The 288358-nt window shown below is 41.8% G+C and overlaps 1 protein-coding gene across 11 annotated transcripts; it reads right to left on the bottom strand.

Moving 5' to 3' along the window:
- Nucleotides 1-55272: 55272 nt before the first annotated feature.
- On the bottom strand, nucleotides 55273-252313 carry foxp1b (forkhead box P1b). 11 transcript variants are annotated; one of them, XM_084167277.1, is made up of 20 exons: nucleotides 252071-252290; nucleotides 218661-218759; nucleotides 192840-192873; nucleotides 174013-174079; nucleotides 144113-144288; nucleotides 116022-116135; nucleotides 95095-95232; nucleotides 94743-94829; nucleotides 91107-91257; nucleotides 85831-86017; nucleotides 78653-78769; nucleotides 72211-72298; nucleotides 70813-70896; nucleotides 66997-67207; nucleotides 66773-66849; nucleotides 65944-66045; nucleotides 63927-64048; nucleotides 63037-63106; nucleotides 62638-62804; nucleotides 55273-59869 (listed from the first exon to the last, which is right to left on the bottom strand). In XM_084167277.1, the coding sequence occupies exons 5-20, from the start codon at nucleotides 144275-144277 to the stop codon at nucleotides 59731-59733; spliced, it is 2019 nt and encodes a 672-aa protein (XP_084023403.1). In that variant the 5' UTR covers nucleotides 144278-144288; nucleotides 174013-174079; nucleotides 192840-192873; nucleotides 218661-218759; nucleotides 252071-252290; the 3' UTR covers nucleotides 55273-59730. The 11 variants fall into 11 exon arrangements, with proteins under 11 accessions (XP_084023403.1, XP_084023395.1, XP_084023402.1 ...); XM_084167269.1 differs by having other exon boundaries at nucleotides 94743-94832; nucleotides 252071-252260; XM_084167276.1 differs by having other exon boundaries at nucleotides 63037-63103; nucleotides 94743-94832; nucleotides 252071-252260.
- Nucleotides 252314-288358: the final 36045 nt, after the last annotated feature.

The raw sequence follows: 288358 nt of genomic DNA, 5'->3' as shown, positions 1-288358 counted from the left end.
GCTAACCAGATGTCGTTTTAAAGTGCCAGATGGAACAATGAAAGCAGGATCGAAAATTAGAAAGCGCTGTGAAAGGTCAGATCAATTAAGAAACCTGCATTGGCTGCCATATGACAATTAAGGCAAGTTTAAAGCACTTGAGCGATGGGGCAGTGGAGTGGCTGTCGCGAGGAGAACTTCTTGGGGGCATACAATCTGTGTGCAATGGGAAGCTCCTGGACTGAAGTGCATTTACACCAGGTCAAGGTTAATGACCTGCACAGATAAACCTGATAGAACGCCTCACAGCGTTGCTGACGACCTTTGTCCATCAGTATTAAGGAGCCAATAAATTACAGCAGTGACTTTAAGTGACATTGACATTTAGAGAGAGAGAGAGAGAGAGAGAGAGAGAGAGGGAGAGAGAGCGAGCGAGAGAGAGAGAGGGAGAGAGAGAGAGAGAGAGAGAGAGAGAGAGAGAGAGAGAGAGAGAGAGAGAGAGAGAGAGAGGTTGTTGGGAGAAATGGAAGAGTTGAATGATACAACAGTAATTACACTCTTGGATGTTTTGTTGTTATAGTTGACAAAAATAATGTATTCTCGTTCACAATCTTCTTATGGGCCTTTTCAGGCAACCAGAATCACTTTTCTTTGTTTTTTTTAACTTCAATTATGAAATATTCTTACTCTGGTGGCCAATTGTAATTTTCTCAAATATGGTTTTCTTGTGTGTTATAGAATATTAGCGAATTAGTATGACCCAATATAATATACTTTGTAGTGGTATTGAACACTACATTATATGAAATTGAATATGATTCCCTCATATTTGATCAACAAGTATAGCAACTCGTTTTTATTTGGACAATATGTTATGAGGTCTCTGCCTTCATTCCTGTCTCAGATTAATCTAGTATCTCCTACTAGTTCTTCAGCAGCACCTGTGACTTCACATCCACCACAAGGGGGCAATATTTACATTGTTTGTCTGCAGTCTCCCCAGGCACACTACTTTACATATGTTTTGCATGTGTGGGTCAAAAACAGTTTAGTTTGTTCATTTACATTGTAACATGCAAAAAAGTGTTAACAGAAAAAATGATAAGGTGTTTGCTTTTCCGATGGCGCGCCACACCGTTTGCCTGTTCCCCAATGTGGTCACATGGACTGTGTTCTATTAACCATAAATTATCTTAAATCGACAATTGTCACATGCAAACAGTGACTTCTTTCCTCAGAAGTGTTTTTAATGCTTATCTGTACTTTTGCAAATTTGCTAAAGCGACATCTGTTTTCTTTCCCTCAAACGCTTTTTTATTTTAACTGAGAATTAACTAGTCATTGTTCTGAGTGGTCAAGCATGCATTTGTGCTGCTTGGCACACAGGCTCATAAGAAAAACAGAGATATTTTTCTCTCCCTAAACACTCTGAACAAGCCCATTTAAGAATTTCTAAGACAATTTGTTCAGCTGATTCCTTAAAAGTTCTGCTATAAGCACCTTATCACTGTGCAAACGGAATTATTCATTAAATAATGATAACATAAATGCAGTGGTGACAGAATTTAATATACTCCTGGAGTTTAACTTTCTTTATTCATAAAAATAATACATTACTGTCATATCTTTTTAAATATCAGGGCTCCATAAAATGATTCATTTGAACTCTGCTATAATATTGAGAACGATATATGTTGGGTCTGCTAATGTTTCCGTTTGGTATGTCCTTAAAATACAGTTTGAATTATAGATAAGCCTAACCTGTGATAGCACCAACGCTAAGCTATTACAGAGTAATATGAAGTACTTATGTTGTTATACTGTCACGTTCCAGATTACAATTGTACCCTGTTTCTAATGTTAAAGATTTGTTCTTATTACGATACAAATCAGAAAATAAGTCACAAAGCTTTGTTGTATATCTCGTTTAACACCTGACCTTCCACTCACAAACCACATTGGCAAAAAATTGAAAATATATTAAATGAAATCCTCACAAAGGTACCCAATCTTCTACTACATTTTACTATATTACATTAGCAGATATTTAAAATACATTCTAGGCTGAGTTTACCTATAAAAACCCAATGTATTTTACATCCTCAAGAAACTAGGAAGCCCCTGCTTTAGTTAGGTGTCCATCACTGCAGTGTGTGTGTGTATGTGTGTGTGTGTGTGTGTGTGTGTGTGTGTGTGTGTGTGTGTGTGTGTGTGAGTGTGTGTGTGTACCCTAGCATTGGGCTCCTTTCCCAGTGTTTTGTCTACATTGATTGTTGGATTGAGCTACTGGAGTGTTGGAATTAATTAGATAATTTGTATAATGGACTTGGGCACATAAAGACTTGTGTGCAGGGCTCAACACATTGCATGCATCCTGCCGCTTCCATTGTCCTTGAGGAACTCTCATCCAGATGTTCAAACGGATTGGAGGCCGACCTCTCACCCTCTCCTAATTATCATTTGAATGACAACATGCTCCAGATCAATAGTTCCCAGTCACAGTTTGAAGATCAGGGATAAGAACTCACCTTGTTGTCAGAGAGAAAATGCTAATGTAATTAATGGACAATAATCCACTGGCCAAAGATATGCCTGTGGGTATTAATACAGGATATTTCCCCTAAACGTATAGATCCAGAAAAATCCATACACTGTTTACATATGGTTTGATGACACAGTGCTGTACTGTATGTGGGAGCTGGTGAGAGCAGAGTGGCTTCCTGTCCTGACAGGTCTGTATGTGGCACAGGAGGAGGACAGTGGTTGGTAGCTCTGTGGAGAACATGGCTGATGATGAGGTCACTGGTACTGTGTGATGCCCCTGTGTGATGTGGTTCCTGCCTCCCAGGCTGCTCTCAGTTTCACACTACTGGGCTGTCTGTGTCTGTCCCCCTACCTGCACTGTAGCGTATACAGTATATGGTTGATTCCTATATACCTTCACTGATTTGGTATGGGTTTGGATCATGATAATGGTTTAAAGAGGCAATCAGCAGTTGAAACAATAACAAAGTGAAATCCCTGCCCCTGTTTCAGTATGTATGCACGCATGACTGTAAGTCGCTTTGGATAAAAGCGTCTGCTAAATGGCATATTATATTTATATTATTATAAAAAGCTGATGGATGGGGCTGGAGAAATGTAACCGTTCTCAAATTCATAGACAGAGCTATGGATGAAAGGAATGATATCAAAGTTATAGTTTTAACCATGTTTTGAGGCTGGTGTTTGTTTATATTTACCTTGTTTACAAACATTGGAGTAAAAACAAGCTTAGTCCAAAAATGGATTTAGCAACTGCAGATTGCCCCTTTAATGGAGTCATTTGCATTCTTGAGAAATATTATGGTGCCTTTGCCTTCTTTCTACCTGCCATATCAGTGACCAGATTCCCTCTAGTCTAGCCCATCCTAGTGCTCTGACTGTTTCTGTACCCATTAGCCTTATTAGGCCTGACCCCAGCCCAGCATTGATGCTGTAGCTAATATACACTGTTGACCTGATTCTTACCTCACTGACCTGTGATCCTTAGGCCTGTGTTACTCATACTGATATGTACCCAGCCTCTCACTGGCAGAGACAGCTATGAGCAATCTGACGGACTAGATGATTAACGTATTTATTCCCTCTAAACCTCTACTCAAAACGATGCTACCTACTGAGCCAATAGCAATTTAGCTGAAAAGTTGCACTCCTCAGGATTCCAAATCATTAACTCAGCGTGTGCCAATGAGCACCCGGTCCCTGATTTCACATATGGGGGATAAAAGGTTCTGGAGAAATAAGGCCACCAAACACAATTAAATAAATTGTTATTATGTTATCTCATGAGCTTTCTCCCAGTAGTCGTCACATTTCAGATGAAATGATCTATATGAGGCAGTGATAAAAACCAGGGGAGGGGGTGTTTATGTGTGGGTGGGTGTGTTCGTTACGAGACGGGGAGAGATGGAGTAATACAATTTATTCCTTAAGTGAGGTAAAGGCCGTATTGCCTACCATTAACGGAGCAGAACATAGGCATGGACTGATAATTAAGTAATCCATGAGAGCATAAGCAATATTGGACAATCACTAACATCTAGTTCTCCTTTGCCACATCAAGCCACTCTGCTTTTTTCATGAGCATCATTTTAGATTATGCCGGAAATGTTATTGCATTGTGATTCGAAATCGGTGCTATTGAGGAAAAAAACTCTGCTTCAAGCTCCTAACTAATGATTCCAGTTAGAAGGGCTCATTTCAAAGGAATGCATGCTGCCTGCTACAGTATTGTAATTTGGTTGATTCTAAAGTTGTCTTTACAAAGTTGGAATCTCAGATTTTGTTGAAATGTGCTTTTAATTCCTTTTTAAAATAATTGCCTAGAATGTTATGGTCAGTGTGTTTACTCACAACTCATAGTAGTATGGTCTGGGAGCAGAAGTTGCTGTTATTGAGAATGCATTTAAGAATATGCAAACATTTACATATAATATATTCAACATTTCCTACCTATCTATTATTTTATAAGCATAGAAAGGTTAAGAACTACAGAATATTTCTCCTTATCTGTGCTGTTTTTTGTGATTCAATATCTGTCACTTTTAGGAAAGTGAACAACTTATTAACCTGCATTTAGCCCTGCTGGTCTAGTAGCTATTGAAATATTTATCCCGATTACTATCTATCTACAACAATCTACAATTTACAACTGGCACTATGTGTTCCAAATGCATTTCCTTTGTTACTAAAAAAATAAATGTAATCATGGGAGGTTTAAGACAAGACTCTTCAATTGCCAGGTTTGAACATTTTAATTCTCTCAAGACTGAAAATACAATTTCATGATCACCTCCCTGCTAGAGCCATGTTTAATAATTCCCAATTATGCAGCCAGGCACCTAGTCCACAGCTTGAGCCCAGCCACATGCAGCCAGAGCAGACTCCCGACGCCCGGCCCAGCGCTCAGTGTGTGTTCAGTCACCTTGATATCATCGATGAGCACGCTCCCATCTTAGCAGGTTACCCCGCCAGGACCTATGCTGTTCTGTTTTATTAATAATAAAATGGTATTGTCCAGGAGAGAGTTTACTATGTGTCTCCAGCTGTAGCCTTTTTCCCCTAATTTGTTACGCAGTTTACCCAAACATGGAGCATGCCGTTCCATGCGCTGTTCACGGTGCGTGTTTAGGGGATGCACAGATGCACAGGGAAAACTGCACTTAACAAAGTGTACTAGAAAATAAAGTATTAGAGACACATGCAGAAACGCAAAGGGATGGTCAAAAAGTTGACAAAACAAACGTGTTTGTATGAGTTATTTTCTTAAGACATTAGGAAGAGGGGGAGGGATAATGATGATGATGTAGATTATGAAGAAGATGATCATCATCATCATCACAAAATGAATCAGATTTTAACTGTATTTACCCCCTACTGATGATGACATTTAGTTGAAGGTGTATTCGAGTCCACCGGTACTGTGCTGCATTGTGTAACAATGTTTTTCTTTGCTCATTGCATTTGCTCTGCATTTGTTTCCTTCCTGTGCTCTTTGTTCCTTCACAAAACATGTCTCTTATGCACCCTGGGTGTCGCAATGGGACCTCTCACCCTCCAGTAAAAGCTTTTCATCAGACGCCTGCTTTGGCTTATGTAGCAGAACTGCACATTGTACTTTAGTCAGACTCACACTTTTCTGTCCTGTGTGTATCTGTTTGCTTGTGCGATACCATTTACATATTTACCCTCATTTCAGCCTGGCCTCAGAGCCATACGAAACATACTATACGTATTTCTGAGCACCTCTAAGACGTATGATACCTACAAATGGTCTAGTTACTTTAGACAGAAACGAAAGTAGGGATGTTGGTCTGGGAGGATGGGGTGGGGTGTATACCACAACTGTCTAGCAACCCAAATGTTGCGTGTTCATGTCAGGGATAGCTGTAGCGTTTTAGCTAACCCTTCCCCTAACCCTTATTCCAACCTTAACCCAATTCACCTAACCTTTTACATAAATTATCCTAACCTTTGACGTTAGTTATCCTAAGCACCAATGTTAATTATCCCCGTAATTCTCCTTTGTTGTTAAGATGAAACAAGCAACCTGGTCCCAGGTTAATACTATACGTCCTCCAAGATGTATAATAAGTTACGTCATCCAATTGGTATGCTATTGTATGACCGGGTAAGCCGTATGATATTATACATCATAATAAATGGTGGGACAGATTAATTTACCAAATCCTACAAATTGCTCTGAGATCAGGTTGCTTGTTTGGGTCTCCATAAGTCATTAGGCTAATGTTATGAACAGAGTTTCTGGCCAACCATATACTGAGCAGGAGATGGAGAGTAGATAGAGTTGGCTTAGATGACATCATAGTGAGACCCCTATAATACACCTGTGAGATCAATGGGCATGTCACTGCTTGAGCCCTCCATTACGAGTTGTCGTGTTGGAATGAAAATGTCTCACCAGGACTGGTCAGCCATGACACACACTGTTCACTGCCTGCTCTATTTGTTTAAGCGTTCTTGTTTTTTCTGCATGTCATCCTCAATACTGAGCACACAACATATGGAAGCAAGTTCATAATTAATGATTGAAGGTTTCATATAGGTCAGACATCTGATCAGAACCATGTGGCATGTACATTTTTGCGTCAGTCCTTGTGGAAATCCGTCTTTTCAATGGCCCACCCATATATCCGAGGACTTGGAGAGCATATTTGTGAGCTTACTGTATAGTCACTAGGAATTTAGTCAGAGATGAATTGGGAAGATGAAATATTGAATTATTCAAACTTGCCTAAGGATTATATTCACTCACTGCACCACATCCTGGCCAGTAACTTTGTTTTCATCGAATTCTATAAAGTTACTATAAAGTTGCTTGTTTTCTCCTTCCTACGCCACACTTCTGATTTTATTTGTCTGTCATGTATAATAAGAGTTTGTATATAGTAATTTGATTGTGACTAATACTAAGCCATTTTTTCTTCATATTTACCTGCAAGATATGTTATGTCATTTAGAATTGAAAATGATTTCCATCAAAATTGAATATAAAATATATGAATTTACCATAGGTTTTAAACACATTATAGACATATAACTAGGTATGAGTGGGTTGGTCTTGGTCTTTGTTCAGCTCTCACCTCTTTGTTTTATACCAGTGTGCTGGGCTGAGCAGGGCACAATAAAAAGATCACATTCCACATGCTCTGCTCTGCAGCGAACAGGTCAACTTACCCCACAATTCTGGAGAGGGAGATTTGTGTCCAGGGCCTGCCCATTGTCTGCCCAAGGAGCCTGTGGAGAGAGCCTGCCGCTTTCAGGGCATCTCTGCCAGCCCCTAATATGGCAAATGAATGCATGAGCGAATACAAGAGTGAATAACTGAATGAATAACCAAAGACAATTTACATAATTGCACATAGGGTATGTCTTTTCTAGTGTTTGAGAGGGCATTTGCATATTCGGACGCTATAGAAAATTATACAGTCAATACTGTAGCTCCGGCATGTAAATATGGCTCCTTTGAATTACTGAAGAAAAAAGTCAAACAATAATAATGTTAATGATGTTTTTTGCCCTGAGGGGTAGAGATCCTTTCTGCCTCTGGAGCTATGGCGCTGTCAGAACAAAAGTGATCCCGTGGCCCAGTGGTGATGAGACAGAGACGTGTGGTTAGCAGGTAAATAACTAGAAGGGAAAGGCTGGACTGACTGACTGAGTGTGTTCATGTGAACACCTTTCCCTCAGTGTGGATCTGAAGTGGAACGGTCCATACTGACTCCATTTCATCAAATCCAAATGTCAAGTGTCTTTGTTTCACATGTGTGATCACAGTCTGCAGAGTCTCCTGCCAGTTGACTCCTCTGTCTTGTTGCGTGATTTGAAGTCCTATGTTCCCACGTGTCACCATTCTTTGTTATCAAGCTAGCCGTGGAATTTGCTATTTAATGTGCGCCGCCGAAGCCTTTTAAACATTTCAAAAGCCCCACTCTTACTTCACATGCCTTTTGTTTTAGACAGAATTAAAAGAAGGTTAACCTTCAGCTGGTTGCAAATTGAGACTGAAGGGGGGTGGGGGTGTCAGGGATGCAGGGAAGAGGGGCGAGGGAAGTGGGATGATGGGGAGAGGGGCAGCTGGAGTGGGATGGGATGGGGGAAGAGGGGACGTGTGGGGGTTTGGGTGTGTGGGTCTGTGTTAACCCCTCTACCCTTCACCTTTGTCTCTCTCTGTGGTGCTGCTCTGCTCTGAGCGCTGGAGCAGGACATGGATGAGAGGAGCAGGCCTCTGGCCAGGAGAGCTGCACACTGCCTGGGCTCTACCACCTCAGTCTCTATCCCTGGCTCTCAGTGCTGGAGCACAGAGAACACCACACACACATGTTCTGTTAGGGAAAGGCTGAGGGAAAGAACAGTGTAGCAATCAAAGAAGGCAGTATCTTTGTCTTGATCACAGTTTGTTACCAAATTAAAACATAAAAGAGACTCATAACCCCCTAAATCATGTCACAATTCCTGTATGTGTAAGCAAGTTATTGAGTTACTCTCTCTGTTAGAAAGCCTTGTGTTAATTTCTGTCACTATGTCATTATGTATTTATGTTTGTATATTTCTATTTGTATTTCAATTTGTTTTCCTCAACATATATGTATCTCTAGAACTCATACATTAAACATTAGAATAACTGTTTCCATTTAACAGGTCTAACCTGTGCTAAATCCGCCTTGCCTTGTGTTTACAATAGGACACAAGGACACTTAAAGGAAAGAAGCACCCATTTTGAATGTTATATTGTTTTTGTGCTTCTCTGAGTGATGTTCTATGGATTAACTGGGTCATTTCATGTTTTCATATGTATCTGAGTTATTGGCGTTCAGGCAGAAATCCGGCTGGTATGACGTAGCACCATGATAAAGTCACTCTTAAACACTGAAAGTTAATAGGAATACGACTTTTAGATCGCGAAAACGTCTATCGTACATGTCAGATTTCAATACTGGCTGATGTCATAACTCGGGAGTATGTCTTCTCTCGAATGAGCCATTGATCATATTTCTGCGATATTCCTACCTTGAGAAATTTGTAATTTAACAGAGGGTCTAGCACATTTGTCTGCCTCTTTAGTCCAGTGTGCATTGCATGGTGCCGTTGCCAGAGATATTATAGAAAGGAGATAGGAAACCAATGAATGAAGGAACATATAACGCCCCACCCAGCAGACTGTCGACCAATCGCATTCACGTTGTCATGCTGCTTCACGCGGTTGCTAAGCTAATCATCACGCAATCCCTTCTCAAAGTCAGTGTATATCTCGAGAAACGTGCCTATTTTCCTAGAAAGTACGTAATGTCAGGATTCCAAAGCTATACGATACTCCAGATAACAAGATATTTGTCTCACATCTCAGAAAATATTTGTAATGTTGTACTTGTTGTTAACAAAATTCATGCTAAAGTTGGGTTTTTGAGCCAGCGCTCAATAGACTCCCATTCACTCCTTATAGGAGAGCGCTCATTGTCCCAGAATTGCCCAGAATGTACCGCACGGCCCACTGACGTAGCATGGGCAACGTTTCCCATCCAGTGTTGCCAACTTAGCGACTTTGTCGCTATATTTAGCGAGTATTCAGACCCCTCTAGCGACACATTTTCAAAAAATCGACTAGCGACAAATCTAGTGACTTTTTCTGGTGTTATTGGAGACTTTTGGAGACTCTGATGTGAAAGCACATATTGTTCTTACTCTTCTCGACGAGCAGCGGGTGCTGCTGTGGGCCCCGGGCCCCACCCCCGTCCCAAAGCACTCACAGGCGGCCCAGTCCTCGCGCAGCAGTCCCTCCCAGCTGCAGTCCTCGCAGGAGATGTTCACCCCTCCGCGTCCAGACTGCAAATGAATCGCGCTTGCGGGAAGCCGCCGCTGGCTGATCCCGCCCTGGCTTACATTCAGGGCGGGATGTAAATGTAAAATGTTCTTTGTCTAAAATAAATCACTGCACAAAAATAAATCACTGCATTTGACTCACACAGCCTCAGTCACTTACTCACCTCGTCCACTGTGTGTGTGCCTCTCTGTGACATAAGCTAAACATCTAGCTGGCTAGCTCATCATGTCTCAGTCTAAACTGTACACTCAGAAATACAGAAAGGAGTGGGAATCAAACCCTGAATTCAAAGGCTGGTTGAAGCCGTTTATTGGAGATGATACACGGGCATACTGCCTGTTTTGTAAGGCTGATTTCTACGCCAAACTTAGTGATGTAAAAAAACACATGACAACTCAAAAACATACTCAAAAGGCAAAGCCTTATAACAGTTCCACCTAAAACAAGCTGCCATGTATGGTTAAAAAAATTGACTCTGCAAAAAAGGCTAAGGCCACCATGGCATTAGCTATCGCTGAACACTGTTCCATGCTGGCATGTGATCACATTGGAGAAACATGTAGAGCTGCTTTCTCAGACTCCACTGCTGCTACCCACTTCAAAATGCACAGGACAAAGTGCACAGAAATGATTAATGGTGTTCTAGTTCAAGTCACTTGGCTCTGTCATATCCTCACATGGTCTCTCCTATCATTGCTACGCAGACGACACACAATTAATTTTCTCCTTTCCCCCTTCTGATAACCAGGTGGCAAATCGCATCTCTGCATGTCTGGCAGACATATCAGTGTGGATGTCAGATCACCACCTCAAGCTGAACCTCGGCAAGACGGAACTGCTCTTCCTCCCGGGGAAAGACTGCCCACTCCATGATCTCACCATCACAGTTGACAACTCCATTGTGTCCTCCTCCCAGAGTGCAAAGAACCTTGGCGTGACCCTGGACAATACCCTGTCGTTCTCCGCTAACATCAAAGCGGTGACCCGATCCTGCAGGTTCATGCTCTACGACATTCGTCTGGTGTTCAACCTTCCCAAGTTCTCTCACGTCACCCCGCTCCTCCGCACACTCCACTGGCTTCCAGTTGAAGCTTGCATCTACTACAAAACCATGGTGCTTGCCTACGGAGCTGTGAGGGGAACGGCACCTCCTTACCTTCAGGCTCTGATCAGACCCTACACCCAAACGAGGGCACTACGTTCATCCACCTCTGGCCTGCTAGCCCCCCTACCTCTACGGAAGCACAGTTCCCGCTCAGCCCAGTCAAAGCTATTCGCTGCTCTGGCACCCCAATGGTGGAACAAGCTCCCCCACGACGCCAGGACAGCGGAGTCACTGACCACATTCCGGAGACACTTGAAACCCTACCTCTTTAAGGAATGCCTGGAATAGTATAATAGTAATCCTTCTACCCCCCCCCCCTTACTACCACTGTATTTTGTCTAAACTAACACCTGACTTATTTCACCTGCTAGCACTGACTTGTTTAAAGAAATGTACTTATTGTGATCGAGATGTAGTTGTCCCTGATTGCACTGACTTTGCTCACAGCTGCTTGTTTGAAGAAGTGCACTTACTGTGATCAAGATGTGGTTGTCCCACTGGCTATCCTAAGTTGAATGCACCAATTTGTAAGTCGCTCTGGATAAGAGTGTCTGCTAAATGACTTAAATGTTAAACGTTCTAGCACCATACTTTCTGAAAAAGTTGGTCGCAGATGTGGGTGACCAGCGTTTCAGCCTCCTCCTCGATAAGTCCACGGATGTAAGTGTTTCTAAGTACCTGGGGGTTGTGATAAGGTACTTTAGTGACACCAAGCAGACAATTGTATCAACATTTCTGGGGCTTGTTGAGTTGGAGGGAGGAGATGCCAAATCTATAGCCTGTGCTGTTGTGGCTTTCCTCGAGAAGTGTTGTCTTAAAAAAGAGAAACTCCTGGGGATAGGGACTGACAATGCCTCTGTTATGACGGGGATTAACAATGGGGTCCATAAAGTGCTGAAGGAGGAGTATGGCCTCAGAGATCTGGTTCTTATTCGCTGTGTGTGCCACTCTCTGCAGCTTACTGTAAGTCATGCTTCCAATGACACCATCCCCTGTAGTGTGGAGTACTTGGTACGAGAGACTTATAACTGGTTTTCAGTGTCTCCAAAGCGCAGGGAGGCCTACAAGGCCATATATGAGACCATCAACTGTGGGGAGAAACCTTTACAGATAACCAAGGCTCTCCATTGAACCCACGGTTTCACGCATTGTGGCCATTGCAAATGTTAGACTCCACTCTGTGAGGCACATCGATCTGCAGGTTGAACATGGTGAGATTGTAGACTCCTAAATTGATAGTTTGTTTAGGCGATTTTACAGCTAACTAGCTACGTTACATGCTGATATTGTCCTTGGTATTATTGTGTGTAGCTACATTTGCTAGCTAGCTAGCTAGCCAGCCAGCCCATAGAGACAACATTGCATTGTGGATTTTGTAGTCGACTTGAGCTGCAGCAGATTTCCATAACGATTTTCCATGTTGCTACCTACCTTATTTTCATCATAGGTACATGTCAACTATGAAAGACAAATTGAGGAAAAAAAATCCTGAAAATCACATTGTAGGATTTTTAATGAATTTATTTGCAAATGATGGTGGAAATTAAGTATTTGGTCACCTACAAACAAGCAAGATTTCTGGCTCTCACAGACCTGTAACTTCTTCTTTGAGGCTCCTCTGTCCTCCACTCGTTACCTGTATTAATGGCACCTGTTTGAACTTGTTATCAGTATAAAAGACATCTGTCCACAACCTCAAACAGTCACACTCCAAACTCCACTATGGCCAAGACCAAAGAGCTGTCAAAGGACACCAGAAACAAAATTGTAGACCTGCACCAGGCTGGGAAGACTGAATCTGCAATAGGTAAGCAGCTTGGTTTGAAGAAATCAACTGTGGGAGCAATTATTAGGAAATGGAAGACATACAAGAACACTGATAATCTCCCTCGATCTGGGGCTCCACGCAAGATCTCACCCCGTGGGGTCAAAATGATCACAAGAACGGTGAGCAAAAATCCCAGAACCACACAGGGGGACCTAGTGAATGACCTGCAGAGAGCTGGGACCAAAGTAACAAAGCCTACCATCAGTAACACACTACGCCGCCAGGGACTCAAATCCTGCAGTGCCAGACTTGTCCCCCTGCTTAAGCCAGTACATGTCCAGGCCCATCTGAAGTTTGCTAGAGTGCATTTGGATGATCCAGAAGAGGATTGGGAGATTGTCAGATGAAACCAAAATATAACTTTTTGGTAAAAACTAAACTCGTCGTGTTTGGAGGACAAAGAATGCTGAGTTGCATCCAAAGAACACCATACCTACTGTGAAGCATGGGGGTGGAAACATCATGCTTTGGGGCTGTTTTTCTGCAAAGGGACCAGGACGACTGATCCGTGTAAAGGAAAGAATGAATGGGGCCATGTATTGTGAGATTTTGAGTGAAAACCTCCTTCCATCAGCAAGGGCATTGAAGATGAAACGTGACTGGGTCTTTCAGCATGACAATGATCCCAAACACACCGCCTGGGCAACGAAGGAGTGGCTTCGTAAGAAGCATTTCAAGGTCCTGGAGTGGCCTAGCCAGTCTCCAGATCTCAACCCCATAGAAAATCTTTGGAGGGAGTTGAAAGTCTGTGTTGCCCAGCGACAGCCCCAAAACATCACTGCTCTAGAGGAGATCTGCATGGAGGAATGGGCCAAAATACCAGCAACAGTGTGTGAAAACCTTGTGAAGACTTACAGAAAACGTTTGACCTGTGTCATTGCCAACAAAGGGTATATAACAAAGTATTGAGAAACTTTTGTTATTGACCAAATACTTATTTTCCACCATAATTTGCAAATAAATTCATTAAAAATCCTACAATGTGATTTTCTGGATTTTTCTTTCTCATTTTGTCTGTCATAGTTGACGTGTACCTATGATGAAAATTACAGGCCTCTCTCATCTTTTTAAGTGGGAGAACTTGCACAATTGGTGGCTGACTAAATACTTTTTTCCCCCACTGTATTAGTGTTATTTAACAGTGTAAATTAAAGGAATGAGTGGTTTTGGGTGGATTTTTCCTTTAAAGCTGCAGGCAGCTGTAGTGTAGTGGAGCAGCTCTTTACTGCACTGTCAGTCCACAGAGAGACAGTCCTGAGGGGAACCACTGCTGATCAGTGTCCAGCACATTATCACTACTAACTCCCCACTGATGAGGAGGCTCACACACAATCATCTGCTCATAGGCAGAATATCAACAGGACTGTTATGTAAAAATAGATAAATAACATAAACAGCTACTCCAAATAAACTTTTACAGTTATATGTGATACCTCCTGTAAACTGTGTGACGATTACATTTGATTTGATTTGATTTTGATACCAAGTAGTTCATCTCGTTCCCAGACACTTCCTCCCAAATGCGCGAAGAGTCTGGTGGACCAACGTGTCAAACTTGGCCTTCGTTGTAGAATAATAGTGAAGATAAAAACTATGAAATAACACATATGGAATCATGTAGTAACCAAAAGTGTTAAACAAAGTAGCCACCCTTTGCCTTGATGACACAGCTTTGCACACTCTTGGCATTCTCTCAACCAGCTTCATGAGGTAGTCACCTGGAATATATTTCAATTAACAGGTGTGCCTTCTTAAAAGTTAATTTGTGAAATGTATTTCCTTCTTAATGCGTTTGAGCCAATCAGTTGTGTTGTGACAAGGTAGGGGTGGTATACAGAAGATAGCCCTATTTGGTAAAAGACCAAGTCCATATTATGGCAAGAACAGCTCAAATAAGCAAAGAGAAACGACAGTCCATCATTACTTTAAGACACGAAGGTCAGTCAATCCGGAAAGTTTCAATAACTTTGCAAGTTTCTTCAAGTGCAGTCGCAAAAAACATCATACGCTATGAAACTGGCTCTCATTAGGACATACTTTTCCACAGGAATGGAAGACCCAGAGTTACCTCTGCTGCAGAGGATACGTTCATTAGAGTTACCAGCCTCAGAAATTGCAGCCCAAATAAATGCTTCACGGAGTTCAAGTAACAGGCAAATCTCAACATCAACTGTTCAGAGGAGACTGCGTGAATCAGGCCTTCATGGTCGAATTGCTGCAAAGAAACCACTACTAAAGGACACCAATAATATGAAGAGACTTGCTTGGGTCAAGAAACACAAGTAATGGACATTAGACCGGTGGAAATCTGTCCTTTGGTCTGATGAGTCCAAATATGAAATTTTTGGTTCCAACCGCCGTGTCTTTATGAGACGCAGAGTAGGTGAATGGATGATCTCTGCATGTGTAGTTCCCTCCTTGAAGCATGGAGGAGGAGGTGTGATGGTGTGGGGGTGCTTTGCTCGTGACACTGTCTGTGATCTATTTAGAATTCAAGGCACACTTAACCAGCATGGCTACCACAGTATTCTGCAGCAATACGCCAACCCATCTGGTTTGCACTTAGTGGGACTATCATTTGTTTTTCAACAGGACAATGACCCAACACATCTCCAGGCTGTGTAAGGGCTATTTGACCAAGAAGGAGAGTTGTAGAGTGCTGCATCAGATGACCTGGTCTGCACAATCACCCGACCTCAACCCAATGGTTTGGGATGAGTCAGACCGCAGAGTGAAGGAAAAGCAGCCAACAAGTGCTCAGCATATGTGGGAACTCCTTCAAGACTGTTGGAAAAGCATTCCTCATGAAGCTGATTGAGAGAATGCCAAGAGTGTGCAAAGCTGTCATCAAGGCAAAGGGTGGCTACTTTGAAGAATGCAGAGTGTTTCGCTCAAGGAGCGTTCAGAGCGCACACTGGACGCTCTGGCCAAGGAGTAGGGTTGATCGGAGCGTTCTGACCTGCCGGCAGTCAAGCACCCAAGCTAACTGGCTAACGTTGGCTAGCTTGCTTGCTACTTCCAGACACAAATGAGAGAACACCTCACTCTGACCATTTTACTTGCCCCAGCAGAGCTGGTTAGGCTGTTTTCATGTTATCCAAGGTGTTTGTGACTGTAACTGTGCTGCTGGCAACAATTTAATGACGCTTTTTTTGCCAACGTTTAACAAGTGTTGAGCAGTCGTAAATTCATCAGTTATTCTGTGCTCTCGCACACTCTGATGAGAGGGCTCTGAAATCGGAGTAGATAGCCAGAGTGAATTTACGAACGCACCCTTAGATTGATGCACCGGTGGGTCAATCGACTCCAGAGGGTAAACAATCATCTCCCACAACACCTTCCTCCTAACCCTCCCTAACCCTCCCTAACCCTCCCAATCACTCCCCATACAAACAAACAAGCAAAGAGCTCTTGGAAAGGAGGTAAAAACATTCTGAACATTGAGAGAGTATCTTAATTTATATGTAATGTGTTGTTTCATTGAAAAACACATATCATATCTTTATTTGTATTATTCATAAAAGTGCATTGTTTAATAAGTGCATTTATCTATAGGTGCATTATTTAAATAAGTGCTTTCATCAAGAGGCACATGCACATAATTCTAGAGCAGAGTGCATTGTTTAAAAAGGTCACCATGGAGATGAAGATGGATGCATTCTCTAAGCATTGTTTCAGAGACCTTGCCATCACGTATCCTGAAAATGTGAGTCAGGAAAAAATATTTTTTAAATATTTTTTTAAGTAGAATCCCCAGAGACTCTGAGGGCAGACTTCATCCTGAAAGCGAACAAGGAAATAAAAGGAGACCTTCTGTTCTACACAAATGATCCTAATGCTTGGCACACAGCTCTCCACAAGACCAACAATTAACTTAAAATTTCAGAAAACAGAACAATGAGGCAATTGAATTGATTCCACCCCCAAATGTAACATGAATATTTATAATAACGGCACTGTGATGGTTCAAGGTCGGTCTGGATAAATTTGTCCACTACTTCGACCAAATAAAACCTCTTGTTGCTGAACTTAAAACCTCTCCACTGTCACTACCTAGAACAGCCTCCATTCCCTCTGTGCCCCAGTATGTAGTCCCCAGTGTCCCTCTCCCTCCCTCGCCTGCAGCAGACACAGCCCTGAATATGCCTCTCTCACACGTGACACCTGCAGTCCCACAGCATCTTATAGAGGAGCAGATCAGCCTGGTGCGTCAGCATAGGGTTGAGATCCTGGAGCTGCCACGTGCAATGAAAAATGTTGAGGAGGACAACCAGGCTCTCAGGATGGAAGTGCGCAGACTTAGAGAGGAACTGTCCAGCACAGTCAACACCAGCCACATGAACGACCTGCAGAAGGCGCTACATGAGCTAAGGCAGGGATTTCTCAGCCACCACCATCCACTCTACAAAAAGTCCCACAAAAACCCAGGACCAGGCCAACAGCTGAATCGGAACCCACCAACCAATCCAACCAACCAACCCAGCTGACCCCCTCCATCCCCATCTCACGGCCTGTAATTTCTCCCATCACTCCTGGCATCCTCCATAGACCTGACGAGAAACCAGACGTTATATTAATGATAGACTCCAATGGAAAGTTTATATTAGAGAATAAACTTTTCTCAATTAAAAAGTGTGTCAAAGTGTCAAAGTTATGGTGCCCCACAACAGAGAGAGCTGTGGAGCTCTTGACTGTGACCCAGCTTGGCTCCCCAAGTCATATCATAATTCACACAGGGACCAATGACCGGCGTGCCCAACAGGAGAGGGTGGTCACATCACTAAGGGGAGGGATAGAGAAGGGCCTCCACCATCTTCCCCTTGTGAAAATAGTAATATCTACCCTGCTCTAGAGGAGAGATTTCCAACCTGCCACCATCCAGAGGGTAAATGCCCGCCTCTCTCAGGCCTGTGTGCTATGGCCCAACGTGCACCAGCCCACCCTCAGCCATGGACTGTCTTTACAACAATGTACACCTGTACAAAGAGACAGTCCCCACCTTTGCCAGGACGTTAAAGGATGTTGATCTGGGGGGCCAGTCCACTTCACCCCACAGGAGCAGCAGAACAGCCACCAACTCCCTGAGACAAATCAGACGCTCCTTAAGACCTGCGTCTGGTGTCGCCTCACAGAGACTGGAGAACAGCCAGCAGCACTGCCCTCCACCACTTCTCTCCCAGGAACTGAATGCAGATACACTGAGCTATGCCCAAGCCATATGCAGTCAAAGATGCCCCATGCAGAGTTTGGAGCATCGCCGGCCACACTGCCCTCCACACCACCCTCTTCAATTCCCCCTACAACCTCCCTCCCATGCTACCAGACCAGGCCCGCCTCAGCACAGCTCTACCAGGCCCGCCTCAGCACAGCTCTACCAGGCCCGCCTCAGCACAGCTCAACCAGACCCAGTCCATCACAGCACAACCAGACCCGGCCCATCACAGCACATCTCTACCAGACCTGGCACATCACAGCACAGCTCAACCAGACCCGGCACGCCTCAGCACAGCTCTACCAAATCTGGCCCATCAAAGCACAGCTCTACCAGACCAGGCCCACCTCAACTCAGCCCAGCTCTACACAGTACCGACCACTACCCTAGGGTCTGGCAAAACACTGTCGAGGGTAGTGGTCCTCTGTAGCTCAATTGGCAGAGCATGGCGCTTGTAACGCCAGGTTAGTGGGTTCGATCCCCGGGACCACCCATACGTAAAAATGTATGCATGCATGACTGTAAGTCGCTTTGGATAAAAGCGTCTGCTAAATGGCATATTATATTATATTATAGTGAACCACATGATGCAGTCCACACCATGTATCATTCACATCATCAGCCTACATATGCTGAGAGTTTGGAGCTTGCCCTCCTCAATTCCCCCCACAACCTCCCTCCCAGGCTAGTTTTGGTTACCCTCCCTACTCCCATCCCCAGGACAGGCCTACGACACTTCCAGCCCCCATGGCAGCCCCTGCAACAGGAGCCACACAAAGGCCTCCTGTGCACACCCAGAATGGAGCATTGGCAGCCACTCCAATCCTCTGTAGCAGCTCCTCTCCTTTGGCGGGAGCTTCATCAGGGTGGACTGAACTCTGCCAACACTTCTCTCCCAGCTCCCGCCCCTGCATCCAGCAACTTGAGGGAGGTCTGTCAAAATGCTCAGTCTACTCTGCTCTCACGTGGTTGGCCTGGGACCTTGGCAAAGTCTCAGCTCACTCAACAAATAGCTGCAGATGACCCTATGCCTTGTAGCTCTTATAGGAATGAGCTGAATACCCCCTCTGACTTTAAATATCATAGGGGGCTTGGGCTAATGCACCTAAATGTGTGAAGGATGATTTAAAAAATGGACACAATTGACATTTGGGTACATGACTCGTGTCCTGACATTCTAGTTCTCTTGGAAACATGGTTAAATGGTTCTGTTTCTGATAAAGACATTGAAGTAAATTATTATAATGCATTTAGATGTGACAGATTACAGAAAGGGGTAGGAGTGGCCATATATATACAATCTAAATTCATGGCGTCCCAATCTTAAAAAATGTCTGTTACCAAGACATTTGAGTTCCTGGTTGTAGATGTGTCCATAAACCAGAATACACATTTATTTGTTGCTGGGATTTACTGTCCCCCTGCTGCCATGGCGGATGCTATTGGTGCTATATCCGAATGTTTAACACCTTTTTTGTCCTCGGTGTTGGTCATTTTAGGGGATTTGAAATCAGGCCTGGGCCAAAGCAAGGAAAACGGACTCTGCAGTGGACTGGCAATCTTTCTATCTCGATTAAGAAAGCTAAATCAAGCAATTTTGGAAAACTCTGACTCTGCTGGGGATCCTTCTAAATTTTGGAAAAAAGTAAATGCACTGAAGTGCACAAATACCTGTTCTTCCCTGCCTAAGCAAGTTCTGTCTGACTCTGGCATTATAACTGAGAAGAATGGAATAAGTGATGCTTTTAATCATCATTTTATCTCGGTAGGCTTTTTATTTGAGAGAAACTGTGGTTTAATTGACCCTGGTCAGTCAATCAACTGCTCTTCCCTCTGCCAGCCTCTAGCTGACTTGACAGTTAACCCGTTACCTTCTAGTGAATCTTTGTTTTCATTTTAACATTTTACTATCTGTGATGTGCTAGATGCCTTGCTTAAGATTGATGTAAAAAAATCCACTATGGCTGATATGCTTGATCCATTTTCGCTGCAGCTCTCTGCCCTGCCCCCCTGATTGCCAAATCATTAACCCATATTTTTAACCTGACGATTATATCTGGTACTATCCAAAAGGTTTGGAAGGCGCGGCCCAGGTACTCGCCCAAGGTGGTGACACTTGTGACCTAAATAATCACCCTATTTCTAAACTTTCTTGCCTAGCTAAAATATTAGAATCCTTGATTAATTCTCAGCTAAGATATTTCTTATCTTTGAAATGTATTCTAAATGTACATCAGTCGGGTTTTAGACCAGGTGATAGCACTATCTCTTCTGCATCCCTAGTTATAAATGATGTCGTTAACTGTATGGATAAAAGGCAACATTGTGCTGCCCTCAGAATCGAAAGCTGTCAAAGGCTTTCGATTCTGTTGGTCACTCAGTGCTAATTCAGAGGCTTTCCTCATTTGGCCTAGACCAGGCTGCATGTAACTGTCACACCCTGGCTCTGGGACTCTATATGTTGAGCCAGGGTGTGTTCATTCTATGTGTTAGATTTCTATGTTGGTAGTTCTGTTGTGTTTATTTCTATGTTGGCTAGAGTGACTCCCAATCAGAGGCAACGAGTGTCAGCTGTCGTTGGTTGTCTCTGATTGGGAGCCATATTTAAACTGTCTGTTTTCCCTTTGTGTTTGTGGGTTTTTGTTCCGTGTTGGTCATTGTTACCGTGGACTTCACGAGTCGTTTCTTGTTTTGTTTATTGGTGTCTATTATCACTAAAGATAATAAAGTTAACCATGTTCGTTCATCACGCTGCGCCTTGGTCTATTCCCTACGACGATCGTGACAGAAAAACCCACCAAGTAAGGACCAAGCAGCGTGTCCCGGGGCAGAACTTGGACTGGACATGGGAGGAAGCGCCGGGAAAGGCCCTGGCGAAAGAGGAGCAGCAGCGTCAGCAGTGTCAACGTCGGACAGGCGAGAGGCAACCTCAGAAAATTTTTAGGGGGGGGCACACGGCATGGACGACGGGGCTGACGGAGGCAGAAAAGGGGCGGATTCAGAAGGCCACCAGGTTACGGGGGCCACTGGTCAAAGCAGGGAAGGAAGGTGTAGAGGCACGGCGAGAGGTACTGGTGTGTGTCCCCAGTACGGTCCGGCCTGTTCCGGCCCCTCGCACCTAGTGTACGGTGCGCGTCGCCAGCCCGGTCCGGCCTGTTCCTGCTCCTCGCACCAAGCCTAGGGTATGCGTCGCCAGCCCAGTCCGGCCTGTCCCTGCTCCACGCACCAAGCATACGGTGTGCGTCGCCAGCCCGGTCCGGCCTGTCCCTGCTCCACGCACCAAGCCTAAGGGGTGCGTCGTCAGCCCAGTCCGGCCTGTTCCTGCTCCACGCACCAAGCCTACGGTGTGCGTCGCCAGCCCAGTCCGGCCTGTCCCTGCTCCACGCACCAAGCCTACGGGGTGCATCGTCAGCCCAGTCCGGCCTGTTCCTGCTCCACGCACCAAGCCTACGGTGTGCGTCGCCAGCCCAGTCCGGCCTGTCCCTGCTCCACGCACCAAGCATACGGTGTGCGTCGCCAGCCCGGCCCGGCCTGTTCCTGCCACTCGCACCAAGTCTACGGTGCGCGTCGCCAGCCCGGCCCGGCCTGTTCCTGCCACTCGCACTAAGCCAGGGGTGCGAGACGTCAGCCTGGTAAGGCCCGTTCCTCCTCCACGCACCAAGCCAGGGGTGCGAGTCGTCAGCCTGGTAAGGCCCGTCCCTCCTCCACGCACCAAGCCAGGGGTGCGAGTCGTCAGCCTGGTAAGGCCCGTTCCTCCTCCACGCACTAAGCCAGGGGTGCGAGTCGTCAGCCTGGTAAGGCCCGTCCCTCCTCCACGCACCAAGCCAGGGGTGCGAGTTGTCAGCCTGGTAAGGCCCGTTCCTCCTCCACGCACTAAGCCCGGGGGGCGCGTCGTCAGTCCAGCACAACCCGTGCCTGGGCCACCGGTGCCTGGGAAGGTACCGGTCAACTGCTCCACTACGGAGCTGAAGCTAACCGCTCCTGCTACGTCCAGTTCAGCTCCAGCCAGCGGGGCCAGACTGGACCAGGGGCGCTATGGGGGGTTTATTGGAGGGTGGTGGTCAAGGCCGGAGCCAGAACCGCCGCCGAGGAGGTATGCCCGCCCAGCCCTCCCCTGTTTTGCTCTAGTTGAGGCGCGGTCGCAGTCCGCGCCTTTAGGGGGGGGGTACTGTCACACCCTGGCTCTGGGACTCTATATGTTGAGCCAGGGTGTGTTCATTCTATGTGTTAGATTTCTATGTTGGTAGTTCTGTTGTGTTTATTTCTATGTTGGCTAGAGTGACTCCCAATCAGAGGCAACGAGTGTCAGCTGTCGTTGGTTGTCTCTGATTGGGAGCCATATTTAAACTGTCTGTTTTCCCTTTGTGTTTGTGGGTTTTTGTTCCGTGTTGGTCATTGTTACCGTGGACTTCACGAGTCGTTTCTTGTTTTGTTTATTGGTGTCTATTATCACTAAAGATAATAAAGTTAACCATGTTCGTTCATCACGCTGCGCCTTGGTCTATTCCCTACGACGATCGTGACAAACTGGTTTAAAAATTACTTGACTGATAGAACTCAATGTGTATCTACTGATGGTGTTAAATCAGGTTTCCTGGATATTATGAAAGGTGTCCCGCAGGGGTCAATTCTGGGTCCTGTACTTTTTACTGTTTACATTAACAATATCGACTTGTCTGTAAAAAGCTGTAACCTGCATTTGTATGCCGATGATACTGTTGTGTATGCTATTGCCCCCAAGGTTGACCAGGCTCTATCTGAACTACAATCTGCCTTCATTGTATTACAGAAAAACTTTATTGACCTGAAATTAGTACTGAATGCTGGTAAAACTAAGTATATGTTGTTCTCTAGATCACATAAAAATAACTGATGATTTAATCATATGTACTTTGGATGGTGTCCATATTGATCGTGTCCCTGCTGGATAGATGAAAAGCTGTCTTTTAAAAAGCATATTGATGAAGCTAAGAATAAAAATGGGCTTCTTCTATAGAAATAGGTCCTACCTCTCGCTAAATAGTAGAAAGCTGATTATTCAGTCGACGTTCCTATCGGTCCTAGACTATGGCGACATCATCTATATGAACGCAGCTGCCACTTAATTAATGCCGTTAGATGCAGTTTATCACAGCGCACTGTGCTTTATTACGGGCGACAAATTTAGTACTCATCACTGCATTCTCTACCAGAAAGTTAGCTGGCCCTATTTGATGTCACGTAGGTTGATATATTGCTATGTTTTCATTTATAAAGCCCTTTTACACAAAGCCCCACTGTACCTAACATCTTTACTAAACGTTAACATACGAGTTACTACAGCCGGTCTCTGGGATGGTTAACTGGAAATTCCTTTGGTCTCTACGGAGTTCGGTAAATCAGCTTTTAGTTTTCTTGCACCTTATTTGTGGAATAATCTTCAAAATGTTCTTAAATTTGATGTTATGGTGCCTCTAGGGCAATTCAGAAGGCTGATTGAGGACCTTATTAGTGATGAATGTGTTTGTTTTTTATGACCATGTTTTTCTTTCTACTTGCATTTATATTGATGTGTGAATTTTCTGTAATTTCTGTAATTCAGGGCTCATCTGTAAAAGAGGCCTTGGTCTCAGAATGACTCCCTGATAAAATAAAGGTTAAATAAAATACGCTAGCACACGACAAGGTTGTCACTAGTTAACACAGCCACAAAGTCATAATTATGGCTAAACCCTGCCCATTTCTAAAATGTATCTTCTTAAAATCTGATTTTAAACCTAACCCTAACCTTAACCCTAACCTTAACCCTAACCTTAGCCACACTGCTCACCTTATGTCTAAACTTAACCTTAAATTAAGGTTTATTTCTTTAGAGGATTTTGACTTTGTGGCTGTGGAATCTGACTTTGTGGCTGTGTTATCTATAGTGGAAACTATCCCACAAGCACAGAGCCACGCCTCACAGTCGTGTGATTCCCTAAAATTAAATGATGACAAATACTTTACTCAGTAAGGTCAATCCCATAGAATTCTATGGTCACTCCCATTGGTCACTCCCACTAAGGCCAACTTTGAATCGTTGATGTACCAGGCTTATATGCGCTCTATACCAGGCGCTGTCAGAGAATGGCCCTAAAAATTGTCAAAGACTCCAGCCACCCAAGTCATAGAGTGTTCTCTCTGCTACCGCATGGCAAGCGGTACCGATGCACCAAGTCTGGAACCAACAGGACCCTGAACAGCTTCTGCCCCCAAGCCATAAGACTGCTAAATAGTTAGTCCGGTAGCTATTGGTTAACTATTTAACTATCTGCATTGACCCTTTTGCACTAACTCTTTTGACTCATCACGTATGCTGCTGCTACTGTTTCTTATCCATCCTGTTGCCTAGTCACTTTATCCCTATCTATATGTATCTACCTCAATTACCCCGTACCCCTGCACATCGACTCGGTACTGGTACCCCGTGTATATAGCCAAGTTATCGTTACTCATTGTGGATTTATTCCTTGTGTTATTATTTTTTCTATTATTTCTCTATTTTTTCTCTCTCTACATTGTTGGGAAGGACCCGTAAGTTAGTATTTCACAGTTAGTCTTTTCCTGTTGTTTACGAAGCATGTGACGAATAACATTTTATTTGATTTTGGGGCAATAGTCTGGGGACGAGGTTACCAAGCAAGATTTAATTTTAAACGGATCATCAGCTGTAAATGTAAAGGTTTAAGAAGAGGAGAGGATGCAGAGTATCGGCAGCTTTTTCTTTATTCATTAGATAAAGAGACAGCCATAAGCTTGGTGGATGATATGGAGCATGGCATTAGATAAAGAGACAGCCATAAGCTTGGTGGATGATATGGAGCATGGCATTAGATTGAGAGTAAAAGACATCTTCTCTGTTGCGTTGTCAACAGAATTGGCGTTTTAATCACTGATGAGATCAATATGAGGACAGACAAGACTTTGAGCCAGTTGAGAGTCTTCAATAGCATTCATAATGCTGTGAAATTAGTACACAGGAGCCTGACAATGCTGTAGTCAGTGATATACATTTGAGCTTTAATGTTTTCTATGAACCTTAGCCCCATTTACCCTCACATTCACCAACAAACAAGAAAAGGAAAATTGTTTATTTACGGTAGTTGCCAGATCTGCAACGGTTAACACATTTGTACTCCCTGAATGCTTAATTCATTAAACCATGTTGGTATAATTTGTTCACTTAGTGTGCGACCACCTATTTGTTTGGTGGCAGGGCAGTGCTTCCTGTCAGAAGTGTTTTGTTTGGTGGCAGGGCAGTGCATCCTGTCAGAAGTGTTTTGTTTGGTGGCAGGGCAGTGCTTCCTGTCAGAAGTGTTTTGTTTGGTGGCAGGGCAGTGCTTCCTGTCAGAAGTGTTTTGTTTGGTGGCAGGGCAGTGCTTCCTGTCAGAAGTGTTTTGTTTGGTGGCAGGGCAGTGCTTCCTGTCAGAAGTGTTTTGTTTGGTGGCAGGGCAGTGCTTCCTGTCAGAAGTGTTTTGTTTGGTGGCAGGGCAGTGCTTCCTGTCAGAAGTGTTTTGTTTGGTGGTAGGGCAGTGCTTCCTGTCAGAAGGGTTTTGTTTGGTGGCAGGGCAGTGCTTCCTGTCAGAAGGGTTTTGTTTGGTGGCAGGGCAGTGCTTCCTGTCAGAAGGGTTTTGTTTGGTGGCAGGGCAGTGCTTCCTGTCAGAAGTGTTTTGTTTGGTGGCAGGACAGTGCTTCCTGTCAGAAGTGTTTTGTTTGGTGGCAGGGCAGTGCTTCCTGTCAGAAGGGTTTTGTTTGGTGGCAGGGCAGTGCTTCCTGTCAGAAGTGTTTTGTTTGGTGGCAGGGCAGTGCTTCCTGTCAGAAGGGTTTTGTTTGGTGGCAGGGCAGTGCTTCCTGTCAGAAGGGTTTTGTTTGGTGGCAGGGCAGTGCTTCCTGTCAGAAGTGTTTTTGTTCCCTTTTAGTAGGCTTCCAGCGTTCAAATGTGCTGAACACAGAGAAGAGAGGGATGGAGAGGAAGAAAGAGAGAGAGAGTAAGCAGACTCAAGTAAACAACGCTTTGGCTCTTTAAATAAAACATTTGTTTGTGATTGAGGCTTCATGATGTGAACAGCATGACCTGTTTTCCTGGGAGCCTCTAAACAGCCACTCATTCGCCCTCTCAGAAACAGATCCCATCTCTCTACCCACAGACTCAGTGCCTATTTATATTGCATGAGAACAAATTTTTCTGACAACTTGAGTGATACATTTATACAAGGCTTGGATGTTATTTTTTTGAGGCGGCGCTGTCTGAGTGACATAAATTGCTATTAATAAAAATTTTAACAATACATGGCAAATGAGTTTTTTCTGTTAACATGGTAGGAGCGGAAGCAAATGGTGCAATGGTGGGCTTCTTGGGAATAGCTTTGCTGTCTGAGTCAACATTGGGAGAGAAAGTGATGGGAAAGAAAGCATTCAGTGTACAATAAGCTACTGTGTCTGTGTGTGTGTGTTTAAACAGTTGGTAATCCAAGAGAAAGAGTCTAGCCTGCTACCATCTAAATGTACAGCATTTTTTATATGGAATATATTTTTTTTTACTCATATTGACCTCAAGTAAAGCTTTTTCCATCCACCCCCCACTTCTCCTATCTTGTTTTTGTTGCTTCAATCTCTCAATTTTGTTTAGTTTTTTTTTCTAAATAAATAGTAAATCCACAGCTGTGTACTGTAGTGGCATGGAGTCCAGCTTTGGTCTGGATCCCCCTTCACAGTTTTTCTCTCTCTCGCCTCAGCTGAAATAATTAACTGTGCGCATGTTTGAAGGCAGGATTACAGTTGTCTAATTGTGGTGTGCGTTGTCATGGAGACTATCAGGCGATCAGTGAATAAACAGCCTTACTTGGCAGTGTTTGGCTAAAACAGGGCTTTGTGTAAATGTCAGCCACACGATTTATGATGGTGAGGTAGATTATATTTGGCAGGGAAATCAATAGGCTGACCACTTTGGACTTGCTGCTTATTTTGATAAACAGCTCTGTTGATGTAACCTGCCTAGAAGCTTGTCTCCTCATCTGTTTGCTTTGAATTAATTCATGTAAAAGTTGACTGTGTAAACCACCATAGTTAGCCATTATGTTGCCAGACCTTCATTACACAATTCTTAACTTTGACCTTTTAACTGGTGTTGTTACAGACTTTTTCAATGTGAATGTGGTTAAGATGGGATCAGTTATTCTTAACCAAACCAAAGATATCTGTTGGAAATATTATTGTATTGATCGCTTTTAGGGGAATGCAATAAATATTTTTTTCATAATGTTTGGTATGTAACTCTTTATCGGTGAACAATCAGATTCTTGAATCACATAATATCCATATTAGATATTGTCAGTGTTTATAATATATTGTAATTGCTCATTTGCTTTTCTTCACATATCCTCCCAATCCCTTGGTAGACCACTGGTAAGAAAATAACCCCCACTAAATAAGCCCTCCAGCATTAAAGAGATCTCCCAATCCCTCCAGCATTAAAGAGACATCCCAACCCCTCCAGCATTAAAGAGACATCCCAACCCCTCCAGCATTAAAGAGACATCCCAACCCCTCCAGCATTAAAGAGACATACCAATCCCTCCAGCATTAAAGAGATCTCCCAACCCCTCCAGTATTAAAGAGACATCCCAACCCCTCCAGCATTAAAGAGATCTCCCAATCCCTCCAGCATTAAAGAGACATCCCAACCCCTCCAGCATTAAAGAGATCTCCCAATCCCTCCAGCATTAAAGAGATCTCCCAACCCCTCCAGCATTAAAGAGACATCCTCTTCAGATGAAATCTTTTCAACGTGTTTTTAGCCTTCCAAACACACCTGCATTCCTGCATACTGAAACGTGTCCAGTTAACCAACAGACAAGAGAAAACGTTGCAGGAAGTCAATAAACCCCTATCCCCCTCAGGGTGTGCATATCTGTTGTTGTGAGCCAGGTTAATGTACTCCAAACAAGGTTTGGTACATATTGCAATATGCCATGAAGGTTTGTATTGCATACATGGAGATGAGAGTAGTGGCCGGCCAGACTGTTCTGTGTCTGAGGGGAGAATAATTATTGGATCTGGTGAAGCATCTTATCTCATATGGTGATCTGACATCCTATATCCTTGTATAAAAGCTGCTCTACGTATATTTTGGTACAATGACACCAAAAGCTGAACACGTGAAAGTGCATTACTGACATAAAAAAATATATACTCTGTTTAATATAGTCATAGGAATTGGCTACCTGGATAATACCCTATTTTTCTCTCCGTGTCTTTGGATTGTTTGGATCTAGTGGTCCCAGTCAGACAAGTGTGTCTGTGCTCTCCCAGCTCACTGTGGCCAACTGTGGCCCATGGGGTCAGATGGAGTCAGTCTCCCCTCCCAGCAGGCCTCCTGGTCAGGGAGAGGCTTTTAGGGAGCCCTGCTCCACTGAGGGGATTGACTGCTCATTAATATTGTATTGGAATAAAGTAAAATGGCACTGGCAGAGAGGGGGGCTGTGGCCTAACGCACAACCATGTCTGCAACCCTTACACGAGTGAGGGGAAGTCTATACTAGGAATATAGATTTACTGTGTGAAGCATAGGGATACATAGAGCTTGGCCCAGCTGTTGAATAAATGATAACACATACACAAGGCTTATTGCACTCTCTAAAGCAATTTCACAATGGTAAAGGAGATAAGTACATCCTAAAAATGGCCAGAAACAAATATCTCTCTTGTTGGTCATGTCATGAACGTCAGGATCACACAGTCAGCGTGCACCAAGTCTGCAGTACATATGGCTCTCTCTGTTTGAGAAAGATGCATTGTGTTTGGTACTGTAGCGCTCCAAACATGAAGGGACATCAGTAGTGTGTAGAGGGGTACTTCAGCCCCTCTCTTTGGCCTGCGTGGTGGTGACCATGGATTCCCTCTCCAGCCGCTCCTTCTCTTAATGGACTCCCACCACCACCTGGTCTTTACACATCTTATCCAGCCAACAGGAGAAGAATGCCCTGCTCTACCTCAAAGGGATGGAAAGATTACCTTTATTTCCATTATAAAGTACTTTAGATTGACTGACATCTTTGAACACAGCAGGGACCCCAAACCCTGCACAGTATTCCTTCATTATAGAGCTAGCCTCAGACGAAGGGCTACAGTGCCGCTATAAAAGACCAATGAACGGAGTGCATCCTTTATTGACTTGTTTGCTGAATATCAGAGTGGATTTTCTGATGTATTTATAATGGCCTTATTAAAAACTCTTTTGATCTGAAGAATGCAACAATAGCACAAAGCATTTTATGTTGTTTTGTAACCACACTATCCAAGATTCACCCATGAAAAATCTTGATTTTCAGTGCTAGGTTTCGAGGAGCATTCCATTATTTTTCCTTTTAATCATAAAGTGCAATTGTTTTGAGGGTTGGTTCTCTTGTGCAGATGATAATCTTTTCTATCATTGATGCAAAGCTGTTCACCCATTGATAATGCACTGTATAGGACATTTTTTAATTAAATGAAATATTCTATTTGATAGAAAAACATTTTAAATTATTTAACTTCATATTGCATTCTATTCTGAATGAGCAATTGTTTCCCATTGTCTATCGTATTGAAATTGGATACAGACACTGTTTGAATGGCCTGTGTGTTCCTCACCTGTAAGATGAACACAGTTATAGGCCCCTTTCATTTAAGTGTTGGAGGGTGAAGATAAAAAAACTAAGTCACTTGATAAATGTTTGCTAAATTTTAGAGGAAGGCAAGTCTGTCATGGTGTGCTTTGTATTATTTTATACAACACTTTTATAGTAAACGTTAAGTCATAGGGCCTAGTCTAAATCCAACCTAAATGCACTGCATTTTTGTGTGTTTTTATTGGACTTGGTATGTTATTGGATGTAAAATTTAACTTCTCGTCATCACTTTCCACTGAATGTCTTTCCTTGTTCTCAGTGTCACCGTTGCAAAGTGCAAATGTGGTGATTTTAACAACAAAAATCTGTCGGCCATATTCGGGGAAACTTGGTCCACACCCAAAAATATCATTTAGCTTGGCAGGCCTTTCTATGCGATCAGTTGATACAGCCTTCTGCCTTTGTAGTTGTAAACCAGAAACAAATTTACACTCCTTATGGATCCAGTCACAAAGAATTACTGAGCTAGACAATTTATAAACAGTTATTTCCTTCAGACGGGGCATGAATACCTGTTTCAAATTAAGAGTCTTAAAGAGTTATGGATATCTTCAGCGATTTAGATGTGCTGAAACGGTTCTTCAATGGTTTTGCACATAGTCCACATTCTCTGAAGCAAAAACACACTGACCTCATCTCCTAAGGATCTAAGAAATTGTTGCAAATGAAGGTTAATCAAACACAATATGCCAAGAAAAATGTCAGTGTAACATTTGATAAATCTGCGAATAGGGCTGGCACAATTACCGTATAACCGTGTAACCGACGATGGATGAAGACCGTCGTGAAAATAAAATAACCGTCATAACAATTCATTTATGTAAAAAAAATAAATAAAAAAAGCTGACTAAATTACCACAATGCAGCAGCAGCACACATAGAAATATAATGAATAGAACAGGCTTGGAACAGGCTTGGAACCCAATTTAACTGGTATTGTGATGTGATCATTTCCATGGTAATGTAGAATTTTCATTCAAATGATGTTAACTGATGTGGCTCATGCAATGGAATGTATTTTTTGTAATGTTAGGGTGCATTCGTAAATTTTGAATTTACGAACGGACAATCTGACAACGCTCTGAATTTACGAACGCCCACAGCGCACTCTGAGCTCACTCTGGCACTCTAGATTGAATTGACAAACACACCCTTAGTTGAGTTTAATTAACAAATCACAGCACATATTTTAGCACATATATTTACTTCCTGCTTTGCTCATATGGGTACTCTCACAATGACCGCAGTTCACCCATTATGCCATCATTGACTATTCATTCTATTTCTATGGCAGCACATGCAGTCAGGAGCGGAGGAGAGGAGAAAATGTGCGTCTATAATATATATTTTTTAAGGTTATTAAGGTGACTGTGGTCATTTTTCTGGCCAATTACCATCATCCAAAATTCCATGACCGTCACAGCTCTATCTGCAAATGGCTATTCAATAGGGACACTATACATATCCTAGAGTACTGCTGAAAGTCATGCATTCAGTCAAAGATGATTGAGAGACAGATGCCAGACTGCCAACATATACAAATGACTTGTTCTGTTGCTAGCTGTACTGTACTTGATGTGCAAAGGTGCAATATATAGAGTACCCTGAGTGAACAGTTCTCTTATTGCTTCAAGCTGAAATGGATCACTAAGTCCCCATGCACATACTACAAAGTTTAAAGGACCAGTGCAATCAAAAATGCGATTTGCCTGTGTTTTATACAGTGGGGAGAACAAGTATTTGATACACTGCCGATTTTGCAGGTTTTCCTACTTACAAAGCATGTAGAGGTCTGTCATTTTTTATCATAGGTACACTTAAACTGTGAGAGACGGAATCTAAAACAAAAATCCAGAAAATCACATTGTATGATTTTTAAGTAATTAATTTGCATTTTATTGCATGACATAAGTATTTGATACATCAGAAAAGCAGAACTTAATATTTGGTACAGAAACCTTTGTTTGCAATTACAGAGATCATACGTTTCCTGTAGGTCTTGACCAGGTTTGCACACACTGCAGCAGGGATTTTGGCCCACTCCTCCATACAGACCTTCTCCAGATCCTTCAGGTTTCGGGGCTGTCGCTGGGCAATACGGTCTTTCAGCTCCCTCCAAAGATTTACTATTGGGTTCAGGTCTGGAGACTGGCTAGGCCACTCCAGGACCTTGAGATGCTTCTTACGGAGCCACTCCTTAGTTGCCCTGGCTGTGTGTTTCGGGTCGTTGTCATGCTGGAAGACCCAGCCACGACCAATCTTCAATGCTCTTACTGAGGGAAGGAGGTTGTTGGAGGTTGTATGCCATCCATCCTCCCCTCAATACGGTGCAGTCGTCCTGTCCCCTTTGCAGAAAAACATCCCCAAAGAATGATGTTTCCACCTCCATGCTTCACGGTTGGGATGGTGTTCTTGGGGTTGTACTCATCCTTCTTCTTCCTCCAAACACGGCGAGTGGAGTTTAGACCAAAAAGCTCTATTTTGTCTCATCAGACCACATGACCTTCTCCCATTCCTCCTCTGGATCATCCAGATGGTCATTGGCAAACTTCAGACGGGCCTGGACATGCGCTGGCTTGAGCAGGGGGACCTTGCGTGCGCTGCAGGATTTTAATCCATGACGGCGTAGTGGGTTACTAATGGTTTTCTTTGAGACTGTGGTCCCAGCTCTCTTCAGGTCATTGACCAGGTCCTGCCGTGTAGTTCTGGGCTGATCCCTCACCTTCCTCATGATCATTGATGCCCCACGAGGTGAGATCTTGCATGGAGCCCCAGACCGAGGGTGATTGACCATCATCTTGAACTTCTTCCATTTTCTAATAATTGCGCCAACAGTTGTTGCCTTCTCACCAAGCTGCTTGCCTATTGTCCTGTAGCCCATCCCAGCCTTGTGCAGGTCTACAATTTTATCCCTGATGTCCTTACACAGCTCTCTGGTCTTGGCCATTGTGGAGAGATTGGAGTCTGTTTGATTGAGTTTGTGGACAGGTGTCTTTTATACAGGTAACGAGTTCAAACAGGTGCAGTTAATACAGGTAATGAGTGGAGAACAGGAGGGATTCTTAAAGAAAAACTAACAGGTCTGTGAGAGCCGGAATTCTTACTGGTTGGTAGGTGATCAAATACTTATGTCATGCAATAAAATGCAAATTAATTACTTAAAAATCATACAATGTGATTTTCTGGATTTTTGTTTTAGATTCCGTCTCTCACAGTTAAAGTGTCCCTATGATAAAAATTACAGACCTCTACATGCTTTGTAAGTAGGAAAATCAGCAGTGTATCAAATACTTGTTCTCTCCACTGTATATGTTTCCACACTATGAGGTTGGAATAATACTGTGAAATTGTGACCATGATGATAATGCCCTTTTAGTGTAAGAGCTGTTTGAAAAGACCGGCTGAAATATCAGCCTGTTTTGGTGGGATGTAGTTTTGGCCTTCCATGGTGACATTACCATGCAGTAAATTAGTTAATAGACCAATAAGAAAGAGAGTTCCAAACCACTCTGCCAATAAATCAAATGTTCAGTTTTTCCCCTCCCCACTCAGACCACTCCCAGACAGTCCTAGCTAAATTCTTGCTTGAGAAGTTTCCCTTTGCTAGGAAGCTATTTTTGTCAATTTTTCACAATTTTAATTGAAAACAATCACACTAAGGTGCTTAATTTTCATCCAGAAATTATTTCATATTGAGATAAAAACAGCTGCGTTGGACCTTTAAGTGTATGTCTTTGTGTGTGTGTGTGTGTGTGTGTGTGCGTGCGTGCTTGCGCGTGCGCGTGCGTGTGTGTGCGTGCGTGTGTGTGTGTGTGTGCGTGTGTGGCGCCTTCACCACGCTGTCTGTGTGAAGGGACCATTTCAGGTTGTCAGTGATGTGCACGTCGAGGAACATGAAGCTTTTGACCCTCTCCATTGCGGCCCTGTCGATGTGTATGGGGGTGTGCTCTCTCTACTGTCTCCTGTAGTCCACGATCAGCTCCTTCGTTTTGTTAACGTTGAGGGAGAGGTTATTTTCCTGGCACCACTGTGCCAGGGCTCTCACCTCCTCCCTGTAGGCTGTCTTGTCGTTGTTTGTAATCAGGCCTACCACTGTTGATTTGTCAGCAAACTTGATGATTGAGTTGGAGAGGTGCTTGGCTACGCAGTCATGGTTGAACAGGGAGTACAAGGGGGGGGGGGATCAGCATGACGGGAGGGGTTCAGACAAAGGGCCCTGAGCTTAGTGATGAACAAGGAGGGCACTATGGTGTTGAAGGCTGAGCTGTAGTCGATGAACAGCATTCTTACATAGGTATTCCTCTAGTCCAGATGGGATAGGGCAGTGTGCAGTGCCATTGCGATTGCGTCGTCTGTGGATCTGTTGGGGCGATATGCGAATTGTAGTGGGTTTAAGGTTTCGGGTAAGGTGGAGGTGATATGGTCCTTACCTAGACTCTCAAAGCACTTCATGATGACAGAAGTGAGTGCTACGGAGCGATAGTAATTTAGTTCAGTTACTTTCGCTTTCTTGAGTACATGAACAATGGTGGACATCTTGAACCAAGTGGGGACAACAGACTGGGATATGGAGAGATTGAATATGTCTGTAAACACTCCAGCCAGCTGGTCTGCACATGCTCTGAGGACACGGATTGGGATGCCGTCTGGGCCGACAGCATTGCAAGGGTTAACACGCTGAAATTACTTTCTCATGTAGGCCACAAAAAACTAGAGCACACAGTCCTTGTAAGCAACACGACTCTATGTTTGTTTTCCTCGAAGCGGGCGAAGAAGGTGTTTATCCGGGAGTGAGGCGTCGGAGTCCACGGCGTCTCGTGTCTGAGCCGTTGAATTGTCCCTGTACTGTCGTTTTGCCTCTTTGATTGCCTTACAGAGGTCGTAGCTGGTCTTTTTGTACAAGTCCATGTTCTCAGTCTACTTGCCAGGGTTAAATGTGGTGGTTCGTGCTTTCAGTTTTGCGTGAATGCTGCCATATATCCACGGCTTTTGGTTTGGATAAGTTCTAATCGTGACAGTGGGAACAACATCCTCTATGCACTTCCTAATGAACCCAGTCACCGAGTCAGTGTATACGTCGATACTATTCTCAGAAGCGACCCGCCTCTGTGTGTGTGTGTGTGTCTGTGCGAGAGAGAAAGAGACATTATATCCAGATAACGTTGACACTGTTTGATCTGAGTAAATAGCATTCATACTGTTGCTCTAGAGTTTTATACCCTCCTTATGTTTTCTCTTTATAGATTCCATGGTGTCTAAGGTTATTTTACAACCAGACATTGTTTCGGTCCGCTCCCTGAATATGCCTTTTATACCATATCCATTCAAAGTGCATAAAACCATCAGGAAATTTTAAATATCAATACATTTCTTTACAGGAGGAGATTGTTGAGGCAATAAGCTCTGTCCAGATGTGCTGGTGGCAGCGAAGGAAGAATATACATGTATTCTGTTCTGTTGAGGAGAGAAAGACTAAGGGCTCTATTCAATCTGTAAAGCTGAAACGTTACAGATTCTGCAATAGAAATGTAAAGGTAATTTCTGATTGAGCCGACATATGCAGCATTTACCGTGAATGCAGTCTCCGCTAAAGCAGGAACATTGCCTTTAAACTTCAGTCACGCTGTAAAGCTGAACTTCCGCGATGCGGATTGTATAGAGCCCTTAATATTTGATTTCTCCTCAGTACACAGTTTTGTTTGCCACTTGCGACAGTAGCACCATTGGTTCACTTTCAGTTAATTCACTGGACAAGAGACAGATGGTAAAATACAACGATACCACAATGCTACTATACGATGCTTTATGGGTTATTTAAAAAAAAATCCTTGAACAATACTCTGCATTCAACACCTTGACCCAGGCTTAATTAAATATGCTGCAGACATCTTCGCCACACTCAATCAGGCACAAGTCTTGGTGAAATTTGGTCATTTTTAGAGATGTTTTTTACAACAAACCTAAATAAATAAACAATACTATTCCTGCAAAGATTTCATTCTTTGACATTTCAAACAAAACAGCAGCTAATTATAGCCTTAAGCCATAAGCTTTGATGCATTTTCCCTCAGCTGGATTCCTTGGCTTTTCTTTTCCTGGAAGTGCTTTTCTTTAGGTCCTGAGGTAAACTGCCCGATGGGTGCGCAGCAGGCTCTGAAGATACGGCGCCTATCATACACACAGAGTTGTGTGTGTGTGTGTGTGTGTGTGTGTGTGTCATACGACCACCATCAAGGCTGTACTGTGGAAAAACATGATAGTGAATAACTTACACAACATGTGTGAATAGAGAGGCTAAAGGTCTGATACAGGACACTAGCGGAGGATATGTTGACTTGAAAGGGCCTCTATTAAATGTAATAACTCACAAACAAGCTTTCTCTCATACGTCTTGCTGAAAATGTGAGTCTCAATGGCCAAATAATACTTTCCTCATAAAAGTCTATGTTGTTGGTGGTTAGATTCTATTTTTAACATTGGCAAGAACTCTGTAGCAAATGGGACCAAGAGCAACAGAAGGAGCAGAAACCACCTAGGGTGTTGCTGTACCCCTACTGTTGGGCTTGTCACATGCAGTGCATTTCTCCTGTCACACTCAAATGGATGGCGTAAACTTGTCTTGCCGGTAGGCGTAGGGGCATGGGGTCATGCATGCACAAACAGGGGTGGAAGTGTATACGCTGGGCACAGCCATTTCCTCTTGGCTCTCTTCCCAGTCTCTTTTAGCCAGCCCACACCCCAGGCCGGCATCCAGCCTGTCTCTCTTTCACCCGTGTGGAGAAGTGTGAATGGGTGATGCCCTATGGGCCGCGCTGTACCGCTCTGCCAGTGTTTTTTAAGATATCCCATTTCCCTGCATTAGAGTGACGCAGCTTCATCTGAACCGGTGCATAGCCTCTCCTATTGAAGTGGGACTGTGGTGCCATATGACATCCAGATATGCGAGGGTAATTGTTTTTACTGATGCTCCACGATGCAGTGCCTTCTCCATGCATGAGGCTCCCTGTCTCACGGCCACGCTCATGTGTTTCCCATCAGGGAAGTCTGTGGTTACCTTCCTGATTTTGCTGGACTGGAAAAACATAGCTAATATGGTGTGATCTGGAAAAAGGTTTGATGCAGGCGCTTTACAAATAAACCTCAGAATGCCATATGGTTTGCGTTCATCTCTTAATTTATTTCCTATAAATGTCTATTGAATATTCTGTTGAGCCAACGTGTGTAACCAGAGCTGGAAAACAGAAGGCCCGAGAGAGCAGTTTGTGGCAACGGGATTATTATGATTCTGTTTTTTCTTTATTTTCTATTGCATGGTAGACTCTGCAGAACAGTCCTAAACAAACTAACTAACATGTAAACAAAACCCCTCAGGACCGCCATGAACCCCTGTTATCCCTGCAATGTTCCAAGAGACACAACATCATTCCAATAAAGGAGCAATTAAAAAAGTAATGAATGTGAGTAGCAACAGTTCACTATGACTCAAGGACCAAACGCATTTTTCCTTTTGGAGTTGGAGATTGGGTTAGCATGGCTGTAGGCCTCCTAGCAGACCAGCCAACTCTGGAGTACATGGAACTGAACTTTTCCAAAAGCAGCAGTTTCCTATAGTGGAATCCAAAGCTACTAGAAGGGAGACAGACAGACAGACGGACGGAATATAACCTGGTTTCACTTTGAGCCCTGCCTTTGACACAAGGATTCAGGCTTTTCTCATCAACGTTTCTGAGCCACAGATGGTTTCATGCGTGTGCTCACTTCTGACACTATTACAAGTTCCACTGCCACTTGTTTCAACCGTCTATGCAAAAAAGACATCGGAAGTGATTGTTTCACAGTTATAGTCAAATTTTCTAATATTATGAACATTTTCCACTAGCCTGCCAATGTCATTTTACATGTTGTTGATTCTTTTATTATCTCTGTGGCTGTATGGAAATCAGAACTTCTTCCCTGGTTTCGAGTTTCATTGACTGCCTAGCCACCAATAATCCATTAGTATGCTTTAAATACCGTGCCACAAGTTGAACAGGGCAACCTCTGCTGCAGTAGTCATGACAATGGTATAAATGTGTAGCGTTAGATATTCCACTGAATATGCTTAATAAAACCTTAATAAAACCAAAATACAACAAAAAAACGAACCCTTTGATACTTGATGTATGGGCAAATGAATAACAATTACGAAAGTGTCTATTATGATTTGCAACACATATTAAATGTATGGCAGATATGCACAACATTAATTTCCAAAACACACTATTCATGTATATCTCTTTCATTTAGTCCCTGTATGCATGTTAGATGCTGTGTGATCTAGATAGCAGAGTCACATAATTTCTTTCAGGTGTTCAGAGTAGAAAAGCTAGCTATAATCACTGATTAAAATGGAAACGTGAGGTATCAGGGTGAGCGAACTGAGCAGATATATGAATAACAATCTCACTAAAAAACATTTTCTCAGGACATTATGTAAATGACCTTGTAAGTGAGAAGTAGTATTTTAAACAAAAAGCGATGTTGGAGTTGAAAAGAGAGAAAAGAGATGACTGAGGTGTAAGTCTGCATACACAGGGATATTTCCAATGTGGGGCCTATAATCTGATAACAAATAGATCATTCTGCACAGTGGAATATATTCATTTGCTATGACCCTCTGAATTGCAATGATATTTTAGGGAAAGGACAACCAACAGTTTCAGTGTAATATTACTTCCCTGTGTTGATTCTTGACTTTTTGTATACGAAATGTGATGTTTGGTACAAATGTAGGCCACTGATGTAGGCCACTGATGTATCATATTAACTTGAAAAATGTAAACTGAAACTGAAATACATTGATCACTTTCTCTTTACGTATTTTAAGATGAGAAAAAGCTGTATCTATCGACTCGTGTCCTGTTTTTTATTTAATTTTCTCTGTGAGAGGACTGGCCTTGACAGGCAGGATTCATTAGGGCAGACTACAGTGACAGGCAGTCTCTGCAACCCGTCCTGCCCAGCTCTCCAACTGTAAACAATAGGGGTGTGGATTAGTTTGGAAACAATGTGTTTATTTAAAAAGGCCACTTCCTGTATGGACTTAACAACTCTCCCATTAATTTTATTGGCGGCGGCTCCAGTTCTGAAAATCATTGTTTAGGAAAAATACAAAACACAAAACAAAACCAAACAAAACAAAAAAGGGAACATTTCACATTTGCAGTTGGTTCCTGTGTGATATAATAAGTGCATTAAAGAGAATTCCTGATGGCTATTTGTTCTGTACAATCTCAGATATCTAACATCAGAGAAAACAAATGAGGAAACATTTTGTTGTTCTTGTTTAGACTGCATTTTGTATATGTTTGGTGCTTCTTTGTTTACAGACATCAAATTCAAGGAAAAAGCATGTCTTTTATACATTTTTTGCTTTCAACATAAAACTCCATGCACAGTGTATGTTGGTGCATACAGGAGTTGAAATTCAGCAAGCACTAGGGAGAGCCCAGGAGCTACACCCACAAGCCCCAGTGCCCAAAGCCACGTCCTGTCCAAAAGGAGCAGGCTTGCAGTTTTGTCTGGAGGAGAAACCGTTGAATTAGGCACATTTCTATTACCCACAAAGCAGTGGCAGGCTAATGTTCACACCTCATGGATTAAAACAATGCTCTTTGAGTTAGCCTCATTTAGTGTTTGTCACATCCTCTCATAAAATGTTAACGAGGGAACATGTCTTTCACAGTAACTATAGCTACAATTAGCAAACTCAAGAGTGATTTACAAATGTGTGACAACAAACAAATAGAACAGAAAATCTACTAAGTAATACAACTTTTTTGAATTCCACATGAATACATTAATAGGGATCCAAAGTTCTTTAGGAACAATCCTACAGGAATTCTGCAGGAATAAATAGTTATCATCATACAGAGATAAGAATGGCGCCGGAGGGGATGGCTGCCGTTTTACCGGCTCCTAACCAATTGTGTTATTTTGTGTATTTTTTTTGCATTGTTTGTAACTTATTTTGTACATAATGTTGATGCTACCGTCTCTTATCACCGAAAAGAGCTCCTGGATATCAGAACAGCGATTACTCACCTCGAACTGGACAAATATTTTTTATTTAATGAGTCTGACGCGAAATATATAATGTTGCTCCCAGACAAGGCCCAAATCCTCGCCATTCGCATGAAGAAAATAAGGAGATACAGGGGTATGTCGGTGAGTGGGTAACCCGCCACTACCATCCGTTCTATTGGCCAACGTGCAATCACTGGAAAACTGGATGAGCTCCGTTCGAGACTATCCTACCAACGGGACATTCAAATATCTTATGTTTCACCGAGTCGTGGCTGAACGACGACACAAATAATATACAGTTGGCTGGGTTTTCCGAGCATCAGCAGGACAGAACAGCTACATCCGGTAAGATGAGGGGTGGGGATGTGTGTCTATTTGTCAATAACAATCGGTGCGCGTTGTCTAATATTAAGGTAGTCTCGAGGTATTGCTCACCTGAGGTAGAGTACCTCATGATAAGCTGTAGACCACTCTAACAAGAGAGTTTTCATCTAGATTTTTCATAGCCGTCTATTTACCACCACAAACCGATGCTGACACTAAGACAGCACTCAACGAGCTGTATAAGGCCAAAAGCAAACAAGAAAAAGCTCATCCAGAAGCGGCACTCCTAGTGGCCGGGGAATTTAATGTGCAACCAGAGAAAAAAAAAACTCTAGACCACCTTTACCCCACACACAGAGACGCGTACAAAGCTCTCCCTCGCCCTCCATTTGGCAAATCTGACCATAATTCTATCCTTCTGATTCCTGCTTACAAGCAAAAACTAAAGGAGGAAGTACGAGTGACTCGCTCAATACGTAAGTGGTCCGATGACGCAGGTGCTACGCTACAGGACTGTTTTGCTAGCACAGACTGGAATATGTTCCGGGATTCATCCAATAGCATTGAGAAGTATACCACCTCAGTCACCGGCTTCATCAATAAGTGCATCAATTACATCATCCCCACAGTGACCGTACGTACATATCCCAACCAGAAAGGGAAAGGGAAAGAAGCCATGGATTACAGGCAACATCCGCACCGAGCTAAAGGCTAGAGCTGCCGCTTTCAAGGAGCGGGACACTAATCTGGACACTTATAAGAAATCTCGCTATGCCCTCAGACTAACCATCAATACAGGACTAAGATTTAACCCTACTACACCGGCTCTGACGCTCGTCGGATGTGGCAGGGCTAGCAAACTATTACAGACTACAAAGGGAAACCCAGCCGCGAGCTGCCCAGTGATGCGAGCCTACCAAATGGGCTAAATGCCTTTTATGCTTGATTCGAGGCAAGCAACACTGAAGCACGCATGAGAGCACCAGCTGTTCCAGACGACTGTGTGATCATGCTCTCCGTAGCCGATGTGAGTATGACCTTTAAACAGGTCAACATTCACAAGGCTGCAGGGCCAGATGGATTACCAGGACGTGTACTCAGAACATACGCGGACCAACTGGCAAGTGTCTTCACTGACATTTGCAACCTCTCCCTGACCGAATCTGTAATACCTATATGTTTCAAGCAGACCACCATAGCCCTGTGCCCAAGAAAGCGAAGGTAACCTGCCTAAATGACTACCGCCCTGTAGCACTCATGCCGGTAGCCATGAAGTGCTTTGAAAGGCTGGTCATGGCTCACATCAACACCATCATCCTGGAAACCCTAGACCCACTCCAATTTGCTTACCACCCCAACAGATCCACAGATGACGCAATCTCAATCGCACTCCTCCCTGCCCTTTCCCACCTGGACAAAAGGAACACCTATGTGAGAATGCTGTTCATTGACTACAGGCCAGCGTTCAACACTTCCTGACGGGCCGCCCCCAGGTGGTAAGGGTAGGCAACAACACATCTGCCACGCTGATCCTCAACATGGTGGCCCCTCAGTGGTGCATGCTTCGTCCCCTCCTGTACTCCCTGTTCACCCACGACTGCGTGGCCAAGCACGTCTCCAACACCGTCATTAAGTTTGCTGACGACACAACGGTGGTAGGCCTGATCACCGACAACGATGAGACAGCCTATAGGGAGGAGGTCAGATACCTGGCAGTGTGGTGCCAGGACAACAACCTCTCTCTCAACGTGAGCAAGACAAAGGAGATGATCATGGACTACAGGAAAAGGAGGGCCGAACACGCCCCCATTCAAATTGATGGGCTGTAGTGGAGCGGGTCGAGAATTTCAAGTTCCTTGGTGTCCACATCACCAACAAACTATCATGGTCAAAACACACCAAGAAAGTCGTGAAGAGGACACGACAATGCCTTTTCCCCCTCAGGAGACTGAAAAGATTTGGCATGGGTCCCCAGAATCTCAAAATGTTATATAGCTGCACCATCGAGATCATCCTGACCGGTTGCATCACTGCCTGGTATGGCAACTGCTCGGCATCTGACCGTAAGGCGGTACAGAGGGTAGTGCGTACGGCCCAGTCCATCACTGGGGCCAAGCTTCCTGCCATCCAGGACATATATACTACGTGGTGTCAGAGGGAGGCCCAAATAATTGTCAAAGACTCCAGTCACCCAAGTCATAGACTGTTCTCTATGCTACCACACGGCAAGCAGTACCGGAGCGCCAAGTCTAGGTCCAAAAGGCTCCTTAACAGCTTCTACCCCCAAGCCATAAGACTACTGAACAATTAATCAAATGGCCACCCAGACTATTTGCATTGACCCCCCTTTGTTTTTACACTGCTGTTACTCACTGTTTATTATCTATGCATAGTCACTTTACCCCTACCTACATGTACAAATTACCTCGACTAACCTGTACCCCCGCACAGTACCGGTACCCCCTGTATATAGACTCATTATTGGGCCCCGTGTAGCTCAGTTGGTAGAGCATGGCGATTGCAACGCCAGGGTTGTGGGTTTGATTCCCACGGGGGGCCAGTATGAAGAAAAAAAATGTATGCACTCACTAACTGTAAGTCGCTCTGGATAAGAGTGTCTGCTAAATGACTAAAATGTAAAATTATTGTTCTTTTATTGTGTTACTTTTGTAAACTTTTTTTTTACACTTTAATTTATTTAGTAAATATTTTCTTAACTCTATTTTCTTGTGGTCCTCTGTAGCTCAGCTGGTAGAGCACGGCGCTTGTAACGCCAAGGTAGTGGGTTCGATCCCCGGGACCACCCATACACAAAAATGTATGCACGCATGACTGTAAGTCGCTTTGGATAAAAGCGTCTGCTAAATGGCATATTATTATTCTTAAAACTGCATTGTTGGTTAAGGGCTTGTAAGTAAGAATTTTCACGGTAAGGTCTACACCTGATTTCATTTGATTTGATTACTTATAATTTCATATTTTATATGGCGCTATACTACTCAGAATGATAGTTATTTTTGGCCCTCACCAGATTTTCATCCCTGATATTGAGTAGCCTCAACAAACACGGTTATAAAGTTCATTTGCAAGACCGACAGATATGTACGAACATGAAAATGCATTATAAATCAGCTGTGCAACCTAGCCTATACAGACATGTGATCAGAGGGCGTGGGTGTAACAGGTAAACTCGGGGGAGGGTGTTTAATAATATCCTAGTTAGTCATGTAAATCCCACCCTTTACAGGCAAAGCGCTCCAGTAGATCCCTGTCAATTTCCTGCAGCTGTGCTTGGGCGGATTTACATGAATACATTCTATCACTTGCGCTTAGCCTCCTCTATTATACATTTCCTTACTTTTGGGGGAAAGGTTACAAAATCTTTATAATGTTTTTTTCTCTTTCTCTTTCACTTCCTGAGAAAATAAGGTTTTATTTACAAGCCACCCAATACGGCATCTTTTGTAAATTGACTCCTCAATTCTGTCCACGGGCCAGGCGCAAGAATGTTAGCTGCCTGTTTCCTGATAAGCTGGCAGAAGCTATCAACCCCCGCAAGAAGATAGTGCTCTGTATTTCTGTCATGCTTTATCATCAGCTGAGGTGAAACTAAACCGGTTCTAAGCAAGAGTAGAGGGGCCATTTCCGTGGATTACAGACTCTGACTTTAATTTCAAAGACCAATGGTGTATCCAGGGAGGGTGCATGCTTCGCTTGCCACAGATTGGCAGCAGGGCTCAGATAAGGGCTCACTCTCGTTGTTCGTATTCACCATGGGGCCTATTGATCTCTGAGCTAAAATACATGGCAAATGGTGTTAGAGCAATGGTGTGGGTCTCCATACACCAGGCATAGCGAGCCGCGTGCCAACTCCTCTCCCCTTTGTGCCGAGGTATACAGGAAACACACTACATGAAGCCAGGAAATTTGTCAGGAGTCATTAAGGAAGGAGGTGACAGTCAAATGAACAGCTTTTAGTATTTACGATTCTGTACAAAAAGCCACAATGAATGTGATTTCTACACAACTGAGCTGCATGGTTGGGATGCAGGAGATAAGTTTGACTATGATTTCTTATAGAATCCCAGTCTGTATTGAAAGAGAGAGGTCCTCTGTGGCATTTTCAGGACAATAAATGAAAAGTTTTGTCTTGCATGTCTGGTTTCATCTTGCAATATCATTGCATAGTTGTTCAAGAGTCTTTATGAGAAACCTTGGGGAATCTTTAATATTCATTAGATTTAGGAGCACAATTCATATAGACATGTCTCTCTGTCTGTGCAATTTTTCAAGAACAAATTTGTGAAACGCATAATCACAACATGAGGGCCTCTTATTTTAATATCAGTGGGTGTTATTATTAGAAAACCATTTCAAATGATATGTCACGAGGGAGCAAATATCATTTACAAATCACTAATGACTTGCAAACACTCCTCTAGCCTCCGGTGGAAGATGACGACTATACACAGTAGGCTATGAGCTCGCCATTCGGCAGAGACTCAATGAGATCCAACATTTTGGTGGGAGGAAGAAGAGGGGAGAAATCCAACGTGACACCTGTACACATAAGAAGAGTGATTCAGTTGTGATTCCCTGTCTTATCTCTTAAAAGCCAATCACTCAAACAACTCATTACTATGATTGTCTAATGGTTTTGTGGTGTTTGTTCTGAATATGCAAATGTAACACTAAAATATGTACATATCCTGTTTTGAAATGGATTTGATTTTAATATAAATTATTTAGCGGGCATTATTAATATTACACTTTGCATCTTTAAACTGGGCGGATCGAACTCACCTCAATGCCGGACTGCCTATAATTAGTCATCAATAAATTATATTCATAATGTCAGGGAAGACACTATACTAGATCCTTGATCTAATTTTACATGGACTCACTTGGTCATTAGTTCAGTATGGCGTGAATGCCATTCTATGCAAACACGAAGGGGTGGCCGGGGTGCCTGATATGGCCTGACAGTTGGTGCATCAAGCTGGTCCTTCATTAATGTTAATCAGCGCGCAATTGCAAATAATCAAATCAGTATCAAATCAATTCACCTATATGCACATATTCGAAAGCACTTAATTTTTTGTCTGTCGTCTTGGTACTTCTCCCCCTCACGTTCTGAGCTGTAGAACTAAAAGTTATAGATGAACACATATATGATCGATTTTGTAATTATCATTTTATTAATTCCACTTCATTTAAGAATACATTGTTAGAAAGTTTGACCCACTAAAAGAAAAGTTGTACCGACTCTGTTGGATTGGAAACATTCAAACGTTTTGGGAATTGTAGCTAAATAGAAGTGACACAGACCACAAGGAGGAATCTGTCTTCATCACCAGCCAGACATAATAACTTAATGCAAATTGTAACTAGTTAAGCACAGCAAAATGATATGATACCATTGTCTCCCCCAGATTGGTATTATAATGTTAGCATGTGCAAAATAATTACATTTTCTTCCTGATACAATTACATTATTTGTTCTGGTTGTATTATACACCAATAAAAGCAAACATCATATTAGGATTCATGGCACTTTTTCCATTGCATTATCAATATATGGAAATAATTGTCTGCTGTGAGATTAAATTACATTATTGTGTATCTTTTTCATTCCTAATAAATAATGATGGATGGCTTTTATTTTCAGCACCACCTGCAACCATTTTATCTTCCCCTTGCAAGTTAACAATGAAACAAAAGAAAGAAAGAAACCGTATGAGAATGAACACCACAAGCAATCTAAACCTTGAGGTGGCTTTTCAATGCTTCTCAGACTCTTAAGTTTGAGTATTTGTCCTTTGTGGGAAAACACCCCACAAAGTGTATTATTTCTGTATAACAAATTGAGTCAGCTTGCCATCATCACGACTGCGTCTGTATTCATTGAATCCTGTCTTGAATAGGAGCCAGACTTAGACATGGGTAGTTAGTAATGTGTGTAGACATGACATGGGGAAGATATAGGAGTAGATTCTGTATACACAACATTTCTTATTAATAAGCAAGTCTATTTTATCAGGATCTATATTCAAAGCACAGGGACACGGTATCCAAATATCTGTGTTTATTTACAAGCTGTGTCAGTAATTAGGATATCTGTTAAATTCCTTATGGCTGATAAATGTATTGACAATGCCTCTAAGTGTGCACAGATCCACTGTGTAATCCTGCCTATGAGTAATGGTATTGAAGCTGACTTGACTGACAGAGGGGAGACATTATTAAGCAAGCTTCCTAAAGATTGTTTCCCATCCTGGCAAATGCCTTAGATTATATGTCCGCATACGGAGGCCTTTTTCTCATTTACAATTCTGTTTCAGTATAGTTTTTTTTGTTGCATAGCCTCACTTTTAATCAGTGAATTGCACTTTGTGGCGATAAGAGAATTGATTAGCTACCAGTCTTCAGAAGGCTTCATGTTTAATTGGGTTTTATTTTTTCTTAATAGTCAATACTGCTCCCTCAAACTTCTGTTGCATTTGATGCATTTGTTGGCATGCTGTTATTGGAGATAAAACAAGGTAAGGACATTATAGTCCTAGTTAATTGGCATCAGAAAGAAAAATGCTGTTATAACTTCATAACTTCTTAAGTCATGCCTTGTGCACAGCTAGACGTACACCATTGTAAAATTTACATTTTAATGAAATATTTGAATAAGTACTTGAAATTCACTCTACCAGGTCTCCCAGTTCTAAAACCAACATTTCATGTTTGTGTTTTGAATGGCAGCGTCAGGGAAATTAGCATGCCAATCATACAGATTAGGGAGGCATCAGTGTAAAGTCACAGACTGCCTCAATCAAGGTTCACTGCAGGTAAACACTGGCCATGACATGTTTAAATGATAGCTTTTTGGAAAGAGAAAGTATTACATTTAGAGGGAAATGAGAGAGGGAGACAGAGAGAGATTGAGTGTTCACACAAACATCAAACCTTGTTTCCATTTCGAATAATACGCTTTGCCAGAGTTTTGGTGGGATAAATGAGGAGTATTCTTTCAATCATGGCTCTAATAATAATGTAATAATGTAGGGTCAGGGTTAGTTAATAATCTAGTAATAATATATTAGTTGTTTTGTTTAATTTGGTTATGGGTTGGATTCTAAATGTTCATGTGTCAGACAACTGTTGTTGTTTTTAATGACACTGTATGTCTCTCCATGGAATTGTCTATGTTAGTGTGCCTTTGTGACCAGGTTGACATCAACACATCATATAATTCTCGAGAATTTTTGACATCCAAATTCAAACAACAACTTGGTATCTTCCATTAATTCATTGTGACATAAAGCGGGAGAGTGAATTGTAATTATTCATGTTGTTTTGCATCTCTTCAATTATTCAAACTCAAGAACACTGCTTAATGTTGAATATTGGAACATGACAAAAATGCATCTTAATAGAGTTTGGCTGCTTGTTTGGGTGTCTTTCTTTTCTGATTTGGTCATGGGGTTTAGACAAAGGAAAGACTACAGATACCTGTAATTAATACCACAGTCACATATAATAATGCATTTTTCAGATGCCCACCTACTTCGTACTTACTGTAAGTCTTATTGCAGGGTTTCCCAACCTCGGTCCTGGGGACCCCAAGGGGTGCACGTTTTGGTTTTTGCCCTAGCACTACACAGCTGACTCCGATAATCAACTCATCATCAAGCTTTGATTATTTGAATCAGCTGTGTAGTGCTAGGGCAAAAAACAAAAACGTGCACCCCTTGGGGTCTCCAGGACCGAGTTTGGGAAACGCTGTCTTATTGACTTGCCTGTACCCCTGAAGTACCCCCTCATGAACATTTTATCAGCAAGCCTATGGTCTCAAGAGTCTTCTCAAGTACCCCCTGTGGATAGGCTAAGTACCCCTGGTTGGGAAACACTGGATAGACAACTTAACAGTATGTATGTATGATGGTTTAGGAACAATATTATACAAAAGTTCCATATATCTATCCTATCTACAATCTCTCCATGCAGTTGTTGGGTATGCAAATTAGGCCTGACTTTGACAATACATTTCTTCTTTGCAGTTTCTGTGTTACGAGGACATGGAAAGCCATTGGAACACAATAAGGGGTTGGGTGAGGTGAGCTTGCTTTACCTGGCTGATTCATGCTAATGCTAGGAGACCACAAACCATCTGAGATAACTTACGTATTTGGCAAACTACTTGATAAACATGTATCAAAGCATGCCCCATCATTCACTATCACACAAGGTCACACTACAGTATTCATGTTTTTTTTTCCATGTCAGTATTACAATGCACAAGAGTTCCCCCTCCTCTGTAATGGTGTATAGAATACAAGGAGACGTCCAAGGCACTTTGCTATTTACCCAACAGGAGTAATTATTGTTGGCTACACACAGAGGAGTGCTATAACTGATGTGATAAGTACCTTTATTCTTTAATCAGCCCTGCACTTTCTAACTTTCCTTTGAATTGCTTGGACTCTATTTGAAACCTAGATGCGGCTCCTAATGAAGAAGAAAGCCAGACGAGTATTCATATGTAGTCGTGGTCAAAAGTTTTGAGAATGACACAAATATTAATTTTCACAAAGTCTGCTGCCTCAGTTTTTATGATGGCAATTTGCATATACTCCAGAATGTTATGAAGAGTGATCCGATGAATTGCAATTAATTGCAAAGTCCCTCTTTGCCATGAAAATGAACTTAATCCCCAAAAAACATTTCTACTGCATTTCAGCCCTGCCACAAAAGGACCAGCTGACATCATGTCAGTGATTCTCTCGTTAACACAGGTGAGAGTGTTGACGAGGACAAGGCTGGAGATCACGCTGTCATGCTGATTGAGTTAGAATAACAGACTGGAAGCTTTAAAAGGAGGGTGGTGCTTGAAATCATTGTTCTTCCTCTGTTAACCATGGTTACCTGCAAGGAAACATGTTCCGTCATCATTGCTTTGCACAAAAAGGGCTTCACAGGCAAGGATATTTCTGCTAGTAAGATTGCACCTTAATTAACCATTTATCGGATCATCAAGAACTTCAAGGAGAGAGGTTCAATTGTTGTGAAGAAGGCGTCAGGGCGCCCAAGAAAGTCCAGCAAGCGCCAGGACCGTCTCCTAAAGTTGATTCAGCTGCGGGATCGGGGCACCACCAGTGCAGAGCTTGCTCAGGAAAGGCAGCAGGCAGGTGTGAGTGCATCTGCACGCACAGTGAGGTGAAGACTTTTGGAGGATGTCCTGGGGTCAAGAAGGGCAGCGAGGAAGCCACTTCTCTCTAGGAAAAACATGAGGGACAGACTGATATTCTGCAAAAGGTACAGGGATTGGACTGCTGAGGACTGGGGTAAAGTCATTTTCTCTGATGAATCCCCTTTCCGATTGTTTGGGGCATCCGGAAAAAAGCTTGTCCGGAGAAGACAAGGTGAGCGCTACCATCAGTCCTGTGTCATGCCAACAGTAAAGCATCCTGAGACCATTCATGTGTGGGGTTGCTTCTCAGCCAAGGGAGTGGGCTCACTCACAATTTTGCCTAAGAACACAGCCATGAATAACACCGCCATTAATAAAGAATGGTACCAACACATCCTCCAAGAGCAACTTCTCCCAACCATCCAATAACAGTTTGGTGACGAACAATGCCTTTTCCAGCATGATGGAGCACCTTGCCATAAGGCAAAAGTGATCACTAAGTGGCTCGGGGAACAAAACATCGACATTTTGGGTCCATGGCCAGGAAACTCCCCAGACCTTAATCCCATTGAGAACTTGTGGTCAATCCTCAAGAGGCAGGTGGACAAACAAAAACACACAAATTCTGACAAACTCCAAGCATTGATTACGCAAGAATGGGATGCCATCAGTCAGGATGTGGCCCAGAAGTTAATTGACAGCATGCCAGAGCGGATTGCAGAGGTCTTGAAAAAGAAGGGTCAACACTGCAAATATTGACTCTTTGCATGAACTTAATGTAATTGTCAATAAAAGCCTTTGACACTTATGGAATGTTGTAATTATACTTTTTATTTTATTTATTTTTTATTTTAGGGGGGATGGATCAGCTTAATATTGCAGATAGATTGTATCTTCTATCAATGTAATTGTCTGCATCACTTCCAATCCCCCATGTTTATTTTTATTTTTATATATATATATTCCCCTTTATTACTTTTCAACCCCACCATCCTTTCCCTACTTGGAGTAAATTAGTGAACAACAACGCCCAGGCCTCTACTTCCGGTCTATACGTACTATCTACACCTTATGGACAGAGTTAATTTTACAATAATTCTATATCTATATATATATATATATATATATATATATATATATATATATATATATATATATATATATATATATATATATATATATATATTTATTTTTTTGCTCCTGAACTTCTTCTACTCTCAACCTCTCCGATCATTTTCATGATGTCCATCCGGTTTGCTTCTAAATGCCATATCTTTCTAACTGTGCTCCTTCCCAAAAGCTCCCAACATACAACCTATATACTTATTATGGACACAGTATGCTTACATTATTAGCTATCTTTGTTATTATTTGTTGTTATTTGTTATTAGTCCCATCCTTCAACTCTATTCAATACCTCCCATCTATCTCTTAACACCATCCATATAGGATTTCTATTTGCCATATATATTTCAACCGTACTGTGATGTTTTACAAAAGTTCTGAACCTTTCTATTCTCATTGCTTCTACAGATTGTGAATTAAAAATAAACATTTTTGCTAAAAGTATTATTATATTATTGATTGATTGACTATGACTTTTCAGATCACCCAGTAATGCTATCTGCAAGGTTAGTTCCAGGTAAATATTGCAATCCTTTAGCCATTCCTGGACCTGTGTCCAAAAACAAGCTACAAATGGACAGAACCAAAACAAATGATCTAATGATTCTATCTCTTCACAGCAAAATCTGCAGAGCTGGGAAGATTGTATCCCCCATATAAATAAAATTCTATTGGTAGCAAGAATTTTATAAAATAATTTAAATTGAAAGATTCTAATTTTTGAATCCGGTGTTGTTTTGCGTGTCAGTTCATAAACACTATGCCATGGGATCGGTACGTCAAAGATCTCTTCCCAACTATTTTGCAATCTATATGGGACGGCTGTCAATCCTTTGGTGCTTAAGTGAAACTGATATACTTTTTTATTTATCACAGTTTTCCTTAACCAATTATGTTCTTTAATGCAAGGCCGACAGACAAGTTCCTTACTTTCTCCCCCTTCAACTTTCCTCTTCCACTTTTGCGGTAAGGCTGCAATTATTTGGTTGTAATTTTGGGTAGAGCAGACATTTCCATATGTTTTTGTTAGCTGCATGTGCGACATAACTCCACCAGTCCTACCGATGATATCATTTACGAAGATTATACCTTTTTTAAACATTCTGTCAAAAAATAAAGGTTTTTTGTCAATTAGTATATTTGAATTTAACCACAATATTTGTTGCATTAATTATACTTTGTAATTATTATACTTCAGTATACCATAGTAACATCTGACAAAAATATCTAAAAACACTGAAGCAGCAAACTTTGGAAGACCAATACTTTCGACCACGACTGTATACTGTTGGAGCTGGGAGCTGGGAGCCATGCAGGCCCAGCCTTGTTTAGACTGGGGGAGGGGGCATCCAGGCATGCCTTTTGAACAGCAGGTGGTAATTGAAACAAAACAAGGGCTGATTAGCGAAGCGTCTGGCAACTCATGATCCAAACAGTGCCGCTACAGAAAAGCCCAAACACAAGAGCCCTGGAATAAAGTGGTCATCATCTAATTAACAGAACATGTTTTAATTACTAAGTAAACCAAGCAGCGCAGTGTGTCAATTTAACTGATGTGGTAAGTGCCAGTTTACAATATCAGAAACAGACAAATAATTGGAATCTAATTACAGGCAGGTCTATTGCACACCAGCGCCTCAAGCCCATCTTAATAAACAAGTTTTTACATCAAACCATGAATAGCAAATACTGCAGGGCTGCTAATTGCCACACACTGCAATATTGGGAATGTGCCAGCTTTGGCTATTTAAGTAAAGCTCTTGTGTGGATTGCTGTTGCTCTGCCATGCTTTAATTAGAATGAAATGAAGAACAGAAATCAAGTTGTGTTAGTGAAATCCAATAGAAGTAAATAGGATGACTGGCTAATCGGCCCATTGGGTTTCTCTGAGGTTGGTTTGGTTCTAGTCATAGAATATCTCTATGCAACTCTAGTAAGCTTTGTTCACACTGCAGGCCTTAATGCTCAAATCAGTTTTGTTTTTCAAATCCGTTTGACTGTCCAAACAGCAAGTTAGGTGACCAAATCGGATTTGTGTGTGTTCAGACTATAGAGAATGATAGAGGACTCATCTTTGTAGTCCAGTGTAGCTCAGTTGGTAGAGCATGGCGTTTGCAACGCCAGGGTTGTGGGTTAGATTCCCACGGGGGGCCAGTATGAAAAATGTATGCACTCACTAACTGTAAGTTGCTCTGGATAAGAGCATCTGCTAAATGACTAAAATGTAAATGTATTTGTCCCATTATGGCATTTGTGAGTGCACGAGCAGCGCCATTGAGGCCATCTCCATTTTGAAGTAGTCATTTGACTGTCTAAAAACCACTTGAGGGCAAATAAATCAGATTTGACTGTTCAGACACATTGCCAGGAATCAGATTTGTATCTGATTTCAAACCAACTACAAATGTGGTTTGAAATGTGGCTTGAAATATCCGTTTTGATGGGCTGTTCACACTGCAGGAAAAATAACAGATTTGAATCTGATATGCAAAAAACTTGGCTGTAGACTACAATGACTGAAATGTGAGAATACATAAATGATAACTAGATAGTTCTATGTATTGTAGGGTTTCATCCAATATTAGTATTTTTTTTACACAATCATATTCATACAATGATTGTTCATATTGTCTACAATATAAATAATTGCTTAATTTTTCTTGCTGATTGATGAATGGAGCCTACTGTTTTATAATGAGCACTTGAACCTACAGTATCACAACACAGCAAAGCCCATAATCTGATTCATTATTTTGAAACAGTGAAATGAATGATTAGTGGTTTGATTTAATATGTTGGTTTCTCACCACAGCAGATGCATGTTGATGGATGAGCACCACAACTCTGTTGGGCTAAAAATATTTTCTCTCACTCAGTTAGGGTATATTTCAACAGCATGCCACTCAACCTTTGATGTAATCAATGTAAGACTATTATGTAATTTGATGCAGATGCACACTAAATTATTGATTTCTATTTATGCTTACTATACATACACTGAGTGTACAAAACATTAGGAACACCTTCCTAATATTGAGTTGCACCCCCTTTTGCCCTCAGAACAGCCTCAATTCGTCGGGGCATGGACACTACAAGGTGTCGAAAGCGTTCCACAGTGATGCTTGGCCATGTTGACTCCAATGCTTCCCACAGTTATGTCAAGTTGGCTGGATGTCCTTTGGGTGGTGGACCATTCTTGATACACACGAGAAACTGTTGAGCGTGAAAAATCCAGCAGCGTTGCAGTTCTTTACACACTCAAACCGGTGCACCTGGCACCTACTACCATATCCTCTTCAATGGCACTTACATATTTTGTCTTGCCCATTCACCCTCTGAATGGCACACATACACAATCCATGTCTTAATTGTCTCAAGGCTTAAAAGTCCTTCATTAACCTGTCTCCTCTCCTTTCATATACACTGACTGAAATGGATTTAACAGGTGACATCAATAAGGGATCATAGCTTCCACCTGGATTCACCTGGTCAGTCTGTCATGGAAATATGTTTTGTACACTAAGGTCAATGGCATCATGAACTTTACCAAGTACCAGGACATTAAGCCAGAAACCTGGTTGCCTCTGCCAGGAGGCTGAAACTTGGCCACAAATTAATCGTTCAGCAAGATAACCCCAAGCACACATCAAATCCACAAAGAAATGGTTAATTGACAACAACATCAAAATAATTCACTGGCCATCTGTCTCTGGACTTGAACCCCATTGAAAACCTGTGGTTTGAATTGAAGATGGCATTCCATAAGCGCAGACGAAGGATATCAGATCTGGAAAGATTCTGTATGGAGGAATGATCTAAGATTCCTCCCAATGAGTTCTCCAATATCATAAAACATTTTAGAAAAGGCTCAGTGTTGTTATCCCCGCAAGGGGATGGGGCTGGAGTATTGAAAACAGGGGATACAATAATTTTGACACCTATCTTTTTGAGATTGTTAAACAAAATCTCTTTCTCTGAGCAATTGTATTAGTATAAAATAATATAATTATTCCATTTTGTTGAGCATACAATATAGCTCAGTATTTGGATTATTTTATACAGTCTTTTCTGCTAATCTTAATCAAGGGATCCAATCATTCCGGAGCCCACTGTACTGTCTATTACTGGAGATACAACATGGAAATTCAGGACCCCAAATGCTAGATAAAATATTGCCAGCAAAAAGATTGGTCGTGATTTTATATTGTTTCTATTAAATCTTGTCTTTCAATGGCTTTAATTAATAATATACTTGTGACATTTATGTATAGGAGCAATAAGCTAAGCGAGAAACAATTTATGTCACCTAAAGCTTTTTAACGAATCAATGCAACTATTTGTAATTGCTTGTTTCACAAGATTAAAAGTGCTTAGACTTGATCTCTGTCTCCTGTTTTGTGGCCAACATGACCTGTGCTTCCGTCATAAAAAAAGCAAGTCTTGGTCATCAGCATTAATTCCCATCAAGAAATCCATATCGCTAATATTTCTGGAATTTTAATGCAGTTACAATTTATAGCTTATCAAATGCTGTTACCTAAATTGATGTTAGAACAGTTTAACTGTCTCTTTTTAATTACAAGATAATTTAATGTTGAGGCTGATATGATAGTGGTGGTCATCATCACAGACTCAGAAGTCCTGCAGAAGATGACAAACAGGCCTGTATCTGTGACAATCTAACCTGCACAAAATAATACAAAAATGACAATATCATTGTATACTGTAGGTGTAATCGCTGTGAGGAGAATTTTGGAGGGGCCTTTTTCTTTTGCAGTGTCCTGCATTGGTAGACACGGACAAGGCAACTATGATTTCAGTGGTTTTTGTATGCAGATCCCTACCATTTAAACCAAGTAAGAAATGACTTCAGGAAACAAACGTGAACAACCAGCATTTTATTGCATTTTTAGAATGCTTACGTCAGTTATCGAGACCGACTGTACAACAGAATAGTCTGCATCAGACAGACCAGGAATGATGAGGAGATTACAGACTGATGATGGAGGTGATGAGCAGAATCTTTAGTTAATAAACAGAAAACTACAGACTACAGCTTCAACAGAAAACTAACCTAACTGCTGAAACATTAAAGCACCGTGACAGCTGCTCTGCTGTACCCTCTTCCCTCCCTCCGCCAGAAGCACGGGTTGAGAGGATGATGGTACAACACAGTGGTGAATGACAGTGGGGTGGATCATGATTGATGGAAATGTGGCAAATTAGCATGGCCGCAAGTGTCTTGAGGGGGAATCTGATGCCACCTACACAGAGCACAGCAAGGTCAAAAGGTTACTCGATTCGGGTTGATATGTCTTGTTAAAAAATCAACATATTTCAAGGATGAGTACAGAGTCTGATTCACATCAAACTTTTAACCTTTAACCTTTGTGCTCCACTTAAGACTGCTACCTGCTGTGCTTGTCTATACTTATCATAAAAAAATTAACACATTTCCAAACAGTTGAGCTAAAGAATAACAAAAAAGCAGTATGTATGTCACCTAATGGGGATGGACTGATGATGGTGACATCTCTGATGATGTATGTATGAATTAATTCATTCCTCTGGAATAAAAACAAAGCATTTAACAAATATTCTCTACATCTTGGCACTGCATATTTTTCTTCTTTTTCCTATTAGTTTCATATAAAATATCATTAGATTGATACACCCTTATATTATTACTGACCACTTAACTATTATTTATCATCTCTGTGACCCTGGAATTAGTCATGCAAGATACCTCAGTCTTGTAGAGGAAACATACCTGTCTGCCCTTTCTCCAAGCAGTAATCTTTAACATATAGCCACAGAAGGCAGTGGTTGGACCATCAAAAGGAAGTATCAAAAACAGCTTAACACAAGGAAGAACAAAATCTGTACAAAATGCTTAGATCAATGATAACAGAGAAAAGTCTGTTTTCTATTTTACAGTTTAAAATCCTAAATCTGGGATAATCCCCCACCCTGCCCCCGCCCATCTCACACAGATGTCTGCATGTATGACTTTTTAAAGCAAGGATTACTAAGTAAAATACATTTGCAGTACAGTTTGCTATTCCAATACATACAGCAGTTTTTCAAAGCTATTTTATAGTTAATACAAAGCAGTTGCGATAAAGCAAAAATAATAACACAAATGTATTTTTGATCTTTGAAAGAAACAAGGAAAGAAAATGACAAGCAAAAGACATAAGGCTATACTAACGACCTACTGTTGTAAAGCCCACGACCAAATGACTGACAATAGATTGTGAAAAATGGGATCAAATAAAGTTGGGTGATTTCTTCATGAAATAAGGCCTGAGGTTTGGATTGGTTTTGCACAAAGGATGAGACCCTCAAGATAAACATGATCTAATTTTGTATTCTTATAATTTTTTTGGTTTAAAAAAATGTTTTTTCACTCTCTACAGTTTTGGACTACACATGCAAGACATACAACTAAGTGCAACTGAGTGAAAAACATTTTTTTTCTCTTTTAATTTAATCATTCCCTATAGGTTTGAACTGAGATCTGTGTACTAACAGTTTTCTCATGCTGTTATCTTTAGTAATGTCAAGCTACACATGCTGAGAATGTTCTAATCTACCAGCTTTTCCCCCTTTAGAATACCAAGCAAACCAGCAAAAGACTGGCTTTGGCTGAGCTCGAGTTGTTCTCACGATCCCAGTCCGGCTGTTACTGACCCATCCCACAGCTGCCTGCTATTGGATATTAAATACATTTTCTGAAAACCACAGATTGCCCTTTTCATTAGTAATAGCAAATGCATGGTGAAATGTTAAAATAACTGCCATAAAGTACCTTGTACCCAGCTTATTAGTTGACAGGAGTGTTTTTTAATATAAAAAGTAATACGTTGACAGAAACTAAACACAATCATAAAGCCTTGCCAATGTTAACAAAGAACAGTAGAATCCCATCAAGATAGCAGGATTCACTAAAGAGTGGCATACAATCGTTGGAAAGGGTACAAATCCATAAAGAATAAAAAAATTAACAAAATATTTAATCATTGTGTGGTCCAGTTGAAGTATAGAATTCTTTTCACATTGTTCTCTGCAAAGCTCTCCTGTCTACTGATAAATCATCATCATTATAATCTCCTTTTATCCATCCTCTTATGTTGCACAGTAATCTGCTGCTGATAGATGGATAGAGTGATCCCTTTTCCTCCCATTGGTCCAAAGACCATGCTCCCCTAATTTGGTCATAATGTTTGTCTGACTCTGCATCTCCCTTTCAGTTTTGGTCACCGCAAAGTCCTGCAGCTACTATACTCATCAAGAGACCCCTTTGGCTTTAAAGGTAATGACAGTCCAACTGCTTGAGGAGCATCCTCTCTAATCAATGTGCCATTGGCTTAACACAGCTGAGACTATCCTCCATCTTTAGATCCTTTCACATCCAATGGGAGAGAATGGAGGATATTTGGCCTTATCTGCTATTGCATGAAACAGAGAACATCGTTTTTACTTTGTAGTTTATCTTTGGTAGTCACAGAACAAGATATCCGACACATCAACAACTAAATACAAAAGTAAAACTAAAAACTGAAATAATAATAATAAATAAAAAATGCAAAGTGGTTGCAGTCTTTAAAAAGTCATTTTTGTGAGTCTTTGTACGAGCATATTCTGTTTCATATCATATACCAAACCTAGGATCAAGTCCATTTGTATTCAGCCTCACAGCGCCACAGTTCCTGCATCAATCCCATCCACTCTATTGCAGGGCCTACGTCACTACTCTGACTTGGTCATTGGGTTCTGCTGATGTTGACCCGACTGTACCAGATCATCAGTTCCCTTGTGGTGTGGGTGGGCGTCTGGGGCCGTAACATGGCTGCCAAATACTGGAATGAAGCAATGATCAGGTCTTATTGCCCGTCTTGGGATTATCCCTAAATTAAGGACATTAATATTTCATCTGATGTGTGTAATTATTAATAATCACTCAAAACTGAGAGAGACAACTGGTCATGCATATGGTAAAAAACATTAAAACTATAGGGAATGCACTTTGATATCTTCAAGCATGGCCAAACAATCCCTCCATGAATGAAATTACAGTGTGGAAAACTAGACACGTTTGATCTACAATGACAGTTGTGTTCAGGAATCACAATTAGTTGGTCTAAAATATTATCTTTGTCCTGCACACCTGACATTTATTTCTAAAACTGGGAGCTTGCGAATGATCAGAAATTTGGTTGCAGCTAACATGCACTGCCGTGAAGGGCTGTTCTCCAATATAATTTCATGAGGATAAATCATAACCTGCATGATTTCTCTGTCATTCATTCTCATCTTAAATTAAACTTCACTGATGCGTGGAGAGAGCCTTCATTACGAGTAGTGCATTGCAGATGGACTTCATGAGCTTGGGGGGGTTGGGGTGGGGATGGACTACATGTCAGGGAGGTGGCATTCTGAAGCATGTGGAATAAATGACAGAAAAATACTACTTGGTATTTGACATTCTGCTTCATGTAAAAAACTACATCGAGACAACATGAAAGGAAATCATATAAACATTCATCAAGTGCTGACCATACAGAATCTCCACAGCATGGGCATGAGGTCTGATCAGTTAAAGAAATCAAATGCAATAACAGCAATGTACAATGAAAAAGACATACATTTATATTTTAAAACCCTCACCCTCAAAACACACCAAAAAACATCCCTCCCACCCTAGATGGAAGCAAACCAATGAAGTTTTGAAGGCAGTGACAATGAACAAAATCTACACACACACAGTGTAAATTAAATGTCAGTCAATATCTCTTGAGTTTATGGGCATATGTGTGTGTGTGTGTGTGTGTGTGTGTGTGTGTGTGTGTGTGTGTGTGTGTGAGAGAGAGAGAGAGAAAGAGAGAGAGAGAGAGAGAGAGAGAGAAAGAGAGAGAGAACCCCTCTGCAGTCCGTGCTCAGTGTGGTTGAGTGGGCTGCATGCAGTCCATACTGGCTGCACAGTGCAGGTCCAAGTCCATCCTGGATTTGAAACCACCACACTGACCAAGAAGAAGTCCCCAGTACCAAACATGTCCATCCAACGCATGTTGAGTAGAAATTACTTTTTTTTTTTTTTCATATTTTCGTTCACTTAAACCAAAAAGTAGATATAAATCAAAAATACTCCCAAGTGGGACGTATTCTCGTTCTTGTGTTTTTCACTATGTATTTAATGGCACTAAAAGTCAGTTGGAAACATTTGATAGCTGTCATCAGAAGGCTGAGACTGCAGTCTTGTATCTGTGTTATCTGTGACGTTGTGGCGTCTCACAGATGACTAAGGTTAGTTCTGCCTCTGGGATGGGCCCCTGGGGGCCTTACAGCATGTCATCGTGGCCCTGGTCATCGTCGTAATCTCTGTGGTGATCGAAATCTGGACTGTGGTTGGCCGTCGTCACCAGGGAGAGGGGGCCTTCGTGGTCCTCCGGGTCCAGTGGTTCCTCTTTAATGTGATGCCTGCGTGGAAACAGAACACAAACAGACAGGGGATGTTCCAGTTAGTTTATCTTTAGCTGGTTAAACCCTTGTTGAACCTTTCATTCTCTGTCGAAATGAGAATCACAGACATGTATTGATTCAGAAATTAGGAACAAAAACAAATGAGTGGCTCTAATGAATCTCTGAGAGGCGCCTCACTGGGCTGGGCTGGTGTTGATGATAATTTCACCTTCTTTTGAGGTATTCCAATCCCAGGAAACCTGCAGGCTTTACTTTCATAGCAGCTGACAACTGGGTATTCACTTAGAATTGATAAATGAGGAAGATTAACAACGTGCGACGGGGAGAGAGAAGAATGGACTCTGCGGAGGGAGCGAGTGGGCTGTTGTCAGCCTCCTGGTGGCGGTGGATCAGTGGCGTGCTGTGTGTTCCCCTTCCTACTCGTTAACATGCACAACCTGCGAGGCGGGTCTCCAGAGGATGACCCCGAGCCGGCTTCTATCATTAATCAACTTCAAGCAAACACAGCGACCAGACACCGCCATACATGCTTTAAACTCCAAAATGAATGCATATTTTCACCAAGTGTCAATACAAGAAGAAGAGCGCTGGCAGGAAGGTGCGCGAGCAGAGCAGAAAGGCACACTCAACACAACACTGTGATATGAAACAGAGCCCTTATGAGAATAATAACGCTGTCAGTTGTAAACAAGGCAAAACATGAACCCAGCCCACTGCCTGGGCAAAGGAGGCGCTAAAGAGATGAGATCTGCCAAATTCTCATTACAGAAACACTGCAGGAATAAAGCACACGTGAAGGAGGCCCGACTGGCGCAGAGAGGAGGTAGTACATTATTTGTAGCTGCAGGATATTTCCCATTCGAACCATTTATTTTTAGAAATGGATACATGGAGTCAAATATCGATATAATATCATCCAAAAATAATATAGCGATATGTAACTGTATACATTTATTTCCCACATCACTAGATGTCAGTATGAGACGCTGAGCCCATTTTGACCAGCGACCAGGGACATGCATGTTCCACCCCAGTCTCATTAGATTTATTTACCCACAATTGTCAAACAAATTTGATTTATTTACCCTTTGATGGGTAAATAAATGGACAAGCTTTCAATGCAAATGAGCTGACAATGTTTGGTGTTATAAAACAGGGAGAAAAGTAAAGTCAGCTTTTCTATTGGTTTCAGATCAAAGTAACTCCACAAGTCACATCGCCTCAGGTCTCAATCCCTAGCTGCAGGGCAAACATGAAATTGTTATTATTATGCTACTGAACTGCATGCTGATTCCACACTCTGCTTTTAATTAGCTGGCTGAGGCTGGATACCTGATTATAGTCTTCCTGTAAAATAGAACAGCCTTGGTTTCCTCTCTGTGTTAAAAGCCTAACTCTGACTAAGACCATGCAGGGCTGTGAGATAGGCAGCTGGTAAACACCTGTAAGGCCTGGGCCACTCCATAGCCAGCCTGTTGTCTGTACACTAGTTGAAGAGCTGTGAGGTTTTGGGTCTGTGAGCCAGGTTTGGTTCGGGTGGGACGAGGATGTTGTGATTCTGTAGCTTGTGTGAGGTGCATCTCTCAGAGAATAGAGAGGAGAGAAGGAGCCGGCTTTAGAGTGATAGAGGGTGCTAGCTAGTAAACCTGAACGTTTGTTTGAAGGCGTGCTGCTTCATAGAAGATAGAAGAAATGTGGCTTTGCGTGAACGCACTGAAGTTGAACGCTCTGACAAATTTTGTACTCATATAAAGCTTATCCACATACAGTAATTGTGAAAAAGCTCAGAATATGGGCTTTATCAGCCTCAAGATAAAGAGAGGGAGAGACACAGGCAGCCTTTGGGCCAGCACACCCATCCTGTCTCTGCCTTTCCTGTTCCAGAGCGATGCCCAAAGCTATGTTCACAGTGATTAAGGATGCCACTTTTCTCCATTTCGCCACAAGCTCAATACTGCACCTTTTTGTTTTCCGGCACAATTTCCCTCTAGCTCTGATGTTGTACGGGGCCATCCCTAAATCTAGCATAGCTGCACAACGGTGTTCTGCCCCACATCTGGAAACGATGCTGCCTGCCCCGTATTATTTTAGGCTTCAGACAACTTAGCAGACACTCCTATACAACAAGTGAATAGGGAACTGCGGTTTCCAAGCCGACCACAGCTTTCCTACATGGGAATCTTGGACTATTTCTTCTAGACTAATTATGCTTTATTGTTGTTTTTCTTTCGATGGCTCACAGGGTTTTGAACGTGTTGCAGCTCATGTTTCAGTGTGGAGGAGACAGCAGCTTTGTCACTATGCTTTCTGGCATTTTGTAAATATTTTAACAAATTGAAGAGGTGATTATGGCAGGACTCAGCAGACAGCATGACACATTTTTGAACCGTAATAAAGGAGAGCTGATAAACTTTGTGTTGAAATAACAGAGGGCTCCGGTCTTTTCTTCCCGGCCTTGCCTGGCTTTGAAACCTTCCAGAAGGTGGAGTTTCCATTTTCAGGGAGGGCTGCAGCCACAGTCCTGACCCATCATTCATCTGCGCCAATATCATCCTCTCTTTATTTATAATCCTTTTTAGCACTGTTCATTTAGTATAACATTTACATTTAATATCAAATTCTAAAGCATTTGGGTGGATATTTAAATGTTCTATCAAAATCCATTATATTTGGAATCTATTTGAATCAGTGGAGACCAGCTGAAACTCTTTCCTTCCCTCCAGTCTTAAACAAATACTGTAGATAAAAAGTAAGGAGCCACTCACATAGCTGGCAAGGGAGAGCGTCCTGGACTGCTGTCACTACCGTTGCTGTTTCCATGGTCCATCGCTCCGTTCATCTCCTCTCGGATGGCATTCGCCAGGGAGTTGAGGGTGGGACTTCCAATGGAAGCAGTAGTGTATAGAGGTATGTTGTTTTCTGCCATTGAAGCCTGAAAAGCATGCACAGTGTTAAAACGGTGAAACGGAAGAAAACTGTCAGCACTTTTCAGCCTGCCATCCCACCACCCGTACATCCAAAACAAGGAAGAGTGACCAGGAATAGGAGGTGGACACAGTGTTATGTTTATTATTTCCTGCCTTTCTTTCCCTCACAGTAAAAGGGTAAAAGGTAAAGTAGTGAACGCCCAGAGAGCTTGAGACTGAGTCAGTATTCACATTTACCTGGAAGGCTGCAGAGAGAGCCGGCCCATAACCCAAGCTGGTCTGGATGTTCTTCACTAAGGCTGGACTTCTGCAGACAACAACTTTAGTTTAGAAAATGCTCATCATTCATTTCATACAATTCATGCAATTTTATCAATCACCAAAAGCACACAGAATAATTTCAATTCATTGTAAGGAAGACAAAACAGGTTGATGGAAGCAGGTTGTGTAAAAGCATGATGTATGAAGGAAGAGCTGAACACAGAGGCATGATGGGAACACAGAGGCATGATGGGAACACAGAGGCAGAGCATGCAGGAGGTGGGGGGCGAGGGTCTGGGGGGGAGTTGGGGGTCAGCAGGCAGGGTGGGCCAGGCGGAAGTGCTTACTGTACGAGCAGCTCATCAAAGTTCTCATCAGCGGTGTATTTCCGAGGGCGGCCTCGCTGTACGTGGCGGCCGCGTTTAAACTCCTCATCATCAACAGTCCAAAAGGACCCAAACTCATCCTCTACTCTCACAAAGCACTTATGCAGGGAAAGGTTGGTGCGAATGGCACCCTGAGCGGGAGACAAGCATCAGGGCAGCCAGATGCAGATGCAGTGATCACAACACAACAACACAGGGACAGACAGACAGATAGACAGAGGGACAGACAGACCAACACCAGTCACAGACAGAGGGACAAGGGAGGAGAGGGAGATGATCAAAATGAAAATAAGCACAAGCCAATGTGGGTTTTGGTACACCACCACGGGTAGGACACTGAAAGCATGGGGGATGCTGCACACTAAAGCAAACAGCGACTTTGGGGGACATCGTGGCACGCAGACAATGACATGGAGCAGCCTCTTCCCATAGATCCACAACCAGACAAACGCCAGAGTCGGCCAGAGATGGCAGACCTACCCACTGATCTTTTGTGGCCTTCTCTTTTGGAACTCTAGTTCATCCACTGTCCACACAGCCCCTTTAACGTTTTCTACTCGCACAAAACACTTGTGAAGACTAAGATTATGCCGGACTGCGTTCTGCAGTTGGTGTAAAAAAAAAGAAGGGAGAGAAAAATTCTATCAACACAAGAAAATGTCTAATCATGAACCATTTCATCTCAGAGAAGAAACATTTATAGACAGGCACATGATAGAACCTGGACATAATACAGTACATTATTTCAAGTATCAGTGATATATTGGCAGTAGACTGCCAAAAAGTTTCAAATGACAAAAACATTGTGGAAATATTTTCCAGTTACTATGGCAATACAGTTTCATTTCATCAACATCCTTTTAAAATATCATTCATAGAGCTTTAATTTATGATGAGCCATTTGAGAAGAGCCTTCTGTAAGACCTTGATAACAAAAACCCAGACTGAACAAAGACCTTGATCAAATAAACCAGTCTGTTTGGTTTGTCAGTTTCAGTTATGACCTTACCTACAATTTAACAATAATGGAGAAGACACATTTCCAAAAGCTTTAGCTTTTGGGTTATATGATAAGCTTTTTCATAAGACCATTGGCAGAGTATGCAGGTTACTTTTCTTAAAGTGGCAATCAGCAGTTGAAACAATAACAAAGCGCCACTGTTTCGGTAAAAAGCTGAGGGATGAGGCTGGAGAATTCAAAGACAGAGCTATGGATGCAAACGGTGACCATCCATGCTATCAAAATGATAGTTTTAACCATGTTTTGAGGGTATACAGTGTTTGTTAACATTTACTTTGCTTAAAATATGCATAAAAGAAGCTTATACTTTGGGTTCTGATGTGGTACGACAGTTAAACTAAGCTCATGAGGCATTTATAAGTTATATTGTTTGAAGAAGTGTACTTACTGTGATCAAGATGTGGTTGTCCCACTGGCTATCCTAAGTTGAATGCACCAATTTGTAAGTCGCTCTGGATAAGAGCGTCTGCTAAATGACTTAAATGTTAAATGTTAAATATTATTTAAGAATCAATGGGTACATATAATTTATTTATAAGTCCGAAAATGGATGTAGCAACTGCAGATTGCCCCTTTAAATAAACCAATCACTGACACATGAGACTGACACATGAGATTGGAACTCCGTATAAGTATTGGTCCTTTGTCATCTGAGTGCTTTATTGAGTGTGTGTGTGTGTGTGTGTGTGTGTGTGTGTGTGTGTGTGTGTGTGTGTGTGTGTGTGTGCGTGCGTGTACGTGCATGCATGCATGTGTGTGTGTGCATGTGCATCTCTATGCTACACTCTCAGCAGTGTTTCACAGTGTGGGATTTGGTGTTTAAAACTTCATTGTGCCCCTATGGTAGGGCTGTCAGCGGCCTGCGAGGCAGGAAGTTAAAAAGAGAGGACAGTGAGCTGTGGAGGGGGGCTGGTGGGGGGGGGGCTTGGGGGTTTATTCACAGCTGCACTGTGGATACGCTACACTACAGGCCCTCCCTGCCTTATGAGGGTAGCCTTCAATGCTTCATCACTCTCTTTTCTCCTACTCCTCCGCTTCTCCTCTCTTTCTAACCCCTCTCTTTTTCTCTCTCTGTTTCTCTGGGGTTTGTCTGCCTGTGTGTGTGTGGCCCAGTGGAAAAGGTGTTCTCAGTTTAAATTCTGTGGGAGGGTCTCGGCCAGGAGTCCCTGGCAGCACTGTGGAGCGTTAAACTCATGCCACCCACCACCAAAAACATCTCCAAATATTAGCTGGGGATTTTCTTTTACAAGAATGCACAATTTCCCTCATCATTTTTCTGCGAGGTTACAGACAGTGTTTGTGTTAGAGGTGTCTCTATTCGGATAGAATAAGCAGGCACAGTTATGAATTGGGTAAAGGTTCATTCATTGCTTTTAAACTTGATATATTTGACTATCATTTAATTCCACAAGATCAACACAACAGTCCCTGCCCTTTATATTAGTCTAAGGAAGTCAAAGTGAAGAGTTATTTTACCTTCCATGTTGCGGCATTGCGCCTGAAATATGCAAACATTCGTGTGAACCAGTTGTAAATTTCATTTAGTGTTAGCTGCTTTTCCGGTGATTCAAGGATAGCCTGGAAAAAAGAGACAGAAACAACATTTAACATTTTGTTCACTCTGAAAAACAATATATTATTCACAAGTGGCATGAAGGTTGTGTGTGCTCTCCTGAAAGAACACAGACTACAGTGCATCGTCTGTCCGTGTGATGATGTGGATGATGTGTGCCCTCTCGCTTTCTTTATGGAACACTGTCTGGTTCCCATTCAAATCTCACAATTTGAATATATTTCTTTTTTCAGTGTAAATGGAGGGAAGCAAAAACAATTCTCAGGCAGATTACAGGCCAGCAATTATGACAGGCTCAGATAAATTCCTGAGATCACAGATTACTGCGGGCTGGCCGATAATTGACTGGCCATCTTAAAACAGGTTCGTCCCTACTGTTGTGTGAAATGAATTTCATAATAATCACATCCACTGTAATGCTTAATCAAAAGCAAATGTTATATATGGCCGTTTTTGGAGTCCCGAGTGCATTCTTGCACTCATTTGCAGATGGTTAATCTTCTGCTGCGCGTCTAAATTGTATTTGAAATTTAACAAGGAAGGGAGAGAAAATAAGTGGACAATAAGCAGTCTGTGTCTTGGCTGAATATTTATCTACTGCGTGTTCTGTTAACCACAGAAGCCACTGAAGCAGATTAAAGGCCCTATTCCTTTAAGTGACAGATTAAATACATTGCAAGTTACCAGCCCAGAGAAGAGCAGAGTGGAGGCATCCGACCAAAGGATCCTTACCTGGCGTATAAGCGAGGCATATGTGAAGGGAGGTCTGACTTCAGCGTTCATGTAGAACTCTTTGTTCTGGACAATATCTGTACAAAGGGAGCAAACACAACATACAGACGAACATAGAGAAAGGCCATAGTCAGTAGCTATTATAGATACGTTTCCAGTCTGCTAGATTTGAAATTGTATGTGCGTGTGTGTGTGTGTGTGTGTGTGGTATATGCGTCCAGTACCTGGGGAAATGGGCATGTTGTACTTGTCAGAGTAGCGCCGGCGCATGGGGCCCACGCTGTGGTGGAGGCTGTTGGGGGTGATGACGGAGTGGGCCTGGGACAGGGGCGTCAGGGGGGCCGTGGGGGTGGTAGGGGTCTGGGGCAGGCTCAGAGGGGGCGAGGCCTCAGGCGGGGCTGTTTTGGACAGGGTGACGTTGGACACCAGGTTGAGCTGGGAGGGAGAGTAAACAAAACAAAACACAGACAGACAGACAGACAAGAGCTCGTTAATTACCCAGCGTCTCAGACGCCTCATTGGCTAGTCTGATCACAGCTGTAATTATGGGCAACCCTGAGGATGATCCGTGAACGGTCGCTAAACGTTTAGAAAACAACCGAGGAGTCCTGCTCATTCTCTAACGGCTCAGCTCCCAGCTCTCTGTTTTCTTCCCTTTGTTTGATCTACTGGCATCACATCCCCGTGGCGACTGGCGAGGGGAGATGGGCGGCCCTAACAGCCCTGACAAATGACAATGTGATTCTTACCTACCGCTGAGCAGCTACTAATAAGCCACGGAAAGGAAGCGGCCAATCTGGGCTAATTACAAGCTGAAATTGTATTGTAAGGACTCTAATTAGGAGATGCTTATGGAGGTGATCTGATGATTAAATGCTGTATCTGAATGACCCCATCACCTGGGCTGTCTGGCGCAAGACGGATCCCAAATATTTGGTAGAGAGGGAGAGTGAGAGGGGTGGCTTTTCTGTCAAGGGTGGGGGTGTGGGGAGGGATATTAGTAATAATGGCTACAAGGTAAACGAATTAAGCCAAGTGCTCTGAACGTATACCATGGCTTCCAGCAGCTGTGGCTGCTTCCAAACACTGCCAAGCCTCCACAGTGGAGCAGCAGTCAAGTGGAAAATTCGAGTCTGACCCATTGCTCCAGCTATTAATTTGCAGGAAAGCTAATGACACATATACATATTCCCACAAAATTGTTCTAATTGCTCATTTGCCGAAGGAGGCCAGTTCCCAAATTAAACATGACTTCAGTCTGCAAGGAATGAGGGGAGGAAAAAACAGAGAGAGAGAGAAAGCGAGAGAGAGTGGGCAGGAGGAGTCTCATCTTTGACAATCATTTGTGGATTGTGCTAACAAATGTATGAAATGCCAAGGTTGTCAATTGCTTTGGAGGTATCAGATATCTAATTTTAGCTGATAATGGTTGTAGGTGACAGTGGAGATGCAGGGCTTGCAGGTGAAAGTGAACAGACAGTGTTTAACATCTCAACCCCCACATGGATCCTCCACGGCCACCCAATTACCACAACCCTATTAGCAGTCATTACCACCAAGATGGCCCCACATGATAGACAGGTATATAATAAAGATATCTGGGGCTGCCTGCACGGCTGGCACCACTGCTATATTCATCCTTGACATGACATTGACTTAACGAGGTTACGGCTAGTGTGATTTTTTGAATTAATTGTAGTCTGTGTATTTGTATTCATTTGCATTACACCTGCTAAAACATGGGTATTGTGTCTGTTTTTTTCTGCATCAATAGAGATATGTGTAAATACAGCATGTAATGTTTATTAAGAATTCTGAGGCCAGAATATCCCTTTTGGCAGAGTTCTACACAAATGATGTGTTTCACAATTCATGTAAGCACATAAATGTATACGGTACATTCACTACTGTACGAGTGTGTTATTCTAAATCAAGGGCCAAATAAATCACACTTGTGTTGGTTGTTTTCTGACACAATACTATCAATAGACCTATTTTCCTGTGGATTAGCAGTCTTTGTTTCATGTTTCATCCATATTCCCCTGCCAAAAACAGTGAGTGGCCCTCAACAATAGGCCAGACAGCCTGGTAATAGCCTTTCTTTCTTTCCCTCAGCATTTGGGCTCACTCCAGTGCAGAGACAAAATGAGACTTCAGACAGAAATTAATTAAATGGTAATTGGTGATCTAATTATACTGGCTTTGACTTGCCAAACTGCTAAAGAAAATAAACAAAAAGTCCCTCCTTAATTATGTACTGCAAAAAGGTCAGACTTCTGACAAGAATGCTTAGTGACACCAACTACAGACACCCACCCCCGCGTGGGCCCACACAAAGACAAACACAAACACACACGCATGCACACACACACTGACTGTTTATGCACAGTATTGTCTTCATCTTTTTTTTCTCTTTTTTTTTTTTTTTTTTTTTTACAGCTCATAGGAATAAATTCAATTATATTCAGTTGACACTGTGTATGTACAGTATCTGTTACGTATTTAATTAGGACTAACTGTAAAATAGTAACTGTAAAATGGTAACTGTAAAATAGTAACTGTAAAATGGTAACTGTAAAATAGTAACTGTAAAATGGTAACTGTAAAATAGTAACTGTAAATGGTAACTGTAAAATAGTAAATGTAAAATGGTAACTGTAAAATGGTAACTGTAAAATGCAGGCAATTGCTGTTGTTTGATGTGACTGAATGTTTTTTCTCCCATCAACACCCACTCCCTGAACAGTCTATAGTCTAAAGCCAGGTCTAACTCAGAGGTCATCTCCAGCTCTTGTCTAACTGAGAGCTCCAGCTGGGACTCAGGCCCTGACCTGTGAGATTCCCCCACTGATCCAGCCACCGAGCCACACCACAGCTAGACACATTTATCATAGCAACTACCAGCACGCACTGCACCACCGCTGGAGAATGCAGGAAATGTATTTATTTGAATAAAACCAGCACTGGTCTGGTACCCACCCCGCAGAGCTTTAACACAGAGCCCTGACACAACCATTCCCACTGGCCCTGGGGAGAGGAGAGGTAGAGAAGTCAAGATGCTATCTGCTGCCCCAGCCACTTTTCATATACAAATGTCCATGTGGCAGGCACTCGTTCCGAAGCCTAATCTACACAATCAGTGTGTGTGACAGAGGCAAAGCTCCAACAAGCAGCCTATTGTCACATCTCCAGGCACTTTATGTTGACTGCCTGCCTTCCTGCCTGCCTTCCTGCGCTGTGTGGCGTGCCGTACAGAGACTCTGCCCGTCAATAGCTCCAGACTGACTGTAAATAAATGATTGAGGCTTTGAAAGGAACTCGTCAGAGGAGAGGTTCTCTCTGTGTAAGTGTGTAAGTGTGTGAGTGTGCCTCTGTGTGTGTGCCTCTGTGTTCAGCCCAGCAGTGTAATGGCCCTCATGCCTTCGGCACTATGAATGAACTGTCACAATGACTGAACTATGGTAATGGGGCTCCTTCTTAAACATGACAAAATAGCAGTATGCTGTATGTTAAGTGGTACCCCTATAAGACAAGGATTAAACAGTAAGTTATATCATGCTGATATAAGACACATGGTGTTATGGTCCGAAAAATGTGGCAAGATAAGGAATTGAACAGCCATCACAATTGCTCTTAATTTGAGAAACATGTTGTATTTCTGAAGCTTATTTGGTGGAATCCCCAGTATACCATCTTCACAACCAATTGAAGATGTTGAGGAGATTTTTCAATTTCAAAGAAACGTCTATATTTTACCATGCTACAGAGGTCTATGGTGTCAGCTCATACCAACACTAGTTCAGCCACTACTGAATGCTATTACCACGTGCTCTGAGTTAATCATCAGAACAAAATTGAATCTGGGATGTCAAAATATGTGATCCAAACAATATTAAGTGCTCCTCTCAAGTGAGCAGCTGCTTTTGTTTAGCAGATAAATAAAGAGATGAGGAAATATTTTAATAAATATATGTGTGGCAATTAGACAAACGAGAGAAGAGGAGGACGGAAAACAGGCATATGATAGAGCTTTTACTCACTGGCTGTGGGGTGGGTTTGGGCTCTGTGGATTTAACGTGGAGATGCGTCATCATGGCTTGAAGACGTTCTTTGTCTTTTGCTAGCTGTAATGAGAAGGAAAAAACAGCCATTAAATCCTTTATGAACAAAAATCTAATTCTCTGTAGTACAATCCAATACATTATGTTCTTTCTCACTGTATGTCATATATCCAGTAGAAAGTAGTTTTTTAATATGTTGTTCTGATTATAAACCTTTGTGTATTTTGATACCTTAATGTTCATGCACAAGTCTACCTGGCGATGTCTCTTCTTCAAGGTTAAACTATACTCTAGGTCCCATTGCCAATAACAAACCCTGGATCTGCCTACCTGTCCTAAACTGTCCACTATGTCTTACAGTAGCTGCCAGGTCACATTATAGAGATACGCTGGGTTAGGAGGCGGAATCAGGATGTGTCTGATAAACTCGCACACTTTGAGTCGCTCTCAATGACACACAACCAGAGCATAAATAATAAGTAAGATGGTAGTGTTGTGAAATGCTTAACTGAACTTGTAACCTCGTTGTTCGAGGTTAAAATTCTGTTAATCGTCATTGCTTTGTACTCTTGATAAATGGAAGTGTATACAGCATTGAATCTGTTATACATACAAATGCCATTGATTACAATGCCTGCTTAGCAGCAACAACAACAACAAATTACACAAAAAGAACAGTTAATGGCATGGTTCGTTAGGTCTACCTTTCAGTTGTAATATAACATGTGCAAACCTTCCCCAAAGACACCTGATTCCTGCCTAGTGGGCATTGTGACCAGTTAGTGTTCAGACCCACCTCTCCACAGCCCTTACTTACACACACTAATGTACCAAAATTGTGCCATCCCTTTTTCCATTAGCGCATACTTAATGTACATATGTATATTTTCCAGGGTCCCTCGTATGGACGAAGTGCCTATCAGGCCACTCATAGGGAGGACTACATTAATATTCCTGATCACTGTTATTTGTGAGAAATATGGTATCGTATCTTTTTGTTCCAATAAACCTAGTCGACACTGAGGAAGCCCATCGTTGGCTGCTGCCTGAGCATTTCAATAAGTGTTTTATTGTTGGTGCCAAACAGTTTAAAGTCATAAATAACCTTAAAACCCAGTAAAATTCTAAATGTAATTATCTTCTCTACTTAGCCCCGGAGCCCTTCATATATCTTTGTCTGGCTGTCATGCATACATAACACATTTTTAATGACTGGTTACTCACAAATGTACAAAATAATTTCATTCTTTCACCCCCCTCAATGTGTGACCCATGGTTCATATCTGCGAAATGGAGGGAGCGGGAGGGGGGAGCGGTAGACAGAGGAAGTGTCAGGAAAGGAGCCACGCATATTTGGGTGAAAACGAGAGACAATACCTGTAGTTCCAGCTGCTGTACGACCTGCATTTGCACCCGACACTGGGCTGTGCTCCTGTCGTCCAGGGCGTGCTCATTGTTGAGATGCCTGAGAGGAAACAGAACAGAGAAAACAAAGATTCTGAGCTCAATGTGTCTTCACATGGTTTTAATGCAGCCTTTTATACAATTTGATCCAAATCCTATAATGCTTTATGTGATTACGTGATCTAGTAATACCTCTGTATGGGTACTGTGGGAATAAAGTAGGAATGGTGAACACACATGCTGATAATAATGAGTAAATACTGTGCAGATCCAGAAATATAAAACTACCCTAATATTACCAGGATTTATATAACAATATCTGCATAACCTGAAAAGGAATTCTTTAAGCAAAGAAGAATGGAATCCATATTTCATGAGGTGGCCATATCTGCTCAAACTTAACTTCATAGCTAAGAAAAATGACTTAAGAATTTCAGGTTGGATTAATTTTGGAAATTATGCAGTGTTTCACTGTGCAACCTTTCTTTTCAAAGATTTCTGGTTGGCATATTCTCCTTATTTTGGTGGCTTTTTTAGTTAATTATGTCATCAAGATGAAGAGAACTCAAATGAAGCCAGAAGGAAAGGCAAAGGACAACAAGAAGAAGAGAGATGGAATCTGTCACAAACTTGAATTATGAATATAATTATGCATGATTATTTTATACTGCGAAGATGTTCTCTTTTCCTGCACATTTTTACTAATCTAAATAAGTAGCTTGCCCGGCAGCAGACAGGATTTTTTCCGTGATTTATATAAAATGGTGGAGATAAGGTTCACGAGTGAAGGAAATATGATTGGAGGATTTTTATCAGCCTCCGCATGAATTACTGTTTGAAAATGCTTATGCAGGGGCATTTCATTAATCATTTAATCATAATCCGAGCAGGATGTTTGAACTGATTTCACAAATACCCTTTCATTTCACTACTTCATTATGCTCGCTAATGGATCCAATATATTATATATATCATAAATTATATCACATCTTCAGTGACCATGTAGGTCACTGTCACTATGCATGCCTCTACGCACTCACAGTGGTGCCGGCGGAGGGAGGAATGGTGTGCGACGTGCCTGCCTTCTCAAATACACTTTTTCTGTCATTTATTGCAAATCAAAGTAGCCAGACCTGACCGGGGCAGTAGCAATAGCAGGCCGGGCTGATATGATGGCCCAATAAATCTAAAGGCCACCCTGGCAGTTTTGTTGTGGGCCGATTGCTTAACACACCGACAACACATTTGTGCATTAAAAAGCCACAGACACACACAAAACTGACATAATGTGAAGGGAGGGGAAATTGATGGCATTCTGCTTGAATGTGAAGGTTTCTCTTTTAGTGGACTATTTTCAACCTTGGGCACAGTGATTTAAATCTTTATGGAAAATACACTGCTTTTCAGATGGCGCTGTTGTATATATATTTGTAAATAGTATGTAATATATATTTAGTATTTTCAATTTAATTATTTTGACAAAAAGACAGAAATGAAGGCACATCTGAAGAAAGCGTGAACGATAACCCTGCCTGCTGAAATCAATTCTGTCCACTCTCAGCTTCACATTTATCTGAATTAAATAAAATACCATTGAATTAAGTAGGTTGAAACTGGTAAACATTTCAGCACATCTTACCATTTTTTTTTTAATAAATAGGTAAAGACGTTTCAACTTCAATTTATTTAACCGGCATAGACTGCATTTTCAATGAAGGGTGCCCTACGTGATGAGCTTTGGAATGTCTCTGTTCATGGAAGCCATGCACCTCACTTCTCTTCATCCTTTGTTACATTCACATTTTTTTTCTTCTAATGACATGGAGAGTCACAGTGCATAATTAATAGGAAATGAAATATTCAAATGGCCCCTAATGCAGCCCTGCGAAGAGCGTCTGGACACGTGGAGCTAGCTGGGGATACGGGGAATTGACATCGAGAGACACTATGAACGTTGGCATGTGTCACTTTCTGGACTTAAAATGAAGCAGATTTTAAAAGCTTTCTGGCAGGATGACAGTCCCTAATGTAAATTGCCACAATAAAACAAGTTAAATAGACATTCCTTAAACAGTCAGCTTTTTACTTATCATTTAGGGTGCCTTTCTTTTTCTACTGGTTTTAATTATATACACTGGACCCACTACTTTGGACCAGCCCTATGGCACATGTCCATATACTCTGTAGCTGATCATTGTGTACATTTTAATTTCTATTTTCATTGTTTTCAACAAAACTGTTTGCACATCGGGTAGAAACTGCATTTTAAATATAAGATATTCAAGAATATTGTTCAATGATTTTAAGAGACATCTTTTAGGAGACATATGTTGAGAAATATGAAGAACAACATTGTCTACAAAAGACATATCCACCAAATAGCCTATTCTTCTTAAGCAATTCTCAGAGAGTGTTGAGGTATGAGAGTTAGTTAGTTTTATGAAAGTGAGAGAGAGGCAGAGGGTGCAGCACTAGAGGGCAGTGCAGTGTTTCACTGGCTGTGACCTTTGAAAGGCCACTGAAGAGGTGGTCTTGACCCTCATAAAAACAGTGAGCTCTACTACAAACCGGACCCCACCTCTCACAGCACTGAATTGAAAACAGGATTTGGCCCTTTTTATTTATCGAGATAGTGCATGTAGGTATGTCATGTTTTCTTTAAAAGACAGAATAAATACGCACACAGTTTAAAACAATATTTCAGTCCCGTGTTAGTTGTTGCTGTTGGCATGGCGAGCTGAAATCTGGTTGACGTTAGAGTCCTCCTCACCTTTCCCACTCTCCTATACAGTACTTAGTGTTCTGCTGTCTCTACTGTCTCCTCCAGTTCACTTCCAACATGTCTATCCGCCTGAACATTCATTTATAAATGTATTGTTAGTATATGCCTGATTTATTCATTGTATTTATTTGTGTTTTTGTTTTTTTTGAGACGTGGGGTATCAGTCTCTGGGTTTCATGTGGAAGTGCTTAAGGGTTTGAGAGTTAACACCTTGGTGAGCTGCTTGCTCTCTTGTCTGCTGTTACACAAAGACGGCTTTGTGGAGACTCTCTCCAAAGGTTTTCTTAACATGTTCCAAGCAGTTTATGCAGGCAACTAAAGTAAACAAGATGTTGCCATGATAAAAACACTTGTAAAAACATTGCAGAGTGCACTAAAAGGCTTTTTTCTAAGGAGAGCTTTACCGGGCACACAGATTTTAATTCCTCTCACTTCTATAAACAAAGTGTGAGGCAATGTCAGAATACAATAAATAGTGATGGTTTGAAGGTGACACTCTCAAAACTGGAATGTGAAGGGAGAACAAAATAGTCATATTTTTGCTAATTTGTTAAGTCGAAGAACTTGGTGAAAATGTGTTATAAACAGAGTTTAAAAAAACAACTCAAACTTTCTGTGCTTTCTCTCAGTACACATAAATCCAGGGTAGCTTCCATTATTATCATAAAAAATTATCTCAAAGTGTTTTGCGGTGCTGTAAACACTTTAGGACACTTTTCAAAACAAACTTCTCTCAAAGTGACCAGCTGCATAGTATGAAATGAAAAGCCAAACACTGAGTAGGAACAGCAGAACTGTAGTGACTGTTAAGTCTCCACCTACTGTATCTTGTGAGGGACCTCTGTGTGCCCTGACTACTTGTTTTAGTTTAGGCCCAGGATAATGGAAATGTGTCATATCTTGTTTAAAGTGCCACTAATCTGGGGCGACAGACACCCATTGATCTGCTGCCACAGATGTTTTCATCCTCTGTCTCTGTAGCCATAGTGGTGTCATGTGTTGGATTACCCACAGAACACTGCACACAATGTTGATTAGTAAACAGGGTCAGGCCTGGACATCACAAGCCCAGTTCAGAGTGGATATGAATTAGAAGAAGAAGCCAAAAGACCCTGAGATTGATTCCCCTGTGTCTCAGTTGGTAGAGCATGGCGCTTGCAACGCCAGGGTTGTGGGTTCGATTCCCATGGAGGACCAGTATAACAAAAATAATATGAAAATGTATGCACTCACTACTGTAAGTCGCTCTGGATAAGAGCGTCTGCTAAATTACTAAAATGTAAATGTTTTAGAGGGTCCAACGGCATGGTTATAATTGATGTTGTTGATGAGTAAAACTACTGAATCTGAGACGTGACAATAAGTTAGTTCTGGTGCTGTTATTAAGGCGTGATCTAAAGACAGCTTGTTTGGTGAGAGAGGCAGTGGAGAGACAAAAATAAAGAGCAGAAGAGAAGAGAAAAGCAAACAGAGAGAGACAGAAAGAAAGCAAGAGAAAGAGCTGAGTGAGGGAAGCGAAGGCACACACACCAATCCCTGTCCAGTGACAAGGGCAAACATGCAGAGCGCCCTGAGTGTTGGGTGCCCCAGATAAACATCCTCCCGTTATTTGTTTGGGGGAAATGGCCAGAATCACCATGGGGACGGTACTTATCACAGGAATTAGAGGCCCCTGCAGGGCCCAGTGGAGACCACACCCCAACACCCTCATAGAGAGGCACAACAACACACCCAACACCCACTCACACACATATACAAACATATACGCAAGCACACACACACACACACGTACAGTTGATGTCGGAAGTTTACATACACTTAGGTTGGAGTCATTAAAACTCGTTTTTCAACGACTCCACAAATTTCTTGTTAACAAACTATAGTTTTGGCAAGTCGGTTAGGACATCTACTTTGTGCATGACACAAGTAATTTTTCCAACAATTGTTTACAGACAGATTATTTCACTTTTAATTCACTGTATCACAATTCCAGTGGGTCAGAAGTTTACATACACTAAGTTGACTGTGCCTTTAAACAGCTTGGAAAAATCCAGAAAATTATGTCATGGCTTTAGAAGCTTCTGATAGGCTAATTGACATAATTTGAGTCAATTGGAGTTGTACCTGTGGATGTATTTCAAGGCCTACCTTCAAACTCAGTGCCTCTTTGCTTGACATTATAGGGAAATCAAAAGAAATCAGCCAAGACCTCAGAAAAAAAATTGTTGACCTCCACAAGTCTGGTTCATCCTTGGGAGCAATTCCCAAACGCCTGAAGGTACCACATTCATCTGTACAAACAATAGTACACAAGTATAAACACCATGGGACCACGCAGCCGTCATACCGCTCAGGAAGGAGAAGCATTCTGTCTCCTTGAGATGAACGTACTTTGGTGCGAAAAGTGCAAATCAATCACAGAACAACAGTAAAGAACCTTGTGAAGATGCTGGAGGAAACAGGTACAAAAGTATCTATATCCACAGTAAAACGAATCCTATATCGACATAACCTGAAAGGCCGCTCAGCAAGGAAGAAGCCACTGCTCCAAAACCGCCATAAAAAAGCCAGACTACGGTTTGCAACTGCACATGGGGACAAAGATCATACTTTTTGGAGAAATGTCCTCTGGTCTGATGAAACAAAAATAGAACTGTTTGGCCATAATGACCATTGTTATGTTTGGAGGAAAAAGATGAGATGTTGCAAGCCGAAGAACACCATCCCAACCGTGAAACACGGGGGTGGCAGCATCATGCTGTGGGGGTGCTTTGCTGCAGGAGGGACTGGTGCACTTCACAAAATAGATGGCATCATGAGGAAGGAAAATTATGTGGATATATTGAAGCAACATCTCAAGACATTGGTCAGGAAGTTAAAGCTGGGTCACAAATGGGTCTTCCAAATGGACAACGACCCCAAGCATACTTCCAAAGTTGTGGCAAAATGGCTTAAGGACAACAAAGTCAAGGTATTGGCCTTCACAAAGCCCTGACCTCAATCCTATAGAACATTTGTGGGCAGAACTGAAAAGGCGTGTGCGAGCAAGGAGGCCTACAAACCTGACTCAGTTAAACCAGCTCTGTTAGGAGGAATGGGCCAAAATTCACCCAACTTATTGTAGGAAACTTGTGGAAGTCTACCCGAAACGTTTGACCCAAGCTAAACAATTTAAAGGCAATGCTACCAAATACTAATTGAGTGTATGTAAACTTCTGACCCACTGGGAATGTGATGAAAGAAATAAAAGCTGAAATAAATCATGCTCTCTACTATTATTCTGACATATCACATTCTTAAAATAAAGTGGTGATACTAACTGACCTAAGACAGGGAATTTTTATTAGGATAAATGTCAGGAATTGTGAAAAACTGAGTTTAAATGTATTTGGCTAAGGTGTATGTAAACTTCCGACTTCAAATGTACATGCCCATGTGCACAAATGCACATACACACACACACACACACACACACATAACAACCCGTTGCACCTGTAGTGCCACTGAGCCCCAGGAGAAACCTTAATCGACCCAAGAAGAGGGCCAGACGCCCACGGGAACAAGACACTGGAGTCTGAGGAAGCAAACGTAACATACTGCAGAGAGATGCAGCCTAAAAGCAATGAAACTTACTTCAGGAATGACTGGAAGTCCTCAAACACCGCCTCACATCCAGGCCACTTGCACACCCCGTGCCCATAGAGCGGGTGACTGTGGTGAGAGTGGTGGTGGTGGTCGTCTAGCGTAGATCTGGAAGAGAAAGCCAGACGTACATTAATGCCTGCCTATTAACAGTCTCTTTGTGGAGGATGTTTTAATGGCTGATGATACAGAACTACACCATTTGAAGTGGAGGATGCTGATGGGTTTGGGGAGAATGCCCCTTGTGGTGTCTCAACACAAAAGCCTGTCTTTGTGTTGACCTTTGAACTGTGGGCAGTGTGAGCCTTGTGATCTCTGCTTCCTCTCTGGCTGGAGGTGGCGGCCCTCGTAGGGGCAGCCCTTGTGAGAGGGACCCAATCTGTAATTATTTAATGTCAGTGATCCAAGTAGCAGCCCACTTTGATCCAGGCAGCCAGGGGTTCCCTGAGACGCCCTGACCGCTGAACCCTATCCCAGAACCCACCTGGAGGAACGGGCTGGCCAGTCCCACAACAAAAATCCATCTGCCAGCCTCCCGTCGAGCACAAACAGTAAATACCAAACAGCCCCTGTCTGCTTATTTACCGATCGACGGACGGACGGACCAACCGACATCAGCAGGGGCCAAACACTAGCACAACTGAGGAGAGGCTTACGGCTTCACAACATCCGCTGTAAATACCAGGATCGTCCCGAAAAACAAACTACACAACATCTTCCATATGGCAAGTCAAGTGGAAACACAGAGTATAACCAGAAACAGTACAATGCAGAGGCCTGCGCGTGTAGACGGTTTGTGTTAGAGAGCAAGACAGTCTGCCATATGGACACAGGCACTGTACAAGTGTCAGCTACAAGAGTCTGGGGGACTGTCCTATATCGCTACCACCTGTGCTGCTAGTGGCTCTCTAGTCTAGCACACCACTGCTACTTACGTAATGACCCATTCTGCAGGAGGCTGAGAAGGGAGAGAGGGCAAGGGAAGATTCATTAGGTCCAAATCTCCACAGTACTGTCGTTAGGCATTCAGTCTAACTACTATTGTCTGATTCATATGGATATGCTCTGTGTGTAAATTTGCTCTACTAAGGATGACGGTTGAAAAGCCCTCTGCACAATTTAACCAATCCTAACGCATATAATTACAGAAACAATCTTTCATTTTATATATATATATATATATATATATATATATATATATATATATATATACATACATATATATATATATATATATATATAAATAAAAATTTAATCGGGGTGTGCCAATTTTGCAGGATTAAACTACGCTGTTGTTCAGATTAAAATCTCATTTGTATAGATGTGAGTAAAGCTGTACCTCAAGAAGGAAATTTTAAGGGTCGTCACAGGTTTTCTTGCGTTATAATTACTTGCTTAAGAGTTCACATTGTTCATAACGTGACAATTGCATTACAATTAGGGAGCAGTGAAGCATTCATGAATGTGGTTAACAGTTTTCCCCCCTCAAAAGTAAGACATATTTTAAAAAATCCAATTATGAATTATGCATACACATTAAGACCTCTGTTTTGATACAGCTAATAAATAGATGGTAGAAGATCTATTATAATGACTTTTTAACAAGGAAATGTGTGGACTGTTGAATGTAGTGCTGATTTTTAATTTAAAGAGATCCTTTTTTAATTCTTTACGAGGAGGCATGTTGGTTAATTCTTTATTAATAAGATATTGAATTGTGGAGTGTGTGCTGGGAGTCGGTGAGCACAGAGCTTGGAAGCCTCTGCTTGGCGGCAGAAGAAAACTTTTAAACGGCAAATGACTAAACAGTGGTAAATGACAGAATATACACCAAATGAGCTACATTAGTGTAATAGGAGAAGTGCCTGGGATTCTGTGAGGTTTCTCCCTATTGTGAGCTCATTCTCATTCAGCACTAGGAGAGAAAAAACAGCTCCTTTCCTCAGCTCTCTCTCTCTCTCTCAAATTCTGTGGTGGAGTTAAATGTGACTCGCACCCTGGGCAGGTCTGTTAGGATGCTATTATTGTCAGGCTGCCTTGCTGCCTGGGGGAAGAGAACTCTAATGATCTTGTAACAGCAATGAGGGAAACTGTGTCATCTGCTTCCTGCATAGAATAGGAACAAAAAGCCTCTACCTAGACAGAACGTGGCCAAATCTTCCAGGTGTTGCACTTTGTAAACACCAACAACACATAGGCCTACCATACCGCAGGCAAACACACAACCAGAGCACACTGTACACAATCTGTCTATTTTTGAGTAAGATGCTTTAGGTCATCAACAAGGTATGATCCTAGGGATCATACAGTTAACTGGGACAGTCAGTCTAAGTCTATTGCTACCAAACAGAGAGAGGATTGATGTGTCTACCAAGCAGGGTCAGAGTCTGGACATGGTCTGTCTGTACAGCCAGTCAAAATAAGGTCTATCATCTCTCAGAGTGAGTATCGATGACTACCCCAACTCCATTCTCTCGTCTCTCCTGCCACTCAAGGGTTTACCCCTAAATGATTTAATTATCATTTTCCGGGTGTAAGACAAATTAAAGGCGAGAGAGGGGAGTGTCGTGCCAAATCAGATTATTTATCTCCTTAACAGATTGCTGAGCTGAAGTCCCTGAGCTGTGGTTATTGATGGTTGCTGGGAAGTAAGTGGGCCAAATGCTTTGTAAGGAGGATGCTCTCTCTCTCTCTCTCTCTCTCTCTCTCTCTCCATATCTCTCTCTCTTGCACAAAATGAGTGCAGTGCAGGGATGGGGACTTGATGTCAGGTACAGATAGGATACATTGCATTTATATCAGCGAATCAAAGAGACCTGGCTCACAGGGGTATTTCTCTCCTCACATCCCAAAGCTCGGACCAGCAAGAATGACTAACTGACAGGGAGAGGGCCTTCACCATGTTGGGGCGTATTCAGTCAGGATCCCTGTCTGTCCTGCTACGAGTGAGGGCTCTTGGAGGCTGCTAAAAGTGGGAACAACGTCTCTGCAGTGATTGAATTTCTCCTCCTTCCTTAAGACGGAAGTGAAAAGACCTGTGAATGATGCTTGTGGATGCACTTAAGGTTTTAGTTGCAGGCGTCGCTGTGCCTGGGCAGATTTTATATGACACATGAAACTAACTACATGGTACTTAGGGCTTGCTGTAAACCAATCTGAGCCCAGCCGGGAAAACGGGTCCATCAGAGTGGCTTGTTTCTGTTGCATGACAAAAGGACTTGCAAAACCACATCAATTAAAAGTTCATTACGTTCAGCACTGGGAGGATGAGTGGATGCTCTCTATTTACACCCAGCCCAGGCCATTATCTAAAACCTGATTATTCAAATCCCTGGATTATAACACAGACGTCTCTTATAGCTTTCTATGGAATAATCATGCCTAATAATATTTCAGATTCTGTTTAGAATGGAGTCTGCATCATCAAAAGAGATGAAAAATGCTCTTGATAGTTGTATGATTTAAGCATGTGGAAATTAACATGAGCAAAGGATTATTGGTTACATGAATCTAAATTGGCATCATACAGTGTTTAATAGGGATTTTTTAATTCTCATTTATATCAGTCATCTATATTTTAAAGCCGCGTTTGGAAACGTTGTGTTGCCATCCACAGCACCGGCACAGAACAGAGAGACGGGTGAGAAATCACCTGCTTGGGTTTCTGACAGATCTAAGATACTCTGTGAATATTCAACCCCAGATTGCCTTCTTCACTGGAGCGTGTGTTAAACTGCTGTTGACGTCTTCTTTAATCTCTGACAGGGAGCGCAAGGCATTGGAGGCAGCCTCTCATGCACGTCTTCTCCAATGTTTCAGCTGGGACTTGTTGTTTGGTCACATCTGAAGCAGGTGATGAAGGGAGCGTGTCAATATCCTCCCCTCTGATTAATCTTCAGCCACAGAGGCTAGAGCACAGACTGACTAACTGAGCAGACTGAATGCATCAGGGCCTGTGGATACTGTCTGCACTGAGCTAGGAGAGGTGTCTGGAGCTTGCTGTGTGAGTGTGTGTGTGTGTGTGTGTGTGTGTGTGTGTGTGTGTGTGTGTGTGTGTGTGTGTGTGTGTGTGTGTGTGTGTGTGTGTGTGTGTGTGTGTGTGTGTGTGTGTGTGCATGTGTGTGTGTGTGCTGTGTGTGGCTGGGACAGTGTGTGCAAAGGATAGAGGTGGATCTATCTGTGTTTCCATGTAATATCTCAGTGAAATGTGGACATTCTGTGTGACCTCATAGTCAAAATATAAGAAAGGAATGTCAAAATACTGATGTCACACCGCTTGACCTAAAATGTCTCACATTATATTGAAACAAATGCATGTGATGAACTAGTATCCCGTAATCAGTAAAACATATAGCATTTATTTCCTTTCCAAATAAGGCATTCCAAGGTCCCCCATTAAGCTATAGCTGTGTGAGATAATCAGTTAGTCAGTCAGGTTCTCCATGCAGGCCTGTATCTCCCCACTACTACCATAGAGGACTATCTATCTGCCTGTCTGTGTTTGAACCCCTCTCCACCTCCCAAGGCCTGATGGTTTAGAGTGCTAAACGTGTTTTCATCTGCATTGCCTTCATAATGACACACAGGTTTTGATCAGTGAAACACAAGTCAGATGTTGTGCAGTGAGCTCATGGCGCCTGGAGGCTTCTCACCAGCAGTTCAGAGATCAGCGCCTCAGTGCAAGAAAGCAAGTCAACGTGTTGGATGCCAAATTAATTCCTTCCTTAAAGACACAGAGGCTCAGGGAAATATTTTGGAAAACCTACAAATATCACATCAAGCCTCCAACAAAAAGAGGGGTTGTCTAACTTAGATACATCAGATCAACATCGTTTTCAAATATTGATAGTGTATTTTTTATATCATGTAATAATAAATGGTCTCTGTTTGACACATACACTACCGTTCAAAAGTTTGGGGTCACTTCGAAATGTCCTTGTTTTCCATGAAAACATACATGAAATGAGTTTGAATAGGAAATATAGCAAAATGCATAGGAAATGTAGTCATTGACAAGGTTAGAAATAATGATTTTTAATTGAAATAATAATTGTGTCCTTCAAACTTTGCTTTCGTCAAAGAATCCTCAATTTGCAGCAATTACAGCCTTGCATACCTTTGGCATTCTAGTTGTCAATTTCTTGAGGTAATCTGAATAGATTTCACCCCATGCTTCCTGAAGCACCTCCCACAAGATGGTTTGGCTTTATGGGCACTTCATATGTACCATACGGTTAAGCTGCTCCCACAACAGCTCAATAGGGTTGAGATCCGATGACTGTGCTGGCCCCTCCATTATAGACAGAATACCAGCTGACTGCTTCTTCCCTAAATAGTTCTTGCATAGTTTGGAGCTGTGCTTTGGGTCATTGTCCTGTTGTAGGAGGAAATTGGCTTAAATCAAGCGCCGTCCACAGGGTATGGCATGGCGTCTTCAAGATCCCTTTTACCCTGTACAAATCTCCCACTTTACCACCACCAAAGCACCCCCAGGCAATCACATTGCCTCCACCATGCTTGACAGATGGCATCAAGCACTCCTCCAGCATCTTTTCATTTGGTCTGAGTCTCACAAATGTTCTTCTTTGTGATCCGAACACCTCAAACTTCGATTTGTCTGTCCATAACACTTTTTTCCAATCTTCCTCTGTCCAGTGTCTGTGTTCTTTTGCCCATCTTTTCTTTTTATTGGCCAGTCTGAGATATGGCTTTTTCTTTGCAACTCTGCCTAGAAGGTCAGCATCCCGGAGTCACCTCTTCACTGTTGACGTTGAGACTGGTGTTTTGCGGGTACTATTTAATGAAGCTGCCAGTTGAGGACCTGTGAGGCGTCTGTTTCTCAAACTAGACACTCTAATGTATTTGTCCTCTTTCTCAGTTGTGCACCGGGGCCTCCCACTCCTCTTTCTATTCTGGTTAGAGACAGTTTGCGCTGTTCTGTGAAGGGAGTAGTACACAGCGTTGTACGAGATCTTCAGTTTCTTGGCAATTTCTCGCATAGAATAGCCTTCACTTCTCAGAACAAGAATAGACTGATGAGTTTCAGAAGAAAGTTATTTGTTTCTGGCCATTTTGAGCCTGTAATCAAACCCACAATTGCTGATGCTCCAGACACTCAACTAGTCTCAAGAAGGCCAGTTTTATTGCTTCTTTAATCAGCACAACAGTTTTCAGCTGTGCTAACATAATTGCAAAAGGGTTTTCTATTGATCAGTTTCTTTTGAACGGTAGTGTATTCCAATTAAAGTTAGAATGTGTTTTTATTTAGTTATGTAATATAAATGATGCTAATTATATTTAACTAAAGAATACAGTAGATTAACTGTATAGTCTGAATTGCTTGGCTTCAATATGTTCTGAACGCCACACCTATAGAAGGCTAGTTGTCTCTTCTATTGTATTGTGAAATTGCTATATGTTTTTACCAATGTCAGAAACGTCACTATCCGGAGGGAAAGCGAAGGTTGCAGGGTGTGTGTTTTTCTGTTGTTGAGAGGACGTTGGTAATTTGAATTGTATTTAACCAAACGGAGCCCTGCAAGTCACAGCTGCAGTTTCCTAAGTGCAACTGAAATAACAGCACCCTTGACCCTCTAATTAATAGTGTGCTGATCCCATTTCCATTACTGCAATCTAAACTCCAAATCACTCCCTCGCTCCCAGGTGTTTCACTGCAATCCCCAGCTGGATTCAGAAACACAGAACAAGCATGTGTCTTAATGAAAATAGGAAGGTACTTACAAACTATAAATTAATATTCATCTGTGGGCAAAGCCCTATGGGAACATGTCCATCAACTTAGACCCCTTCAAGGAATTGCAGTTTTTAAATGGGGGCGATGTAGGCCTCCTGTTTTCTTTAGTCAAAGATGACAGCAAAGAGAATGTCACACATAATGAGTTCCAGTTAGATTTTTTTTTCATGAAGTAGAAAGGACATATGTATGCCTAGTTGCACCCCAGTTTAGAAAAAGAGGTCAGATTGTGGCGAATATCATAATCTGTGGTATCTTTAATGTTAAATCAATGAGCACAACTTCATTAGTAACACATTCAGTCACATCCCATTCCCTGGAAATATAAAACCTATTGTACCCAGCATGTTACACAGAAGCTGTTGGCTCAGGAGGAAGAGGAAGCCAGATAGCGAGAGAGAGAGAGACAACTCACCCTTCTCTCTTCAGAGAGTGGCTCATGTACTGTCCGTTGGTGGAGGCGTGTTGGTTGAGGAGGGGGTTCTTGGGGGGTTGTGGCGAGGACAGGTCCAGGCCGCGGTGGCTATTGTTGCTGCTGCTGTTCTCTTCCTTCACGTTCGTCACCTCCTTCCACAGCTGCTGAAGCTCCGCTGGAATCATGCCTGAAACAAACAAATTGGATAACTAAATCAATTAACAGCTAATCCAACTCTCTTCGTCACATAATTAAATCAAAGGGTCTGTAAACAAAGCCAAGTATTAATTAAAAAATATTCCACTAGAGGGTAATGCACGGAGAGTGCTTGCTCCCCCCTGCTCTCTCCCTGTGATCTGAAGCGTGTTCGTACACACAAATCCTTGGCATTCACACGCATTTCATGCCCAAAGTAAATAATTAACATCCAGACAAGGCATGAAATCTGAATAATCACCATCATTTCTCCTACAAGAGGAGAGGCAGAACACACACAAAAAGTTTACAATAGCAACGTTACAACCAAAACAGCCCACACCACCCCACCTTCTACAGAAACAGGACCCTGGGGTAATATTCTCAAAAGCGCATTAATGTGCAAAATACTTAAAGCTCTGCACCGCCTCCAATTGACACAGAAGACTTAAACCTCATTTAACAAGTCAAGCACATGCATCTCACACAGCAGCCTTAGAAAGCAAAAAAATCCCTAGAAGACAAGACATTTTCTTGTGTTGGAACACATACACTGAGAGAGCATGTTGTCTCTCCTGCTGACTGACAGAGATCCTGACACCCTCAGATTGGGGATGAGAAAGGATAATGCCGTGTCTGTACACCATCTCTAAGAGAACCCAGCCATTGTTTGCACACAATGTATATGTGTATGTATCCGTATGCACAGTGTCTGTTACCACCGCGCCAGAGAAGCCTGCTTTCATTTGACATAAATGAGGCAAAAGCTGATAAGAAAAATAAAATCCCCCCGTGAGGGTATGTTCTCTAGCCGTTTGCATTGTCATTCAAAAATGTATTTGGTTAACTCATATTTTTAATAGCATATTGAAAGATCCACTTTGGGAATGTGTGCAAATTTGTATTGGGTATTCAGATCTGTCCTTAAATGAGTCACATGTTTAAAACATACTGAAAGACCCTTTGGATATGCTGTGAATTCAACTGGATGTAAAAGACCACTCGTTTAACATTACAATTAATTAAATCCATTCTAAAAATGAGCAATGGCAAATGAAAGATGATTTGCACATGCTTATCTCGGATGGGTTTATATTCTCCGGATTCCCCCCCTTTTAATCACTCCCTCTATAGATACCAGAAGTGGCCCTTTCAAGCGCCAGATCGTAATACAAAATGCTTAGTCTTAATTTATTCCTGTTGTGGAAAATAACTGTGAAGTGAAGATCTCAATACGATCAGCAAAAATATTTTTAATTTGATAAGCTACTGAAGATTTTAATTATGCTCGTAATGGAGAACATTGGCCTAATGAGGCGAAGGACTCTGGAGAGACGCAGGGGCTAAGAACTGTGAAATGAGTCTGATAGGATTGCTGTAAATTCACACTAGATCGTTTGCATATCAAAGAGCAGGAAATGATTGCAGGACAAATCAATAACCTTTCCACGTTCCAAGGAGTGTCTTTCCTCATTGTAATATTCTAACACACTCTCCTATATTCTGCCAAAACTGTATATTCTCTCTCTCTCTCTCTCTCTCTCTCTCTCTCTCTCTCTCTCTCTCTCTCTCTCTCTCTCTCTCTCTCTTATTCTTTGACGTACCTTAATCAAAGGACACAGCCATGAAAGATGCCAAATGTTCCTGTTTGCACAAAAGCATGCTAATCCTTCGGTTGTTGCTTCTCACTTGTCTTATTAAAGTCCCATTGTTGTTTTGATGGTGGGAATGATCCTTGAAGGGAAAGTTTTCCATGATGATGGTTTGTCTGGATGGGGAAGGTCACTGCTGGAGTGAGTGTCCTGTGCTTCAACAGTGGGAACAATCATTTTCCCCCCACTTGGTGCCCATTGACAGTGGGCGATGTATTTTTAGCCTGTGTGGCTGACAGAATGGCCCACTCTCCCTCAATTACCAGCCAGTTCTGGTGATCCCGACACCACTGTTTACTCAGATGAAACAGGTCCCATAGACTCCTCTGATGAGAGGGGTAACGGACTGGGACCAAGCTGTCTCCTTCCTAACGTACCCCCTTATTTCTCTCCCACTCTATCCCCTGCTCCTATGTTCTTCCTTGTCCTCATTGGATCTCTTGAAACTGAGGGTTGTTCATGATAACACCATAAATTACAATAAAATGTAAAGCTATGAAAATCTCAAACAGTATTGTATTCTATGTTTGGACAAACGGTGTTCTATTTTTCCTGAAAAGGCAGCATCTGATTTCTATGGTAGACATAGAACACTGATCTCTAAATCCTTTTTTGTCTCCCCAGTCTGTCCATTTTTTAAATGCAGGATTGGTTTATCCTCCCTTTTCATTTTTCAACAACGCTATTCCACTCATTATAGGTTGGAAATACAGACAAGCATTTTAAAAAATGTATGTTGTTGGGACACTTGATTGATCACCGGACTGGCAACTCAATTTTACCTCTGCAGGTAGCTCTGGCACCCAGACAGGCAGAGCTCTTCAACCTTTTCCTGTCCTTGTACCTCCGTACCCAGGTGACTATGTTCAAGCAAGCAGAAAGTTGATTTAAGGTTCATAATGACATCAGTTTCAGGCCATCATCCACAGAATAAAAAATAGCCCCTATCCTCTGGGTTCTTTCAACTCTGCTGTTTCTTTCCACACAGAGCCAATACCATGGGGGGACGGTGACACCACTATTAGTTTATTGCTCCATCAGGCAGAGACCTCTGGTGCACCCCTGTTTATATTCCTGTAATCACTGGCCTAGTGATATGCACCCCTTAGGCCTAAAATATGTTACCTCCTAATGCTGTAGGAACTATTACCAGTGTCGCGCTGCTGGCCAAATCAATCACTGACTGGGGGAGCATATTACCTACCGCTGTCCCTGATGTGCCGCTGCTGCACTGAGAACAGCTTCATGCTTCGCCACATTCTTTGCTTTCATATTACCGACAAATTTGTCCTGTCACTGTCCCATTGCCCTCTCTTGGACAACTTAACTGATGTTCTCCAGCGATGAGAGGTCAGTCTGTTACATGGCCGCCTGGGAGGCCACAGGGCCACAAAAGACACTTTAGCCAATCAGGGCAGGCGCAGAGAGGGGCAAGCAGCGACACACACACGCACGCACGAGCACACATGCACGCACACACACACACACCTGGCAGCTGCACCTGAGAGAACAGAGTGGAGCGAACATTGCCGTCTCTCTCATGCTCCACAGGTCAAGAGGAGAGGCTTTTGGGGGAAGGAGGGGAGGGGGGCGCTGGATCAAATTTATATTTATGGGAGTTATATCCTCCCCAAACACATTATTGTAATTTATAACAGATACTGTCTGACCGCTTCCAAGACTTTGAACATTAATGTCAAAAGAATTTACCGCGAGAGAAACAAATTAAGGTTCAGATAAAGAGAACAACTGGTTGTCATCCAAATAGCACTCTTCAAGCTTCTACTCAATTACTTCCTTCACATTTTGGTTTTAAATGATAACTCAATGTAATTCTTCATGTCAATTTGTAATGAAAATGTTTTATACTGTCTCTATCAACAATTCCAGTAAGCATGAGACAAAACAACACAAAATAAAATAAACCATGTTATACATGTACAATATTTTCAAAGTATAAATGACATGCCTCCTTCTAAAACATTCAGAGCTGTTAAAATCATTTTTGTGAAATCTATTATCTCAGAACACCATGAATGCATGGGAGAGTACAATACAATTATAATGTCATGAGAGATTGAATTTTTCAAATCATTTGATTTTGATTCTGAATTTGGAATAAAGGGGAATAAGGCTGATCTGTCTGATCATCGCCTCTGTGTATAAAAGTCATCCTAATTCATCGCCTCAGCCCAAACGAATAACTTCAAACAGTCAAGCAGAACATATGTAGAATAGGAAGGGAAACTCAGCCTGATGGTAAGTGTTTTAACAGCTGTCTTACATAGAGTTAACCACCAATGGTTTCCAAGGGCAGCCTAACCAAGTACCACTCAGTAAAATACTGAAACCAACCAACATACTGTGCGGTAAGATTCAATTCCTCATTTCAGTTTGTATAAATAATAACAAAGAGAAACGATACCTTATTTGTATCTTAAACTGTCATCTGAAAAAACATGGCTGAACAAACAAAGAGTGTATGGTTACTGTATCCTGTTTGAGATGGCCTTAGAGGTATTTGATGACACTAAGCATAAGCAAAGAGTCAACAGGATGTCCAGTAACTGTTGTGCACTTCCATAAAGAACAGCAAGCTGCCATATCGCTAGGGCAATGCTTTACTCACAGGGCGTATGTTTGCCAGATATCCGACACAAGGTAATTCATAAACGTACATTAACAGCACATTGGTGGTCCCCGCCTGTGCCTATGGCAATCATCTGCCAGTGGATGAGTGATCCCATACAGTCCAAACAATAACATGACTGAACAAACCCTGTTTTGGTTTGCTTATTACCTAAGTTCCCCCACCCTTCCCATTTTATCGCCTTATCTTGTTATTTCAAAACTGTTTGTCTTAGTGTGGAATGAATAGTCTATGTCATGTTCCAAAACGCTATGAATGAGTCTTTGTCATTGGGCTGCTCCTTAAGAAAATATTAATAAACAAATTAAGAAATAAACTTCCTGGCTTAACAACAAGTATTGACTCACACCACCATACCCTTATGGGAGATTTCACAATAAGAGGTTCAGTGGCAGTTTAGTAACAATGGTTCCAGTCTTCCTCTGGGCTTAGGAGGGATTGCCACTAGGCCAACACCCAGTATGATGCCATTCTAAGAGAAAGGTATGAATGGAGAGTCCAGAGACAGAGGCTGAAGGAAAGGGGGAATCTATACACCATGATAGTAACAGGGGAGGAACACACTACATGCAGTATAAATGAAACAAGGGGGTAGGTGGGAAACACTTCTAAACTGAGTTGTATACTGTAGTCAAGGCAGATGCAGTACGATATTTCATTGGGGTAAAGCGAGTCTAGGGTATTTTAGCGTTTGTGTGTGTATGTTTGTGGGGGGACTGCTGGGGGAAGGTGTAATCCCCTGTGTGGAGGTGTGTTGTACAGTACAGTAGAGCACTGACCCTGAGTGAGCGAGTGCAGGGGCAAGGTGGTCTGTCCAGGCTGGATGGTGAGCAGGCCTTGTCTCTGGAGGTTGAGCAGGTGCTGCTGCTGGAGCTGTTGGACCTGCATGAGCTGCTGCTGGAAGGCCAACTGCTGAGCCTGCTGCTGCTGCTGAGGACGACACACACACACACACACACACACACAAACAGAAAGAGACACACCATGAGCAAACACACAAACAGGACATGGGTAACCCAGAGCAAACAAAAAGTACATTATTTTCATACTGTTTTGGATTGTACATATTGATTGAACACAGAAACATGCAAATTCTAGTGTAGTGAACCAGTGGACAAACACATGCGGATCATATAGTGCATCCTGTATGTCTGAATATTTGTGTGCTTTTGCACATGTTATGTTCTCTCAAACAGGATACAGTATGTTTGCTCACACGAAAATACACACCTTCTCTCATACACGCACGCACACACACACACACACACACACACACACACACAATCCCAATCGAACCACACCACACACAAACACACACAAACACACACTCACACATTCAACACACCATGTGGGTTTGTCTGTGCACACTTAAGACAGGTACAGTATATATCCCCCTCTCTCTTAATTAACGAGGAGTCAGGAGGCAAATGACAAACAATGAAACAACATAGTTAATCATTCATAATAAGAGCCACAGTATTTTAATTACACCCATTCATAATTCAGCAAACAACGTGTGACGAAATCAAAGTGTTTAATAGCCACACCAGCTAGTCTCACAACTCTCTCAGGCGCGGCACTGAGCTTGGGGAGGTGTTTATTTCCCCCCCAGTGCAGCAAGTTGATTTGAATCATAGAGTGACTGAAGAACAGACGTCTTGTTCATCTTACAGTACTATGACTATACCACTCTGGGAAAGCTAGAGACTCATTTCCTCGGTCTAGAAAGTGAAAGGTGTAAAGTGAGGCAGTAAAGAGAGTGAGAGAGAGAAAGAGAGATGTGTGGTGTAGTGTGGTGTAAACCAATAAATAGAAGGAAAGTATGTAATATCCCTAACCTTCTTCGAATCAAAACAAATGGGGAGATGTTTAGATAACAGAGGAGTGGAGAGACTGACCATTTAACCCTACCATTAACCCCAGTCTCAGCGTCACCATCAAAATATGGATTATTATTCCTTAAACAACAAGTGGAGATAACGATCAATCAAGACAAAGCTCACCTTGTTATGTTTTCTCTGACAGATAAGGACAGCCAAACAAAATAAGCCTGGGAGAGGGCAGGATATTAGGCTATATATATGAGTATACAAGGCCAATTGTCAAGGGGGGGGTGGGGGGCATTCAAATCAACCCGGGCTGCCAAGCTGTGCACCGCACCCTGTTACCAAACACAGGATACACCACTTTGTTTACGTCTCACAATTGAGCGCATACAAAAAAGGTCTCGGTGCAACGCTGCTGTCAGGTCACTGGCCGGCGGCTCAGAAACCGCTGAAATAGCCAGATAAAATGTTCCCCTCCTCCGCCCGTCCTGGTCTGCCTGTCAAAGGTCTGCCGGGCTTCCTTTCCCCTCCCCTTATCTCCCCACGCCCAGCCTCTGCTCCACAGCTCAGTAAAAATAAAGCCCTGAACACACACAGTACTGTACACTACACCGGTCTGATATGGAGAGACCTTCTCATAATGTTAGTCTGATCAGGATGATGTTGTGTCATATTGATGGACTAGCATTTAAGCATGGGCTAGGTGAGAGGGTGTATTCATGAACACCTATTTCTATGGTTTATGTTCTAAACTATATGGAGCATATTTGATGAAGAGCTCACTGACGTTTCAGTGTAATTAATTAGTGATTCAGTTGGCATGTGATTCTTCCAATCTAACAGCCTTTAAAAAATAAAAATAAATTATGGTGTTTCTTTTTCACAAAAGTGTCTTCAATAGGACTCTTCTCTGTACTGTAGCTCCCGTCTGTCTGACAGCATAAGACAAAGATGCTAATGGTACTACGGGGGCGGGAGTTCACAGGGAACAATGTCTTTCATCAGTGCCCTAAATAAATATAGGGTGGCTTTTAAAAACTGAGAAATTAAATGAATTTAACTCTCTCCCCATCAGATTTCTTTCTTGTGGTCTCATCAGCTGACAGCAGCTCCCGTGCTCTCCCAGCGTGCAGACACATTAAAACCCCCAGCTCAATAGACCAAATAAGAGGTTAACAAGAAGTGGCACGAGGGAGAGAAAAATACAGTCCCTGACAATTGATACAGAGTGGCAGTGGCAGCCCTTTATTGTCAAGCTTCAAATATAAAGTTAAAGATCTTTGAAAAACTAAATTTTGATGTCTTTAAAATAAAAGAGGCACAAAGCAACAACAGGGGGTTATTGTCTGCCAGCCACGGGGGAGTCGCGGCACAATTCTTATTCTGTCTTTTGATGGCTGCAGCAGCTAGAAATGCAATTGAGGGGGGGGGGGGGGGGGGGGGGGGGCAACACATAGGAGAGCAGGAGAGCCTCTCGAGGCTGCATCCATTTCCTGTGATCATACATAATACGCTTCAAAAGTTGTTTTTTTAACACTCTGTTCAGCTGATCAATTGCACCTCCTTCTGACTAGCACAACCCCCCCAGTTCGAGTCGTGTTTACATCAGATGCGACTTGGTGACAGGCCCTATCTGAGGCCAAGGAGCTCTGCTGTCACGTTGATTTATGGGAGCATCACACCACAACTTGTCCAAATTGAAGCCTGCAGTTCATTAATTAGAGAGCTGGGACTTTGAAGTCGGTAGCTCCGACAGTGTGTGTGTGAGCATGTGTGTTTGTTCGTTCACGTTTGTGCGCGAGCGTGTGTGAGTGTGTTTTTAACATTTGGCTTAATTTATATCCTTTTTTTCTCACCCTCCCCAAACGTGGCTCTCAGAGGGGAAAAGAGAGAAAATTCCCTGATTGTCTTTGAATTTCGTTTGACCGCACAATAATCATTCCTTTGTCCAGAGTGATGCCTGTATCTGCGAGTCATTAACACGCATTGAGCCGCCGCTGATGAGCCAGGGGAAGAAGGAGAGCGTGGGCAACAAGGCTGGGAGCACTCCCTGCACTGATATCTCACAATTACATGCATTCTCTCCAATTGCCGTTTCCATGCTAATTACCAAGGAAGCTTCTCAGATTTATATGCTCGACGTTTCAGCCTTTCTTTTCCCCTTCCTTTGATTATTGGCTACAAGGGCGCTCATACGAAGGGCACACTTTGTTGTAGGACCCTTGTTTACTGGAGCGAAAAGAAGAAAAAAACTGCACAAACATCGCCTGAGCAGCAGTACCAGCCCCAGTCCCTGGAAGAAGAGGAATCATCAGTATTCTTAGTTTATAAAGTTATTACTGGTATTTACCCAGAGAGCCTGACATGCTAATCAGAAGCATGAGTGCACTTGATTCTTTCACTCTCTTTTTTTTTCTTCTTCTTAAAAACCACAGCCTCTGAACAGATGGCGAGAGGGAGAGAACAAATGCCTTCCATGCTCTGCTCTGAGCTTGGCTGAGGCTCTTACTGCCGGGGCAACACGTGAGTTGAGTAAGGCAGCGGCGTGCAGCGGTGCTGATGGTGATGATGTCAGCGTAGTGAGCCTACCTCTTTACTCTGCTTGCCCGCATGCTGCTGCTGGAGGAGCTGGAGGTGGAGCTGTTCCTGCTGTTTCTTGTAGAACTCTTGGAGTTGCTGCTGCAAAAGACATCGGAGCTACGTCTGAGTGAGAGCTCACCAACCAATCAATGTATCAGGGCCAAGCTAAACTCAGCAGTGGGCCGTGGGATACTTTCAACACTCTGGCTGTTCTATATTTGATACAGTTTCGTGTTCAGAAGGAATGCTAGTGCACTGTAGATCATTCCCTTTAAAACACTGTTCATATGGTAGTTGGTGTGGGGATGTTGATGTGTTCTATGTACTGCATGTGTGTCGTATGTGTGTCCCATGCATTTACCTGTTGTAACATGAGGGCCTGCTGCTGTTGCAGGAGCACCTGGAGCTGCTGAGGGCTCAGGACCTGCTGCTGGAGGATCTGCTGCATCTGCTGGGGAGTTATTACCTGGGGTGTCATCATAGCCACTGAGACTGGAACCTATACGAGATACACAGAGGAGACATTAAGGACAGATCAGTCACTAACCTGGTCTATGAGAGAGACAGTAGTACAGCAAAAGACTGACATAGCCAGGACACATGATTTATAGGATTAGATGACCACAGCAAAGAAAGAGAACTGGAGGACAACAAGCTTGTCACTAGTTAACACAGCCACAAAGTCATATTGCTATTGCTACAATTTCTATTCTTAAACACTGCTAACCTTATGCCTAAGCATAATTGTAAATTAAGACCAAAAAGCTCATTTTTGTTTTCATGAATTTTGTAACTAGGGACAATCGGACAACAAGCAGAGACGGTAAAGACTACAGCAGGTCAACCAGACTAATTGTCAGGGGCTACACACACCGACACAGCTACTCAAAAGAGACAGCTAAGGATAGCCCAGCCCCTCAACCCCTCTGGTCTGTACTGGAGAAATCACCTGGAGTGTCATCACAGCGAGAGATGCTACACCCCCTGAGCTGTAATGACACGAGACAGCCAGGCTTGCAGTAAGCCTGTGGAGAATCTACTACAGGCTCCGACCTTCAGCACAACAGCCCTCTCCAGACACACACACACCTAGCACAAGGCTGTCCAAGGTCTGATTGCTTCTGTTTTGATGCTTTCTTAAGCTGATCATTTGAGGTGATCTGCAAATAGCAGAAAATGCAAAGATAGGCCACACACTGTAGGTACAATAGCTCTCTTTGTACATAAGCCATGTCATATGAGAGCATTTCATTAGAATATTGTCAACAGCAATTTATTTAACGTAGAAATAAAACGCTGGCGCCATGCCTTGAGGAGGGCACACACTGACACAGGCCCTTAACTAACTCCTAACAAAAAGGTGTGAGTGGATGACTCTTCAAAACAAGTGATTTGTTATGACACTGAGAGAGCCCCACAGTTGTCAGGCTGCCTTAATTGCTCCGGCGGCATTGTGGCTTCCCAGAGTGTCTGGATGCTGCCACTCACAGCTGTGATGTGCCATACCATTAAAAGCCCCTTTCGCTGACATTTTAGTGACAAACAGCTACTGAGATATACTTGATAGCGTCTCACATTTGCAGCTGTTAACATGTCGTGGTGTGTGTGGTAGAACTGTGCTCTGCGTCTCTGAGGCTAATGTCGCCCGGCTGATAGAGCGGACATTAGGGGTGACAGTCTGTCTTCGCCAAGGTTACCCAAATTGTATCACGTCCTCATAGCTAATGACGGTCCTTTGAATTTTTCATGCATCTCTGAATGTGATGTAGCTGTTTGGAATCTATCTAGCTGGTGGGGTGTTCTCTGACACCTGCAGCATGCATATCACCTTATTCATTTTCCACATTGGAACATAAAACAAACCTAAAACGGGTCATAATGAGCAGCTTGTACTCTCACAGCGCTGGAAAGGGCAGTAGTGTTAAACAGGACGCTGTGGCGCTGACGCTGATTCTCTCTGTAAACTTCATTGAGAGGTGCTCCGAACTGCGTTACGCGATTAGAGTCGTTTTGTCCTCCTGTAGGGGAAACTCAAGAGGTTTTGCTCCACCCAAGACCCAACGCACTTAACATTTCTCATTTTCAGTACGAGGTGGCGAGAGGATGAAAATGCAATATTAATTCCTTCCGTATTACGTCTTAATATGCAGTCCATCTTGACTTTTTCATTTGGCTTGTCATTTGCATAGCCAAGGCTCCCGTTCCTAATTTCACAGTCATTATACACTGATGTCCTTTTTTCTCAGCATCACTAATTTTGATGAACTATTTTGAAGGTCAACCAGGCAGCGTGTCTTGCTACAGTATAAGCCCTCTACGTGATGCGATAGATATAGACCTGCCGTTAAAAACCGCCTCAGCACCACTGACAATTACCTCACACACACCAAGGACAAATAATAATGACTCTTCTTTGATGTTTTATATTAAATTACATGAGGGAAACGATCTACTTCAGATTTGACATGCTCTACTTTTACGGGCAGTAAACGTAGCCAGGGTTATTTTCACATGTATTTAACCGGTTTTTATTATGCATATTCAATAGTACATGTTTTATAGAGTCTAACATAGAGATCCAGTGTAGAGAAATAGAATTAACACAATATTTTAATCACTTTCACACTTCTCAATAACTGACAATTTCATTACAAATTGCATTGGAATTTCATTCAATTAATTTCCTTCTTCTTTTTTTTTACACCTTGAGCAACACATCCTCTGGTTCAGGAAGCTTCACACCTCTCCCTGTCATGATTGCGGGGTCTGGTCCACTGTAACTACTGTTAGACACCCAGAGACGGCAGGCAAAGCCATGGCAAGAGGCTATTACAGCCAACATTTTATTACCCATTACTACTGAGGTCATTAGCAGTGAGAGGGATTGTACGGTTCTTAACCTATTGATCATTGTAACTTCTACCATTTAATCCTGTGTTGAATGAGTGAAAATCTGCCTAAGACAGGGGGCTATTGAGGGGAAGGGTGGGAGGGAGCACTTTAAGTGAAAAATATGGCCCTGGCTGGTGTATCATGCCTATTTAAAGCAAACACGGGCCGCCAGTCTCCATTTAGAATGCTCTCCATATGGCACACTCCCTTATCTCTGGTTAACATCATGACTCCAGATGATTCAAAGAAATATATGTACATATAAAGGGAGTCTGAGGGAGAATTCTCTGTCTGTCTGGTTAATTAAAAGAGAATAGGAGAGTTTATAGGATTTATGGATTTCAGTAAGGCGTGGCGCTCTCCAGGTGCCTCACGTACATAAACATTCAAGCCTGGAACATTCTCACACAGCTGCAGTGTGACTGTAGGCAATATACCAGTGCAGGCCTGCTGGCCAACACTCACTCACACACACACACACACACACACACACATAAGCATTAAAAAACTTGCACACACAGGCACTTAAAGTCCATACAGCATGTGTACTCACACGTATAGTTAAACATGCAGTCCGGAAACTATAGCACAACAAATTCGTAACATATTGTACGAATTGGATTCATAACATATCATTTGAATTGCAACCCCCAAAAAACACATTATTTTTTGGCAGGACGTAACATATCATACGAAATGGATGACATAGTACACAATTGAAAGGGGTAGTACACGGGGACACATCATGAGCACCACCTTTAAATTGAATGGCTGAAATTATACAAAAGTTCTGGAGCATCACTTTTTACAATATGTAACTACAACGATATTAATAACAAATACTAAGACTATTTTTTATCCGGTAAAAAAACGAATTGTGTTATTTATTCCTGCTTTCAAAGATGCAAACTGTGACAGTTTAAATTGCCACTGTCCAATGCAAATACAGCAGTAATACCGCTCCCTTATGTATCTGTCATTATTATCATGACAGTAACATACAACAGGTTAGCCACATTTCTAAAATATAATCTATTTACAAAAATAGTTCTGAAACTATGCATTTTTAGTTGCTCCTAAGAGAGGAGGTTAGCGTAGCAGGCACCGTCTGATGCCGTGCTGCTTGGAGAACAGAGCAGGAGCATGTTCAGAGTGAAAGGAAGGCACAGCACAGAGTGATGGGTTAGGACTGCACTCTGCTCTGGTTAGGACTGCTGCCTTCAAAGGACACTAAGCCAACTTCTCTTTGTGCGCCACCACCGAGAACATCCACGGAAATTATTTTCTAATGAGGAAATATTGCCCACAGATCTGACGATGTTGGAAATGCACTGATTCACACTTAATGAAAACGCTCTCCGACCAGCGTTCCCCCAGAAGGCAGAGGTCAAAGTGTGGTGAGAGAGAGAGAGAGAGAGAGAGAGAGAGAGAGAGAGAGAGAGAGAGAGAGAGAGAGAGAGAGAGAGAGAGAGAGAGAGAGAGTTGTTGTTGTAGTTGCTGTTAATGGTAATCCCATTTCCACTACTATTATTATTATTATTGCTGTTGGTCCCACCATTTTTGTTATATCTATACTTTGACAATGTAAGTAATTTTACTTGCCATGTCAATAAAGTCTATTGAATTGAATTGAATTGAGAGAGAGAGAGAGAAAGAGAGAAAGAGAGAGAGAGAGAGAGAGAGAGAGAGAGAGAGAGAGAGAGAGAGAGAGAGAGAGAGAGAGAGAGAGAGAGAGAGAGAGAGAGAGAGAGAGAGAGAGAGAGAGAGAGAGAGAGGAAGCAGATCCAGGCGTAAGGCTAGCCTCCCTCCCCCCTCCTGGTGATACAGGGGCAATTAAGGAGAATAGAAAGAGGAAAAAGAGGCCAACTTCAATGAGACCATGGCTGATATTAAACTGGCCATGAAGGAACAGGTTAGATGAAAAGGAAAAAAAATCTAACTTTTATATCTTGCTCCCTGGTGTCATCTTGTTTTGTAAGGACATCAAATGGAATGTAGAAGTAGAAAATAACAAGCCCTTGAGAAATCATAGAAACCAGCCTGTTTGATGCTGTTGGTTTACCTTGGCCTGAGACATTGGAATAGTAATGGCGCTCTGTCTTGAATAGCATATAATCTCGAGCATGAAAATGTCTCCGAAATGAGGATTTCATGGGAGGCATTGCATTGAAGTGATGCATGAACATAATTAGTCCTCGACAAGATCGGAATGACTCATTTTTTCATGTCTCGTTTAGGTTTATTGAAATATTGAAGGTGGATAACGCTTTGGAGAATATGTCAAGCACATTTTCTCTGCTGGGAAAAAAGGGTCAACAAAATAATATCTGTTTCTTACATTTTATTTTGGTGTATTTTTGTTTGTGTGTATTACTATTATCTATATCTATCTATCTATCTATCTATCTATATATATATATATATATATATATATATATATATATATATATATATATATATATATACACACATATATAGATATATAGATAGATAGATATAGATAGATGGATATATTATTATTATTATTAAACAATAACCAATGTATGAAGTCCCAGGCTACAACATGCATGACAATGAACACACAGCGACAAAGCTACCCATCCTGATTCAGTTAACCCTCACTAATTCCTCTCTGTCATCCAAATTCAAACTGCTTTAAAAAACGTTTACAGTTCAGATAAACAGGATAATCACAGTCACATATTCTCCCCATTTGCTATTTATATTCTGCAAGGGGATCGTAACGATACGCAGCAACTGTAAAAACAAAACTTAAGATTGCATTTTAATTAACTTTTAAACCACAAACAAACAAGTTTTCAGCAAAGCTGGGCCAGCGTTCCGTAAAACCAACAAACTATACGGAGAAGTGAGCGAGCCTCTCACCCTAACTATAACAGCTGAGCTGCGTGGTGTCGGCTCTTTCCCACACTCAGGGAGTCCGCCACTGCAGGTGCCCACTGCTGAGCACAGAGCAGAGGGCATGGTCCCCACCCTGACACACACACTAAACACTGTCTCAGGAATTGAGAGGAACAGAGAGTATGTGTAACACCTCTGCTATTCAAACAGATAGTCATCACACAGCTAAATATGATCACTGGGGGCCATCTCCTGTAGTTGCCTGTAGTGAGAGTATATTACTTCATTAGAGGATGATTTCTTTCAGTGTATTTATGTTCCACTGTATTCACTGATAGAGATACGTCTGTATTGCAATAAAATTATTTGCACTAAAATGATGTGATATAATAAAAATTATGACACTTCACCTGTGTACAATTATGTGAGATATGTTTTGAACTGAGTGACAAAAAATTCAAAACGCTGAAATCCAGCAAAGTTTATAACACTAATTACTCATTTTTTAAATGAGGGTTCAAGTTTCCATTTTCACTGATAACATCTCACACGTTCTGACATTTCAAGCCACTCCCTCATATGTAGAGTTGCAGGCACTTACCAGGCAAGTTTGAGACAAGTTTTACAAAAATAAAATATGCAATATGCAACTCTACTGCCAACAATAGCACCATTCACCAGACCATTCACCTTGTCGTAGACCTGGCGCGTGCATCACCACACAACACCAGAACCCCCTCTTCTGTTCTCTTCCTTCGTCCCTCTGTGTGCGTGATTTATGGTTTACCAGCTCAGCACCGTTACGCAACACTGCGTGCCTTCAGATGCATTATTTGAGTCAGTTGAGATTTAATTAAGATCACAGCCTTTAAAATCCCCTTCAAATGAAAATTTACCCAAAGACAATGCCTGACACATACTCATGCAGATTGTTTCCATTCTCTGCACACCAGCAACGCAAACCTAATCCTTGTTTCCATGACGGCAGACAAGGGGCCACAAATTGTGTTGCTTTTTTACGCCGGCTTGTGTTGTTGTCTTTTGTGAGTTAGAAATCCATGTGGCCAATTAATAATAATTAAAAGGGAGAAGTCAGCAGCTGGCTTACAGTATGTGTGAATGCCTTCCACAGATAAATCTAGATCCAACACATATGCCTGTGCTTATATCTGGGTACAGCCTACTGAATTATTCCACAACTACTTTGACAAACACATTTTTTCTTTTTTTCTTTGAGGAGCCCAGCAGCAATCAACACAGTATCACATAATGCGTTCTAGCAGAGCAGGACAGTGGCAAATATAGGCTAGTTATTATTTTGTTACGCCTACCACTGTCTATACACCATGTAATCATACTGTTAACTTACTATCTCTACCCGTTGAAATACATAACATCTTTGGTGTTGACTTAATTTGCCTATCTGAAATGGAGGCACGCTTTGAACAAGCGCACTGAGCAGTAATGCACCTTGAAACTGAACAAAAGCTATTTTCAAGTCAAAACGTTCCTCAATCCAGCGAGGAGTCAGCGGCAACAGCAGAGAGCAGCTGGTGGTTTTCTATATCATCGCTAAACTATTCCCCCTCACTCACTCCACACTGCAAAGCAGTGGCCAGTCCAGTAAAGGATATCCCAGAGCACTGTGGGCTCTCGCTGGCCCCGCGCCCCCCTCTCTGGGTACAGGGTAATATCTGGTTGCCTATGTCATGGTTTAGAAATGACAGGTGCTGGCAGCCTCTCCCCTTGACAGGCCACTGCACAAATAACGGCCCTGCCTAAAAGGGCTAATGCACTACTAATGAACAATAAATCAACTTTGATTACAAACTGTCAACCCAATCAGCTCGCACTCCAGCTCTCCCAAAATGCAACTCCAGCCCGGCCGGTGCAGCTGCACAGCATTACGGTGCACACTGGCTGTTTAGACTTCACATCTAATGTGTACCTCCACCGGCCCCTCTCTGCCAGACACTCTACCACCACGACACACGCTGCTGCTGAAAACTCCCCCCCAATGCCAGGGCTCCTCAGACACAGTCTGGTGCTCAGTACAAACATGGCAGAGGGGGTAGAGGGTGAAAACACTAGCCCTAAAAGTGAGGAAAATGTGGGTCTTTTTAAAGCATGCATTAATATATTAATTGAAAATGTCATTTTGGAAGACTCTGGAGGCTCTCACATCATTAAAAGTTAAACCAGCACCACAAAGTCAATAACTGTCTTCAGTCTAATACCTAAGGGGTGTTTCGTGTGGTTCAAATGTACCACCAGGGAAATAGGGGGAAGTTGGTGTAGAGAGGTTCAACTTCACCACTCATTTCCATTCCCCACCCCCTTTACAACACACGCGTGGGCACACGCACACAAAACAACTTTTCTGGAAAAATGTCAGTGCTGACATTTAGAATGATTGAGTCTGGCTAAAATGGTTATGTAGTGACGACGTCAAATGTAGAGTTGTGCCTCCCTCTCCCCTAATTTCAAGTGACAGAGTGAGGAGAGGAACAACCCCCCATCACCTCACTGCCTCCCTCACTTGACAGGAACACTGTCGATAGCCTGGAGTGGGAACCAAGTCTGAGCGGCACACACACACACAGCTCACACACACACAGCTCACACACACACACAAACTGTGAATATCTCATGTAACACTTTTCCACTAAACAACAACAGCATGCGCTACTGAAGCTGAGGGCTACATGTGCTTGTTACTACTACACACTGGGATGTATAATATACAAAATACTAATATGTGATAAACAACTTTAATGCTCAAATAGAAACATGCCCCACTGCTTTTCCTAGAACTTTCCATATTTCAACAACAAATACTTTAGTACCAGATCCTGATTATCAGGTTAGTACAGCGTCAGTACTGTAAACAAAACCAACACAACTCGAATAGTTACTACAGTATATCTAAACTGGCATTGGAGCAACTTCATGTAAAGTGAAAGTTCATGTAAAGTGTAACTAAATACACAAACAAATAAACAAAACACTTTAACGTTTCATTTGTTGAAGCACATTTCAGCAAAGGAAAACTCTATCTCTGAATGGCATCAGCAACTAACAGCAAGTAAACACATACCCACAGCATTTCCACACAAATCACACATGCTTGTAGTGTAACAGCCTTTAGGGCAAGCCTGTACTCTGTCACTATCTCCAGAACACACTAAAACCTGGATCTATTCTCCCCTTAAACAAACTGCATGATAAAATGTACCAGTTACAATGATAGAACATCAACAACAGATAGACAAAAGCCCTCTTTTCTTTTCCCTGGACAAATTAAATTGTCAAGTTTTACACAAGAAAGCTGGCAAAATTGCAGAATCAATCATATTGACAAACCTGACAAACTCCATTTAGCTGGCAGGGTAAACAGAGAGCTGGGCCGTGCAGTGTGGAGTGGAGCGGAGAGGAGCACGAGAGAGAGCGAATGAGAGGCAGAAAGGCAGGCAGAGAGGCAAGCGGACACTGCTGTGCTGTGGCGTCTCCAGCCTTCCTCGGGATACAGACAGATTGCACGCACAAGGTTGCTCCCTGGCTGACAAGATAAAAAACTATCCAATCAACCACGCCCTTCTCCACCAATCACAACCAGCCCCCTAAACATAATCAATTCAAATGGCCTACACAATAGGGAGCCTCAGGCCGAGCTGCAGGTGGAACCATGCCTTTGTGTGGGGCCCCTTTTTTTTAAAGTCACAGTTGACGGCTGTTAACCCTTTGACCCATGCTGAAACTCCGGCCGGGCTATTGAAACAATGGGCACCTAAAGAAAAGAGGCCCTTTAATTAAACAACAGATAAGTAAACACAGCTATCCAGCTGAAAGAAAGAAACTAGCCTGCATTCAGACACTTTATTGTTCTGGTAAATGGAATTGTTTACAGCGCCAGGACAAAGAGCCAAAACTCATTTTATATTCTGATGACAACAAACAGCCAACAAACAATTGAGATGCTTTTTTTGTTGTTGTTGCCAATACCATAAAAAAGCACTTCAGTCTAAAATAAATGCTTTTTATTATACATGTGTCGTTTGTTGTTTTTTTTGTTTAGTTTTTTAAGTTTGTGTGTACTTAGTAAGAAACTGCTTTACCATGAACTATATCACCACTTTCTTTGTCCAGGGTATCTTTAACAGTTGCCCTTTGTGCTTAAATTGTAAACATAAGCAATAAACTCTACGTACTCTTCGATGACACTACATCTAACAAAATACATGATTTTGCCTCTAACTACTAAAACCACTTGTCCTAATACTTCACTACACAACAGATAGTACTACCTTTGGTGATATCACTACTCACGATAAGAGGAATTAGCTGTCATAATATCATCACATGGTTAAACACCCATGTGCACCTAGTATATAAAAGAGAAAAAAATTGAAAACAGGACTCTGCCCCCTACTGGATATGTATGAACTGCACAGGCGAGAGATAATAGAATGTTAAAACATGTCTACATGTGTTTTTCCTGGTTTTGAAATAAAAAATATTTAAACCGTGATAAATATGACTGTATTGTCTGATAATACACTAACCAAGTCAAGCCTGTTTCAGATAAGCCATAACTATGTAATACTTTCAGACATGAAAATAAACCTTTAAATCAGGATTAACACCTCACTCAGCTAATTACCATGTCAATAAACACAAAAAAGAAAAACATGGCCATTAACAAACTGCTCATATCAATGTCTATTAAAGTTTGGCTAAGGATGAATGCTCATGGAATACATTCCAGTCCACAAATACACTGGTAAACTAAACACAGCCCATACTTAACAAGCCATTTTCCCCTAATCTGCTAATAACTAAAAACAAGCTTTGCAAAGATGGGTGACCTATATAAATTATTGACTGGGAGACCTCAAGTGTACATATCTTAGTGAATAATTAAGTAGAAGAAAAAAAAGCTATTTATTTTCTTTCTTTCTGACACACACACACAAACACACACACACACACACACACACACACACAGGTGCTGACAGTGGTGTCGGCTCTGGCCACACTCTTCTCCCCAGTATCTCCCTGGAGTGGCATGTCGGCATATTCTCAATAAAACACCTTCTTAGCAGTAATAGGTCACTGTTCTCATTTCAATGCTCCCAAAGGCCTCATGATAAATTTAGCAGATATACAGTTCAAGCCTTCCCTCTCTCCCCCTCGCACTCTACACTTCTCATCCTCTGCCTGAGCCTACACTGTATACAGTAATTACACATATGTATCGATGTGATACATATAGACTATTACCAACACATTTTATCAACACAGAATCATCAATATCCTTGAGCTTTCAGTTTTATGCTTATGACACAGTGAGGAGATGACATAATAAAATACTCAATTTCCTGCCTGAATTACAGTAAAAGTATGAGTTAACGTCTGGTCATCTGACTAGGGATTTGTTCTGGGGTTAAAGACGATGTCACAGTTCACGTTACACAGCTCCTATTAATAAACAAAGTGGGAGAATACATTCCTTCTAAGCCATATCAACATTGATATAATACATACAGTATCTAAATACAGTGGGGGAAAAAAGTATTTAGTCAGCCACCAATTGTGGAAGTTCTCCCACTTAAAAAGATGAGAGAGGCCTGTAATTTTCATCATAGGTACACGTCAACTATGACAGACAAAATGAGAAAAAATAATCACATTGTAGGATTTTTAATGAATTTATTTGCAAATTATGGTGGAAAATAAGTATTTGGTCAATATCAAAAGTTTCTCAATACTTTGTTATATACCCTTTGTTGGCAATGACACAGGTCAAACGTTTTCTGTAAGTCTTTACAAGGTTTTCACACACTGTTGCTGGTATTTTGGCCCATTCCTCCATGCAGATCTCCTCTAGAGCAGTGATGTTTTGGGGCTGTCGCTGGGCAACACGGACTTTCAACTCCCTCCAAAGATTTTCTATGGGGTTGAGATCTGGAGACTGGCTAGGCCACTCCAGGACCTTGAAATGCTTCTTACGAAGCCACTCCTTCGTTGCCCGGGCGGTGTGTTTGGGATCATTGTCATGCTGAAAGACCCAGCCACGTTTCATCTTCAATGCCCTTGCTGATGGAAGGAGGTTTTCACTCAAAATCTCACGATACATGGCCCCATTCATTCTTTCCTTTACACGGATCAGTCGTCCTGGTCCCTTTGCAGAAAAACAGCCCCAAAGCATGATGTTTCCACCCCCATGCTTCACAGTAGGTATGGTGTTCTTTGGATGCAACTCAGCATTATTTGTCCTCCAAACACGACGAGTTGAGTTTTTACCAAAGAGTTCTATTCTATTTTGGTTTCATCTGACCATATGACATTCTCCCAATCCTCTTCTGGATCATCCAAATGCACTCTAGCAAACTTCAGACGGGCCTGGACATGTACTGGCTTAAGCAGGGGGATACGTCTGGCACTGCAGGATTTGAGTCCCTGGCAGCGTAGTGTGTTACTGATGGTAGGCTTTGTTACTTTGGTCCCAGCTCTCTGCAGGTCATTCACTAGGTCCCCCCGTGTGGTTCTGGGATTTTTGCTCACCGTTCTTGTGATCATTTTGACCCCACCGGGTGAGATCTTGCGTGGAGCCCCAGATCGAGGGAGATTATCAGTGGTCTTGTATGTCTTCCATTTCCTAATAATTGCTCCCACAGTTGATTTCTTCAAACCAAGCTGCTTACCTATTGCAGATTCAATCTTCCCAGCCTGGTGCAGGTCTACAATTTTGTTTCTGGTGTCCTTTGACAGCTCTTTGGCCTTGGCCATAGTGGAGTTTGGAGTGTGACTGTTTGAGGTTGTGGACAGGTGTCTTTTATACTGATAACAAGTTCAAACAGGTGCCATTAATACAGGTAACGAGTGGAGGACAGAGGAGCCTCTTAAAGAAGAAGTTACAGGTCTGTGAGAGCCAGAAATCTTGCTTTTTTGTAGGTGACCAAATACTTATTTTCCACCATAATTTGCAAATAAATTCATAAAAAATCCTACAATGTGATTTTCTGGAGAAAAAAATTCTCAATTTGTCTGTCATAGTTGACGTGTACCTATGATGAAAATTACAGGCCTCTCTCATCTTTTCAAGTGGGAGAACTTGCACAATTGGTGGCTGACTAAATACTTTTCCCCCCCACTGTATATCTAACTCATGTTGCAATTCAAATAAAAATATAAACTGCATACAAAAACTATTTTTTTCTTAAACTGAAAAAAACTTGTAACCTTTACTTTTATCATGAGAAAACAAACATTGTTGGGTTCCCTCTTATCTGAGAAAAGTAAATCATTGTTTGCAGATCCAGGGGCCGGTTGCACCAGTTGGTCGTAAGTGGGTCGTAACTTTACGTCCGATGTAAAATGCAATCTATGCCAGACCTAAAAAATTATACATGTTGCAGGCTTTTCGAGTTGCATATGCGCGAGTCAATAGCAAAATAATACACTTGATTTATGCTACATTATAGCATGCTAAATGTATCTGATCAGAGATAGATTAGGAAACGAATAGATTAGCTACCACCACCACTTATTTGCCCAGCCAGAGATCAAATAACTAAATATATGTACGGAGATTCAGTGAAACAAAATCGCATTGATTGATTATCAGACAAGTCAAGGGCTTTTTGTTGGGATATAGGCTAGGCTACAATGTGAGTGAAGAGCAAAATAATCCACTTGTTATACTAGGCTACATAACATGTAGCAAAATGTTCTGATCAGTGCTAATAGATGGGCAAACTAGGCAGACTAAAATTATCATAATGAGCACTCACCTCAATATACGTAGCTAACATTTTCCCAGCCTAATTGTAACCAAATATCCAAACGGAGATTCAGTGAAAACAAAAATCTGACATTGATTGATTTATCAAGATGCGTCCCCACTCTTGTCTCAAAGCAGTGCAATGGCGCTGTCCCAATCAAACCGGTGCTGAAATTATAGTTGACCACACATGGCTATTGCTTTAAATGATTTAAAACGGTTGGATGATTGTGGGAGTTTCAGTAAGCAACAATTTGATACATGCCTTCAATGGCATTAGCCTACTTCATTCCAATATTATCGTCATTCAGCGATTTTCATTCCAACATTAATTATTTATTGATCCATCCAGTTATGGTTAAGAAAACATGCATGCATAGTGGTGGGCTTTGCGAAATGATGGATGAAGTGACAGCTTCGTAACGGGAAGGTAACAGCTTCGTAACGGGCATTGCCTAGCAACCATCATTATGAAGCATCAAATCGAACCGGCGAGTGTGCTCGCATACTCCCTTGAAAAATGAGAAAAAAGCGCCAATAGTACTGTTTGTCCATCTTGAGATGCTGTAGCCTCAAAATAGTCACAACTAATTCAATCTGTCATTCATTTTGACATTTTTGTTGATGAGATCTTAGTCGTGCAATTTTACATCTAACTAAGATGTTTTGTGCAGTATTTCTCAAGTGAAAACATTTGCATGAAAGTAATTAGTCTCTCGCTGAATGACAATAAAAACTTAATTGAAGAATCCCTACTGTTAACCAATCACCAACGAAGGGGCGTAGACTTCGGCTACAGCCGAAAAAAAAAAAAAAAAAAAACGTCACAAAATGTCACCATAATATATGCACAAACTGTTCCGAACTGTTTCGGATGGGAAGCATGCGGACGCCTTTAGTCACGCCTGTTTAGGGTTGCAAAACTACTGGTAATTTACCAAAGTTACCAGAACTTTTGGTAATTTTGGTAATTAAAAGGTAACCTGTACTTGAAAAACAAAACATTTTTTATTCATATATAATATTAATTTTTTTATATCTGTGTCCATATTGTCCATAAGTGTCTAGTGGAGAGACCATATTGAAAAAAAGCATCTAATCAACGATGGCATTGTTTTCAATTAACTCTGCAACTCTCCAAATACTGTCTTTATTCACAACTGCCACCAGTTTGGCGCCAAAACATTTACAACAAAGACATATTATTGACATAATTTAAAGGATATTTCATGCTGAAACCCTCATATTAAACACCAATGGTATTCACTAAGTTGATGGTTTATATTTAGGATCATGTTTTACAGCTTTGTCATTCTATAATTATTTTATTTTTTTAATCATCTTATTTAATTATTTTATATATTTTACATTTGATAAGGCCACACTGAGGGCCAGAGATAATTACTGACACCCAAAATGGCCACTAGATGTCATGTGATAAAATTCCCCCCCAAAACTTGAAAGTTACCAAACTTCTGGTAGTTTACTGGTACACTTTGAAAGTTACCGGTAACCTATGCCTGTTAAATTGTGTTACAAGGATTTATTGTGTTATTGGTTTGGATATTTACTTTTAATTTCAGGCATTGAAGAACACATTGTTAACTCAGCAGATTTGTTGTCTGTATTTGCTAAATATTTCCTGAGGTGATATGCCAGCGAAGTTCGTGTTTCTTTGTGTTCCGTCTGCTGTGGTTTTCGCTTAGTCAAAACAAAAACATCTACAGCGATGTGCAACATAAATTCAGTGGGTGGGGGAAATTTGTGCTGTATTCTTTCGCGATTGATTCATATAGAGTTATTTGGAATCAGACACTATATTAAGAAGTAGAGTGCCTTATTATGACATTTTGTTGAGGAGAAAAATAATCCTATAGTTAAATGATGCCAAATGAAATGAGCAGTCAAATAGTCATCTTTATCAAACAGTATTATGTCAACATGGTAAAAATACTTAGTTTGAGTACATTTTGGCCATCCGAGTGCATCCGTGCCAAGTATTTGGTATCCAGAAACTAGTCATAGCTACATGAATTACCAGGGCGTGGACTATAAACACGTACTCTTCAGTGCCCAAAATGAATAGAAGTATCTACGGATTGTGTCATTCACTTCAGAACATCTCTCATACATGGTTTCAGGAATGTACACCCCCTCTAAAGACCATACGAGTAAAACAGGGTAAGTAGATTACACTAACTGAAACTATCTGTGTTCACAATACGCCTGATTTTAATCCTGAGAAGCATGCTGGTCAGTTAAGTGTCAGTTATGCTCATCAGTTAAGAATGCTCATCAGTTATTCCCTCCAAGCCAACTTAAAACTCCAGGACCTGATGTCCCTAGAGGAGTAAAACACTTTTTTATTTACAAGTTGTTGAGGCATGTATAGTTGTGAAGCTCTGATGCTTGTGTCATGTACATGTTCGTTACTGATGTACTGCTTATTGTATTGATGTCATTTTCATCTGGTTGATGTCATGTGCCTTTTTGTCTGATACTGATGTGTTGATGCTACTGTCTTGGCCTAGGTCTCTCTTGAAAAATAGATTTTTATCTCAATGAGACTAACCTGGTTAAATAAAGGTTAAATAAATGTAGAGATGCATGAGATACTTGAGTGGATGTTTTTTATATGGATATTAATGCTCTGTCCTTACATCTACCCATTATCCCCCTAAAGGGGGAGTGAATCATTCCAAACAACACATGGCTGTCATCAAGATACTGTGGCGGAGAATGATTTAAAGATACTAGATTTGGGGGAAGGGGGATAGAGCTTGAAGGGAAACATCAGGACTCAGAATAAAAAGCTCTTGAAAATGGCAGAGTGGCTTAAAGCCCTGTGACTGGAGTCAGGCCGACAGTCATCGGATGGCTGAGGCTTACTAACAGGATGGAACAGACTGCCTGGAAATACAAGGGATGACTTCATTCTGACAGAATTATCCAAACCTGTTTCTAATATATACAGTACACATAATGCATTTTTACAATATGACAAGAAAAACAAGTGGTGAAAAAGACATCCTGATCCTTGGTTACACATGGATGCAGGGATCAGCGTTGGGTTGATCATTCCTGGCGAATTAAATCAGCTCAAAGCAACAAAGACATCAAATAAGAATTCATTACCACATCACCTTGAGAGCTTTTACAAACACAAAAGGACAGAGACATCACTTACATACACACCCACAGACGTATATGATTTGATTCTGAACCTAAAAACTGTCTTTAACTGTGCTGTTGAACTTGAAAAATATTGATTTCTCTAATAACACAGTATCTGTCAGAACATTCCCATTTCAATCCCCGTTCAAAACAAGGAGTAGGCCTAGTCCCTGTTTACTGACCGTTGAAAGGAGCATCCATCCACACTGGCCTTGATCGTCTGAACCCGAACGTGTCTGTTTAAAACGGGAAACCTGGCTCATTTGGGGTCCACACCTTGGGCGCTCATCACAGAGTGGATGCGCCCACCTCCATTGTCCCGTTATCTCAGCTGGCCTTCCTGTTTGGGCAGGGGGCCAAAGTGGGCAGAGCCCGGGTTCATTGTCACCTCGCCTCGCCACCACAGATAGTGCTCTGAGCCATGGATAGCGCTCTGGGCCACAGGGCGGCTGGACTGTGGGAGGGAGCGCCTCGGAATGCCGCCTCTGATCGCCTCAGACCCCTGGCGGAGGTCCAGCCGGCAGGCCCCGGCCCGGCAGTCTAATGACTAACAGATTGGAGCGCTGCAGTGTGCATGTGTCAGGACAATGCCATGGGTCTACTACAAAAAACAGAAGTAGAGAAAGCCAGGGGCTTCTCATCCCCTGTCAGATTTAGGTTTGCCCCTGCATTCTGTCACACCACACTCCCCAAAGACCACAAATGAAGGATATGAGCGGCAGAGGGGCTTTCATCATGTAAAACTGAAAAGATTATCTTTTGACCTGGAGATGCCCTCTGTGAGACTGCACACAATAGTGTATAACAGAGGGGGGGAGATACTGAAAGACCAACAGAGAGAGAGAGAGAGAGAGAGAGAGAGAGAGAGAGAGAGAGAGAGAGAGAGAGGAGAGAGAGAGAGAGAGAGATTCACCTGGAAAAAATCTACTGTAGATAAGAGAATGGGTTGATGTTTTTTCCGTCTTTTGCCAATTTCTGAAGAATAACAAGCACTGCTCCCTTGACATCATGAAAATGTTCAATGCAAAATTGATCAGAGGATGTTGACAAGATGACCTATCAAATGAATCATGATCATTTCATTTAAATAAAAAGGAAGCCAACGCATCATTTCAGTGAACAGAGGAAGCCAGGAAACCATAAAAAACCTGTTTCTCTTTTCTTGTTTTCCGTTTCTCACAAGCTTCAAGGACTCAGCTTCAGTAGAAATATGAAAGAACTGATCTTTACATGTTGCTTTCAGAGAACACGCAAATATTCAACAAGGGATTTTTTTTCAGTAGTCTGCCGCCCTATGTGACACATTTGCCTGTGCTACAAATAATATGTCTACAACCACAAATATAATAAAAATAAGCCTAATAGGCGGACTGGGCATTTTTCAAACCATTAACATGATCTGTTTTCAGTCCTAATACACACACAGGATTGTCTTTTCTGAGCTGCCAGTACCGGCTAATAAAAGTGAACTTTCTTCATGGAGGGTTCATATAGAGAACCATGGCTGGCTTTAAGCCTACCTAACAGTACCTAATGGTACTAGTGACATGAATAATGAATAATGAAGGCCCATCAAGGCCACCATCCAGACCTGGAACAATCTGGGCATTACACTGATGGCACTGGAACCATGTTGACATAACATCTTCAGCTCAGCTTCATGTCACATAATCCACTGTAGGCGCTGGGTGTCTACCCAGGATGCCTTGCAGCGTGGTGTATTTAACTGAGCAGGCTCCTAAGAAATGCCACAAATGAGACTCTTTTTTTCCCTTCTCCCTCCGTGGTGTGAGTGGACTATCAGTGAGGGTCTGACAGTGTTGTTCCTAATGACCTATTTCTCCACCCCTGATCCTGCGGCTGGCATAATTAGTTACCTGGGGCTGCAATCCAATTTGAAGTGATGACAAGAAAGTGATCCATGAAAAAGTAATAAGTTAAATCCAATTTCAGCCAGCCTCTAATTAAATGCACATGGAACTAATGAGTCAAACACTACCATTTCACTGATAATGCTAATTAGCGGGGTGGGAGTTGCTCGCTCTCGTCCTGCGCCACTGTAGGTGTGAAGCGCGAGGTAAAGTGGCATGGACTCTTTTAATTACACGTGTCATTCTGTCAGTAATTTACTCGCTTTTTGACCAGTCAAGTATGTTAAGCTGCTCTCCAGCCTGCTAACAGCTGTTTGTATGATTTAGTCTGATTAAAGGCCCTGGGTAACAGTATACAAGCAGGACATGCAGCATCTAGTCTACAAGTTTCATTGGGGGGTTTGGAGATGAAAACACCCGCTCTTCTTGGAGATATAAAACCAAAGAGCCATTTCATGCTGATCAAGGATTCTGCTGCTTGCTTGATTTTTCACCCCGCTTCCATGCAGGTCATTTCTTTCTGATGTTTCAGATATTCTGTGCTTCATTATTTTTTACTTGAATAAAATGAATTGGAGTGAGTCACAGAGCTCGTGCATCTCTCTCTGTCTAATGGGGAGACTGCCGAGATGAATGGGCCCTCACCCCAGACAGCTATACACAGCTCTACACATCAGGTGCTTTTACTGGGTGGCAGCTTAGTACACAGCTCATAATTGTTGTATTATGTCTTTTGATGACCTGTTCCAACTCAATACAAAAATCATTATCCCCAAGTATGCTGTGGAGAATGCCAATGTTGTTGCATTAAAAGGGGTCTTCCAGTGCTTTCTCTACATGTGGGTTTGTCCTTATAGCTAAGGGAGAAGTGCCCTCGAGGGTCTGAATGAAGCGGCTGCTCCACTGCAGGAAGACCACAAGTGAAGACCAACTATATTATATACTGATGCACACATGCACGCACGTACACACATGCACACACACATTCTGGTTATGTATGAACACAGCCATTGAATTTATGTATTTAATTAGTGGAGTATGTTACTCTGAGATAAATAAACACTTGTGGCTTTTCATTATGACAGTTTCAACCTAGCAAAAATGTTACATAGCCTACAACATTACAGAGCTGGCAATTTAGCATTTTATTTAGATACTATGACCAGCCAGCCTGTGCGCTTCACAAGTACTGGGCAGGGGAGGAAGTAGGAAAAAAAGGACCCAGCTCTCTTTTCAATAGCTGAGTGACAGGTTGGGCAAGATCTCTGTATACATTAATAAATTAGAATTTTAATTTTGTCTTTGTCTGCGGGAGATGGTCTAGTACTTCACTACGTACCAACAACTGGCTGTACGCTGGAATCCTCCATGTGGCCCCCACTGTTGACCTCTGCTGCACAATTCCCAGCCTGACTTGGGAAACTGTTTAGTTTGATCCTTTCAACTTATTTGAATCCTGACAAATACGCACACAACTGAAAAGGTCAGCACAGTCATATTTCATCCGCTGGAGCTATTCCTGAGACATCTGCACAACAAAGAGCCTCTTTCACTACCTGACGTTAGACCTAGCTGCTACAATAGCTCATTAAAAAGGGCCTCCTCTGGGAAAGGGGGTATTAAATATTAGATATACACACACATACAGAACAGGCCTTCGTATTAATTACCAAATATGCCCTGAAGTCGTTTGCAATTTCACACTGAAACAAACAACCCCTCCTTGTTCAAACAAAGATACACATCTGAGGCAGCTCAAACGGCTGATCTGAAATTAACGTAAATATTGCATCAGATACGGATAGCTGTTCCTATTCAAAAGCAGAACAGATGAAAAATAAAAGACTGGATTTGCCTTGCATCACAAAAGCTGCCCAAATAAATTCCATGCATCCCTTACCCTCCAATTCTTACCCCCCACCCCATCCGCACACTCCCTTGTGCCCCCTGCTGCTAGTGGTGAAAACGATTTATTCTCGATATTAGTGAGAGTGAGAGTGAGAGTGAGAGAGAGAGAGAGAGAGCGAGAGAGACCAAATAGCTCCTAAAGCCTGTCCAGGCTCAGGAGAGTTGGAACCCTCACCTCATCTTCCTCTCTCTCATCCTTTATCCTGTATCCTTCTTTATCCTTCCTTTAAACAGGCCACTCCTCCTTCTATCACATATTTACCACTGCTACAACAGGCATCGACCAGCAACACAAATACAGCATGTGTGCATTTTTGCCTTGGCTTTGTTAAAAAATAGAATACATCAATATTTCTCAGAAGCTGATTTCTGTGAGTCTAGGCTATATACAATTCTGTATTTTCTACATAGTAATATCATTAAAGTGTCACAGTCTGAAATGTATGTTGTTGACCACCATTGCAATCCACACCCACGAACACACAGACAAACTAGCGTGGTTGGTCTACAACCGTCACTCGCGCTGCCTCTCTTAATTTCCTGTTTATGAAGGTTGCCTGGTACATTCCCCCCCGACAGAAAGAAAACAGCACACAGTGTACCATAGAAAAGATCAAGAAAGTTAAGCACTCCATTGTTCAACTTAATAAGTGACTTCTACAACCGTCCAACCGCTTGTGTTTGTCTTCAGGTTTACAACCAGGAAGTAACAATATGACAGTTGACTGGTGCAACAGCAAACAATACTGTTGGCATGTTGTTAACATGAAAACTGTATGAGAGTGTGTGTTGCAGTACCTGCAGGCTTGGCTGCTTCTCATTCGGGGATTTTAGACCGGTGCCTTGCTGAGGCTGCAGCTGTTGTTGTTGTTGTTGTTGTTGTAGAAGGATCTGTCGAGCCACTTGGAGAGCCTGAAATAGAGATTAAAATGATGGTGGGTTAAAAAAGAAACGACATTCAAACTAAAAGCAGATATTTTATTGTGTCTTGGGGCTCAACTGTTTTCTTGAGACCAATCTTTTTGCTTTTAACACAACAGATGTAACCCAAACGACAATGTGTTATTGGACTGCAGATAGACAACAAAACAAACCTGACATTATAATTTTTTTTTCCATCCACGCCTCGTTCAAATACATTTACATAGTTTCCTCTCAACGCATGCAGAGAACAATAATCAGTTGACAAAATAAACTTGTGGATAAAAAAAGGACAAAAATCAATAGCAACCGGCCAGTGAAAATATTTTCTGTTGATAAGTTGCACTTACAGTAAACAGAAAAAGTCAGAGGCACAGATCGGTGCTTTTTGATCCTCCCCCCCTTCCAGAAAGCAAATAAAAGGTTTATTGCTGCTCCAAATATCTGTTAAAGGACACGGCCTTCTCAGTGGAAAACAAAATACAGTGCAGTCACATGTTTATTGCTCCAGCTACTCCCTTTTCCCTTACGATAAATAATCAAACATGCCATCCAGAACAAACAAAGCCGGGGAGCTGGGAAAAACAGTGGTCATGAAAACCACACTGATACCAAGAAAAGCAAGCGTGTGTTCCCACAGTGAGCCGCCAGTCTCACACCTACACCAGTAAAACATCTGAGTAAATAACTGGGCTCATTCTTTCCATGTTCCTCAGACGCTTACTCCCACAATTAAACAAACTTAAACAAACAATCGGGGGCACATCCAAGACCATCTCACACAGCAGAGTTATAGTCCTCAAGTCAATTATTTGATAAGTTAGGTTGATTGCCAGACGGAGTCAAATTAAAAGTGGTATGTTGAAGAAGAAAAAAGAAGGAGGTGCTCAGAGTATGTAAGAGGGAAAGTTAAAGAAACATGTGAAAGAGTAAGAGGATTGTGTGAAATATTGTATGAAAGTGAAATATCAAAAGGAAGAGGGTATGGTGAAAGAGTTATAGAGAAAGAGGAAGAGAAAGTGATAGGATAAGGAGTTGATCTGCAGGCCTGTTAAAGCTCTATAAAGGAACAGATGAGAGGGGAGTTCAGCTCAGATGAGGGGGCAAACAGCTGTGCGCTGGTCTGTGTGTATATGTGTGTGTGTTGACCCATCTCTAACACAGGCCTGTGGGATGACATCATGAGGCAAGAATATGACCACAGGCTACAGAGGCCACTCTTGTGGCATTTTACTCTCTCTCTCTCTCTCTCTCTCTCTCTCTCTCTCTCTCTCTCTCTCTCTCTCTCTCTCTCTCTCTCTCTCTCTCTCTCTCTCTCTCTCTCTCTCTCTCTCTCTCTCTCTCTCTCTCTCTCTCTCTCTCTCTCTCTCTCTCTCTCTCTCTCTCTCTCTCTCTCTCTCTCTCTCTCTCTCTCTCTCTCTCTCTCTCTCTCTCTCTCTCTCTCTCTCTCTCTCATGAGGGGGAAAACCTATCATAAAGATAGTATACCCTTTTCTTGTGACAGTATGGGATTCAATCCCACACAAACGGAGATATATATCTCCTTCCCCAGAGTCAGATGAACTTGTGAATATCATTTGTATCTCTGTGTTCAGTATGAAGGAAGTTAGAGGTAGTTTCATGAGCTAACGTTAACGATATCACTAGTTAGGAATTGCGCTAACGCTATTTTAGCAACTTCCTTCATACTGGAAAAGGAGACATAAAAATGGTATCCACAAGGTCATATGTCTCTGTGGAAGTAAATAAAGGACCTCATTGCCAAAATACCGAAGTATCCCTTTAATGTGCAACACAGTTTGTTTTTAATTATCCATTAAACAACTACTACTAGTTTGATGGTTGTAGCCATCAATTGTCCCATTAACAATCACCCATATTAGCAAACATTTCATTTCAAACTTCACATTTCTCTAGTATAGGCTACTTATCATAATGAACGATATCAGCAAAATGCCTACGATAAGTGATCGGTATGGTCGGTGTCGATCATTTTCGGTTTATCATCCCAGCTCTACTAGCACTTAAGAAATGCAGCACAAGAGCAATGTAATACAATAAGCTCAAGTTGTCGGTAAGTATTAGTTGATGGTTAAAAGTTATATACACATTGTCTACAGTACTTATGTAAAATGTGCAGCAGGAAGTCAAGTTCAATAGACAATAGAACACAAATGACAGAGCTGTATAATGGAATAAAGGAGAGCATGTTCTTATTCTAAGAGAGAATGACCTTACCTGGTGAGGTGGCATGGCACAACAGAGAACAAAATAGTTTAAGCCAAGCCCACGGATTACTACAGGGCAACATTCAAACGTTTTCTTTTTAACTTATGACACACAGATGCTTTGGTGTAATGTGTCTGGTTTACTAACGGGGGGGGGTGTTCGAACAAGGATACTTGAGTCAACAGGATATGATGGGAGTTCCAGACACTCGTTTCTGGGAACCATTGACCGAATAAATTGGGCAAAAAGCCTACAGTACACTATCATCAATCAGCATAAATACGGTAACCGTGACACTGCAATGCAACACTGTGTATTTTCTCATCATCCAAGTTGATCTCACGTTGATCATCAAATAGAAACATGTTAATACTTTTATATTTGACCAAAGTGAAAAATAGAATCAGACAATAATCACTTATTAGTCAGACTGTTTAGGCACTCTGTTTTCCCCAATAACTTTGTAAAAGCGTTTTAAGAGCAAAGGATGAGTCAAAATTACTTTGTCTTTATCGAAAAATAACGAGCTAAAATGGCCTAGCTGGGGAACGTATGCAGAGTGTTTCCGAGGTGAGGCCGGCTAGAGGCTGAGGAATGGTTTGTTGTTTAACAAGGCGACTGTAGCTGGCTGCCTTGGAGAGGCCTAATGCTGTGCTAAAATAACCCATTGTGAGCTGTCACTGTGATATTTACACAGCACCCACTCTTCTCTTCACACACAGCCCCTCTTCTCTCTCTCTCTCTCTCTCTCTCTCTCTCTCTCTCTCTCTCTCTCCCTCTCTCTCTCTCTCTCTTCTCCATCTTCTCTCTCTCCCCTCTTTCCCTGGAATTCATCTCCTTTTGATCTCACATTCAAAGGTACTGAGGCTTGATCGACATACAAGTCTAAAAGCAGCTCCAGACGCCTGCGATAAACTGCCAGCGGATGACAGGCCGGAGCATCTAAAGAGCAGAGAAATGAGGAGAACAGCATGTTGTCTGGGCACTACAATAGCACAAATCAAGAGACATATTAGGTGGAACTGATCAGATACAAAAACAGTTCAAAAACAGATAATGGTGACTAAGTTGCAAAGGGAACAGGAGCCAGCCTTGCTATAGGGCAAAGCAGATGTAATGCTAAGGGAGAAATACTGTATGTTTCTAGAATTAACTAGGGTTGATAACATACACTTATTAAAGTTAGACTTTTTCTAATGTATAAAACCATAGCAGAATGAACTGTGTATATTTCTAACTGGCAAAACATCTCATGAGTAACATGATGCTTCTCAAATTGGATTCAGATATTTGTACGTGCAGAATCTGTATATGTAGGCCTAGGTTCAACTGGAAAAGGTTAATTAGAATGTCCTGCTATGGTTGTTTGTAGTACAGGCTAAGCTGTAGCTGTACAGTATGAGCTAGGACAAGGAAAACTACAGTTTTTAAACACACACACACACACACACAAACACACACACACACACACACACACACACAAACGCACGCACACACACAAAATCAGACAGTAAAGATCCTTCAGGTACTTTTGATTAGAAAACACCCTCCAGGATCTGACAAGGTCTTATCGGCAACAAAGCCGACGCAATTTGGTATCCTTGTCATTTGGAATTGTATTTTATTTATCTATTTCAAATGTGTTCAAAGTTCACACCTTCGCTTGTGTTAACGGGTCTGCCTCAATAAACAACGGCTGCCTTATCTGCATACTTTCACACCATATTAGTGAATAGAGTCTCTGAAAAAGGCAGGAGCAGCTCTCATGTCCCAGGGCTATCTAGCAGCAATAAGGGAATGGCTGAGTACTGGATGTCTTTATAAGCAGCCTGCACATTATTTACAGGCTTTGGGTTTCCTGCTGTTAACGCCAGCTCTGGGTGCCATACAAATCCATGCTCAGAGAATTACCACAGAGTCAAGTCTTCCCTTTGATTCAGCCCTACACCTTTTACGACGTTGTAATGGTACACACTTCTTTCTCTCTCTACATAATCTGTTGACCTAGAGTAAACTAAACAAAAAATTGCAAATAACTTAAGTCCAACTGTAGAGGAATTCAAATGCGCTGGTTATAATGAGAGTGTAGCGGCAGGCTACGTTACGCCCAAAGAGGAGACCAACAACACACTCATCCTCCATTTCAAACCGACAGACAAATAATAGAAAAATGTGAGCCAGGTCAAAGAGTGGTTGTGTGAAAAGTGAGAGGGCTTCATTCAGGGTGGCTCCACTGGGAGAGGGGCGGTGAGAAATGAAACGAGGGTCTGGTTTAGTGTGTTTGCTCAGACGCATCAGGAGAGAGCCCTCTTTATTTCCTCGACTCACCAGTGTCCTCCAACCCTAATGCCAGGGAAAACCTTGAATGTGAAATGGTTTCAAACAAATTGCCCCTAATTGCTAGAAGATGTGTGCGCAGGTGTAACTGGATCCCTGTGGCCATTGTGGAGACTGGAGAGAGAGAGAGAGTGGTGGAGTAGAGGAGAGCGGGGTCCAGTGCTGGCTGTTTACTCAGTGGCTGGAGTTTATTAGATAGGAGACCAGGGCTCTCAGACGGCCAGCAAAAACACAGCTAATAGGTTAGTCCTTAATAGTCCTGCTCAGCAGACACAGACCTTTCTCCCCCCCTTCTCAGGCCTCGATGGGTTTGCGTGGTGATGGCCTAAATGTCAAGGTTCTCTGCTCAACTTTCTGAGTGAGAGAGCACACGTCTCAACTCACCTGACATTTATGGCCCTGGCTCTACCCCTACCCCTCATCCAAACAAGGGGCCCTTTGCACCTCAGCTGCAGCCCTGTGCAATAAGCTCCCTTCTTTCTGGCTCCTCCTGGTGTGTTGGTAGCACAGGAGGCGAACTCCCTCCTACGGATAGGAAAGCTGTTCTTTATTTTATTTTATTTTACGCTGGCTATTGTAAGACTGGTGGTGAATTTATTGAAGCTGGGAGAGTTACTGACACTCATTGTAACTAGTAAGATGATGTGGGTGAGGAGGGGGAGGGCTTTGAGCGTACAAACATATAGTACTGGAATTAACTTGTGTCATTTTAATTGAAATGCATATGATTTTACAGAATTCTTGTGAGCGGATAAGCAATGGGAGGATTGTGTCTATTTATATTAATTGCGTTGTTTTTTTTTTACTATGGCCGTTTATCTGTAACGCAAAGTAGGCAGGGCTGGATTCCCAGTAAGTATATAATTAATGCCATTTCCAAAAAGCCTCTCCACATGGAAAACAGGCACCCATGTTCAAACCTCACACTTTACAGGCCCTCTGAAAAACACTCTCTAACCCATGTTTAGATTTCCAAACTAATTCATGTAGAATCCATAAATAAATCAACGTTTTATACCCACTTCAAACCATTATATTCCCTTCCTTTGCTGCACTTTTCAACTAATCTATTAATATTCATGACAAGACTAAACATTTCAAATTGCCATGTTTAAACAATATAAAGCACAGCATGCAATTATATAAGTTGCAAGCTGACTTCAATAAAAATCCCATTTTGTTTGTTCTCCCCATAACAGGTAATGCAATGGCTTGACAAATGTTTTTAGGGGGAAAATGGAGTGAAAGAAAAACAGGGTAGAAAATGAAGTTATTAAACATGAGTGTGGATGGAAGAGGGTGTTGTGGAGCGGGCCTGATGATGGACGGCAGGGAGTGAAGGGACGGAGAGTTGGAGGGAGAGAGAAAGAGAGAGCGTAGAGAGAGGAGCAGGCGCAGCGTAAACAGTGCCCCACCAGGCGGGCCCGTCTGGGCCCGGCGCTCTACTCGGAGCCTGGTACGACAGCGTGACCGGCAGCCCAGGAGGTCAGCTCAGCTATGCAGGCCTGACAGCTTCCGTTTGCTGTGTGCCGCCGGTTTGTTTGGATTCTCCAGCCTTGCTTAGCTAGCAGCTTAACAACAGATGGCAAAAAGAAGGCCCCTATTCAAAGAGGTCTGGATAAAGAAATGCATATAAAGAAAAGCACACATACTGTATACACAACACACACACATACACACAGACACACACATTCAAGTATCATTTACGATCAAAGTAACAGGGCCAATACCTACACTAAATAAGACGAATGTAAGAAAATAACAATGGCTTCACTGTCTTCACACAGGCAGGACAAACAGACATGCACACACACACACGCACGCACGCACGCACGCACACACACACACAGTTTTGTCTGATTATAGGACAACAACTTCCTATCATGATTCAATAACATAATGAAAATCTCCTCTCTGTGAAGGCCTTTCCATCCCTACCATTCAGCAGTTATTAAATGAATAGTGTGTTTATTACTGCTTTAGTGTGGTGTAAACTCATAAACACCCTCCTAGACTACAAGCGAAGCTGTCAACTAAATATTGTTTCCTTCATGAGTCGCTCTTCCACCTCAATTACGCCTTTCAACTTCCCAGGCACTGTATGATAAAGTGACCGTAAAAATCATTCACATTAATACACCATTGTGCATCTGCTGCTAAAGGTAATTAAAGAAGCAAATGACTCATAAGAATAGACATATTAGCCGCAAAATGAAAGGCAACTGGGCTGCCTCATGAAAATATGTACCATTAAGATACTGCATTTTCATATTCAGGGTAATCAGCTCCACTAGCCTGATGCTGATTTAATCCAGTCTATCAGAGCGCGTCCGCGTGTCACTCTTTCTCCCCCTGGTAGCCACGCTGCATTCTGCTTCAGCACCGCCCGTGAATGGCACCAATGAAGGGAGGTCACACAGAGGCAAATCAGTTGGGGAGCAGTCAATGCTTTGGTTTCACTTAGATGGCAGAAAGAGAGGGAAAAGAGAGAGAGGGAGATTGAGTGAGGAGAAGAAAAAAGAGAGCGATAAAGAATATAAAGAAAGAGATGGGAACAATGCAAGGCAGTTCTCAGTCTGTACGCTCCTCTCTCCCACTCTCCTTCCTTTTCCCTTCCCAACATGCAACGCCTGGGGATGCCAACCCCCAAGTCGATAAAACATAGAAAATGTCCTGGGCATGCCAACGGTGCTGGGTATTTAGACGGTGCTTAGAAAAACCTCCTTGTTTCGTTTGTTATTGCATTTTCGTCCGCGGAGTTGCATCAGGTAGTGGTTGGGAGTGTCGTGCTTGGAAAAGGGAGCTTCCAAAACGCAGCGTGAGGTGAGGATTCTGAGGAGAATTATCCTATGTATAGCGTAGTGTTTAGAATGGGAAGGCTTTGTTGTTCTTCATCTCATGCACATTACTCAACTTCATCAATAGAGCAACTCCCAAGTCACTCTCAGTAAAACCCCAAATCTCTGATTTGTGTTGCACTGAATATAGATGAAGACTTGCAGCCTGTGTAACATTACACTCACAACGCCCCGCTACAAAGCACTGCTTCAGGAGGAGACTGATATTCTGCATCAGACAGTTGACACAAACGTGGGGGATTCAGACTGCTCAGGGCACTAGTTGCTTCTGTGTTGTCAGTTGATTGTTCCTCAGCTCTTCTACTATGGGTTTACTACTCTGTTGCTCAACCGTCTGAGACACAAAAATAAAGTCTGCCTATAATATGATGCCACCAATCAAAAACACCTAAAAGGTAGAGTGACATTGCCTGGAGCCTATCACTGCTGTGAGTGCAGGATAACATGGTGTGCTCTGACCCTAGAGAAAACACACTATCTACACAAACCTTGCTGTTGATTTCACAAACACGGAATTTGGTCAAATGATATGGCACGGAATCCATCCCTTGGTTGCTACAGCAATTGAGCCTTTATCTGTGGTATACTAATTAAACGTTAGAAAATGGCTTCTATCATAGCTACACTGATCCCAGGCTTCATTACTGTACATGTGCATGGCCAAAGAGCTCTATTTTAATGTCATCTGACCAAAGCACAGGTTCCAATCCAAGTGCCAATGCCATTAAGCAAACTCCAGGTGTTTACATTTGTTGGATGACATGAAAATAGAGCTCTTTGACCACGCACACCAGTGGTGGGTCTGGCGTCCAAATGAGAACGCATGAGCAGAAAATAACCCCATACCTACTGTAAAATATGGAGGTGGATCTTTGATGTTATGGGGCTATTTTGCTTCCACTGGTTCTGGGGCCCTTGATAAGTTCAACAACATCATGAACTTTAGCAGTCCCAGGATATTTCTGCCAAAAATTTGGTTGCCTCTGCCGGGAGGCTGAAACTTAGCCGCAAGTGGATCTTCCAGCAAGACAATAACCTCAAGCACACATCAAAATCCACAAAGAAATTGTTAATTGGCCACAAAATCAACATTTTGCAATGGCCATCTCAGTCTCTGGACTTAAACCCCATTGAAAACATGTGGTTTGAATCGAAGAGGGCAGTCCATAAGCGCAGGCGAAGGATATCAAGGATCTGGAAGGATTTTGTATGGAGGAATGGTCTAAGATCCCTCTCAATGTGTTCTCCAACACATTAAACATTTTAGAAAAAGGCCCAGTGCCGTTATCCCCGCAAGGTGAGGTATTGAAAACAGGGGTGTCAATAATTTTGACCCCTACATTTAAAAAAAAAAAATGATTTACTTGTTAAACAAAATCTCTTTCTATGAAGCAATTGCATTAGTATAACCTAATATATTTTCCCAATTTTTTGGAGCATACAATATAGCTCAGTATTTGTATTTATTTTATCCAGTAATTTTTGCTCATCTTTATCAAGGGTGTCAATTTCAGATCCCACTGTACATCATTTGCTAGGGATTTCCTTTGTCTTGACCTGGGACGTAAAGCACGTAACCCCCTGTATCAGGTCTATGAGATGCCAGTGGAGGAATCCCAGTGTGGTTGGAGTGAGAGTTCCTCTCCGGGATAATTGTTCTATAAATCACAGCGACCCCAATTGGCCATGGCTGTGGATTGAGTTGCAGTGGAGAGGCAGCTCCCTGGGAATACCACTGTCTCTGTTGAAGTCATTCCAAGAAGGGTAATATGATCCCAGACAGACAGGAATAAAGGAAGAGAAAAAAAAAATCTAATTGCTTTGGCCATAAACTAGAGTGATCTCCTGGCTGGGTCTGGAGTCTGGACAGATCACCAGTCAGCTTGGACTGACATGATTCATTGTAGTGTTCTGACGAAAGAATGCAAAGACAAAAGGGGTGGCCATACTCTTTTGGTTTGATTATGACGCTCTCTGCATTTCTAGTGTTAACATTGACACTGGGTGTTACTCAAACACTCACAAGTAGGGTTGCAAAGCTACTGGTAATTTACCTAAGTAATTTATACTTGAATAACTTAAAAAACATATTTTCATATATAGTATTCATTTTAAAATATGTATCCATATTGTCCATGAGTTTCTATTAGTGGATAGACCATATGGTTCAAGAGAAAATTGCCTAATTAATTTTAAAAGTATATAATCAACAATGACATTATTTCAATGACCTCTGCAACACTTCCAAATATAAACTTTTTTCCCAACTGCCACCAGTTTGACGCCAAAACATTGACAAAACAAATAAATATTGACATAGTAAAATAAATAACAAATGTATAAATGATATTTCATGCTTAAACCCTCATGCTTAAACCCTCACCAATGTTATTCACTGTTGATGGTTTATATTTAGGATAATATTTTACAGCTTTGTCATTTTCTTTTTTCTTTTAAAATACTTTTATTTAATTATTTCATATATTTTACATGTGATAAGGCCACACAGTGTGCCAGAGATAATTACAGACTCCTGTGATAATCTGAAGTACCCAAAAAGGCCACTAAATGTCATTTTATAAATTTCCCCCCAAAACTTGAAAGTTACCAAAATTCTGGTAGTTAACTGGTAAACTTAGTTTTCATTAATATACCCTCCCTTTGCAACCCTACTCACAAGTCACAAGTTTTCCTTCACTTTGGCAAGGACAATTGTGAGGAAAGTAACAACAAGTCATGGGGAAAGTCGTGTAAGTGTATGTAAGCACTTTTAACAAACATAACATCCTGTAGGAATTAGCATGCAAGGCGCAGCATGGTGACAGAATTGGCCAGCTTCAATCAGCCTGAGCCACCTTCAGCAAACTGCACAGCACCTCCTGAGCTGCAGGCTTCAATAAACGTCACAGGAGAAGATGATCACAAGGAAAATTAAGTTACGTGCCAAGCTTAAAGGGCTTACATAAACATGTGATGGAAATATTGAACAATGGCGACTGTGGCGGAAAAAAAACAGGCTTCTGTAGAAAATGTGAAATGAATGCAATTAGGTGATACATCTATCTAGATGCTGGAATCAAGTTTTATTTTATTTATTTTTTATGAGCGTTTATGTCCGCTTGTTCTCAGGTTGTAGTTTTGGTCTCATCTCATTCACTCCTTGTGTGCTGTGTGCACCTTCCCATTTACACACACACACCAAGCCCCTCCCCCTGCCACTCACAACAACAAAGATGAGAGATCACGTCTTCCTCTCTGACAAGCAGTTTCAACTTGATATTTGCATTTGAGGTCTGATCAAAAAAGAATCGGTCATATTGGCACCGAAACACATTCTGAGGAGAAGGTGACCTTTCTATCGATACCCTTTTTATGTCTGAACTACTCAAATTGTGAGCAGAGCATACACTACTAAAACGGGATTATCAATTAACATTGATTCTGGTAAATTAATGCGCAGACAGAAGGGTGTGTTCAAAACAATTAAACTGTTCTACCTTGTTAGCTAGCAAGCAAATAAATACAAGTTGGCAAAACTTGAAATATAAAGATTAGCTGGCTACTGAATAGCATGTGGGCTTGTGCTTAAGAGATTGTTTATGAGACCTGTGTTAATTAAGAATACGGCACGAGGGGGTTTGTGGTATATGGCCAATATACCATGGCTAAGGGCTGTTCTTAGGCACGACGCAACGCAGCCTGGATACAGCCGTTAGCCGTGGTATATTGTCCATATACCACAAACCCCCAAGGTGCCTTATTGCTATTATAAACTGGTTACCAACGTAATTAGAGCAGTAAAAAGTATGTTTTGGTCATACCCGTGGTATACGGTCTGATATACCACGGCTTTCAGCCAATCAGCATTCAGGGCTCGAACCACCCAGTTTATAATTTTCTATAATGCCTACTACAAGTATGAAAATGTATGCACTCACTAACTGTAAGTCACTCTGGATAAGATGTTTGTCATTATTAGTGAATTTGCATTACATTTACATTATTTAGCAGACGATCTTATCCAGAGCGACTTAGAGTTAGTGAGTGCATACATTCTTTTATTTTTTATACTGGCCCCTCGTGGGAATCGAACCCACAACCCTGGCATTGCAAACGCCATGCTCTACCAACTGAGCTACATCCCTGCCGGCCATTCCCTCCCCTACCCTGGACGACGCTGAGCTAATTGTGCGCCGCCCCATGGGTCTCCCGGTCGCGGCCTGCTACGACAGAGCCTGGATTCAAACCAGGATCTCTAGTGGCACAGCTAGCACTGCGATGCAGTGCCTTAGACCACTGCGCCACTCGGGAACCACATTATGCATGGTTCTGATAAAATTTGTAACAAAAAGGTATTTTTCATAGACAGACTTGAAAGACAGATCAGTGGTTATTGCAAAAAAGCAGGTTAAACTATTTTGATACAATAATTACATTATTAGTGGGTCTTATGGTTGTGGAAGGCTTATATTTAGCCTAAGTATAATTTCACAAGCCCTGAATTCATTAGATTATTGCTGACTGTTTGAAATGCAGTGTCAAACTTCTTTAGAGAAAACATCTTAAAGAAATGAGATATACTTTAAGATTTTATGCCATATCGCACACTCCTATGAGAAACATACATACACGGTGCAGTGAGAATGAAACAAACCCAAAGTGAAAAGCTGGCATCCATACAGTAAGTAGCCCAAACAACAAGCACTGCAGGAACCAAGGGCATGTGGGCTATAGAGCGGGGGGCCAGGCGGGAAATGACAGACTGCTGTTCAACTCCATTAGCTGCTATGTGAGAGGGGTGCATCTAGCAGCATACGACCTGTGAAGAATCTTAGATCTCGCTTTATCTTGGAATGGGATTGCCACATTAATTCTTGGGAACTGTAATCTCTCAAGCAAATCAAATTACTCTCATTAACCGCAGAAGAAAACTGCCTCTGTAATAAGTATGTATGAAAAAGTATTTATTACCAATAATCACCTCTTTAACATGAGCCAGCTTACAACGGCTTTTATTTTTGCTGATTACGTTTAAAAATAAGAAACAGGAAGGCCATTTGTGCGAACACATACACACACACACACAAGTGTCTGTGATACAGTGATTAAAGGGGAGGGTATAGAGATACAGTGCTTTAGGGGCCTTTGAGAGGACATGCCTTACCTAGTCATAAAAGCACACCTCAGTCTTTAGGCCAGTGCCAGAATCACTCTCAATGGGTTCACTTAGAGGTGAATCACTAGAGAATTTACATGTAAAGTAGCCCATGTCGTCAGCCCAGCAGTGCCCGCACACAAAGCTGTCCATGGAAACTCAGTACACAGTCACTGACCGCTACATATTTGAGAATGTTTGTGCGGATCATTGCCAGACACAGTGCAGACACTAGCATAACAATGCTATTTCTGAATCATAGACAGCTGCTGACATTGTTTCAGCTCAACTCATTTACATAATGTTGGTTGTCTGAAAGCTCAGTAAGAATAACAGAGTCAAAAAATACATCTGCATTATGCATTTCTGCAAATAGAGAAAAACAAACTGATACTTGTATACTTATCACTACGCAGGAACTCTTTGCTCTCATTTCAGGATATGACATCATTACTTCAAGTCAATGTTGCCAAGTATAATTGCTCTGCTCGTAAACATAGCAGACTCAGATATCTTCTCTATTTGAAGCACTGAAGATTCCCCCCCAGAAAATAGCCAATTAATTACATGAAAAAAGTAAGAAAAAGTACGAAAATACATATAAAAAGGCTGATAAATAAGAATTTCCTCCATAAAATCAATTATAATTCGAGGTCAGCGGTTAATTCATTTACAGGCTTAACATAATTACCTGTTTTTCCCTCATTTACATTTTAGTCATTTAGCAGACGCTCTTATCCAGAGCGACTTACAGGAGCAATTAGGATTAAGTGCCTTGCTCAAAGACACATCAACAGATTTCTTACCTACTCGGCTCGGTGAGTCGAACTAGCAACCTTTTGGTTACTGGCCCAACGCTCTTAACCGCTAGGCTACCTGCCGCCCTGGGACACTGATGTCCCTGCTATTCAAGTAACACACTCCAGTGATTATTCAAATGAAACAACTATTCCAGGGGGGAACGTGTCTTTCAAAATACAATGCAGAGAAATGAATACACCAAAACAAAACCCTATAGTATACCATGAAGAATGATGTTAGCACCTATCACTAGAAATTAATGTAATATGAAACTATTCCTCCAGATACCACAGTAGCTATACCGCACACATGCTCTACAAAAGCCAAGATTTAATTCTGTATAAAAACTGTATGTCAATCATTTTGTTTAGCTAGTGCATCAGTATTCTAGTGCAGCTAGCAGTGATTGGGGTTTGGCAGCTGGACAAGTTAAGGCAGAGCTGCCCCATGGCTACAAAGCTACGGCTCTCCTATAACTTCTCAACCTGCCCATCAAAGAGGACCCACCCCCCACCCACCTGCCTGTGCATGGCGTCTCCTATGATTCATGCTGGGCAGGTGAGAAAGACTCAGGTATTTACAGTAGCAGAACTGGAGGGGATGTGGTGAGACAGTGAGGAGCGGCACACAAACTTGTGACCTGTGACTATGCATCATAGCAAAATAAATGAGCTATTCTGCAAGGGTGTTCGTTACATAAATGATACTGCTTTACACATAAATATTGTCAAATTGTCACCCTCAAAGGTGTTTAAACATTAATAGATGGGGTTATTTATTGTGTTTTAACACATGAATGCAACCCCAGTGAGACAGACTGCAGAATATCGCATAAACACTTTGTAAACATACAGCTGTTAAGATAATGATTTTGATTGCGGGACTCCCAAGGCTTTCTTCACCTCCTCAACATCTGTTTGAAATATGGGGCAACACCGGCATTCTGGCTGGAGCTCAGGTGGTTAAAATAGAACACACACACACTTCTGTGTATAAACGTACATTTTCCCCCTCTAGTTTACAGTTTCTCTCTGGTTTCGTGGTGAGTCAGCGAAAAGGCAGAAGCTGCAGCTCCCTACAGTACAGTCCACCTGTCTGGAAGAGATCCTTTTCTGTTCTCTCCTCCAGCCAAACCAGGCACAGGGAGATGCAGGAAGACTGGGAGAGAAGCAAAGGGAGAGCAGGCCCTTCATCTATGGGATATACCAACTTAGAGCTAGGAAAAACATTACATAGAATCACCTTGAAATGCTGTCTCTGGTTATACTGCATCAGTGCTTCATGGCTGGATCTATGTAACACATACCGTAGATGAAAGTAACTGAAACAAATAAGGCATTTGTGGAATAAGCTAGCTGATATGCAAGCACTGTAGGTTATCCCAATACAGGTAGTGTTGGCTCTGTAGCAGTGACCCATGCTGTGGGAGAGAGCAGAGGGAAGGTGTGGGATAACCCAGCAGGGTCCCCAGTCCCCCCAGACACCTCCCCCCTAATCCCACTGGCTGTTTTTCAATTTCACACATCACTCTTTGACACTTTTACATTAGAAACACAGCCCTCTCGTGATTAAAATCTTGTTCTCCATTCCCTCTCTCTCTCTATAGCGAGGGGGGTAATGAGAGATGGGTGTCCATTTCCCAGTCTCTTTTTCTTTTCTCTCCAAATCAACCACAAATAACTCACAGGCCTTTGAACCCCATCTTGATTTTGCTCAAAAGATAAGGACAATACTTATTGTTTTCATTGCACTTGATAGCGAAGACGGAGAGTACAAAGTCACTCCAAGATATAGATAAATAAAGCACAAAATGGCCAGTTTCATCTGCCTTAACTCGAAGGACAATTTCAAGTGAACTCATGGAGATGAGCAAACATGGTGATACTGCAGCACATAGCAGTGTGACACCGGCTAGAGACCTCTGATCAAACGGAGAAAAAAACCTAATGTTGTAACTTCATTCAAAATCCCCTCAGAGAACAGCCAGTTCAGTATGTGTGTACGTTAAATATGTGTTGCAGTTCGTATGTCTACCATAACCCTGGTTTGAAAGGGTAAAGTAGGAAATGGACTAAACAAACATCACTGGTAGAGCTCACATAGACCCCCCTGACGCAATAGAACCGCGCAATGAATTCCCAACATGCAACAGTGTGCTGTAGCCCTGGTGATGCCCTCGGTTGTGATTGTGCAGGGGGAGGCTGAGGAGTATTTACTGATGTGGTTATCTTGTCCTGTGACAGGCAGAATCAATCAATCACCACGCCGCGGCTCTTGCGGCTCGGCCGTGCATTCCAGGCACAGCCCCTCACTTCAGGGGGAGGAGATGGCAGTGTTAGCCAAGCCAAATTTGATCAACCAATGTAGTTCCCCTGTGCCATAGCTATCTGAGATGAAGATTATATTATGTGGGAGTGAGCAAAGTGATGAAGACGGCACAGAGCGAGAAGTCCAGGTGGATCTCCCCTCCTCCCAGGCTTAGCTTCTTCTTAAAGGCACAGTGCCTCTCTTCTGGGAACAAGGGTAAAACCCATCATGTCTTCTAATAATGACAACGTGTGACACTGCTGTTGCCTCTCTTGTACAGATCAAGGAGCCAAGCATGTATATGCTGAAGACAAGCTTGAATTAATTATCAGAACTTGTGTTAAAAAATAAAACTTGTCTGTCTACCACAATTACATACCAATTAAAAACACAATCCTGGGAGATCCTCCTCTGACATTTCACATCAATCAATCAATCAATCAAATGTATTTATAAAGCCCTTTTTACATCAGCAGTAGTCACAAAGTGCTTATACAGAAACCCAGCCTAAAACCCCAAAGATGTAATTCCTTAAACAGATTTAATGACATGTATGAAAGATTTTATGAAGGTTAGTACATTTGCATTTAGCAATGAGGAAAAATAAATATACTGTTTAGACTGCAGATAAACGCTGGTAATTAAGATCTCTATATTTATGCCCTATATTTACTTTACATTATCCAATTCAAAATACCATCTTTCTGATTCTAACTATTTATTCATGCCCTTGGCTATCTATGGGCACAATTATTAAATATCCGCAGAGATATTAGTTTTTTATAAATCATACTTTAAATGTTTTACTTCTCTGATACATAGATGGGTTGGTTGTTTAGCAACATAACCGACGCGTACACAACTATGGGGCAAAACATATGGGGTTGGCTTAGATTGTTGACAACATGTAAACTATACTTTGTCTCCAATGTTTATTGAAAACATAAATACATTTGTACAATGAGCATTTGTTATCTCTCAAATACATCGTTACAGGTGTTAGTTAGCTAGCTAGCGAATTTTGCCATATTAGCATAGACACCTCAAAACAAGACATAATAATAAATAATAATAAGCCATTTAGCAGACACTTTTATCCAAAGCGACTTACAGTCATGTGTGCATACATTTTTACGTATGGGTGGTCCCGGGGATCGAACCCACTACCCTGGCGTTACAAGTGCCATGCTCTACCAATGGAGCTACAGAGGACCACATAGTATCAAGAACAAAATAAAACTAGCTGAAACAAGCCACCTACGATTCCCCACATGGCAGCAGCTTGTCATTGTTGCTAGATATCTGGCCATCCATACAAAAACACATGGACTTCTGCCCCATTGAAGCGTGTGCATCGTTTTTGTGACGTTGTCAGCTAACCAGTCTATAGGAAATGGCTCTAAGAGCTGTGCCTTTTCCCCAGTAGTCATATGCTCAATATAGACATAATCCAATGGTTGACAGGGAATGTTGCTTATGGAGAAACGACAATTGCATCAATAATCAGTAATTAACAGATTATTTATAACGTTGGCATTTATCATGATATGCCATAATGCCACAACACAGATTAGCCTGTTGAAAGCTGCAATGATTACACAAATGTTTATCTGAGGCCCGACAAAAGAAAATTGAGTGTGTGCATAATTATAAAAAATATTACACAAGTGGTGTAGTGGGGATTGTGATACGGGAGGAAGTTGTGTCGATAAGTGCACACATTAGGGAAATGACTCTGCCTCTCTCTCACTCTGACACACACATTAACACACTCCCAGAAGTATCAGCCACGGTAATGTGTATTCATATGAACACTGGCAACACCTGCACACACACAATTACATAAAACAAGATAGCTTATGCATTGTAAATGTCCACACAACTACATTATACAGACGAAGGCCCTTTAGGTCTTAGATGCCAGTTTAACGTTTATGTGAAATACAAATCCTGATAAAAAAAAAAGTATAAAAAATAACAGCATAAAATTGCTTTGTGTTGTGAATATTGAAAGAGCAATCTATTCCACTTTCTATTAATGTTCTAGTGTGACAAATGTAGATGTTGAGAAGATATGTGTTGTGTGACTAGTGGGAGGCAGTTAGTTTACCTGTATGGCAGATGACAGCAGCCTATCTCTCTGGAGCATGGTACTGATGGAGCCTGTCACTTCCTTACTGTATGAATCCCTCCCAGATGACTCTTGTTGGACATGGACATACCCCACTGCTGTTCCCATGCTCTCCCTTTACCAGAGCAGACAGACAGATGGACAGACAGGTAGGGCCTGCTCTAAACAACTCTTTTAAACATTTGCCCAGAAGCAGCGCTCCCTTCTGTCCAGTCCCTGTATCCTAAAGCATGACATCCAGCTCTAATCAAGCAGAAAATGGTCATAAATATTTTTTTCTGCTAGATTTCACATTCACATTTCACGCAGGGACATGATATTTTCCCCCTACCTCCAGGGAGTACCTAATGCAAAAACCAGTTACTTATATTCAAGGCTCATGTTCCTTTAGTAAAATGCAGAACCTATTCCCAGTTAGGGAGGGGGAAAAAAGGAAACAGAGAAAAAAAGCATAAAGGCCTGTCTTATTTTCTGTGCCATTTACTGGCTAGTACTTTCACAGCCATCCCATTACATCATGTCAGAGATTGTAAACAACCAAATAACAACAGTGTAGTGGAGCCCACAGCTAGAGAGCAACACAACACAACATGCATCCCTGTGCTCCAGAGGGGCTCCCGCCCGGCCTCCTCACAGTGGAGAAAACATTTGTTTTTATTGTCCATTTAAATAATATATATCATTTTTTAAGCGAGAGAGAGAAAGAGCGAATGAGGATTTATACTAGTGGTGCTGTGGGTGAGTATTTATGGCAGCCGTCATTCACAGGATGCTGGGGTGCCATCACTTTTCTTTATGATGAGACATCACATCTTAGACGCAGCATATCATTCTCTAAATGGTATACAACCATTCAGCTGCACACGGAGGCCCCTCGTAATTTTTCTCTCAAATAGAGGCCACGTCACTCCTGAACGCATCGGAGGTCATTATTAATCACTGATACATACATCGAGGGTAGACGAGACAAATCATCCAATGTGCTCTGAAAGGAGGCAGAGTGAGGGTCCACATACATATATTACCTCTATAGGCAGTCAATTGATGTTAGGTGTCAGTTATTTGTCATATTTTTATTTTCATGATAATAAGGGGAAATAATTTTGAATAAAGAATTGTTGTTAATAATGTCTCATTGTCCATTCCACTACTCATAACCTGCCGCCATACAAACCCTGAGAAACGTAGTCTCCCTACCACCACTAACGGCATCTACGTTTATTGAGATCCTAACGACCTGCGTGTAGAGACCAAGGTCAGCTCGCCATGTATCTCCACTACAACACTGCATAGTGACTGTGCTGAATGAAGCCGACACACGTCTGTGCTGCTAATTTTTATGGCCCATCCTACGGAGGCCATTTCTCAACTAGTGAGTGCAGCATAAGCGTTAGGATCATAGCTAGCGATGCTGGGGAGACTGTGTCAGTGGTGTAACGGTTTTAAAAATAAGGATTTCCCAAAGCCTCTGCACCCCCAATATTACCAACCAAGGAGGTTCAAAAGTCACAAATCCTCTGTGCTCACTGCTCGATGTGTAGAGCGTATGTGTAGAGCGTATGAACAGGGAAACAAGAAGGTGGGGGAGATCATAGAAAAATCCCTCTGGTTCTTTCTCAAGCACCTTCATCACCATTTGGCAGCTAACCCATTTAGAGGCATTCCGAGCCCTTTAACGCAATGAGTCCCACCATAACGCCAGCGTATTTTGGACTTCTAACCCCTTTTAAACATTGTGTGTTTGTCTATTTCTTCTGCATCCGTAGATACCAACCATTAGTCTGTGTGATTAACGAGGGCTGAGCTAGAGCGATGTTTGTGAAACAAGGACGGATCCTGAAGGGGCCCGGGGGCCGGGTCTTTTTACACAAACGTCTGTAGAGTCCGAATGGTTTGATCTACAAACTATTAAAAGCTATGTATGAAAAGCTGAGACTCTCACGAATACGCACATGTAACATGTTTATGACGCTCACAAGCTACACAAGAGTTGTTAGAAGTTAAGGGGTTCTTCTACATTGAAGATCAAAGGAAATCCCAGGACATGGTGTCTATAATACTGTAATAAACTCATATAGTTACTGTCACAAACTCCAAACTCCACACAGTTGTCATTGACGAGTTGGATATTAATTTCCTTGTGAGCAAACAATTTCACCATTCATATAAATACATTTCTATAAGGTTTTTTGCTTTGGCAGACTTTTCTTTTTTTTATTGACATTTGTCAATATAACTCATGGGAGTTTCATCTTTCCATGGTGACATCACCATGCGTTAACCTGGATAATAGACCAATAAGAAAGAGAGTTCTGTTTATTGTCAAACTGTTTATGTCAAATTGTTTTGTGTTCTACTTGTAGCCCTGGTTGTCCTGAAAATAAAATGGTAAAACACATTGTGAGGCTCAATATAAGGGCTGGACATTCAGATAAATGCAAGTCAGATAAATAAAAATATGATTTTTGCTTGGGTCTCTAGACTGATTAATTGGCCCAATGCAGCTATTTTCATATCAATATCAAATAATTTCTGGGTAACAATTAAGTAGCTTACTGTAATAGATTTCCATTAAAAACTGTTTCTCAAGCAAGAATTTTGCTAAGACTGTCTGGGAGTGATCTGAGTGGGGAGGGGAAGAAATTATTGGCAGAGAGGTTTGGAACTCTCTTTCTTATTGGTCTATTATCCAGGTTAACGCATGGTGATGTCACCATGGAAAGATGAAACTCCCACCCATGCAAACCTGCTGATTAGAAGGTCCTGTGTAGATAGTATTTTCAGGAAATTGCTTACTATCAGGAAATAACAATGATTACATTGTTTCACACTTTTACAGTTAGTAGTCCCGTGTAGCTCAGTTGGTAGAGCATGGCGTTTGCAACGCCAGAGTTGTGGGTTCGTTTCCCACGGGGGACCAGTATGAAAAATTTATGCACTCACTAACTGTAAGTCGCTCTGGATAAGAGCGTCTGCTAAATGACTAAAAATGTAAAAATTTAGTTTCATCAGCTGTTGTACAATATGATACAAAACACAGGAACAACAGAATTTTGACTGCACTGGGCCTTTAAGAAACAGGCGGCAGGCACATTCTTCACAAGGTGCTCTGGGGAGCAATTTCACAGGCCTGCGTGCTAACAGACGCCTGGCAGGAGTAAACAGGCCTTTTGCTGCCATCACTTTGCTCCTCTCCAGTCTCCAGCTCTTCCCTCTCTGTCACCCGGGCCCAGCCTGCCCAGTCTCAGCTCTGAGGTCTGACGACGTGAATGAACAGTGACGTCTGTTATCCACAATGATGCGTGTAGATTATGAATAAGATATAAAAAGCCAGTTTCACTACACCGCTTTTGCATTAGCAGGCTACTATCTCCATTGGTAATGCCCTCCCCCCATCCCCAATACACACATACACACACACATACACACCCTCTCTATCTGTGTACTATTGTGGCCTCTGGAGCCCCAATAGATGCCTTAATCTGAGGCGAATGGAGCTACAAGGATTAGGGCTTTATTGAAACAAATAAGTGTTTTATTGGGAGAAAGTCCCAGTTTCAATTTCAGTAGCTCGTTTAAACCTTATCTGCCAAATTCCTTAGGGCCCATTCTATGTTAATTGGATCTACATTGCACTTGCATTGGGGGTGTTAACAAGCACAGCCTATGAATATTAATTACCCAGAAGTTTTCTGTGTAGGAAATACTTTCCTGATACATATTAATTCTATGAAGTTTTTAAAGTAGAGCTCTCATTAAAAATGTATAAGCCTTGTGCTTAAATGTTTTCCCAAGAGGACTTGTGTATCTTTAACTTGATCCCTAATAAATTGGGTCAAATTGGCCATCCTAAAAGACTTGTTTCTCCGAAAAAGGCATTATTATTCAACTCGATGTAAACATTCCATTCCACTGAATAACGGGTTTTGTTTAAACAGTGTTTTGACTATGGCTATTAAAACCTTTCATGTTAAGGCCTGTACTTTCCCAACCCAAGCCTCCTGAGTCCCTGTTAAAGCGGTTACTTATTTACAACGCTAAACACACAATCTGCTCAACAAAAACAGACCAATACCAGTGTGTGTGTGTGTGTGCCTGCGCACATGTGTGTGTGGGTGCGTGTGTGCATGTGTGTGTCTTGACTGTGAGCATGGCGGGGTTTGAGGGGTGGGTTTGTGGGTATGCGGGTATTATGCATTTAGTCAAAACCCTCGCGACGGTTCAGCCCTTCCAATAAGCCATTTAATACTGAACCAATACAGACGTGTTTCCCTGTCTGCCTCTCCACACCAGCTGCTCCAGACACCTGCTCAGAAGTTTAGAGTTCCCCTCTTCAGCACTAGCACACGGACACGCCATCAAAGACCATCCGGGCGCTACACAATGAGAGCCACTTCACGCTTCCTAATGATACCAGCATACAGGCGCATCATTTACATAGGAAGCAGTGGCCACACTGACCCAACATAACACACTTCTGAGGGCTTTCTTTAAAGAGGGGCGTGGGGTGGTGAAGGGGGAGGGGGGCATCGTTACATCATCCTGATAAGTATGGGATGCAGAACAATAACCCCCCCCCTCCCCCCCTACACACACACTGCCAACTCCTCCTCTAATGTATTTTTCCAGGCGCTGACTGTTTGACCTGAAATCCATTATCCCCCATGTTTCTTTTCATGTGGCCGGGGTGAGCTGCAGTACAGTAGTGAACGACTTACCTTGCAGCGCTGCTGTCTTGTTGGGGCATGGGGGAAGTGAAGAGGCTCTCTGATTACCTCATTGTGAAACAACTCCTCAGATCACCCCCCCGCCTGCCCACATGAAGCAGGCCGGGGAGGGGGTGTAAACAGGATGTCAACCCATGGAACAGTCAACTATTTTAAACTCTGGGGTATGGCATGGTATGCACACATGCAACGTGTACTTCATCTCTTTCTGCTGCGGTTCGCCCGGCAGGCTGAAAGGACATGCTTGAGGTAGACTCAACAAAATGGATGAGTTCATGAGCTGGCCATTTTGTAATGTAGCCATAGAGAGAGGTGCTGCTATTGTGGTTACCTTCAAAACTCATGAAGAAAAAAAACTCTACAAGACATGACAAAAGGCTTCAGAAGTCATACCATGCTAGACTAAACAGATCTCTCTTTCCCTGGGAGAGAAATATATTGCATGTAACAATTAACTCGACTCAAAAAGCAATATGGTTCAATTGCGGAAGGCTTAGGCCTCGACAAAAACAGTGATGAAGCTTTCTTTTCTACAGGTAACTGACAAAATAAAGGAAACACCAACATAAAGTGTTTTAATAGGGCGTTAGGCCACCATGAGCCAGAACCACTTCAATGCACCTTGGCATAGATTCTACAAGTGTCTGGAACTCTATGCGACACCATTCTTCCATGAGAAATTCCATCATTTGGTGTTTTTGTTGATGGAGGTGGAGAATGATTTCTCAGGCACCGCTCAAGAATCTTCTCTAAGTGTTCAATTGGGTATACTTTGAATCTCTCATTTACTCAAGTGTTTCCATTATTATGGCAGTTACCTGTACATACAAGCACATTACTGTTCAATTTTCACCTCCATCAGTATGATTATTAATCAGATCACACGTCAATTGCCAAAACCACCAAAGAAATTCAGCCTGTAATAAAACTGTCATCCGCTCCACTATAAAGACAGATGTTGTGAGTTGTGTGATAACATAATTAAACTGTTCTGTGAGGGATTCCATAAAATTATTCCAATTGGAAGAGCACTATAATTTTACCAATAAAGCAATTTAGGGCAATATGTAGTGTCATAACACTGATGTTATCCGTTCCCCCAGATTTACAATAAGTTGGAGCCCCTACCGTCCCCAGCCCGATCTGACACACAGAAAGCAGTGTGTATCCTTTCAACATGATCCTCTCTGAGATGGTGTGTGTGTGTGTGTGTGTGTGTGTGTGTGTGTGTGTGTGTGTGTGTGTGTGTGTGTGTGTGTGTGTGTGTGTGCGCGTGCTGCAACCCTCAGCAAGGAAACACATTGAGAGAATAATGTGCCATAGCTCTTGGACACCAACCACACAGAGAAACCAGCCCTTTATCATACGTATTAGCTATGCAGCAATGAGCAGATATACTGCAATGAGAAAACACAAAGATGCTGAATTCAATTCAATTCAAATGTGTGGCGATAAGGAGTGTTTTCTCCTTGTTATAATGTATTTCAACTGAGGAAGCTGCTTGTGGTTCTCTTCCACTGAACTCCTCAGTCGAGTGCACACAATCAGCAGCCAGCCATCCCAGCAGCGTGAGAGCTGCTCTGAGCTCTCCTTTGACCTAAGGCTGTTAACCTCTCTCATCTAAGTAGTCTCCTACTGACCAGAACAGAGGCCTCAGCAGCCCTGGCCCTGCTGTACTGTCCTGTACTGGGCCTGTCAGTCCTACAGTAGTCGGGAAACGTGAGAAAGTCATGTGAGTCTGCTTCTCACTTAGCACTTCCTCCTCCGGTGTGTGCACCTCAAAGCAGAGTTCAGTGACGACAGACAGACAGACAGACAGACGGAGCTGAGTTGAATGTGTGTGCGTGTATGTGTACATCTCTCTCTCTCTCTTCCACCTTGTCCATAAGGGACCTTGTTAGGTTTGCATTATGCAAACAGCTAACCTGTGTCTGCTCAGCTCTTTCTGCTGTTACGTGTGAAGAGCCAGAGTGTCGCTCTCCCTTTTGTACACGCAACGCTACAGTACTGATGGCCCTTCTCAGTCAGAGACGGAGAATAAACTCCCATAATGGTTTGTCTTATCTTGTGGTTTGTAACAAAGCTTTAGAGCATTTGTCTGACAAAGAAGCCTGGATGGATGTTTCTTCAATAAAAGAAAAGCAATGATTGTTGGAGTGTATTTTGTATCACTGAGGAACAATGATTTTTAAGGAATCTCTCCAACTTGATTAAAAGGACACTTCTAAGAGACAGGATATTAATATTTAATACTCCACAGTTATATCAGCTGAACCCAATTCCTAGCAGAGGAATCGATTTTCTTGCTTAAACATGCAAGCGATTACTGCCTAAATCGACCATAAATCACTACCAACAACAGTATATGTAGGAACTTGAATGTGCTGGAGTCAACAGCAGCACAAAAGCCTACAGTATCTAAATGTTCAATCACGTCATCACTGTGACTGCCTGCCAGTTGATGTGGCCGGCTGCATCTGGTCTGTTCTATTATGTGACTTCTCCTTTGGACATCAGAACTTCCTCTTGCAAAATCAATAACAACAAAACAAACTGAAAACCCACACATTTCTAGCTATTGCATAAACACAGCCCTTTTTACATATTTGTCTTCATCATTTCTATGATCTTCATTTCCTCATGAAAGGGACTTGCTGAAAACCACAACTTCTGCACAACCAGCAAGAAAGTTTAGAGACAACATTAAAGAAAGGAGTCATATTCAAAAAGTATAGGGTGCAAACCTTCTGTTTGGTTGACACAACAATACCCTATATTTATCAACCAAATGTGGACATTTTGGCTCAAACAGTAAATGTGTCCATACAGTGAATGGCTTTAGCTGTTTGGGCTGATTTAAAATCTCTGATCCTACATCAACATAGCACAAACAAAAACATCTGAATGATCCCCAGAATTTATAACAAATAAGCAACAAATAAAAGTTGCACATGGTAAAAGCCTACATGAAAAAAGGCAACCAGAGCTAAAAGAAATTGCTAAATTATGAGCAAATACTCAAGCTTTTTCTCATAAAAGAAAAAGAGCATAAACATTTTGTTCTCCAAAAAACACCAATAAGGAGGAACTACTTTGATTGTATATTTAGATAAGCCATGCGAGCGCCTTGCTGCTGAGGTATTCCAGCCCAGTATTTGACTTACTAATAGAGATGTTTAAACCAAGCTTATGGTCCACTTCCCCTAAATCTGACTGGTCTACAAGATGAATTCCCCTGTCAGAATCAAGATGATCAAACAGATTACAATTATTGTATCCCCTATCTTTATTAATGAGCACTGTCTTTCATAGTTATGTTCCCTAATAAGAATAAATGATATGCCACCACCAGGTTTGTTGTTCACACTGACTCAAGGGATATATTTGCACTTTGAGTCAGAGAAAATTCTAGATTGATTTCTGCATCACCAAAAGGGAAATGGTGGTCTTGGATGTTTCTCAGAGAACAAAGACACAGAAGCCCACTTCTGTCAGGTTACCACCTACATTAGTGCAACCAGCAAATAAAACGTAAATGACAGACCGCAAAATGCCACAAAAGTAAAAGTTATCAAGTAATTGAGCGAAGATCTTAATGCCCATGGGACAATTAACATGGTTCATGATGCATGAGTGAAAATCCTGGGTTAGCCTAATGGGAGAATATAAAGACAGGCGCATTCCCCCAGAATCCTCCACTGGTAAGTACCCTATCAAAGTAGAGCGTCAGGAACGGAGAATGAGACATCTCGTCCTTCATCCCAAACCATGCACCATTTATCACACAGAACAATTAATCTATCCGCCTTTCTCTCACCGTCTCCATCATCAACCATATGGTACGCCACAGAAATTAACCATGGGCTTTGTTCAAAGGGACAAACAGAAAGAAAACATGTACTATTCAAATGCACAGATTTTTTTTTGATATACAGGACTAAATTCACCAGTTTCTAAATTATTTTCATAAATGACTGATCTGCGAGAATAATTATTCCCTCAATGTGACTTTAAAATAGAGACCAGTGCTGGACGGTTGGCTCTATTCTCGGGTGAAGGATTTTTTTTCTCTCTCTCCTTGGTGTCAAGTGCGCATCCATGACACATTTCCCTGCTTTCCCTCTCCCTCTCATCTGCCTCACATTCATCAAAGTTGTAACCCCTGTTGTCTTTGCAGAGCGAATCAGAATGTGCCCCTGGCAAAGAATGAAGGAAAAGTCAACAGGAATTAAGTTTCAGTGCAACTGTTTACTCAACTGTGGCTCGCATTTATTGAAATTTTATCCACGGTTTTGTGTGACTATTGCAGTAATGAATTCAGTATGGCTGTGATTTTCTCACTGACGACATGCTCATTTTGAGCTGGAAAAAGGGAGACGGCTAGAGCAGCAGTGATGGAGGGGAGATCGCAGGGAGGGACAAACAGCCATGTGTAATAGTGGGCCTACAGGCCTAACACTGAGACACAAGTAGAATACGGTTGCAGACATATTTTTTTGTCTACTTGGGTTTTTCTATTATTGCTGCTGGAGTTGCTGGAAAGCATGCATTTTGCAATGCATGCATTTGCAACTTTGCGGGTGTTAATGTTACTGGCTTGCAACAAATATGTAATTTTTGGGGCTATTACTTCAAATGTGCTGTACGTGTTCACAAGCTAATTTTCATGATAAGTGCTTCAAATTAATACGATTATATTATTTTCTTTGAGACCAAAATGCATGATTTAGCATTGGACCTTACTGTATACAGATGTTGATAGATATGCTGTGACAACAGACAGCAACAAAAAAGGCTGTGCATCATGACTAAACTGCTCCTGACAACAACCCCATTCTGTGATGCCAAAATAGCATGAGACACAGTGATCTTTTCAATGCTGTTTCCTTAAACACACTGTCGTGTGGCACACATAACACTGACACCAACAGAAAGAGCTTGTCTGTTTGCCTCAAGTCTCAGATGGTGAAAATGTTTTGGGCTTCACTAATAATAAAGCTACCGCCATTCTTTGGGCCTCATTGGTCGGACACAGAGGACTGTGGCATTAGTTGTGAGTGTGAAGCGTGTTTACAACGAGCCAAGGGAAAACCCTGTCAGCCCATTGGACAGCACAGCACTCAAACTGTCAGAGAATCCTGTGGCACCTACACACTTAAAAATATGTTGACCTACCTCAATAAATATTTCACCAAAATGCAGATGCTGCATGCTACAATAAACATGTCCGCATCCAAACACACAATCACTGAAAGAGCACTTCCCCCTCTTAAAAATGTCTAAACGCCCTCCAATATACATAAATAATAATAATAATGTGTTTATGTACTTGATGTACTTTGGGGTGTGATTAAATATTAACATAGGGACTGCTGTTGACATGGGTTAATAAAGACAGGTATGAAGAGAGGAATCTAGTTTACCTGGTGCTGCTGGAGATGGATCAGGTCAGCTGCTGCCATGTCCACCGCCGACAGTGTCGTTGCGCTCTTGGGCCTCGCGTCCCTGGCTCCGCCCTCCACGCTCGCTGCTCCGTTCTGATTGGCTGGACCGTTGCTTGTCGCCTCCGTCCCAGATTCTTGCATCATGACTTAAAAACCTGAAGGAGCAGAGAGTAGGAGAAAAATCTGTTAAAACAAGGCACAGGACAGGGGATGCAGTACGTTTCAACCCGGGCCACGCTTTTAGTTCACTTTTATTATCGGTTTTCGTATTGGTTCATTCCTGTTTGTTTCTTGTTTGTTTTCTTGCACTGTATTCAGTAAAGCAAACACACGCACACACTCTCATAGACTCTGTTTCCACTGGGTGATGAACTAGTCTCTTGTTGTGTCTTTCCGGACCAGATACTTTGCACAAGTCCATACTTGGCTGGAGGAAGGCGGAAGGAGCATGGCTCAGGTTCTGTTAGAGTTCTCCTTCACGGCAGGGGATAGAAACACACATCTTAGAAGAACCCAACCTCAGTGAGGCAAAGCAGAGGAGCCCAAGAAAACACTCGCCCTCACAAACAAAACACTTTCTATGGAAATGGGTATATTTACTTGCATGGTCCCAGAAGAACCACTGCAGAATAGCTTTTTAATGGGAAACAGGGCCAACGGGTGGGCCTGCCTGCCAAAGGATCTCCACGAGAAACATCAGTGAAAACACTGAAATCCTACAGGGGTGCTCAATTAACACCAACATGAGTCTATACCAAAAACATTATCTGTTATTACTTCATTTTAAAGAACAATATGCTGTATACAAATGGCTATACACTGAGAGTACAAAACATTAAGAACGCATTCCTAATATTGAGTTCCATCCCCCCATTTTGCCCCCATTTTTTTTTTTTTTTTTTTTGCCTCAATTTGTTGGGGCATGGACTCTACAAGGTGTCGAAAGTTCATAATGTTTTGTACACTCAGTGTATATGCTCTATAATTGCATATATTTGAATATTAAAAATAAAATAAAACTAGATGGTAATTTTACATAAAGTAAAATTGGGGACTTGCTTTAGCTCTTTAAAAGTATTTTTGTGGTAATGGAAGAAGTGTTCTGATTTTAGATTCGAAAAGTACAGAAGTAAAAGTGGTCAAAATGTCAGTTGTTTTTAAAGAGACTTTGGTATTTTGGCAATTAAGCCCTTTATCTACTTCCGTTTTAATGAAGTTGCTAACTAGCGTTAGCGCAATAGCTAACTAGCGTTAGCACAATGCCTGGACTTCTATGGTAACAGCTAGCATGCTTTCTAGCTGTTACCATAGACATCAGGTTATTTTTATTTATTTATCAAAATGTGTTTTTTGGCAGAAATGCCTTGTGGAACATGTGAACTTTCATCTGCCTTAAAAACCAACTTGTATGCCATCTGTAAATATGAATAAAAAATGTAAATCACGAGCCTAGTTGGTTCAGCCACGGAAAAAGACAGGAGGCGCTATCGACAATTTAGCAGGCACTATCAACGGCCACGGACAATTTAGCAGGCACTATCGACAAAGATCAGTGGGAAAAAGTTGTGATGGACTACTTTCTTCACACGGTCAGTGTGAACCGGAGTGACTTGACACAACGTGGGCCTAACAAGCTGTACAAACAAAATTGAGTTAAAGGGGTTCCAGTCTGCTGTGAAGCGTTCATCCATGATTATGGGTAAGAGTCTAGCTACATTTTTCAGATATTATACGTTTCTAATTTTGTATCTCAGAAATTCATTTGCATTGCTAGTTATAGCCTAATGTTAGCTAGCTAACATTGAACCTACTTGGTTACCTTTATCTACCTGCAGATTCATACTACAGCATTTCATGCATGGTGGCTAGTTATGACAGTCAGTTTGTATTGCTAGTAGTATGGGTTGGGATTATGGTTCATTATTTAGCTAGCTAGATAGCTAGCTAGCTACATGTCTAAACAAAAGATTGATGATTACATGACCGATCAAGTTAGCCAGGTGTGTCTGGGGGTGATCACGACCATCTATTGTATTTCATGAACATGTGTACATGTCTAGACAATAGTGACCCATCCACTTAGATAGATGTGGCTGGGGGTGGTTATAGCATTTTTTTCACATGACCCATCAATTTAGACAAGTTTGTCTGGGTAAGCATCATTTAACAATTATAAAATATGAATACAATATTTTTATCAGGACACTTTCTATTTTTGATATTGCTACTATGCAAATATGCAAGTAACCATTTCACTGTACTGTTTACACCTTCTGTATCTTGTGCATGTGACAAATAAACATTAATTTGATTTGATATAGTGTGTGTGTTTACCAGAGATGGTAATGTGAAGAACAACATGACCTGCACCAAAGTAAGATTAGGATATAGGCCAAGGACTAGATAGTGTTTTTCCTTATTGTAGGCTACTACTTTTACTTGAAATATTTGGTTGTTTACTACACTACCTTACTCACTCTGTTTAGCACATGGCCTCACATGTGAATCCTTAAAGAGATGGGTGGGGCTAAGGCTTAAGAGGGTGTGAAAGATCTATCCAGTATGTGTACCAAAACATTCAAGGGCCATTTTCTCAAAAGTGGGGTTACAAGTTTATCAACTTTCAAAGCAGAATTACTTTCCCATTGTTCTTCAACTGCAGTGTATGATATACCATTTTGTAGCTCTGAGTCTGTACTTCTATCCAATGTAAAAAACACAATTTCAAATGTTTCTACATAAGACCGAATCGAGGTGGTCGTTCACAAATGTTTCTGCACTACATTATTTGATCATGATACGTTAGTACATACATACTGTGTTCATTTTGTCTTGTTTAACTTACTAGAATATCCACGCTGGGGTGCATCTTGTTTGTGTTTTTGTGCTTTTACTTTGCTTTTGTTGTTTATCTCATGTCTGTATGTTGTTATACATTTATTAAGGACTTTGGAAGATTTGTTTTAGTTTAAGATAGTTTTTTGCATGTTAAACTAGCTGGCTAGCTGGATAAATACCATTTACACTTTATAGCTTAGAATTGTGAGGTAAAAAGTTTGCTAAATCTAGTTATCCTATTGTATGCATTGCCATTGACTTGATAGACAATAGGTTGAGTGGATACACAGGGCAACACCTCTTTGTTGCTTCTTTGTTAGCTATTAAATTCCAGTAGATATGTTGCAGTCAACAGGCAACAACAACAAGCTGTAGGAGATAAACAAATAAATGGGGAAATTGAGTTATAAGTTCATTTACAGTGGCTTGCAAAAGTATTCACCCCCCTTGGCATTTTTCCTATTTTGTTGCCTTACAACCTGGAATTAAAATTGTTTTTTGGGGGATTTGTATCATTTGATTTACACAACATGCCTACCACTTTGCAATTGCACAGATGCATTTTTTTATTATTGTGAAACAAACAAGAAAACTTGAGCGTGCATAACTATTCACCCCCCCCCCAAAGTCAATACTTTGTAGAGCCACCTTTTGCAGCAATTACAGCTGCAAGTCTCTTGGGGTATGTCTCTATAAGCATGGCACATCTAGCCACAGGGATTTTTGCTCATTCTTCAAGGCAAAACTGCTCCAGCTCGTTCAAGTTGGATGTTTCCCGTTAAACCAGTCAAGTGTTGCTTTAGCAGTATGCTTAGGGTCATTGTCCAGCTGGAAGGTGAACCTCCGTCCCAGTCTCAAATCTCTGGAAGACTGAAACAGGTTTCCCTCAATAATTTCCCTGTATTTAGCGCCATCCATCATTCCTTCAATTATGACCAGTTTCCCAGTCCCTGCTGATGAAAAACATCCCCACAGCATGATGCTGCGTTCTCGGGGTGATGAGAGGTGTTTGGTTTGCACCAGACAAAGTGTTTTCCTTGATGGCCAAAAAGCTCAATTTTAGTCTCATCTGACCAGAGTACCTTCTTCCATATGTTTGGGGAGTCTCCCACATGCCTTTTGGCGAACACCAAACGTGTTTGCTTATTTCTTTCTTTAAGCAATGGCTTTTTTCTGGCCACTCTTCTGTAAAGCCCAGCTCTGTGGAGTGTACGGCTTAAAGTGGTCCTATGGACAGATACTCCAATCTCCGCTGTGGAGCTTTGCAGCTCCTTCAGGGTTATCTTTGGTCTCTGTTGCCTCTCTGATTAATGCCCTCGTTGCCTGGTCCATGAGTTTTGGTGGGTGGCCCTCTCTTGGCAGGTTTGTTCTGGTGCCATATTCTTTCCATGTTTTAATAATGGATTTAATGGTGCTCCGTGGGATGTTCAAAGTTTCGGATATTTTTTTATAACTCAACCCTGATCTGTACTTCTCCACAACTTTGTCCCTGACCTGTTTGGAGAGCTCCTTGGTCTTCATGGTGCCGCTTGCTTGCTGGTGCCCCTTGCTTGGTGGTGTTGCAGACTCTGGGGCCTTTCAGAACAGGTGTATATATACTGAGATCATGTGACACTTAGATTGCACACATGTGGACTTTATTTAACTAATTATGTGACTTCTGAAGGTAATTGGTTGCACCAGATCTTATTTAGGTGCTTCATAGCAAAGGGGGTGAATACATATGCACACACCACTTTTCCGTTATTTCTTTTTTATAATTTTTTGAAACAATTAATTTTTTTCATTTTACTTCACCAATTTTGACTATTTTGTGTATGTCCATTACATGAAATCCAAATAAAAATCCATTTAAATTACAGGGTGTAATGCAACAAAATAGGAAAAAACGACAAGGGGGCTGAATACTTTTGCAAGGCACTGTATGCTGCATATGTCCATGTTGCTCATTGCTCATTGCACAACAGCTTAGGACTGGCCCTGAGCTAGCTTATCCCATGTCCACACAAGCATTTGTTAACCCTGGGCTAAGCTTTAGCCCTGGGCTAAGGATTCACACTTGTATCCCGAAGCCATGGGCCAACAGACAAATGCCACATGCAACCAATGTTACATTCTATCTAGAGTCCTGCACGGGCATTTCATTTTAGCGTGAGCCCTATCCATGCCGGCGACATTCTCTGTCTGTCCCTCGCTCCCTGTGCTGCCCCATGCGCTCCTCTGCATGTGTGAGTATCCATAGAAATGGATCCATTTGGGCTGCTCAATGACGAGACAAGAGAGCTGTTAGCTGACGTTAGCTAGCTACTTTACATCACTTTAAACTCCGACAAACAGCTGTAACGTTTGTTGTAAATTCTGTTCTGACTCCAGACTTAAACAGCAGGAAGTAGACCAAGATGTTATACCCTTTCAAGTGTTTAAAAAAAAAAAAAAAAAAAAAAAAACTTTAACATAATTCTAATGCGGTTACTAAAACAGCTGTATCATTAGATTGGTAGAATATATTGATGTTCCAATTTCCGATTTGAATAGCAGAGAAGTAGAGGAAGATTTCATACGCATCAACTTTTTCCCTAACTTGTTGGAAAGTGGTCAAAACTTCAGTTGTTTATAACAAGTTAGAGGAAATGTCGTTGACGTGGTTTGTAAAACAGCTGTATTGTTTGATCGGTAGAATATATTATTGTTATGATTTCAGATTTGAATAGCAGAGAAGTAGAGGAATATTTCTAAGATGTCTAATTTGTTGGGAGAGTGGTCAAAGTAGCTGATCTGTCAAAAGTTACATTGTTTTTAGTGAATAGAATATAATGTTGGGAGTCATGTCACAATGAGCCCTTTAGAATGCTGAGGAAATCCCATGAAAGTGGATGAGGACAAAAAGAAGGACAACAAGCTTAATAGTTTAAAAACTATAAAAGATATCAAAAAGTTGTATACAAGCAACTTAATCCAGAACGGTATACACGTTTTAAAGTTTGAACTGCGTTTCTAGCTTAAACGGTGTAGCAGGAGTAGTGTTCAAAATAATAATAATAAGAAGTATGACGAAGATTTCAAGTGGGACGTTTGCTGTCGCAAGTGCCATTAATAATCAGTTATTCAGCCCTACTTCTTGCATGAAAATTCTGGACACATAATTTTATATTTTTCAAGTCCGTACTGTTTCTTATTTTGGTGATACAAAACCCAGACAGACATCCCCTCATCCTTCAGCCCCCAGCTCATACCCCCACTCCCTCCCCTCTCTCCTGGGATGAGTATGAACCGAACAACGCTGATGCTTATCTGGGGCTGTATTCCTGAAATCAGTGGTGAGATTTACATCTTTTGTGTTGGTCACAAGCCTCACTGGTGCGGCGGCGGGCGACACGTCTAGTCACCCAATTCCAGAGCAGTTAATGAAGCTGACCAAGTCAGGCAGAAGTAAATTAACTTGGCTGATTAATTATTTATATGAAGTAGAATAAATGCCCTTAAAACACTGGGCCTCATCTTGAAAGGAGTTGAAAATGGGAATAAATGCAGATTTATAATGTTGCATTTAAGGCGTGTAATAGGGAGGCCAGTACGTGTTAATGTGTGCTCAACTGAGGGGCTGAGTCTCCTGAGATCCCCATCTAAACAAGGCACAGCAGACCGAAGGCAGAGGAGCCACCATGGGGACACACTCTCACCCTGTCTGAGAGACATCAAATGTCCACATTTATTATGAGTAAAAAAATAAGCAAGATCACAATAAAATAGTAAGCATTTATAACAATAAATAACACTAGTCACTACTATTTTTTGTCTTACAATAAAGAATAATTTCTGTACTATTATCAAGTAGTAAAATCAGTAGCTACCACTATAATAATCAACACCATAGTACACTATAATTATATTCTTTACAAAGGAAGAAGATATCTCTGCTCTTCTTGCTGGCAGAACATCCCAGTGACTCATCATCAGACACTGTCCTCTGCATGGGTTCATTTGTCATGTCACACCACCCACTCATCTCATTCTGAGCCCCTGCCTCTCTCTCTCTCTGCAGTTTGGGCCTAGGCTATGGGCTGTGTTCTCTGGATTGGCCGCTCTGGGCTCTGGGCTCTGGGCTGGGTCCTCAAGCCTCCAGCTCGGCCCACTCTCTCTCCAGACAGATGTTGACCCGGCTCACCCCTTCAGTCTGGCACAGCCTCACTCCATAATGGGATTTTCTAAACAAGGAACGAGCAAGAGGAATACTGTGGGATGGGAGGGAGCTGGCCACAACTACATCTGCAGGGCCTGGCTGCTCAGCTCAGCTCATACAAACTCCCTTTCCTTCTGAGACACCAATTAGAAACACACATTCTCAGGCCAAATGAAATGTGATTTGAAATAAACCACATGCTGACGTTATTCACCCCCACTTATTTTTCAAATAAAATATGTTTTTCCACACATATAAAAAAATTGACTGAGTCTGTGGTTTTTTTCTCTCCAAAGCTACATAAAAGGCGGAAAGTAATGGCTATTATGCATGCACTGTCATTCCATGCAAAATTTTCATAATTATAACGGAAAGGCGTACATTTCCGAATGCATGGCATCTCCAAAAGTAATCAAGAGAATGAGCCGTGGGGCTATTATAATGTATGCAAAACTAGTGACCCACAATAAAGGAGGGGAAGGCTACAATGAATGCAAAGTAATGCGCGCATGCTTGGAACCGGCACTGATGAGGGGCGGCTAAAATTAACACCCAATTAATTTTCGAATTGACAAACAAATGAAACCCATAAATCTACTTTCTCATTAATATTACCGCAAAATAATTCAAAGCTGCAATACTGCAAGCAAAAAAAAAAAATACAAATGAAAATGGAAAAAGTGCATTATCCATCATAAATATCAACTAGATAGGAAAGAGACTTACTGGAGAGTTGTCTGGTGATAACAATGTTAATCTGAGCAGCACTGAGGCAGATGCACAGCAGCTTCATGTAGACTAGCAGAAACAGGCAACTAGTTTACCACGTGACAGGGCCCCTAGTTTATTTATCCATTTATTTATTTTTTGTTTGCTCAGGGAACGGTCCTATCTGTGATGACGACTCAAATAGCTTGCTATTTTACTTCATCCATTTATACAATGATGCATATTCAGGGGTTATTATGGGTCAAGTGTCTCGCTAAAGGTACTATTTATGCAAGCACACAAAAACAAACACAGAGAAATGAGGGGGCAGTTCATGAGAAACAGGCCTGCTTGTCAGTCCTAAATATAAAAGAAAAACAACAAAAACAAAAAGTCTAAATAATGGATATTCCAGTAGATTAGAACGAGGCAAACGGCGGACCACAAAACAGATGTCTGTTCTTCTGGAGGGGGGTGGTGGGGGGATGTCTGGTTGCAAAACACAACAAGTGTTTGGAACAAACAGTGGATCACAAAAAAGGTCAGAGTTTCTGTTTGTTGATGTTTTGTTTTTGTTCCTCTAATATGAGGAGTACATTAAAAACACAGTCACATGCAACTCCCACCTGACCAGACAGGTTCAGAGCATGGCACAGCGCCAAGGGCTAATCAAGCCTGTCAGTCTCGTATCGTATCCACTCACTGCTCCACGCCGAGCCTCAATCTAACTCTATCGCCTTTCCCTCGCCATGGCAGCCTGGAATTCAAGAGCTAGATTCAGTCAACAATCCAAGGTAGGGTCGGCCTGCGCAGCTGTGCCGTGACCTTTCCCCATGTTCTGTTTTTCTTTAATGCTCATGACAGAAAACCCTCCATGGCCACCTGCTCCGGCTTGCATAGATCTCCCATAGCCCCTGTTTACACAAGCACACAACAAAAGCACAACATTCTTGGAAAAGAGATAAAGACGCAGACAAAGGAGAAGACAAAGGGAGAGGTGCATTTTGATGCTGCCTGTTTAGGTTAGGCTCGGTTGCTAGACTAGACAACACAAACAGCTTGTACCAAGGTGGCACGACACCATAATGCTTCCCCTGGGTGGGTTTTCAAGGTTTGGAGAGTTTTGTGTTCAGTTTTATTTTGTCTCACTGTTCTGAAGATAAGTCTGAAGACAAACATGAGAATAACAAAAAAAAATCCAGTGCTGATAACCTTGTTTACAAATAGTTTAATGAACATGTGTTCAATGATCCACGATCAGTCCTCTCATAGTACCCCAAAAAAACATTTAAAGAAAATAACCCCTCTACTGGCCTGAGCAGAACAGAACAGAACAGACAGTCTGAATTGAACTGGGCCCTGAACCTTCCCACAGTCATAGCAGAGCAAGCAGCCCTCCCTCCATCCCTCTTCTCCCATGTCTTTACCTTAAACGTAGCCTAGGCCTCCGTAATCCAGAACCACGCGCGTCACTCAGAAGTGGCTGCCACAATACTCAGCAAAGAATCCCTTGCCCTTCTCTTCTCCGAGAAGGAAAACCGACGGCAACGATGACATTCCGCCAACAGAGACCTTACATTGAGACCAAACAAGCCTCTAATCTCACCAGCCACTTCAACCAAAAGTCACAGATAAGAAAAGCATATCTCAAGACGACTGTTAAAACATTGTAGGAACAGGGCTTCCCCTCTATCCCTCCACCCCTTTTTCACAGAGACACAGAAGCTTTTTAAAAGTTCCTTCCAGACCTTGTAGGGGATAACCAACCACTCACACCAGCAAACAAAGCGGCTATTTGTTTAATAACTGATTGCTGCCATGGCTACAGTAAACAGGGGGAGCGGGGGTTTGTGTTTATGAACAAACATCTCTTTGCAGGACCAATTTAACATTAACCAGGTGGAATGATCAACAGATTTCATAGGTGACACTCAGGGCAGGCCTAATGTAAACAGGCTCTGGGAGGAGAAAGGGGCCAGGCTTAGAGAATCAAGGTCGATGCAAATGCAGAGCCAGCTAGAATAAATGGCTGGGGAAAACTCAAGACAAACAAACAGTCATTCTCCTGACATTTGAAGAAGCATTAAGGTGGTGTGTTACAGCTGCTGGCCTGGCGGCCACCATGAATGTGAACGAGGAGGGGGTGGACGGAGGTGAGGAGGATGTGGTGGGCTGGTGAAGAGGGCCCCCTCACGCCTCGATCAGACCAACAGTGTCATTGCGTTTTGGTACACCAGAAGAACATTCATTTCAAATGGAACGCTGCGTTTGCCTTGCAGTGCATTCTGTGTAGTGCATATGTTGGATAAATCCAACGTATGCATCCAATTGTATGCGTAGACTTGATAGAAATAGTAACAATGGGTGAATGTTGAACTTTTGTTGCACACATATCCAGTACAAATGTTGGATTACATAATGAAAAACTTTTGACTGCAGAATGTATTAGGCATTATTGGTGCACAGCCTGGTCTCATAGACTAGACGTAAACTTAAATCCGTGACACTCAAATTATTATGATATGTTATTTTTGGTAAGTGGCGTATAACGAAACAAAAGTAGCGTATAACACAAACGTCTAGTAACCCAAAGGTTGTGAGTTCGAATCTCCTCACGGACAACTTTAGCATTTTAGCTAGTTAGTAACTTTTCAAAGAGCTACTTTGCACCTACTTAGCATGTTAGCTAACCCTTCCCCTTAACCCTTTAACCTAACTCCTAAACGTAAACCTTAACCTTAACCCTAGCTAACGTTAGCACCTAGATAGAATTCGTAACATATCATACGTTTAGCAATTTCTTTACATATTGTACGTTTTGCAAATTCGTAACATATAATACAATTTACAGATTTATTTACAGAATAATATGAAATGCTCTGAGACCAGGTTGCAGCTCAATGAAGCTGTCGGTCTGATCGAGGCATCAGGATTGAGGGAAAACACGGCAGTAGAGACACTTTTACTACAGACCCAACACAGAGTGTCTTCAACGACACCACAGCAAGGAACTTGTAAAACATGTTAAACATTTACCTGCTTCAATTATTCAGTAACTAGGGTTTGGAAACAACAAAGGATGTCTGAGGGCCCCAGAAGCTGTTCTCAATAACATCAGGACAGGTCGACGGAAAAACAAGCAATGTTGTTTTCATCCGACAAACAGAGAAATAATTTAACTGCAGGTGCCCCATAATTTACCCATATAATACTGGAATGAATACTGTGTTTATACAATGAATATTGAATCTATTTATATTTCTTTACAAATAATATTGGTTTGACTTTGAGTCAAACACACACAGTGTGCGATCTGTGTTTCTCCATTCACGTTAGAGCAAATAATACACTATTCAGAAACAGGTAAAGATTACAACAAGCACGAAAGAGGAATTGGTGTGTGCAATTTCAATCTGCACGTCACCTTGTGCATGAATTTTTCATGCATACAAGTTGCCATCTGCTGATGTGAATCCAGTCAGTGAGGCCTAGCTACCCCTGAGTGTTTAGTTTCCTGTCTCCTCTCACCTCCCAAACAACCCTCACACTCATTTTAGTTATGCCCCAACCCCATTTACCCCCATATAGTGAGGGCAAAGGGAAGAGCCCAAACACATATTTATGACACATTGTGAAGAATATAATGGGATCCTCAAGCGTAAAATTCAGATTCAAATGTATTACTACACTATATACAGAGAAAAGGGCTAGATATCCACTGATGCTGAGGATGATGATTCATATGAATATGAACCTATTATCACGCTACAAGCTCAGATAAATGAACAATAAGGATGTGAGCAGAAGGCAGACTCTCCAGTAGGGAGGCTAAGTAGATACATAATTTCAGAAAATACACCAAACAGTTTGTCTCCTTGGCATGAAGCCGTCCCATATACACCTAACGTACAGGCCTGCTGAGCAGAGACAATGACGGAATGTGCAAAAGTAAGGCAGGGCACGGTATTTTTACTACACAATGGCCGATTGAGACTAAGTAAACAGAAAAGTCTAATGAGTTTAAAAACAGTAGTACATGAATGGAAAAGTAATGGTATGATGTGAAGCTGTAGCTGCTTTTAGGAGTGGTTTACCACACATTCCTCAATGACTCTCCTTCATTTGACTTTGATAATCTCACTCACATGTGGCTCACACCGATTAACACTACAGCGAGAGGACAGACATCGAGAGACGTGGACCTCTTTTCTGACCAGACCCGATGCGTGGGAAAAGCAGGCCTTGCTGCCCTCAAGCTCATCTTACCAATTAGACCTGTCAAACACACACTCCGAAAGAAAAACAGACTTCAATCTCTCCGCATCCTATGGGACCTGTAAAAGCGCTTATTGTTTTAACATTACTTAAAGTGTGTCATATTTTTAATCATTTTTACTAGAATTCATGCAAGGCCCATTCCCAAGGCGGTGGAAATGTGGACTTGCGAGGAGGAAATGTGTCAGATGCATTTTCCTAGGGAAAGGAAGGTTAGCCTATGAACTTATCTAATTAATGCTCTGTTCCTAAACCATATGAGGGCCATATTATTAGAAACACTGTCTTGGGGGACGAAGACGACGACTTACCCACTTGCTGGTGTGCATTGACAACTCTGAATCTTTGCATCTTTCTACAGTTATATCATTGTTGAAAAGGTTTCTGGCAACGTTGGGTACTGACACTGTCTATTACCCCACTATTCAATAGCATCGCTATCATCAACAGCAGTATATACAAGAGTTCAGTCTCACCCCTGCTACATTAGTCTTACCACATACACTGAGCTGTGTTCAATATTCAAACGGTGTAAAATGTGTCACTGCTGAGTACAGTTCACTACAGGTGCTTATCTCCCAGTTCCTTTGTTTGGAGTTAGTTACACAGAGATAAAGTTCAGCTTTTGATTGCCAGCCACAATCATTAACCTTTATACACAAATAATGACAATGAAATGCAATGGGCATTTCGCTTCAATAGTTATCTTGTGTGATGAGAGAAAACTTAATATTTAACTATTGCCCAACATTTGTGAGGTATTCTAATCAACACATATAAAACAATCAATACAATTCCATTCTGAAAGTGCTTGAGTTGGAGGATTATACAGAAAGTAATGTGTTGGACAAGTTTAATTGCAGCAGAGCGATCATTTAGGCCCAGAGTGCTAACCACAAGTCTGCAGACAGAAAGAGAACATATTACAAATAATGAATCTCAACGGCCTCCAATGAGCCAAGATGCTGCTGCTAAATTCTATGAGATGAGGATGTCATTCTATTCAAGTTCAAATCAATGCAATTGTGTGGGAAAATGCAGAAAAAGCAGTGTTATCGTGACATTAACTAAACAACATCCACGCAAGCACATTCGTTAATTGCTTCTTTCATCTGATTGGATGGGTGGCCATTAACCAACCAGGACAAAGGACCAAATATATGTTGGCACCCCATTCATTGCTTCTGGCATGGGAGTGGACAGACCCCTGACCCCTCCCACTGCCTCCTCAGGTGCTGTGTCTCCTAGACGTTACTGTGGTTACTGGGTTGTGTCATTATTTTAAAAGCCCTAGCTTTTCAGAGAGGACCCGGAGGGTTAAAAAGGAGGGGTACGTGCCTTCCATTAAGCAGTTAAATTGAAGGTAAAGGGCGCCGGGCTAAATACTGAAAGACCTTGTATGAATCTCAGCGCTTTAATGGAATCAGGTTTTAACAACTATTTTTCGTTAAATACAGCCGATGTCAGGAGGATGCGTCCCACTCATAAAGCAGTGCAATGACAATGTACAGTGGCACTAATACAAGGACATAGTTCATGATGACATTTTCTGCAATTCCCAACTGATTAGGGTCATTATGTTGGAGGTCTGATTTATGTTGTCATTTCCTCTCACCGATCCTGCATCAATTAATCTTAATGAATTGGTAAATAAGGGTGAAGATTACACTCTGTGACACCGCAACATTCCTCACCCTCAACGGCAGAGATTTATGTAGTCAATTAGAAACTAACAGAGAAAATTGGCTTGCAGAAAAATAATATTCTTTATGGTACAAAACGGAAAAGCATTCTTGCTGAAGGGCAATTGTATTGTCAGTGTTAACTCCATAAAATATGTTTCCCCCCTTGCCTTCAAAATACAAAGGAGCTGCTGTGTTGGAGCTGGACGTGATGCTTTCAGGGAAAGACAAAAGGAAAGGGGATGTTTTCTAAACGTAAGGGAGGTTGTGCAGCATGGGCGTTCATCTCTGAAAGGAGCCAAAAGACCTTAGGATTGACAATTCCCTGGCTGAACTGTTTGATCAGCATAAATACACCTCTGTGTGACAAACATGTTTACCCTCTCAGAGCAAACAGTCCACAATGAGAGACCATGAGCTGCTGCTTCTCTAATGAAGATACCAAACCGCTATCAACAATTAGCTATGTTGTGATTCTGTGAACTCTCTCCATTGATACCTTTAAGAATAATAAGGTAGTTTCCAGGTATTTTCCCTCCAGGGAAAAAGTTTGTATGTCCCGCTTTTATGTACATGAACAACATGTATGTATGTATACACTTGCCACCATTTGAAATGAATGCATTATACCATTATCTAATGATGAAGGTAAAGGGCCGTTTGAAAAAAAAAAACATGTACATACAGTCATCTTCTCATTCATCTTCTTTCAAAGGAAGAATATCAAAATACAATCAATCCTTTGAAGAGATCTACTGTATGATCAACCTGTAACTGGAAAGCCAACCAATATGACTGTAGATGAGGCTCAGATGATTCTCGGGACATCATTATAGCTTTACAGTTTGCAATGCTTGTAATGTTTTTCAGGTGGGGGATGAAACATGCTAAAAACATGAACATGGGGCATAAGGGGCACAAATAAATGTGTGTATGACTATAAAGAGTAAAAAGTACCTCTTCTTATTAATCTCAACTTCTTAAAGACACACAGTAATGAGTTATGTTATGTGTTACATTTTGTGACTATATTTATTCTGAGGAAGCGTCTCTCTCTCCACATCAAACAGGCTGTCTTGCTATTAGGCACAGGGCTGAGAGATGCTGCTGCTGCTGTGTGAAAAGGAGTGGAAAATTAAACCTGAAGCAGTGCAGGAAAGGGTTTAATTTACTGGCATGAACAGTATGCAAATGAGATTACTCTCAGCTTAACTGCATCATTTATGTCCTTAATAACAGCATCATCATTATGGGGCTCAAATGAAATTACACCGTAATTAGCATATCAAAGTGATTGGTTAAAGTTTAAAACAAATACCCAATTTTGTTAATGAACAGCTGTAATCACCGTGTAGACTCTCAATGAAAACAAATATGTGTTTTGGAGAAGAGGAGGAAGATCCTTCCCAGGCGACAGGTCTGTGTGTCAGGCAGGGAGTGCAGGGGCGGGTGGGAGTGATGGAGGGGTAGCGCTGGGAGGTCTTACCTGGTTGGCTCCACACTCAGGTTACATTTCCCAAACCCTGTGTGATCAAAGATGCAATTTTCAACACTTGCCACTTCAGGAGCTCATCAATAAAATACTAATCACTCCACGGCTGATTCAGAGAATGGGCTGCGGCTGAGGGCTTAGCGAAAACACTTAAATTTTCAAAAAACACCTTCACTATCACTGTGTGTCAGTCACACACACACACACACGCGCGCGCACACACACACACACACACACACACACACACACACACACAAGTTTAACCATTGCCTCTCCTGCTTTCCCTCTGATAAACATGGTGATATTAACACCTCAATCCCCCAGCCCAGCCCCCACTGAGTGATGCCTACCACTTCCTCAGGCATCTTGCAAGTCATGCACACCTTATTTATGTGCCCATGTCTGGAGGCAAAAGTCAGTCTGCATGTCATATTTCTCATGGTTGATCCAAAGCTTTTATACTTTCACGTCCCCACATTATTGATTTAATTCAGAATTTATGACACACTACACGACTCACAAAGTGAATTCCGATGCCTTAAGTTTCAAACATAAGTCAATCTCAGCTCTCTTTTCCAGCATTTCTTCCCTCTTTTGTCCCCTTTTGCCTTTCTCCATCCATCCAACAAAAGAGGTAGCTGGCTAGTGATGTACACTATCAGAAACTGACTCTTTAAAATGTAAAGAGGTGGCATTTTATTTTATTCATTGAGGAATCCATTAAAGGCCTTATTCCTTGAAAGTATGTAAATGATGTGCCTTTCAAGGTAGAGCTAGGGCAAATCCACTCCATCAGCTAATGACGCCGCTCATCACATGCAGAGAGGCTGGCTAATGAAGGCTCGGCGGCCTGGCCGGCCGTTCCCTCGCCCAGTGTAAAGCCCTATGAAATGCTAATATCGCACTTCTAATGAAAGGATACTAAGTCCAAATGCACCTTCACGGCCAGTAGCCGGCAACATACATTTTATTTTCCAACACTACACTACACCCAAAGATGTGCCTGAGCAACATTCCATTAATTCACATTTAATACCCCAACTATTCCTCAGCTTTCTCTGTCTCTCTAATCACAGCTTCATATTGAGAGCAGGCACGCTTTGTGGGACTACATTTTTTGCTGGTGCACTCACTTTAACACACACATAAGTTAACACACATACACATGCTGCCTTTTAGCACGTATCAAGGGGGAAAAGGTCATTACTAAAAATTCTACCAGTATTGCCTCTCCACCTGTATACAATGTTTACACATCTTTGGCTGTAAATATGTTTACAACAAAACGTGCTGCCATTCTCAGAAACTGACCTTGAAGTCAGCAAACAACCTCCTCACAAAGTTCATTAAGATCAGATAGGGCAGGCTTTATTTTCCCACACCAAATGTTTAAAAAAAAACAATAAATACAAATGTTTTATAAACATAGACATTTTGAAAAATATTGTGAAGTAGAAAACTTAAAAAATCAACAAGTAAGTACATTTTAACTAGATGTGTAATAATTCATAATAAATAACTACCTAACAGGGAAAACCCATTTTATGACATTCGATTTGCCTGCTGGAGGGCAAGGAGACCTTCAGCTCCGCTAAAACCATTGACAACTGCTTGCCGTTTTGAAGCGATTGTTAAATAAATGTTAACTATTTGGTTGTAATAGCATCACCTCTTGAAGAGCATAGTCAGAACTACAAATGTCAGATTATTCCATGCAAAACAATTGCACACATTTAGCTCTATCATCAGAGTTATACAGCAAGTAACTGCATGCTTTTCATGATCAGAAAACATCAACTGATCATGTCATTTCAGATATGTGAGGGTAGCCTCACGATATCTCTGAATATTGGCCACTATTAATTGGATATTTGAGTGATATAAAATAAAAGTGAACTATACCTGACAAGTATAATTGGTTTAGATTAATTTCCCATCCTTTGTGGGTTTTGCCTTTCAAGCAGCAGAAGGGCGCATTTGCTGATGTAGCCTACTGTTAGCTGATAATGTTTACTTTGCAAGCTACCGGTAGAAACTTTGTACAGTTGGCTAAACAGTGGTAAGTAGACCTAATGTACTTTTTTTCTCCAACCAACGTAGGCTTACCTAGCGAAGTTAGCCAACATTATCCCCTTTTCAACATTGTTTTTAAGAGTGTTTAATCACGATTGCTGCTGACAGACATAATAGGCTACATTGATTAATGGACCACATCAAATTGGCTAGCTAGCTAATAACAGATCATGTCAATATAGCTAGATACAAGCTAACTTTCAGGGGATAAACTAGATCGCTATATTTGCTTGCCATCTATAGTGGTGATGACAGCAGTCTGACTGACTACTTTACCAGGATGAGGCCTTGCCGATGTCAAGCTCTTTCCAAAAGCCTAATCTCTGATGAAGTAAGCCAAATGACAAATGTTGTTTGCTTAGCTAGCAAGCTAGTGACATGCCAAATGGATAGGCCACACATGGATAGGCCACCTACCCTCACATATCTGAAAATACATGATCAATTGATGTTTACTGATCATGAAACGCAAGCAGTTATTTGCTGTATAACTCTGATGATAGAGCTAAATGTGGAATTATCTGAAATGTGTAGTTCTGACTATGCTCTTCAAGAGGTTGAAACCAAATAGTTGTACATTTATTTAACAATCCCTTGAAAACGGCACATAGTTGTCAATGGGTCTCCTTTCCCCTCCAGCAGCCAAATTGAACGCTCTGTATTGTGACGTTTTATTGATAATGACCTATTCACTGGGTATTACACATTCTATACCAAGGCTCTCCATACTGCTCTGATCTCTCACTGATCACTACATTGGACCAATCACTCACTAATTATCAACACTGAACTATCAAACATATTCACATGCTGTGAGGTAGAAAATAATGGAGGTAGGAACAGGACAGACATTGATGGTAACCCACTTTACAACCCACTACCTTAATAATTGAGACCAGGTGATTATGGTTTATATCTTGAAATAACATTGTTTCATTTCATTTAGAAAACTGTGTTTAAACACATGTGCAGACGTAGAAACTTTCAAACAAGTTATATAATGATTCTGAAACATGTAACTTGCCACTTACAACCCCCAAAATGTATAGACAATAAAACAAATGTTTTAATCACTTCTCATTTGAATGAAATTCATTTTAAAGGCCCACTCCACTTTGGTCTTCCTAAACATATGGAACAAGCTACTAAAAAGAGAGAAATGCATTTAAAGGTCAATGTTAAGAATATATCACATAACATCTGTTTGATCCCGGCCCAAGTATTTTCCCAAGGATTCTTACGCTCTATCCCTGTGTAAATCATGGACACTGACCTTCAACATTCCACATGTCCCATCTTCCCATTCATCCATGGGCACAGATCATGCTGGGCAAATATCATAAACGTGAGGATTTTAGGATTGAGGTGAGGCTGCCAACATCTTTAACCAACCAGGGAAAAGAAAGCCATGCATCTGAAAGCATAGGCTAGTTTAACCTACCTCCTAATCCACCAATGGAATACAGTAATACTACCTTCAGGGTACATGTATGGGAAGACTGAGTAGAGTGAAGTTACATGTAGAATGAATGAAAGGATTCTCAATGTCCTCTAGGGGAGCTGAGCGACAGGTATCAGTCAAAGCCTATTGTGACAGAACCATTGACAGTTCAACACATTCAACACAGCTCACAGCCAAGACTATCTATCTTCAGTCTAAAGACAAGAAAAATACTCTAAACAAGAATAAAGATTTGTTGTTGTACCTCAGGACTCAAACCATATGTGGACTGAGGTGATCTCATCAGAGTGGATAATAAGAAGGCCTCTGGTGTCAGTAAGATGCTGCCTCCAGTTCAAACACCCTGGCTGAGGGAGCAGATCAGAGAGGGGCTGGGGCTTGGGCAGGGCATGACCTGCAGCTGAACTGGCCTCTGCTCTGCTTTGCGGCAGAGACAACAGCCACTCTAAACACATCAATCTTATCCCCCCTGATAAATAACTAAACAAGGCAAACAGAGACAGATCAGTCAAGCTCCAAACAGCTAACACAGAGACAGGGACAGAGATGGATAGAAAGATAGAGAGAGACATAGAGAGACATAGAGAGAGAGAGACATAGAGAGAGAGAGAGAGAGAGAGAGAGAGAGAGAGAGAGAGAGAGAGAGAGAGAGAGAGAGAGAGAGAGAGAGAGAGAGAGAGAGAGAGAGCAAGAGAGAGCAAGAGAGAGCAAGAGAGAGCAAGAGAGAGCAAATGAGATAGCAAGCACAAGAGAGAGTAGGGGAGGCGGGCTGGCGGGGATATAGTGAGAGGGCACAGCAACAGGTAACAGGGGAGAGTGGATAAATATCACACAGCAGCCTGAGCCAAACACCATGGAAGGTTGAGTATTGTAAGGCTGTGAAAGCTGGGCCTTTTTGCCGAGCTGTGACATTTGTTTCTTATTGTCTAAGTGGCAGTTAAAAGTGTCTCCCTGCGAGGGCCCCTCGGCTCTGTGCTGGGCTGCTTTAACAGGGAGGTAACCATATTAGGACGTGTATGGTAAAGTAAACAATAACATAGTTGCAATGAGATGGAAATTTTTCAGCTAATGGTGTTTGTCAGTCCTGTTTTCAGGGCTCTGTATGGCCCTGTACTTTTTCTCCTAGGCCAGGGAGACTTTGTCTATGAAAACAATGTAGGAGCCAAAACTGAAACCAGTGCAAAAGCCTAGTAAATATGTTTAAAAATGCCTTTCTTGTTGGATTGCATTAAATAAACTCCCATTTTAAATGAAAAAGCTTTCCACTCCCTCTCAAAAAAGTGTTCTGCTCCGTGTGCATCTTTTAACTGTCTGATTTTAATTCAACATTTTAAATATTTTAACATTCTAATTTATTTGACGATCCAACAAGGGGAACAAGAGGAAAACCTAATTGGCAACGATGTATGACGTGAATTAGAGCAGTTTGGCGAACTTGCAGTTGAATAAAATAAAAATTATATTATTTGATATGTTTGGGTCAGAGGGTTCCATTTCTCAATAATCTGAACAGCATGTAGAGCTATTTTAATGTAATATAACACCCATACTACTTTCTGTTTCAGTGGTCACTTGTTCTCCTCTCCTTTCACTCCATGTCATGGTTCTAGTTATCGCTCTATCTTCTCAAGGTTAAACAGAAGGCATGGCCACATCCTCAATCCATTCATGGTAGCCCACTGCTACCTTAGCAAGGGCCAAGTTACTCTAGTGTTAAACTGTACAAATCTAACTCCCCTTAATACTACTCATTGGATGTAACAAACACCCAAGCCCAGCCAACCCAAGTCTTGTGTCCCAGACTCATGGGGCTTTCTAAGACATTGCGGCTGTTAAAAGAGTCTAGACAACCCTAGTCTAACAGTTCACCAAGCCCTAGCAACCAAAATGTAACATCTAACTGCAACCCCATACATTGAGTCCCCCCCCCCCAAAAAAAAATACTTCTTCCATGTATCAACTTTTTTGCTTAGTTATTTATCCTGCCATACTCACTCTCTCTCTAGCAGCCTTCCCAGTCCTCTTAATCTCACACCAAAAATGCAAGCTGTTTATTTTACATAACTCTAAAGCCATTCCATTAAGTAGCCACACCAGGTGCTTTATCCATAAAAGGGATTTGTTTTCTCAAATAAATGGACTGTCAAAGTGATATTGACCATTAAGTGAATTCAGCAATGTCAAAAACATCCAAATAAGAACTAATATTATCAACTCAACATGGGAACATTTTGAAATGTCTTTGCTACATAGTTATTATTTTCTCTGCACTCCGTTCCCATAAAACTAGGCCTAATTGCAAAGCCCAAAAAACCTCCCAAATAGCTCAAAAAATTGTCAATAGTATGCATAGAACAAGTCAGAAAATATGAATTTGATATAACTGGGAACAAGTAGCAGCTTTAATCAGACCTCTCAATGGCTGTATCTACTGTATATCAGAGGGTACACCATTTCTTTAATTTGGTAATATCAATATGGTTGTTGCTGGCCTTGACCATCTCAAAAAGTTATAGGTAGTCATTTTGCTGAACATTTAAGACTTAAAATCAATCAAACTGATTAATTCAATTTCACATTTTTTGAGGTGGAAAGAGCAGGCCAAAGTCAAAGCCTCACAAAAGCCTTCTGTAGATTTGACACATTCTCTCATTTTTGTGATTTTCTTTTCATCTCTCTGTAAAACAACTCATCTGCGGGTGGAATTTGCTTACTGCTGTCGCCTCAGTTAATCTCACACAAAGACTCTGTCACGTTACACGTCTGCACCTGGTAGCAGCCTGAAATCATCAAAGGCCTTCAATCTCCCAGAAAGAGCTGATTTTATATATCTATCAATATGTTCCAAACCACAAAATGAAAAAAGTACACTATTGGTCAAACATTTTAGAACATCTACTCATTCAAGGGTTTTTCTTTATTTTTACTATTTTCTACATTGTAAAATACTAGTGAAGACATCAAAACTATGAAATAACACATATGGAATCATGTAGTACTCAAAAAAGAACAAATCAAAATATATTTTATATTTTATATTCTTCAAATAGCCACCCTTTGCCTTGATGACAGCTTTGCACACTCTTGGCATTCTCTCAACCAGCTTCACCTGGAATGCTTATCCAACAGTCTTGAAGGAGTTTCCACATATGCTGAGCACTTGTTGGCTGCTTTTCCTTCACTCTGCGGTCCGACTCATCCCAAACCATCTCAATTTGGTTGAAGTCGGGGGATTGTGGAGGCCAGGTCATCTGATGCTGCACTCCATCACTCTCCTTCTTGGTAAAATAGCCCGTAAACAGCCTGGGGGTGTGTTGGGTCATTGTCCTGTTGAAAAACAAATGATAGTCCCACTAAACCCAAACCAGATGGGATGGTGTATCGCTGCTGAATGCTGTGGTAGCCATGCTGGTTAAGTGTGCCTTGAATTCTACATAAATCACAGACAGTGTCACCAGCAAAGCACCCCCACACCATAACACCTCCTCCTCCATGCTTTACGGTGGGAAATACACATGCAGAGATCATCTGTTCACCCACACCGCATCTCACAAAGACACGGCGGTTGGAACCAAAAATCTTCAATTTGGACTCCAGACCAAAGGACACATTTCCACCGGTCTAATGTCCACTGCTCATGTTTCTTGGCCCAAGCAAGTCTCTTCTTATTATTGGTGTCCTTTGGTAGTGGTTTCTTTGCAGCAATTTGACCATGAAGACCTGATTCACACAGTACCCTCTGAACAGTTGATGTTGAGATGTGTCTGTTACTTGAACTCTGTGAAGCATTTATTCGGGCTGCAATTTCTGAGGCTGGTAACTCTAATGAACTTATCCTCTGCAGCAGAGGTAACTCTGGGTCTTCCATTCCTGTGGCGGTCCTCATGAGAGCCAGTTTCATCATAGCGCTTGATGTTTGTTGCAACTGCACTTGAAGATACTTTCAAAGTTCTTGACATTTTCCGTATTGACTGACCTTCATGTCTTAATGTAATGATGGACTGTCCTTTCTCTTTGCTTATTTGAGCTGTTCTTGCCAATATGGACTTGGTCTTTTACCCCCCCCCCCCTACCTTGTCACAACACAACTGATTGGCTCAAATGCATTAAGGAAAGAAAGAAATTCCACAAATTAACTTTTAACAAGGCACACCTGTTAATTGAAATGCATTCCAGGTGACTACCTCATGAAGCTGGTTGGGAGAATGCCAAGAGTATGCAAAGCTGTCATCAAGGCAAAGGGTGGCTATTTGAAGAATCTCAAATATATTTTGATTTGTTTAACACTTTTTTGGTTACTACATGATTTCATATGTGTTATTTCATGGTTTTGATGTCTTCACTATTATTCTACAATGTACAAAATAGTAAAAATAAAGAAAAACCCTTGAATGAGTAGGTGTTCTAAAACGTTTGACCGGTAGTGTACAGTGAGGGAAAAAAGTATTTGATCCCCTGCTGATTTTGTACGTTTGCCCACTGACAAAGACATGATCAGTCTATAATTTTAATGGTAGGTTTATTTGAACAGTGAGAGACAGAATAACAACAAAAACATCCAGAAAAACGCATGTCAAAAATGTTATAAATTGATTTGCATTTTAATGAGGGAAATAAGTATTTGACCCCCTCTCAATCAGAAAGATTTCTGGCTCCCATGTGTCTTTTATACAGGTAACAAGCTGAGATTAGGAGCACACTCTTAAAGGGAGTGCTCCTAATATCAGATTGTTACCTGTATAAAAGACACCTGTCCACAGAAGCAATCAATCAATCAGATTCCAAACTCTCCACCATCACCAAGACCAAAGAGCTCTCCAAGGATGTCAGGGACAAGGTTGTAGACCTACACAAGGCTGGAATGCGCTACAAGACCATCGCCAAGCAGCTTGGTGAGAAGGTGACAACAGTTGGTGTGATTATTCGCAAATGGAAGAAACACAAAATAACTGTCAATCTCCCTCAGCCTGGGGCTCCATGCAAGATCTCACCTCGTGGAGTTGCAATGATCATGAGAATGGTGAGGAATCAGCCCAGAACTACACGGGAGGATCTTGTCAATGGTCTCAAGGCAGCTGGGACCATAGTCACCAAGAAAACAATTGGTAACACACTACGCCGTGAAGGACTGAAATCCTGCAGCGCCCGCAAGGTCCCACTGCTCAAGAAAGCACATATACAGGGCCGTCTGAAGTTTGCCAATGAACATCTGAATGATTCAGAGGAGAACTGGGTGAAAGTGTTGTGGTCAGATGAGACCAAAATCGAGCTCTTTGGCATCAACTCAAATCGCTGTGTTTGGAGGAGGAGGAATGCTGCCTATGACCCCAAGAACACCATCCCCACCGTCAAACATGGAGGTGGAAACATTATGCTTTGGGGGTGTTTTTCTGCTAAGGGGACAGGACAACTTCACCGCATCAAAGGGACGATGGACGGGGCCATGTACCGTCAAATCTTGGGTGAGAACCTCCTTCTCTCAGCCAGGGCATTAAAAATGGGTCGTGGATGGGTATTCCAGCGTGACAATGACCCAAAACAAACGGTCAAGGCAACAAAGGAGTGGCTCAAGAAGAAGCACATTAAGGTCCTGGAGTGGCCTAGCCAGTCCCCATAGAAAATCTGTGGAGGGAGCTGAAGGTTTGAGTTGCCAAACGTCAGCCTCTAAACCTTAATGACTTGGAGAAGATCTGCAAAGAGGAGTGGGACAAAATCCCTCCTGAGATGTGTGCAAACCTGGTGGCCAACTACAAGAAACGTTTGACCTCTGTGATTGCCAACAAGGGTTTTGCCACCAAGTACTAAGTCATGTTTTGCAGAGGGGTCAAATACTTATTTCCCTCATTAAAATGCAAATCAATTTATAACATTTTTGACATGTGTTTTTCTGGATTTTGTTGTTGTTATTCTGTCTCTCACTGTTCACATAAACCTGCCATTAAAATTATAGACTGATCATGTCTTTGTCAGTGGGCAAACATACAAAATCAGCAGGGGATAAAATATTTTTTTCCCTCACTGTATGTCTGTGTGATGCTGATAGAACAATTGATTGAAACTTGCCTAACATTTCCCCCTAAAAAGGTATTTTAAGTAGCTTCAAGATAACACATCAATGATAACACTATCAGTACAATTCTTTCTACTTTACAAGAGAAGATAATTCACATGAAAGTGGAGGAGATGAAAGAGAAAAGAATGCTGCTCTATTCACTATGACATGCTGTATTCTGAATACAGCATACATTTACCTGAGCAACCTGTTTAGCCAGACAATAAAGAGCCTGGATATCACCCAGAGCCCATTCTGATAAGAGCTGAGGTGCTGTGACTGGGGGAACAGAGCACCAGATAGAGAGAAGACAGGGGGCAGGTGAGTGTTTAGTAAGCTCTGGCATATCTTGTGATCTAGATAAACAGGGCATATCCTGTGATCTAGAAAAACAGGTAAAAATAAAACCCAGTGTTGCTTTTTATGTTGGTCTCCATTGTAATGTTTTTGTACACATCATGAAAACATTTCACTTTCATACAGCTAGACAGTCGACTAGAGAAGCCTCACAGCTATTTTGCCTGTCACCGTTTTTAACTACTGTACTGCAGCCAAGCACTGAGAGAGTAGATTATGGTAGTTAGAGAGCATGAAAAACACAGTGACAAAACTGCTTGTGGCAGAAACGTTTAACTTTCTTGTTAGCAATCTCCCCCATGTGGCACTTTAGCAACAGCAAGTTGTTTATTATGTTCGGAGCTCAGCAAAAGCGATTAAAGGAACTCTTAAGTATCAAAGCGTTATAAATGTATGGAAACACAGCCAGCTGTAAATGCCACATAATTAGAAGCTTACCAACCCTAATACTAATACATGGCAATTTTTCAGCTTGATGCTGATATAAAGAAATTACTTTTTAAAGTAAGCAATAATTGCAGTCAAGAGAACTATTATGTGAGCTTTCTTCTTCCCAACATGCAACATTCTACATGAGACCTTTCTTTGGTTGGACTCATGAATTGACTTGTTTATCCTTAATACCCCTGTAAAAAGTCGCAGAATGGCAAAGCAACTTGATCTTCAGAGGCATTCAAATTCACAGCAGCGTTGCGAGTAATACAAGCAACCAACTGTTTGTATGATATGTTCTTCAAATGAAGTTCAAACAGAAACAAAAACATTTCAAAGGCATCTAAACAGAAACATACACGGATCTTCTGCGGGAGAACTTCATCTTGTAATAGGGCTTCCTCTGTTGATTTGAGCATCAAAGGAAATAGGCAGAGAAACTAAGACCTGCATGAAGCATGCTCTGAACCTGAATACCATTCAGCATAATGATAACTGAACTATCTGGTCAAGAGCCATCCTTACTGAAATCAACCACTTTGTCAGGCTGCTTTAATTCGTAATCCCTAAACAAATAAAGAAATGACGAGCGTGTGCATACATACATACATACATGAGCACTCACAAACACACACACACACACAAACACACACACACACACACATACACAGAAAGCATACTGTTCCTCATTCCGAAAAAATAAGAGCATCTCTTCCGTTTTGAACTACATTGCACTTCAAAATGTCTTTAAAGCCTGAAGCATGTTAATCCTATAAACTGCCACAGGGATATCTGCATTACCGATGCAATCAAAATCGCATTGGAAAGTTGTGTCAATAATTAGGCAGATTTTGGCACATTAACATTAATTACTCAATCATTTGAAAGATTTCAGTCCTGATCTTACATCTGGAGAAAGCAGCTGTGCTGTCGGCCTGGAGAGGACCTGCTTCAGAACACTCTGCAGAGAATGCAGTCAAGATAAATACCAGGCATGGTGTTTTATTTGTTTCCCTTTGGTCCGAGGTTCTCTGTTTTCCAAATGGAGAAGTGATTGGCTGAACTCGATCAGATAGGGGTATATGGCTGTTTAGCACGCTGGTGTGATAGCAGAGGAGGCTGGTCGGAGGAGCTATACTAGGACAGGCTCATTGCAATGGCTGGAGTGGAATGAATGGAGTCAAATGTGTGGTTTCCAAATGTTTGATGTGTTTGATACCGTTCCATGAATTCCATTCCAGTCTTTACAATGAGCCCGTCCTCCTATGGCTCCACCCACCAGCCTCCTCTAGGAGCAGGCAGGGCAAACACAACACTCACTTCCTCCTCTGACAGTGAGTAACGCACAACCTTTTTCAAATACTCAAATTAAAGAGTTATGACATGTTTATGGGGTCAATTTCATGCCTTAAGAATTTAATTAAAAGTAAAATAAATCGTAAATATGAAAAATAAAGTTTAAAATGTAAAAAAAGTATTTTTGAGGAAACGTGAAATAATGGATGTTGAGATCAAAAACAAAATAATTGAAAGCAAACATTTTTGAATTGTAAACAAAAATAACGATATCAAAATCGAAACAAAAAACTTGCAAGCAAATAATTTTAAAATGTGAGCAGAACTCTAATTTAAAATAAAGAACAAATGATTTGAAAACGGATACTTTTTTTTCAGTTAAACTTTTCCAACAACCAACCCTATTGAATCCATTTCGCCTCTGGTCTTGCCTGCAGTTACTACATTTGATTAGATTACTCTGATCTTTGCTTTCGTCTTCTGTTTCTTTGCTTTCACTTAATTGTATTTATTTATTGTGAGTTGTGGCCCAAAAGAATCGTGAAGGTGGGGTTTAGAGGGAGGCGTAGATAATGTGTCTCCATTGATCCACTAGTTTTGGAGTGACGGTTCATCCTAACCCAGTCAATGAACAGGATAGACAGGGGAGGCTTGCTTTTTTCTGTTCTATTTCTATCTATTTAACTAATATGTTTACCTAACTAGTTACATGGTTTGTCATTAAATGTATTAGATAGATACGCTTCTAATATCCGTTCATTATTGACCCGTGACAATTTTGAAGTACGTTAGCTTAGTTGGCTGGCTTAGTTGTCTGACTAGCTAGCCAAATGGAATGAAATGCAAGACTGCATGCCTGTAGCTAGTCACTGCCAGCCGTAGTGAAAGGTTTGTCCATATGTTTTTAGTAAAGCAAGTGCTTGTCACATTCGAATAGGCCATTGTGATTTTAGTCCCATGACGAATGTCTCCAGTTAACTAGCTAGCTACTGTACATCATTGTATTTAGACCAGGGACTCATGTATCCACCATGACACGACGACACTCTCACACAAGTCCTCTGGATTACATATGTAATTTACTGTAGCTAGCTGTTTATCTAGCTGGAGACATTCATCATGAGATTGAAATCACATTACGCCCTTTACGGACAGAATAATTACTTGGTTTACGGAAAGCATACAGTCAAACCAGTCATACATATATGATTGTATCTGAATTACCCTTAGCAAAATGTTCTGGACTAGCTGGCTATTTAAGTTAGAGAAATTCATTGGGCAAGTCGGTTAATGCTTTTCCCCTCATGCCTCTATATCCAGCTAATGTTCACTTTGTTTCAGCAGAGAGAGTATTCAGAGTTGGTTTCAGTGCATACAGCCTCATCTCTGTGATGAACCAGACTATTAAGTAGCCAATAGAAAGAGCCACCCTCCTCTGTCTATCCTGCTCATTGATTGGGTTAGGATGAACTGTCACTCCAAAACCAATGGACCAAAGCCTTCATGGAATATTTTTGCCAAAACTCGCAATAAACAAAACTGACAGTGAAAGCAAAGAAACAGACAGTGAAAGCAAAGATCAGAGTAACCTAACCAAAGGTAGTAACGGCAGGCAAGAGCGGAGGTGAAATGGATTCAATAGGGTTGGTTGTTGGAAAAGTTTAACTGCAAACTATTTTTGCACCAGTTTTCAAATAATTTGTTCTCGCTTTAAATTAAAGTTTTGCTCTCGCTTTAAAATTATTTGATTGCATGTTTTGGGGTTTTGCTTTTGATGTCATTATTTCTGTTTACAATTCTACAGATTTAGCTTCAGATTTTTTTAGTTTTTGATCTCAACATCCATTATTTCACTTTATTTTTCATGTTTACAATTTATTTTATTTTTAATTCAATACTTAAGGCGTGAAATTGACTCTATACATGTGGAGTCCCTCTGAACTTAACACAGGAACATATCCGACTGTTGGTGAACCTATTTCCCTTCCAAATAATTTAGTTTTATTGTATTTATTTCCACAAATACAATAAGCCTTTCAGCTAATTTCCACAACTTTGTTACACACTGTGGGACTTACAGTTAAGACCACTGAATTCTACGTAGTGTTGGCCTATGGCGGTTAGTCACAACATAATATTAAGGAAGTAGTTTGGCATCTCCCTGTTAACAGTCTATAGGAGTAAACCTGCAGGGGTTTGTGCCCCTCCCTTTAGCTGTGAGCTGAAAGGCTGGTATGGTAAAGCCCATCACTGTCTGTTGGGCTGTGAGAGACAGAACACAGACACGCTGCTCCTCTGAAGCCCAGAGCTCCTGATGTGTTAACACCCCCACCTCGCCCCACTGGATCACTCCAGCCTGCCTGCTCACATCCTGGGGCCACAGCACATTGAGATATGGACAGGGGTGTCAGGAGCACACTCTTCACACTGATCCACCAAGAGATCCATGAAAGGGAAGCAAACAGGTGAGCTTTCAAAGGTACACAAGGTCACCTGGCCAAATAATCAGTAGATATGTAACCATGTATTAATCTACTCTTTCTCATAAGGTACTTTGATATACTATATCAGGACTGAGGGACAGTATTGAGGGGAAAAATAGAAATTCCATTCCAATAACTGCTTTAGGTAAAATGCCCTTTGGGGAGTCCATAAACATTAACTACTTAGATATGTACCTACCTGTACTTGCACTCTAAGATATACAGTATATCTGATCTCTCTACAAGCAGAAGTCCACTACACACTATATACCTCATATTCTGCTTACAGAACAAACTGTGCTGTATAACATCAACTAAAATAAGTCATACATATATTCATCACAGCATGATCATGATGAGAAATTTCAACACTTACAGTCACCAATTAGATTTTCAAATGTTTGACAGTGAACCTTCAGAGCAAGGTTTTTGTTTCACCAAATGTACAAACAAGGCAACCAGACTGCACCAGGTTATTTATTAAGCCAATCCAATCCAACATTCACCCTCACATTGAGTTTGGAATCTAATGAATAATTGTGTGTTTACCTTCTAGAAGGACTTGCTTGTTTAAAGCAATCTTCGGTTCAAGCGTAGTGACTTCAGCCTCCTTGCCCTGAAGACAGAGGACATGGGAATTAGAGGTTGTTATTGAATAATCAGTGCCACTAACTACAGCATTTGTCATCAGCAATCACCACAAATAAAATGGCTGAAAGATAAACAGACAAAATCAATGTTTATTAATACAGTTTGTTGTATGAGGCCACTCAACTGTTTCTATTGCTAATGATCAGGATTGATCACAATTACACAAATAACGGGAATAACACACTTTTCCTGGGTAATTATAAAGAAGTAGAACATTTTGTCTTTCCTTCCTGCTGTTTTTGTTTGTCTTTCCTTTTAATGGTGTCAGAAATCTCTCTTTGGACTCTTCTCAGAGTGGTTGTAGATGTATAGAGTCCACCTTCTGTGTAACCATCAGCATCAAACAGAAGGCTACAAGTCACACGTAGCTATCCTAGGCTCATTGTCTAGCACATCTGTACATTTCCATCTGGTTGATACTGTATGTATAGTCGTTCACTATACTGTAGCCGTGGAGGACGATAAAATGAACTATGAAGCTGTTAAATGAAAATGAACCATTTATTTGCAAGACAATTCTTTTCTATTCCTTGCCGTTATCAGAGAAATGTCAAAGATGACTCCACCTGGTGGAAGAGCACACCTGTCTAACATTTAATGGAATTATAGAAGATTCTGGAGCGCGCTAGCTGTTCAGCATGCACTGTACACTCTATACTGAGCACTCAACCCCGAAAAAAAGAAATACAATCGTATTTTTATGGTAAACTGAAAAGTGACTTTGGGCAATATCTCAGAAGCATTTGAATAAAAGCATTAAAGCATATCCAAATATGAAAAAATTCAAACTCTCTCACACTGTTCTTTTGTGAAGTTTACATTTGGCAGTCAAAGCTGTGGCCAGGCATTTGTGCAGGTCTAAAGTGTTTATCTAAAGGAGACTGTGCATAGATAAAACACATGAACCTGAGCTTTGCCCAGTTACAGCATTAATTATCTGTTAAATGCCCATGTTGAAACACTAGTCGACATTAAACACAGTTTGAACTCGACGAGGGTCGAAAATCATACAAAATGAACTATTCTTACACAGCTCTCTTATTATTCTGATTCATTCAACTTAAATTAACATATCATCAATGACATCGTAAATCAATGGCGAGTGGTGACAAATGACAGACATTTTCAGTTTCAAACTACTAAACATCATTAATCCCTATCACCTGAAAAGGCCCTGGGAACTAAATGAGTTTACCCAATGCATAACATCCATTTAGATAAATGTTTCATCACTTTAATGATGGAAAATGTGTATTGGAGAGAAAAAAGAAACAACATAACTCTGATAGCAGCTGTGTCGGTGATTTTTTTCTCCCTCTCTGCAATATAATGCACATCTTGTAATACTTAAATAGATAATTGTGTCAATTTAAAACTGCACGCGGCTGTAATAGTAGCGTTTAGAGCGGTGGGGGTGCCGAGAGCTGAGGGTGTGGATAAACAAGCGCATGCTGCTCTGCCCAGTTGGGTTTGTGGAGCCCATCACACACTCCACCATTGAGATTTGAGGGAACAGAATAACTCCTGGTTGAGATGATTACCCACCCAGGTGGGTTATGTTACCGCTCAGTGAGAGGGCTCAGCTAAGAACATGAATCAAAATGCAACAACTTCCTAAGACAAAAGAAAGTCGAGGAGCATCTTACAATGCTTGCTGCCATGCCAAAGTGTTGAACAGATAGCTAGGTACATGTATGTTGTGAGGGGAGGAGAAACAGAAGGACAACAAAAGTGTTCATCATGGGAGTTCTTAGCCTTATCATATCTGTTGGAAAGACAGAGAGATACAGACACAGAAAGACTGCAATGATTTAAAAGCATGTGCCAATTCTGTTCCTACAGTGTATGTTTTGTTAAATGGAGTTGGCTGTACCAACAAATAAGCATTATCTTTATGTTCAACTACATGGACATTCTTGTTCTTGATTGTGATGTATGCATAAATACACAGTATTTCATCTCATCAGAATGTTATTTTTCTTGATTCAGACTATTTGAGTGGTATAACTATGTTTTTGAATGTGAACAAAGACAGAACTGTGAAGTGGACCCCCTTTGCGAGAGGAGGTCACTGCTTCACAATATGCTCTATAATATGCTCTCATGTTCTAGGTATGTTATCATTGCTGCCTCTGGCTTTGTTGCAGGATCGCATGTTCAAAATATGAATTAATACTCCTCCACTGAAACAAATCCAACCCGAACAAAAGGCCCCACATCCACTCTGGACGGCTCTTCAGCCCATCTAATGGACAAGCTCTCTACTCTCTTCACACCATTCTGACAGAAAAGAAGAGGCCATGAATATTTACCACAAAGTAAAGTTATTCCATTAATTACTCTGAGCATGCTTAATACAATATATGTGGCTACTTTTGTGGCTACTTCTGTGGCGGGTCGTTAATGAACTTTCACACGTCATTACCATATTAATTAATGCCAAACTCGATGGCTGTCTGTCAATAGGACATGCCAGAGTTTCCTCACTCACTGTCCTTTAAGCCTAGCCAGCATGTTTCGATCACTTAGTGACGCTAGCTGCATCATTCTACACAGATCGGTCTATTTATCATACCATGAACTAGACAGCATTATCTGAAATCAAAACATAGCATTGGTTTGGTTTAACATTTGTCCTGTAAATGGGTGGTGGATTAATATTAAGAGCTTAGGAAGGATAATAAGGGGGCGTCCAACAGGATAGGCAGTGCAGAGTCAGTGATATCTATATTCAGGACATTAGTGTTTGTTTTTAGAGTGTGTGTGCCGAAGATTTTCCTAGTCACTGGCCGTGTCCAAATACCCATACTAGCGTACTACATACTTACTCATCGTCGCATACTATTTAGCACATACCGTTTAGCAGAAAGTATGCAGTATGCCACGGCCGCATCGCAGTAGCGGCTCCTGACTGGCTGAGTAGGTGGGGCGGGCCGAGTGCGGGTGGAGCTTTCCAAATTCAACAGACATGCATCGCATTAACCAGCCTGATAATAGCTCATTTCCAATTCGATTAATTTCTCTAAACTCTGAATAGAGTAGGCCTACTCAGGCTGGTTATAAGCAGACTACCACAATCAACCTATACCGTAGCCCATATAGCCCATCTATCCTAATTAAAAAGGACAGATAATTTATTAGTGAAACCAAAGTCCTGTAACATACATATCAATTAAATGACATAGCCTAGTACACACACCAAAACATTAAACTTTTCACCAAAAAAAACATGGACAGTCGGGTGCATCGCAAATTCAGAACGCAACATAATAAACTAAAGCATTGATCGTTGGGAACAAGATCAGAATTACTGCTAAGGGTTGATCCATAAATTAAATAATTAAATGGGTAGCCTACAAAACTAAAAGAATCCATATGTTAAAATCAAAAGGCCTGATTAACGTGACATCAATAACGCAGCCACATCCCGAGTCCCCGGTGCAGACACATTCAGAAATCAAAAGATGGTTAAGTATTTAGATTAAAAGCTCTGACGAAGGCCAAGAGAACAAGAAACACTTTTCACTTAAAAAACAAATAATAATAATAATAATAATAGACTTCTGTTTTCAAAGATGTAGCCTACGATGCAATATTCGTGATCATTTTAAGGAGAACAAAAACTACATTTGAACACCACCGCAGCAGCTTCGCTATTCGGCATCTTCCCAATTAAGTAGCCTAGTTTTGTTGTTTGGCTACTTGAAGAGAACTGGCAGACATATCAGTGTGGATGTCGGAACACCACCTCAAGCTGAACCTCGGCAAGATGGAGCTGCTCTTCCTCCCGGGGAAAGACTGCCCGCTCCATGATCTCGCCATCATGGTTGACAACTCCATTGTGTCCTCCTCCCAGAGTGCATAGAACCTTGGCGTGACCCTGGACAACACCCTGTCGTTCTCCGCTAACATCAAAGCGGTGACCCGATCCTGCAGGTTCATGCTCTACAACATTCGCAGAGTACGACCCTACCTTACACAGAAAGCGGCAAAGGTCCTAATCCAGGCACTTGTCATCTCCCGTCTGGATTACTGCAACTCGCTGTTGGCTGGGCTCCCTGCCTGTGCCATTAAACCTCTTCAACTTATCCAGAACGCTGCAGCCCGTCTGGTGTTCAACCTTCCCAAGTTCTCTCATCTCACCCCGCTCCTCCGCACAATCCACTGGCTTCCAGTTGAGGCTCGCATCTACTACAAGACCATGGTGCTTGCCTACGGAGCTGTGAGGGGAACGGCACCTCCTTACCTTCAGGCTCTGATCAGACCCTACACCCAAACGAGGGCACTAGGTTCATCCACCTCTGGCCTGCTAGCTCCCCTACCTCTACGGAAGCACAGTTCCCGCTCAGCCCAGTCAAAGCTATTCGCTGCTCTGGCACCCCAATGGTGGAACAAGCTCCCCCACGACGCCAGGACAGTGGAGTCACTGACCACCTTCCGGAGACACTTGAAACCCTACCTCTTTAAGGAATACCTGGAATAGTATAAAGTAATCCTTCTTCCCCCACCCCCCATAAAAAAAAAAAGGTGGTTGTCTCACTGGCTATCATAAGTTGAATGCACCAATTTGTAAGTCGCTCTGGATAAGAGCATCTGCTAAATGATGTAAATGTAACTAGGGCCTGTCATTTGTAGCCAGCCCATCTTTTCCAACGCATTGTGGAAAAGTGTGCATCGTATTCTACTAGATGAAAAGCCAAAATGAGTAAAACATCCTGGCATTTAAACTAAACTTGATTTTCGAAAATTCACATACTATAACTCATTCTATTTTCGCATACTGAGAATGTGTCATGTACGATTGCGTTGTTTATCGCTATTCATTGATTTCGGTAGCGCATCCCCATATCTAATTGATCAGCTGTTGTCAAAGCCGAAATGAGTATGACATCAGGGAATTTAAAGTATACTCGATTTTCGAAATGTCGCATATGATTATATATATTTTCACACATTCAAAGGGCCTACTATTTAGGACGCAAGTTGGGTATTCGGACACGGCCACTGGCTGTGCTCTGAAACACAGGACAATCTAAGGCAGTGGTCCCAAACTGCGAGGGGTCATATTTATTTTTGTACTCTTTCTTTTCCTCAGTCAACTTCCTCAGTCAAGGGGTCTGAATACTTTTCGAATGCACTGTATTTATAACTTGTCAGAAATGTCCAGATTAACTAGCTCATGTCTCTGCACCCCATGACAAAATGTGTAGAATTGCAGGAAATAAGCTTTAAACCTGCAAAATGTTCTCTCACCCAACAAGAGGAATGTGAACAGTTTGTGTCATGAACAGTACTTGTGCCCATTGAAATAGACATGGCACGTGCAAAGGAAGGGCACGGGATGTTCCCCAATGCTGAAAGGGGGGCCTGAGTGAAAAAGTTTGGGAACCCCTGATCTAAGGCATTACTCCTTTTGAAACAAATGCAGCTGTTTACAGCTGTGATTCACTAAAGGGCTGACTGAATAGTCTTTTTTTCTTCATTTCTTTCATGCTTTATTAAGACAGACTGATTCAATGAAAACGTAACGACGTCTCATAAAACAGCTTCAAAATATCAAGCATATTTGCTCTCAACGCAATTGGCAAGGATTGGGGCATTATATTGCACACTCACATAGACTGTAAACAACACACTTTCTGACATGCAAACAGGCTCAAAACCCACCAATTAAACCCAACTTCCCTCAAAAACTTTTAGAGGTTTTTTTCTTCTGTAAACTGCAGCCTGCTGAATGTCAGCCTGTCTGATCCCAGAGATTCTTTGGACCTGCCCTCACGTTTTGCTGAGCTAAGAACAAAACACAGAGTACACAGAAAGAGCTTTGCCGCTATAATACCAAGGAAGTGGAATTTCACTCCTAACCCAGAACAAACAAGGCAGCGCATTTCTTTACACTATTTAAATGTTAACAGAGCTCTTTGAATAGAGCATTCCCTTCCTCTGGTTAACCAAATTACTTCACTCTGGTTCTACACAAATTCTAATCTACTGATCCATGAAGCAAACATAGAAAAAATTACTTTGTCATTTGGTTTCTCCTACAATTGAGAATTTCTAGCTGGGACAGAGAGAGGCAGACAGGGAGAGAGAGAGAGAGAGTTGGACTCATGAAGTTGCACAGTCTCACTCCGAGCACACAAAAATACAATGGTGTAGACGGAGATATGTACCCTACACACATTGACAGCACAAAGGGCTAACCTACAGACAGATTATGCAATGCTATTTCTATGGCCAATTCCTTTCCACCCTGTCAAACAGGAGGACTGTCAATTATCTCTAATGATATCACGTTTCCACTCCCAAGTCTCTGTGCCCTGCTCCTCCATTCACCCGCCACAGATCCTATGTGCTATTAATATCAATAACCGCAGATACCATTTCCCCGGACAAAGACGGACAGAGGGAGAGAAGGTGAGAGGAACTGGAACCCTTACCCATCAGAGCAGCACATTCACGACTTTACTATCACACAGCTCGAGCCTACTGAACTAGAGAACAGGAGTGAAGTTCACACAATGCAAGACTCTTCTATGAAAGCACTAGTGGACTGCCAGCCAGGCAGCCCTTAAGTCTGTCTGAAGGCAGCCTTCAATCTAAACCCTGGACATTCAGCGGAACGCATCTCTCTACCTACGGCACAGTTCTGTACAACACTTACAGAACACACTTACAGCATACACACATCCAACATGAACCCATACAAGGCGAGAGAAGATGCACAATTAAAATCTTTACTGACTTACCCATGAACCGTGAGCCTGAGTTTCATTACATTAATGAAACATTAATGTAGATTCCTCCAGGTTTAACAAGACTTCTACAATCCACTTCTCAAACAGAAGAAAAGCCTGTCAGTGCTAGTAGTAGCTAGTAGCAGTAGAAGTAGTAGTAGTTGTAGTGTGAGAGAGCTGAAGGGAGTCCTGACTGCAGTGTTCAGAGGGACTGGAGGTATGTGGTCTAAATACAACAAAAGCCAGTGCCTTGCTCTAGATTAAATATGCAGGAAGAGGCCCTTTTGCATAAACACAAACACTCAGCAAATGAAGGACTGGCACAGACCAGGCAGAGCGGAGCAGGCGCCTGCTGAGAACCCTACCTGTCCTCCGTAAGCCAAACAAATGAACAAACTCCAGAATGGTCACACAACCAAATACTGAGTTTGTCCTTAATGTTATATGGGCTCAAAGTTTATTGTAAAGACAAAGACGCATGCAAAAACACATTACTATATTATAATGCTGTAGGATTTTTTTCAAATTCAAACAATTTGTTTCTATCAGTCTGTTCAATAACAAATGCCTAATCTTCAACTTTTAAAATATCAATTTCAGCTAAATTGGTAGCTGTAGCTCAATTGGTAGAGCATGGCGCTTGTAACGCCAGGGTAGTGGGTTCGATCCCCGGGACCACCCAAATGTATGCACACATGACTGTAAATCGCTTTGGATAAAAGCGTCTGCTAAATGGCATATTATTACCCACTTAACTTGTATAAGCAAACGTTACATACTATATAATCTATAGAAAATTCAAAATAATATATCCACTAACTAAAACCGTATAGTGTATTTCAAATTTAATTAAAGTAGGTCACTTTGGGGCTTGAATAACCATTTCAATTATGTCCAGTAAAAGTATCATACTGCTACTGCTTTTATTAATCCACATCTCTGCTCCATGCTGCACCCCTATGGACACCTCCTAGTGGATGTATAGGAAATAAAGGCTGGGTCTCTAAAGTCAGGAAAAAAAACATATTAAGTGATTTAGAACAGCCACAAATGTCCAGCTCTTACAGTCTACAGACCCTCTCTCTTTCTTCCTCCCTCCCTCCGTCTTACTCTCTGTCTCTCTATCCCCCTCTCTCGGGATATAAATGCAGAAACTCATGACGGAGCGAGACTCCTGGAGTGTCTGCCTGAATCTGCCAGGCTTCATGGCTAAAACTTCAAGTGAACCAAAGAGAATGGGAGCCGAGCCACGAAGAAAATCTGGAGCCCAGCTTTAGATGGTGAGTGACACATACTGATGCACCCAGTCAAAGATGTCATTTTCATGCAAGCCCCTCTCAAAAGTAGAAGGGGAAGAAGCAGAAATGAAGGAAGGGGGGTGCAGACACCGGGCTAGGGAGGGAGTAAGGGGGAGAGAGAAAGAGGGGGGAGAGGGGGAGATAGAGGGAGGGAGAGAAGGAAGGCCAGAGGGAAAGAAAGAGAAGGAGAGAGCAGAAATGAGACCTCTGGAAAATAAACAGGGTGTAGGGTTTCAAAGGCAGGGAGACACAGGCATTCCATTGTTCAAGCCAATTATCAGTGGAAAATAATAACAACAGATGGATCCAGAGCAGCCAACTTATGCTGGAGCTCCCCGGCGCTGGAGAACAGATGATGAAATGTGAGAGTGGCGTCAGGGGAGGGACTGCCCTGCCGTCGAGTCGCCCAGCTCCACACACCAGATGTGAACTTCCACAAGGACAGTTAAATATGTGCTCTCTGGCCGCCACTTGTTCTACACAGCACCAAATGGTGGCTAGTCCACACTTCACTTCCATTGACTTCAAAAGAGATGTCTCCCTGGGCTGTTAAATGTCAAATGATACATGTGGCCCCTGTGTTTTTCCATAGTAAATTAAAACCTGTGCATTTCATTTAAGCAATAAGGCCCGAGGGGGTGTGGTATATGGCCAATATACCACGGCTAAGGGCTTTTCTTAAGCACGATGCAACGCGGAGTGCCTGGACACAGCCCTTAGCCATGGTATATTGGCCATATACCACAAAGTCCAGAGGTGCCTTATTGCTATTATAAACTGGTTACCAACGTAATTAGAGCAGTAAAAATAAATGCTTTGTCATACCCGTGGTATACCACGGCTGTCAGTCAATCAAGCATTCAGGGCTCGAACCACCCAGTTTCTAAGTATATACTGAACAAAAATATGAACGCAACATGCAACAATTTCAACGATTTAACTGAGTTACAGTTCATAGAAGGAAATTGTCAATTGAAATAAATTAATTAGGCCCTAATCTATGGATTTCACATGACTGGGCAGGGGCGCAGCCATGGGTGGGCCTGGGAGGGCATAGGCCCACCCACTTGGGAGCCAGCCAATCAGAATGAGTTTTTCCCCACAAAAGGGCTTTATTACATAAATAAATACTCCTCAATTTCATCAGCTGTCCAGGTGGCTGGTCTCAGACGATCCCGCAGGTAAAGAAGCTGGATGTGGAGGTCCTGGGCTGGCGTTGTCTGCGGTTGTGAGGCCGGTTGGACGTACTGCCAAATTCTCTAAAACAACGCTTATGGTAGAGCATTCAATTCTCTGGCAACAGCTCTGGTGGACATTCCTGCAGTCAGCATGCCAACTGCACGCTCCCTCAAAACTTGACATCTGTGGCATTGTGTTGTGTGACAAAACTGCAGATTTTAGATGGGACCAACACTTTACATGTTGCGATTATATTTTTGTTCAGTATATTTAACAAGTAGTTGTCATTTGTGGCTACTTTCTGGTAGTCCTTGTTAGATGGGCATTCGGGACCAGTGGGTGAGGTATTTACCTTGGTATATTTTGCCCTTTGTGTGCTGTAGTTATTGGAAGGGGGTGTTATTGTGTGTCCATTCAGCACACATCCCAGAGGACATGTTGTGTTGTTTTCATTTGATGTTTTCCACTCTACCTGCATGCACACATAGCGCTCAGATTCCACCAGACACCAGCACTGGTGAGAGAGAGAGAGACCTCATTGACACTGGCTTCAGTGAGAGATCCCTCATATCAGCCTTAGACTGACAGGCGAGGGGAGCGGGAGGCGGGGGGACTCCAACCTTAAAACAAAACCAATTCTCAGTGTGCATTGTCAAGGGTGGAAGATGTCTTCAGATAGCGGCACAAAAGATCTGCCCTTCCTTTCAGAAGAAGAGAGAAGTTTTCGATTCATTAACTCAAAACTAAAGCGTAATTATCTCCCTATAGACCTTAATCACCAGCAGAAGGATAATAGAGGATAAAGCCGTTTCCAGTTCGGTCATTAACGTTTTTTGTTGTGTTTTCTTTTCTTCTATTCCCACTTCCTTTAGATGAGACTATCACATAATGGCAACAGATCGTAGGGCAAGAGTGAAATCCTTATTTTAAATATCTCTGTTGTGGAGCATGAAAGATGAAATTGTTATCTGGGTAAAATGTTCAACTTTGCTATAAAATGGGTTCATTTGCATCAATCCTCCATCTCTGGCCTGTCTTTATCTGGTCTGTCTGTTTGTTCACAGAGCTAGGAGTTAGGGGGCAGAGGACGAGGGGACCAGAGGGATGAGCCCACTGTCTTCCGTTTCTTCAGAGAGTGAGATTACATTTACATTTTAGTCATTTAGCAGACGCTCTTATCCAGAGCAACTTACAGTTAGTGAGTGCATACATTTTCATACTGACCCCCCGTGGGAAACAAACCCACAACCCTGGCGTTGCAAGCGCCATGCTCTACCAACTGAGCTACAGGGGACTCACTGGAGAGTGAGTGTAATTAACCATGTTTGAAATAAAATCAGGTTGAGCACAAACAGACCGTTTTATAATTGTATATAACATTTTAAACGACTAACAGTGCTTGAAGGTGCTTGTAATACTATCCCCCAAATGACGAATCCCTCAGGGATTCCACAGAATTTTTTTTTTCAAACTGCATAGATTTAATTAGCTTATAAAAAATAATTGCCATTAGTAAATCTCATCGAAGGGGTTGAGGCGTTTGCCTCAAAAACTTCTTATTTTTGGACGGCGTGAAGACAAAGGCTTTTCAGACAGAAAGTGGCAGGCCAGCAGCCGTTTTGTGCACTGACACTGAGGTCGAGTTAATTAGACTATTGTCATTTTAATCAGGACAGCTCGGCAGCCATCCCTTCCTGAATGAACCAGTGGACTGTAAACGGCTGGGGGATTTCTGTGTATGCATGGGGCCCGGGGTCTCACACAGCACAGCACACAGCACAGTGCCATGGGTTATGGAGTACAGTGCTACTGGTTCTCTCACATGCTCAGAACATTAATGAGCCGGAGACACACCAAGGAAACAAAGGCGCCCCAAGTATCACCAGGGGAAACTACTCGCCTTTAACTCTGCTCATGTCTCTGTTCATTTGAAAATAATTTAAATATCAAATATTTGAAATAATTTGCTTCTCCCTGGCTATCAGATTTTGAATAGCGAGTCTATCATATCATCTTTATTATGCTCTCAACTGACATTAACATTTAAAACATAATTAATGGAACCATATTTTAAGGTGCTTTTCATTATGGTTACAGTAATGGTTTATTTTTTTTCAGATTTCCATATTGTATTTATACAATGGGGCAATTGTAAGAACAAAGTAAAGAACTTTACGAATATATCATATATTTGCTGAATAAGTGTTCTAAAAAAACAACAGATTCTTCAAAACTTACAAAAGAGTAGATTAAACTCTCCTTAAGCCATTGGTTGAAATATATTTCACTGCTAATACTTTAAAAAAAGTATAAAATGAAATGATGTTTTCAACAACACTGTTCAACCAAATCTACTCCAATTTTAGCTAGTTGGATTCTCAGACAAACTGTGGTTAGGAGGGGTTAAAAGAACAGTGAACAATGGATCTCATTGGGCCTCTGCCTGCCAATCAGAGAGTTGAAAGAAGGCCTATCCCTACACAGGGCTCAAAGTACTGTATCTCTGTAACTTTCTTCTCCTGCCCTGTGACTGATCTAGAGTCAGCTGCAGACAGGTGAGATGTGACAGATCACATGCAGACGAAGGGTCATCACGTCCCCCCAACCTGTCATCACCTGAGCCCTGAGCTGCACTCACCCATGACACTGGTCAGACAGGAAGCACACAGACAGACAACTAAACATAGCTATCCTATATGAACTGACCCTAGAGGAAGATCTATGGAAACTTATGCACAAATCACCACGAGGTCAGTCAGTGCCTGCACACTTGACTTGTGACTTTCCTTTCCTGTGTCTGTTTATGATTATATTAATAGGTCTGCAAGTTCATCGTTTTTAACATTGATCATGAATATTTCAGAGAGTGTTAATATTAATTTGATCAGAAATTTACTTCAGTCAATAATTCAACACATACAATTAATAATTCAATAAAAATAATGAACAGCAATTTTGAAGAGGAAACTGAATAAAGACCCCCGCAATAGCTTAATGTGGGGATATTCAACTGGAAAACCTTGAGGTAGATTGCACAGTATAAATGGCTATCAAAGCCCAGTCTAACTTGCTTTTCTTAATGACTATGTGGTGTTGCTACAGACGAAGCTTACCCTGAAAACGCTCCACCATCCAGAAAATAAAGAATCAAACACCTAATTACCATGGAAACCTTGGAGAAAATGTTCCAATTTAAACTGCTCTTTGAAAGCTGTAATCCAAACATGTCTGTCGGAGGAATTGACCACAGCAATTGAAAACAACAGGTTGTTTTGTTGAGGTGTACATGTAGAGATGAAGGAAGAGACACAAGCTGTAAAGCCGCGCTCAAGTAACAGCTCTCCGTTCACAAAGTTCTTCCATGAGAGATTTATAGGGATTAGATGAAGAAATGAAGGCCTAATCTTTATTTGACAGGCTATCTCTGGCTGACTGGTCACTATGCACTGTGCAGGACTCTCTCAGCTCTCAGCTCTCAGGTCTAGCACCAGTAATACAGTTCCTTCAGTCTGATCATACAAATGTATGAGCTCTCTATCCTATTATCATACAGAATCCTTCAATGTAATTTGGGGGTGAGCGATGCGTACAAGCGTAATGCAACAGATAAAAGAAGAGCAACTTTCCAAATGATTCTCCATATTGGGTCACAGTCATAACGGTGTAGTACGGTTATCAGTACATCCTGGTGGCTATTTTATTTTCTGATCTAGTTTTCCCCCCTGCAGTACCTGATTGGAAATATAGAACCAATTTCCATGTGCAGTTTAATGACGGATGGAAAGAGATATTTCATGTAGATGTATAGTCAAGAGAGATAACCAATTAATCAAAGTGCCGGACAATGACACTGGCTAAATTTAAACACAGGAGAAAAAGGGTTCGGCTGCAGCCCCTTCCCTTAAATTATTCATTACTGCCCTGTTATTACGTAGCATATAGAATAAAAATTCACTGATTATATTTAATTACAGTTCATGTTGATACTTGCTACATATGTCACAGCTTGCACTGGCAATCTTTCACAATGCTTAACCCTGTCAAATAGTGGAGGAGTCCTACTCTCTCTCCCCCCACCCCCCCCCCCCCCCCACCCCATCCCCCCCCCCCCTCCCTGTCTGTCTGTCCTCCCAATGCCTGACCCTACAGACTCATTCCCACGCTAACAGAGGAGAGGAGAAGAGAAGGAGAAAGGAGCTGCTTGTTGGGTGTAACATGTATTTCTAAGAGAGCGGGAGAGTGAGTGGAGTATTCAAACCAACATCTACAGTGGGGACACAATAGCATCTATTATGCTGGAACCCAAAGATGATGCTCTGTCCAAAAAATGTATTTCACAGTGGAATTGAGTTGACTCTTCATACTAGCCAGGCATTCAAGTATATTGGATCCTTTCGGCCATTGCAGCATATCACGACAGAATCCTGAATTACATAGTTCTGCTTTTTAAAACAAGTATAAAGTGTATTGTATGTGAGTACATGCACATCAACACTGTAGTTTCATTTGCCTACAATAGGAAGACAAAAGGTTTGTTTGCGTGCCACTCACTGAATTCCCCCTCTCTCTTTACCAAGTCATCTCTGTTCCAATAACAAACAGAGCTGAATGCAAATAGTTAGAGCCATGCAGCATTCAATTGTTTTGTATTAATATTTGAATATTGAAATAACACAATTCAGATCTAGATATTCCATTTAAATTTCCATGTGTGAATTGGAGTTGCACATCAACAGCTAGTGGGTTGAATTCTTAACAGCACCGTTTTTGAATGTTGAAAATAGCTGTTGTTCTTTTTTTATTTTACATGATTACATTCCTGTAACATACCTCTATTACCTAAAAGCAAGTTACCCTTGATTCCTAACTGTAGCCTATTTTGCCCATGCCACAGACAGAACCGAGAGATGTCTGTATCACCCATGTTCATGCCACTTTAACCAAATTGGAATCGCCGATAATAGTATATTTACATCGCGGTGTTGGCTAGGTGTGATTATGATCATAAAAACTTCCCCCTACGCTATGATGGAAAGTTGAGCAGCAGTGAGTGAGTGAGGCTGAAGGACATAACTATAAGTTAGCACAGGTTACAGAGGAGCCATGGGAAATAGCTCAATTACACACATGGAGCTCCAGCATCATGTGGTTGTGCTGTGGTAAACAGATGCAGGGTGACAGTCTCTAGTAAGTGATCAGTCAAGCAGCTGTCAGCGCGCCTTCATCCATTCACTTGTTGAGATGATATATTCCTGTTGCTCCCCCTCACTTACTCAAGCCCACACAATTTGCTTACAGGCCTGAGTCGATCAGCCGATTAAATTGCAGAGGACATCATTAAAGTTGTTCCTCGTGTCACCAACGTTTGTTGCACTTTTACAGCCAGTCAAACAGACAAAACGGTTTTGCATAAACTAGGATGGATAGGCTAAGTATGAGTGTGGCTTAGGTCCCTTCCTCTCAGAGAGCCAGACTCTTCTCTGTCTGTGACACTAGCCATTCCACTTACTAAATACATAACCTAAAAACCATAAATTGGGGGAGACCATATTACAGTACTAACAAGTAAACAACAAAAAGTGTACTCTTTATTTCAACAAGTGATGTTATTCTCAGTCAAATCGCTCCGTGCTCAACAAAGAGCATTCAAGACGATGTTCCTCTCGGCTGTTGTCTCACTGTGACGGTGCCTCACACTGTGGCTGTGACCGTGCCTCATTCAGAATGTCTGTGAGGGCCTTTGAGAACGTACAGTACAGACCTCAGAGAGATGTCAGAGTGAATGGGAGGCAGCTTCAGAGAGAGGCCCAGTACAGCCTGGTCTCTTAGACTAGTCATAACATAGTAAATGTAAATGCGTGACACTCAAATCAGTATGATATGTTATGTTTGGTATGGTTACATAAGACAGATAGTTACTTAAGGCAAAAACGAAAGTAGGGTGGTTGGTCGGGGTGGATGGGTGGGTGGGCGTATAACGTGAACATCTAGCAACCCAAAGGTTGGGAGTTTGAATCTCATCACGGACAACTTTAGCATTTTAGCTAATTAGCAACTTTTCAACAACTTACTACTTTTTTGCTACTTTCCAACTACTTAGCATGTTAGCTAACCCTTCCCTAACCTTAACCCTTTTAGATAACCCCAACCCTAACCTTTACCCTTTAACCTAACTCCTAAACTTAACCCTAAACTAACCATTCCTCTCCTCCCTTAGCTCAGACAGGAAACAAGGAGCAGCGCTGGAACTGCCTTGCCTCATCTGCCTGCCACTGCCAGCAGCGCAGCACTCAGTTCACAGGAGCCATGTCTGACTGCATGCTCAGCTCAGCGTTTGATGGCTCGTTTGATTCCAGGCAGTGTGGCACATCTGTTGCTTGTCACATTGTGTCCTAGCTCCACGACCCGAGCAGCGCGTTGGTCGGCACGTCTCATCCTCTCTGTGTGTTGACAAACAGCGCTGAGGCTGGCCCAGGGACCTGCATGTCCACAGTCAAGAGGGTCAGGAGGTGGGACACGCTAGCTGTACAACCACTGTCAAATGCTCGGAGTCTATTAATACTCAGTTTATTGTAAGAAATTAGTTTGAGTGACAAAGTGTAGAAATCAATGTGTATATTCTCAGTCATCCAAGGAGTGCTGAAAGAATATTCAAAAATGTATTTCTTAATGGCCATGGAAAAATGTAATCTAAGGAAAACAATTATGGAAAGTATTCACTTAACCTAAGACCTCCTCAAAATTGCCATAAGTTTATATTGAGAATCAATTACTTTATTCCAATATCTATAGAAATACTTTTTTGCTCTAAATCAAATCTCAATCAAGGATATATAGGCTTCACAATGTACTTGGACAGACATAATAGTAAAAAGTGCTTTAAGTGCTTTTAAAGAAAGCGCCAGAATATATTCCATGCGAGAATTACATTGTAAGCTTAAATACATCAGCAATGACCATTGCTAATTGATTATTTCAGCATACATCTATGAAGTACACATCATGCAATATCAGCAATAATGAAATGACATTGTTTCCCATCACCAGCCTGCATTTAGCGGGAAGAGCAGCACTAAAGAGGCTGAGAAGTAGTTACTAATGGCACTGTTTCAGAAGCTCTGGGTGTCATGCATTCAAAAGTACTTCACTTCTGTGTCCTTGTCTTCTCTAATCAATATTCAAAAGTGCCTGGTAATTGGTAGTTTAGGATACATTTACATGCAAAGGATTGTCTGTCATATTCATCAAATACTTGGCTGACACAAAACTATCAATGAGCGTTCTTTTATTTTTGTGTTATCTTTCATTTATGAGATGAATGTTTGTGATACCAAAATGAAATTTAGCATACCACTTTTTTTAAATAAATAAACATAATTGGAAAATTAGAAAAACGTTTGAATTTCCACACGTATTAATAGCCAAACTGGTTATGTAAATACCTCTGCTCCTCAGAAGGTGGGGGAAATATTTAGATGGCTCATTTACATGAGCAGATAGCACAACATTCATTTGTTCCATTCAATATCAACCTGTTTTGCACCCGCACAAAACTAGACACGATACAGATGCACCAGGGCTTATCATGCCACACAACAATACTGATTAAACTGATAAAACGCAATAACATCACTATGGAACACCATGACTACCCTCTCAACCAGCCACATCAAACCTCAAGATACCAGTATCATAACAACAACACATCATCAAGAAACCAAAACACATACCAAAAGAATCTGCAACGCGTAAATAGCCTACAACATTGCAACGAGTCTCTAATGTATTCTGAGAGGGTTTATTTGTTTAAGGCCTGCATCCAAAGGATCAGTCTGGCCTTCATTAGTCTCCATCTGACATCTATGTGAAGAACATGTTGGCTAGCCCCATTCCCCTAGACCTGCCCAACGCATTCCACTGCACATATCACAGGTTGTTATCATTCCAGAGAGAACTCTACATTGGTGAACACCAGCACTTTAATTAGAGCCACTATTTGATCATTCCACAGCAGGGCTTTATTAAGGAGGGGTTCGCAGCACCCCACCATAACCCCCGACTCCAATGAGGGAGCAGAAGATATGTAAATCAGTATAGTTCATATAAACCAGTATAGTTCATATAAACCAGTATAGTTCATTGAACCAGTATACTTCATATAAACCAGTATAGGGTCACACTTTATTTGGATAGTCCGGATTGTCCATCTGTAGATGCTCTACAGATGGTCCTACCATCAACAAACTATCTGCTGATAAGTAACTGCTTGCTAAGGTTACGGTTAGGGTTAGGTTTAGGGTTAGGGCTAGGGCTAAGTTTAGGGTTAGGATAGGAGTCAAGGTTAGGGTTTGGGATGGGGTTAGTCGATAGTTAAAATGTTACTGATAGTCTGTAGATAGTCTGTAGAGCATCTACTGATGGAATATCCAAATAAAGTGTTAGCCAGTATAGTTCTGCCAGTAGTCAGGGACAGTAACTGTCTCTAGCAGAGCTAACCTCTCCTCATACCTGATGTCTGATACCCTACTCTAATCCAACAACACCACTATCCAACCCAGTGGAAGACAATATGTGTTTCATCTCCGCATCAAGGCACTGGACAGTGTTACCATCTGAAATGTGACAAGAGTTCTCTATGGAGGCTTAAATCAAATGTAAGTATTCAATTGCAGATTGAGGATCATGGCCATATGGTCACAGAATACAACCTGACCAATATCCGACTGAAACAGACAAGAGACTGAACAGATAAATGTAATCTACAACATGTCTCGCCAAGGTCAAAATGAGCTCTTAACGCAAACACTAGATTTAAGTCTGAGCATGAAGGTGGTATGGCCGGGAGGAAGGTCAGCCATGTTTAGTGTTTACAGTATACTCCAGGCTTTGAAATAGTTTTGCAGTGTGGAGTCTGCCTGGGTCATTGTTTGTTTTGGATGTGTTTATATACCACACACAGTGTAAATTACTTGGGAGATGGTGCGAGGAGACTTACAGACATGAACCTGCATATAGTATCTGGTCATGTTTTTGCCTTGAATTCAGTCACAACCCACTGGGCACAAACGTCAATTCAATGCCTATTCCACATTGGTTCAACGTAATTTCATTGAAATTAGGTGGAAAAAATGTTGATTCAACCAGTGTGTGCCCAGTGGGAGCTGTGACTATACGGTGGTGTGGATTCGGGGGGTACGGTACAGGGAACCTATGTTAATCATGCATTGTCACTAACATTTCTGCATCATTCAAAGTCATGTAAATATTACATTTTTCATCAGATGTAAACATTTGCATGTATTATGTTTCTCTGAGATATAGCTCAATCAAGAGTAGTGTGGATTCACTTGACTAGGCCTATGTTTAGTTGAAAACACTCTATACAGGGAAACTCTCGTCCATGGATGTACTGTATTTAATATAAGTATTTGAGTGTAGATCTGTCATGTCTATTAGGAGACTGTCTCTGGTTCTACGGTTGTGTCAATGAGGTCTTACTCTAGTCACTTACTTTGATCTCTGTGTCCAAAGGGGGTCACCACTGGCTGGAGGAAAGCACAAGCAGGTGGAAGAGAGGGAGGGAGAGAGAGAGAGAGAGAGAGAGAGAGAGAGAGGGAGAGGAGGAATAAAAGTGAAAAGGAGAAAAAGAGGAAGATATTAATATCAGTTGGAAATTAAGAAATCTATGGCACTCCTTCAATCGAAAAACGACAAACAACACAGTATCTAATTCCTGTTGGGTACCACCCGTTTATTGAGAAAGAGTATTTACTAGCATAATATGTCACAATGTGTGTGTGTGTGTGTGTGTGTGTGTGTGTGTGTGTGAGTGAGTGAGTGAGTGAGTGAGTGAGTGAGTGAGTGAGTGAGTGAGTGAGTGAGTGAGTGAGTGAGTGAGTGAGTGAGTGAGTGAGTGAGTGAGTGAGTGAGTGAGTGAGTGAGTGAGTGAGTGAGTGAGTGAGTGAGTGAGAAAGAGAGAGAGAGTGGGGTCACTTTCAAACAATTCTTCATTAGAGCAGCATTAAGTAGGTTGTTCCTCAGAGCTTATTTTTCTTTCCGTGTTTTAAATATCTTTGGAAACATATTTAGCATCTCAAACGAGAATTCCCTTGATTAAACAAATAATGGCACATTCAGAAAACTGTAATTGAGTTCAAATGTATTCTAGCTGTGCTCTAATTGCATTTAAACACTGTTCCTCCCTAACCCTAGATCCACAGCTCCTTCTGCTTAATTACTGCCCTCTGAAGACAAATCCCTCCGGTGTGGATGGAAAAATAAAAACAGTGTAGGTTTTACAGCACGTTGTTAAAAGACCTATAAACTTTTTTTGATTCAATATAAATAAAACCCCAGCAGAGAGTCAAGGGCTCAGAGAACACACAGCACACTGACATAGCTTGTTGGAACATTGCACACCCCATCTCAAATAAATGCCACAGATTAACACCAACATCCTGTGGCTTACTTCTGTCACTCGGTCCACACCCCCGCCACCTCCACGCTTTCTCTCCTTTTTAAAACATGGAGGAAAGAAAAGGCTAAATGTGTTTCCTGAAAGGAAGGAGAGGTGGAAAAAGTCCATCCTGCCCTTGGAGTCACCACCGTGCGTCCCGTAAGAGCTACCCGCCACTGGCCTTTCTGCAGAGGCAGCAGAACTTCCCCGAGAGGAGAGGGGACTGTCTGCCAACTCAAACAGGGCTCCCTCTCCCGCTCCCGGCGGCCAGCGGCCCACGGGCCTGCTCTGCTCAGTGCTGGTGCTTCCTGAGGGCTCGATGCAGCTGGAGCTCTCTTAATAAAGGTAACGGGGAATGTCAGAGAGCTACTGTAAACTCACTAGCCCACTCCTGTCAGCAGGACGTTCACAATCAAAGCAGAAACAACCCCACCTAAAACACCATGCATTGTTTTTTCCACCAGCCCTATCCTAAACTTCCCACGAATCACAAAGACAGCACAGCGAGAGGGCAATCGCTGTTCCCTGATCTTGCCAAACAAAATGCCAGGAGACCGGGAGTGACATTCAACTCTGGTTTAAAAATACGAGCAGTTTGAAAATGATTAGAGTCTTATTTTATTGTTGAGCGCCTGACACAGGAGAGGAAACCAGAACAATCAACCCAACTGACTTTTTTTCTGCTGAATTTAGAAACACTAATTAGTTTTGCTCTCATAAACCCAACCTGAAAACGACCAATTGGAAAGTGAGAATGAGATGTACAGCAGAAACAAGTGCTTGTCATTCCCCTATTAAAGTCCCACATCCACAACTTTACCGCAATGACTTTCACACTGCTCCCATGGCGAGCCGAATGTTACCTACTAAACGCAGTCACGTACTCATCTTGATAAGTTAATAGGCCTTTATGTAATCCTTTAGTGAGCCTTTTACAGAGTTTGTAGGAAAGTATTACAGACCTATAGAGCCACATCAAACCCAGTTGGAGAGACTTGGTTCAACAGATGACTGAACAACCCGGGTGACCTCAGCACCAGCTGGGCTCTACCATGAACCAACCAGGGCCAGACAGAGAGAAAGTTACCCGTTCGCAGCTGCCTGGTTTACATTAATTTCCTGTTTCAAGGGTATCGAAACCACTATATCCCTAGTACCCATTGACTAACAACTGGGACCTGTACCTTCCTGTGCTAGCCTATTACGCTGCGCATTCTCTTGCCAAGTGGTGTGGGTTTCATGTTTAGTTTGTCATAAGAAATGAATGATAAACTTGTCTTCAGGAATGTTCACTGCTATTCCCCCAGCAAACAGCAGAGAGTGTTTCATCACTGTCGGGCCTAAGACTGATGGCCTGTCAGAGCCTTCCCCTGCTCTCCGGCTACAGCTACAGCTTCTGGGCTGGGAAGTGGCTAAAAAAGGCCACGGCTACACTTCCCTGGCTTGCGCTTTTTACCGGGAGTAATTCTCAGATGCCAGGTCGCTGCCAACGTCCTTGCAGCCGATGGCAGAAAGGCCAATAAGTTCACATTAACTGCAGAGTGTAACTGCGCTGAACATCTGTTCATGAATGAGAGCGCTGCCCACTAACTCAGCGAGTTGAGGCCTGCTGATGAAAAATGCAATGCTCTCCTCGCTGGCACGCATGTTTTGCGCTATTCTCCTGAGTCCCCAGAATTATATTAAGAGAATTTCAGTGCGGCCCAGTGTATCGGAGAGAACAGCTGGCGCTGAAAAAGGATCTGCTGCTCGCCGAGAGCTCAGGGACTTCACACGGGATCAGCCTTCTCGTACACCATTTGTCCTTGAAGGAAAAAAATCTGTGTTAAGCACCCAGGTAATAATAAGAAAGCAACAGCTACATTTAGCTGATTACACTACCCATGTGTGCAAAACCAGACTGAGAATAACCAATGAAGCCATGAATTGATATTGGGGGGGGACAGAAGGGCAATTGTGACAATAAGTCAATAAGTATCACCCTCTGGAGACATCTGCATACTGTAACACCTCTCCTTTGTTTGGCTTGTTTCCTGGTTGGAACTCATTAATTTGATAACTAGGGGGAATCTACCCCCTACCAAACCAACCTGAAGGTAGAAAGAGGAGTAGACCCATCCTATACTGTACATACATGGGCACCACAACAACGTGATGAAGTGAAGATATGATTCATGATTTACCCCAAACTACCTTGTCACATGCAGTCTTCCACTTATACTATGAGCAAATTTTAAATATCTCTTCTTATCAAATGGTGAAATAGCCTCTGTTAAAAATAATACATTTAAGGAAGTGAGGATTCTTACCAAAATCTAAAAATAAAGTTTACGTTACATTTGGTGATTTCACTTCTGTCTTCCTTTGAAACGGAGAGGGTTGGTAGACATCACTTCAATGATACAAACACATGGCACACACAGCGGCACACAATCATTCATTCTCTCCAAACGCTTTTGTCTCTATTGCTTGCTTGTCACAATATCTCTCAGATCACCAAATTGTCATTCCTCCAAAAACCCAGTTTCACTCAAGAACACTTTTGTGGGACAAACTCACTATTATGTTTACAGATGAGAGAACTACTCATTTACTGCTAGGCTTCCTGTATGTTCAGTTCAGAGAGAAATTATGGCATATGAAGGAGTTATACAGTATTTAAATTATCATGATGTTACAACCCCCTGCCCGAAGACGATGTGGGTGTGTAAAAAATATTTTCCAAGACATTTGGCTGGTGACAAATCACAGCACTTTGTCTTCCTGACAACATGCCTCCTTCCTTCTTCAACCTCCCAACTTCACATGGTGACAGGAAATCACACATTACCACGTTGATAAACAATTACAACCATGCCATTAATGAAAACCCTCCCTGAGCCAGCGCTTTGCCAGACAGACACAAAGCATGATAAACCGGACAACACAACATGTCTTCGTGATGTTGTAGAATAAACCTAGGATTGATCAATCATGACACTAGGAAATACATCCAATTTGGACAGGAATCAAATTGGGTGGTTTGGGGGTCAGTGCTTTGTTTAACAAAAGTATCATTACCGCAATCCCAAACAATCATAAGTTGGTGCCAAAACTTAAAACTAATATCAAAGCCAGAAGGTAGAGAACTCAATTCCTCACTTTATATTAAAAGTCAACATTTTAGAGCAGTTTTTCCATTAAAATGACTTAATCAGATATAAAGCATTAGTATCTCTTTTAATCTCCAAGTGTCAGCTGGCGAATGAAAAAAGCTAGCCTCTGTAAATATGACTGCTTACTTCTAACACAAGCATTGTTGACACGTAATGTAATTTCAGCGGGACATCCAAATGAAAGCACTACGGGGTAATATAATGCTCTTAATGAGAATTCTTTCCAGCTCGAGACCTTGGCGAGATAGCCATAATGCATGGCTTCTCTTTTTAATAAAATAATTGTTACAGTTATTAAAGATGAATCTCATCAGAGGCAAGATGACAAAATAATTCATTACCAAAACCCAGGCTTTAAATAGCTGCAAATTAAAATTCCCCTGAAAATATGCTTCCTGATAAATGGGATCGTTATTTCATATAAATATTGGATATAGTGTGCCCTTGAAAGGAAATAAATATTGCAACTGTCCATTAAAAAGTTTGCAGTATAAACCAATGAGTTTAATCAATAACAAAAACACTAACAATACCCATACTTTATACACCTATTATTGCTAAAAATCTGTTAAATATGTCAGGATGTTAGTCTACCCAAAGCTAATTTCTGACACATGGATGAGAAGGAAGAAAAGTGTTTAAGACTCATATAGATGTAGGATCTTAATTTGAGCCAGTTTGCTACAGCAGGAAAATAATCCTGCAGCAACAGGAAATGTGATTTATTCTGTGGATTATAATTAATGGACATTTTTGTAGGGATTGATACATTTTTCGTAAGGGAAAATCAAGTCTGAAATTTCAAAGTGGAAATTACAAACTTCAGAAGCCTTTTTAAACCGCATTGCAGGAAAGTTCTCTTGCAACAGGGTGATCAAATTAAGATCCTACATCTGTAATAACTCCTACATATTGGTGTTAACAAGGTAGACCACTGAGCTACTGCCTACACGGAGGTGCCCCCGTCCCTCTGAGCACGGGGAACCATGGAGAACCATGGGGAACCTGGGACTCAGTACTCCCACCAGTACATTCATGTGTGAAACAGAGAATGTGTTGAGGCCCATGGCTCCACTAACTCTCCCCTGGCCCCTCCCCATTCACAGATCTTCACAGGCCTTATTTGTGTATTCAAAATAAATAATTTACGGTGATGGCATGGAAACTTCCCAGCATGCCTTTTAACCTGTCGTTTTTTCACTCTCTTCTCAGCAGGATGTCCAGAGGAAATGCTTTATTAAGATCCTGGACACATAAAGAGCCAGGGTGACTTACTGCTGTCTAAAAGGTAAAGTTATTTAGACCAATAAAACGCTAATATATTGTTTTAGTGGAATTACACAGAAGTTATCTCTACCTTAATAACATCACCGCAACCCCTAATGTTGTTTAGATCAATAAAGCCAATTAAAGTAACGACTTCAACACAGATAACGCTGCACTGCCGCTGTATACTGGCATTACGAAGCACAGAGAACAACTGAAGTAAAATCACAAACCATTCTAATACGGTTCAAATGTGACCTGTATCAGGAAGCTAGGCGTATGTTGCACGTCACTACTTCACAGGAGAGGCATTTGAACATCTTTTTTTGTATTTGATCTAAATGCATTTTTTTTTGCCAGAAATGCCTTCTGGAACATGTGAACTTTCATGTGCCTTAATAACAAACGTGTATTCCATCTGTATAAACAAATCAAATTGTTAAATTATGAGCCTAGTTGGTTTAGATACAGAAAAATACAGGAACCTTCCCCCTAGCCATGATTGGCTGAGATAATGGATGGGCTGGACATGCCAGGAGATGAGTTTGGATTGGTCTGCCATGTAGCATGCTTCTGTCTATAACGTTAGCTACTCAGTATGTGTTGATAATCCTTTCTAGCACAGCATTTTTTTAAATATATAACGTTAGCCATCGAGAACTATAAAAGTTTGGGTACTTTTCTCAAACCACATTGATGCCCTGAATTTAGCAGGAGCTATCGACATATCAGTTGGAAAAAGTTGTGACTTGACACAACGCTTGCCAAACAAGATGTAGATACAAACAAAACAGAGTTAAATGGTTCCAGTCTGCCGTGAAGCGTTCATCCATGTATACAGGTAAGAGTCTCGCTACATTTTCCAATAATATACGTTTCTAATTTTGTCCGAAAATTGTTTTCATTGCATGTGAAAGCGTACTGTTCACTAGCTAGCAAACGTTAGCATGCTGTCTCGCTAGCTAACTTTACGTTTATGATCTGTGTATTAATATTATTAAAATCAGAAAACCCTTTGCATTGCTAGTTATAGCCTAATGTTAGCTAGCTAGCTAACATTGAACCTAGTTGGTTAGCTTTAGCTACCTGCATTTTCATATCAATTTAGACAAGTGTGTCTGGGGTAAGCGTCATCTAATAATTATAAAATATTTGTATCTGGACACTTTGTTTTTGATATTGCTACTAAGCAAATACGCAAGTGCATGTATCCTGTGCATGTGACAAATACACTTTTATTTGATATAGTGTGTATTTACCAGATACGGTAATGTGAAGAACAACATGACCTGCACCAAAGTCAGATTAGTATATAGGCCAAGTACTAGTTAGTGTATTTTTACCTGGAGTTTCCTTATTGTAGGCTACTACTTTTACTTGAAATATTTGGTTGTTTACTACACTACCTTACTCACTCTGTTTAACACATGGCCTCACATGTGAATCCTTAAAGAGATGGGTGGGGCTAACGCTTAAGAGGGTGTGAACGATGCTGAATGGGTGTCGACAAAGAAGAGCACCAAAACATTCAAGGGGCATTTTCTCAAAAGTGGGGTTACAAGTTTATCAACATTCAAAGCAGAATTACTTTCCCATTTTTCCTCAACTGCAGTGTATGATATACCATTTTCTAGCTCTGAGTCTCTACTTTTATCCAATGTAAAACAACACAATTTCAAATGTTGTGTTGTCTGCAGCATTTCTGGTATACAGTCTCCATGCCCCCCTAACTCTATTCAAGCTAATCTCTCTGTCTCTCTCTGTCTCACCTTTGTCTAAAATGAGTAAAGAGAAGACAAAGTAAAACATACACATTCCAGTGTGGCCTATGGCAGATTGGCAGGCCATAGAATAAGGAGTTGAGGTCCATATAAACCCTCTGTGGTAGAACCCTAACTGTAAGTCGCTCTGGATAAGAGCGTCTGCTAAAATGACCAACAAAAAAAACCCTGTATGATGTGGAATCAGTAGAGCTCTCCAAACCCTCACCTCCCCAGCCAGCTCCTGCTCCATTCAGATGGGAACATTCCTAGCAGTGTCCACCAGGTGATGCACTAAATCAACCTAAATCAGCATCTGTCCATCAGCCCCTGAGGTGAATGATGACCACTGTTCATCCACTCTCACAGGGTCCCCCCCCCCCCCCCAGTTACCATGACAACACAGGAGGGGAAGGAACGTGCATAAAGCAGCATCATACATAGATCACACTCCTGTGCTGCAGCTTAAATCCAATGAGATTCACAGTCAGTGATGGGGAATACCAACAAAGATACTGAAGGAATTGAAGGAACCTCACACATTGCAGAATCATATATAAGCAATGTTATGAAATACATTCAAGGCATAGTCTTGACAGACTAAATATGGCTATTGTTTAATTCAGTAGTACGAACATAAACACAGATTTTGTAATTGTTCTAGAGGTGTCACAGAGAGAGTTTGATAAGCTTACACATACTGGTCAACAGAGAGGATGTGGTGAAGAATACAAATGGTCGAAGAGAAAACACTTGTGAGTGCGTCTGTTGTTAGTGTACACAGACACATGGATCGCAGCACAGAGAGACACCACAACTCAAACCACAGGAAATACTATTTTGATGTTACCTCTATGAGCAGGATAGGTGATGAAAAAATAATTTTGTAAGACAGAAAGTGTTAAAGAAAAGTCCCTTTGCAGGGTTTCATTTTGTTGTGAGGTGAATTCAGAGATACAAAGTTCTGGAGCGGTTCAGGCAGGGGTTTGACACTCAAAACATAAACAACAGAAATAACAAGAGCCTTTTAAGAAGTTTCAGTTGACACTCTCACGTCAATGCATTTGTGAAGACCACTTAAGGTAGATAACTGTCTGGGTAACTGGAGAAAGGCAGTATGCCACTCAACAACAAAGCTTTTTGTCATCTCATCTTTCTAGTTTGCACCAATACCAAACTTAAGCATTCACATATGGTTAGCCTATCTCTGCGTTTTAACAACCCAACTAACTGCTGATATCCCCAGTAGGCCAATTTTAATATAACAGACAGATACACAATGAAGCCATTTCACAGAGGTCAACAGCAGGCAGCCGACCACCATGAGGTGGGGAAATCCCTACTTTTCTTTACATCACAGCTTTAAAACAGATTACGCCTCTATTTTTTTTCAGAGAAGACAAACAGGTATGAATAATAGTGTGATTAAGGGAGTATTGACAACAGGAGAGGAGTCATGTCTCAACTGGAGGGTATTTGGTTACCCCAGAGGACTAAACCCAGGGGTTATGTCTGTACTGCACAATGCTGTCCTCCTTCCTGCAGGGCCCACAGTCAGGCCCACTGCTGCTCCAGACAGACAGACAGATAGACCGACAGACCGACAGACAGACAGACCGACTGACCAACCACTAGAAACCTGAGATGATCCAGGCAGCACAAAGGGAGCGCACAGAGGTGATGATTGTGAATAATACCTCTGAAAAATGATCATCTTTGACAGTATAATATTACAGAACAATAAATAAACAGGGCTAATAACGGAGAGAGAAAGAAAGAAAGAAAGAAAGAAAGAAAGAAAGAAAGAAAGAAAGAAAGAAAGAAAGAAAGAAAGAAAGAAAGAAAGAAAGAAAGAAAGAAAGAAAGAAAGAAAGAAAGAAAGAAAGAAAGAAAGAAAGAAAGAAAGAAAGAAAGAAAGAAAGAAAGAAAGAAAGAAAGAAAGAAGAGAGGATATCTGCCGCCAGCCTCAAAGTGAAAGCATAAATAAACTGTGGCGTACATCTTTTACCTTCTTCAATTATCTGTCTTTTGACATGCAAGCTGAGCACAGTATAATTAACATCTCTGGAGATAATGGGGTCGCTACTCACTGATCAATCTCACACATATATTATCTGCCTCTTACCAATCTATGCTCCCTCCGTTATCCTGAGAAGGGAAAAACGCCACTATGGCATTTGCCTTTTAATAATGCTCTGAGAATATGCTTTATGACTGCTCCAATTGGGTCCATCTTCCAAAACATAAATTAGGGCTGAGATCCAACAGACATCCATGGTAAATACAAGAGCTGAGGCAACGCTATCCAACCTGTTTTTTTCATGCCTATTCATGCAAGATCCAATATCATCATCGTAATCAATTAGTCACTGAACATATCACTAAACTGAAATTGTATTTAACACTATTGCCCATAGCCAATAACATTAAATCATTGGCCTGGTAATCTTGGCACTGAGGTAAGTGTATTTGATAGGTCATCTTCTCAGCCCAATCTTGTAAAAGCTGCTAGCCACTCCCTCTGACCAAGATAACACCTGGTTCTCCACTAAACCGGCCCGCAAGTGATTTTTTTTTGATCCCCTAAAGTTTTTGGTAAAAAAAATACTAAAATCACCAGGAAGTTAGCTAAAAATGAGTTTGAACGTAAACTTATTTAAAAATTAAAATGCGTTTTTTGGCAGAAATGTCTTCTGGAACATGTGAACTTTCATGTGCCTTAATAACAAACGTGTATGCCATCTGTAAATACGAATAAAATTGTTAAATTATGACCTAGTTGGTTTAGCCATGGAAAAAGGCAACAACCTTCCTGCTAGCCATGATTGGCTGAGATAATGAGTGGGCTGGACATGCCGAGAGATGAGTTTGGATTGGTTTGCCATTTGGCACTCTTCTGTCTATAACATGAGCTGGTCAGTATGTGTAGGTAATCCTTTCTAACGCGGCTTTTTTGAAAGATATCACATAGTAGAACTGCATAAGTGTTGTTCTCGCTAGCTAACGTTACATGTATGATATGTGTAGTAATATTATTTGTATCTCAGAGCCATTTGCATTGCTAGTTATAGCCTAATTTTAGCTAGCTAACATTGAGCCTGGTTGGTTAGCTACCTGCAGATTCATGCAGGGTAGTAACATTATGAGTTGGGATTATGGTTCATTATTTAGCTAGCTAGCTACATGTCTAAACAAAAGACTCCACTATGCAAGTAACCATTTCAATAGAATGTTTATGATGTCACTGCGACAACTGTCGATAGACGTAGCTGGTAAATTCGCTCTGGCTATATACTCCGATTTCAGAGCACTCTCGTCTGAGTGTGCCAGACCGCAGAATAACTGACAAATTTACAAACGCTCAACACCCGTTGAATATGGCCGGTGTCAGTAAATGTTAGCAAAAAAGCGTAATTAAATTGTTGCCAGCAGCATAGTTGCAGTCACCAACGCTCTGGATAACATAAAAACAGCCTAACCAGCTTTGCTAGGGCGAGTAAAATGGTCAGAGTGAGCTGTTCTCTCATTTGTGTCTGGAAGTAGCTAGCAAGCTAGCCAACGTTAGCCAGTTAGCTTGGGTGCTTGACTGCTGTTGTTAGGTCAGAATGCTCGAATCTACCCTACTCCTCGGCCAGAGAGTCCAGTGTGCGCTCTGAACGCTCCGAGAGCGAAACACTCTGAATTTACAAACGGACAATCTGACAACGCTCTGAGTTTACGAATGGCCAGAAAACATTCTGGCACTCCAGATAAAATGTATGAACACACCCGTAGTATAAACCAGCCTTTAGTCTTGAAATCTTTGGTTGTTTAGTACATGGCCTCACATGTGAATCCTTAAAGAGATGGGTGGGGCTAAAGCTTAAGAGGGGGTGAACGATGCTGAATGGGTGTAGACAAAGAAGAGCTCTCCAGTATGTGTACCAAAATATTCAAGGTACACTTTCTCAAACGTGATTTTACAAGTTTATCAACTTTCAAAGCAGAATTACTTTCTCATTGTTCCTCAACTGCAGTGTATGATATACAATTTTCTAGCTCTGAGTCTCTAGTTTTATCCAATGTAAAAAACACTATTTCAAATTTTGCTACAAACGACAGAATCGAGCCGGTCGGTCACATTTAGATTAATTGAGAAAAGGGAATTATTATGTGACATAAAAAATGTGTCAGAGCTTGTTAGGCACATGGATGGACATTGTCAAGAGGTGGACCACAACGAGCATAGCTCCACCACTTCCCTTACAGACCCATAGCCACCACAACAGACTCAGTAGAGGCTGCCTCAGTCTAAATAGTGTTGCTCTCTCAGGTTATTTCCAGAGAGATTCTTTGAAAACAGCTGGAGCTGACCAAAAGCCCTAAAACGTGTATCTAGTTGTTGTTTGGATTATTCCCATCCGCCTGTCGATGGCAGGATCACAGCTCTGGAGATGCAGATGTGCCCTGTAGGAACTCACTAATACACTGCACCCAGAGAGAGAAGAGAGGAGAGAGGCAGAGTTTACTGGAGCGTTGTCCGCTCCTCCAGGGGGGCTAAATGAAGATGAGCAGTACAGTCCCTGCTTCTATTAAGGGTCAGCTGCTGCTGCAAATACAATACAGCTGATTATCGTCGAACACAGACAATAATATAAACTAGAAATTTTCTGGATAATCAAGTAGGTATTGATTTCCATGTCTTTGCAGCATTACAGCCTGGAAGTATTCAGATGAAACATCCACAAAGATAGTCTTTGTTTATGATAAAGTACACCAATTTAGAGTCACCTTGTTACATCAATACCAGTATAAGCCCACATTCTGATTTGCATGAACACCAGTGTTCCAAGTATTAATTTGATGAGAAATAATGAGATGTGAGCTACTGCTTAACTCCCACATTGTAAGCGTTAAGCACAGCCTCCTAAGTTCTACATTATCTATTGAAGCATGAGTCGGTCAGTATAATATCTCACTACTTAGAGAAGTGATCCATGAACAAAACGGAGACACAATATCTCTTTGTATTTGTAAGCCTCATTAAAGCCATTAACATTATATACTATCAGCCATGATGCTAATGTAGCAAGAGCTGCCTCAATTATTATCACTGTTTTGAAGATACATTTCTGAATGACAACTGTTCCTTTTATTTACCAATATCAATAAGAAGCATTGACAATTAAATCAAAACATCACTGACAATGAAATTGTACAATAACAAAGTATGAGCAATACTGCAATTTCAAAGAGACTCAATTGATTGCAAAATGGAGGATGAAATTCATGTATTTATTTTCCTTTGCCACTGTTGCTAAGGAGGTTCAGTGAGCTACTTAAGTGTATTAACACGATGCTGCCTGGAGACTGGATGGTTTATCACTTTGCACACTCTCAACAAATGTGCGTTTTATGTGGCAGGTCTGAGTTTAGACTCTGGTGACCAGCTGTAAGGCAGCTAATAAAAACTGCCTTTGAAACTTGGTGTGTGTGGACTAGTACCGACATGACACCAGCGAGCAGGCAGGCGTCATTGTGGCTCACCTTTTCGCCATGCTCACGTGCTGACATCAACCTCTGCCTCCAGACTACCAGTCGGGCTACAGGACAACAGGACTCAGACAGGTGAAAGTCAATGTGTGCGGAGATTATGTTGTTAGAAGTAATGTACTTAAGATCACAAGATCCACCAGATAAGTAATTTAATCAATTAAGTGTAACAGTAAACACACACACACATACTCACACACACACACACACCTTGTGCTTTTGGTAAAGGGATTACTGTATTGTAGGGTGACGATACTGATAATTATACAGTAACTACACCATACAATGTAATTATGGAGATTTAAACATCTGACACCCCTTCCCTTCCGTTTTACAAGCCAATAGGAATTCCTGGCAAGGTCTACACACACTCTCAGGCACACACACACACACACACACACACACACACACACACACACACACTCTCTCTCTCTATGTGTTCTCGGAACACACTCTTAAAGGCCCAGTGCAGTCATAAACGTGATTTTCCTGTGTTTTATATATGTTTCCACACTAGGAGTTTGAAATAATACTGTGAAATTGTGAAAAGTATGATAATGTCCTTTTAGTGTAAGAGCTTTTTGAAAAGACTGCCTGGAATTTCAGCCTGTTTCGGTGGGATGGAGTTTTGGCCTGCCTGGTGACATCACCAATTAGTTAATAAGCCAATAAGAAGGAGAGTTCGAAAACCTCTCTGCCAACAACAACTAGTTTTCAGTTGTCCCCGCCCCACTCAGATCACTCCCAGACAGTCCTAGCAAAATTCTTGCTTGAGAAATTGCTCTTTGCTAAAAAGCTATTTTTGTTTATTTTTAAACATTTTCATTGAAAACAATCAGTAAGGTATTTAATTGTTACCCAGAAATTATTTGATATTGAGATAGAAATGGCTGCATTGGACCTTTAATGTTTCCCACTCCCTTTTTGTAGTGACCTGTGCTAACCTTGGTCCCACCTCCCGAGGCAGGGAAGGAAGCCGTGCTGAGTGAGTGCTGCTGAGTCAGTCTAGGCCCAGCCTCCCAGCCTCCAGCCTCCCAGCCTCCAGGCCTCTTACACAATGCTGCCTGCCTGGAGCAGGGGCCTCCCAACACCTGCCTCACACTCTTTTGTGAGATGATCAAATCTGAGGGGTGGGGGGGGGGTGGGGGGGGGCACATCCTGCGTGAAACCGCATCCTGAACAAGCATCACCGCGTCTCACGGTAAATAAATACTCTCTCCTCACAAAGCTTCCGTCAACTGTCACTGCTTTGGCTCCAATCACCTTCAAGTCCAAACAGGAAAGTGCAGAGAGGCGAGGGAAATGGCAGATATGAGCTTTTAACTTGCTTCTTGCTGCAGTTTCGCCACGGCGGCGGTGCTTCCTATTCTCCTGCTCCGCCAGCTGCCCGGGATCTGTGCCGGACCCCTAGTCCTTCCTGTCACCCTTCATTACTGCATTATCCAGGGGGAGGCGGCGGCCATAAAGCCGGGAAGTCACCATTAGGTGCAACTCGGACCGTTTATGAAGCACCCCGTACAGACACTTGAGGCCAAACACGGGGCTCCTGTAGTAGCCTAGCGAGCCTGTAGCGTACAGCAGCACCGAGCCTGTTGACTGCCTTATTATCATATATACATTATCATAGCTGAACAACGAAGCATGACAATGGAGCATGACAACAGAGACATGGCAACGGAGACATGACAACGGAGACATGGCAACAAGCTCACCGTTGACAAATTGCTTTCTGCTGCACTGCAGACAGGCTACATGTGTGACGATCTTATTAAATGAAGGGGTATGATAAGGCAGTTCATACTTCATGACGCTGAACTTGACACGTTACATAACAGATGGGAACACAAGAAGATATACAAAATCTACTTGAGAATTATGTTTATCTATATTGACTTGAAAAAGCTCTATTTGGTTCTAATGTATTACCAGAATCTGAAACAAACACATCATCACAATGGCTGTACTATTCCAGCGCTTGCTTAAGGGGGGAGAGCATCCAGACCTTCGGTACCTCAAGCACTCCTTACACTGTTTTATTACATTTGAATGAGTCAAGCTGAAAATTGCATGCAGCTGCTGACTCTAGCCTATCGCTGCTCTGCCTACTTTTACAGCATTGCCCACCTTGTGTGTGTGTGTGTGGACGTGTTTAACTATTCTTGTGGGGACGAGAAGTCCCCACAATAATATATATATATATTATTTTTTTGTCATTTAGCAGACGCTCTTATCCAGAGCGACTTACAGGAGTAGTAAACAAACAAAAATTTGACAAACTGTCACGATCGTCGGTGAGAGAGGAGGACCAAGGCGCAGCGTGGAATGCGAACATTTTATTTAATTTGAATGAACACACGAACAAAACAACAAAACGAAAACGTGACGTCCCTGGTTACATACACGAACCAACACGGAACAAGAAACCACAATGAATGAATGCCTAACGGCTACCTAAGTATGACTCCCAATCAGAGACAACGAGCTACAGCCGTCTCCGATTGGGAGCCACCCTGGCCAACATAGATATACAACAACTAGCACCAATACACATGAAAACTCACACCCTGGCTCAACATACTAGAGTCCCCAGAGCCAGGGCGTGACAGTACCCCCCCCTAAAGGCGCGGACTCCGACCGCGCCAACCAAATACCACAGGGGAGGGACCGGGTGGGCACTCCGCCTTGGCGGCGGATCCGGCTCCGGGCATGATCCCCACTCGCTCTCTAACCCCCCAAAGTACCCCTGGTCCAGTCTGGCCCTGCTGACCGGAGCTGGACTGCACACTGGTGGAGCGGATTGCTCTAGCTCCGGCGTGAAGCAGCTGACCCGTGCTGAACCAGGCACCAGTGGAACAGGCACGGGCTGTGCCGGACTGACGACGCACACCACTGGCTTGGTGTGGGGAGCATGAACGGCCCGAGCCGGGCTGACGAAACGCACCCCTGACTTGGTGCGGGGAGCAGGAGCGGGCCGAACCGGGCTGACGAAACGCACCAATGACTTGGTGCGGGGAGCAGGAACGGGCCGAGCCGGGCTGACGAAGCGCACCACTGACTTGGTGCGGGGAGCAGGAACGGGCCGAGCCGGGCTGACGAAGCGCACCACTGACTTGGTGCGGGGAGCAGGAACGGGCCGAGCCGGGCTGACGAAGCGCACCACTGACTTGGTGCGGGGAGCAGGAACGGGCCGAGCCGGGCTGACGAAGCGCACCACTGACTTGGTGCGGGGAGCAGGAACGGGCCGAGCCGGGCTGACGAAGCGCACCACTGACTTGGTGCGGGGAGCAGGAACGGGCCGAGCCGGGCTGACGAAGCGCACCACTGACTTGGTGCGGGGAGCAGGAACGGGCCGAGCCGGGCTGACGACGCGCACCATTGGCCTGGTACGGGGAGCAGGAACAGGCCGGACCGTACTGGGGACACACACCACTGGTCCTACGCAGGGATCTGGAATGGGCCGGACCGGACTGGTAACACACCCCAGTACCTCTCGCCGTGCCTCTACACCTTCCATCCCCTCTTCGACCAGTGGCCCCCGTAACCTGGCGGCCTCCTCTGCCAACCCGCTGGGCCGCTCTGCCGCGGTCTCCTGCTGGCCCGTCGTCCACGGCGTTAGCCCCCCCCTAAAAAATTTCTGGGCGTCTCTCCTACCCGTGGACCAGGTCTCCATGTCCCTCGCCAGCCTTTCGCCCTTCTGCTTCCATGTCAAGCCCTTCTCTTCCTCACCCGGCTTGACCCAGTCGAGGAGGCGAAGGAGATCTGCTAGAGATCTCCCTGGCGATGGCTCCTGGACACGCTGCTTGGTCCAGTCTTGGTGGTTTCTTCTGTCACGATCGTCGGTGAGAGAGGAGGACCAAGGCGCAGCGTGGAATGCGAACATTTTATTTAATTTGAATGAACACACGAACAAAACAACAAAACGAAAACGTGACGTCCCTGGTTACATACACGAACCAACACGGAACAAGAAACCACAATGAATGAATGCCTAACGGCTACCTAAGTATGACTCCCAATCAGAGACAACGAGCTACAGCCGTCTCCGATTGGGAGCCACCCTGGCCAACATAGATATACAACAACTAGCACCAATACACATGAAAACTCACACCCTGGCTCAACATACTAGAGTCCCCAGAGCCAGGGCGTGACACAAACTGGGGACATTTTGTTAGTCCCCGTGAGGTCAAATGCTATTTCTAGGGGGTTTAGGGTTAAGGTTAGAATTAGTGTTAGGGTTAGAATTAAGTTAAGGGTTAGGGTTAGGAGCTAGGGTTAGTTTTAGGGTTAGGGTTAGGTTTTGGGGTTAGGAGCTAGGGTTAAGGTTAGAGTTAGGGAAAATTGGATTTTGAATGGGACTGAATTGTGTGTCCCCACAAGGTTAGCTGTACAAGACTGTGTGTGTGTGTGTGTGTGTGTGTGTGTGTGTGTGTGTGTGTGTGTGTGTGTGTGTGCGTGTGCATGTGCGTGTGTAAAATTATGGATAGCTGAAAGTGTCTTACATGACCCATATTCTGTTGATGCCTGACTTGTTGGTAACTACTGTAAATATTTATGGTTATGCTGTATTTTGATTGCCAGAAAACAGAGGAAGGCAAAATATGACATGCTGTTACTCCTATAGAAAAGCAGAAGTAGCTCTGCCCAATTAGAATTTTCAACTGTGGTCTGACGTCATCACTTCTCAACATAGAGGGGAGACAGGACAGGAGCAGAGAGACGCCAGAAGAAGGAGCAGATAGACACAGATCATTATTTTCATTCAAATCAGTGGTAAAGCCAGGCACTTGAAACATACTCATCCATGGGATTAAAGGAAAGGTTCACCCATTTTGAATGTTATATTGTTTTTGTGTATCTCTGAGTGATGTTCTATCAATTCCCTGGGTCATTTCATGTTTTCATGTGTATCTGAGTTATTGGCGTTCAAGCAGGCAGAAATCTGGCCGGTATGACGTAGCACCGTGATAAAGTCGCTCTCACTACACGGAAAGTTAATAGGAATACGACTTTTCGATCACGAAAACGTCTATTATATATGTCAGATTTCAATACGATCGAGAAATGTGTAATTTAACAGAGGGTCTAGCACATTTTTCCTATTTGTCTGCCTCTTTAGTCCAGGGTGCATTGCATGGTGCCGTTGCCAGATATATTTTAGAAAGGAGATAGGAAACCAATGAATGAAGGAACATATAACGCCCCACCCAGCAGACTGTCGACCAATCGCATTCACGTTGTCATGCTGCGTCCCGCGGTTGCTAAGCTAATCGTAATGCAATCTCTTCTCAAAGTCAGTGTACAGTGGGGGGAAAAAAAGTATTTAGTCAGCCACCAACTGTGCAAGTTCTCCCACTTAAAAAGATGAGAGAGGCCTGTAATTTTCATCATAGGTACACGTCAACTATGACAGACAAAATGAGGAAAAAAAATCCAGAAAATCACATTGTAGGATTTTCTATGAATTTATTTGCAAATTATGGTGGAAAATAAGTATTTGGTCAATAACAAAAGTTTCTCAATACTTTGTTATATACCCTTTGTTGGCAATGACACAGGTCAAACGTTTTCTGTAAGTCTTCACAAGGTTTTCACACACTGTTGCCGGTATATTGGCCCATTCCTCCATGCAGATCTCCTCTAGAGCAGTGATGTTTTGGGGCTGTCGCTGGGCAACACGGACTTTCAACTCCCTCCAAAGACTTTCTATGGGGTTGAGATCTGGAGACTGGCTAGGCCACTCCAGGACCTTGAAATGCTTCTTACGAAGCCACTCCTTCGTTACCCGGGCGGTGTGTTTGGGATCATTGTCATGCTGAAAGACCCAGCCACGTTTCATCTTCAATGCCCTTGCTGATGGAAGGAGGTTTTCACTCAAAATCTCACGATACATGGCCCCATTCATTCTTTCCTTTACACGGATCAGTCGTCCTGGTCCCTTTGCAGAAAAACAGCCCCAAAGCATGATGTTTCCACCCCCATGCTTCACAGTAGGTATGGTGTTCTTTGGATGCAACTCAGCATTCTTTGTCCTCCAAACACGACGAGTTGAGTTTTTACCAAAAAGTTATATTTTGGTTTCATCTGACCATATGGCATTCTCCCAATCCTCTTCTGGATCATCCAAATGCACTCTAGCAAACTTCAGACGGGCCTGGACATGTACTCGCTTAAGCAGGGGGACACGTCTGGCACTGCAGGATTTGAGTCCCTGGCGGCGTAGTGTGTTACTGATGGTAGGCTTTGTTACTTTGGTCCCAGCTCTCTGCAGGTCATTCACTAGGTCCCCCCGTGTGGTTCTGGGATTTTTGCTCACCGTTCTTGTGATCATTTTGACCCCACGGGGTGAGATCTTGCGTGGAGCCCCAGATCGAGGGAGATTATCAGTGGTCTTGTATGTCTTCCATTTCCTAATAATTGCTCCCACAGTTGATTTCTTCAAACCAAGCTGCTTACCTATTGCAGATTCAGTCTTCCCAGCCTGGTGCAGGTCTACAATTTTGTTTCTGGTGTCCTTTGACAGCTCTTTGGTCTTGGCCATAGTGGAGTTTGGAGTGTGACTGTTTGAGGTTGTGGACAGTTGTCCTTTATACTGATAACAAGTTCAAACAGGTGCCATTAATACAGGTAACGAGTGGAGGACAGAGGAGCCTCTTAAAGAAGAAGTTACAGGTCTGTGAAAGCCAGAAATCTTGCTTGTTTGTAGGTGACCAAATACTTATTTTCCACCATAATTTGCAAATAAATTCATTAAAAATCCTACAATGTGATTTTCAGGAATTTTATTTCTCAATTTGTCTGTCATAGTTGACGTGTACCTATGATGAAAATTACAGGCCTCTCTCATCTTTTTAAGTGGGAGAACTTGCACAATTGGTGGCTGACTAAATACTTTTTTTCCCCACTGTATATGTCGAGAAACGTGGCTATTTTCCTCGAAAGTAGGTAATGTCATGATTCCAAAGCTATACAACACTACAGATAGCAAGTTAATTATCTCACATCTCTGAAAAGCTTTGTAATGTGGTACTTCTTGTTGACGAAATTCATGCTAATGTTTTTATTTTTTGCTAGTGCCCAATAGACTCCCATTCACTCCTTGAAGGAGAGCACTCCTTGTCCCAGAATTGCCCAGAATGCACTGCGGGGCCCACTGATGTAGCATGGGCAATGTTCCCATCTCCTCAACAGTATATCTGCTGTTGTGAATGTTAGATCAACGTTTAATGCCATCTGGATGCTATTGGGTACAGTACTATTTTAACATCTTATCAGGAATCCGTTGAGCAGTGATTAAGCTAGGTTACTGATCTGATAAGGCCGCCTGCTCTCTACAGTGAGCTGCTGTTAAATGTGTGTTAAGTTCTGCCTACAGGCGACACCACACAGCGTTCAGTCCATGCCTGAGGAGCAGACTCACTGGGCAGACACATTCCTTAAAGGGCAACGTCTCACTAAGCACGCCTTGACCTGCCCGAGGGGGGTGTTTGTGAGAGATAGTGTGTGTGTGTGTGTCATGAGTGTGTGTTTGTATCAAAGTGTGTATGTCCTTTTATGTACTGTATGTGTCTGTGTCTGTGAGAGGGAGCACTATATCCTGAGGATTCTTAGTTGTTGTTAATTTCCTGTTCAGAGACAAAATAAGCACATAAAGGCCAAACGACACTCTTCCCTGGCCTTCAACCACATCACAGCAGTTTTCCACACAAGTGGCTAACCACAGATAATTATACAATTAAAACAATTTTCCACGTCCATCTGATCTATTTTGCCATTAGAATGACACTAGAGCCTCACTCTATCTTTCCCTGAGCACTACCCTCTCCTCTCGATCACGTGACTAGACAGAAACCTCCGCAATAGAAGAAAACGCTAACTGAGCTGTGAGGAATAGGGGGTCTATTTGTTTAGCAGGATGTTAATGAATAAAGCAGGACCCGGTGGCATTCAGTATGAACCACCATTTTCATAGGGCCACAAGGAAATGGAGAGGTTCATTTGACTGTTGGTTTAAATTAACCTTCAGTTGCTGAGAGAAAAGGACCTGAGTGACATTACTATTTTCTAAGACAATACTCCCTTATGCTCGTCGTACTTGACATAAATTATTCATTATGAAAAAGAAAAGCAGAGCTATACAAATAAGTCATAAATTAAAGGTCAATACAAACTGGCATTGTGAGATAAATCAAATACAAATTAATACATACAGTGGCTTGCGAAAGTATTCACCCCCCTTGGCATTTTTCCTATTTTGTTGCCTTACAACCTGGAATTAAAGTAGTTTTTTGGAGGGTTTGTATCAATTGATTTACACTACATGCCTACCACTTTGAAGATGCAAAATAAAAATTATTGTGAAACAAACAAGAAATAAGACACAAAAACAGAAAACTTGAGCGCGCATAACTATGTAGAGCCACCTTTTGCAGCAATTACAGCTGCAAGTCTCTTGGGGTATGTCTCTATAAGCTTGGCACATCTAGCCACTGGGATTTATGCCTATTCTTCAAGGCAAAACTGCGGTTCCGCTGGTGTACAGCAATCTTTAAGTCGTACCACAGATTCTCAATTTGATTGAGGTCTGGGCTTTGACTAGGCCATTCCAAGACATTTAAATGTTTCCCCTTAAACCACTTGAGTGTTGCTTTAGCAGTATGCTTAGGGTCATTGTCCTGCTGGAAGGTGAACCTCCGTCCCAGTCTCAAATCTCTGGAAGACTGAAACAGGTTTCCCTCAAGAAGTTCCCTGTATTTCGCCATCCATCATTCCTTCAATTCTGACCAGTTTCCCAGTCACTGCCGATGAAAAACATCCCCACAGCATGATGCTGCCACCACCATGCTTCACTGTTGGGATGGTGTTCTCAGGGTGATGAGAGGTGTTGGGTTTGCACCAGGCATTTTCCTTGATGGCCAAAAAGCTCAACTTTAGTCTCATCTGACCAGAGTACCTTCTTCCATATGTTTGGGGAGTCTCCCACATGCCTTTTGGCGAACACCAAATGTGTTTGCTTTTTTTTCTTCTTTAAGCAATGGCTTTTTTCTGGCCACTCTTCCGTCAAGCCCTGTTCTGTGGAGTGTACGGCTTAAAGTGGTCCTATGGAAAGATACTCCAATCTCTTCTGTGGAGCTTTGCAGCTCATTCAGGGTTATCTTTGGTCTCTTTGTTGCCTCTCTGATTAATGCCCTCCTTGCCTGGTCCATGAGTTTTGGTGGGCGGCCCTCTCTTGGCAGGTTTGTTGTGGTGCCATTTCTTTCAATTTTTTTAAATAATGGATTTAATGGTGCTCCGTGGGATGTTCAAAGTTTCTGATATTTTTTTATAACCCAACCCTGTTCTGTACTTCTCCACAACTTTGTCCCTGACCTGTTTGGAGAGCTCCTTGGTCTTCATGGTGCCGCTTGCTTGGTGGTACCCCTTGCTTAGTGGTGTTGCAGACTCTGGGACCTTTCGGAACAGGTGTATATATACTGAGATCATGTGACAGATCACGTGACACTTAGATTGCACACAGGTGGACTTTATTTAACTAGTTATATGACTTCTGAAGGCAATTGGTTGCACCAGATCTTATTTAGGGGCTTCATATTAAAGGGGGTGAATACATATGCACGCACCACTTTTCCGTTATTTATTTTATTTCACTTCACCAGTTTGGACTATTTTGTGTATGTAAATGACATGAAATCCAAATAAAAATCCATTTAAATTACAGGTTGTAATGCAACAAAATAGGAAAAACACCAAGGGGGATGAATACTTTTGCAAGGCACTGTATATTTGAGTGAATCAGATGTACTGTTGTTGCCTCAACAATGCATGGGTGTATTTCGTTGTTTTGCACACCCCCATCTTTAGTAATAGGGTAGCTAACGTTAGCTAAACAAACACTAACTAGATGGTAGCTAACTGTTAGCTAGCTAGTTACATGAATAGTTGAGAGCTAGCTTTAGCTATGTTATGAAAACATTGAGAAAACAGGATTGTAATGTATACTGAACAAAAATATAAATGCAACATTTTACTGAGTTACAGTACATATAAGGAAATCAGTCAATTGAAATAAATTCATTAGGCCCTAATCTATGGATTTCACATGACTGGGCAGGGCCACCCACTTGGGAGCCAGGCCCACTCACTGGGGAGCCTGGCCCAGCCATTAAGAAATATTTTTTTCCCCACAAAAGGGCTTTATTACAGACAGACATTTTATTAGGCACATAACATTTTTTGGTGCATGCACAGCGCATGCACATATAGGATGTCCCGTACTGGGAAGAAATTAATTATACTTTCACCCCTGGTCACTTTATTTGAACTAAGAAAATACACTTCATGACACTGTCAAGAAGCATTATGACCATCCTGTGTCACTTTACTTGGACTAAGAAAATGCACTTTTTGACACTGTCAAGAAGTATCATGACCATCATAATCATATAAACCAGATAGCCTATCAGATACATGCCCTTAAGTCAGTCATCAGTCACAAAGAGGGTGTCTTGTCCTGCTCCTGAAATCTGCTCCTACATTTATCCCAGCCATCAGCAACAGAGCATTTGGATAGGTACATGTCTGACATCAATGTGTGTGCAATTACAATGATAATGCTACATTTCAGAAAATGTAAACATTACTGTTTTTCAAGCAGGCTATGGTGTAATGGAATGGTTTGCCTTGTATGGTAGGTTTTGTGGGTTTTGACACTCTTATGTATTGTCTGTGAGGACTCCTCATTTCTTCCCGAGACCAGCTGAGTCCAGCGGAGTAAAACAACTCATAATTATCAGCTTCCATTCAGTCAGAGTATAAAACCGCTTCGCCAGGCCAAATATATACACTTCTTTCTTGAAACATTATTATCTTAACAGCCTTTATATAAAAATAAAGAAAAACCCTTGAATGAGTAGGTGTGTCCAAACTTTTGACTGGTACTGTATGCCTCATCACAATTCTATCTCGGGGGGCTACGGATAGTTCATTGGATTTCATGGTATAGTTTCTGCTCTGACATGCACTGTCAACTGTGGGACCATATATAGACAGGTGTGTTTCTTTCTAAATCATGTCTAAAGAATTTAATTGGCCACAGATGGACTCCAATCAAGATGTAGTGACATCTCAAGGATGATTAAAGGAAATTGGATGCACCTGAGCTCATTTTGGTGTCATAGGAAAGGGGTGTGAATACTTGTGTAAATTACATATTTCTGTATTTATTTTTAATAAATTTGCTCAAATTTCTAGAAACATGTTTTCACTTTGTCATTATGGGGTATTGTGTGTAGATAGTTGAGGAAAAAATGGACTTAATACATTTAGAATTCAGGCTGTAACACAACAAAATGTGGAATAAATAATGGGGTATGAATACTTTCTGAAGGCACTGTATGTCAGAGCCAGGGGAGTGACCTCCCTCTGGCCAAGCAGATTGAGCCTTGCCCTCCTGGCTCTAGCCTGCAGAGGAACCTCGACCTGGAAATCCTGCCTCTCTCCCAGTCCACCCACTGAGGACAAGGAACTCAGATAGGAACTCCTTTTCAAGAAGTTAAAGGAAAATGTGCGTCCGCCCAGGCCAGTATGCCTGCGTCTAGTCAGTCTCAACCACAATAGGAACCCTTTTATGTTTATCGGCGATCTTGATGAGGATACATACCCATTAGGTTTCAGACTCGCCATAGAGGAGGTCTGTGGTATTAGCCATGAACAAGTGCACCATCAGCACAGAGAGAGACTCAAACCATTGACCACAGAGACCACAAATGAGGCGTTAAGTAGAGTGGCACAGTAGCAGATTTACCCCTCTTCTCCTCTCATTCATGCATGTGTCCGCTCTCCCTCTATCCACTCCTCCCCAAACCAGCCCATCTCCCTCTTTCTCCCTCTCTCACTCCCACCATTTCACATTTACATCAAAACATGTTGAAAGGCCCACAATGCTTTGCCACAAAATAACAACTGTCACCTTCAGCAGAATTCATTAAATCAATGTTAATGTTGTCTTCCTCTAATGTAATTTCTGTAATTGAAATTTAATTTTCCAACAATATTTGGGGAGATTTTTAATTGACGCTTGCTGTAATTAATTGCTGGGCTAAAACCAAGGCAGAGGCTGGGAGAAGTTAAAATACGCAACCTGACACAGAGATTGGGAGAGAGGATAGGGGTACTGGCGAGGCGAGCCGGGGAGAGGGGCCTGCTGGGACAGTTTCATCATCACGGCCCCCCCCCCCTGCTGATGGGATAGGGGAAGGGAGGGGGAGATAGACGCTTCTTCACAGTCGGGAGATTTAATTGCACACAGATTCCATTACCTCCGCACAAATGTCACGTTCACTTCTGATCAGTGGCAAGGCAGGCCCTGGCAGTCAGCCAGACTAGAGTGCAGAAAGTATTCAGCCAATCAGAGCACCCATGGCTGACAGAGGAGAGGGACAGGGAGACTAGAGCATGCCAAAGACGTTAAAAACAAAGGAGTGTCACACACAAAGCTGCCGATGCTACTACGACCGGTGTATCATTCAGGGAGTAAAGTGTGTATTTTTTGTTTTGATTGCTACTTTTCATTGATTTTGCCAATATGACACAAGGTGATCATTTAGAATGATATAGTCATTAAAATTGAAAGACTGCCATCTGTATGATGATATTCTGTCGACCATGAAGGCCTGATTCACACAGTCCCCGTTCTGTGTTAAAAAATGCAATGTTAGAAATCTAACCCTAAAACTGTTTTTGACTAAACAAAAGAGAAAACATGTTTAGTCTAATTTAAGTCACCATTCAAGATTCATACATGTGCAGTAATATTTTCTGCAATGCATCAACATACTTAAAACTATGTTCAACAAAGTTTCAATATGACAAACTTCTTGATAAATGTACAATTTATTTTAAGTTGTGTCATTATTTAAAGTCATAATGCAATTTGGTTAAATAAAATTGAACATTATTTGATGGCATGAACAATTAGAAATTCTTGAAAATACTTTTTCAGTATCTGTTGGTATCTAGTTTAACCTAATTATAATGAGATGCAAATTAGCAAAATAAGTTAAATCGTACTGTGCTGCAGACTAGTTCACAGAGAGGCAGAGCACACATAAGAAATTAAAAGTAATTTTAGGGTAGATGTAGATAGAGTAAGAATGTGCACATACCGTGTTCACTCGTGTAGGAAAGACTGGCGTTCCATTCTTCCAATGAGAATTCAGCTCAGGGTCTTTGGGGGCGGGATCATCAGGAGTTCACAGATTACACTTTATTGCGAGGGACAGACAGAAGAGAAGGACAGGGGAGATAGATGTCTATTACAAACAGGAAGTGAAAAGGTGGGGAAAGTACAGTTCACTTAACCCACATCAACCGGAGTGAAATAATCAAAGGGAAAATTAAACGTGATCAGTTCCAACCACACATATTTTACATGAGTTATGACACACTGATTCCTGTTGTCATCTCCTGACCTAAATACATATCGAGTCATCTCACTGTTTAAAACTTTACAAAGACAGATTAGTATGACTGATATTTAACACTAATCTCACGATTGCATAATGTGGTGATGATGCTGCTGATGAAAATGTCAGTGTTAACCAAATAACATCGTATACAACTACAGAACTCTGATTCCCATCTAACTCTGCATGTTCTCAGTGACACATTGAACTATAAACCCACACCATCATCTGTGAGCTCTCTCGATCTAAAATAAATGCCAGCCAATATTGACTTCTCCACATGCTGTACATGCTTGTTAAAATATGCATTCATAAGACAACAACACATTTGTGTGTGTGTGTGTGTGTGTGTGTGTGCGTGCGTGACCATCTATATCTTTAGGCCTATCTGTTTATGGCATGAGCGTATAATGCACCTTTGTTCTCCCACCAGAAGAACAGAACAAGAAGATCCAGCTCCATTAATTGACCTTGCCTATGAGAGCCAGTGTCAAAAGACCAAATATATAACTCTTGACTCTCTCTGTGCAGCAGTAGTGTGTAGAGGCCCCAAACCAGACACAACAAGCCACAGGCCCGCCATCCCAACTCCTCATAATTCATGAGTGTGGAATTCAGCTAACCCCATTAACGCGGCGTTGTTTCCACAGCCGAGACACATTCCATCAGCCTCTGAACCCCAGATAAGACCCCTCTGATTACCCGCCTGCATGCCTGTCATTACTCAAAAAAATATGTTGATCCCAATAGACGGCGTCACCCATCTGAATTTATGGCTGAACCATTGGGGCTCCACTTTGCTCAAAAGAGCATTGGCTCAAAAAGGCCCTGTAACTTTGAGACCCCGCACAGAAGGCACTCAACGGGCTATTGAGAAAAGACTTGGGAAAAGCATAACACCACACAGAATTTACAATGGCTCCAAGAAAATCTAATTGATGAGATCATTCTAAAGAGATTAGATTCATGCATGGTCTCATGTAAGGGAGGTAAAGAAAGTACTTTTGAAGGTAGGTACTTTTATTTCACTTCGCAAATTAGCAGGCAGCAGTTAAAGAGTAGTGGTTTAGTTTATAGTTGTGCCACTGCTTTCCATCCATAAAACTGAACAAACAGCCAAACACTGTAAGATACAGTACATTATCTTGAAAGTCATATCCACTGCGGCAACATCCAATACATATATACAGTACAACAGCTAAGCTATTTTTCACTTGTGGACTTCCACACAGCAGCTGCTCAACACACAACTTTCAGCTTCAGAAGCATGTGGTTTTAATCTCTCCTTTTCACCCAAATTACAATCTTTGTCAGTTTCATAAGGAACTCGTAACCAGCGACTTTAAAGTAGTGTGTTAATTGCTACTTATTTGTGTGTCTTGTTTCCAAGCGATCTGACCACAAACTTGTGGAGAAGGTGTTTGTTCTACCCAGGTCCATGAAACATCAGGTTGACTGGATGGGAGCAAGGACAACCTACTCTTCCCCCTCCACCACACAATAATGGCCCCATTGACAAAAGTCAATACCAAAACATTATAGATGGACTGAATGGCGGTTGGTTGCCTCAGTCCACCTGAGCTGCGACTGCCAGTCATCAGGTAGCTAGCATGGCTCCATCTGACTGTAGAGAGAGAACATGGTGGTTGGATCGGATCAATGGCTTGACCCATTAAGTCACAGCACTCCTAGTACCTCATCTAATAAGAGCCGGGCTCCAGGAGCACCCATGGCTGACCCATGCTGCTGGTAACAATTATAAGAGAGTGGTCTTTCAGCAGCGACGCCCACTTGACCTGGCAGCGCAAAGGCAAGGAGGAGATCCACATGATTTAAACTCCTCCCTAAGACGTGCTGACAAGGTTAGAGGGTCAACGCAGACATTAACAGGTCAGTGTGTGGCCCACTTGGGAACAATTACTCCCAGTCACAGCTAAGTGGACACTTGATTGAACACGACGGAGGCAGGACACACTTCCCGCAGATAACAATCCGCAGAGCCATTTAGGATAAAAAGCCCTTGTGATACAGCCTTTATGGGCAAAATTGATCTTCCTTTTCCCTTTTAAAGCAATGTGAGAGAGTGATAGAGAGGCATTCTCTGGAGCAGATGAGCCTCTGAGCATTAACATTTTCTACCAATGCTAATAGCAGCTTATGACACCCTGACAATTACAAGGTGACAGAAAATAATGAAACAATGGAGAGAGTGTGATAATTTCACTAGTGATCAATGGATCCGTTTTCTTGCTTTTTGTTACAGAATATAGAAAATTTTAAGATAAACTGATAATATAGTGTTTTGGACTTTAATAATGAAGTATAAATGGTCTCAAGGCTCCAAACCAATTAAGTTTGAAACCAATGCAATCCAAATATCTAGAAATAGGCCTACAGTATATGTGCTCATAAAGTAAATACACTTGAAATGAATGTGGGCTATTTTGTTAAGGCAGAAACAGACTTGGCAGTGATGTTCATGTGTTTACTAATTAGATCTGCCATTGTTGTATTGTCTTGTTTCTTCCAATCTGACCTTTGACCTACTGACAGTTTGACCCACATCCCACCACAATGAGTAAAACTTATCCTGGTACAGCTGGTGTCTTTTCCACGTACACAGTAAAGCGGTCTGCATGCTTCCCATCCGAAACAGTTCGGAACAGTTTGTGCATATATTTTGACAACATTTTGTGACGTTTTGGTCTTCGGCAAGGGTTTTTTCGGCTGTTCGTGCACACACAAAAAATTATCCAGGCAAGCCGAAGTTTGGGAGCCAAAGTCTACACCCCTTTGTCTGTCATTGGTCAATAGTAGGGATTCTGTTTGTTGTCATTCAATCATAGACGTCTCGTTTTCATGCACATTTCATACACAGTACCAGTCCAAAGTTTGGACACACCTATTCATTCAAGTTTCTTTTTTTTTTTTTTTTACTATTTTCTACATTGTAGAATAATAGTGAAGACATCAAAACTATGAAATTACACATATGGAATCATGTAGTAACCCAAAAAGTGTTAAACAAATCATTTCTTCAAAGATTCTTCAAAGTAGCTACCCTTTGCCTTGATGACAGCATTGCACACTCTTGGCATTCTCTCAACCAGCTTCATGAGGAATGCTTTTCCAACAGTCTTGAATGAGTTCCCACATATGCTGAGCACTTGTTGGCTGCTTTTCCTTCACTCTGCGGTCCAACTCATCCCAAACCATCTCAATTGGGTTGAGGTCGAGTGATTGTGGCCAGGTCATCTGATGCATCACTCTCCTTCTCGGTCAAATAGCCCTTACACAGCCTGGAGGTGTGATTTGGGTCATTGTCCTGTTGAAAAACAAATTATAGTCCCACTAAGTGCAAACCAGATGGGATGGCGTATCGCTGCAGAATGCTGTGGTAGCCATGCTGTTTAAGTGTGCCTTGAATTCTAAATAAATCACAGTGTCACCAGCAAAGCACCCCCACACCATCACACCTCCTCCTCCATGCCTCACGGTGGGAACCACAGATGCGGAGATCATCTGTTCACCTACTCTGCATCTCACAAAGACACGGCGGTTGGAACCAAAAATCTCAAATTTGGACTCATCAGACCAAAGGACATATTTCCACCGGTCTAATGTCCATTGCTCGTGTTTCTTGGCCCAAGCAAGTCTCTTCTTCTTATTGGTGTCCTTTAGTAGTGGTTTCTTGGCAGCAATTCGACCATGAAGGCCTGATTCACGCAGTCTCCTCTGAACAGTTGATGTTGAGATGTGTCTGTTACATGAACTCTATGAAGCATTTATTTGGGCTGCAATCTGATGTGCAGTTAGCTCTAATGAACTTATCCTCTGCAGCAGAGGTAACTATGGGTATTCCTTTCCTGTGGCGGTCCTCATGAGAGCCAGTTTCATCATAGCGCTTAATGGTTTTTGCGACTGCACTTGAAGAAACGTTCAAAGTTCTTGAAATTTTCCATATTGACTGACCTTCATTTCTTAAAGTAATGATGGACTGTCGTTTCTCTTTACTTATTTGAGCTGTTCTTGCCATAATATGGACTTGGTCTTTTACCAAATAGGGCTATCTTCTGTATACCACCCCTACCTTGTCACACCACAACTGATTGACTCAAACGCATTAAGAAGGAATGAAATTCCACAAATTAACTTTTAACAAGGCACACCTGTTAATTGTATTAAATTCCTGGTGACTACCTCATGAAGCTGGTTGAGAGAATGCCAAGAGTGTGCAAAGCTGTCATCAAGGCAAAGAGTGGCTACTTTGAAGAATCTCAAATATAAAATATATTTTGATTTGTTTAACACTTTCTTGGTTACTACATGATTCCATATGTGTTATTTCATAGTTTTGATGTCTTCACTATTATTCTACAATGTAGAAAATAGTTTTAAAAAATAAAGAAAAACCCTGGAATGAGTAGGTGTGTCAAAAAATTTGACGGGTACTGTATATATATATATATATATATATATATATATATATATATATGAAAAACAGATGTGTAGGTCAATATCTTGCAGATAAAGAACTGCTCGTGGTAACGAACATCTTAGTGTAAAGTGGTCACTCCATACTTTCATGCACAAGCATGGCTTATCGATCTGCAAACACATTTTCCCAATTTGCATAAGCTGTGTGTTGGTTGAGGTATTGTTTTTTTGCACATTGTTTATTTATTTTTCTTTCTCTGAAAATCAGTTCCACATTGTCCTCCCTCTGCAGTGGGCTGAAGCAGCTGTTGGCCGTTAGTGGCTGCAGACGACACAGTTCACCACTTCTCCAGGAGAAATCGAGACTGAGAGTGCACCACAGCTGCAGCTGATGAGAGCGGGTGTAAAAGTGTGGCAGACAGAGAGAGGAGATGGAGGATGAGAGAGACGGAGAGAGTGGGAGAGTGAGAGTAAGGATGAGAAAGAGAGAGTGAGTGAGTGAGAGAGAAAGAGATTGAGAGAGAGTGAGAGAGAGAGAGAAAAAAGGCCAGGCATTGTCTTCCACACTCATGTTCCAGAAATAGAATGACATCTCATAAGATGGTAGAAAAATCACTCTATCCGATTGAGAGCCCAGCAGACTATCCCATTACAGGCCCATCCTCATCACAGGCACTTCCCCTCTCCACGACGGAGGAGCATGAGGCCCGGGCAAGCGAGCGGTACAGGAACCAGGAAGCCATGCTTTAGGAAGGAGGAAACGAGCTGAGGCGGAGGATGTCTCCACTCTCTCTCTCTCCAGCTCCGCTCATTAACTGGGATCCTTTCCAATTCATTTAGGACCCCTGAGATACAACCTTCCCCCAGAATTTAGCGAAATGACACAATATTAGCAGATTTGCATATGCAGAACTGTGGAAGCAACAGGCTCTCCTGCTCAATTGACCTATTGGTTGTTGTGGCAGCGGAGTTATTCCCGGGGATGATTTTGTAACCAAGTGTGCGTCATGTGAATACCATCTGGGTACCACTTATTTAAAGCTGGCAGAAGTCCCGTGGCAGCCAGCCTGGCAATGAGGAGGAAGGGAATAAATTGCATCATTTACTTAACATCCATTTGCCATTGTGCCCGTTAAAAACCCATGACTAAATAATTTGGTTATTTCGGCTGCCAGTTACCGCTGTCAGCCAAATTGCGTTGTACATGCGACAAACAGTGCAACTGTCAAAGGGCTGATAAAGGAGGTATCGTAGATGTTAACCACATTAAATCACATTTACAGCAAGTATATTAACAACCCTCAATCCATTTAAACCAAAGAAATGTCCAAGCACATTATGTACAGCACACCACACAAACAGACAATACACATATTGTAATTATAATGCCAACTCTTTAATTAGTGGGCCATTTGGAGATGGTCGAACTCACTAATTGCCAGAGTGATGTGAATGGATGGGGAGGGACGCACGTAAGGAGATCAAGCCTCAGGCCCAAAGATATATATTCCCTTCTCTCCTAGCGTGTTAGGAAGCAGAAAATTCAATTGGCATGGTTCCAAAGTAGAAGAGTTCCAAACAACCTAAATCAGGAGGGACAAACCTCATGCAAATCATTTACATGAGCTAAACTGTAAGAAAGCCTAACACATCTAAAGGTCTCACATAATGAAGGTTTCAGAGTGAGAACAATAAGTGTGCCCATTATTGACTGGCTAACAGGTGATCTGTAGTAATAAATGTCAACTCTAGGGCCCAGTGTTTAAAAAGTTATCCATCTGGATTTGCTTATCGGATAGGATTAAATGCATAGAAATAGAATGAATTGTAATGAATACTCAGGGAGAAAAGGGTGTAGATTCACTCGCAGAGTGCGGAAGGTGTTTATTACGCCTTCGCAGAAGGCAGGAATCATGGTCACGGGCAGGCAATGGTCATACACAGGTAGGCAAACAGGCAGGTGAATCAAAACTAGGACTGAAGGCTAAAACTGGTTCTCACAAACGAGCTAGGAAAAGGCTTAGTAGAGTCAAAACGAACAATACCTCACAAGGCACAAACAGAAAGAACTGAACTAAATAAGGAGCTGATGAGACCAGGTGAGTAACTAACACAGGTGAAATCAATGAACAAAAACGAAAGACAGGGCTATGTTCAAGAACACAAAGAAACAGGGCTACGTTCAAGAACAAGGTGAACTAAGAAATAAATACAGAACCTTACATGAATTGAACGGACAAATCATTGACTTGAATAGGGACTCTCGTTCTATGTATTCTATTTCTATGTATTTAATCCTATCCGATAGCCGAAATACGGATAGATAACTTTGGAAAAACTGGGCCCAGAGAACCAATAGCAGCTTCAATAAGATCAATTTCCAAGGAGTTACAATACAATATAGAGAACATATTTGCATCCAAAAGACTTACTTGTCCACATTTTCGCCCACTGACACCGCTAATTGTCCTGTAGAATATTACACATGATTACTTAACAGATACCTTGCCTCATGCTGTAAATAGGATTGTAAACAATTATTTGACCTAACGACATCCTATCCATAACAGGAGAGGACAAAATATACTTTGTGCAATCCATTCTCTGTAGAACCTCTACTGTACTGGAAGTCAATGACAATGTGAAGTACACATAACAATGGAGCATGAATGTACACCCTGTGATACAGTGGGTGCATTGCAACCAACAGGTAGAATGTAGCGCTGTGCTATGCATTACCACTGGATTTCTTAAAACACTACTAACGGGAGATTACATTCACCTGCGTGTTAAAGCAAACTTGCTTGCAACCAAAAACCTACAAGAATAAACCAGCCGATCAGTTGATCTTTTGTTGTTACTGTGTCAAGTGATAATGATACCAGACAACTGTGTCTAGGTTCTCTACTCCCGCCCCCAATGAAATATCAACCTATCAGGAGCATTGGAAACCATAACGCTGATGAATGTAAAAAATACTTATCAGAGTATACAAATAAAAAAATAGTAGGCCTTTATTTCATTCAAACATTTCACCTTAAATGGTAAAATAATATAATATATGCCATTTAAAATAACTTTATTAGCCTACACTGTAATTTGATTTAAAAAATATTGATTATATAACTCAATCACAATTGACTTGATTTAGTTACACATTTCAAACATGGACAGTCCAGGGATATTTTACCCCCGATCTTGATAATTTTAAGATTTTATTTTAAAGACAGGATTTAATGGATTTCATTAAACAAATGTAATAATAATAAGAGTAGGCTACATCAACATTAGTTTTCCATTCATACGTATCAGGTAAATTGTCACAGTAGATTTGCCGTGATAAACAAGGAAATACTTTATTTCAGTTGTATGGAATGCTTGTCAAATGGATAAATCGCCCTTAGTCTGCTCATAAAGTAGGACTAATTTGTTCCGATAATACCAACCAGAGGGCGAACATATCTTGAAAGACTTTGGTTGCAAGCAGGACTAAGGTGACACCAACATCATCTTTTAGGGAGCGGTAATGAGGTGACCAATAATGGTTGCAATTGAGATCAGCTGTGCAGGTGAATTTAGCACGTGTTGATGGTTTAACGAGAGATCAGCTGGCGATAATCTGGTAGCCATCAATGGTTCCAATGGTGAAGATGCATAAGAATTCAGATATAACATTATTGTTTTACCACTATCCACCGAGTTTTTAAACTACGGCGCGCAACATGGTTCAACGCGCTAATAAATCAGCACAATATACTTTTGGGGTTTTTCAAAGTGCCGTTGTCTTGGAGCTAGAATTGGGATCATGTATACTTTGCTAATGACGACACAAAAAAAAGTAAAGGAGAGCAATGTACAATACAGCAAACAAGGCATTTGTGGTAAGTACATGGGAGCCGTCATCTTTATGCAGCTCCACTATTGGCCCAGTATATCTTCAGTTAATGAATCACCCAACAACTAGAGTCATGTCAGCCTGGTGATGACAACCTGGCTCTTTTGTTGACATCTTGTTCAATGGTCGGTCGGCACCTTGAAGTTTACCCCAATAGCAACACAACACCTCAGTTCCAACGGCATGATCTCACATGATGGAAAAGGAGAGTCAGCTCCAATGTGATTCATATGATGGGCAGGTAAGCCCAGGTACAATCAGAGGTGAAGACTAAACAAAAATAAACAACACAAATGTATTGGCTACAGACAGTGTAAAACCATACAGTAGCTAAACAGGTTCCTACAGTCAATCTCACCAGGAGATCATATAAATGTGGTCAGCCCTCAACTCCACTTTGAAGAATGACTGCAAACGAAACAGTCAAATTCCATCATCTCTCGTTTTCAATTAACCTGCCCATGTGAGGTTCATCTGCCACCTTATTGTGTTCCACTAGGTCTTTTATGTGAGATCAGCCGCTATAGAGAAAAGAGCCGAGATAGAGAAATATTGTGAGGGATACTAATCTACCATCCATCTTATATTCTAATGTATCCATTATGCTCTAAAAAGAGGCTACTCGTCTATTCATTTTATGAGGCATTTACAAAAAAAGATGACACTGCAAGAGGTTCACATGGTGATTAAAACTCTTTGAATTAGCCCTTCAATCATCACTTACAATTGTGTATGAAGTATACAGAAACGCACTCCCGAAGCCTAATCCGACTACTCTATAATATTAAGTGAAAATATTGATTTACACATTTCTAACTATGGGGCTCGCCGTTAAAAGCGTGTACATCATACTATCTTTGTGGAATTATGACATTAACACGTTATGGTATTTTACAGGAGTTGTTGTCTCACAACTCCCACATATCAACCAATCAGCATCCAGGATCCAAACAACTGGTTTTATAATATCCAATAACTCACAAGCTTATTTCTCCATCCACAACAAATACCTTTTCAACTTTACTGTAAGCCTGTTATTAAACACAATGGCAACACTAGAAATCCTACCAGTGAGTTTGATGCTCTGCTACTGGATAATACCTGTACTGGATGTGCATTCACTTTAGTGCTTTGATGTCCCTTGTCAGTGTAACATTCCAGATTTCAAATACAAGGAAGCTGTGCTTTTGGTCCTTTTGATAGTGACGTACATTTCACCATCTACAGTATGTTATAATAACATGTAACTAGGGTAGTTAAGTGCTACCTAAAGCATACCTTATCAATGACAATGCATACAGCAGCCTATATGCTTACTGTATGTGACGCAGTGGCGGTCGGTGCCGATAAGGGAGGACGATTTTTTTGGTTTTATGACAATGGCCTGTCATTCATATTCCATTCACCCAGCTCAACGTAACATCGATAGGTTTAGGCTACTACATGAAACTCTAATTATCCCTATACCCATCATGAGGTTGCTACAACCTAGCCTACGAATGAAAGTTTATAACGTAGGTGCACAGGTCGAGAGACAAATTGGGGTTATTAAAGTGACAGACAGTGACACATTCAATACCGCCTTGCATACTCTTGCCTGCATCTAGCTGATCTAGGGTGTAATCATTTGTACAAACAGTTGCAAATGAGAGTTTCTATTGCACAAATTCAGTTAGGTTTATCCCCATTTCATTCCGTTTCGTCGTCCAGGTCCTGAGGCAACAAAGCATCCCCAAACCATCACACTACCACCACCATGCTTGACCGTTGGTATAAGGTTCTTACTGTGGAATGCTGTGTTTGGTTTTTGCCAGGCATAATGGGACCCATGTCGTCAGCCAATGTTTCTACAACTTGATTGGAGTCCACCTGTAGTAAATTAAATTGATTCAATTGATTGGACATGATTTGAAAAGGCACACACATGTCTATATAAGGTCCCACAGTTGACAGTGCATGTCAGAGCAAAAACCAAGCCACGAGGTAGAAGGAATTGTCCGTAGAGCTCAGAGACAGGATTGTGTCGAGGCACAGATCTGGGGAAGGGTACCAACAACTTTCTGTAGCATTGAAGGTCCCCAAAAATACAGTGGTCTCCATCATTCTTAAATGGAAGAAGTTAGGAACCACCAAGACTCTTCCTAGAGCTGGCCGCCCGGACAAACTGAGCAATCGGGGGAGAAGGGCCTTGGTCTGGTGTCACGCCCTGGCTCTGGGGACACTTGTATGTTGAGCCAGGGTGTGCATTTCATTTGTTTATTTAGTATGTGTATTTCTATGTTGGCCTGAGTGGCTCCCAATCAGAGGCAACGAGTGTCAGCTGTCGTTGGTTGTCTCTGATTGGGAGCCATATTTAAACTGTCTGTTTCCCATTTGTGTTTGTGGGATCTTGTTTCAAGTCTGTTTATGTTTGACCGTGAACTGTCACGTATCGTTTGTTGTTTTGATCGTGTCTCTAATTAAAGAGTATGTTTGCCTGCAACGCTGCGCCTTGGTCCTCCTCTTTGGTAGACGATCGTGACAGAAGATCCCACCACAACTGGACCAAGCAGCGAGTCGAGGAGCCATCGCCAGGGAAATCCCTAGCAGATCTCCGTGGCAGCCTCGACTGGGTCAAGCCGAGTGAAGAGCAGAGAGAGTGGACTTGGGAACAATGGAGGAAGAGCTTCGACTGGGTCAAGCCAATTGAGGAGCTGAATAGCGGGAGTTGGAGGCAGAAGAGCGAGAGTTGGGCGAGAACTATAGAGGCCTGGCCCACGGGGAGGAGAGACCCCCAGAAATTTTTTAGGGGGGGGGGCTAACGCAGTGGACGACGGGGCAGCAGGAGGCCGCCAGGTTACGGGAGTCACTGGTCACCAGGGGGAAGGAGGATGTAGAGGCACGGCGAGAGGTACTGGCGTGTGTTGCCAGTCCGGTCCGGCCTGTTCCTGATCCCCACGTAGGGCCAGTGGTGTGTGTTCCCAGTACGGTCCGGCCTGTTCCTGCCACTCGCACCAAGTCAGTGGTGCGCTTCGTCAGCCCGGCACGGCCCGTTCCTGCTCCCCGCACCAAGTCAGTGGTGCGCTTCGTCAGCCCGGTCCGGCCCGCTCCTGCTCCCCGCACCAAGTCAGTGGTGCGTTTCGTCAGCCCGGCGCGGCCCGCTCCTGCTCCCCGCACCAAGTCAGTGGTGCGTTTCGTCAGCCCGGCGCGGCCCGTTCCTGCTCCCCGCACCAAGTCAGTGGTGCGCGTCGTCAGCCCGGTCCGGCCCATTCCTGCTCCCCGCACCAAGTCAGTGGTGCGTTTCGTCAGCCCAGCTCGGCCCGTTCCTGCTCCCCGCACCAAGTCAGTGGTGCGCTTCGTCAGCCCGGCACGGCCCGTTCCTGCTCCCCGCACCAAGTCAGTGGTGCGCTTCGTCAGCCCGGTCCGGCCCGCTCCTGCTCCCCGCACCAAGTCAGTGGTGCGTTTCGTCAGCCCGGCGCGGCCCGCTCCTGCTCCCCACACCAAGCCAGTGGTGTGCGTCGTCAGTCCGGCACGGCCCGTGCCTGTTCCACCGGTGGCTGGTCCGGCACCGGTCAGATGCTTCACGCCGGAGCTAGAGCAATCCGCTCCACCAGTGTGCAGTCCAGCTCCGGCCAGCGGGGCCAGACCGGACCAGGGGTACTTTGGGGGGTTGGAGAGGGAGCGGGGACCAGGCCCGGAGCCGGATCCGCCGCCTAAGCGGAGTGCCCACCCGGTCCCTCCCCTGTGGTGTTTGGTGGGCGCGGTCGGAGTCCGCGCCTTTAGGGGGGGGGTACTGTCACGCCCTGGCTCTGGGGACACTTGTATGTTGAGCCAGGGTGTGCATTTCATTTGTTTATTTAGTATGTGTATTTCTATGTTGGCCTGAGTGGCTCCCAATCAGAGGCAACGAGTGTCAGCTGTCGTTGGTTGTCTCTGATTGGGAGCCATATTTAAACTGTCTGTTTCCCATTTGTGTTTGTGGGATCTTGTTTCAAGTCTGTTTATGTTTGACCGTGAACTGTCACGTATCGTTTGTTGTTTTGATCGTGTCTCTAATTAAAGAGTATGTTTGCCTGCAACGCTGCGCCTTGGTCCTCCTCTTTGGTAGACGATCGTGACATCTGGGAGGTGACTGACAGAACTCCAGAGTTCCACTGTGGAGATGGGAGAACCTTCCAGAAGGACAACCATCTCTGCAGCACTCCATCAATCAGACCTTTACGGTAGAGTGGCCAGACGGAAGCCACTCATTTGTATGTTTTGTTACAATATTTCTGAAAACATTCAATACAAAAATAAAAATATATATTTGTGCCTACATTCAACTGGTAAAGGTTAATTTTGAATTTGAATTTGGAAAAAGAAAAAAATGCCTGGTCATGTATACTATTCAGACTACCTATCATTATGTAATCCTAAGGTACTATGCTTTCTGCTGACATTCCAAATGACAACAAATGTGTTATGATCGATTTTGATCAAGAAAACGTTAAAATTGCAATGTCTATTTCAGACTCTGTAACATCCATAACGGAGGGTGTCACATCCATAACGGTTGTTTTTGCTCTTTAAAGTAAGAATGGAAATTACAATCTATTCAAAATCATCATTTTTGTGTTCAACCAAGCCTTTCCTTCGATATGGCTATACATATTTTGACCTAAGACTTACAAAGTCACAGACTTTTGCTAATATGTTCAGTCTCCCCAAAAAGCTTGTCCACATCCATAACACTTCTTATTTGCTTTATTTCTCCAACAGGTAAATATTAGAAGTCCGCTTTTTTGAGTACTTCCAAGGGTTACTATAGTAAGGATCAGACCCTTTTTTTCAATTTTCGCCTAAGATGACATACCCAAATCGAACTGCCTGTAGCTCAGGACCTGAAGCAAGGATATGCATATTCTAGATACCATTTGAAAGGAAACACTTTGAAGTTTGTGGAAATGTGAAATTAATGTAGGAGAATATAACACATTAGATCTGGTAAAAGATAATATGCAGGGTTTTTTTGTTCCATCATCTATGAAATGCAAGAGAAAGGCCCCAATAGAATATTGCAGTTTAGGCGCAATATAGATTTGTGTGTGTGTTTCAGATTGATCCATTGAAGCATTGCAATACTGGACTATTTTGTATCAAGTCTGCTGAAATGTGCCGAATTGGTCAATTGATACATTTTCAAGTACATAACTATAGAGAACATACAAAAATGATATGGTAATACGAAATGTAAGTTTACACACTCCCAGGAATGTCATACATGATGGATCATTAGCTTATACACTAACTTTCACACATCTAGATGGCCAGGCGGGGTGGGTGTGGAGCCAGAGGCAGCAGGGGTTCAAACTGTAGAACCCAGTTCCTACATTTGAATATAAAAATTGATTTTATCAAACAAAACTATGCTACATTTTATCTCTGGAAACCTTAGGATGACAAATCAGAGCAAGATTACTGAATGTAAGTACATTATTTACCTTCAGAGGTGAATGTATCAAACCAGTTGCCGTGATAAGTTTTTTGTTGTTGTGCACTCTCCTCAAACAATAGCATGGTATTTTTTCACGGTAATAGCTACTGTAAATTGGACAGTGCCGTTAGATTAACAAGAATTTAAGCTTTCTGCCCATATAAGACATGTCTATGTCCTGTAAAGTTTGCTGTTACTTACAACAGTCATGCTAATCACATTAGCGCACGTTAGCTCAACCGTCCCATATATGGGACACTAATCCCGTAGAGGTTAAAGTAAGAACGGAAATTACAATCTATTCAAAATAATAATTTTTGTGTTCAACCAAGACTTTCCTTCGATATGGCTATACATGTTTTGACCTAAGACTTACAAAGTCACAGACTTTTGCTAATATGTTCAGTCTCCCCAAAAAGCTTGTCCACATCCATAACACTTCTTATTTGCTTTATTTCTCCAACAGGCAAATATTTAGAAGTCTGCTTTTTTGAGTATACACTCCCTCCAAGGGGTACTATAGAAACACACATAAAAAGTTTCATTTCTACTTTGTTTTTCCATTCTGTGAGACATCCAAGGACCAAAACAAACAGTCAGCTAAATATCCCTCCAACACCTAATTCCACCTGAGTAAGTCTATTGACCAAACTGATAAACAAAAAATAGCACCTGAGAAAATAAGCATCTCTCTCTGAGTGGTTGGAGAATGGAGCCCCACCCTGTTTACAACACTGAGAACAAAAACAAACTCACTCCAAGGAGCCTGGGCAAATGTAAGTCACACGCTCCAACCAACACAGGCAAAGAACAACAATGTCAGAAGATCTACTGGGAGACTGGGCTATCAAACAACAGCAGCTCTCACACAAACAAGGTTGAGGTTGTGCGTGTGTGTGTGTGTGAGATACAGAAAAGCAGAAAGAGAGAAAGAGAGGCAGAGAAAGAGAGGCATGGAAAGAACAAGGCAACAGTAAACATGTCGTCCCCCACTAATGATACAGCTTATAGGTCCTTATGGAAAACATGTTTCTCATGAGGATATGCATAAACACTGAGTGTACAAAACATTATGAACACCTGCTCTTTCCATGAAATAGACTGACTAGGTGAATCCAGGTGAAAGCTATGATCCATTATTGATGTCACTTGTTAAATACACTTCAAAATCAGTGTAGAGAGACAGGGCAGGAGACATGTTGGATTTTTAAGCCATGAGATGATTGAGACATGGATTGTGTATGTGTGCCATTCAGAGGGTGAATGGGCAAGACAAAAAATGTAAGTGCCTTTGAACGGGGTATGGTAGTAGGATCCAGGCGCACGGGTTTGTGTCAAGAACTGCAATGCTGCTGGGTTTTTCATGCTCAACAGTTTCCCGTGTTTATCAAGAATGGTCCACCACCCAAAGGACATCCAGCCAACTTGACACAACTGTGGGAAGCATTGGAGTCAACATGGGCCAGCATCCCTGTTGAACGCTTTCAACACCTTGTAGAGTCCATGCCCCAACGAATTAGGCTGTTCTGAGGGCAAAGGTGGGGGGTTCAACTCAATATTAACCCTTTGACCCGTATGATCACATATTTGTGATCATTGTTGAGTGCTCCATGCAGCGTACCATCGCAAATATGTGGTTGGAACAGTAGCAACAGAACGTATGATGCAACAAACGCATCTAAACAGCATTGTTGTCTGAAAAGCATGTAAACAATGTTTTGTACTGATGGGAAATAAAGGTCTTCACAACTTTAATCTTCAATTTCACCTTTTATTGTAAAAGATAAATGCGAACTTCATCATCCAAGCATCACATGGAACGCATCCACAGCCAAACTCATTCCATAAAATAGTCTAAATAACAGGTTGCGCTGACAAAAAACTAAACATAAGTTAGCGACCTAACAGCTACAGTTGTTTACAATGTAACACATATCTGGTGAGCACAAGGGCGAAATGTTATTATTGTTTAGAAAAAAGATGCGTGTCACCTAAGCTAACAGCAGCTAAATTCTTTATGATGACAGTCATGTTTGTTTATGTTTGACAAGCAAAAACTCCCTAATCCCAGAATGCCATTCACTATAAGACGCAAATAAACAAAGTCAAAGTCAAAGATGGCTGCGCTCAAAGCCCGAAAAATATTAACTTAATTTGGCCACTTCTCAGCGTCTTACAAGTCTTCGATGTACTTGTTACAGCGTTACAAGAACCGGAGCACATGACTTGACAAGTCATATACAGTTTTTGACAAATCACAAAGCAAACAAAATGTTATCACCTCACAGATCATCACCCCAAATACAAGCCTCCTGCCTAGCCTAACCGTAGTGTGAAAGCTAAACAGGGTTGCCAGATTTGGGTCAAACCATTTTAGGGATGTTTGTGGGAGGGGGTTTATTTCATTTGTGGGGGATTTCAAGTCCATGTGGGGTAGAAATGGGGGAAGGTATCGTGGGGGGATATGATACAGGAAATATTACTATGATGGGGGATTTATCAATAAATAGGAGGCAAACACAGGATAAGTTTATAAGACAAAATACAAATAAAACCCCTGGAAAGGGGTCTGAGCTGGCAACCCTGAGTAACTATAGTTACAATCTAAGTCAGTCGAGTGAACCATCCCTTCACCTCATTTTGTTATAACATCTTTGGTCTGACAGAAGTTTACGTGACAACCAGAATGCATTGTATGATATCAACAAACATGGCGCCACATATACAGTGAGGGAAAAAGTATTTGATCCCCTGCTGATTTTGTACGTTTGCCTACTGACAAAGAAATGATCAGTCTATAATTTTAATGGTAGGTTTATTTGAACAGTGAGAGACAGAATAACAACAAAAAAATCCAGAAAAACGCATGTCAAAAATGTTATAAATTGATTTACATTTTAATGAAGGAAATTAGTATTTGACCCCTATGCAAAACATGACTTAGTACTTGGTGGCAAAACTGTTGTTGGCAATCACAGATGTCAGACATTTCTTGTAGTTGGCCACCAGGTTTGCACACATCTCAGGAGGGATTTTGTCCCACTCCTCTTTGCAGATCTTCTCCAAGTCATTAAGGTTTCGAAGCTGACGTTTGGCAACTCGAACCTTCAGCTCCCTCCACAGATGTTCTATGGGATTAACGTCTGGAGACTGGCTAGGCCACTCCAGGACCTTAATGTGCTTCTTCTTAAGCCACTCCTTTGTTGCGTTGGCCGTGTGTTTTGGGTCATTGTCATGCTGGAATACCCATCCAGGACCCATTTTCAATGCCCTGGCTGAGGGAAGGAGGTTCTCACCCTATATTTGACGGTACATGGCCCCGTCCATCGTCCCTTTGATACGGTGAAGTTGTCCTGTCCCCTTAGCAGAAAAACACCCCCAAAGCATAATGTTTCCAACTCCATGTTTGACGGTGGGGATGGTGTTCTTGGGGTCATAGGCAGCATTCCTCCTCCTCCAAACACGGCGAGTTGAGTTGATGCCAAAGAGCTCCATTTTGGTCTCATCTGACCACAACACTTTCATCCAGTTCTCCTCTGAATCATTCAGATGTTCATTGGCAAACTTCAGACGGGCATGTATATGTACTTTCTTGAGCAGGGGGACCTTGCGGGCGCTGCAGAATTTCAGTCCTTCACGGCGTAGTGTGTTACCAATTGTTTTCTTGGTGACTATAGTCCCAGCTGCCTTGAGATCATTGACAAGATCCTCCCGTGTAGTTCTGGGCTGATTCCTCACCGTTCTCATGATCATTGCAACTCCACAAGGTGAGATCTTGCATGGAGCCCCAGGCCGAGGGAGATTGACAGTTATTTTGTGTTTCTTCCATTTGCGAATAATCGCACCAACTGTTGTCACCTTCTCACCAAGCTGCTTGGCGATGGTCTTGTAGCCCATTCCAGCCTTGTGTAGGTCTACAATCTTGTCCCTGACATCCTTGGAGAGCTCTTTGGTCTTGGCCATGGTGGAGAGTTTGGAATCTGATTGATTGATTGCTTCTGTGGACAGGTGTCTTTTATACAGGTAACAAGCTGAGATTAGGAGCACTCCCTTTAAGAGTGTGCTCCTAATCTCAGCTCGTTACCTGTATAAAAGACACCTGGGAGCCAGAAATCTTTCTGATTGAGAGGGGGTCAAATACTTATTTCCCTCATTAAATGCAAATCAATTTATAACATTTTTGACATGCGTTTTTCTGGATTTTGTTGTTGTTATTCTGTCTCTCACTGTTTAAATAAACCTACCATTAAAATTATAGACTGATCATTTCTTTGTCAGTGGGCAAACGTACAAAATCAGCAGGGGATCAAATACTTTTTTCCCTCACTGTAGCTAGCAATTACACTTCATAGCCCAAAGTATGTGGACCTCCTCAAATTAGTGGATTCGGCTATTTCAGCCACACCCGTTCCTTACAGGTATATAAAATTGAGCACACCGCCATGCAATCTCCATAGACAAACACTGGCAGTTGAATGGCACTTACTGAAGAGCTCAGTGACTTTCAACGTAGCACCGTCATAGGATGCCACCTTTCCAACAAGTCAATTTGTGAAATATCTGCCCCGGTCAACTGTAAGTGCTGTTATTGTGAAGTGGAAACGTCTATGAGCAACAACGGCTCAGCCGTGACGTAGTAGGCCACACAAGCTCACAGAACGGGACTGCCGAGTGCTGAAGCGCGTAAAAATAATCTTTCCTCGGTTGCAACACTCACTACCGAGTTCCAAACTGCCTCTGGAAGCAACGTCAGCACAATAACTGTTTGTGGGAGCCGCACACAAGCCTAAGATCACCAAGCATTGGCTGGAGTGGTGTAAAGCTCGCCACCATTGGACTCTGGAGCAGTGGAAATGCCTTCTCTGGAGTGATGAATCACGCTTCAACATCTGGCAGTCCGACCGACGAATCTGGGTTCGGCGGATGCCAGGAGAACGCTACTTGCCCCAATGCATAGTGCCATCTGTAAAGTTTGGTGGAGGAGGAATAATGGTCTGGGGCTGTTTGTCATGGTTCGGGCTAGGCCCCCTTAGTTCCATTCTAGATGATTGAGTCTTTGCTACCAACTTTTGTGGCAACAGTTAGGGGAAGGCCATTTCCTGTTTCAGCATGACAATGCCCCCGTACACAAAGCAAGGTCCATACAGAAATGGTTTGTCGAGATTGGTGTGGAAGAACTTTACTGGCCTGCACAGACCCCATGACCTCAACCCCATCGAACTACTTTGGGATGAATTGGAACGCCGACTGCAAGCCAGGCCTAATCGCCCAAAATCAGTGCCCAACCTCACTAATTCTCTTGTGGCTGAATGGAAGCAAGTCCCCGCAGCAATGTTCCAACATCTAGTGGAAAGCCTTCCCAGAAGAGTGGAGATGTTCGACAGCAGGTGTCCACATACTTTTGCATTAGCTAATGATAAATCAGTACAACCATCCAAAAAACGTGAATAAAACAGTAAATACATTATGCTCCATACATACATAGGGTGTGCTACAGTTGAAATGACGATATACAGAAACTATAATGATAACGTAATAAGGCACTTACTTTGATAGGAACGCACACAAAGTTTTTATTAGTAAGGAAAACAAAAAGGCAATGCGGGCGTCAGCCGGAAAATGTGCATGGGGAAAACTTTGTACAGGTTCTGTTCTGACTGGAGATGCGCAAATGTCTGCTCTCGTCGAAGATGGCTCAGTAAAGCCTCAAACATAGATTTTCCGCAACAGTGAAATGGGCTACTTCTATGTGAATTAATGAGTAGGCGGAACACACCTCAATTCAAACTGTTGTTAGTAAATTAAAACTTGTTAGAAAATCATTTGAAATTGACAAGTTGAAACATAGCCTATAGATAATTAGCAGGCAGCGTGACTTAGTTTGAGGGCAGCGCAGGTTAACTGTCCTGTTGAGTAACAATCACATTTTGGAACAGTGAGTGCATTCTGACACGCATTAAAAAAAACTCACGCTGGGGTGACCGTTAGAGTTATTTGGAACTCTAACGGTTAATGTGTTCTTAATATTTTGTTCACTCCCCTTGGCATTTTTCCTATTTTGTTGCCTTACAACCCCCCCCCCCCCCCCTCACTGTGGGGATGGTGTTCTCTGGGTGATGAGAGGTGAGGGGTTTGCGCCAGACATAGCGTTTTCCTTGATGGCCAAAAAGCTCAATTTTAGTCTCATTTGACCAGAGTACCTTCTTCCATATGTTTGGGGAGTCTCCCACATGCCTTTTGGCGAACACCAAATGTGTTTGCTAATTTTTTTCTTTAAGCAATGGCTTTTTTCTGGCCACACTTCTGTAAAGCCCACCTCTGTGGAGTGTACAGCTTATGGACAGATACTCCAATCTCCGCTGTGGAGCTTTGCAGCTCCTTCAGGGTTATCTTTGGTCTCTTTGTTGCCTCTCTGATTAATGCCATCCTTGCCTGGTCCGTGAGTTTTGGTGGGCGGCCCTCTCTTGGCAGGTTTGTTGTGGTGCCATATTCTTTCCATTTTTTAATAATGGATTTTATGGTGCTCCGTGGGATGTTCAAAGTTTCAGATATTTTTTTATAACCCAACCCTGATCTGTACTTCTCCACAACTTTGTCCCTGACCTGTTTTGAGAGCTCCTTGGTCTTCATGGTGCCGCTTGCTTGGTGGTTCCCCTTGCTTAGTGGTGTTGCAGACTCTGGGGCCTTTCAGAAGAGGTGTATATATACTGAGATCATGTGACAGATCATGTGACACTTACATTGCACACAGGTGGACTTTATTTCACTAATTATGTGACTTCTGAAGGTAATTGGTTGCACCAGATCTTTATTTAGGGGCTTCATAGCAAAGAGGGTGAATACATACGCACGCACCACTTTTCCCTTATTTATTTGTTTGAATTTTTTGAAACAAGTTATTTTTTTCATTTAACTTCACCAATTTGGACTCTTTTGTGTATGTCCATTACATGAAATCCAAATAAAAATCCATTTCAATTACAGGTTGTAATGCAACAAAATCAGAAAAATACCAAGGGGGATGAATACTTTTGCAAGGCACTGTATGTACAAAATGTCATGACCGTAGCTCAAACGGGATAGGAGATATGCTTGTTCAATGTTTGGAATTTCAGTTGATTACTATAGCACCCCCCTTGGGCCAATCAGTGTACTTTTGTAAATGCCGGAAAGCTAGGGCAAGACACGTAATTCACCTACGTTTCGTCAAAATTGAGCTAGTGGTGTCTAAGATATCGCGTGTGCCTAACTAACATACGGACGGAGACAGATCCATATGCCCCCTCGATTTCATCGTGGGGGACAATTCCACACACCCCTTGCACAGTCTTCACATTTTGCTACCTTAAAATGTAATCTAAAAAGGAATTAAATTAAATTGTTTTTCCTATTGATCTACACAACCTACTCCTCATTTTCAAAGTGAAAGACAATACAAATAAAAAAAATCTAAATTACTAAGAAATACAAAAAACTTGGATGTATTGATTGCGTATGTTTTCACACCCCAGAGTTAATACTTGGCGGAAGCACCATTGGCAGCCATTACAGCTGTGAATCATTTTGAATAAGATTCTACCAACCTTAAACAACTCTTAGGGCAACATACAGTAAGCTCCAAAAGTATTGGGACAGTGGCAAATGTTTTGTTGTTTTGGCTCTGTACTCCAGCACTTTGGATTTGAACTGATCCAATGACAATGAGGTTAAAGTGCAGACTGTCAGCTTTAATTTGTGGGTATTTTTTTATCCATATCGGGTGAACCATTTAGAAATTACAGCACCATTTTACATAGTCCCCCGATTTTAGGGGACCAAAAGTATTGGGACAAATTCACTTACACTTTGGGGTCACTTAGAAATGTCCTTGTTTTCCATGAAAACATACATTAAATTAGTTTGAATAGGAAATGTAGTCATTGACAAGTTTAGAAATAATGATTTTTAATTGAAATAATAATTGTGTCCTTCAAACTTTGCTTTCGTCAAAGAATCCTCAATTTGCAGCAATTACAGCCTTGCAGACCTTGGCATTCTAGTTGTCAATTTGTTGAGGTAATCTGAAGAGATTTCACCCCATGCTTCCTGAAGCACCTCCCACAAATTGGATTGGCTTGATGGGCACTTCTTACTTACCACACAGTCAAGCTGCTCCCACAACAGCTCAATAGGGTTGAGATCCGGTGACTGTGCTGGCCAATCCATTATCGACAGAATACCAGCTGACTGCTTCTTCCCTAAATAGTTATTGCATAGTTTGGAGCTGTGCTTTGGGTCATTGTCCTGTTGTAGGAGGACATTGGCTCCAATCAAGCCCCATCTACAGGGTATGGCATGGCGTTGCAAAATGGAGTGATAGCCTTCCTTCTTCAAGATCCCTTTTACCCTGTACAAATCTCCCACTTTACCACCACCAAAGCACCCCCAGACCATCACGTTGCCTCCACCATGCTTGACAGATGGCATCAAGCACTCCTCCAGCATCTTTTCATTTGGTCTGTGTCTCACAAATGTTATTCTATGTGATCTGAACACCTCAAACTTCGATTCATCCGTCCATAACACTTTTTTCCAATCTTCCTCTGTCCAGTGTCTGTGTTCTTTTGCCCATCTTAATCTTTTCTTTTTATTGACCAGTCTGAGATATAGCTTTTTCTTTGCAACTCTGCCTAGAAGGTCAGCATCCCGGAGTCGCCTCTTCACTGTTGACGTTGAGACTGGTGTTTTGCAGGTACTATTTAATGAAGCTGCCAGTTGTGGACCTGTGAGGCATCTGTTTCTCAAACTAGACACTCTAATGTATTTGTCCTCTTGCTCAGTTGTGCACCGGGGCCTCCCACTCCTCTTTCTATTCTGGTTAGAGCCAGTTTGCGCTGTTCTGTGAAGGGAGTAGTACACAGCGTTGTACGAGATCTTCAGTTTCTTGGCAATTTCTCGCATAGAATAGCCTTCATTTCTCAGAACAAGAATAGACTGATGCATTTCAGAAGAAAGTTATTTGTTTCTGGCCATTTTGAGCCTGTAATCGAACCCACAATTGCTGATGCTCCAGATACTCAACTAGTCTCAAGAAGGCCAGATTTATTGCTTCTTTAATCAGCACAACAGTTTCCAGCTGTGCTAACATAATTGCAAAAGGGTTTTCTAATGATCAATTAGCCTTTTAAAATGATAAACTTGGATTAGCAAACACAACGTGCCATTGGAACACAGAACTGATGGTTGCTGATAATGGGCCTCTGTACGCCTATGTAGATATTCTGTTAAAAATCAGCCGTTTCCAGCTACAATAGCAATTTACAACATTAACAATGTCTACACTGTATTTCTGATCAATTTGATGTTATTTTAATGGAGAAAAAATGCTTTTTTTTGACATTTCTAAGTGACCCCAAACTTTTGAACAGTAGTGTATATGTCTATTAACCTTTAACTTCAGTGGACTAAATCAGGGTCACAGAGTGTTTCTTGGCAGTCTTAAACAAATCTACTTTGAAACAAAGGTATACACCTCACACACATGGTTATGGGCTTAAAAAAAGAAGACACCTGTTACATGTCAGATATAGAGTTGAAATGTATTACATTTTGAGTTTGCATCCCAATATTACACTTTATATACATCACAGAAGACTGAAATACAACAAAACAGTTTGTCATAGAAACACCAGATTTTTCAAAAAAAAAGAAAAGACAAAAAAAAGTGTGTTCATTATGAAAAATATTAATAACATTCCACCCATAAGGCCACTAGGTCATTTGACTGCAGGAAAGGGCTACAGTAGTCAAAAGTGTAGTGTATTTGGTCCCATATTCCTAGCACGCAATGATTACATAAAGCTTGTGACTCTACAAACTTGTTGGATACATTTGCACAAATATCATTCCCAAAGACATGCTAAACTTTCACCATTACAATGGTTAGCATTTTGGGAAGCGTATGATATTTACGTCTGTAATTTTGACCAAAATAATGGACATACTGTATGTTGCCCTAAGAGTTGTGCATAGTTGGTAGAATATTATTCAAAAGCTGTATTCACAGCTGTAATGGCTGCCAAATGTGCTTCCACTAAGTATTAACTCTGGAGTGTGAAGACACTGTCATTATTTTTTTTTTTTTTTACTTTCTCGCAGCAAAATGTGAAGACTCTGCAAGGGGTGTGTACACTTTCACTAGCCACTGTAATTCCCCCATTTTCAGGTCAACTGAGTCATCGAGGTAAGGAAAGGCACCATCAGCAGCTATTCATCTACTATGTTGTTTGGACAAACCACATCAGTATGATTTCATTTAGGTAAAACCTTTCCTTTCAATATGCAATATTGTATGCTCCAACTCAATATTCAAGGGACTCTGAAAATAGAAGTCATGAATCTAGGTTAACACAGCCATTATCTACAAAGGTACTGTGTCCTCATGAGAGACTCTAAATCCTCAAGGCCCTCCACAATCACCAGCCTTGAGCACCACGCTTATATTTCAGCCTACTATAATAAGCCTAGTGAAGAGTGAGCTGTAAACCATCCATAGAGTTATTCTTTGGCGAACTCTTCTCAAGGATGGAGAACTTCTATTTGAACCATTTAATCAAACTAATAGCCTAGATGTTGACTTGTCTGTCAATCAAATCAAATCACTTTTGGTATAACACCTGTCACTTTCCATGATGTAGCTTACCCTCTCAGACTATTGTCAAATGTACGACTAATAATGAGACAATTTACGTTTTTACAGTACTTCCCAAATAGTCCACCCAGGTACATCGTACCACTTTTAGGGATGTAGGACAAATAATGAACCTGTTCTACTCTCTTCTACTGGTACCTTAAAGAGGCAGACTAGTTGTAACAGTAACCTTCAGACTTTCATCTATGTTCTGTGCTCATCAGAGTAGTTGATCCTCTCCTAGAGAGCAGTGCATCTCTGATAATTACAGCTCCCCTATTACCACCCAGCTGGTAAATCCATATCAAATAAACAAGCAACAACCACTCAATTAAGAGCAGACTTTTTAAATCAGGGTTCTAAAACATGTTTTATGTACTAACATCTAATACAGAAGAAGACCAAAAGGGGACGTTCAACTTCAAAGTCAAGTTACATCAGTTTAGTTTACTTAGAATATTTCAATTGGCATCATTTTGCTAAATCATTAAAAACATGCTCTGATGAGGTAATTAATATGCACCTCTAATTAAAGGTGTTTTAATTGTGAACATAGTGCCAGGGAAACATGGGAATCGTGTTGTTCCATCTCAAAGTAGTAGTTCAAATGAAACAGATCCTTTTCTTGAAAGGAGAGAGAGAGTGCAAAGGAAGAACATTGTTTAATTCAAAGGCAGAGAGAAAGAGTGCATTAACAACCTGTCAACAAAATTTGCATTGCTGCTCTCCCCGTCTGCAAACACTCTCCCCTGTCTCTCCTCAAGCCCACAGTGCTGCCGGCTCAGATCTGAGTACTCTGATGGCTTATCACATCGTGAGCGGCAGGGCTAAGCTGGAGCGATGCGCCCAAAAACATGATCAAAGCACAGCAACTTTCCGCCCAGCACTGATGATGGAAGAGCAGGCCCTGCCATGTTTCTTGTCAGGGTTGGGCTGCCAAATGAGAACACACCAAAGACGCCAAGGCTGGGGCTGGCTGGCTGACTCCCTTAGCAGTGCTCTGCTCCCTTGGCCTTAATGCACATGTAGTGAAATACTATAGCTGATTTAAGCTAGTGTTGCTGGTGTTCTAAAGGAGGCATTACTGCTTATGTTTGGGTGTTTGGTGCTAATTCTCACTGTCAGGCAGCACACTGCACAGGCAGATCCCAGATTAGTGGAAGCATCAGTATGATGAGAAGGACTTTGGTCCAATAGGCAAATACCTTAAGGCCAGGCACCACAGGCTAAAATTACATTTTTGCATGTACTTGTCAATTTCAAGATTTATTTGGTATTTTGGTCCATTAATATTTGTATTTTCATAAAGTTAAAATAAAAATGTCAAAAAGCTTATGAAAATGTATATTGTCGTTAGTTTATCATACTACCGTCATCAAAATGTCATGAATTGTAACCACTTTTAAATTGACATACATCCATAATTTCAAAGTTTACTAAATTGAATCACACATTTAAAAGCACATTTCATAGAGAATGTTACAAACAGGACTATATGTAGTAACTTACTTTGAAGAGATGGTGATTGGGTCTAAATAGGTGTTTGTTGTTAGGTAGTCTTAATTCAGTGTCCTTGTCTTTTTACCGCCATTTCCCGAAAGTCAGATTCTTCCAACACAGCAACACATTTTTCTCAGCCTCAGAAGCATCAGCATTCACCAAATTGTGTGTGATTATCCTTAGACGTATTCTCCAGACTTATACATATGGAATTGTTGATATGTTGTCAAATTTGTATTCTACATGACATGTTCTTAAAAATGTTTTGCCAAAAATGCTTTTTACGTACCTTTCTTTAGTATTTTACAGATTGAAAGATGAAAAAAGTATGTTTCCACAATCGGCTATGTGTAAGTCCGGTCATGGATTGTCTTAACAAAATGAAACCAAAATATTTAGGCAAATATGCGCATATTTAATGATATCACATAATATGCATTTTTTAATACAATATTTCAGAGGGGAAGAAATATGATATTTGTGTCCACATTCAACTGGTACAAAGTGATTGTGATATGATTAAGGGAAAAATAAAGACCATATTAGGGTGTGGTGCCTGGCCTTAAAGGAAAAATCCACCCAAAACCACTCATTCCTATAATTTACAGTGTTACATAACACTAATATGTGAGGACAATGTTTTTATAATAAGGTTGGTAGCAACACATGAAAATCGTTGTGGAAATCTGTTGCAGCTCAAGTCAACTACAAAACCCACATTGCAATGCTCTCTATGGGCTGGCTTGCTAGCTAGCTAACAAACCTAGCTACACACAATAATACCAAAGTTAATATCAGCATGTGAAGTAGCTACTTAGCTATAAAATCGCCTAAACAAACTAATCTCACCATGTTCAACCTGCAGATCTACGTGCCTTGCAGAGTGGAGTCTGACATTCGCAACGACCATGCAACGGCACCACGTAACACACCCTGGACTGAAGAGGCAGACAAATAGGATAAATATGTTAGGCCCTCTGTTAAATTACACATTTCTCGTGGTAGGAATTTTGCAAAAATCAGATCAATGGCTCATTTGTGAGAAGACAACCTCCTGTGTTATGACATCGCCCAGTATTGAAATCTGACACGTATGATAGACATTCTTGCGATCTAAAAGTCATATTCCTATTAACTTCCAGTGTTACATCAGGCCAGACTAATTTCTGCCTGCTTGAAAAGCAATAGCTCAGATACACATGAAAACATGAAATGACCCAGGGAATCGATAGAACATCGCTCAGAGATGCACAAAAACAATATTATATTAAAAATGGGTGAATCTTTACTTTAAAAGGCAAGAAACCTCAAACACACACAACACACAGGCCAGCTGAGAAAAACAGGTGTAGAGGTCTCGCCTGGGAGCTGAACACAGATTGTAGCATATGGCTGGGCCCCTGATGTCTGCCTAAAACTGTTTGCTGCGTACCTGTGAAACACCCAAAAGGGAGCGTGGGTAACTCTAAGCTATGCTGGACATATTCTACTGGGGAAATTCTGCTAAGAAATGCAGAATTTCAGTAAGTAGTGGAGTATTATTGAAAATGGTCAGGAAAAAAATTTGCTTGTGCAGCCAAGATAATGCTAGGAGTACAGTGCATTCGGAAAGTATTCAGACCCCTTGGCTTTTTCCACATTTAGTTACCTTACAGCCGTATTCTAAAATTGATTAAATCGATTTTTCCCCTCATCAATTTACACACAATACCCCATAATGACAAAGCAAAAACAGGTTCTTAGACATTTTTGCAAATGTATAAAGAAATTAAAAACTTTAATCACATTTACATAAGTATTCAGACCCTTTACTCTGTACTTTGTTGAAGCACCTTTGGCAGCAATTACAGCCTCGAGTCTTCTTGGGTATGACGCTACAAGCTTGGCACACCTGTATTTGGGGAGTTCCTCCCATTGTTCTCTACTGATCCTCTCAAGCTCTGTCAGGTTGGATGGGGAGCGTCACTGCACAACTATTTTCAGGTCCCTCCAGTGATGTGGGCTGTCATGTGCCTTTTACTGAGGAGTAGCTTCCGTCTGGCCACTCTACCATAAAGGCCTGATTGGTGGAGTGCTGCAGAGATGGTTGTCCTTCTGGAAGGTTCTCCCATCTCCACAGAGCTCTGTCAGAGTGACCATCGTGTTCTTGGTCACCTCCCTGACCAAGGCCCTTCTCCCCCGATTGCTCAGTTTGGACGGGTGGCCAGCTCTAGGAAGAGTCTTGGTGGTTCCAAACTTCTTCCATTTAAGAATGACGGAGGTCACTGTGTTCTTGGGGACCTTCAATGGTACAGACATTTTTTTGGTACCCTTCCCCAGATCTGAGCCTTGACACAATCCTGTCTCGGAGCTCTACGGACAATTCCTTTCGACCTCATGGCTTGGTTTTTGCTCTGACATGCACTGTCAACTGTGGGACCTTATATAGACAGGTGTGTGCCTTTCCAAATCATGTTGAATCAATTGAATTTACCACAGGTGCACCCCAATCAAGTTGTAGAAACATCTCAAGGATGATCAATGGAAACAGGATGCACCTGAGCCAAATTTCGAGTCTCATAGCAAAGGGTCTGAATACTTATGTAAATCATGTTTTTTATTTTTAATACATTTGCTAAAATGTCTAAAAACCTGTTTTCACTTTGTCATTATGGGGTATTGTGTGTAGATTGATTAGGAAAAACATTAATTTAATCAATTTTAGAATAAGGCTGTAACGTAACAAAATGTGGAAAAAGTCAAGGGGTCTGAATACTTTCCGAATGCACTGTATATCGACCTTGAAACTTACACAGAGACAAAGGCCAAAAGTGTCCTAGGTATTGAGTCATTGAGGAGAGCAGAAAGAAGGCACCAAGGCCACCCCACAACAGGGACACCAGGCATAGGAAAACCTTGACCAACCTGTAGGAGTGTCTGTAGTCTCATTCCCAGCCAAGAGGGTGCTGCTCAATACAGTGACTCCACTGCATGCGTATGTGACATGAAATACTTGACATTGGCTATGAGTGCATATCACCACATGTGACCACTACAACCCGCTTGTGAGACACACAGGTGAGTAGTATAGTGAAACAGAACATTCCTGAAATATCTAGATCCAGACTCCACAATAGTCTGGATCAGACGGGGCATCCTTTGGTGTTTTCAAATGTCACATTCCTAGAGAGTTTAACCTCTGGGAGCAGTGTTGTGGGGGATCCCTCCCTTTACCCATGCGGCTCCTGCCTGTGGACCCCTGGATCAGGGAGAAACCCACCCACGGGTCTGATCCCCCCTCAGCTCAGCTGTCAACCCCACAGCTGGCAGAGAGAGATCCGAGTCCTAATCCAATTAGCCCAGCTCTGCAGCCTATAGGTCAGACATGGAAGATGATATGCTGGCCTGAGTTCTGACCTGGGGGGCACACCACCATTCTCCACTATGGAAGAAGTATACTACAATATATATATATACCACAAGAGGGTCACTTTAGATTGGAACCATGCCAATTGTAACCCATTTATTTAAAAAACTGATGCAATCCTATCAATCTCCAAAATACATCTCATATCTCAGATGCCCTTGAGGTTTGACTAGTCAGCTCTATGGCAAAAAAAAAAATGTATGGAAGATGTACATATTTGAATATGAGAGGTGTTTAAATTTGCACAGGCATTTGCTTTCTTTATGAGTAGATTATGCCTGAAAGTGATGTTTCACTTAGTCACTATGCTCTTCACTCCTACACACATGCAAAGTTTTCACATCTCAATGCAAACCAACAGTACTACAGAGAGTAGAGTTTGCAGCCGTAGACTCATTGAAATGGCACAATTGTCTACTGCCCTTTCATTATTACTCTTCCATTCTAGTATACAAGTGAACTGATTTTATCTCCTTTCAATCAATTATTGATGATAAGCAGGTGAAACAAAAATAATTATGTCTCAGGTGGGCATCCACCAAAACAAAATAACAGAAAAGCCTGTATGATGTACAGTATAACATGAAATATACACAAAGACTACATTGTATACAAACTAAACTGGCAACTGGTAACAAAATAGGCGCTAATGATTTCCCCAAAAATCATTGCACTGAAAAAAAGGGTGTGAAAAAAATAAGATAATTGTTTTAATATTATAAAATGCTATTTTTAAAAAAGTTCCTTTATTTTTATCATGCAACAATAATTAATGAATTATGTATAGTTCATTGATAGAAATGGCACACTTCATTTCTTCCCCCTGTTGCCAGTGACATTTTGTCACCCTCCCTTTTTTATGGACAGATGACTGAGGAAGACAGTAATTAAAGGTTGAATTAGTTAATGGCCGTCCTGAGCGTGTGCTGTCTCCATGGAAACAGAGGAGCTGCTCGGATCTCACCTGAAGCCGTCCACTCCCTGACCAATGGCCTGGCAGCCTGGCATGGAGAGCACAGTGTGCCAGGGGCACGGCACAGAGAGACAACAGCTGCCTGGTCACCCCACAGGGAGTGGGACACACTAACCTTTACCCTACAAATATTGTCCTGCTTTCCTTTGTTACCCATTCCATTAGAATGCAATAGCACAAATACTGTAGGCCTACTAGTCACACTTATGCTACTTACGATCCTACTATTAAATCCCTCATCCTTTCCTGTCCATTTACGACCAATTTTAATGTAAACATGTGTGAGTCACATGACAAACTCATGATGTGAATGTTCTGACAGTGAGATTATGATATTGAAATACACAAGTTACATAGGGAAAGTTATCCAAAAGTGGTACCCCTTTACATTACTGTAACTCTGTATTAAATATTAATTACAGGGTAAATCAAGCAAATACCGTAATACCCTAACACTAGCCCTAGTCTGGAAACTCTACATAGTGTGAAACCTCATTCCCACCAAAATAACTTTTCTTATCATTGACCTGCTAGCATTTTACAGGCCTTCCGTACCCAGCACTGGGTATTTCAGTGTGTGTTCACAAAATACTGAGCCGTCAGATGAAAGAGCAAGACCGTCCACTCTGGGATGGGAGTCCTCCTCAGACTGAATGCATGAGTGACTGATTACTTTCTCATCAATTTAGCCTCAATTCTCATTATACACAGAGGACCCAAAACACAAGCCTGTGTATGTACTAAAAAGGCCAGACTGAAAATAAGGACTTTTGAAAATAACGCAGAAGTACATTACGGATTGGATAGGAATTCAAGGAGGCTAAGTAATAACACTGCATACGACTACCCTGTCTTGATTTTAATACTTTTTTTTCCCCCAACTGTGAATTTTTTCAGTTGCAATAGGGGGCAGGGAAAGCACTGTCGTTTTATCTGGCATAAAGCAGTCTGAGAGGACACTGTTAGTGTGTTGCTGTCGTACAGGAGAATAAAGGCTGGGGCTCTCTGGACACTGTATGTGTTAAACACCAGGGCTGGAAAGTTGCAAAGAAAGTTCACCCTGTGCTTTTTAAACCTGGGTCAGCATTTGCGAAGGTCCATTTCTGCATAAGTGAGCACACAAACCCCAGTGCCTGTTCAAATAGTCTGCAGCTCTCTCTCAGGCAGCTCATGACAACAGCCCAGCAGCAGCACTGTTTGATCTTCAATGTTTTCCTTAATCTGGGTTGTCAAGGTTCGCTTATTGGAGGCTGTTTACTTTACTTCTCCTACAAAAAGTGTTTTTCCCCTCAGACAATGACTAATCCAAAGACCAAGAAAGCGGGAGCTCTGCCAACGATAGATGTTAACGCTGCAGTTGCCTTTTATTTTTTAGATGGTTTTAGCTCCAATAGTGAACCAGCTGCAGATTTGGTTTGGGCCCTTATTGTGAGGAAAATGAATATCTAACTGTTGTGTGCTTGTTATGTTCCCTCGTAGCTTAGGGAAACAATCATGGTCTGTATATATCAAAAAGTATTAAAGAATGATATACACCAAGTTACAGTGTGTAGTTATTTTATTTGCAATAATGATGATTTAATATAGTTCAAGATGTAAATAATTAAATAATAGAATAGAAAATAATGGAATAACTGAATACACTTGCCATTATAAAGTGCAAACTAATATACTTTTTAATTTATCTACTTTAGTTCAATGCTTAGCATTACCTTATAAAAACTATAATACTACAGTTTGATATGGTCTTTGTTGTACTGCACCACTACAATAGAAAATATGTCATTTATCAAAGTTCATGTTCAAATTTTACCATGGAAGAAGGTGGGGCGGCCTATTTGCATTGCAAAGAAAATATGAATATAGTCTACTACAACCCAATCAAAAAAGTGATGTAAAACTTTCATCCTCCAACAGCTAAGCACTAACAACTCAACAAAGTGGGATGGTAATTGAAGCAAATAAGAAAAGTCTACAAAAGATGTCCCCTATATATGGAGATGCTTAGAGTATAAAAACAGTATTCAATACCATTGCAGTTCACTATACCACAATTATGTTATATTATGTTATTACACTATAGGAGTGGTCTTGTCTATGCAAGTGCTACAATAACTACCAAATCGTGGTATACATTAGATTATGTCAATGTACATAATTGAACTATAAATAATAATGTGTCAAAATCTAAGAAATTACACAATTTGAATCTTCAGAGTCACAGCTATTCAGTGAGTCTGGTCCGTCCTGCAGTTTGTGGAAGGTAGCACGTGGGGAAAAGTCCCTTATCCCTGATTTTGGTCCAAAGAAATCACGGCACTCAAACTTCCTCTCTCCATTCAGAAAGCTCATCTTGAGTTACAAAGTTTAAACAACGAGTTAGTTTACCTAGAGCATGGTTTCACAAAGTATAACTTACACTTCTTGCCTGCTCTTGAGAATGTTTAAATAACATTTACCCGGGGCCACAAACATGAGAAAATAAGAGCAACAACTACCGACCTAACTTCTAGAAAAGTAGAAGATGCAGTATCTCTTCTTCTAATACTATCACTGAGCCTTTCAAAAAGTATACCCTGCTTACAGCGCATAAAACAAGACTTCAAGCAGTATTTCAGCTCTCGTGTAATATTATTGGTGTTGTTTATTTGTTTATTTCGCCATAGAAACAATACCAAAAGAAAACAGTGTCAAACAAAGACAAACTCCATGTGAGCGAGCTGAAATAGTAGAGGCAATGAGTAACGAGAGAACGTTATAATATCATCAACTTACCCGAATCGACAATGGTAGGTGCACGCAGTAGACAATTCTGCAATCACACTGTAAATACTAACAATATTACTCCGCTTTGGGGACTAACTTTAACTACGAGAAGATACCTCTGCTGGATTCACGGAGAGCGCCGTTACAGGGAAAATAATCTAGAGTTTCACAACACCTTCTGTCTCAAATACGAGAGCGAGCTCCTTCTAATGTTATTACAATTTAATGCGCTATGAAAGAAAAAGGAATCGCGGATTTGGATGTTGTTATTTTCTGATGTTCCAAGTCCGTGACGTCATATCCACCTGCTGGGTAAACAATATTCATTGCAGATCTTCACAGAATTTGAACAGAACTGAAGTCATATTCATTGCCAATTACACAGAAACCAATTCCAATAATGCAATTTTGCTGAGAGATTATGCATTAGCTTTAGCAGAAAGGGTCGACACCAGCGGATTGTCATAAAGTAAAAATGTCTCGTTGTAAACTATCTCATTACAATTGAGGCAGAAAAAGCTTTATTTTCTTTTTTTCTGCACTTTGTCCAATGAAAGGAGGGAGTTCGAGAGGTGAAGGTTCGATTGAGGGACAAACTTTAATGCATGCAAGAAAACGCACAAGTGTCCTATGTCTCGGCCTCAACTTTGTTGGAAACTATTTTGTAGTGGCAGACGTCTTCCCCTATATTATAAAGTGCATCATTAGTTACTTCCTCAAAATAACTGGAATAAGCCCATATAACTGCCTTCAATGATCCTGCCTGTGAAAACGGACTTTTCCCTGTTCCAGCCCTCTTTACTGTCACTGAAGGTGGTAAGACATTATGGCAGTAATTAAAAGTCTGTCATTTGCCCCCTGCAGAAGATAATTATCATGGGTCGGTCCAATAGTCCAGTTAACACTCGTTGAAAAGCAACATTAATTTAACCTCAAGAGAAAATATTTTAAGTCTCTTTGTCCTTGATCAAGGTCTGAAAAGCACAGTTCATTTCATTACAAACGACAGTACATTTTATCATGGCTGCATCTTGGAGAAGGCACAGCACGGTATAGAGCGCCACCCTCTGACAGCAGTTGAAGCCGGTACCATCTCATTGCTCATCCTAACAGTAAACACTTTGATTATTAATGGAAGTGATAATTACTTTAATAATCAAATGTGTAAATTGTAACAGTCACACAATTACTCCAACATATATAAATTATGAAACATTTAGACATGCCTTCAGCCTGTATAGCTCATTCCTTAAATTATAGAGCTCTCTGCAGCTGAAAATGAAAAGGCCTACATAAGCTTAAAATCAAATGTTATTTGAATAATCCTGCAAAAACACAAAGCCATTTAGTAAAGAGTACTGATGACATTAGAAGCTTATTGTTACCACGGTTGGAGACATCTGGTGTTGGTGGATGGTGGGGACCACTGTTCCATATTCTCCACGTAAAGAAGTTGAGGAGAAACAAGCAGCCCCAAGGCGTGGGAGAGACACATCAATCACAGTATGGACCTTAGCGTGACCAGACCACGGTGTTGTGTTTCATGGTCCTCTGCTCTGCTCTCACACAGCCACAGAAACATGCAGGTGTGGGATTTGTGTTTAGTCCAGGTGAAGTCCAAAACGTGCAGTCAGTCACAGGGTGTTACATTAGATATAACATTTTGTCAATTCAATAAACTGTACAGCCGTTCCAGACAATGCAGAAAACATACAACAAAACACAATATTATTTGTAAGAAATATACAGTACTTTACACCCAACACAAATGAAAGGAATACAGAGAATAATATCTATGGATACCCCTAAACACTGGGGAATAGGGACATTAACTAAATTAACTATTCCAACATAGGATATAAAAAATTAAATGACATCACTTTAAATAAATATTTTGCACTGGAAATAAACATGTATTGTTCCTGAAAACAAAACCTGTCTGATCAATCAGACAATGTTTACGGTGAAATGTAATCAAGTGTGTAAATTGATTATAAGATGCACTTTCCTGGAACAGGAATTATGTTTTTGTTGTTGTTTCTTTTTTGCATTGTTTACCACACTTTGAGCATGCCCACATTTATATGTACAGTATAGGACTGCAATGCATGCATTTATAGTAACAATGGCACCCCTCTCTCTTGGCAACATCAAAGTTGTAATCACACAATGCTATCAAAAAAGATAATTCTCTAGGCAAACTTCCAATTGGTAAAAATTAATTCAAAATGTTTATCCATAATAAGACAATGCAACACACAATTACAAAGTCAGCCAGCCAATAGTCGGCTAAATGTATCTGCATTTGTATATTGGGCATATTAAGCTCAATGGTGTCTAACACACAAGTGTTTTTGTCTGAATTATTTTGACATATTGTTGGTTTGATGTTGCCAATGTGCTGTGGATCAGGCCTTGACTTGATAGAGTGCTGCTTTAAAACAAATTAATTTAGGATTACTATCAGTTATGTAACACCCTCTCCAAATGCACTCATGCACACAACAAAGTAATTTGCTTTCTGTTAATTAGGTAATTAAGCAAATGGAAATAATCTACTCTAGATTTCCAAAGGGTTGGCTTTCATATGTTCTCCCCTGCTGCTGAGGGCATGATAAGCAACAGAGGAACAACAGATGACTACCGTTCTACAGTACATGTCATGAAAGGAAGCCACTTCTGGAGAGGGTTCACAGATAATGACTACTGAGGACATTTCACCCATCTGTCTCTACTGTATTTGTCAGCAAGGGACACAAACACTGGAAATAGACAACATGAATCTACATTTCACAACAGGCATCCTGCGGGGATAATATTAATGTTTTACTTGTTCTTTACTGCTAAGGTTGATCAAACAAGTGATTGATGTGGGTAGACAATGGACAAGCACATTACTTCGCAAATAATAAGCTCTGTTGTTGTAGTGAGCTTTATTGTTTATCTCAGGAGTAATGATACTGAGTGGAGTATTAGTACATAGTGATTTACAGCAAAAATGCCAGAAAAGAGTAATGACAAAAAGTTACCAGTAGGTGGAGATAATGGGACCGGGACCAAGACCAAAGCATCAGAATTAGGGTTGCAAAGATACCTGTCAAATTACAAGAACATTCTGTAATTTTGATAATTAACAGGTAATTTATGGAAATCTATGATAACTTTGGTCATTTGATACTTTAATTACTTGTAAAAAATATATTTTTTTATATCTGTGTCCATATTGTCCATGAGTTTCTTTTAGTGGATAGACTATATGGTTCAAGAGAAAATAGACTAATTAATGAAATAAGCATCGAAATCAACAATGGCATTATTTTCAATTAACTCTGCAACTCTTCCAACTACTGACTTTTTTTACAACTGCCACCAGTTTGGCGCCAAAACATTGACAACAAATGGGTCAATATCACCATAAGGTGCCTTTGAGACTTCCCCATTTCCCCCCCAAAAAGCTGAGATTTTCCATTGAACTTCATATTCATTGTAATAAGTATATGTTATGCTGTTAGAAATGCATATTGGTCAAGCTCCCACACTTTTTATAAATTAACTGCAAGCAGACAATTTACATGCAAACAGCAAAATATGTCCACCCTGTCATGGACAATTTCAAAGCAGAATAAATACATTGTAATTACATAGTGATTATAAAACGTACATTTTCAGAAAACTATTTAGTCACTTTCTCAACAATATATTTTAGTTTATGGGAAAAGTATTTGGATAATAATGAAATTATGGCAAACTATTTGTTTCTCTATAAAATCTGCGAGAGTTGCACTTTCTTTTCTAAATAAAATCTAACAAAAAAGATATCTGGTCAAACTTTCAAACAATACTATTTGGCCCTCATTTGTTTATAAAGGAATCACACAAAAGATTTTGCTAACTTGTGAAAATAATTTGTTTATTTTCATAGAACATGAAAATAACAGGGTGGACAGTGACATGACAGGGTGGACCCTGGGCATGACAGGGTGGACACGTTGTGAAATGTCATTGAATGGCCTCATAAATGCAAGGAACAATGCAAGAAAATGATGTAAAAAATGCCTTTTCCCATGTAGGGGGAAATTACAAGTTGAACAGACTGTTTTTGATCCACTCTACCTGCATGCAGCCACTGAATAAAGATGCCCAAAATGAGACATTAATGTGGCCTTCTAGCGTTAAACTCTGTACATCATTCTGCACAGTGAAAGTCAAACATTCAACTGTAGAACAAGAAGAAAAATGTTTTTTAAGTGGAGAACAGTTGATTTGAAAAAACAGAATATTACAGAAAGATCACTTGGACGCATCTCCAAACAGTCTCTCCCTTTCTGCAGAGACATGGCTCAGTTCTGCAGTTGCTGTTCCACATACTTCCATGCAGACACTTCAATCTGTACAGAGCGCTTGTTCAGAGCCTGTGGTTCTGGTATTAGGCAAAGTACCTGCCAGTCATGGTACCAACAGATGTCGTCCCGAAGACTTGGCCATTTGAACTTGTTTATGCCATGGCGTTGCATACACTTAACTTTCACACTGTGCCATTCTGCATCCATGATGATACCTGGGTATGCTTCATTGTCATAATTAACGACGCACCACTCTCCAATGTGCTTTACCTCAATCATTTCTGGTCTCCTAGGATTATCTGGTGTCTTTCCACATGCTGGGGACTTGTCAGATGAAACAGGAACATTAGCTAGAGTGACCTCTTGAAGGTTAAAGCAGGGGCAGTCCAAAACACCTTCCTCCCTTTTACACAGACATGAAATGTTTCTGTATTTCATTTGGCCGGGTGTCAGACTGATAGCTTGGTGGATTCTCATAGTGCCTTTTATGGCAGCTATTGCAGGTACCTCAGGCTTTGATTCAATATCCCTCTCTGGGATGAAGAACAGCTCGACAGATGTGTCCAGGCTTTTCAGCTTGTTATACAAGCTCTGGGCATCAGGAATGTCTCCTCCATGGGCTACAATCCGGTCTGCTGACCTCTTGAGGGCCCCACCCACACCGTCTGGTGCCCCCTTCCCATGATTAGCCTCAAAGAAATTCCACGTTATATCTTTGAAGCCATACTTGTAGGGTTCCGTTGAGAGGTAGAAGAAATTTCCCTTTTGTCGATACTGCGTTGCAGGCCCATCGCTGAAAAAATGAAGTGTGCTGACTTGAGGGTGTCGTTCTCTCACTACCTTCAGAACTGGATCAAGGTGGGCCCAGATGGCCACAGGGTTGTGTCTTCTGGAGGGTGATATGGAGCAGAAGGTGTGTGGCGCTTGTTCACCAGTGGTGTAGAGCACTCCAGTGTGCAGACTGGCCTGCTTGTGTGAGCCTCCAAAATGCACAGATTGTATTTCTTCGCTGTAGTTACATGAGTAATTTTCGCTAAAATCTATATGCAAGAGGGACTCATTGTGCTTCAGACTCCTCCTGAGCTCCCTGTAGGCATCAAACTGCCATTTAATGTTGAAGACATGGCTCCTAAAATGGAGAAGCCTCTCCTGGAAATCTGTGTTAAGCTCATGCGCTGTTGTTGTTATCTCCCTTTTCACTGTTATTGTTGACACCTTCTCATCCTTCTTGATCTTCTCTGTCATCCACTGAGATAAACGAATGTTCTCTTCCCCAGGGGTTTTCAGCATCGGGTGACAAGTTAGGAGGCATTCACTGCACTCACCATAAGCACAGACCTTGGCTTTCGGGTCACACATGGTTGCTTCAGACATTTCCTCAATATTTATTGAGGACAGTAACCCTTGGCTCTGCAAGGCATTGGCAATGAATTGCAAGTTCTCATGTTTTTTGCAGAGACATGTGTCACGGTCAGAGGAAGAAGGGGTTACCGCAGTTTCAGCAGGGGAGTTGGGTGGTGTCTCTGACTGTAGCAAAGCACTGGCCCTGTTTCTGGCTCTGGCTTGACTTTTTGCCTCTCTCCATTTCTTTCTTTTTGCCCTCTTCTCTCTCTCACTGAGCTCATTGACACCCTTCTTCTTTCCAGTCTCTCTGTCTTTTTTCCATTTGACCCTTTCTTTCTCAAGGTACTTTCTTCTTCTGTCTGGGTCAGCATCACGACGTTCCCGATATCTCCTTGCGATCTCAGCTCCTTTTGATCTCATTCCTTGAAAAAGACGATTCAAAATGTTCCCTTACACACTTTAATTGGCAGTCCCGGTAAACTAGGCTTGCATTATCAAACTAGGTTTGCTGATACCGATATCGCCAAAAAAATTGTCCATATTGTCCATTCTTACTATGTATAGCATGTACTGTTATAAAATGTGTGTAATAGCTGTTGTAATATGTGTAACATTATCAGTATGTGGCCTAAACTATGCACATGTCCTTCCTGTCATGAACCATGTCCACCCTGTCATGGAAGGCTTGCTGACAGGGTGGACAATGACAGGGTGGACATTTTTGGCTAATGTTAGCATTTAATGAGCACATGGTGGACCTTCACTTAGCAACATACTACAGTTAGCAAGCTGACTGTGTACTGTTTTACAAATATATTTCAAAGTTCTGATAGGTTTTTCTATCAATTGATATTTCACTATGACAGAGTGGACATGTTAAGCTTGACAACATCCAACTACACACATAATATGATGAAAATTATGAAACATAAGTGTAAATACTTACTCTGCAACTAGACACTGGTTCAGCCTTCATTGAAGAAAGACAAAATGCTCGTAGTGATGTCACTGAAAACATCAGTGGGTTTCTTAAAGGGGCAGTTACCCCATAATGACAGGGTGGACAGCAATTTCAGGGACACATGCAAAATGTTCAATATGATTATGAAAATACAATATACATGATCAAAATTACTTGTTTTATCAAATAACTTATTGTGGACAGTAAAACCATGTAAAAAAAATGGATTTAGTATCATTTAACCACTTATTACACACACTGTAGTTAGCAGAGCAGTGTGTGGGACATGCCAAAATCACGTACATCCAATGAAAAAAATTTAATAAAATGAAGGAAACACTTTTTTAGAGACTTATCATTCTACTAATATGTGTGCAAATGTTTGGCCACTTATAATAAGACCTCAGACTTTCATTATTCTGCTAAATTTTCATGATGACTGAGTGAGTCTGATGAGGACACCAAAGGCACCTCATAGTGATATTGACTCAAATACATAGTAAAATAAATAAGTGTGTAAAAGGATATTTCAAGCTGAAACCCTCATATTAAACATGCTTCCCGTTCTTAAGTTTTAGTTTTTGGCTCTTTTGGTTTTGTACACAAGCTTCAAACAGCTGAAAATACAATACTTCCTGGTTGCTAAAATTCTAATAGTTAGCCTAATTTCAGTTTATGTAACAAAATAAGCAAGTATAGTGTAGAGAATCATTGTACCATCTAAACCGCTGTGAAATATATTTTCCATAAACAAAAATATTGTATTTTCAGCTGTTTGAAGCTGCTGTACAAAACCGAAAGTAAGCAAAAACAAAATTTACGAATGGGAATCATAGAAATAGCGCATATGGAACAGATCTACTTCTTATACTTGCATTCAATGAGAGTGACAGATCTAACTCACATTTCTATATGAATTTGGTCGAGTCGCCCAAAAGGGTACATATTGCAGCTTTAACTGTTTTGTAATGTCAGATGAGTTGAATCAACATATCACAAGCCCATATTGATGGGTACACTTCCTGCATTCCTGCTTTGCTTCTCGCAATGGCTGCCAGTCCACCTCAATGATGTATAAACCCTGGATTGCTGATGCTATGTATTGGCCAATGAGAGGCTTTGAATCCACCGGTCGGTCATATTGGCACTCCACAGAAGACACAGTCCTCCATAGGAATGATTGGAATTCTACAGTATAATGAAATGTTTCATGAACAAAATAACATTGTATTTAAGTATTTCTGTTGTTGTAGTGGGGACAGTAACATTAGTACTTTCTTAAAATTATACTTTAAAGGAATTGTTTTAAATATATTTTTTCATTTTTTCATTTTGCTCACATAATATAATAAAAAAAATGGGCATTAAGGTGTCTGCAATAGAATAAACGTGGCAAAAACAAATGTAGATACTAACCTCTAAAAGTCTAAGCCTTGTTGGGGGGGGGGGGGGGGGTTCTACTAAGCTAACATATGGAATTGTTTTAAGATGGTCATACCATGGATTATTAAGATATTTAATTTTGAATTTTAGGACCCCTTATATAACAAAAATATATAAAACAAGTATTTGATAAAATATTGAAATTGGCCTTTACTACTATAGCCCATAGAAACACATTGAATAACATTCATAAATGGCAAAAAAAGACAGTCAAAAAATAAATCATAAGGAATAAGGTTTTAAAGTGTCTGTCCTATATTTAGGAGATATAAGAAAGCTCAGGAAATATAGTAGTTTTTTTGACAAATATTTAACCCCTTTTTTTGTCGGCACAAAATTTGCTCCATACATTTGTATGGGTTACCTTCAGATGATCCCTGTGACACTTGTGGGGTTCGTAGAGCGAAACGGAGGACACCATCATGTTCGTGAGAGTCTCATCTTTCTAAACTATAGAGTGGTCATATTAGCAGCCAGGTCTCCCTTGATACAAGTCAGCATTCGACGTCCATCCATGTCTGAGGACGTTGGGAGATGACGTGGAAACAGGCCACTAGGGTCAACAGTGAGCGCTGTTACCTTCAAGTAGGTTTTGGTTTTACTAAGGCATTGCAGATGAGCGTAAGCATCTGCCTCTGAATCCAAAGGTTGCAAGTCGAATCCCGCCATAGAAAGTTGTTTTCGATATTTTTATTTTAAGCCTATCCCATACTTTAACCCTTACCTTAACCATTCGGAGTTAATGCCTTAACTTAACCTTAAACATTTTGAAATTTGACGTTTGAGAAACATCTAATGAACGTCTAATTCTGACATGAAACTGTGAAAACTGGTAGCATATTAGTTAGTAGGCCAAACCATTCGGACGCTACAGACGTTTTCGTGAGAAGACCGATTTTCAAATGTCTCCTGGTCTGACAAAAAGTGCTGTAGCAGATGCAGTGGATTGAGACTCAGCCCATGCAACAAAACAGATATCTCTACCTTAAACTGACTGATTTTGATGGGGATTTTTTAAACGTTAATTAGATTGACTTGTGTGAATAATAAATGCATTCCTATAGCTTCCAAAATATTTTGTTCAATGGTGGGGGAGGCGCAAATCAATGCAAATAGACTGGATAGAAATTTGATTAGCTGTTCAGCAGTCTTATGGCTTGGGAGTAGAAGCTGTTAAGAAGCCTTTTGGACCTAGACTTGGCTCTCCGGTACCGCTTGCCGTGTGGTAGCAGAGAAAACAGTCTATGACTAGGGTGGCTGGTACTTTGGCAATTTTTAGGGCCTTCCTCTGACACCGCCTGGTATAGAGGTCTTGGATGGCAGGACGCTTGGCCCCAGTAATGTAATGGGCCGTACACACACTACCCTCTGTAGCGCCTTGCGGTCAGAGCCCAAGCAGTTAGCATACCAGGTGGTGATGCAGCCAGTCAGGATACTCTCAATGGTGCAGCTGTAGGACTTTGCCAAATCTTTACAGTCTCCTGAGGGGGAACAGGCGTTGTCGTGTCCTCTTCACGACTGTCTTAGTGTGTTTGGACCATGATAGTTTGTTGGTGATGTGGACACCAAGGAACTTGAAGCGCTCAACCTGCTCGGCCCTCCTTTTCCTGTAGTCCATGATCATCTCCTTTGTCTTGGTCACGTTGAGGAGAGGTTGTTGTCCTGGCACCACACTGCCAGGTCTCTGACCTCCTCCCTATAGGCTGTCTCATCGTTGTCGGTGATCAGGCCTACCACCGTTGTGTCGTCGGCAAATTTAATGATGGTGTTGGAGTCGTGCTTGGCCATGCAGTCATGAGTGAACAGGGAGTACAGGAAGGGACTAAGCACACACCCCTGAGGGGCCCTGTGTTGAGGATCAGCGTGGCAGATATGTTGTTACCTACCTTTACCACCTGGGGGCGGCCCGTCAGGATGTCCAGGATCCAGTTGCAGAGGGAGGTGTTTAGTCCCAGGGTCCTTAGCTTAGTGATGAGCTTTGAGGGCACTATGGTGTTAAACGCTGAGCTGTAGTCAATGAACAGCATTCTCACGTAGCTGTTCCTTTTGTCCAGATGGGAAAGGGCATTTTGGAGTGCAATAGAGATGGCGTCATCTGTGGATCTGTTGGGGCAGTATGCGAATTGGAGTGGGTTTAGGGTTTCTGGGATGATGGTGTTGATGTGAGCCATGATCAGCCTTTCAAAGCACTTCATGGCTACAGACTTGAGTGGTTGGTAGTCATTTAGGCAGGTTACCTTGATGTTCTTGGGCACAGGGACTATGGTGGTCTGCTTGAAACATGTAGGTATTACAGACTCAGTCAGGGACAGGTTGAAAATGTCAGTGAAGACACTTTCCAGTTGGTCAGTGCATGCTCTGAGTACACGTCCTGGTAATCCGTCTGGCCTTGCGGCCTTGTGAATGTTTAAAGGTCTTACTCACATCGGCTATGGAGAGCGTGATCACACAGTCGTCCGGAACAGCTGGTGCTCTCATGCATGCTTCAGTGTTGCTTGCCTCGAAGCGCGCATAGAAGTAATTTAGCTCATCTGGTAGGCTTGTGTCACTGTGCAGCTCGCGGCTGGGCTTCCCTTTGTAGTCCGTAATAGTTTGCCAGCCCTGCCACATCCGACGAGCGTCGGAGCCGGTGTAGTAGGATTCAATCTTAGTCCTGTATTGACGCTTTGCCTGTTTGATGGTTCGTTGGAGGGCATAGCGGGATTTCTTATAAGCATCTGGGTTTGAGTCCCACTCCTTGAAAGCGGCAGCTCTACCCTTTCGCTCAGTGCGGATGTTGCCTGTAATCCATTGCTTCTGGTTGGGGTATGTACGTACGGTCACTGTGGGGACGACGTCATCGATGCACTTATTGATGAAGCCAGTGACTGATGTGGTATACTCCTCAATGCCATCGGATGAATCCCGGAACATATTCCAGTCTGTGCTAGCAAAACAGTCCTGTAGCTTAGCATCTGCGTCATCTGACAACTTCCATATTGAGCGAGTCACTGGTACTTCCTGCTTTAGTTTTTGCTTGTAAGCAGGAATCAGGAGGAGGGCATTATGGTCTGATTTGCCAAATGAAGGGCGAGAGAAAGCTTTGTAAGCATCTCTGTGTGTGGAGTAAAGGTGGTCTAGAGTTTTTTTTCCCTCTGGTTGCACGTGACATGCTGGTACAAACTAGGTCAAACGGATTAAAGTTTCCCTGCATTAAAGTCCCCAGCCACTAGGAGCATCGCCTCTGGATGAGCATGTTCTTGTTTGCTTATGGCCTTATACAGCTCGTTGAGTGCGGTCTTAGTGCCAGCATCGGTTTGTGGTGGTAAAAATATAGATGAAAACTCTCTTGGTAACTGCTACAGGAGCAATGTCTTCAACTTCAACTCTGTGTTAACATTGGTGAGACTTGATTGAGTGTGTGCCAAAAAGAAAACACTAGCAACAGCTACAAATACTAACATACTTATAGGACACTGAATTTTTGTGTGTCTCTCTCTGTGTGTTTGTCTCTCTCTCTGTGTCTCTCTCGCTCTCTCGCTCTGTGTGACTCTCTCTCTGTGTGTGTGTGTGTGTGTGTGTGTGTGTGTGTGTGTCTCTCTGTGTGTGTGTGTGTCTCTCAATTCAATTTCAATTCAATTTAAGGGCTTTATTGGCATGGGAAACATATGTTTACATTGCCAAAGCAAGTGAAATAGATAATAAACAAAAGTGAAATAAACAATAAAAAATGTACAGTAAACATTACACTCACAAAAGTTCCAAAAGAATAAAGACATTTGAAATGTCATATTATGTCTCTCTCTCGCTGTGAATTTTTGCAAATGTGTCAAAGTGCTTTGGCACTATATGGATCAAACAATTCATAATTTCAAGACAGCTAAACACAAACATTGTAAAAACAAGCAACATATCTCTATGGGCAAATGTAGTGAGAACCATTGAACTGTGGGTCGGTGTGTGCCATAGATACTGTAGGGATCAATGCTCACTTGCAAGGTCCATGGCATGCCAGGCTGGGCAGAGAGCAGGGCAGTGACAGTGCAGTGATAGAGCGCATTATCATTCTTAAGAAGAAACATGACAAATAGAGAAATGACATGAACTAAGAAAAGGACAAATTAAAAAAAATACCTACTTGAAGGATACAACCTCTGAAGAATTAAGTTTCAAGAACAAACATATTTGTTTTATAAAAGGCATCAGACTGAAATCTCATCCATTTGAATCTCTAAAAAATATATATCAATAACATTTTATTAAGTTTACAGCATAGAAAATCATATTTTTGATTAAGTTGAGTCCAAGCGATAATAGAGCTCTGTCAAAAAAGTGCATTAGAGGCTAATGTCGTGAACGTCCTCTTTCAAAGGCATGATGTTCCCTGTGAGCTGAAAGATGAAAACACAGTCATATCCAATGTACACCCTTGACTTTACATGGAAAGCTAATCTTTTATCTTGGATAAAATATGGGCAAAACTCACCAGGGGCATGCAGGTGGAGACGGCCAGGCAGAGTGGTGAAACCAACTAAAAGCGTGTGAAAATCGCATCGGATCCTAGCTCAATAGCTAGCAATATTTTATACGGTACTGCTACTAAAAATGAATGAATCCCCATCAGTTATGTTTAGTATTTACCTAGTCAATACCACCAGTAGAAAGCCAGGTTTGGTAGCAACTTGGGGAACGACAAGTAAATGCACGGTTGTGCATTGGAATAGATTAGCAGAAAGGGTAAAGCCTCAACCCTTTTGTGTATCTTTTCATTAAATAAGCTTGAAAAATAACTGCATACGGGGAGAAAAAAAAACATGTTTTGTGTGACTACAACGTCAGAGTCAAAACCAAAAAATAGAGACATGTTCTAATTTAGCAGAGCATCAAAGCGACCAAAGCGTTCACCGCCCGCCTGGCTTCGGTTGGATAATTATTATTCAAAACAATACATTTTAAAGTAAATCGTATGCATGCGGCACACCTGGCCATGGTGAGTTCAGCCCATAACAGATAGGTAATTCTACCACCACTATAGTAAAAATGTAATTGCTACATACAAAAATATCAGGCCGTCAGAAAATTACGAAAACAAAAGACCATACTTACATTTATAAAACATTGCTTTAAATGTTATGTGCGGGAGAGTTCATAGACTTTCCCTAAGATATTCGCTTCACTAGCAAGAGATGCGTTTCCATTCCAGACTTGAACAACGTCGTCTCGATCTCAAATACTAACGCTGACCCCAACAACCTCTTCCTCTGTAAAGAAAAAATGGAAAACAAAGGACAAAAAACAGTACATTATAAATGGTACATGTTTCGGCTACCTCATACAGTCACTTCAAATTCTAGCATTAGTGCCAGAGGGTCGGTCGGTAGTGTAACAATAATTTGGTTAATTTGTTAACTTATGAAAGTTTAGTAAGGATGCAACTCAAATAGGCCCCCTAGTTTCTTGCCATGATAGTGTTTTTACATTGTAATTCTACAAATCACTCAACCCATCAAGCACTGGATTCAAGATCGTGTTACTACTGACTTGGGAGTTGAGACTCACCTAAGCACAATAATCCACAATCATAGCAAGTAACAATTCCTTCCCAACTGCCGACTGAGAGGGAAAATATAATGAGTGTTTCATAGAACCAATTCAATAAGTAAATGAGTAATATGGTGTCGTATATGATGAGTGGTGGCAATTATTGCTGTCAACAAAAAGTTCGCTATGCTGCATCGTGTTAGAAGCTTTTATTAAAATCACGAATTTACAGCATAGGTACAGACTCGCGATGTCCGGAGAACGGCTCCCCAGATTGCTATGGCCGTTCTGCCGTCTCATCGTTTACCCCCTATTTATAAACAATGCAAAAAGAGGGGTGACTCCCTCTTCTGGCCAATCACCAGTCTCCCCTGGGGCATCACCCTCCCAACGCTACATTTGAACTAAGATCATAAAACAACATTCTTTGTTCCTCCAAAACATTTAACAAAGGCATAATCTTCAGATACGATATTCCCCCCTTTCGAGACGAAATAAACGTCTCGAAAACAAACAGAATAAGATTATGACTATTAACCATTTATCTTATTGAGTATCTTTAACATTAAACCAAACACATTCTCCTCTAGAGTGTAAATACCTTTCTATGAAATACCTGTTTATGAAGTGTGAATACATTACTATGACATATGAAGAAATCTCTATGGAGTGTAAGAGCGAAAAACTGTCCAGCAGCCATCCATCCATATCAATCAAGACAGTAAAATTCTCTCACGGTCCCTCTGCCCCAGGCAACCACCGTCGGTACTCCAGATAACCTCATTAACCATGTAAATGCATTTGAAACTATGATGCAATTAAATACACATGTAAGCCCCTGCAAACAAAATCCTATCCATAAACATCCATTGTACGGCTGGTCAACCCATAGGACCGTACAACGAAACTCTCCCTTCCTAGCCTCTCTGTCCCTAAGCATTCACCGAAATAAACAAAAACATCTAAGATCCTTACATGTATTCAATAACATCAAACATCATTCTACAAAATTAATCCCTGAGGCTATTACACAATTATGTATTACACATGTCTATATTTCATTGCCGATACTGGAATGTAGTCCACTACACTTCATCTCCCCGTAGTCTCCTCTTCCAATGGACTTGTTGATGATGGAATCAGCCACACCCTCCTTGTTTCATCTCCTCCAGTCATATTGTCCCTTCATATTGTCTTTGTCTGAATATTCCAATCTCCCCATGTTCTCCCAAATGCCTCTGGAATGAAAAGAAAAGAAACGACCAAACAGTATCCTTTGCAAAACAGCCACTTTCAAATTAAACCTCAATTTCACCTAAGAATTTAAAAAATGATATATAAATGATGCATGAATCACATAAACCTATCCCCCCCTTTGATTCATAAATCATATCAAAATCACCCCAATATTGAAAATTTTTTTTTTGAAAAATAATCAACTCATTAAAAAATGATATTTATCCATCAGTAGTCCATCCATCTTCCTCCAGATCCGGAACAGTCAACACCGGCATCGGAGTGTTGTCTCCAGGCATCATTCTCCAACCTATCTCAATATCATAGCTTTCTCAAAGATCAGTAACCAATTACAAACATCACAGTGTTATCAAAGCTGAAACTAAAATCTGACCCATCACTGCCCCTACTGGCCTAATTGATCTTGCAACCAAATCTTCTCAGATCTCCCAAACACATCCCTTATAATGCATCTATAACCCCAGTGATCTTATCTGAACTATCTGGACTCAAAGTATAACTAATATTTATCAATATGATCTTCCCAAATGTTACACCATACCATGAATAAAGTCCCCCCTTCTCCCTTAGACTTATTCTTCAATGATAGGCTTGAAGACTATGACATGTCGCCATGTCACCCTTTTAACCCTAGATTTAGCTGTGTCCAATGCTATCCTTCTTATAATGGTAAAACCTCATATGGAAGCTTCAACGTTGACATGTAACCAAATCCTGTCCATCCCTAATATAAGTATATATATGCTTTATCACCCCCAAACCCCTAAATATCTCTAAAATTCCCCATAGTCACATTGTCAGTCAAAAGCTAATCGTTTAACCATCAAAGTCCTACTCTTCTTACTACCTGGTATATTAAAAATTACATTATATTTGTCATCTCTAACCTTATGTTCATGCTTATCCAAAATTATCATCTAACATCCCAATCTGATCTTCCCATAAACACACCCTTTACCTCATATGTTTTATTAGAACAAAAACAACTTTTAGCCCTCAATGTTTCACCTGAATACTTCAGGGTTCCGTTGTTACCTGATTTTCCTTTCCCATTTAACAATTCCCATAGGGTAATTCATTTAACCAAGAACAATTAAACCTGACAACAACATTATTTTATCTGTCAATGACTGTTGCTAATTCCACAGTCATGACAAATCATAAGACTGACCCATACCTGATAGAGGCCGCGCGACCGTCTAACACGCCTGGTGCTGGAATTCTCAACAGACATGGACCTTCAAGATTCCTCACTGATCTTACAGAATGAGTTAATATATCTCTAATTTCCACAACAGAAGAACGAGCGGTACTGATCAGATACCTCTCCCTGTCTGTCATTAAAATCAAAGACCTCATCCTGTATCTCCATGATGAATCTATATTCTCTCTACTACTCTCTGTTCTCCTATTTCAACCCTATTCGTACTATCATTGACAGCACTCTCCATCCGTAACCTAAACCCCTGAGTCCTTCTTGCTAACCCCCTTTAATTTCAGAACAGTTGTTGTCGGTATCATACTCCTATATTTGCTATTGCCATAGTATCATTAATCCCTTCCAAAGTTACCATTAAAGTAGTTGATTTAGCTGCTGTATCAACCCTAATTACTTCTAGTGCAAAGTTTCCCATTATCCTCGGTGTATTATCTACTGTTGGAGTGACTACTGTCCATTCAGTTCTACTCCTCCTGAACTCCCTCAATGACTGTGGAGGCTACAACAGACCTCAACTCTTCCATTATAAGCGTTACTTTATGAATTACATAGCCCTTTAACCAATAATTCCTAACCGGAACAAATTCTAATGCTTGCCCTAAATAAGTACACATATATTCTCCCTGACCTTTCTCTGTAACATTACGCAACATAAGTGAACAGTCACTCCTAACCCTCTTCTAAACTATACCTCCTTTTACTCCTGGTCCTGATAACAATACTTATTCTCCATAATTATCTCTCCATATGGGAGGAACGTCCCCATCCTAAACCCTAATAAGTATTTTCCCCCTAAAATTGGTGCTGTATTGGTTCCCTTATAATCAAATGCAATATATTTATGGCTTTAATACCTATCAATGTTGAAAGAGTTAAATTGCTTCTCACTGTTGTTATAATAGACTCACGTGTTACTGTCCTTATTATTACTCCATCCCTAGTTTTCCCAAAGCTCTGAACTCTTTACTTGTACTTCCATCCATCACCACTAGTGTCACCTTTTCCCCAAATCTCAGTCCTATCTCTAAATCCCTGACTTTCAAACTACAAAATACCCCTATAATTACCTTGATCTCCCTGCTGGGAACTGTAACTATAGATACTCAATCACCCTCAACCTTTTCTTATCATTCAGCAACACATACTTTCTCAATGCATCTGCTCCTACCCGATCTAAACTCCTACCATATCTTCCCACTAAACTCTAAAAATGTCATTTAACACTGTTCTCTCTCTCTGTCTTACTACTAACTTTGAAACTTAGCTTACTGTCTTAGAGTTCCTTCAACCCTAATTCTCCTAACTTATTTTAATCTAATCTTCTCTCCTAACCTTCTTAAAAAACATTTTCCACTGATTTATTCACAAAATTCCTTCACCACCAATTTTTAGAATATGTGATTGGGAAGTTCCCCACCTGCTCCTGACTCATTACACACAGACTTGGCAAAACGTCTAAACACCTTTTAGCCTAGCCTGAAATCTCTTAGTGTAAGAATGTAACCCAGAATAACAGTCACCCTATTAAGTTTATTTTCCCAGACAGATTGTCTAATAGGCAATCTAATAGATTATCATCCTTCCTATGATATTATCTTTTTAAGCAAATGATTCCCAAAAACCCTACTTTTTAAAATATTCTACCAGACAGTCAGTCGTCTAGTGTACATCTTATTGTACGCTTCAATTTACACCATGCATCTCTTTCCCAACAATGCCATAGGTATATTGTCCTAATATTAGTATGTCTCTTTTACTTCCTCTTTGACTTTTATAGCAGAGCTCAATTGATTCCCTAAGAGTAATTAAACTGTTTTACTACATCAAATCCCTATCCTACCCTAATTAATTTTACATAGTGAGATGTTTAACCTCTTTAGGCTGAACACATACATTTTCCCACTCTTCACTATCACAGTCCTCTGTTTTTACTTCAACTGTTGGATATCTTCCTCCTCCTTCTTTCAATTCTGTGTCTTTCCAGACATTGGCTGTGGATATGAAACACCTGGTACCCCCCTTGGCTGGTACCATTGCATTATCAATATTGTTCAGTTGAAGCTGTAACAGTGATTGTTGATTTGATTCACTCTGATTCTTCATAACCAACACTTATTTTCTTCTTCTCCACCACCAGTTATAAGTTGTATTTGATTGAGTTTTCTTCGTCCTGTTGTTCTCGTCGTTGACATATCAGTATTCTTCAAAAGGTTCTCTTCTAAGTTCTGTCCTCGAAATATCATCTTCTTACTAGTGGGCTCTTCTTGACCTCAATGTGTTCTTCTCCTTCCATTCTTGAATTCTTCATCCAATCGTGTTACTTCTTATTCGATTTATCCAGGCATGATAAGCAATCTGCCTATATCTCCATTTCTTCTTTGCTCTTGTACCCTTCTTTCTTCAACCTTCATCAGAGATCAAATCTCGCGTATCCTTCTTCGTTTCTCTCTTGCCAACTTCCTTCTGATCACAGAGTCATATCCACCCATGCATAACCTCTTCATCATCACTCATCTTCATCATCCTCATCTTCTTTAAGCTCCCTCTTCTCTTCCAGACATCACATTTTCTTCCTTCTGGAGTTCGGATTCATCTTCATCTCTGAGGCAATAATCACTCTCCTGAATGATGACTGGAACTGAGGATAAACATCCCTAAGCTGTACTTTTTCTTCTCGTAAGATGGGTGTCTTTTTGCTGAATCCATATGTGAGAAAGGTGTACTAACTTCTGCCATTAGTCTCTCCTAACACTACCTTAGTTAAATAATTACTATTTTAGTCAATTTTCCCCTATATCAACCCTTTTAAATTCCTTTATTGTGAACTATGTTATTTTAGACTGTATAGCCTCTGGCTTCCCCCCTTAAATTATTAATATAACCCTAACAACCCCAAAAAATTTTTTATTTTTTTTATTTTTTATTTTATTTTTATTTTTTCCCTCCCCAAAAATAAAATAAAATAAAATATTAATATTAAAAAATTCAATTAAATGCCTTATTCAAAAACCATTCAATTAAAAAATTAAAAACCAATTAAAAACTCAATTAAAAATTATGAATAATTTAAAACCAATTCTTTATTCCTATATCACCAATTTATCAATTAGTGTTGGCTATCTTACCACAACCCATCAAATGCAAGTAAATGAAGTTAGTAAACTTCAGACTAAAATACCCATAAACAAAGCCTTTAACCCCTTGCTCTAACCCCTAATTATCATAAATTTACAGAAGAATCCTCAATCCATCCTTGATTCCCAACACATCTGTAATCAAACCCCAGTGATACAGAGCTTCCAAAATGCAATTTTTAATGAAATAGTATTTGCCAAGCCTATGTAAAATTGTCATAACATCACATATCTTTAAATTGGAAAATGTTGCAACCTAGCCTGATATCTGATCCTCTGCTGCGTCATGTGATGTCACGTCATGTGACGTCACGCCACGCACACGTCAGCCCCTCCTCTCTCTCTCGTCTCGCCTCGCCGTTCCATGTTCCTCTCATATTTCAAAAAACATAGAAACACACAAGATTTCAGCAGTTTATGCAATTAACCAAGTTATCCACATTCAATATTCGTCCGTTTTACATTCGCTCTAAGACTTTAACTCAGGACGAATTATAGATCGCTCAAAAACATTTAAAATTTTATTTTCATCCGTCATTTAATTTAATTTAATTCAATCTATTATAATCCGTTACCCTATATCTAATTTATAAATTCAATAGGTTACCAAACAAGTTTCATCTTTAACCAATCGCAGTTTAAACTAGAATCATCGTGCTAAAATTTCTCCTCTGTCTGTCTATTTTCCTTGCAGGGTAACGCCAAATGGGACCTATGACCTGTACCCCACCATTTTGTTTTGTAGGCTTAGCTCACCCTCATTTCGTAGTTTTTAGCCCCGTAAAATCAACACGTGTCCTAATCTCGTGTCATAAACTCCCCCTTTCTGTAGGGTAGTATCGCAAAATTAAATGCATGCGCACAACCATTCAAAAATCCCTTTTCACCGTGAAAGGAAGATTTTCTATTCTCTCTCCCCAAACAGACAGAATAACACTCCAGCTGTAACTTCCCTTTTCCCTTTATAGTCAAACAACATTTAACAGCGCTCACAAAACATATAACCTGACTTAAACACAGAGACAAATTTAAGAGACTTTAATCCATCGCAATGGAATCTCTAAGGATATCCGTTAGCATGTAGCACACAACACAATTAGCATGTAGCATTAGCATTTAGCTTAGCCTAAGGTACACTGCGACACAAAACACAATTAGCATGTTGCATTAGCATCCACCTCAGCCACCATGTAGAATGTAGCATGACAAAACTTAGCCTTAGCAACGATGTACCACGTGGCCTGAAACAATCAAGCATTAGCCCTAGCCTCCAGCTAACTGCGGCCTACAACATGTAACAAACCCTGCACTGCCCTATCAATTTTAACATATTTATCCTACCGTTTTTGCTACCGGGACTAATGACCATTACACCGAGAAATCAGACCCAATCAAACGCCCCGTCAGACGAGAGTCAAATCATAATTACAATCAGATAAACCCCATGAATCCGAGCTCTCTTTAAAAAGGGAAACCCACCGTCCACCCATTCTATCGTGTAAACGGATTTGTCGGCCCGACATCTAAAATGGCCCCCCCTGGAGGTCTTAAGTGGTACAGTGCCCTAAAGAATGCGCATATCTGCCTTAATCGTCACTTCAATACTTAAATCCTACCGTTTCATGCTCTAAAAACTCCCAATTATCTGCCGTTTCCCCTGGGATAAATTTTAGCAGACTCCAGTCGACCGCAATAACACCACCGAGGCCAGGTCATATGGAACATCTCTTCAGTGTACACAAGTCATATCCAATCTAACCAACTCCGAAGCAGTAAGAACACTCACCCTTTTTTCGGCCATGCTTCAGAGAGTTAGCCTGGCGGTTGACTGAAACACAGAAGAGACGCAAACCCAGCCCCACGTTGGGCGCCATTATGTCGTATATGATGAGTGGTGGCAATTATTGCTGTCAACAAAAAGTTCGCTATGCTGCATCGTGTTAGAGGCTTTTATTAAAATCACGAATTTACAGCATAGGTACAGACTCGCGATGTCCGGAGAACGGCTCCCCAGATTGCTATGGCCGTTCTGCCGTCTCATCGTTTACCCCCTATTTATAAACAATGCAAAAAGAGGGGTGACTCCCTCTTCTGGCCAATCACCAGTCTCCCCTGGGGCATCACCCTCCCAACGCTACATTTGAACTAAGATCATAAAACAACATTCTTTGTTCCTCCAAAACATTTAACAAAGGCATAATCTTCAGATACGATAATGGCATTAATTACTATACCTTTTGAGTTACGTTTTTCTTCCCTGTTGGAGAGTATCCAGGCTCTGTCGTAGCCGGCCGCGACCGGGAGACCCATGGGGCTGCGCACAATTGGCCCAGCGTCGTCCAGGGTAGGGGAGGGAATGGCCGGCAGGGATGTAGCTCAGTTGGTAGAGCATGGCGTTTGCAACGCCAGGGTTGTGGGTTCGATTCCCACGGGGGGTATGAAAAATAAATAAAAAATGTATGCACTCACTGGATAAGAGCGTCTGCTAAATGACTAAAAATGTAAATGTAAATGTAAGACAGAGTAACTTTTGAGCTCAGCACTTAGGCTGACACTTTAAAATGGATACTTCAAGAGTGTTTTTCTACTTACCCAGAGTCAGACGAACTCATGGATACCATTTCTTTGTCTCTGCGTGCAGTTTATAGATTATTAAAGTTAGCATATCGTTAGTTTAGCGCAATGGTTGGTCATTTATAGTCTCAAAGCTATACATAGTAATCAATATTTTATACATTTGTTAATTTTACTGATAATCATAAGAAACAAGATTCTATCCACTTCCTCTGTCCCGTTGTCGCAACATGTTTTAGGTTTCTACCAAAAACTTGTCTCAGGCAGTGAAAACTTCGAAATTATCATAATTTGCTAACAGGATTCTAATTTGTGGCACTTAAGTCATGAAAGAGGTTATGTAACAAAGTTTCCAAGAAACCTTCCATAGAAACCACAATCTAAATTAAATAAATGATTTATATTTTAAATCAAGGAAGTGGACCTAACATAGAGGCCTCCTATCTCCATGCATTAAGTGATAGAGGCAGGGCCAGTCACAGGAGGGATGTTGTTGTATACACTCAAACTCTACTCAGAGAAAATCAATGCATAATTAACAACTGCTTACTGAAAAGTAATTTCTCCCTCAATCCAATGGAAATACTGCCTCGCTGATATCTTTATGCGTTTCAGCATGCTAGTTATACTCAAACCCTAATCAAGTGAACCTATTGATCTGAGTAGCTAGCTTGAAGCGATAATATGATGTTCCCCACATGAACTCAGCTGAACTGTTTGTACTGTGTTGATATTTTTCAGATTGGATTCGCACTCTGCTGCTGTTGTCCCTGGAAATGACCGAAAAGAGAACAAGCTGCTTCTGAAAATCAAGCCCATTCCCAAACATAGATTTTTACCAAAGCCTGTATCAAAGTAAGAAGTTCCTTGGGCACATTAGAGATGCATTAATACTAGACATGGCACTGATAGCCATATCTAGCAATGACACATTCAGGGATGTGATAAGGAATTCAACATAGAAAATCAGGGAAAAAAGTGGGTAGGTCAATTTCTATGATGATGTAGATCCCATTCTATGAACTTGGAGCATGACAAAACATTATAACTGCATTTTGACTGCAATTATGCAAATGTTATGGTAAACAAGGCAATTGGCTGAACTTCGATTAAAATGTACAGTACCTTGGACAGCTGACTTTTCCAATAAACGAGTCCAGAAGTCACGTGATGTTGTTAAGGTTGCGTTTACACACAAATTGGTATTTCGACCTAGTTTGGCTGACACCTAACTCGAAGTCCTCCTGACTTCAGAGTCTGGAAACCATCCTTGATGTTTTCTGCATGATGCATCGATAATGAAGGGGGCTGTGCTTTTTACTGGTTGGTTCTCCTCTGTGTCTTTCTCACTCAAACACCAACATGGACAGCCACACACCGCCCCCGAGTGCCGCCCCACTTCCAATAAAACAGTCAGATTTTCAAATCGAAACAATGAGAGGCCTCAACCCCCAAGGATTTTTAAGAGAACGAATCAAAAAGCTTGCATTTACAACGGCGACCTGCCCAGACCAGTGTGTTACAGCTCTCCCTGCGCTGTGAGTCACTGTGAGTCATGTGTGCTGCGTCAGCCAGGCTACTTTTGACCAAAGATTATCTATTATAATGACAAGATAGTCGAGTGACCTTTCTAACAATCGAAATACAGTGGCTTGCGAAAGTATTCACCCCCTTGGCATTTTTCCAATTTTGTTGCCTTACAACCTGGAATTAAAATGGATTTTTTTAGGTTTGTATCATTTGATTTAAACAACATGCCTACCACTTTGAAGATGCAAAATATTTTTTCTGGAGAAACAAATAAGACAGAAAAACAGAAAGCTTGAGCATTCATAACTATTCACCCCCCAAAAGTCAATACTTTGTAGAGCCTGTCATGAACCCTGCGTCCTGAGTCTGTTCCTGCCTGGGTTGCCGTTTTTCTGCTCGGTATCTCCTGTTTTCCCAAGGGTTCCTGAACGCACCCTGTCCGGTTGCCGGGCGAAGTTGCTAGGCGGGTGATCTCTCGATTACCCGCACCTGCTTCTCATCAGCCTCGGCACACCTGGTCCTGATCATCACCCCTTCTTAAGCTCTGACCTGACATCCATTCCCTGCCGGATCGTTAGCCATTAACAGTATGTTTTGCCAGCATAGCAGCCTCTGAGTACTAGCGTTAGTTTTGTTGTTTTTGCACCTTGTTGACCTGCCTTGTACTTACCTCCGTTTTTTCTGTCTACAGTCATTCTCCCGGAACCTTCACCCAACCCCTGCCGTGCCATCATTTAATCTGCCACTTCACCTCCACCTACTCATCTCCGCCACCCGCTCCGTCTCCTGGATTATTCTGCATCCTTTTGAATCTGTTAATAAACACTCACCTTCGTTCAACTCACCTTGTCCTGGTCTGCTTCTGGGTTCGGTCTTAGAGAACCGTGACAGAGCCACCTTTTGCAGCAATTACAGCTGCAAGTCTCTTGGGGTATGTCTCTATAAGCTTGGCACATCTAGCTACTGGGATTTCTGCCCATTCTTCGAGGCAAAACTGCTCCAGCTCCTTCAAGTTGGATGGGTTCCGCTGGTGTACAGCAATCTTTAAGTCATACCACAGATTCTCAATTGGATTGAGGTATGGGCTTTGACTAGGCCATTCCAAGATATTTAAATGTTTCCCCTTAAACCACTCAAGTGTTTCTTTAGCAGTATTCTTAGGGTCATTGTCCTGCAGGAAGGTGAACCTCCGTCACAGTCTCAAATCCCTGGAAGACTGAAACAGGTTTCCCTCAAGAATTTCCCTGTATTTAGTGCCATCCATCATTCATTGTAAGAATTTTTTGAAACAAGTTATTTTTTTCATTTCACTTCACCAATTTGGACCATTTTCTGTATGTCCATTACATGAAATCCAAATAAAAATCAATTTACAGTGAGGGAAAAAAGTATTTGATCCCCTGCTGATTTTGCAAGTTTGCCCACTAACAAAGAAATGATCAGTCTATAATTTTAATGGTAGATTTATTTGAACAGTGAGAGACAGAATAACAACAACACTCTTAAATGGAGTGCTCCTAATCTCAGCTTGTTACCTGTATAAAAGACACCTGTCCACAGACGCAATCAATCAATCAGATTCCAAACTCTCCACCATGCCCAAGACCAAAGAGCTCTCCAAGGATGTCAGGGACAAGATTATAGACCTACACAAGGCTGGAATGGGCTACAAGACCATCGCCAAGCAGCTTGGTGAGAAGGTGACAACAGTTGGTGTGATTATTTGAAAATGGAAGAAACACAAAATAACTGTCAATCTCCCTCGGCCTGGGGCTCCATGCAAGATCTCACCTTGTGGAGTTGCAATGATCATGAGAACGATGAGGAATCAGCCCAGAACTACATGGGAGGATCTTGTCAATGATCTCAAGGCAGCTGGGACCATAGTCACCAAGAAAACAATTGGTAACACACTACGCCGTGAAGGACTGAAATCCTGCAGCGCCCACAAGGTCACCCTGCTCAAGAAAGCACATATACAGGCCCTTCTGAAGTTTGCCAATGAACATCTGAATGATTCAGAGTAGAACTGGGTGAAAGTGTTGTGGTCAGATGAGACCAAAATGGAGCTCTTTGGCATCAATTCAACTCGCCGTGTTTGGAGGTGGAATGCTGCCTATGACCCCAAGAACACCATCCCCACCGTCAAACATGAAGGTGGAAACATTATGCTTTGGGGGTGTTTTTCTGCTAAGGGGACAGGACAACTTCACCGCATCAAAGGGACGATGGACGGGGCCATGTACCGTCAAATCTTGGGTGAGAACCTCCTTCCCTCAGCCAGGGCATTGAAAATGGGTCGTGGATGGGTATTCCAGCATGACAATGACCCAAAACACACGGCCAAGGCAACAAAGGAGTGGCTCAAGAAGAAGCACATGAAGGTCCTGGAGTGGCCTAGCCAGTCTCCAGACCGTAATCCCATAGAAAATCTGTGGAGGGATCTGAAGGTTCGAGTTGCCAAACGTCAGCTTCGAAACCTTAATGACTTGGAGAAGATCTGCAAAGAGGAGTGGGACAAAATCCCTCCTGAGATGTTTGCAAACCTGGTGGCCAACTACAAGAAACGTCTGACCTCTGTGATTGCCAAAAAGGGTTTTGCCACCAAGTACTAAGTCATGTTTTGTAGAGGGGTCAAATACTTATTTCCCTCATTAAAATGCAAATCAATTTATAACATTTTTGACATGTGTTTTTCTGGATTTTTTTGTTGTTATTCTGTCTCTCACTGTTCAAATAAACCTACCATTAAAATTATAGACTGATCATTTCCTTGTCAGTGGGCAAACGTACAAAATCAGCAGGGGATCAAATACTTTTTTCCCTCACTGTAAATTACAGGTTGTAATGCAACAAAATAGGAAAAACGCCAAGGGGGATGAATACTTTTGCAAGGCACTGTACATGTCCTCAAAGATGAGAGGCAGGTGGGAGGAGGCGAGACCAGGTGGAACCATTCTAGCCAATGAGAGGGCATATATGCGTGTGAACAATAGGCACAACTCAGATATAAAGTCATTTTTTTCAAAGTTGCAGAAATGCCACTTGCGTCCACTTATATCAGTGCATTCATAACAACCTAACCATTACGCAACTTTTATTCGATCAAATAAGCCTCACATAGCAAATTAGCAATTACATTTTTTGCTGACCAAATTCGACACTCTCATGGACCTCCATACAAAAATTTAGTGGGCAGATTTTGGGCGGAGTAAACCCTCTCGCTTCACCTCTTCCTCTCGGTTTTGACCCATCACATCAGATATTTTCACAGATAGAAATATGCTACGTAGAACAAACATGCATCTCTGACATGTAGAATAAGAAATCACGTCGGCTCTATTTGTGGTATTTCTGTCTGCAACGTTCGAGCAGTGAGTCAGGCTTTCCCCAAAAATGTACAAAGAAAAAATTACAGAAAACATAAAATAATGTATCTTTATTCTCTCTGTGTTCCATCATTTTCCTACAATTCAGAAAGTATTCAGACCCCTTCACTTTTTCCACTTTGTTACACTACAGCCTTATTCTAAAATTGATTAAATAAAAGCATTTCTTCATCTATCTACACAAAATACCCCATAATGACAAAGCGAAAAAAGGTTTAGATTTTTTTGCAAATGTATTACAAATAAAAAACAGAAATACCTTATTTACATAAGTATTCAGACCCTTTGCTATGAGACTCAAAAATGAGCTCAGGTGCATCCTGTTTCCATTGATCATCCTTGAGATGTTTCTATATCTTGATTGGAGTCCACCTGTGGTAAATTCAATTGATTGGACACTATTTAGAAAGGCACACACCTGTCTATATAAGGTCCCACATAATCCAAGCCATGAGGTCGAAGGAATTGTCCGTAGAGCTCCGAGACAAGATTGTGTCGAGGCACAGAACTGGGGAAGTGTACCAAAACATTTCTGCAGCATTGAAGGTCCCCAAGAACATAGTGGCCTCCATTATCCTTAAATGGAAGAAGTTTGGAACCACCAAGACTCTTCCTAGAGCTGGCCACATGGCCAAACTGACCAAGAACCCGATGGTCACTCTGACAGAGTTCCAGAGTTCCTCTGTGGAGATGGGAGAACCTTCCAGAAGGACAACATCTCTGCAGCACTCCACCAATCAGGCCTTTATGGTAGAGTGGCCAGACGAAAGCCACTCCACAGTAAAAGGAACATGACAGCTCACTTGGAGTTTGCCAAAAGGCACCTAAAGGACTCTCAGACCATGAGAAACAAGATTATCTGGTCTGATGAAACCAAGATTGAACTCTTTGGCCTGAATGCCAAGTGTCATGTCTGGAGCAAACCTGGCACCATCCCTACGGTGAAGCATGGTGGTGCCAGCGTCATGCTTTGGGGATGCTTTTCAGTGGCAGGGACTGGGAGACTAGTCAGGATCAAGGGAAAGATGAACGGAGCAAAGTACAAAGAGATCCTTGATGAAAACCTGCTCCAAAGTGCTCAGGACCTCAGACTGGGGTGACGGTTCACCTTCCAACAGGACAACGACCCTAAGCACAGCCAAGAAAACACAGGAGTGGCTTTGGGACAAGTCTCTGAATGTCCTTGAGTGGCCCAGCCAGAGCCCGGACTTGAACCTGATCGAACATCTCTGGAGAGACCTGAAAATAGCTGTGCAGCAACGCTCCCCATCCAACCTGACAGAGCTTGAGAGGATCTGCAGAGAAGAATGGGAGAAACTCCCCAAATACAGGTGTGCCAAGCTTGTAGCATCATACCCAAAAAGACTTAAGGCTGTAATTGCTGCCAAAGGTGTTTCAACAAAGTACTGAGTAAAGGGTCTGAATACTTATGTATATGTAAAATTTCCATTTGTATTTTTTTATACATTTGCTAAAATTCTGAAAACCTGATTTTGCTTTGTCATTATGGGGTATTGTGTGCAGATTGATGAGGGGGACAAAACTATTTAATCCATTTTGGAATAAGGCTGTAACGTAGTAAAATGTGGAAAAAGTGAAGGGGTCTGAATACTTTCCGAATGCACTGTATCTCACGAGAGAAAGCATCCGAGTGAGCGAAACAGCGCCCCTCTGTCTCTCTATGTGTAGCCCATCTATTTGATGCTGTCTGGTCAAAAAGAGTATGATATTGTTGCCGCCCGTAGCATTGAATGCAAGGGAAACCAACAAGCATTTGGCCTCCCTTGATAAAAGAAAAATCATACAATAATAGCCAATCAGCGATAGGGAGAGATAGGGATTTGGATAGGGATTTGGACTTGTGGTTTTACTTGATTCTCCGTACTGGCCAAAGATTATAACGGCGATTCTGATCCAACCATAAATTAATACATTGTGCCTCTGGCCTGAGAGGATGGAAGTTCAATATGTAGCTAGATGTAGTAGGCTGATGTTAACTAGCTGGCTCATCGTTGCCCATGAAAGGAAGTTAGGCTAGCGAGCAAGCATTTTAGCCAGGTAGCATAGAACAAAAACTAAATCATGTACTGTATGACAGAGTCATTCACCGTTTTGGCAACATGAAAGAGAGGAGGATAGCATTGGCGTTTCTCTACAAGTAAGGTGAGCCGACATGCTTGTTTATACACACACACAGAAATCAGTACCATAGACATCCACATGATATTTAGCTTACATTGATATGACTAAATTGTTTTTGGAATCTTTTAGGTGTCACTGTATTAGATTTAAGTATAGGTGATTTGATGCTGTTGAAATGTTGAAGTTGAAATGGTGCTGGAATAGCGGAGGCTCCTGTTTCCTTTGCGACTTGCGGTAACTCTCCAGTGTTCTAAATCAATAGTTTTGTATTTATTATGGATCCCCATTAGCTGCTGCCAAGGCAGCAGCTACTCTTCCTAGGGTACAGCAAAATTAAGGCAGTTATACAATTTTTAAAACATTACAATACATTCATAACATATTTCACAACACACTAAGTGTGTGCCCTCAGGCTACCACATATCTACAACACAAAATCCATGTGTATGTGTGTATAGTGCGTATGTTATCGTGTGTGTATGCATGTGTCTATGTTTGTGTTGCTTCATATAGTGGTTTAGTAGTCAGAAAATGTTGGAAATAATAATTTGATTGATCATGTTTGTTACATGCAACATGCTTTCTGGACTTCACAGGACAGATGTTGCTCTCTGATTTTGTGATGAAACAAAGGTGTGGTTGAATTTATTCTGCCACTGTGTCATCTTATTATCACAAAACATACACAGAGTGTACAAAACATTACGAACACCTTCCTAATATTGAGTTGCGCGCGCACCCCAGAATTTCAGAATTGGGCTGCCTGTGTAAACGCAGCCATACTCAAAGTAGCCTATCCAAAATCAGGCCAGCTACAGAATTGGCAAGACTACCTTCAAGAATGTAGCCTCGAGCCATGTGTGTGTCGTGAACAACATTAGTGTGAGCAACAATAGTGTAATCTGCGGTTCGCGTTCAAAATAAGTCCTCCATTGAAACTGATGCAAATGGATAAAAATAGCGACATCATGCCACAATTGGACTAGATCATGCTAAACAAGGTTGGAATGATTTTGGAATTATGTTATATTAAGTCAACAAAAGGCAATTGTTAGTTAATTGGACCCAACAAAAAAAAATGTGCGGTTGAAATCGCACTGTGGATGTATTAGACTTCAGAATTGCATTGGTGGCATACTTATATGTACTGCACAGCCTAACCTATGGATTGTGCACCCATGAAACGGGGTATCAGCCTACTCAGTGACACCCACAGAACACAACTCTGTGGAGTCTACACAAATACACTGCTCAAAAAAATAAAGGGAACACTTACACAACACAATGTAACTCCAAGTCAATCACACTTCTGTGAAATCAATCTGTCCACTTAGGAAGCAACACTGATTGACAATACATTTCACATGCTGTTGTGCAAATGGAATAGACAACAGGTGGAAATTATAGGCAATTAGCAAGACACCCCCAATAAAGGACTGGTTTTGCAGGTGGTGACCACAGACCACTTCTCAGTTCCTATGCTTCCTGGCTGATGTTTTGGTCACTTTTGAATGCTGGCGGTGCTTTCACTCTAGTGGTAGCATGAGACGGAGTCTACAACCCACACAAGTGGCTCAGGTAGTGCAGCTCATCCAGGATGGCACATCAATGCGAGCTGTGGCAAGAAGGTTTGCTGTGTCTGTCAGCATAGTGTCCAGAGCATGGAGGCGCTACCAGGAGACAGGCCAGTACATCAGGAGACGTGGAGGAGGCCGTAGGAGGGCAACAACCCAGCAGCAGGACTGCTACCTCCGCCTTTGTGCAAGGAGGAGCAGGAGGAGCACTGCCAGAGCCCTGCAAAATGACCTCCAGCAGGCCACAAATGTGCATGTGTCTACTCAAACGGTCAAAAACAGACTCTTTGAGGGTGGTATGAGGGCCCGACGTCCACAGGTGGGGGTTGTGCTTACAGCCCAACACCGCGCAGGACGTTTGGCATTTGCCAGAGAACACCAAGATTGGCAAATTCGCCACTGGCGCCCTGTGCTCTTCACAGATGAAAGCAGGTTCACACTGAGCACGTGACAGACGTGACAGAGTCTGGAGACGCCGTGGAGAACATTCTACTGCCTGCAACATCCTCCAGCATGACCGGTTTGGCGGTGGAAAAGTCATGGTGTGGGGTGGCATTTCTTTGGGGGGCCGCACAGCCCTCCATGTGCTCGCCAGAGGTAGCCTGACTGCCATTAGGTACCGAGATGAGATCCTCAGACCCCTTGTGAGACCATATGCTGGTGCGGTTGGCCCTGGGTTCCTCCTAATGCAAGACAATGCTAGACCTCATGTGGCTGGAGTGTGTCAGCAGTTCCTGCAAGAGGAAGGCATTGATGCTATGGACTGGCCCGCCCGTTCCCCAGACCTGAATCCAATTGAGCACATCTGGGACATCATGTCTCGCTCCATCCACCAACGCCACGTTGCACCACAGACTGTCCAGGAGTTGGCGGATGCTTTAGTCCAGGTCTGGGAGGAGATCCCTCAGGAGACCATCCGCCACCTTATCAGGAGCATGCCCAGGCGTTGTAGGGAGGTCATACAGGCACGTGGAGGCCACACACACTACTGAGCCTCATTTTGACTTGTTTTAAGGACATTACATCAAAGTTGGATCAGCCTGTAGTGTGGTTTTCCACTTTAATTTTGAGGGTGACTCCAAATCCAGACCTCCATGGGTTGATAAATTTGATTTCAATTGATCATTTTTGTGTGAATTTGTTGTCATCACATTCAACTATGTAAAGAAAAAAGTATTTAATAAGATTATTTCATTCATTCAGATCTATGATGTGTTATTTTAGTGTTCCCTTTATTTTTTGGAGCAGTGTATTAGCGTCTTAGCTCTTATTGCAGGACTTTGACTATGGAAAGTCACCTACCCAGTTAGTCTATTGTGTGTTGAACATTCATAATGCACTGTACGGCCTAACTTACGGATTTTCTTAAACTCTTGAGAATTTTGTTCTGTATGTGTCACTGAGTAGGCTGATACCTATGGATTGTGGACCCATAAATGGGGTAAGTTTGTAGAGTGCAAAATGAACGTCTAATTCGCATAATAGGCTAACTGGGAGGTGATTTGAAAATGTGTAGTGTTCGCTAGCATCACAGCTTATTGGATGGTTAGCTAGCCTATCTTATAGGGCAAGAGCAATGCATTGTTGTTCCAAAATAGTTTAGTTATACGTTCACGCTGTTTTTGTGTGCAAAATCTAACTATTTTAGGGAAGCCACTCGGTGTAGCTCCTAAAACAGTTTGCCTCTTTCGTGTTCACCCCCACTCAATGATGTATATAAACCCTGGATTGCTGATGCTATGTATTGGACAATGAGAGGCTTTGAAGCCAACGGTCGGCCATTTTGGCACTCCCCAGAAGGAGCAGTCCATAGCAATGAATTGAATTCTACAACAGTATTTCAATTTAACGTTTCAAGGACAAAATTACAGTTATTTAAGTATTTTTGTTGTTGTAGTGGGGACAGTAATATTATAACTTTCAAAAATATATACTTAGGACATTTTTTTATGTTTAGCTCACATAATATAATTTAAAGTATGCATTAAGGTGTCTGTAATAGAATAAAGAAATGTTGACATAAATGCAGTTCTATAGCTTGATGGAGTGCAAAGATGGAGGAGCAGCGGCTTCAAAACAGTCATCTAGCGCAGGGATGTAGGCTGCTGTATCGCATTGGTGAAAATCAAAACTGTTCTCAGGGCAGGTCTGACGGTTTTGAGTCGCAGAAGTGACTTTTTGTAGCAGGTTTGGAGAATTTACGCAGCAGGTTAGGAGAATTAACGTGGCAGGTTTGGAGAATTAACGTGGCAGGTTAGGAAAAGGGTTAGGGTTAGCTAAAATGCAAAAATTGGCCAAGACGCGACTCAAACATATCTAGCTACAACCAGGCCTGCCCTGAGAACAGTCTTGGTTTCCACTAATGCGATCCTGCCTTTTGTAGGCAAGCAGATCAAGGAACGCACTCACACGATTTGCTTGTGTAACCTTCCGGTTCTAACTCCTTTCCAAAGCAACCAATTAACAGGCATGAACACGATGGTACATGCAATCTTTTTTAAGTTTCTGGGACAGACAATAACACAGTTTTAGTTGATTTATGGCTTCTCTCACACTCCATTAATTCCATCAGCATGAAACAGTAAGTTATAATCGTATAGTATTTTTTACACACACCGCAGTGTTAGTTGACTTATGGCTTCTCTCACACTACAACATGTAAGTGATAATGCCCGAAAAGCCAGTGTTCGGCTGGTTGTTCGTTCTATCGGTTTGTTTGCAAGAGACACGACCCAGTCATTCAGTATTTTTGTTCCGACCCAGTCGTTAGTTCTAAATGTTCCATTGCCATACTGGCTGGCAACGTCCTTATCCCTTGCTTGCTAGCGAAACAACTAAGGCTAATTTACAGTCACGTCAAAAAGCACAACCAGAATAACAGCAAAGTAGCTGCATTTGCATTTGTTAATGAGGCACGATTTCGTCTGGCATAGAAAATGTGCTCACTATTCAGGTCACTGTTATTCAGAGGAGCTAGCCAACAACACAGCTAACACAATCACTGCAAACTGAAGCTGGAAAGACTGCAAGCTAACTGCAAATCTCCGCTGTTGAAAACTAAATGTTAGTCTAAAAGAAATGTGAGATAATGTCTAGATGCTTTTTTATTGTGGATAGCAAGTTTATAAATTGCCTGGCTGGGCTGATAAGACAGTGGATTGCGCAGTCGGATGGAACAAAGTAAATAGGCATTTTAACTTCATAGATTTAGCCAGTGGTAACTTGTGGAATAGACACCGGCTGCAGGGACGGCCTGTTCAATAGGGCGATATGGGCGACGCACTGCCAAACGGGAAAAGGAAGGGATTTTTTTTCTAATCAATTATATCACGGCAACAGTAGTTATCAGTGTTGTAATCTGATCTGACTGCCACTAAATGTCAAATCAGGCTAAAGTCGTGCTTCAAATGGCCCCGCCCGTTTTTTGGGCGATTTCAGTCAGGTTGAAAATCGCCCAGAAGTCTCTCATAGCCTGTCATGTAAAATCTATTTTTTTCAAATTTCAAAGCTTTCAATACAATCTCTATGGGGGTCTGTGGGCTTGTACTTACGCGCTTTCGTCATACGTGACGTAACCATGAACGTAACTAAGCAAATAGCGGCTAGCAGCGTCTCTGTTGCGACCTGCAGTGTGGCGTTATTTTATGTTTTTAATTTGTACACTTAGTTTACAAACATTCTGCCAACCATGGATTTCCAGTGGTGGGTTTTGGACTGATCTTGTTGATCGTGTACATACCCGCTACGAACGGACTAAATAATGAAAACGCTGCTGGCAGCGGAATCCAATACAGCTGGGAGACTTGGCTGGATGACAGAGTCCCGGAGAAGTGGAGCCGGCCGGCTTCACCCTGGTCAGAGCGGACCGCGATCTGACAGTCACAGATCGATCCTGGTAAGAGAGCGACTCTGTACCCCCGACATTGAACTGCTTTCTGTGTCACTGCGACCTTACTATCTGCCCCGTGAGTTCCCCCAATTGTTTGTTACCGTTGTGTACTGTTGATAATCACAAGTTTACTGGAGAACTGAGACCAAGTAGAGACTTTGGACAGGGTGGATATGGTATAATAAAGGCAGTTTATTCAGAGGTAAAGATATCTGGAATCGCGTGCACGGACTCGTTCGTCAAACTCTTAGGGAGCTATCTTAAGAGAGCCCCGAAAACATTGTGTGCAGACATTTTATACAATAAATGATGTAGGTTGAATCTAGTAGTTCTGATCTTCTGATTGGTCCTGATGAGTTGGGCGAGGTCCCCTCCACTGTTGCATTGGCTATGAGTCGGGTTCTCTGTCTTCAAATGTTCAGCCTAAAGAGAGGGGATTTTTGTGTGTGTGTGTGTGTGTGTGTGTTTAACCAACAATGCAGTTTTAAGAAAAATAAGTGTTAAGTAAAAAATAGATAAGTAAAAAATAAAATGAAAAAATAATTAAAGAGCAGCAGTAAAATAAAATAACAGTAGGGAGACCATATACAGGGAGTACCGGTACAGAGTCAATGTGCAGGGGCACAGGTTAGTTGAGGTAATTGAGGTAATATGTACATGTGGGTAGAGTTAAAGTGACTATGCATAGATAATAAACAGAGAGTAGCAGCAGCGTAAAAGAGGGGGTGGGGTGGGGGGGACAATGCAACTAGTCCGGGTAGCCATGATTAGCTGTTCAGGAGTCTTATGGCTTGGGGGTAGAAGCTGTTAAGAACCTAGACTTGGCGCTCTGGTACTACTTGTCGTGTGGTAGCAGAGAGAACAGTCTATGACTAGGGTGGCTGGAGTCTTTGACAATTTTTAGGGCCTTCCTCTGACACTGCCTGGTATAGAGGTCCTGGATGGCAGGAATCTTGGCCCCAGTGATGTACTGGGCCATACACACTACCCTCTGTAGTGCCTTGCGGTCGGAGGCCGAGCAGTTGCCATACCAGGCGGTGATGCAACCAGTCAGGATGCTCTCGATGGTGCAGCTGTATAACTTTTTGAGGATCTGAGGACCCATGCCAAATCTTTTCAGTCTCCTGAGGGGGAATTGGCTTTGTTGTGCCCTCTTCACGATTGTCTTAGTATGATTGGACCATGATAGTTTGTTGGTGATGTGGACACCAAGGAACTTGAAGCTATCAACCTGTTCCACTACAGCCCCGTCGATGAGAATGGGCGCGTGCTCAGTCCTCTTTTTTTTCTTGTAGTCCACAATCATCTCCTTTGTCTTGATCACGTTGAGGGAGAGGTTTTTATCCTGGCACCACAATGCCAGGTCTCTGACCTCCTCCCTATAGGCTGTCTCATTGTTGTCGGTGATCAGGCCTACCACTGTTGTGCCGTTGGCAAACTTAATGATGGTGTTGGAGTCATGCCTGGCCATGCAGTCATGGGTGAACAGGGAGTACAAGAGGGAACTGAGCTCGCACCCCTGAGGGGCCCCCGTGTTGAGCATCAGCGTGGCAGATGTGTTGTTACCTACCCTTATCACCTGGGGGCGGCCCATCAGGAAGTCCAGGATCCAGTTGCAGAGGGAGATGTTTAGTCCCAGGGTCCTTAGCTTAGTGATGAGCTTTGAGGGCACTATCGTGTTGAAGCTGAGCTGTAGTCAATGAATAGCATTCTCACATAGGTGTTCCTCTTGTCCAGGTGGGAAAGGGCAGTGTGGAGTGCAATAGAGATTGCATCATCTGTGGATCTGTTGGGGTGGTATGCAAATTGGAGTGGGTCTAGTATGAAAAATGTATGCACTTACTAACTGTAAGTCGCTTCTGATAAATGACTAAAATGTAAATGTCTAGGGATTCTGGGATAATGGTGTTAATGTGCCATGACCAGCCTTTCAAAGACATCATGGCTACAGACGTGAGTGCTACGGGTCGGTAGTCAT

Source organism: Coregonus lavaretus (assembly GCF_964263955.1).
Source record: "Coregonus lavaretus genome assembly, chromosome: 8".
Lineage (NCBI taxonomy): Eukaryota > Metazoa > Chordata > Actinopteri > Salmoniformes > Salmonidae > Coregonus > Coregonus lavaretus.
Note: the sequence above shows the minus strand (reverse complement) of the source record. Positions and strands in the feature narration are given on the sequence as shown.

Coding starts and splice junctions, on each gene's coding strand:
- foxp1b (XM_084167269.1), bottom strand. CDS start 144,277: ATGATGCAAGAATCTGGGACGGAGGCGACAAGCAACGGTCCAGCCAAT. Junction 91,258..94,742: donor CGGGCAAGCAGAGTAAAGAG/GTAGGCTCACTA, acceptor TGTCGTCCTCAG/CAGCAGCAGCAGGCTCAGCA. Junction 62,805..63,036: donor CTCTCTCTGCAGCCTTCCAG/GTAAATGTGAAT, acceptor CATGCTTTTCAG/GCTTCAATGGCAGAAAACAA.